At 46.3% G+C, this 281,467-nt stretch overlaps 13 protein-coding genes and 1 non-coding gene across 23 annotated transcripts in view; 11 read left to right on the plus strand and 3 right to left on the minus strand.

The window, feature by feature from the left end:
• The first annotated feature begins 15,801 nt into the window (after nucleotides 1-15,801).
• Nucleotides 15,802-18,703, plus strand: LOC129339087 (primary amine oxidase, lung isozyme-like). The gene is made up of 2 exons (XM_054993689.1): nucleotides 15,802-17,188; nucleotides 18,681-18,703. The coding sequence occupies exons 1-2, from the start codon at nucleotides 15,802-15,804 to the stop codon at nucleotides 18,701-18,703; spliced, it is 1,410 nt and encodes a 469-aa protein (XP_054849664.1).
• Nucleotides 18,704-21,773: 3,070 nt separating this feature from the next.
• On the plus strand, nucleotides 21,774-32,874 carry LOC129340173 (membrane primary amine oxidase-like). The gene is made up of 4 exons (XM_054994789.1): nucleotides 21,774-21,850; nucleotides 22,681-22,966; nucleotides 24,787-24,916; nucleotides 31,641-32,874. Exons 2-4 carry the CDS (start codon nucleotides 22,710-22,712, stop codon nucleotides 31,923-31,925), a joined length of 672 nt encoding a protein of 223 aa, XP_054850764.1. The 5' UTR covers nucleotides 21,774-21,850; nucleotides 22,681-22,709; the 3' UTR covers nucleotides 31,926-32,874.
• A 6,260-nt stretch (nucleotides 32,875-39,134) lies between these two features.
• On the plus strand, nucleotides 39,135-61,491 carry LOC129338653 (membrane primary amine oxidase-like). The gene is made up of 4 exons (XM_054993046.1): nucleotides 39,135-40,857; nucleotides 51,204-51,489; nucleotides 55,558-55,687; nucleotides 56,475-61,491. Exons 1-4 carry the CDS (start codon nucleotides 39,276-39,278, stop codon nucleotides 56,757-56,759), a joined length of 2,283 nt encoding a protein of 760 aa, XP_054849021.1. The 5' UTR covers nucleotides 39,135-39,275; the 3' UTR covers nucleotides 56,760-61,491.
• Nucleotides 61,492-67,979: 6,488 nt separating this feature from the next.
• Nucleotides 67,980-73,188, plus strand: LOC129340646 (glucose-6-phosphatase catalytic subunit 1-like). The gene is made up of 5 exons (XM_054995554.1): nucleotides 67,980-68,251; nucleotides 68,890-68,999; nucleotides 70,440-70,545; nucleotides 71,367-71,482; nucleotides 71,925-73,188. Exons 1-5 carry the CDS (start codon nucleotides 68,022-68,024, stop codon nucleotides 72,434-72,436), a joined length of 1,074 nt encoding a protein of 357 aa, XP_054851529.1. The 5' UTR covers nucleotides 67,980-68,021; the 3' UTR covers nucleotides 72,437-73,188.
• Nucleotides 73,189-80,051: 6,863 nt separating this feature from the next.
• On the plus strand, nucleotides 80,052-87,328 carry LOC129338511 (glucose-6-phosphatase catalytic subunit 1-like). The gene is made up of 5 exons (XM_054992812.1): nucleotides 80,052-80,344; nucleotides 80,977-81,086; nucleotides 81,173-81,278; nucleotides 84,274-84,389; nucleotides 85,969-87,328. The coding sequence occupies exons 1-5, from the start codon at nucleotides 80,127-80,129 to the stop codon at nucleotides 86,475-86,477; spliced, it is 1,059 nt and encodes a 352-aa protein (XP_054848787.1). The 5' UTR covers nucleotides 80,052-80,126; the 3' UTR covers nucleotides 86,478-87,328.
• A 1,374-nt stretch (nucleotides 87,329-88,702) lies between these two features.
• Nucleotides 88,703-112,548, minus strand: LOC129338512 (alanyl-tRNA editing protein Aarsd1-like). The gene is given in 17 exon segments (XM_054992813.1): nucleotides 88,703-88,895; nucleotides 89,134-89,228; nucleotides 89,588-89,642; nucleotides 90,525-90,616; nucleotides 91,396-91,462; nucleotides 91,845-91,975; nucleotides 92,441-92,557; nucleotides 92,634-92,790; nucleotides 93,753-93,810; nucleotides 93,904-94,063; nucleotides 94,769-94,897; nucleotides 100,284-100,337; nucleotides 105,744-105,833; nucleotides 106,475-106,573; nucleotides 110,269-110,335; nucleotides 110,598-110,711; nucleotides 112,485-112,548. Coding segments are annotated over 17 exon segments (1,629 nt in total). The 5' UTR covers nucleotides 112,493-112,548; the 3' UTR covers nucleotides 88,703-88,759.
• Nucleotides 112,549-113,709: 1,161 nt separating this feature from the next.
• PLEKHM1 (pleckstrin homology and RUN domain containing M1) lies at nucleotides 113,710-141,907 on the plus strand. 2 transcript variants are annotated; one of them, XM_054994603.1, is made up of 12 exons: nucleotides 113,710-113,780; nucleotides 122,195-122,284; nucleotides 123,194-123,441; nucleotides 123,840-124,469; nucleotides 125,416-125,851; nucleotides 131,479-131,710; nucleotides 132,085-133,005; nucleotides 135,564-135,709; nucleotides 136,962-137,155; nucleotides 139,214-139,277; nucleotides 139,758-139,915; nucleotides 141,136-141,907. In XM_054994603.1, exons 2-12 carry the CDS (start codon nucleotides 122,231-122,233, stop codon nucleotides 141,251-141,253), a joined length of 3,201 nt encoding a protein of 1,066 aa, XP_054850578.1. In that variant the 5' UTR covers nucleotides 113,710-113,780; nucleotides 122,195-122,230; the 3' UTR covers nucleotides 141,254-141,907. The 2 variants fall into 2 exon arrangements, with proteins under 2 accessions (XP_054850578.1, XP_054850577.1); XM_054994602.1 differs by lacking the exon at nucleotides 113,710-113,780 and adding an exon at nucleotides 119,801-119,863.
• A 4,634-nt stretch (nucleotides 141,908-146,541) lies between these two features.
• ARHGAP27 (Rho GTPase activating protein 27) lies at nucleotides 146,542-196,573 on the plus strand. Of its 6 annotated transcripts, none has more exons than XM_054993546.1 (17): nucleotides 146,542-146,734; nucleotides 147,042-147,229; nucleotides 156,338-157,173; nucleotides 175,129-175,566; nucleotides 176,392-176,556; nucleotides 178,842-178,955; nucleotides 179,343-179,410; nucleotides 181,324-181,411; nucleotides 182,006-182,110; nucleotides 183,477-183,575; nucleotides 185,997-186,102; nucleotides 187,939-188,064; nucleotides 188,780-188,878; nucleotides 189,088-189,165; nucleotides 191,493-191,627; nucleotides 193,096-193,201; nucleotides 193,846-196,573. In XM_054993546.1, the coding sequence occupies exons 2-17, from the start codon at nucleotides 147,172-147,174 to the stop codon at nucleotides 194,021-194,023; spliced, it is 2,799 nt and encodes a 932-aa protein (XP_054849521.1). In that variant the 5' UTR covers nucleotides 146,542-146,734; nucleotides 147,042-147,171; the 3' UTR covers nucleotides 194,024-196,573. The 6 variants fall into 6 exon arrangements, with proteins under 6 accessions (XP_054849521.1, XP_054849524.1, XP_054849523.1 ...); XM_054993549.1 differs by having other exon boundaries at nucleotides 185,997-186,084; XM_054993548.1 differs by having other exon boundaries at nucleotides 175,132-175,566.
• Nucleotides 196,574-198,242: 1,669 nt separating this feature from the next.
• On the plus strand, nucleotides 198,243-209,797 carry TMEM98 (transmembrane protein 98). Of its 2 annotated transcripts, XM_054995594.1 has the most exons (9): nucleotides 198,243-198,318; nucleotides 198,549-198,612; nucleotides 199,079-199,178; nucleotides 201,319-201,457; nucleotides 202,465-202,596; nucleotides 203,713-203,746; nucleotides 203,890-204,005; nucleotides 205,160-205,219; nucleotides 208,080-209,797. In XM_054995594.1, the coding sequence occupies exons 2-9, from the start codon at nucleotides 198,580-198,582 to the stop codon at nucleotides 208,285-208,287; spliced, it is 822 nt and encodes a 273-aa protein (XP_054851569.1). In that variant the 5' UTR covers nucleotides 198,243-198,318; nucleotides 198,549-198,579; the 3' UTR covers nucleotides 208,288-209,797. The 2 variants fall into 2 exon arrangements, with proteins under 2 accessions (XP_054851569.1, XP_054851570.1); XM_054995595.1 differs by lacking the exon at nucleotides 198,243-198,318 and having other exon boundaries at nucleotides 198,584-198,612; nucleotides 199,083-199,178.
• A 4,028-nt stretch (nucleotides 209,798-213,825) lies between these two features.
• On the minus strand, nucleotides 213,826-213,897 carry TRNAC-GCA (transfer RNA cysteine (anticodon GCA)). The gene has a single exon. It is a non-coding gene; the product is annotated as a tRNA-Cys (tRNA).
• A 550-nt stretch (nucleotides 213,898-214,447) lies between these two features.
• RPL23 (ribosomal protein L23) lies at nucleotides 214,448-218,432 on the plus strand. The gene is made up of 5 exons (XM_054993598.1): nucleotides 214,448-214,550; nucleotides 215,194-215,277; nucleotides 215,911-216,039; nucleotides 217,984-218,097; nucleotides 218,301-218,432. The coding sequence occupies exons 1-5, from the start codon at nucleotides 214,538-214,540 to the stop codon at nucleotides 218,381-218,383; spliced, it is 423 nt and encodes a 140-aa protein (XP_054849573.1). The 5' UTR covers nucleotides 214,448-214,537; the 3' UTR covers nucleotides 218,384-218,432.
• A 4,334-nt stretch (nucleotides 218,433-222,766) lies between these two features.
• Nucleotides 222,767-233,572, plus strand: CWC25 (CWC25 spliceosome associated protein homolog). Of its 2 annotated transcripts, XM_054995586.1 has the most exons (10): nucleotides 222,767-222,854; nucleotides 223,874-224,046; nucleotides 225,497-225,733; nucleotides 226,059-226,128; nucleotides 226,720-226,838; nucleotides 228,149-228,218; nucleotides 228,402-228,559; nucleotides 228,792-228,887; nucleotides 231,089-231,250; nucleotides 232,136-233,572. In XM_054995586.1, exons 1-10 carry the CDS (start codon nucleotides 222,837-222,839, stop codon nucleotides 232,248-232,250), a joined length of 1,218 nt encoding a protein of 405 aa, XP_054851561.1. In that variant the 5' UTR covers nucleotides 222,767-222,836; the 3' UTR covers nucleotides 232,251-233,572. The 2 variants fall into 2 exon arrangements, with proteins under 2 accessions (XP_054851561.1, XP_054851562.1); XM_054995587.1 differs by lacking the exons at nucleotides 228,149-228,218; nucleotides 228,402-228,559.
• A 7,103-nt stretch (nucleotides 233,573-240,675) lies between these two features.
• On the plus strand, nucleotides 240,676-273,301 carry PIP4K2B (phosphatidylinositol-5-phosphate 4-kinase type 2 beta). 2 transcript variants are annotated; one of them, XM_054995309.1, is made up of 10 exons: nucleotides 240,676-240,939; nucleotides 246,815-246,912; nucleotides 251,352-251,448; nucleotides 252,739-252,891; nucleotides 254,535-254,681; nucleotides 255,201-255,239; nucleotides 258,320-258,433; nucleotides 260,419-260,677; nucleotides 262,358-262,461; nucleotides 271,267-273,301. In XM_054995309.1, exons 2-10 carry the CDS (start codon nucleotides 246,848-246,850, stop codon nucleotides 271,345-271,347), a joined length of 1,059 nt encoding a protein of 352 aa, XP_054851284.1. In that variant the 5' UTR covers nucleotides 240,676-240,939; nucleotides 246,815-246,847; the 3' UTR covers nucleotides 271,348-273,301. The 2 variants fall into 2 exon arrangements, with proteins under 2 accessions (XP_054851284.1, XP_054851283.1); XM_054995308.1 differs by lacking the exon at nucleotides 240,676-240,939 and adding an exon at nucleotides 241,170-241,730.
• Nucleotides 273,302-280,581: 7,280 nt separating this feature from the next.
• The window catches only part of PSMB3 (proteasome 20S subunit beta 3), a 6,722-nt gene continuing 5,836 nt past the window's right edge, over nucleotides 280,582-281,467 (minus strand). The window contains exons 5-6 of the mRNA XM_054993632.1: nucleotides 281,138-281,232; nucleotides 280,582-280,791 (exon numbers count right to left, since the gene is read on the minus strand). Of these exons, the coding sequence (XP_054849607.1) occupies nucleotides 280,743-280,791; nucleotides 281,138-281,232 (144 nt within the window). The 3' untranslated portion in view covers nucleotides 280,582-280,742. The remainder of the gene's footprint in view (nucleotides 280,792-281,137; nucleotides 281,233-281,467) is intronic.

Here is a 281,467-nt window from a genome sequence, read left to right on the forward strand (position 1 = left end):
TAGACAGGTGACATTATTATTACTCCTCCATCATAAATGCACATAGGGGCTGTCATCACACAAGCCCTTCTTTCGTCAGTTTTGCACTAGAAATCGTTTCTTCTGTTATCGTTATTAGAATGGATTCTCCCATCTTTTGACGACTGCTTGCGCTTCCAGTCAGTCACATTAAAAGGGAAAAGCGCAATTCGACGGTCAGTCAAAGTGCCTCTGGAAAAGGGGCCCCAAAAATCCCGCCCCTTTAAAAAAAAATTTTTTTCGCATATTTGTGCTATATCACTTCTATTATACCAATGTTGTGCTGGGTCAACCCAAAAGCCAACTGTGATAGGTAGCAGAGGTTTCCCGCCCATGGCAGAATAGTGCTATAGCGCTATAAGGCTGACTTTAAAAAAAAATTTACTTTGAGGCTTAATTGCAGGTCGCGCTGGGGCTTGTGGGAGTGTAGGGCAGGAGAATCAGTGTTAGGTGAGACAGATGATCGGGGAGAGTGAGCGTTTTGGTGCTGCAAAGCATTCATAGTCGATCCAGGGCATTCACATGGAAGTGGATAAAGACGACATAAAGAGTCACAAAGCATGAATTGGGGAGAATGGCGAAATTGCAAGAGAACTGGAATAAGGTGAGCATTCAGCGGGAGATGGCGCTAGTTTGGTGCTAAATTTATGGCTGTGTGATGACGGCTGGTATTTAGCAACAGAAAAGTCAATAGAAGAAGTTAAAGTGAGGCAACAGGAAAAAGAGCAGAGAAATGGATAAGCTGGAATGAACAGAAATTCGTGCCCAAAACAGCTCATAAAATCTGAAAAACATCACAAACCTATAAATATTCAGGATTTATTATTTATTCAGAATAAGCACTCTTGGCTTTGCTTGAAACTTTCATCAGCTTTTTGGACAGCAACTTGCCAAACGTTATATTGCGATACAAGGCACATCTTCAGAAATATGGAGTCTGCAATAGAAACGAAGGGAATACATAGAAAAGAGATCAGATGACAGTGTATGTATGAGATAAATTCAAAATATTATATTTTTAAAATATTCAAAAACAAACGCCAAAGGTATGCAATACCTTTTATTAATATTAATACAAGCTAGCACAGCGTAGCATGCAAGCTTTCAAGCTCTTCAAAACTCTTCAACAGCCTGGATGTGAAAAAAAAAGGGAAAGAGGAGGAGTAAAAACGTCAAGCAATTTAATGGGAGAAGGGGTGGAGAGATTTGCAGTGCAATCCTAAGCATGTTGTTGACTCAGAAGTAAGTCCAATTGAGCTCAATGGGACTCATTCACTAGATAGGGCTGCCATGGTCCCCAGTTGGGGGCAGGGGGTCTCCCACTCCCACCCTCCACTTTTTGCCATCACTCACCTGGCCAGCAGGGGGGGAAGGGCAGGGGGAAAGGCCTCCCAGGCATGCTCCTGGCATGGTGCAAAGACGACGTCCTCGAAGTGAGGACATTGTGCAGGCCCCAGGAGCACTCCTGCACTTCACACCAGGCCATTTTGGTCGCTCCTGAAAGTGATGTCTTGAGTAGTGCTAGGAGGTCTGCATGTGTGCAAGGAGAGGAAAACACTGAGTACTGGGTCCCTCTTCCTGCCGGGAGGGTAAAGGGACCTGTCAGCCCTATCATTAGAGTCAGCAAAAAAAAGAGCGAGTAAAGAGTGTTCTTAACAAAGTGGGTATAGCAGCAATGACCACGTACTAGCCTTGCTAACAGTCACAATGTATTTACTAATACAATACATAAACTCAATACACAGTAAAATGCATGTACAATGAACAATTATTAATACAATTAACAATGCAATTAATTCTACACTTCACATGTGGAAAACCATTCATACAATTGCTAAAATACAGGTACCTCAAGATAATAAAGTGCTGGTGCTACCAATTGCTACATGAATTCATTGCACATATAACTATTAAAGTGCAAGTGCATAGTAACAACCCAGCATATTTCTATTCCACAGGTCCTGGATAGCAAAAGTCCAAATAGTGAGTGAGAATGTCCAATAAAACAACTTCAATCCTTGGTGTATATACTTAGTGCTACTAGCTTGAGTCTAGGGAGGAACTTGGCTGAGATCTGGAAAGCAGTCAAGAACATTAACTGATGAAGGAACAAGTGGACAACCTACAAGCCCTAAGGTTTTCACTGGTCTTTACATTTACTATAAAGGAGGTAAGCAGCAAGGAGCTGAGCTACAGTTCCATCCATTCTGCAGCATCCTTTGCCATACCAATCCAAAAAAAACCCCTTTCTGATACATGAATCCCAGGTGACCCATTGCTTCGTTATCCTGTAGGCATTCTAGGAATGTTCTCTATACAGATGATGGAATAACAATCTCATGACCCTCACAAACAAGTAACTTTGAAACAGGACCAATGGATAGTATTTCCTTTATTGTACCATTCCACATCTTAGGTTTCTTTCAATATATCTCTTGATGTACGGCACCCAGTTCAGTATCCTTGCACTCTCTGACCACATTCTCCTCAGATCAGGGCTGAATCCACATTACCCCTTTTCCCCCGGTTATTTTCCACAAGAAATCCGCATTCCCGAGTGCCGGTCACATTACCTAACCCTCTCAACGCATCTCTTTCGGTTTTCCCTCAGATTTCCAGTTGCGGCTTTCTTGCGGGAGTTTCACGGTGTCCGTGGATGCCAGCAATCGCATTTTTGGCGCCCTTTTTTTAAACATCCGTCAATCAGTGTCAGCTGCCATACCTTGCCTTCCCATTGGCCGAGTTCACCAGTAACGTCCTTCAAACAAGTTCCCCTTCATTTTTCCCCACTTATCTTCCTTTTCTTGCTTATACAACATCTGCAGTCACAATAGCCCAAATTTTTTTCCCTTAAATATCATTTCAGTTGCTAATCCTTGGGATAGTTTTCCTTATTTTTCCCCCGTTGTTAATTTTTTTTTAAACAGATATCTGTCATAGCGAAATCCCGTTGTGTGTGCCACAGATACCGAGATTGCACTATAGTGCCGTCTTTGCGCTTCCTGCCTCATCCCACGTACACACATCTCCCGAGCGAATCCAACAGTATTTTTTTTAAAATGTGCCCTTTCTCTTGTTCCTTCCGAAACATCTGTTCTATAAAATGTGCCCTTTCTCTTGTTCCTTCCGAAACATCTGTTCTATATTCCCTGACAGCAAGAAGCATTCTCACCTCAGACGCACACCTTTCTATGAACACTCTCTATTAATGTTGTAGACTCCTGTGAAGAACAGAAAACATCCCAACGCAGAACACAGCTACAAATTGTTGCATTTCAAGGGGCTGGCTAGAAGATGTCAGAAAGACTGAGCCCTGGGTCTGCTTGAGTAAAACAGGCTTGTTTTGTTAAATGATTGTTGTTGAACCATCTTGGGGAAAAAAACCCATCTTATTTGGAACAATAATAAAGCATATACAACGACAGTCATCTAACCAATCGGGATGTCAAGCAGACCCGGATCTCAGTCTTTCTGACTTGGGTCAAGCAGTTCCTTGAAATGCAACAACTTGTAGCTGTGCTCTGCATTAGGGTGTCTTCTGTTCTTCACAGGAGTCTAAAACATTAATATAGAGTGTTCATAGAAAGAAGTGCTTCTGAGGTGGGAGTGCTTCTCCCTGCAGCTTCAGGCCCTCCAATCTCACAGGGAAAATTGCGCCTTTTTTTCCTTATAAGGAATACCCCAATTCTTTAACTCCCTCTAGTGGACCAAGGGTTACACAACCACATTCTGTTTCCCCATAAGTTGTGAACATATGTTCAGAGAGTTTGTGGATCCATTTCCATAACTGAACTTCTATATTGCGCTTTGTGTAAGTAGCCATTACAAAGCATTGTGTTCCATATTCCAATAAACTTTGAGAGCCTCCATTCTAACTAAGTATTCTAATCATGTTGCGGAATACTTAGTTTCTCATTCAACTTCTGGCCACCAAAAGCAACTGGTCTACATATTCCCAGTTCATCTGTTTGTTGTAGTGAAAATCCCACAGCAGCCTTTGCAGGTTATAATAAATGGGCCAGCCAGCTCTCATGAGGGTCTCTCTAGATGTTCAGGTTTTTGAAGAGTTGGGCCTGGGTTCCTCAGACCCAACTAGGGTTACCACCAGTCCCCCGCAGGGGGAGAGGGATTCCCCGCTTCCACCCCCTGCCCCCTTACCTGGCCGGTGGGGGAGGCATGGGTTTCACTGGAGCACTCCCCAATGGTGCAGTACGCTCCTGGGTGACACTGGGCACTCCCATGGGCTAAAACAGGGCAGAAATGGCCAGGATCAGGTTGCTGCCGGGTGGGAGAGTGTTCCTCTGTGCAGCAGCAGCCTGTTTCAGGCCAACTTGGGCCTGATCCAGGACAAATTTGGCGCGATTCAGTCCAAATAGAACCCCTCACAGAGTGCGGGAGGCTCCCAGGGACAGCCACGGCCTGCATGTTCATGTCACTTCCCAGAAGTGATGTCATTGCACAGTCCTGGGGCACAAGGCACCAAGAAGGTAGGTCTGGGGGGGGGCACCTCCTGCCAGGACTACAGGGGGACCTGGCAACCCTAGACCCAACTGAGGTTTCTGCAGCTGTACATCAGTTAAAAAGTAAATGGCTGTTACAAAATAAAGGAGAGCCCAAATGGTCTCAGAATGCCTCTGTGGGGGGAAGGAAGGTTTCCTCCTCCCCTCTCAAGCCGTTTCCCCATGTCACAGTACCACCGAGGGAGTTCCCCCCCCCCACCGCTGTTACAGCTCCACATGCACAGAACACTCCATCCACTCCATCCAATCCAATCAGTTTAATCTAATAAAACATTTCTCTTCATCTAATCCAATTTGTACTCCTTCCCCATAACTATCACAGAAAGCAAGATGGTCTGTAGCTTGAGTACATAAAGGCAGTCTGTTACAAGCACTTCTCTGATTTCACCACTAGGGGCCATGCAGTACAACGTCCCACTTCCAATCCCTTCAAAAGAAATGGTCTCTCCATTAGCTACACTTCAAAGAACTCAACACTTCAAAGAAATCTTTGTCTCAGCACATATTATTGAGCAACCGAAATCTATGATCCATTCTGTCCTTTTTTCATGTCCTTGGGCAATGAGTAAGCTTTTCTTGGTTGGTTGCTCATTACCATTAAGTGAGGTTCTCCCAGCAGCTTTGAATGGCAGTCTATTTTCCAATTTAAAGCCTTCACTTTGCGATTCAAGTAAGGGACAGTTCCACCTGATGTGCCCTCTTTCCCCACATAAATGACAGGAAAAAAATCTTTCTTAGCAGTAACTTTTAAGGTAATTTCATTTGATTCACTTCTGTTATGCTCTCTGCATGATTTTTCTTCTTCCAACATAGCAATTCTTTCTTTCTTTCTTTCTTTCTTTCTTTCTTTCTTTCTTTCTTTCTTTCTTTCTTTCTTTCTTTCTTTCTTTCTTTCTTTCTTTCTTTCTTTCTTTCTTTCTTTCTTTCTTTCTTTGATTTATATCCCACCCTCCCCGCAAGTAGGCTCAGGGCGGGTCACAACATCATAAAAACCACAATTTAAAACACAATAAATAACAGTTAAATCATAAAAATAAAATCAACAGACTTCTTTAAAAAGTGGAGCGGAATAAAGCAAAACAGGCAAGGGACAAGTAGGACAGTTTGCCAGCTCCTCAACCACTCTCAAAGGCCTGGTGAAACATCTCCATTTTACAGCCCCAGTGGAACTGTAATAAGTCCTGCAGGACTCAGGAAAGGCTCTGGCCCTGGCCCTGGTTGAGACCAAGCAAACATCCTTGGGGCCAGGGACCACCAGCAGATGTTGATCTGCAGAGCGTAACACCCTCTGAGGATCATAACAGCGAGATGGTCCTGAAGATATGCAGTCCATTAAGGGCCTTAAGACTTATACCTTGAATTTGACCCAGAATTCAACTGGAATCCAGTGCAGCTGGTGCAGTACAGGTTGAATATGTGGCCTAAATGGGGTTCCCATGAGGACATGTGCTGCTGCATTCTGGACCAGTTGCAATTTCCGGATCACTTTCAAGGGTAACCCTGTGTAGAGTAGTCCAATCTGGAGGTGACCATTGTGTGGATCACTGTAGCTAGGTCTTAGGTGGAGAGGTAGGAAGCAAGTTGCCTTAACTGCCAAAGATAAAAAACACAGTTCTGGCAACTGACAAGACCTAGGCCTCTCTTGACAAGGAGGTATTCAGAATCACCTTCAGGCTCCTCACCATTGATGCAGATGTGAAAGGTGCCCTGTCTAAGGCAGGGAGCTGGATTCCCTAGCTCAACAACCCCTGACCCAGATACAGGATCTCCATCTTCACAGGATTCAACTTCAGGTGACTCTGCTTCATCCACACAGTGTCCAAAACCCTGCCTGAAACATCCGGGATGGTATCTGTCCAGGTGTCCACCAGCAGATACAACTGGGTGTCATCAGCATATTGATGACATCCCAGTCCGAAACTTCAGGCTAACTGGGCAAAGGGGCGCATATAGATATTAAATAGCATTGGGGAGAGAATCACCCCTTGGGGAACACCAGATACCAGTGGGTACCTTGGTGACATCTGCTCCCCAAGTGCCACCTTCTGTCCCTGACTGTGAAGCAAAGAGACCAACCCTGTTTTCTGTAAGGAGTTAACTTAGGAGGCTTGCCTCAGTCAGCCTCGATTTTGCTTTGGCCTGGAGATTGAGAGACACTGCCTGCTTGCTGCTCCTGGCTGTTGGCTCTCTTTCCTGGCCTGATTTGAACTGCGACTGGGTCCTGCTGCCCAGTGAGTGGAGTGGATTCCTGGCTGCTGCCTGCTTTGAGAGTTGTAGACTCAGTGGGTTTTTTCTCTGCTTGGGGGATGAGGGTTGGCCTGGTTGCTGGGAGGAATGAGATGGGGGGGGGGAGTTTTATTCTTAGTCTGCGATTTAAAAACTGCTTTTTTGCTGGGGGGCTTTGACTGGTCTTTTATAAAGAGGGGCTTTAATTTCTGGCTTTTGAAATTGGTTATATTTACTGTTCATTTTGCTGCTTGTTCTTCGGGTGTGTGTGGGGGGTTCCTTTATCTTGTTACAGGTGATTTGTTTGTAATTTTATAGTTCCTTTTAATTTTTAAAAAAATTCATTTGTTCATCTGGGGGCTGCTATTTCCCCCTGTTGTTGGGCTTTCTTTGCAGACGCTTGGTTGGTGTTTTTTGCTGGGTTCTGTTTTCTGTTGGGATAGAAGTTTGGTTTGGTCAGGTGTTCAATTGTTTTTGGTTGTTCTTCTTTTGGGAGGTGTTGGTGGGGTGCTTGTTTCAGTTTGTTAACTTAACCTAGTGGTGTTTGGGTGTACTTTTTGGGTATCCTGAGAGAGTTGTGAAATGTGAACTTTTAAAAAGTGTTTTAAGGCTAGTTGTAGGTTTTCGCAGTATGGAATAATGGAGATTGGAGGTAACTGGGACAACTTCTTTGGTGGGGGCATAAAATGTGCTCCCCCCATGGTCCAATCTTTATAAAACTTGAGGTGTCATTAGAGGACAGATAGGAGTAGGTCCAGTGCAAATCTAGTGGATTTTGCTTGCAAAATGCCACTCTGAGCCTCCTGGGTAGCTCCCATAGTTTTCCCTATAGGGAATAACGGAAATTATAGGTGGCTGGGGACACGTACTTGGGGGGTGGGGCATAAAAAGGCCACCTGGGGTACAATATTCATGAAACTTAGGGGGTTGTTAGAAGACAGTTAGAAATAGCACTCTGGCAAATTTGGTAAAATTTGGTCCAAAAAATGACCCTTTTCAGCCACTGAAAATTTCCGAATTGAGTTTCCTATAGGAAACAATTGGTGAATTTTACTGAATTTGCTCTGTGTTACCGAACTGGAGAATAAATTCAGTATTCCCTGAATTCTGAATTTTTTCCCAGTTTGGTATTACCAATCTGAATCAACCAATTTTTTCCCCTGTACTACCCCATTCCATTTGTTGAGTGATTTGATGCTGTAATTGACTAGATGAGAAGCCAGGGGTCACATGTGAATGGTGGGAATAGGATAAGCTGCTCTTAGACTTAATATATTTTGCTGTTCCTAAGGCAACCCTCTTCTGCTTCTCACTTGCCTGGATAATCCCTTGCTAGGGTTACCAGCAACCTGATGGCTCATATGCACAGAAATGCACATGTGATTTTTGCAATGAGAATCCACCAGAAGAAGATTCTTCTGTGTCTCCAATTCAACTCATTTTAAAGGAATTGCACCAAAACCTCCAGTAACAATTTGAGGTTAAGTGTGTGTTTCTTTAAATGCTTGGTGTGTTACAGAAGAAGATGGGAGTTGAAAGAAAGGGATGAGTGTGTGAGATGATTGGTTGATGACTGAGAATATGGGAGGAGCTGAGAAGTGTGTGTGGAGAGAGAGGCAATTAGCTGTGGGAGCTGGGAGTTAAAAGTCAAGTTATCGGGAGTTTATAGAATGTCTACCAATTAGAATCCAAAATAGTGCTGTGAAAGTCATTGGGATTCTAAGGGGAAAATAAAATACTCATAGAGGGCAATTTGAGTACTAGAAAGAGTCATATCTTGATATTGCCAGAGTATCATGGGAAAGTGAGATGAATAAACTAATAGAAATCTGAGTGAAAGGGACTTCCGGTTTGGGATTCATGGAGGTCTAACGCAGCTCCATTTGTGGAGCTGACCGGATTGCCGTTTTAACCGGCCGGAGGGGTGAAAATAACCCGCGGCCGACTGCTCTCAGGCGGGGAGCAGGCAAAGAACGCTCAAGACCCTAGGGTGAGCTAGATCTCGGACGAGGGGGGGCTCTACACAAGGAGTCTCCCCCCCGATCCTTGAGGTCCCACCTTGCGACGGGTCGGCTATAATCTCTGCGGCAATTTTGGGGCCAATTCGGCTGGCATAAGACCTACATACCCAAGCTTCGATCGGGGAGGGAAGTCGAGAGGAGAATTTAAGATCGAAACAGCGATTACAACCCGAGAAAGCTGAAGAGAAGGTAAAGATCGCTATCTCTTGAAACGGGACAGATTGACAAAAATAGAGAGGAAAGAAAGTAGATTTTTAAACTGCAACAGACTAGTGAAAAGGAGGTGAAGACTCGGCAGGAGTTGTATTTTAAAAGAGACTAAGTTTAAAGAAGTTATTACAAAAATTGGACTATTGTTTTGAATACCTGTGGTTTTGGAGCTGTGGGAAAAAGACACCATCGCGAGACCTGCTGTGGGAAGACGGGAGACAGGAAGTGCGTAACAACAATAGAGTGGCTGGAGGGAAGCGGCCCTTGCCAAAGGACAGGAAGTGGGGAATCGCCATCTTTGAAAGTGGAAGGGTCGTGGCTTCAGCGGAAGAGGAAGTAGGCCATCTTGGATTATAATAACATAGAGAAACCATAGAGAAAAGACGCCCGACATTTTGGATATAAAAAATTAATTTTGGCAAAGATTGGGACATTTAAAAAAAAAGGAAAACGTTTAATTATACGCCACGGAGCTGAGGAAGAGAGCAGATTCGTGGGAGCGAGCTAAAGCAAGCCCCACGATGTCGAAAAAAGAGTGGCAATCGGCAATAGAAAATTTGGACAAAAAACTTATAGACATGATGAAAGAACTTAAGGACACGAAATTGGAGCTTATTAAAGAGGTCAAGGAAGTTACACAGACAGTAAAGTCGGAGCTGTCAGAAGTGAAAAAAGGTGTGGAAACGATTAGCAGTGAATTACAAGGAACGCAGCAGAGAGTTAAAACAGTAGAAGACGCGATGGAGAATTTAATAGACACGCAACAAACAGAGATGAGGCTGGTGAAGGGGAGGATGTCAGTTGCAGAAACTAAACACATGGAGAAGCAGCTTCGTTTTCGTGGTCTGCCAGAAGTGGAAGGGAAGTCAGCGCAAGAACAGATGACTGAGGTGTTGGCTGATTACCTGGGGAAGGAGGAGGAGGAAATTGTGGCTATCCTAGATGTGGCGTATCGTGTGAACTCGAGAATTGCAACCCAGAGGAAACTACCAAGGGATGTGATCGTGCAGTTTACAACTAGAAATATGAAAGAGAGGATTGTGACAAAACAATTTCAAGATCCATTGGAGATTGATGGCAAGACGATTATTATAATGAAGGAATTGCCCAGATCAGTGTTATCGGACAGGAAAAAATATAGAGTGCTAATTCAGACTTTGAAGGACATGAATATCAGATACAGATGGGAGTTACCGGAAGGAGTGTCCTTTGAGTTTGGAGGGGCAAAAAAACGCATCAGATCTGAGCGGGAGATGGAGAGATTTATCAAGGACAATGAAAAAGACTTACCAACAAAACCATGAATATGGAGTGTAAAGTATTATCTTGGAATGTAAATGGACTAAACTCACCGAATAAGAGAAAAAATATTTTTCATTGGCTACTAAAACAAAAATGTGATATTGTTTGTTTGCAGGAGACCCACATTAGAAAACAGGATGTAAAATATTTAAAATCTGGAAAATTGGGCAAAGAATTTGTAGCGGCTTCCAACAAGAAAAAAAGAGGAGTGGTGTTGTATATAAAAGAGGAGCTGCAGCCAAAATTTGTTATGAGAGATGTGGAAGCTAGATTTGTAGCAGTGGAATGTAATTGGAACTTAAAGAGAGTGTTGGTAGTCGGACTTTATGCACCTAACGGTGCAAAGGAAAGCTTCTTTGAAGACTTAAGGAAGCACCTAGATGATCTTGTATATGACCAGATAATTCTTGCTGGAGATTTCAATGGAGTGACAGATTTGGAACTAGACAAAAAGACTACAAAAGCACAAAAGAAAAGAGGACTATTGCCAAAGCTTTTTTTTGAGTTGATTCAACAAGAGACTCTCGAAGACGTATGGAGGAGAGAATATCCTAAAACCAGACAGTTTACTTTTTATTCTGCAAGGCATCTTACATTATCAAGAATTGATATGATCTGGGCCTCAAAGGACTTAGCGTTATGGACTAAGGAGGTAGAAATAATGCCGATGGTAGGCTCAGATCACAACCCAATTATGTGGAAATTTGGAAAAAGGAGAAAAAGGAAAGCCTGGAGAATAAATGAGGACTTGTTACAGGAAAGTGAGAATATGGAAACATTGAGAAGAGAGACTAAGTTTTTTATACAATACAACGTGAATAAAGAAGTACCAACCAGTAAAGTTTGGGACGCGTATAAGGCGGTTGTAAGGGGCATACTAATGGACTTAAATGGTAGAGCAAGGAAAAAGAAAGAGGAGAAAAGACAAGAGATTGAGGAGAAAATAAAGGCCAAAGAAGTACAGTTAAAAAAGAGACCAGGGAAAAAGAAAATACATCAGGAAATCAAAATTCTTCAAGAACAGTTAACAGCAATGAGTAATAAAGAATTGGAGTGGAACCTTAAAAGACTGAATCAAAAAGCTTTTGAGGGTGCTAATAAACCTGGGAAATATTTGGCATGGCAATTAAAGAAGAAAAGGGAAAAGAAAATAATAAATAAAATTTGTGAAGAAAACAAAACGTATTTGGAGCAGACTACCATTAGCAGAGCCTTTTATAAATTTTACGCTAAGCTGTATAATAAAAAAGAAGTAAACAAAGAATCAATAGCATCATATTTGGAGAAAACCAAACTTCCAGAGATCTCGGAAGCTTGGAGAAATAAGCTGAACAGTGAAGTAACTGATGAGGAAATAAATATGGCAATACAATCTGCAAATCTAGGAAAGGCGCCAGGGCCAGATGGACTTACGGCTAAATTTTATAAGACAATGGCCAATGAACTGGCACCATTCCTAAAAGAGGTGATGAACGGAGTTTTTAGGGATCAAAGAATTCCAGACACTTGGAGCGAAGCGAATATATCATTGATCCCAAAAGAGGGCCAAGATCTGACTAGCGTGAAAAATTACAGGCCTATATCATTACTTAACAATGATTATAAAATTTTTGCAAAGATATTGGCGGAGAGACTGAAGGGGTGGCTCTCGGAAGTTATAGAGGAAGAACAAGCAGGTTTTTTGCCGGACAGACAAATAAGAGACAATTTAAGGACAGTGATCAATGCTATTGAATACTATGACAAGCGTTGCGATAAAGAGGTTGGTTTCTTCTTTGTAGACGCTGAAAAAGCGTTTGATAACTTAAACTGGGATTTTTTGTTTGCCACTATGGAAAAGCTACAATTGGGAGAAAGATTCATCAGAGCAATTAAAGAAATATATAGGGACCAGACTGCAGCAATCGTAGTGAATGATGAACTGACCAAGAAATTGACGATTAGTAAAGGAACAAGACAAGGTTGCCCGTTATCTCCATTGTTGTTCATATTAGTATTGGAGATTCTGATGATACAAATACGACAAGACGAGGAAATACGAGGAATAAAAATAAAGGACTATTCATACAAGGTCAGAGCATTTGCAGATGACATAATGTTAATTGTAGAAGATCCATTGGAGAACATGCCAAAAGTGATAGATAAGATCAAGGAGTTTGGTGACTTGGCAGGTTTCTTCATTAATAAAAAGAAGTCAAAGATACTATGTAAAAACATGACTAAGCAGAAACAACAATTGTTAATGGAAACAACGGACTGTGAAGTAACTAGTAAGGTGAAATATTTGGGAGTTGAGCTGACTGCAAAAAATATAGATTTGTTCAAGAACAACTATGAAAAATTATGGACTCAGATAGAGAGAGACTTGATCAAATGGAATAAACTGAATTTGTCATGGTTGGGCAGGATTGCAGCAGTTAAGATGAATGTGTTACCAAGAGTAATGTTTTTGTTACAGACAATACCAATCATCAGAGACTCTAAACAATTTGAAAAATGGCAGAGGAAAATATCAGATTTTGTTTGGGCAGGCAAGAAGCCTCGAGTGAAAGTAAAAGTTCTACAAGACGCAAAGGAGAGAGGCGGAATGCAACTGCCCAATCTGAGACTTTACCATGATGCAATCTGCCTAGTTTGGCTAAAAGACTGGATGACATTAAAGAATAAGAAACTATTAGCCCTAGAGGGATATAAAAAAATTTTTGGATGGCACGCATACCTATGGCATGACAAAGTAAAGGTCAACTCGATGTTCCTGCATCATTTTGTAAGGAGAAGTCTATATACAATCTGGAAGAAGTACAGAACTTACCTACAAGAGGGAACCCCCTTGTGGGTGGTTCCATATGAGGTGATAGATCCGAGAGCTGTGGATAATGAACAACAATGTTTAACGTACAAAGAAATAACTAAGATTGAAGTATCTAAACTTAGAATAAAGACGCAAGAGGAACTATCACCTAACTATGATTGGTTCCAGTATAGACAGATTAGAGACTTATACAACTCGGACTTTGCAAAAGGGGGCATACGAACAGAGAACTCGGAACTAGAGCAGACCCTTCTTAAAGAAGACAAGAAAAGAATATCCAAGGTATACCAAGTACTGTTGAAATGGTATACTGAGGATGAGATAGTTAAAACACAGATGGTGAAATGGGCTATAAATTTCAATAAAGAAATAACAATGGAGGCATGGGAATACTTGTGGAAAACTACAATGAAGACAACGACATGCATTAATATTAAAGAGAACATTTTCAAAATGATCTATCGTTGGTACATGACACCAAAGAAGATTGCGCTAGGGAACTTGAATACTTCTAATAAATGCTGGAAATGTAAGAAACATGAGGGCTCCCTCTATCATATGTGGTGGTCGTGTGAGGTAGCTAGGCAGTTCTGGGGGGAAATAATAAGAGAAATGAGTGAAATTTTACAGTTTCAAATAAATAAGAACCCAGAACTCCTGCTGCTAAACTTGGGAATGGAGGGAATTCCAGCCTATCATAGGACGTTGATTTTTTATATGACTGCAGCAGCTAGACTTTTGTACGCGCAGAAATGGAAAGTACAAGAAGTGCCAACTATTGAAGATTGGATTTACAAATTGCTGTATATGGCTGAAATGGACAAGATGACAAGAAAACTGAGAGATCTGGACTCAGGGCAGTTTAACACAGACTGGGAGAAGCTGAAACAATATCTGGAGAAGAAATGGGAGGTGGGAGGAAAACTGTGGCAGTTTGAGAACTACTGAAGTATAATAAAAGTATAAAAGAGAGGGGTGACTTTACCGGGGGTGGAAGAGAAATGTGAATTTATAAGCAGTTAGATTAATTGATTGAGATATATATAGATATGTATAGGTTAACTGATAGAACATTGATAGAGAATAATTAATGATAAGGTTTAAACATGAGGATTGAGTAAATAATAATATTTTCTTTCTTTGATAAGATTTATATGCACCAAACTGAATGTACAGAAGAGTTAAATTGATTGATTATGCGAGGAGTTATATAGAATTACCATAAAAAGTTGAAATGAGTAATATATAGAGAACAAATCAAATTGTTTGATTTAAATGTGGGAAATTTTTATGGTTTATGATATATAGGTTTATATAGAAATATTCAAAACTGGAAAACGGGATAAATTGTTTATCTAAAGACGTATAGTTTGGGTGTATAATAAGTAAAGGAGTTAAAGATGTACTGCTTAATATAATGGAGAATGTATATCTGTTTTAGACAGAGGAATTTAATAGAAGCAAGGGAAAAGGGACAGAGGGTGGGAAAGCTGTTGGAAGTCAACAAAAGGGGGGGAAAGGGAGGGGGTTAGAAACGAAAAATTAGGGGAAAATTGACTGTAATGTAAAAATAAAAATGTTCTAACCCAATAAAAATTTTTCAAAAAAAAAAAAAGAAATCTGAGTGAAAGGAGTGAAAGGAGAAGTGATTGTGACACCTAAGTCAGAAGAATAACATACCTAGTTTTATTTTCTGAAGAAAAATTATCCAACAACCTGAATCCTATATGCTTCATGTACTAATAAAGGGGGGGGGGTTGTTCACCCCAGAGTTATATGTGATTTCTATATACCTGTCTCATACTTAGGGCCACATAATCCCACGAAGGAGCCTAACGCTTGTGCATAATATTCAGGGGGAAATTAGTTAACCAGATTGGAATTGAATTCCTGGTAGCAGCATTATCTACCCAGAGGGTGAAATAACAAGAGGGTTCAAGGCACCAAATCTAAACCCACGCTAGAAAGGGAGTCGTGACACTTCGGCCGAATCCACACTTACCGGCACAGCGCTAAGCAGGCAGAGTGAGAGCGTCTTTCTGCTGCGATTTATGATGTCATCGCACCATAATGCCGCTCTCGTGGTGTGATGACGTCATAAAATGCGCCAGAAAGACGCTCTCACTTCGCCTGCTTAGCGCTGTGCCAGGTAAATGTGGATTTGGCCTTCCTCTCTCAAACAGTGTTTCCCTATAGCTGGCTCCATCAGCATTTAAGCCTACTTTAGATATTATCTATTTGTGTAATGTGTGACTAATTACAAGGTGCTCTTGAACTAGACTAATGACTAGTTTAATGACCCTGTTGCTTGCTTTGCATAAAGTTTTAAAGAAATGCAGAGTGGGAGGTGCATGCTAAAGCAAGAAAATGATGTAGGATTGAACTCATTCGCACAAGAGATCTCCTCCTCTAACACAGGCTTTATACTCTCCTGGGACTCTACGTGCTGTTTCATTCTGCAATCTCCTAACTGGTTTACACACCTCAAGACCCTGCTATGCTGCAAATGAACCTAAAACTGGTTTGTGCCCTCCTAGCTTTATGTACAGCAATAGCTTTCACCTTAGGTTGGATTTTCCGAAGTAGCAGAGGGACACTCACAATTTGTGACAGCCAGCGCCAGGATTTGTGCTTGAAGAAGGGAGACCAAGATGGCTACAGCTTGGTCTTTGCTGATCTAACTCCAGAAGAGATGGTACAAGTGAAGAAGTACTTGTGGAACAACTTGGGGGTGCCATTAGTAGAGCCCCTTGAAGCCAAGCCATCTGACAACTGCATCTATTCCATTGTTCTTCAGCTTCCCCCCAAAGCAGAGGTGCTGGAATTCCTGGATTACCAAGGGAGAGAGCCTACACGACAAGCTCTGGCTGTGGTCCATTTTGGAAACCAAGAGGACCCAAATGTCACTGAATATGTAGTGGGTCCTCTTCCAAAGCCAACATATCACCAAGATATCACAGTGCAGAAGTATGGAGGGAAGCTGCCATATTACCGAAGATTTTTTTTGAGAAGTGAACGAGAAGAAATGGTTATTCTCTTGAGCAAGGAATATCCTAAAGCTCAAAACTTTATGTACAGGATACTTGACTATAATGGAAGTAACCTTGTTGGAGTCCCTGCTGTGCCACCAGGTTTTAAATCAGGAGACAGGAAAATATGGATAGGTCATTGTCAGAAAGTATCTGGTTTTTATTTGCATCCAGTTGGATTGGATGTGGAGGTAGATGCTAGCAGCTTGAATACTTCTGAGTGGAAAGTGCTGAATGTGTTCTATAATGGACAGTACTTTAAGGGCATGGATGACCTTGAAAGGCAATTCAACCAGGGCCGTGTTAAAGTGGTCAAAGTAAAGGAGGCGCCTCTTGATGGGGGATACTCGTCACTGAAACCAAGAGTCCCACCTGAGCGGCCAGGCCCTTTGCAATATGAACCTCGTGGTCCACGCTACTGCATCAGGAACAACCAAGTCACCTTCATGTCTTGGAGTTTTGCCTTCGGAATGGAAGTCAACAGAGGGCCACGGATCTTCGACATTAGGTTTGAGGGTGAGCGGATTGTCTATGAGTTAAGTGTGCAAGATGCGACTGCCCTCTATGGCTCCAATAGTCCAGGGGCAATGATTACCAGGTACATGGACCTAAGCTTTGCCCTTGGGAAAGGAACTTCCACACTCACCCAGGGCATTGATTGTCCTTACTTAGCTACCTATTTGGACAGCCACTATTTCCTTGATTCTTCATTACCTGTCACACACAAAAATTCTATCTGCATCTTTGAGCAAAATTCCGGGATTCCAATACGACGCCATTATGACCAGCTACTCCGTGCATTTTATGGAGGGGTGGTTGATTCAGTTCTGGTCTTCCGATCCATTTCTACAATGGGTAACTATGACTATATCTGGGATTTTGTGTTTCATCAAAATGGAGCTGTTGAAGTTATAGTGCATGCCACTGGGTACATTCAGACTTCTTTATTCTTTGGTAACGCCTCAGATTTTGGAAACAGGGTTGAAGAGTTGTTACTGGGAACAATGCACACTCACAATATTCATTACAAAGCAGACTTGGACACTGGAGGTAAGTGTCAGTTTTAATTTTTCAGGAAATGTAGCAATATCTACATCTATTTACTGGAGCTTATAGCTGCATTTGGAGATTTTTCTGGTTTTTAAAGTGAGTCCCTAAATCTTTTGGTTGATTCTCACATCCACAGTTCATGGAACATGTTTCTGTCTAGGATTAGAATGAGAAGGATTCTTTGCATGCCCCTTTTGACTCCTTATGGCGGCACGAATCCTGTAGCAGTTTTATTGAACCCTTGTTGATGTCTTCTTTGTTCATTTCCACACTGCTCTAGAATTCCCCCTCCTAAAATCAAGCACCGCTGTTGAAAAGCATTGAGGGCTAAGTGAATGGCAAGCTGTAATAGAGCTTGGAGACCTCACAAGGAAGGGCACAGAGTCTCAAATGGTCTCTTGTCTTGAGAACTGCCAATGAATAAAATCTCCAGTCTATCATCAGCAGGAGAGAGATGTGGGGGACAGGGGAGCTGATGGACAGTGCAGTATAACAATACCATGTGCCATGCCAACATTGCCATATAAACTTGGGAGAGTTGTGGAGTGAGAATATTTTTTTAAAATAAGCGTGGACTGTAAGTAGGATCTCGCTTTCTGTCCCATATATGAGCCTCCAGCCCCAGAGCAAGAAGGCTCTTCCAGACAGCACATGGCCTTTCTGCACAGTAGTTTTTCCTGGGAGGCTGGGATGCATGCCCATCAGTGTTGGGCTGTGATCAAGCCATCCCTGTGCTAAGAGGTGCTGCTGGGGATCCAGACTCCCCTTATCTTCATGGGTGACATGCAGTGTTGCCTCTCTGAGATGACAGTAGATTTTGCTGCCGTGGGTCAGGCAGTTTGTTCTGCTGCTTCTAGTCGCTTAACCTGAAAGTTTTTCAACTGGTGCTGCCAACTCCCTGATTCTCTTACCTGCTGGCTGTAATGCTTTGGGATCTTTTTCTTTCCTTCATTCTTTCCCAACCTGTTCCCTGATTCTCAGTAGTCTGCTCATGTAGCTACAGATTGTTTCTTTCCAGGGCTTTTTTTCTGGGAAAAGAGGTGGTGGAACTCACTGGGTACCATACTGCGCGCGCAAAACACGCGCGTGCTCCTAGGACCATGCAATGATGTCACTTCCCGGAAGTGATGGCATCACGCAGGCCGTGGCCACCCCAGGAGCACTCCCATACTCCATAGGGGGCTCAAGAGCATTCCCTGCCTGGCAGTAGCCTGATCCTGGCCATTAAGGGCCCAAAATGGCCCAAAAAATTCTTAAAACTACCCAGCCACATGAGTATTTTTAAGAGGTGCTGGCTGAGAAAAATCCCTGTTTCTTTCTCTTCCATTGGTTTCTCATTCTTTTCTGCGTACAAGGAAATTATCTAGCAGAGGAGAAGAAAGAAGGGCAAGATAAAACGTGCTGCTCTCTTCTTGGTGTGCCCACCCTCCTGTCCTGTGTCTGCTAATCCATCTAACAAGCTGTTGCTGTTGCTGTTGATCTTTCTTTGAAGAACTGGATCTGCTGAGTGTTTGACAAACAAATTAATCCAACACTGAAGTTGTGCCTGACTTTCTACTGGTTTTGTCGTCTGGGGAGCAAACCAATACGGCATGTGTGAGCAATGTGTGGGATTTCTATAGCTAGCTCCCTGCATATTACTCTTCTTCAGTTATGATTTCTGTATGTAGACAATTTATTCTTCTTGTGTTTATTCTTTTATGGATGAAGTCAAGTATATTACATTTTTGGAGATACATATCGAGGATACTGCATGACTGGCTTGCCACAGTGCAAAGAAACACCAAGAGGATGCATCATCCTTTCTGTGAACAGGGAGAGGATAGCAACAGAATCTTTGTGCCCAACTTAACCCAAGCAAGTTCTTTTCGTATGGCCTTTCTGTCCAGTTTTGTGTTCTAGAGGAAAACCTTTCTACTGCCTCTGGTAGGCTTGGTTCTTCAACCTTGTAGCCACAAACATTTGAACCTTTGCTTCTCTTGTTGCAAGTAGTTAAGTGGTAGGGCTGTGAATATTCATTCTGCTGGTTTGAAACCCCACCCCACCCCCTGCCATGAGATCAGAAGGTAGTCTTGAGTAAGCCACTCCTCTCAGCCCTAGCTCCCCAGCTGTATTGCGGGATGATAAAAACATTGATTTTGTTCACCACTCTGAGTGGGGCACTAATCTGTCTATAAGAGCCAGTTTGGTGTAGTGGTTAAGAGCAGTGGGACTTTAGTGTGTAGAACTGGATTTGTTCCCCATTCTTCCACTTGAAGGGAGCTGAGTGACCTTGGGTCAGTCACAGATCCCTTAGAGCTCTGTCAGCCCCACTCACGTCACAGACTGATTATTGTGAGGATAATAATAACAGTGACTTTGTTCACCATTCTGAGTGGGATACTAATATGTCTATAAGAGTGGTATATAAGCACATTATTGTTAATATTATTAGTATTGATGATGATGACTCTTGAGTTCATGTGTTTTCTCCTGAGATCTCCCCAAATTTCTTCCCTTCTACTGTCTAACACAGCAATTATTTATAGTATTGAGCATGGCTTGAAATGGAGATGCATCACAAGGTGCTACCTTCCTACTAATTCCAAAGTAACAAGAACTTCAAACTTTCATTTTCCTTTCTTGGAAGTGAACAACAATGGTGTATCATGCCAATAAAGCCCCTGGCTCTTCTCTTGTCATTAACTCCTTCTCTTAAGACACCCAAGTAACCTATGCTGCTGGAACTAGAGATTAAAAAGAAAGTGGACATGAATCTTTGGGCTATGTTTGACTTTTAGGATGGTGACTTTGAAGCAGTGAACTGAAATAACTTCATAGACAGAAATCTGTATCCTTTCTGCTAATTGAATTAGTTTCCTCCCCTTGTGGGTGTTTAATCAGCATCTTTACTTTCTGTAAAATGCTGATTCCATACTTTGTGACATTGGGATCAGCACTTTGCTAGCCCTACAGCATTCAAACAATGAGATCTGCAACTACATCAGAGGCATCTAAAATTAGGTTATTTTTTAATTAGATGTGTGACTGTGATTGCCGTAGATCATTCCCCCCCAAATGAAGGAGTGAAGCCATTGGTCTGTGGGATCCTGTTCTCCCTCTGAAGGCATAAAAAGAGAAGAGAACATTGTAGAACAATATCAGGTATCTTGCCTGATACTGGAGAGACATATTATATTCCTGTAAGGAAGTACTTCTTTATCAATGAGGAATTAAACAGTGGGATCAGTGGCAGTGATGCCTAGTAGCATAGAGGGATTTAAAGGGGATTAGATAGATCAGTAGAGGAGAGTTGCAACAACGGCTTCTAGCCAACCACAAAATACGACGAGGTTGCACAAAATGCAGAATTCCAAGCCAAATATCCTGCAAGAGAGGCAGGCGCTTCTGAATGGATGCTCCCAGAAGGACAATGGTGATATTGCTAAAACTCTTCAGAAGTAGCTCCTGCCTCCAAAATGTGGAGGCAAGCAAGGACTGGCTGTTTGCTTTAGGGAAGAGATCTTGTTTGGATTCAGTTTCCAAAGGAAGGGGAGTGTTTTCTCCCTGCATTGCCACAAGAAGAGTCCACAGACCTAAAAAAGTTGGGATTAAGATTTAAAGGATTAGAAGTTAAGATTAAATTAAGATTTATGGGAAAGCCACAGGGCACAGTTGTGACAGACCTGCCCAGGAATCAGCTCAGTGGTTAGCATTTTGCAAATAAGTTATATAGCATGGAGTGACTAGAAGCTTTCTTTCTTTTTCTGTTGCATTTGTGACCCTTTTATCCTCAAAACTGAAGAGGAATGCCAGGAAATTTATTGGCCGTGGCACTCTGGGCCAACACATTGGAAATTTCCATGGTGAATGTGTATCATGGCAATGGGAGTATCAGGGCTTGTCGCTGCTGCCGTTGGGCCGGGGCCCCAGCTGGTCTGGCCCTGACATCAGAGGGGTGCCAGGGATACTGCAGGACCCTGCTCTGTGGAAGGAGGGGTAGTATACATCACCCAGACTCCCTCTCAGTCCACTCGCTGGCCTGCTCAACCTGGCCTGCTTACCCTCTGCATCCTCCATTATCTCCTTCTCCCAGAACTCTCCTCCAAGCCTCCACTCTCACACTGCTCTACTCTCACTCCACACCATCACTCCTTACTCCCACCCACCACCTCAGAGCTCTTCCTAGCCACCTTATATAGGGCTTCCTTTCTCCGCCCCGCCCTCCTCCTAGGCTTGTTCTCTCTCCTGACTTGGCCCAGCTGTGCCTTCCCTCAGGTGTTTCCCTCCTACCACTAATCCCTTCTTGGCTTCCTTGCCTTGCTGGCAGGGTGGGGTTGAATGTGAGCCATCCCCAGCTGAGGTCTCCTTGGCCTTGCTCACGAGGAGCTGCCCCAGCCAGCTTCTGTGCTGCTGAGCATGCCTGGCCTTGCTCACAAGGAACTGCCCCAGCTGGCTTCTGTGCTGCTGAGCTTCCCTGGCCTTGCTCACGAGGAGCTGCCCTGGCCAGATTCTGGGCTGCCTGCTCATTGATGCTGGGCGGGGCTACCCATCTCCTCCCCCAGAATGCCTGTGGCAGCTCCACCTGGAGGGGCTTGGCTCCTAGCACCTCCTGAGTCAGGCTGCTGTCCTCTAGCCAGGGTGTGGCTCTGGGCTGTAATGGCTGCTTCTCCTCCTTGGAAGGTAAGGGCTCTGTTTGGGCTGTTGCTGGGTCCCTATTCCCCCTGCCTTGGCCCTTTTCCTCTAGCCTGTTTAGCCCCCTCTCTTCCCCCTGGGGGGTGGGACTAGCTGGCCTCTCCCTGCTCCCTCCAGCCTTCTGAGGCTTTGGCCTTTCGCCCCTTCCCCCTGGGGTAGGCAGGTTCTGGCTCTGTCTGTCAGACAGAGCAGTTGAACTGCTGTCTCCCGGCTGCCCCCTGCCGCTGCCTGTCAGCAAGTCCGGGGGCTGGGCTGCTGACCCCGGACAGGGAGATCTTATTTGTTCACTCAAGCCGTCAGTTTGTTCTAATTAGCAGCTTATTTGAGCTCATTTTGTCTTAGCGAATCATTTTGGAATCATGAAAACTTCATGTTTGTTTTTGGATAGTTTCCCACATGAAGAGTGGGAAAGAGTTCCATTCAAGAGGAATTCAACAGACATTCAATAGATCCCTTTTTGGTCCTTCTGCTGTCTCAAACTTTGACTAATGAAAGTTCAGATTTGGGACAATCATGACATTGATGTTAAGGTGTACGTGGGCAGCTGCTGACTCAACAATGGTGCACTCTCATATCAGAGAAACCAGGCCTCGGTTGGATGCAGTACAGTTGCAACTTCTCAGCAGTTAGGGTAGTGGAGAATCTGCAACACAACTTCTTTTGTTTTGACGGAGCTCTTTCACTTTGAACAGGTACTCAAAGATGAGACATTTAGCAAGGCAAGCACCTACACGCTTCACCTGTGTCGACATCCACTAATGAAGCAGCTACAGTATACATTCTCTCATGGTTGTTCTTGACATTTTCTTCCTTTCCAGGTGTGAAAAATTCTCTAGTAACCAATGATATGACTTTTAAGAAAGTGAAGGCGCCCTGGGATCAAAAACATGAGATCCACCAGATGAGGCTGAAAAGAGAAGTCCTGGACACTGAGGACCAGGCAGCCTTCCGTCTTCATGATGACTTTCCCAGACACATCTATTTTGCAGCAAATAGCATAAATAGGTGGGGGCATGAACGTGGCTATCGGATCCAGATATACAGCTTCTCTGGGGACCACCTACCAGAGTCGGATCCTATGGAACGAGCCATCAGTTGGGGCCGGTGAGTTATTTATTTCTTGGGGTGTGATATAAAAGAGTCGTATCCATTGGCGTTTTAAATACTTGAACTGCATTATTTACTATTAAAAGCTTGCTCATCAAAGTTGACTGACTAGGAACTGGGGTGAGGCAGTAGCTCAGGGGTCGAATGCCTGTTTTATAAACTGAAGGCCCCTGGTTCAGTCCCTAGCACCTCCATTTAAAAGGATCACATCATTGATGGTGGGGAAGTGTCTACCAGAGATGCCATAGAGTTGCTGCCAGTCAGAACAGACAATACTGTCCTTAATAGACCGATGGTCTGGAAGTCTACCATATGCAGCCCCAAGGATGAAGTCGCTCATGCAAAGAAAATCTGTGCTTACACAAAACCAGACAGCTCTCCCAAAGCCAGTGAGATGGTACAACCGTTGGCAGAAAGTGGAAATACTGTGCACAGAAATGCAAATTTGTACAATCCTGTTTGGTGGGAAGATGGCTGAACTTCTCTTGTTGTCTGACATCACTGTTGGTTAGGTATCTGCTGAGTCACCTTAATACCCTGCCAATTCCCTTTGCCCAGGAAAATGAAACTAGGCGTACCTGAAGCTGTCTTATGTTGATCTGTCAAGATCAGTTCTGCCTCCTCTTCTTTCAGAGGTTCCCCTGTGTCTTTAATTTCACCTCCTACCTGATCATTTTAACTTGTGATACTGGGTACCTTCTCCATACAAAGAGGATGGTGTACCACTAAGCCATAGCCCCTCCCCAAGACTGAACTTTGAAAGTAGATTATTTATATTGATTACAAGGTATCTTCTTATCACTACTAAGTAATGACAGCAGCCTTTCCCCATCTGATTACAGTGCCCCTTAGCACCCTTACTGCCATTTTTAAATGTGAGCTGTGCCTTCTTTAAAGATGGAAGGCACTGGTCTGGGATGCCTTTACCCAAGAAGCTATTGACAAAATACCAGAATAAAGCGGAAGGTCCAGTTCCATTTTTAAAAAATACTTCCCTCTGCCCAGGGAAATGAAACCAGGAAGCAAGATACTGAGCCAGACCCTTGGTCTATCGAGGTCAGTATTGTCTGCTTTGACTGGCAGCAGCTCTACGGCATCTCTGGTAGACACTTTCCCATCACTTGATTTTGTTATCCTTTTAACTGGAGATGCCGGGGAGTGAACCTGGAGCCTTCTGTATGTTAAGCTTTGTAACATTTCAGTTCAGATCCCGGCCTAGGCAAATCGGCACATCTCTATGTATTTTGAAATTAAGGTTAGACAGGATGGCTTTACAGTTACTTAAACCTCCACCTGTTGAGTTATTGAATGCTTGAATGGGACAGAGTGATCGACAGATTAGGTTTCTTTTTCAGATGTATTTCTTAACTGAGTCAGATGAATCTCTGTAATCTTGTGAATGCTTCATACTCCTTAATAGTCCTGAATTTCACTAGGGAATCATTTCCCAGTGCTAAAGGTCAACCATAGATCACATGAAAGATCTGAGTGCCAATCAGCATGTGAAAATTTCCTTAAGTATAGATTTCCACTCCATACAGTTAAATGCAGTGCCTTTTATGATAACCCAGAGGCATATCGTTGTGCTGCATTTAGCCATATAAACTGGAAATGCTTCTATTGTTGCTTGGGGTCTTTGCAAACTTGGATTCAGGGTGGGAGAGCATTTTCATAGCTTTCCCAGACACCAAGTTCCAATTTCAAGGGAGCCTCAAGCATCTTGAGAATTGCTAGTTGCCACTGGGCCTGCCTCTGGCCCTCCTGCCCAGGAAAGTGGAGTTCCCGCTCAGCAATGCTGCTCTCGCTCTGCTTTGCAGGTACAAGCTGGCTGTCACCAAGAGGAAAGAGGAGGAGCCGACTAGCACCTCTGTCTATAACCAGAATGACCCCTGGACGCCAACGGTTGCCTTTGCTGATTTCATAAACAATGAGCCCATTTGCAATGAGGTGAGCAGTGATCTCTGTAAGATGATGGCAAACCTTGTAAGCGGTCAGCTGAAATCTGCACAAGTTCAGACGGATGTTGCCAATGGGTAGTAGGGTGCAGACCCCAGCCCAGGCATATCAATTTTTCCCTCTTCTCCTCAGCTGGCAATACAGGATGTAAGAGGCAACTGCTTCATTATATAGATGCCACTGTTTCCAAGCCTAGGTCTTGCCAGATATCATGAATGGGGAGTGGATGGCATTTGCAGGGAAGAATCTACATGTGGGAGGGAATGCTTAAACATTGTACCTAACAAATGCTCCTGTAACCCATTTTTAATCTTCTTCCTCCAATTGAATTCCAAGATTAGAAACAAGGTTGATGAGGGGTGGCGGAGAAATGCTGTAAAATTCCTGCCCCATTTAACAGCCTGCAAGGGAGAATCGGCATATGCAGGAATGGAGAAGTACACCCACTTGCTGATTTTCATGTTCAAATGTCTGTGTGCACACACCCCATCTCCATTAGCATGTCCATCCAGGGTTTGGGGATCCAGGTCTTTTGGGGCCATTTGGACTTCTATTCCAAAGGTCGAACTTGATGATAACAGGCAATCCACGAACAACATCCTGCATTTTTGGAAAGCTCTGCAGCCCAATTTGAACTGAGAGCATTTGCTAACTCTCCTCTCTCACCATGTTTCTGACTTTGGTGATCCCCCCCTCCCCCAGTGGTATATTTTGGCCCTGCATGAGGGATAAACCATAGAATACCCATATGTTTCCCTTTCTTGGGTCACACTGTAGCTCTGCTGTGGTGTATTGATGCTGAGGAAATGATCCAAACGGATAGTCTAAAATCCCATCCCTTGGAACAGTCCCAAGTCCACACCAGGAGCCCCCAGATCTGCTCTTAATGTGGGAGCTCCTTCTGTGGTTTTTCCACAGCTGTGTCTAATATGGCCTGCAGACTGCTGTTATTACCTTGTAGAGAGAATATGGTGGGCAGTCCAGAGGAATGTGTCCCACCTCTTTAAGCAAAGCACTTTTCTCTTGGGAAAGAAATGATTGGTGTGGTGCTTGTGTCAGTTGCCTCTTGATCTAGGGTTGCTAGCTCTAGGTTGGGAAATACCTGAAGATTTTAGAGAAGTGGAGGGAGCTTAGGGGGGTTGGAGTTTGAGGAGGGGCTGGAGCTCAGCAGACAATAATGTCCCATCCAAAGGAGCTTTTTTCTCCAGGGGAGTTGATCTCTGATATCTAAGTAGTGTCTGGGAATCTTTATTGTCACACATCTCCTTTCTACACGTTTTCAGGGTAAACAGGACAAACAGACACCACAGAAAATAACTCCAGTGCTGGGGCAGACCAATAGGAAACAGACCTACGATTCAAATCTGGCTTATAAAATAGAACATCAGACTCCCCTGGGCTTACTGTCAGAGCGTTTTATGCTCAAACTGAATTGTCTGTGTATTGAAACAACAGCCTGGCTTTAGAACAAGGGGGGAGGGTTGTTGGTTCCCTAACTTCCCTTTCATTGAGGAAAACTTTATCTTAAATGTTTCAGTTTTAAATACACATACATCTCAGAGCAGAGTAGATCAGTTCCGTTTCTCTGATGGAAAACTTTGGAATGTTTGTTACTGGCCAAAAGAAGGGTTTGTTCTGGTCCTTAATTACTTATTTAAGACGTTTGTATCCTGCCTTTCTACTACAGTGTTCACTGGCAGTGTTCACTACAGTGTTCCACTGGCAGAAGGAAAGGAACAGGAAAGGAAAAGAAAATGAAAGCAAGCAAACTTTGTTATAAGCTCTTAATCATTTGTGTTAGAATGCAGTGTTTATATCAATGTTTATTATTTAAAATTCTCTCACACTGAAAAACAGGCAGCTCTTTTCCCCACTGCCTCTTCTGACAGCTGCTTTGTGGGATTTAGGATGATAGCCCAGCTGGTCAGCAGAGCATAGAATCTTGGAATTCTTGGGAACATTTCTTGCAAAGGAAGAGGGTGTGGAATCTGAACAACACAGCTCTTCTCTGAAGACAAAGCAAGTTCTGTACAGTCAACAGAGTTATTGCTCTTGATAGTTAGGAACAAGTTCATTCTGATATGTTTCTTTAGAAAGGAAATTGTTAAGGAACTCTGTACTTTACAGGAAAGACAAAGTAAAGATTTCTAGCTATCTTTCTAAGCTAGGATGCAGAGAGATTGCAGAGAGCATGCCCAGCCCTCATGGTGGATGAAAAGAAGTGATGTAGCCAGAAGGAAGGATCTCCTAAGAGTTGCAATCTGGGTAAACAAAGGAACAGCAGGAAAGGAAAGGTGCTTTATCTGAGCCCTCTGGGGTCCTGGCGTCTGTGATAGTATTAAGTGGCATTCTTCTACTGCAGCAAATGGTATGCTTTCTTCCTGGGGCTTCACCTCGCCTATGGCAGTTTCTGTTTGGGATCCTTCTGTGCTTCTTTCTATACTTCATGTTTCTATTCTAACACAGCTTCAGATTCTTCAGATGTTACCTTAGCTGTTGTCTGAGAATTAAGTATTTTTGCATTCTTTTTTGTCATGTAACAGGTAGTCCCTGGAATCAGTTTCCTTAGGAAGAAAGTGTGCTAGGAGACTTCTGGGAGAAAATGAGCCAAAAGGGCTGTCAAACAAACAAACAAACAAACAAACAAACAAACAAACAAACAAACAAACAAACAAAGTAAATAGTGTTTATTTACATAACAGATTGAGTAATATGGGAAGGAAGCTATAAGTCTAACTTCAGTATGAGATGTCGAGGTTTATCAGTTCATCCTTGTTCAAATCCAGGCTGTTTCACATAAACCAGCTTAGTACTCCTTTTAAGACCAGAAAACCCAGTACTGGCCCCACACCCTACTCTTTCCAGCTACAGCTGAATCTCCCTGAGTAGTGTGTGCCAGATGACAGAAAACTGTTTAATTGCTGTGGCTTATCAAAGTACTCCCCCACCGCCAACCGCCAGGCTATAGGAAACCCCAGACCACCACCTTTCAACATCTAGCACCCTGCACTGGCAAAGACATTGTAGATAGCCATGTCGGTCAAAACAAATAGTTGATCAGCTCTTGTATTTTAGATTTTAGAAAATAGGTAGGTTTGCCAAGATACATTTGCCACATATTTTGTGGATAAAATCATTCAGATCCACTGAGACCTAGATGCCACATCTAAAGGTGCTGTTGACACAACCTGGTCAGAATGGTGTAGCTGCCTTTCAGTTGTGGAGGTGGACAAGCTACTTAGAAGTGTGTGGCCCACCACATCTAAGCTTGCTCTTGCTCATCATGCTTCATAATATCAAGCTGGGTAAGACTGGGTGAGTGGGCTTAGGAGGTAATAAATGCTGTGGTTCTGATTGCTATGAAAGGAAACGGTCATGAGACCCTTCCTGAAGAAAGCCATCCCTGAACCTGGATTACCTCAATAACAACCACCTGGCGTCCAAATCTCTATTGTTGGTCACGTATAGGGGATTGGGGTTGGATCAAGTAGCTCTGCTTACTGTCTTGGAGGAGACTGATTTAGATCTATTTTGATCTAAATTCAGACCTTGACTGGAGGCCAAAATGATCCTGGTCACCTTCTGGAGAGACTGGCTGGGTTGGGAATAGGGGGCACCATGCCTGGATAGTTGTTCTGTTACCTGGTCAGCCAGTTTGGGAATGCAGTGCTGGAGGGCTGCTCTTTCTCCTTCTAGCATTTACACTATGGGGTCCTGCAGGGGTCCCCTTTAACCTCTATATGAAACCACTGGGAGAAATTGTCTGGGTTTTGGAATAAGGAAGAACCAATATTCAGGTGACTCCCAACCCCTTTTTTTTGTAACCGCTGACTTGCTGGTGTGGGAGGAGGCTGAAGGCTGTTTGTCAGAGGTTCAATGAGTCTGTGTGGAAGTCTTTGTGTGGGTGAAAGAAGAGCCATTCTGTGAGTGAAGTTCTGAGAGAAGAAATCTGTGTGTTTTTTACTTGGTGGATGAAATTAGCCTGTGTGACAAGCAGGGCTTTTTTTCTGGGAAAAGAGGTGGTGGAACTCAGTGGTGGAACTCAGGACTGCACAATGACAACACTTTGGGTCAGCTGGAACAAGGGGGGAGTTTTTTAAAGTTTAAATCGCCCTCGGCAAAAATGGTCACATGGCCAGTGGCCCCACCCCCTCATCTCCAGACAGAGGGTAATCTAAACTCCCCTCAGTCTGGAGATCAGGGGTCGGGGCCACTAGCCATGTGACCATTTTCAAGAGGTGCCGGAACTCCGTTCCGCCGCGATCCCACTGAAAAAAAGCCCTGGTGACAAGTGAACTCAGAAAATTTCATGCTCTTCTTTTTGGGGAATATTTTTTGCCTAAGTGGCAACTGTGTGCAAAATTAATCTTTGTGATTGGGTCTGTGGAAAAACATTTAATTGGTATACTTATTTTGAAACCACTATGCTTAAAATCTATTCTGAAACCAACATGCTTACACAATCACTCTGTTAAACATATGTAATAATAAATAAACTTCTGGTTAAGCAAAACATCTGTTTCATCTAGCATAAAGAATCCCCCTTTTTTTACCTCACAATCACTCCCACATCTTGACCATTCTGTCATTAAGACTTCCTATATAATAAGTCAATACAGCGAGAGCCTTTGATGGCTGTGACAATCTACGGGAACACTGAGGAAATCATGGAGACTGCAATATTTAAATCAAGTCAAGTCAAGTTAGCCTTTATTGGCATATAGCAGCAATTCAAGTTATCCACTTACAAAAAAGAAAGAACAGAGTTAAAAGAATGCTGTATTACAAATACAAAAATACATTTAGAGCTTAACTCCGTGATATCCTTTGATGCAACTTCAAGGCAGAATGGAGAAACTCAGCCACCTTCTCGGTTACATCATGAAAGGAATCGTTCAACAGTCTATAGACTTTGAGCGAGTCAGAACAATCCATCATACTAGTTAAGACAGCTTTTAAGCATGTTTGGCATATACCAGCGTACAAATGACAGTGAAAAAGGACATGAGTAACTGACTCGACACATTTTTGTTCACATAAACAGCATCTAGCTGAATAGTCTATCCTGTTAAATCTGCCATGTAGAATGGCCGAAGGCACAGCATTGCACCTGGCCAAAGAAAAAGCTCTACGACGTAGGGGCACCTGCAGGGAGGATAAATATGGAGCCATCCTCCCTACAGTGAGGGGGACTTCAAAGCTCAGGGGAGAGCAGGTTTTAATAGCCAGGCTATATAACTTCTGGCGCTCGATATCTAGCAACCTACTCTTAATTTGATGAAATGCCGCGTTTGATGTTAACATAGACAATGAGTCCACAGATATACCCATGCCTTCCATTTTTTCCATGATATACGCTGACCAGTTTGACACATTGGACTCTGAAAGCATTTGATATATAAAGCTCCCAGGGTCAGAATTATAATGTAACCGTAGCCAGTATTTAAATGTCATAAGCCATGCCCTCGTTTCCACTAAAATTAAGCCAGTTTCTAAGCAAATAACTGCATATGGAACACACTTCGGTAGGCCCAGGATTTTTTGCAGAAATTTAGATTGGACACATTCAATGACCCGGTCAAATAAAGGGGGCAAATCACCACAGGGAAGGGCAGTTGGGTAGCCCAACTGCCAGAAGAAGGTAATGATATGGATGAGGGCTAATAAGCTGAAGCTCAGTCTAAACAAGACTGTGGTATTGGTGCTCAATGACAGAGTTGCTTGAGAACTGAGGAGTTTGTCTGCCCTGTATGGGACAGCATTCCTCCTGAAGGTGTGGGTTCAAAGCCTGAGGATGCTGATGGATCCTGACCTATAATAGGAAGCTCAGGTTTCTTTTGTAGCATGCAGTACCTTTTATCAGCTTTTGCTGATATGCTAACTACAGCGATTCCTCAAAAAGCATGATCTGGCCATAGTGATCCATGTTCTGCTTACATTCAGGTTAGAGTACTATAATGCATTATACATGGGCTGCCTTTGAAAACTCTTCAGAAATTTCCATTGGTCCCAGACGTGGTGGGCAGGGTATTGTCAGGGGCTGGTTATAGGGATCCTATCACGCCAGTGTTGAAAGATATTCTGCCCTGGCTGCCATTTGTTTCCCACCACAATTAAAAGTGTTGATTCTTATCTGTAAGGCACCAAATGCTGTGGCTAGGTTTGTTGAAGGGCCACTTCTTCCCCCCTTTGTCTAGCCCACCACCTAAAACTTGCCTCACAAGCCCTCCTTTCTGTTTTTTCCCTTCTTCCGTGGCAAGGTGGGTGGTAAAGTAGAGCAGAGGTGCTTCTCATTTGGAATCTCTTCTTGATGCTTACTCTATTGTCTTTAGGTACTAGGCCAAAGCATTTCTCCTACTTAAGCTTTTTAACTGTTGGGCTCCATTATTTCTAGCTATATTTTTATGGCTTGCTTCTAGCTTGAGAACTTAGTTTATGGATGTCATTTTAGGCTGCTGAATATTATTTTTAGGTGGTTTTTATGCCCCTGGTGGAATGTTTTCTGGGTGGCTTTTATGTTGGTATCTTTTTTCTGTTTGTTGTTTTTATTATTATGTTGTGGTATGGTTTTTACTGTGAACTGTCAGGTCTCTGAAGATGCACATATACATTTTGAAAACAAACGGATTTTGTTTCCCCTCTAACCAGATTTCCCTCTAACTAGTTCTTCCAATAATAATCAAAAAACAAGGACTGTTATCTCTTCCCTCCTTAGGACCTGGTTGCCTGGATCACTGCTGGCTTCCTGCACATTCCACATTCTGAGGACATCCCCAACACACCAACCGTTGGGAATGCAGTTGGCTTTATGTTGAGACCCTACAACTTTTTTGATGACGACCCTTCCATGTATTCTCCTGATGGTGTTTTCTTCACCAGCAAGCAGGATCCCACGTCCTGTGATGTCAACCATCTTGCCTGCCTGTCAAAAGCAGCTGCCTGCATGCCGAACTTGCCACCTTTCAGTTATGAGGGCTTCCAAAACCTGACAAGGCTGTGAATCCCTCTGGACCTTAGTTGGGAGGTGGTGCTCCGGAGACTGGTGGCGAAGAAGCAACTCAGCATGAGTGAGATCAGTGTGTAACAAGGGCCATTAGTGCTGAGCTCTGTCCATCCAGTATCTTCTAAACACAAACACAAACATGAACCCATGCATGCTTGTGCTGTATATATTTATATGTTGTACTTGCAGAATTGTCATCTCTCTGGGCTCAGATGTGCCAGGCAGATTGTGTGTGGTCTATTTCTGCCAAATGCTCAAATTTTTCTTCCGACAATATTAACAGGAGTATCCACACTGTGTAGATAAATTAGCTGAATTAAAATTATTTCTTTCCCAGAAACTCTGTGGACTATAATTCTATGAGATGAGATAAGCATCTCCAGCAAAGACTTGGCACTCTCGCCAAACGAGGATTCTTTAAGAAGCCAAGACAATTCAGGCCAAACCACACAATACGCCCAACATGTGACAGCTCATGGGTGTGCAACTGGACAAGCAGACAGATGTGCATTGGGGGAGCGCTCCTTAAAAAGTGCTTGTTTGGTGCTGCAAGATGGGAGAAGGAAATTCTAATTTCCCTCCCTCTCCCATTTTGCCAGCAGAAAGGGTGGGGAGGGGGGCATCTTCCCCTTTCCTCTGGCTCCACATGTTGGGCATATCATATAGTTACACCCTTAAAGTGGAGCAAATCCAGTAGGACCCTGTAGGGTAGATACTTGTAATCAGATCCTTGCTAATGACCTGGGAGTTCAAAAGCTGAAGACAGGCATGATCTTTAAAGAAAAGTCACAGAGTGTTCTTCCCCTGTGGTGTGGACTCCCTCTTCCTCCCATACTGGAGTTTGAAAAGCATGGGCAGGGCACACTCTCTCAAGGAAGCTGGTGGGTGTGAGCAGCTAGGCTTGTCATACCCCTTCCCCTCTGCTTCAGATGTGGGCTGCTCATCTTGAAAGAAATAAAGAAGGCATATATGTTTATTCATGTGTGTACTGAACCTTGACTTTATTTTTTAAAGGAAACGTTTTGGAAAGAGTTGCCAAACTCCTCTAGGAATTGGGCTGGAGGAGAAGGCGCTTAGGTGGTTACACAATAGTATTCAGTTGGCATCATCCACTGCCAACTTTTGTTGCCAACTTGCTGAAATGTTATTTGTCCTTAGAAGAGTAGTGAAAGGGATGCTTCTAAGAAACAGGCTGAGAGTACTTTCAAACTAGTTACGTCGATCTAGAAACAGGACACCTGTCTTCATACAAAATGGTTTCTTTAAGAACTCTATAGGAGCCAAGGTCATGGTTACTGAGGTGAGGTACTGTAATCCTCATAAACTAGTTTGAAATAAACTAGTTTGAATAAAACTAGTTTGAAAGTACCCGCAGTCCATTCAGTACAAGCATCCTCTTCCTGGTGGAAGAAAGTCACCCCGGGGCCAGGAACCACTAGCAAGCCCTGAGAAGATGAATGAAGCAGGCGGAGGGGGGGGGGAGTCATAATGGGAAAGGTGGACCTGAAGGTATGAGGGTCCCAGACCATTAAAGCCTTTAAAGTTGGGGACCAACGCCTTGAATTGGGTCCAGAGTAGACATGGGCACGGACTGGGAAAAAACTGCAGACTTTCAGTCCATGGTCCATCACATTCCACAGACCACCAACCATGAACTTTTCATGGACCCACCCCTGTTTGCGGACCAGTCAGTCCATGGTCTGTCACTTCCAGGGGCTCTAGGATGGCCTCTTTCACACTCAGAGATGCCAATCTCACAGAGAGTCTTCAGCAGGCTCTCCTCCAGCCACCCTCCAAGATTGGTGAAGATTGAGTTTCGGATGTCCAAGTTATAGACACCCAAAGCGGCTGCCTCCAGGAAAGTTCCATTACATATAATAGGAGCTGCAAATGCCATTTGACTTGCATTGGCTTCATTGAGATACGTTGCAGTGCCAAAAAGTTGAAATGAAAACATGGAATGGAGTTGGAGAATCTTCCTCTGAGAGCAGAAAGTGCTGCTGCTTCAAAATCAGTGTTATATGAGCTGACTGTGGTGACTTGGCCAGCAATCCAGCAGTTGCATTCTGCACCACCTGAAGTTTCCGGAGCATCTTCAAGGGTAGCCCTACATACACAGATTTAGGACAGTGGTGGTTGATAGGGCAGAGGGCAGGGCAGCAAACCATGGGTGAGGTCAGAGCAAATTAACTCTGATTAAAAAACAACAACAGCAAGACTTTGAGAGTCTCTTGCCTTGGTTCACTAGCCTTGTGTGCTGTCACACTTCATTTTCCAACCACCTCTGACCACACTTAGCTCCCCAACTACTAGATCATACTACTTAGGGATCCCTCTCAATTTTGTTCTTAATTTCTTTTCTATACATTATAGTAATAAGCTTTGTTAATAAAAAAAACCCTGCAGACTGCAGTTCTATGCTTGTTTACTTGAGAAGAAAACCTACTGGATGGTTTACTTCCCAGTAAATGAGCTTGTTTATGGCTCGACAAGTCAAAAAGAGGCTGGAAGAGAGGGCACTCTACTTTCTGACGGTGGAATCCTATGCAGAATTACTCCAGCTTATGCTCATGAACTTCAGGGCTTAGGCTGGAGCAAATCTGCACAGGAATGCACTTTAAGAATCCTACAGTATCTTCTGAAAACAGCCCCCCATTGTGGTTTGGGTCCCTAAAAAGGTGCAGGGGGGAAACAAGAGCTCCAGGGACTGCTGCGCAGCATGTAAGCTCTGGATCGAGACCTCATGGCAATTTTAGAAGAACTACAAATGCTTCTAAAGTCGGATCTGCAGCCACTGGATAGACCTATGTCTACTATCACTTGTAGTCTGGCGGTGACAATTTCTCAGCCAATGAAATATGCTTCCTAAAAAAAGAAAAACTTCAAAGATGGTGTATTTTTTGTGCACACTTTCCCTGCTTTTATATTTGTTTAAAGTTTATCACCTCATAGGCAGTGATATTATTATTACTACTCCATCATACATGCACATGGTGCTTAGCAATGTAAAAGTCAACCGAAAAAGTTAAGAGTGAGGCTTCTGCTCCAAGAAGCTTACAGTCTAAATTTAGACAACAGGAAAGAGAGCAGAGAAAGGGATACGCTGGAATGAACAGGAATTCATGCCCGAAACAGCTCATAAAATCTGAGAATCATCACAAACCTATAAATATTCAGGAAGACTAAGCACTCTTGGCTTTGCTTGAAACTTGGGGAAAAGGCTTGAGGGGGGAGGGAGGAGCCCCTCCTCCTCCACAAAGGCGCTCCTTTATTTTTAACAGCTGTTCCCAAAGGTTCGGTGTAGCCACAGGGATTCTCTGCTTCTCGCACAAAGTTGTTCTTTATTAGCTGGCACAGAGGTGTTGCCTCTATACCAGCTAATTTGTAAAGTCTTTTACAAATATTCTGAAGAAATCAGAGAACCCAGGGCTTTTTTCAGCTGGAACGTGGTGGAACGTAGTTCCGGAACCTCTTGAAAATGGTCACATGGCTGGTGGCCCCGCCCCCTGATCTCCAGACAGAGGGGAGTTTAGGTTGCCCTCCACGCTGCCGAGCGGCGCGAAGGGCAATCTCAACTCCCCTCTGTCTGGAGATCAGGGGGTGGGGCCACCAGCCATGTGACCATTTTCTCCGAGGGCAACCCACTGAGTTCCACCACCTCTTTCCCCAGAAAAAAAGCCCTGTGAGAACCCAAGGAATCTTTGCACCTCCTTCACAGTTGTTGGCATCTGTTTTTATTACAGCTTCACTGGAAACTCAGCCAAGGGCATATTTTGACACCAGGGCCGATTCCAGGTGGGCATAAATAGAGCGAGCGCTTTCGCTTTTTCAGGGACCTCACTCGTAAAAACCCACAATTTCCCGTCCCGGCTTACCTGCGGTCCATGGCACTTGGTTGCGCTCTATAAGTGGACGGTGTGAACGCGGTATTGCGGGTTTGCACACTTCTGGACGCTTCGTCGCTGCGGAGAGGCCCTCCCCTTTCCCTCCTGCCTTTGCCGGCCGGCCGGCAACAATATTCCCTTAATTTTTTTTTTAAAACTGGGCGCCATTTGCACAGTCGCACGTTTGCACACATCAAACTGCGCAAATGTGCACAAATGCACAAATGCACAAAAGCGCACAAATGTTGACGCTGCATATTTGCATACCTGCGCGTTTGCGCATTTGCGCAAAACACGTAAAAAAAACTAAAAAAAACAACGAAATGCGAACCAATGAAGGCCCCCGACGTCAACTGTGATGGGGAGGAAACAACCAATCCCGGGTACCTCAGTTGCCTGTGCGAACATCCGGAAGCGGAATGGCACGGCACACTGCGAGACAAAGCGGATGGAGACGAAGGTGAACGCGTGGCCAGTAAGCGATTATTTCTGCAGAAAAACCGCAATTTCTGGCCATCTGGAAGCATTCATAGTAACATCACAACAAAAGGAATCAGGATTCATTCTTGATGGACGCTGTAAACTCACAACAGTGAATAGTCATCTTTTTTCAATTCCAAGCCCCCCCCCGCAATATATTTTACTGAAAATAATTCACAAATAAACAAAAAAAATGCTCCAGGCATAAGAATTTAACAAGAGCCCTGCAGAATAAGATTATTGACCAATGTAATTAGCATCCCTGAAGAGCCACTAACACGGCATAGAGGCTAAGGCCTTCCCTTGATGTTGTCTCCTAGCAGTAGCATTCAGAAGTTTATTACCTCTGGATGGGGAGGTTCCCCTTAATCCCTATTACTAGTAAGCAATGATGGACCTATCTTCCATTAAACTGCCAGATTCCCTCTTAAAGCCACGTATGCTTGTGATGATCAGAACATCCACTGGCACAATTTAATTACTTATTGAGTAAATAATTACTTCCTTTTTGACACTCGTACATACTATGCTTTGACAAGCAGGGTTCTTGAGAAGCTCATAGTCTTCCTGGTTCTTCTTGGTGGGGGGGATGGGGGTGGTAAGAAATGCCCCGATGACTGCATGAGCAATCCTGTTACGTTATTTCTGCATTTTTTGTGTCCTCTTTAGAGTTATCAGAGGCAGGCAATGGCAAACCACCTCTGTAAGCCTCTTGCCATGAAAACCCTGCCAGGGATCACTGTAAGTCAGCTGAAACCACATTGGTGGAGTTTCCTGTGGAATGTTTCCTATGGAATGTTCTATGTTGTCACCTTTGCAGCTGAATGCAGTAAATGGAATGTTAATATAATATTCTCCATTTAAAAAAATCTGTATCCCCAGGTAAAAGACACAGAGCCAAGCTCTGTTCAGCAAAAGCCCTGCTTCTCCATTTAATTTTGTTCCTTTGTTTTCAACATAGTTAATGACTTCCTATTTTACTTATTTATTTAAATATTTTGTATCTCATCTTATTTCCTTAAGGCATTCTCTCCCAGATGCCAGGTTTGTTTTAAGCATTCATGAATAAATATTATTTGCTTAAGTGCTGATTTTTACTTTGTACTTTGTAGCAAGTCAAAGTCATTGCTCCTATTTTTTGTTTATGATTGTAATAGTGCATTTATGAAATTATAGTTATAAAAAGATTTGCAGCTCCCGCTGGCTATGCAGTAACACCCTCTCCCCCCTCCACCGCTGCCCCTAAAGAAGACCTAGTAATTCATGAATCAATTATAAATGCCTCATGAGAGAACTGATTGGCTGCTTTCAGAGGCTGAAGTTTACTGCTGTTCAACTGAACAGAGAATCAGAATCAGCTGAAAGGGTGAGGTGTTCTTGATGTCACTTCTAGTTTCTTTGGCTTGCAGCTTACATCACCAGCTTTAGGAATCTTGAGCTCGAGGGCATACCTTTCAAATCTGGTTTTGGGTACAACTGCCTATGCCCCCCAATCTGGCCTTAATGCAGACCAGGAACAGCCAGCCTGAAACTGCATCTTAGCTTTGTGACAATTATCCCTTTGGGGCAACAGAACTTTGTGGCCAGTCAACAGCGTCTTGGGCAGCAGTGCTCTGAAATATGACCCTATGAAATATGACCTCTCAAGCACCCTGACTGTTCTGACTATCTTAGACAGTTGCTCCTTGCTCTTCAACACATTTCCAGTTCTTTGAGATTGACCTGTAATAGTTAACAGAAACTATGGTACTGCCCACACAAATAGCAACGAAATGCCTTCAGACACCTCCATTATTTTCTACAGAGTTGTGCAGGAGGCAGATCTTATTTCAAAGCATTGCTCCTGTTGGCTTGGCATCAGGGATCGCTTCACAAAGGAGCATTTTGTCAAAAACTGGTTCCCTGTTATATTCAAGGCCAGCTCACCACTCGCTTGGGACATCACAATCCACTAAGGGTATCAACATGCAACTGGGGATGCTCTTGTTCCTTTGTGAAGGAGGCAGTGGTACATGCAGGGCTTTTTTTCAACTGGAACACGGTGGAACAGAGTCCCGGAACCGCTTGAAAATGGTCACATGGCTGGTGGCCCCGCCCCCTGATCTCCAGACAGAGGGGAGTTTAGAGTGCCCTCTGTGCAGCACAGAGGGCAATCTCAACTCCCCTCTGTCTGGAGATCAGGGGGCGGGGCCACCAGCCATGTGACAATTTTCTCCGAGGGCAACCCACTGAGTTCCACCACCTCTTTTCCCAGAAAAAATGCCCTGGGTACATGGCTTGCACAGCTTGCTGCCTTCCAGCAGACACTGATGACACATGGGTCCATTTTGGGGCCTACTAACGGCATGGACAGAGGAGGCTAACTACTTTGGCACTTGATCCCTCCCTCATACCCAAATGTGCTGTCTCTTGGTTAGGAATTCCCAGGGATTGACACACACATGCAGAGAAACCCCACCCTATGGTGAAGATTGCTAAAACATTTTGCTCAGAGATTGCACAGAATCTTGAGGATGAGAGCAGTTAAATCTGCATTTCTGGGTTGGACAAAGGGCAAAAGGAAGGTCAAAGAGAAGCTTTGGAATGGTCTGAATCCTGAACAGTTTCAAGCGAGCAGGTACCACTGCCTTCTCCATCTTCAGCCAGGGGCGGATCATATTACAGCATCTGGACAGAAGCCCTTTCCGACAGAGTTCACTCCAGTGTCTGCACCCCATTTGTGGGTGTTGCCTTTCCCACAAAGGTCCATCACCCTGTGCCAAAAGCAAGGCTGGCAGTGAAGTGGATACATAGAGAAGCAGACAGAAAAGCTTCCTTTTATGGTCTGTTGCAAAGCCCCGGGGATTCCAGCTGAGTTCCCTCCCCCAGCAAGGATCCCAGCCACGACTCTCGTCTCTCTGATTCCCAGGCTGTTTGCAGTGAGGAAATCAAAACCAGACTCGTTTGAGGTGCCTCTGTGACTATCGCCTTCGCTGCCACTGCTATGAACATGAAAGCAGTTGTTATTCTCCTGATCTTGGCTCTGGCCACAGTTTTTGCTTTAGTTTGTGTTTTGTTGACTAAAAGGGAGAAAGTCACTACTTGCGTCTGCTCAGAGCTGCAGAGTTCCCCTGAAGGTATAAGTGATGAAAAGAGTAACATCTTTGCTGACTTGACAGCAGAAGAGATGAGTCAAGTGGTGAAATACCTCAAGGACAATCTTGGTGTGCATCTACAAGATGCCTTTCACGCAGAACCAGCAGATAACTGCATTTACTATCTGGATGTGTACCTCCCTGTGAAAGCAGATGCACTGGGCTTCCTAGACCATGGACGGGTTCGGCCCCCTCGGCAGGCATTGGCTGTGGTGTTCTTTGGAGGCCAGCCAGAGCCAAATGTTACAGAATTCCTGGTAGGTCCGCTTCCAAATCCTACATACCATCGGGACATTACGCTCAGGAAGTTTGGCAAAAAAGTGCCATATAACAGCAGACCAGTGACTGAGAGGGAATACCAGGACATTGACAACTTTATTTTCCGTGAGCTCTCCAAGGCCCCCATCTTCCTCAAAGAATGCTGTGATTATCCTGAGACTAACTTGGCTACTCTGACCACAGCCCCCCGAGGTCTTGAGTCTGGAGACCGAGCTACTTGGTTTGTCCTTTTCCAGAATGTGTTTGGAAGCGGCTACTTCATCTACCCTGTTGGCTTGGAGATCCTGGTGGATCACAGCAGCTTGAACCTCTCCCACTGGAAAGTGAAGAATGTTTTCTACAATGGCCAGTATTATCAGGGCCTTGCACAATTGGAAAAGGACTTCAAAGACAGGCTTGTAAAGGAGATCAGAGTGGAGAGAGTCCAGCTGGAGAATGATTTTGCATCCATGAAGCCGCCGCCGCCGCCACCTTTGGCTCCTCTAAGCCCTTTGCAGTTTGAGCCCCAAGGGAAACGCTACAGCATCACTGGCAGTCATGTTACCTACCAGTCATGGAGCTTTGCTTTTGGGATGAATGTGAACACTGGGCCACGTCTCTTTGATATCAGGTTTGGCACAGAGAGAATTGTCTATGAGCTGAGTCTGCAGGAAGCCCTGGCCACATACGGGTCTGACTGTCCGGGCGGGATGGTGACCAGATACATGGACGGCAGCCTTGGCATTGGGAAGTTTTCTTTTGAACTGGTTCAGGGTGTGGACTGCCCCTATACGGCCACCTATGTGGACCGACATTACTTGATAGATTCTGATACCCCCAAACTAAACAAGAACTCTTTCTGCATCTTTGAGCATGACATGGGGGTGCCTCTGCGTCGCCATTTCTCCAACATGGGCTCTTTTTATTATGGGGGTTTAGCCAAATATGCTCTGGTCTTAAGGGCTGTTTCCACCCTCATCAACTATGATTATGTCTGGGATTTTGTTTTCTACCAAAACGGTGCTATAGAAGTCAAGGTCCATGCCACGGGATACATCAGCTCCTCCTTCTTCACTGGCAAGGGGAAAGCATATGGAAACAGGGTTGGGGAGCACACACTTGGGACTATGCACAGTCATCTCATGAACTACAAAGTAGATTTGGATATTGCAGGTAGGTCCTTACACTTCTCAAAATGTTACGAACGTCCACTTTAACTATGGATATCATTGGCAGAGGCTATTGCTGCATACCTCACTCTTAGCCTGCCTCCCATTCCAAATATAAATTTCATCCCAAGCAATCCATAGTCTATATTTGAAAGAAATTATATATTTGCATAAATTTGAATTAAGAGTGAGACTTTAGTGCTCGGCATTTCATAACAAGGCCAGCCTTGGTAAAAGATGAAATGTAAGTAAGGTAGGCAATACAGAGACGATGAGGCAGGTGCTCCCTGCCCCCCAGCTTACCCTTGGAAGGCTCTCCTAAGGCCCCCTTCCAGGGTCCTCTGTGTGTGTGTCTGGTGATGGTGATGGTGGGGGATTTGTCTGAAATGAGGAGAGGCATCCTTTATTCACAGAGCTGGGTAGCCTAAAAAGTCCATAACATCCACTCTTGAGACTGCAAAGAAAAGTAGAGTACTGTGTTTTTTGCAATTCCCCTAATGCTTTGCTAGCAATCTAAGCTTATCTATTACTGCCCATATTCACCAATAACACCCAAAATCACCCCACAAAATCTAGACACACACACACCACGTGCCATAAGCAGAAACCAAGCTCCAACCATATATCTGTGGAGCAGCAGTGAGTCAAGCTATATGAGTCAAGCTATATGTTGCTGGGGAAGTCCCAGGACTGTCAGGTTTTGAACCCTAAGTATAGGAAGACAGAAAGTGGTGTAACCAATGAAGAGTTAGAAAGATCCAGGCATTGGGGCATGAGGAAACATCCACTTGTAACTTCTGTGGGCAAGAAATGTTCCTAAACCAAATTCTAGAGCTTTACAGCTACACAGTGCGAAAAGAAATGCTGTTGCAGCAATGGTGACATTGTTCTGGATAATTTCCAGAGACAGAAATCCACTGGCAGATGAGGAAACGATCCCTCCCAAGCTCTGTCTCCAGTCTCTCCCTTGCCTGGTTACTCCACTCAAGTGAAGAGCTGTGATGATTTGGTGCAATCATCTACTCTGATGCCAAGGAGAGGTCCCAGTCTGGGCCAACAAGCCAGTTGCCCCTAGGCCCAGGGCAGGGAACTGGTAGGAGCCCATACACTCTGCCAAGCAGAGTGTATGGGCTGTGTTGCTGCTTGTCATCTGTTTCAGTACAATAATAATGCTTTATATCCTGCAAAACTAGTCCAGCACATGGGGTATTTGTCAGATTTTGGAAACCTGGTGTGAGGCCCGCCCTACCCGCCGCTGGCCCCCCCTGCTCTGCCGTACCCTTGGACCCCGGTTGGGGTGGTGGCAAAGGAGTTCCCTCGGCCTCAGACTGGGCGGGGGCAGCAGTTGAGCCACTGGCTTCTGCCTCCTACCAGCTGCCTGGAGAGCCTATGGCCGTTTCCCCTCTCTCTCGCTTCCTCGCTCTGGCCGTATGCGCTCTCCCCGCCAACTTCTCCTCCTCGGCGTCCTCGGGCTCTTCCCTTTTCTGCCACCGCCTCAACCCGCTTCTCCCCTCTCCCCCAATCCACCATCGTGCTCCCTCCTTTCCCCGCCCCGTGCTCTGCTGTCCGTCCTGTCACTGGTGCCTTCCCTTGTCTGTTCCCACCCCTTTCCTCTCAGCTCGCTTGCCTCCTCCGTCTTCCTCCCTTCCCTGCACTCCGCTGACCCCTTCTCCTTCCCCCTTCTCGTGCCAGTCTCTTCATACTGGGGAGCCCTCCCAACCTTCTGCTCCCCAATCTGGCTCCGCGCTGCCTCGGGTGCCCGCCTCCCTTCCGCTGCTCGCACCCGCGCCCTTCCCCTTCCCGGCCCGGGCCTGGCCTGCTCGGCCGCCATGTCTCCACCCAGCCGCCTTCTCGGCGGAGGCCTCTCCAGGTTTTCCCTGCCCGCCGCCGCCCGCGTTGTCGGGGGCGCCGGTCTGGTGCCCCTCTGCGGGGGTGGTGGCGGCGGCGGCGGCGGCCCGGCATTCCCCGGCCCGGCCGCTTCCTCCGGCCTGCGCCACGCCCGGGCGCTGCTCTGCCGCCGCGCCCGTCGGCGCTCCTTCGAGCCGGCTTCCCCCGGGTCTTGAGGTAAGCGCTGGGGGTCTGGCGAGCGGGGGGGCGTTGGCGGGGCCTGGCCTCGGTCCAGGGGGGGCCCTGGGTGGGCCCAGTCCGGGGCAGGAAGGTCCTGCTCCGGACACACCCCCTCCCTGGGCCCAGCCTTCTGGTCTTCCGGGGCCTCTTCGGGGATCCGCGACATGTAGTCCGCATTCACTTGCAGCCGGCCTGGTCGATGCCTCAAGGTGAAGCTGAAAGGGAGCAGAGAGAGGTACCACCTAAGGATGCGAGCATTGTGGTCCTTCATCCGGGCCATCCATAGTAGGGGGGCATGGTCCGTGACCAAGGTGAAGGGGTTGTTCGAGAGGTAGAACTGCAGGGCGCCCATGGCCCACTTGACGGCGAGGGCTTCTTTCTCCACTGTAGCGTATCTGGTTTCAGCTGGCTGCAGCTTCCGGCTGATGAACAGGACGGGCCGTTCTTGCCCCTCTACTTCCTGGGACAACACCGCTCCGAGCCCCACGTCCGAGGCGTCAGTCTGGACGATGAAAGGACGCCTGAAGTCCGGGTTGTGGAGGACCGGGGCGGTGGACAGGGCCCCTCGGAGAGTCTCGAAGGCCTGTTCCCGGGTCGGGTCCCACCGGACGGCGGTGGGTTGGCCTTTGCGGAGGCAGTTGGAAAGGGGGCTGGCCAGGCTCGCGAAGCTTGGTATGAACTTGCTGTAATAGCCAACCAGCCCCAGGAACTGTCTCAGCTGCCGTTTCGTCCGTGGGCGGGTGCTCTGTTCTAGGGTGACCACCTTGTCGGGGACAGGACGCAACACCCCGTGGCCTACCCTATATCCGAGGTAGGTCAGCTCACGGAACCCGATGCGGCTCTTGTGGGGGTTTGCCCGGAGGCTGGCTTGCTGGAGGGCGTCCTGGACTATGCGTAGGTGCCTCAGGTGTGAGGGCCAATCGGGGCTGAAGACAATTATATCGTCGATGTAGGCCCGGGCGAACTCTTGGCAGTGGGCAAGGATGTGGTCGACGAGCCGCTGGAAGGTGGCCGCAGCCCCGTGGAGCCCGAAGGGCATTACCTTGAATTGGAAGAGGCCCTGAGGCGTCGCGAAGGCCGTCTTTTCGCGGTCCTCGAGTGCCATGGGGATCTGCCAGTACCCCTTTGTGAGGTCCAGGGCCGAGAGGTACTGGGCTGTTCCTAGCTGGCCTATGAGGACATCGGCCCGGGGCATGGGGTAGGCGTCGAAAGTGGCGAGGGCATTTACCTGCCGGTAATCCACGCAGAAGCGCACCGAGCCGTCGGGTTTCCCTACCAACACTATGGGGCTCCTCCACGCGCTGCGGGACGGTTCGATCACGTTCAGGCGTAACATTTCCTCCACCTCCCGGGCTACGACCTCCCATTTCTTCCACGGCAGAGGCCGCCACGGGGCCCGGGCCACCCGCCCTGGCGGGGTGGGGATGGGATGAGAGATGACCGCTGTCCTCCCCGGGCGGCGCGAGAAGACCCCTGGGACTTGGCGGAACACGGCTCGCACCTGCTCCTGCTGTTCCGCCCGGAGGTCGGGGTCCAGCTCAGGCTCTTCCCCCACTGACGCGTCGGCCGCCCAGGGTAGGTCTCCTTCTGAGAGTTCCAGGGGCTCCGGGGCCAGGTTGCACTGCAGGGTCGCGGGGTTGTGCCACGCTTTTAGGTCGTTCACGTGGAGCCGCTTCCAATGCCGGGGTTCGGGGCCGCACTGGACCTCGTAGGACAAGGGCCCCTTGACCTTGGTGACCGGGTAAGGGCCCCTCCATGGATCCCCTGGCCCAGGCCCCATGACTCGGTGATGGACGAGAACCTTATCGCCGACCCGGAACTCTCGCGCTCGGGCCCCTCGGTCGTAGTAAGCCTTTTGGGCTTCCTGGGCTGCCTGGAGGTGTTCCCGCGCCTCAGCTCGACAGGTCGCTAGGCGGGCCTGTAGCTCCTGGACGTAGGTGGGGATGGGCCGAGCTTCCACCGCCGGCGCTGGTCTCCATCGTTCCTCCACCAGCCCCAGAATGCCCCGAGGGCGGCGTCCGTAGAGGAGCTCGAATGGGGCAAACCCCGTCGAAGCCTGGGGAGTCTCCCGGACCGCGAAGAGCAGGGGGTCTAGGTATAAGTCCCATTGCTGGGGGCGGTCGTGGGCCAGCTTCCGCAGCATAGATTTCAGGGTCTGATTAAACCTTTCCACGAGCCCATCCGTCTGGGGGTGGTAGACGCTGGTGAAAATTTGGCGGACCTGCAGAGTCCGACACAGGTGCCGCGTGAGCTGAGCTGTGAAAGGCTTCCCGCAATCGGACAGGAGCTCCCGTGGCAGGCCCACATGGGCAAAGAAATGCAATAGCGCACGTGCCACCCCGGGGGCTTTCATGTCCCTCATTGGGAGGGCCTCGGGGTACCGGGTGGCATAATCCATAAGGACCAGGATGTAGCGGGCCCCCCGCGGCGTCCGGGGTAGAGGTCCTACGAAGTCCATTGCCACTCTGGTGAAGGGCTCCTCAATGACCGGCAATGGGGCAAGGGGGGCCTTAACCGGGCGACGATGGGACAGCCGCTGGCAAAGGGTGCAGGCCCGACAGTGTCGTCGTACGTCCCCGGCCAAGCCGGGGCAGTAGAAGTGGGCTTCGATCCGGGCCATTGTGCTCTTGGCGCCCTGGTGTCCCGCCCAGGGGTGATCGTGGGCGGTCTTCAGGATCTCGGGTCGGTAGGCCGCAGGCGCCAGCAGTTGGGAAACCTCCCCCCGGGCTCCCTTCACCTTCCGGTACCAACGCCCCCCCCTCCTGGACGACTTGGGGCCATCTTCCCGCCCGACGGGGGTCAAGGACGGCCCCTTCGCTTACCGCCACCATCCGGCGTAGATCCTCTAGGGTGGGGTCGTTGGCTTGGTCTGCCGCGAACTGAGGTTCCCCTCCCCACTCCTGGCGGAGCTGCTCAGGGGCACCTGCCGCCTCGGCCTCTGCGGGGTTGGCCTCGGGTTCGTCCACCTCTTCCCCGGCCAGGGCTTCTTCGTCCTCCTCCCCCTCGACCACCGGAAGTGCCTCTCGCATGGCGGGCCGGAAGTGAGGGCCATCCCTTCCAAGTAGGACCGGGTATGGGAGAGCCCGCACCCGCGCCAAGGGGGTGTCCCAGGTGCGCCCCTGGTAAGTGACGGGTAGCAGGACGACGGGGCACTCCTCGATATGGTTGTGAAAGCAGGCAATGGTGGCTTGCCGGACCACGGGGAGGTCCGGGGGCAGGAGATGGGACCGGACCATGGAAACTGAGCTCCCGCTGTCGAGTAGGGCCGTCAGCCGCCGCCCTGCCACCCGGACATGTACCAGCATGGGTGGGGGCCGCGAGGTTCTGAGCGAGACCGGCAGGGCGGTGTCCCAGCCGAGGTCGCATTCCATGAGGGGGCATTCACGCTTCCAATGTCCCCACTGCCCGCAGGTGAAGCAGGGGCCTTTCTCGCTGGTTTCCTTCCCGGCTCCCCCTCCTGGTCGGGCCGCGGGGGCTGGGGTTGGTGGCGGCAGTACAGGCCAGGGTGCCCGGGGCCCCACCGGCACTCCCGGTGGGTTCCGCCCCCTGGCGCCGGGCGGGGGCCCTCGCACCCCGGGTCTCGCCTGGCCGCCTCGAGTCCCTGTGGCGGAGCCCCCTTCCCCACTGGGCCGGGTGTCCCCCCGGGGAGGCTCCCGGGTCTCAGCCGCCATCACGTTGTCCCACAATACGGTGGCCTCCTTCAGGGTGCCCAGCTTGTTGTAGGCCACCCAGTTCCTAGCTCGGGTAGGGATCACTTGGAGGAGTTGCTCCAGGACCACCTGGTCGGCGATTCGTCGCCCCTCATCTGTGGTCGGCTTGAGCCAGCGGTAGGCGGCGTCCTGCAGGTTGGCCACGAGAGTGCGGGGGCGGTCCGTCTTTTGCAGGGTCAGGGCCCGGAACTTCTGGCGATATGTATCCGGCGTTATCTCATACCGGTCCAAGATGGCATCCTTCAACTTGGCATAGTCGGCGCCCTCGGCCTTGGGCAGGGCCTTCAAGGCGGCCTGAGCCTCCCCTGTCAGGTATGGACCCAGTATGAAGGCCCACTGGGCTGGGGCCCATCCGGCAGCTTCGGCCGTGCGCTCAAAGGCCTCTAGGAAGGCATCAACGTAATCTTCCGGGCCCAGCTTGGCTAGTTGGAACGGTGGACGGGGGGCAGGGGCGCCGCCTCCTGCTCCGGCTACACCCGCTCCCGCCCCCGCCTGGGCAAGGACCTGCTGTAGGTCTCGCACCAGGGATGCTTGGGCGTCCTGTTGCTGCCGGGTGAGGGCGGCTTGGGCGTCCAACTGCTGCTGGGCTACCTCGCGTAACAGCTGCCCTTGATGCTCTGTCAGCCATTGCCCGAACTGGGTGAGGTCCATGCCGGGGTTGGCGCTGCCGGACGGCGCGGTTGTCCCTGGGGCGCTTAAGGTGGCGGGCTTCAACAGCGAGCGAGGGCTGCGCCAACCTGCGGGGGTGGGCAGGTAAGGGCGGGGGGGTCTCACGGGGCTGCCAGTGCCTGCATTCTCCACCAGTTTGTGAGGCCCCGCCCTACCCGCCGCTGGCCCCCCCTGTTCTGCCGTACCCTTGGACCCCGGTTGGGGTGGTGGCAAAGGAGTTCCCTCGGCCTCAGACTGGGCGGGGGCAGCAGTTGAGCCACTGGCTTCTGCCTCCTACCAGCTGCCTGGAGAGCCTATGGCCGTTTCCCCTCTCTCTCGCTTCCTCGCTCTGGCCGTATGCGCTCTCCCCGCCAACTTCTCCTCCTCGGCGTCCTCGGGCTCTTCCCTTTTCTGCCACCGCCTCAACCCGCTTCTCCCCTCTCCCCCAATCCACCATCGTGCTCCCTCCTTTCCCCGCCCCGTGCTCTGCTGTCCGTCCTGTCACTGGTGCCTTCCCTTGTCTGTTCCCACCCCTTTCCTCTCAGCTCGCTTGCCTCCTCCGTCTTCCTCCCTTCCCTGCACTCCGCTGACCCCTTCTCCTTCCCCCTTCTCGTGCCAGTCTCTTCATACTGGGGAGCCCTCCCAACCTTCTGCTCCCCAATCTGGCTCCGCGCTGCCTCGGGTGCCCGCCTCCCTTCCGCTGCTCGCACCCGCGCCCTTCCCCTTCCCGGCCCGGGCCTGGCCTGCTCGGCCGCCATGTCTCCACCCAGCCGCCTTCTCGGCGGAGGCCTCTCCAGGTTTTCCCTGCCCGCCGCCGCCCGCGTTGTCGGGGGCGCCGGTCTGGTGCCCCTCTGCGGGGGTGGTGGCGGCGGCGGCGGCGGCCCGGCATTCCCCGGCCCGGCCGCTTCCTCCGGCCTGCGCCACGCCCGGGCGCTGCTCTGCCGCCGCGCCCGTCGGCGCTCCTTCGAGCCGGCTTCCCCCGGGTCTTGAGGTAAGCGCTGGGGGTCTGGCGAGCGGGGGGGGCGTTGGCGGGGCCTGGCCTCGGTCCAGGGGGGGCCCTGGGTGGGCCCAGTCCGGGGCAGGAAGGTCCTGCTCCGGACACCTGGCCTTAAGTTTAATTTCTGTCATGTCCTTGTGTCCTTGGATAAGTCGTATTTTACTCTTCAGCTCCCCATTGGTACAAAATGACCTATGCTGCAGGATTGTTGTAAAAAAACCCCATACCAATAGTCATAAATTGGAGGAGAAAAGTGGTACGTTCTCCTACATGGTGGCTGTCCACACACACACACAAAAACTATAATAGTCGAAACAACACAGCTATAAAGGGAAGGAATTACAAAATTGTTGGGCAGTAACAGAAAATGCTCCCTTCCTGTTTGAATTTAACACATGCCAAGAAAGTAAAGCTTCCAAAAAATCTTAAGGATGAAGATAGTCCCTAATGAGCTATTACAGCAACACAGCAAGAAGGCTACCACTCCTGTGGTTATCTACCACTTTTCTAATAATAATATTCGATTTATATACCACCCTTCAGGATGACTTAACACCCACTCAGAGCGAATTACAAAGTATGTTATTATTGATGTATTGTCGAAGGCTTTCACGGCCAGAGAACGATGGTTGTTGTGGGTTTTCCGGGCTGTATTGCCGTGGTCTTGGCATTGTAGTTCCTGACGTTTCGCCAGCAGCTGTGGCTGGCATCTTCAGAGGTGTAGCATCAAAAGACAGAGATCTCTCAGTGTCACAGTGTGGAAAAGGTGTTGGCTGGTCATTTATATCTACTCAGGAGGGGTGGGGTTGAGCTGAGTCATCCTGTAAGAGTTTCCCAGGGTGTGGAATGCTAATGGCGGGAGGCTTTACTGTATCCTGAGGAGGTTCTTTTGCATATGGATTGGTGCTTGATGTGCTAATCTTCTCTGCAGGGTTATTGTCGGGTGTAGAGTGTTTTGTTAGCCTGGTGTTTTTCAGAACTGGAAACCATGCTCTGTTCATTCCTAAGGTTTCTTCTTTCCTGTTGAAGTTTTGCTTATGCTTGTGAATTTCAATGGCTTCCCTGTGCATGACTCCCATTCCTGAATACCTTGGTCATCCACAAAGCAAACTTTCAGTTAGGTCACAAGGTCTACAGGAAACCAACTCACACTGATCGGTACTTACACAAAAACTCCAATCACCACCCCCGACAGAAAAGAGGCATAATGAAAACATTAGTGGATTGTGCAAGACGCATATGTGAGCCGCACTTTCTCAATGAGGAAATTAATCATCTAAACCACGCACTTCAGGCAAATGGCTACTCCAGAAATGAAATCCGAAAAGCAATCAAACCCAGGATGAATCAAACAACCAAGGAAAACAGTCTCCTACAGGAAAAGTGTTTTTGCCATATATCAAAGGAATTACTGATCAGATGGGAAAGCTTATGAAAAAGCATAACCTTCAAGCAGTATTCAGACCCACCCGAAAAATACAACAGATGCTACGATCAGCAAAAGACAGTAGAGACCCCTCACCTCTGCAGAAGTATACCATATACCCTGCAGCTGTGGACAAGTGTACATCGGGACCACAAAGCGTAGCATCCAGACAAGAATAAAAGAACATGAAAGACACTGCATGCAGACTTGGACAACTGGAAAAATCAGCAGTGGCTGAACATAGCCTAACTCAAACAGGGCACAGTATCTTATTCCAGGACACCAAAATACTGGACAACACTTCCAACTACTTTGTCAGACTGCACAGGGAAGCCATTGAAATTCACAAGCATAAGCAAAACTTCAACAGGAAAGAAGAAACCTTAAGAATGAACAGAGCATGGTTTCCAGTTCTGAAAAACACCAGGCTAACAAAACACTCTACACCCGACAATAGCCCTGCAGAGAAGATTAGCACATCAAGCACCAATCCATATGCAAAAGAACCTCCTCAGGATACAGTGAAACCTCCCGCCATTAGCATTCCACACCCTGGGAAACTCTTACAGGATGACTCAGCTCAACCCCACCCCTCCTGAGTAGATAAAAATGACCAGCCAACACCTTTTCCACACTGTGACACTGAGAGATCGCTGTCTTTTGGTGCTATACCTCTGAAGACGCCAGCCACAGCTGCTGGCAAAACGTCCGGAACTACAATGCCAAGACCACGGCAATACAGCCCGGAAAACCCACAACAACCATCTATGTTATTATTATCCCCACAACAAGCACCTGTGAGGTGGGTGGGGCTGAGAGAGCTAGAAGCTGTGACTGACCCAAGGTCACCCAACTGGCTTCAAGCAGAGGAGTGGGGAATCAAACCCAGTTCTCCAGATTAGAGTCCTGCACTCTTAACCACTACACCAAACTGGCTCTTGAAAGTTTAGTGCCCTACTTGAAGCAGTGAACAAAGTCAAGTTTGTTATTATCCCCACAATACAGCTGGGCCATGAGTCCACTCAAGGGCTTAACCCCAGAGGTAGCTAGGCAGCAATCACCAGGGCCGGTGCGCCCATTGAGGCCAGGTAGGTGATGGCCTCAGGCACGGGGTGCCGGAGGGAGCGCTGGAGGAGGCGCGGGGGCGGGAGCACACGCCACAGAGCTGCGGCCTCCTAGCTCTCCAGCCCCGCGCCGCCACCGCTGCCAGCACACGCCCCCGGCTGGGCTCAGTCGCCGCGGGCAGGCATCTGCGGTGGCGTAGGCAACCGAGCGGGAGAGCTCGGAGGCCACCCGCACACCGTCAGAGCCACCCGCCGCAGCAATTGGGCTGGCGGCGGCGTGCGCACTCCCGTGATGATGTCATGCGTGATATCATCATGCAGGCCGGAACGCAGCGCTTGCGTGCGTGGGGGGGGCACCCGGCCAGCCGCAAGCACCAAAAACCCTTGCGCCGCCCCTGGCAATCACAAAGTGTGTGTTTTCCTATTTTTGCTTCTTAGGGACCAAGAACTCCTTGATGGCTCTTGATATGGCATTTGAGACTGTGCAGGTGCCCTGGAGCCCAGAGCACCAGATTCAGCGGCCCATAATCACCAACCAAATCCTGGATAAGGAGGAAAAGGCTGCCTTCCCACTTGATGGCAAAGTCCCACGATACCTGCACTTTACCACGAGCCAGGAAAACCAGTGGGGCCATCAGCGTAGCTACCGCATCCAGATTGTCAGCTTTGCAGGCGAGCACCTGCCTGAAACCAGCACCATGGAGAAGTCTATCAGCTGGGGCAGGTGAGCGAGGGCTGTGGCCTCTTCTTTGTCTTATAGAGAAGTATCATCTTGTTCAGTATTAGATTTGCCAACCTCCTGTTGGTTGGAGATCTCCTGGAATTACAACTGATCTCCAGGTTACAGGGATGAGTTCCCTTGGAGAAAACGGCTGTTTTGGAGGGTGGACTTTATGGCATTATATCCCAGTGAGGTCCTTCCCCTCCCCAAACCGCACCTTCCCCAGGCTCCACCCCTGAAATCTCCAGGAATTTTCCAACCAAGAGCTGACAAGCCTGTTTAGTGTCAGGAATTGTCCCTGGAAGATGATCATGAAAGCCTAAATTGAAAAATAACAGGAAAAGGAGGTTTAAAAAGTCATCTCAAAACTAAAAAAAAAGGCCAAGCTACTGTCATGCATGGCATTGCTGGACCTTTTAGTCAACCCTTTGGCTACAGCAATTAGACAACCCAAATTGGAAAGGTCCTTTAATGGCTACTCAGAGGCATGTCACAAACCACTGACAAGAAGATGGCAGTCATGCTCGAAAACCCTACAGAAGCGACCTCAAATATTGAGCACATATAGAAAGGTAGCAGGCCTCAGTATTGTTTATTTACTTTATAGCCCACCTTTCTCACTGAGAGTCTCTCTACACAAGATGCCTTGGTGCATGTTCACCAAGTGTAGGGAGACACAATGTTAGCAGGGAAGCATAGTTTTAAAAGACAGAGAGATTGCTCCTCAGAGGGTTTGTTAATTTCACCTTTGCCTTCTAGAAGGCTCTGTCAATTTCACCTCTCCAGTCTAACTGTGTGGGATCCCAACCAGAGGGCAAGGAGGAATGGAAATGGGCTGCAGCTGCCTTCCAGAGTCAGGCTTGGACCTGGAGAGGTTATAATGGGCTGAAGTTTCCCTTCTGGCATTTCACAGCCTCTTCACACAGCTCCAGTGTATAGCAAAGACTTTGCCTTTGCTCTGTCTTTTTAAACTACACTTCCCAGCCAACATTGCATCTACGGACACGTGTTCTTCACATGTCAGATGTCTCGTGTAGAGAGACTCTGAGATTCATAGTGAATCCACAGAATATATTACAGAATGATATAATCAGACAGCATTAGTCAATCAATGAACAAAGCAACAGGTCTAGGATTACAGAAGTAGAAAACAACGTAAATAAGCTTTCAAAGGCACATTATACGATAAACAGTGCAGAACATGGAATTACAAAAAGAGATGACAACGTAATAAAACCAAATGTACAATAAATATTGCAGTAGACAACAATCATATTCCCTTTAAAAAGTACCTTCCTGAACTGTTTCATATATGACTGCTTTAATCACTTATAAAAATGTCCTCCTGAACATTTCTGTTCAGCACACTCTGTGGAATGAAAGAAGTGTGGGAATCTTTCTGACCTGCTCAGGCAGGCCATTCCACAAGAGATTATACATAAACAGGCAGTTGCCAATTGTACTCATTTGCAAGGTGGCACCTTCAGAACACTTTGTTTACATGAGCTGGGCTGTCACAGCAGAACATCATAGGACAGAAGGACCTGCAGGGTGGGTGCTAGGCCATTTTGTAGGTGATAGCCAGTCCCTTGAATTGAACCCAGTAATTCATGGGCAGCCAATGGAGTGCTGCAGAATAGGTATAAAATGCATGCTGCCCCTAGCTCCTGATAATAACTGAGCTGCAGCATTCTGCACTGACTGGAGCTTCAAAGTTGTCTTCAAGGGCAGATCCATGTAGAGTGCATTACAATAGTCAGGTTCTGCAGTCACCATGGCTTGGGTCCACACGGCCAGATCGGCCAAGTCAAGGAAATTAAACATATCTCTAATTACAATAATGGTGTTTTTTTTCAATTTTGTAATAATCTTTTTCACATTTTTGCAATTTTGTGATATTTGTATCTTTAATATTATTCCTTATACATTTTATAATCATTCTTGGAACTCTGATAGTCGCTACTTCCTTTTTTTCTTTCAAGTCAAGGTAGGGGCCATCTTCCAGGCTAAATGGAAGATGACTAGATACATCAGATATTAAGTACAAGAAATGTTTGTACTTAATAGCATGGACAGAGAATGTGCTAGAGAAAGGTATCCACTTAGGAAATAAGTCTAAACAGGTGCACCCTATCACCATCAAACACTAGAGGGAATCCCCAATGTAAAACTATATTTTGATGCATACCAATTCAAATAGATAACCTTCTTACTACAAAAAATCTACAGAAAACTCTTGGGTTTCAGCGGAATTATCTTCACTGAGAGCCCCACCAGGACACATACTACCATTTCCAGGGTGTTTTTTCTGGGAAAAGGGGTGGTGGAACTCAGTGGGTTGCCCTCGGAGAAAATGGTCACATGGCTGGTGGCCCCGCCCCCTGATCTCCAGACAGAGGGGAGTTTAGATTGCCCTCCGCGCTGAGGGCAATCTAAACTCCCCTCTGTCTGAAGATCAGGGGGTGGGGCCACCAGCCATGTGACTATTTTCAAGAGGTTCTGGAACTCCGTTCCCCCACGTTCCAGCTGAAAAAAAGCCCTGACCATTTCTGCCTTCAAGTTTGAAGACAGCATGTGAAATTCTAAATCCACTTACCTGATCCCCATTTCTTACTTGAAGATTTAGATACAAAAATTAGTTCCTCCAATTTCCTCCAAATGGTGCCCCTGGGTGCCCTGCCCCCCAGCACCTTTCCTGGTGCCTGACAAGGGTTTTTAGGAAGTGTGAGGGGCTTTTGCCCAACAGGGCTTCTGATTGGCTGCTGGGGATCTGATTGGCTGTGCAGATTTTTAAAAACGTTGCTGCAACAGCAGGTGCCACCACAACACAGAGGTCTTCAGTGTGATCTTTGATGCATGGGCTGTCCCCCCCCCACACACACACACCTTTGGTCTTATAGTCAGACATTTTTCTGATTTATGCACAAAATTCGATACCTTCATTAGTGATCTTGACCCCATGCTGGGGTTTACCCAAGTTTAACAGATGTTGGTTTATCGCGATTTTTTCCTCAATGCAAGAACATGTTGGATCTGACTCCTGTGCCTTTCCTTCACCCATCCTAGACCCATCCCCTGCATGATGACAGGTCTGTTCATCTCCTCTCCCCCTTTTGTTCCTCCTCTCCCTTAAACGTCCCCTCTGGCTCCTTGGGGGCACTCAGTCTGTCCATTGTGCACAATGAGGAGTCTCTCTCTGATCAGTACCTGCACTCTATATAGTAGGTTTGCAAAACTCCAGGTGGGGCCTGTAGATCTCCCAGAATTACAACTCCAAATACAGAGATCTGCAGACTACAGAGATCAGTCCCCCTGGGGGAAATGGATGCTTTGGAAGGCAGACGCTATACCATTACACTCTGTCAAGCTCCCTTACCTCCCCAACCCCTGCCTTCTCCAGGTTCTCCCTCCCCCAAATCTCCAGGAGTTCCCCAACCTGGAATTGGCAACCCTACTATGCATATGTAATCTAAAGGTTTCTGGATGACTTGAAAGCCAAGTCATCTCTGCTATACAGCGTAATTATATATCACTCTGCTTACAAACACAGCAATTAGGATCACCTAGAGCAAAAAATGCAAAATGGATTATCGAGGCTCAACACCTGTGCCATGAGGAGATCCCAGAACACTTCACAATCGATTCTGGCTTTAATGACCAGGAAGATACTGCCTTAATCTCTCAGAACAACGTGGTTTTAGCCAGAACTTGTATATGCTACAGTTTGGGGAGGAGAGAGAGTTGGAGAGATTCTCCGGCAGGCTGTTGGCCATTGGTTGCTTCAGGGGTTTAACAACTGTGCAAAACAAATGACATGCAATGAGGTGAGCATTCTCAGAGGATCTTTGTTCCAATCAGAACTCTTTTTCCAATGGCGGGGGACTGTGCAGACAATTAATTTTGGAGAGAAATGCAACACAGAGACTGAGGTGCATAATACATCAAACAAAAATGGGGCCAAATAAATAAGCTTTCAGTTCTGAAAAGATCGGGAAAAAGACAAGAGCATGAAAAAGGGTCCGTGTGTCTGTTTTTCCCTTCAACCTCTCCCCTACTTTTCTTATCGCCAAGGTACAAGGTGGCTGTCACCAAGCGGAAAGAAGAGGAGCCAACCAGCACCTCCATCTATAATCAGAATGACCCTTGGGATCCCTTGGTGGCCTTTGCTGACTTCATAGACAATGAGACCATCAGCAACGAGGTGAGTGCTGTTACTCCCTGCAACTGGTTGCATAGCAAAAAGGCAAGAGGAAAGAAAGCCAGCACTTCATGTGAGCAAAGCCAGGGCAGGGGCTACCAGGAGAACGAAAGCATGAAATGACTTTTCTCATGGCGCCGAACTAAGACCTGGATTACCAAACCACTCCCTGAATCTGTTGGGCGGGGGGTGGGGGAGGCAGATGCATCCATTAGAGACAGATAGCAAAGGGCCCCCTGCAGAGGCAAAACACCTCCTCCTATAAGCACTTTAGGCCTCCTGGAGATGCTGTGCTTGATGCACTGTTCCTAGCAGGGTCTAGATGGTCATTTACAAGGAGCAGGGTCTTTGCAGTGGTGGCTCCACCTCTGTGGAACATTTTGTTTACAAAGAACCCTGGGCTTGGTTCCTCCATGTCTTTAGGAAGTTAGCCAAGACTTTCTCTTTCAGAAGGCATGGGGGTGCTATACTGCTTGGTTTGAAAGTGCTTCTTTCAGAGGTACCAAGCACCACATAAAACTCATTGTGGGAGAGACCAGAACGGCACCATTCCAAGGCCTTGCACATATTCCAGTGGGCACTGCTGCATAAATTACCCACAGTGTGACTCAGATAATGAGCATTCTAACTATGCAGGACATGCTCAACTGATCCAGTGACAGTTGACGCATCTGCATCTGTAAGAGAGCTAGGAGAATCTTCTACGCCTCATTGATCCAGTAAAATGTCACTTGTGACATGATAAAGTGCTCTTTTGCTGGCTGATTTCCATCTCTGTTTTCTCCTCCAGGATCTTGTGGCTTGGATCTCGGTTGGCTTCTTGCATGTGCCTCATGCGGAGGATATTCCCACCACAGTGACTGTGGGTAATGGGGTGGGCTTTTTCCTTCGGCCTTACAACTACTTTGGCATCGATCCCTCGGTCAAGTCCCTGGACAGTGTCTACTTCACCGTTGGCCAAGATGTTGATGAGTGTGACCTCAACCGGGCTGCTTGCTTGCCAAAGACAGCCTCCTGTTCACCCAGCCTCCCAAGTTTTGCTTACACAGGCTTCCAGAACCTGACGGGCCCCTGAGCCTGCATTACCCAAAGTATGCCACAGTTTAGCTAATTGATGATACTGCTGAGTCCAAGCTGGGGCTGGCCTGCACCTCTCCCATGAATTGCCTCTTCCGCCCCTTCCCTTCCCTGCTGCTGCCCCTGAGCAAAATGGTTCTGCCTTCACTTACAGGACCCATGGGAGGATCTGTGCGACTGTTTTGATGTGATAAGTCATTATGTGGTGAAGCCGCACTGTTGAGTCTCTTTGGTCACTGTAAATGGCATGCATGGTGAGTCTTACCAGCTCTTCTTCTAGGAAATGCTCCACTCTTTTGATGGTTTCCTGCTGGGCATGTCCTGTGATGGAGCAACAGCTGCCATTTGGGGCTCAGTGACTGCTTAGCAATGTGGCAGGTGCTAGATTCGGACTGAATATGCCATTCTTCAGTGCTAAGCACTCCATTGTGCCTTGTGCACCACAAGGGCCTATGAGACTTGAATCACTATTTTTCTTAGCTGGAGAGGGGGACAAAGAGGAAAGGGCCGTGATCGTTTCAGCTCAGAATTTGGAGCAGAAAGGGGATACTTTCCTACTGAAACAAAAGGGAGTTAGAAGGCACCTTCCATGTGGCAAAAGCATCCATGGGCCAGAGCATGCTTCATTAGGTGCTGCATTCAGTATATCTTTGACTGGCAACCACCACTGACATATTCATGCAGCATCTGAGGATGTTCACTGTGGTGCATGAAAACTTTTGCCACAACAAACCTCTTAGCTTTTATGGTGCCAAAGAATATGTCCTCTTGTTTTGTGTTTGATGTTGCTGCAACAGAATTACCCAGCCCCCCCCCCCACCTCCCGCTGGAATCTTCTACTGGAATGAATGCAGGAAGGCACAGAAGCGCGATCTGGGGGACACTGTTCAGTGTATGACATTGACCAGAGTCTCCCCTGTGTTAGTTGCCTGTGATATCAGTGTCTTCTTGAGAGCAGATATGTGCAGGAGGTGGTAGCGGAGAAATGTGCCAGTCTTTAGCAGTAGAGTCTGGACTGTTTTCGCACTACTAACCTGCTTCTGTAACATTGCGAAACATCACGCAAAAAACGTGGAAGATAGAGTCTTCTCGAAAGAGTTTTGCGCGACATCGTGAGAGTTTTGTGCGACATCGCGCAATACTCTCGTGAGAAGACTCTATCTTCCGCGGTTTTTGTGTGATGTTTCGCAACATTATGGAAGCAGGGCCAAATCCACATGTCTCAAGTTTTCCGCTTTTTTCCTGCCCATTATTCGCTTCTCAGAGGGCTGTTCACATACTCTTACCTCAATTCCGCCATTCTCTCGTGTCTTTCGCGTTGCGCCTCAGACGAATTTGTCATGCGTTCAAACGCTTCTCTTGCGTGGTTCTCAACGTGGATGTGGACAAATAGAAGCATTTCACAAGGAGACCGCCCCCTTCAAACCATCCCACTTCCGTGTTTGCAGCCTTTCCGGAACACCATCCCTCTTTGCCGTGCAATTATCAAGCTTTTCCACTCTCTCCGCAGCATGCTTGCCTTCCCACCCTTTCCCCCCCTTTTTTTTTTAAAAAAGGGGACTTTCCCAGTGCTGTTGCACAATCCCGGCCATAAATCTTAACCGGGGTGCTCCAAAATCCCCGCAGAGACATCAAGGGGTGGCGTCATTTCCATTTCCGTGTCATTTTTAGAATGTCGAACAGTCGGAAATATCGGTGGCTGTTAAAAAAAAAATTTAACTGTTGAAATTACTGTTATAGCGGAAATCCGTCATTCTAACATTACATTCAAACGTCAAATAATTAGTCTGCCCGTTTGGAGAGTTTGGATCACCCCCACCTTAAATATCAGTTCAAATTAGCCCATCAGAATAATGGTCCAATGGATTTCAAAGAAGAAGGCATAGAATAACATTAACCAATCACAGGCATCATAGGGGTGTGGCCTTGACATAGCAATTTAGCAAAAAACCCCGCTATAGCGGAAATCTGATGGAAAAAATGAAAAAAAATGAACATGATGTCGTCATCAGCGACGTCAGATCTAAACCCGCCCTGTATTGTGCGATTCTACCAGGGATGTGGACAAAGTATAGCGCGAGGCAGCGGCAGTAAGAGAAGGGATGTAAACAGACTAGGAAACTGCAGGATAGAATCCAACACGATTAATGCACATGAAAAGCGGAAGGTAGGGAAATGTGGATTCGGCCCAGGTTAGTAGTGTGAAAACAGCCAAGGAGAGGGAAGTGTCAGGAAAAGGGCAAATGTTGGAGAGAGCTGTTAAGCAAGAGGTACAGGACAGAATTGGGGCAGCTCCCTTTCTGAACAGGAGGGCAATACTGCGTACTGAATTGTTCTGATTCATTTTTCAAATCACCTCTCTCCCCCCACCTGCGGCTCAAACTATACACATTGTTCCTTGAAAGGCAGAGATTGCAGGAAGACTGGGAAAACCAGATATGTTGGGGCTTTGAGGCCACTCCGGTCTTTCTTGTGGCACATCTGGAAGCACTGTGGGAGAGGTTGCTCCTTGTGCAGCCAGGCCAAAGCAGGAGGGTTAATATGTAACAATTCTATCAATTGAGAGGCTGAACAGGGTGGGGAGGGGGTGAGGAGGGATCAATTACCCTTGGCTTCGGGCACCCTTTGGCTGGCGCAGCCTAGTTCATTGTCTGTGGTCAACAATGCCTCTTATCAGAACGAGCATCAGAAAGTGCTGCCCTCTTCAACTTCAGCCTCTGTTACAAACTGTTCCCAGCAGCCCTGATCCAGCAGATCACGGCTCCCCAGCGCCTGTTCACGTGAGCACCTGCTTGCTCTCTCCATAAGACTCTGACCTGAGGCACTGGCGGGGAGGGTGGCGCAAGCACTGGCCTGTCCTCAGCTCCCTTCCTGGCAAGCACACCAGTGTTCACTGCCTCTTGAAATGACAGCCCAGGTTGCTTTTGTGCTCTTTACTTTGTGCCAATGATACTCAACCAAGGATGATGAAATCATTATGGGTAGAAAATATCACTTGGTTCAGTGAACAGGAATATGAAGCTGACTTGCAAAGCGACATGAATGAGCCCTATTTCTAGCCTGTATTTTGGGCTCCAAAATCAGAGGATGTCACACCTTCCCTGCTGGCTTGATAATCAAAGAGGATGGGGTTGGGGCAACTAAGGGAAGGCATAAAACAGTTACAATATTTGCATTCCAACTGAACACAGCCCCTGCACGTAGGGTTACAAATCTCCAGGTTGGCCTGGAGATCTCCTGAAATTACAGCTTATCTCCAGACTATAGAGATTAGGGTTGTTTCCACACGTCCTGGCATAGCGCTAACCTTACGCAATGAGGGCATCTTCCTGGCGTGATTTCTGACATCATCGCGCCATGAAAATCGCGCCAGGAAGATGCCCTCATTGCGTGAGTTTAGTGCTATGCCGGGACATGTGGAAACGACCCAGTTCTCCTGGAGAAAATGGGTGCTTTAAAGGTCAAACTCTTTGACCGTTAAAGCACCCTCCCCTCCCCAAAACCCACCCTCCCCAGGTACCACCATCCCCAAATCTCCAGAAATTTCCCAAGCCAGAGTTGCCAATCCTACCTGTGCTTGAGCATTGAAAGATGTAATCTTCCTGCATGTGAGGGTCGGACTGGCCATTGGAGTCCCTTTGGTTATATGTTGTTAAATTGCTGATTCAGAAGAGCAAGAGGCTGGAAACAAAAGCAATCTTTGCCCTTCCCACCCCAACACCTCATTCATCTAGGCCTAGTGACACAGCCTCCCCTACCCATATACAATCTCATCCCAAAATGTCTCATTATACACGGTTGTCATTTATGGAATGATATAAATTGACCCTCCTATGGCAGGGGGCTTCTCTCAGGCCAGGCCTCACGGCCTCCCCTGGTCACGTGCAGTGCACCCCTCCCCTCCTCTGTCCTATCACAGGCCTCGGACATTTCTCTGGCCATCAGCAAACAAGGCCACTAAGTGGGGGGAGGACTGGAGGGCCCGGGGAGCAGACAAGCCACGTGGCATTTTCTCCATGATGTTTGGGCTGAGTCTGGATAGCATGAAGGCTCACCTAGGCAGGCAACAGGCAGAGGAAGCTGTAGGGTTGTCAGGTCCAGGCTGGGAAATTCCTGGAGACTTTGGGGGTGGAGCCTGGAATGGGTGGCGTTTGGGGAGGGGAAGGACCTCAGAATGGTATAATGCCATAGAGTCCACCCTCCAAAGCAGCCATTTTCTCCAGGGGAACTAATCTCTGTCACCTGGAGATCAGTTGTAATTCCGGGAGATCTCCAGCCACCACCTGGAGGCTGGCAACCTTAGGAAACTCCCACCAGGAGGGGTCCTTTTCCTCCTCCTGTCTGCTTTGTGAGGGAGCAAGAGGGTGCCAGGCTCCCTGACAGAGTTTTGTACTTGAGTACGCCTTCCCTTGCTTCATGGATGGGTGGGGTGGAAATAGAAAATACCCCGCTAGGTGTGCAGTTGAAACACTGAACACGGCAGACCACAGCTTGCTGACACACGTGCCATCCCCCAGATGCTTCTGTTGTTTCTAGTCCTCATTGTTCCTTTAAACACACATATATGGATATCATTAAGATTCGTTTTTAATTTGCTATCTAAAATTGGACTGTTTTAAAACATATGGCTTGCTTCCTGTTCTTTCCCCCACTTGAGCTAAAGAGCAATATTTTGGTAATGAGGAAGTGTTAAAAATTTGCTTACATTTTAATAAATGTACACACACCAACTAGGCATGTTCATTTCTCCCCTCTGCTAGAAATGGTCAGAATCTCCCCTTTTCTGCCTCACCCTCCCAACCCTTTCTTGCTTGCTTTCCATTTCTAATTCCAGTGATAGATGATAGGCATGACTGAGGTCCAGGAGAGTGATAAAGACCTGCTGCTTCCCAAAGTTTGCAGAGCGAAACTCCCCAGAGCCACCCAGAATCCATATTAAGACAAGAGCGCATTCCTTCTCAGTTTGTGGGAGCAGATTAATGGTGGTCATGGAGCCCTGAAGTTTTCAGTCAGTCCAGTGAAGAGGCCCGCAGTGCCCCAAAGAGCAGTCCGGCATTGTTCTCTGCCGCGTTTCTCTGTTGTTCTCTGCCTGACAAGGGACCTGCATATTCTAGGGAGACATTTGGTCGCCTCTCACCCAAACATTACATCAGTTCAGCCCAACAACAAGGCTGATACTAGCTCCTGGGACAGTGTCAGGTCAAGAAAAGGAGGGCAAGGGCTCTTGCATCACGGTCCCGATCCAAATTTGGTCCACTGTGCATCTGATGATCAAGTTTGGAAATCTACTGGAAGCTGCAGGATCATCTGATTAGACCCTAGGTTGCTCTCAACAGCTTGAAGCCAGTGGGCATGCTCAGTTCTCATCAAGTTGTTTTCTGGACGGTGTCTCTTTTAAATGTATAAAGGCCTATTTCTCATACCTAGGAGATTCATCAAAGATGCAGCAGCCCCAGTCTTGCCTGGAGGTGGGCCTGGTCTTCGGCCTTTTGACAGGCACTCAGCTAGCAAGTTTGCTTTGAGAGGGAACGAGCTCAAGAGAAAAACAAACGTAGATAGCTGCATTTGTCCCAAGCAAAGGCCAAGGCCATCTAACGGTGTTTATTTAGACCAACCACAAAAACATAGTGTCAGTGTGTGAGCTCTCCAGAGCTCTTCATCAGGCTAAGTGTTAAAGCTGGGGAGGAGGGAGGAGGCATTTCTGGCTATGATCCTAAGGTTCTTTTAAGAGCATCCCAGGTGCTGACTTCAATTGGTACATCTGGCTGCACCTGTGGAATGCTGGGGGGGGGGGGAAATGGAAGCCATCCAATGGATTCCTGCCTCCTGGAGCAGATCCCAGTTTCGTTAGACAGCTGTTTGAGCCCTTTTGGTACCCATTAATTCACAGTCCTTTTTTCCTGCATATCCGGAGAGCTGAGTCCTGAGTAGGGAGAAACTCGCTTTTTTTCCCCCTGTGGATGGGATCTCCCTGCTCTTTTAGGACTGTTAGGGGGCCACCTATTTTACTACTGGACATATTGAAATAAAATAAGGACCTGGTGGTGATGAACTGGCTTGGACCTGCCCCATTGACTTCCCTAGGGCTTGTGGAGTGCTTCCCTTTGGCTTGTGCCCAAAATATCAGGGGCTGCAGAAGGTTCAAGGTTTGCTTGTTTCCTTCAGTCTTTTGAGTTATGTCCCCCGCTCCACTCCTAAGAGCAGCCTGTGCTTTGGACAGTGGCATAGATTGAGCTCTGCAGAGCAGCTATGTGTATGGGGGGGGGCGGTCAGGGAGCGGCTGCTGTTGGACCTTTCCGGATTCTAGTTCCACGTCCGCATTGTCCTGTCCTTCAGGGACATGGCCACTGCCTACGCAGATTGCCGCGGGTCAAGGGCCCTCAGCCTGGACTTTCGTTGCTGAGCAGAGATAAGCCGGGCATTTTCACTGGCTAGCCACCAATCATTAACCCCACTCTTCCCAATGACACTGAGGGTGGTCAGCATCATGTTTTGGAGGAGGCAGTCAGTTTGGATGCCTGCTGTGTGATCACGGCTTCCAGGAATACACAGAGAACAAATGGCACCAATGATAAACAGGAAACTGCATCCATCTTCCTCAGGAAAATGGACTTGGACGTGGACCAAGGGACATGGAGACAGGCGCCATGTGTTTGCTGTGCAGAAGCAGCAGCATAGGTTTTGGCAAAAATGAATTTTCCATTCCAGCTTCTTGGATCCAGGTCTACAGCATGCACGCTCGCATACACACACACCACCACCACCACCAGTTCTGCCCCTGTGTTTCCTAGGAAGTGTCTCTCACATTTTAGGTTGCCAACTCTGGGTTAGGAAATTCCTCTAGATTTGAGAGTGGGGCCTGGGAAGGACAGGGTTTGGGGAGGGGAGGGACCTCAACCAGGTATGATGCCATACCGTTAACCCCCAAAGCAGCCATTTTCTCCAGGGGAACTGATCTCTGTAGCCTGGAGATCAGTTGTAATTCTGGGAGATCTCTAGGCCTCACCTGGAGGTTGGCAACTTTACTCACATGCACAGTTTCCAGTCCCTACACACACTGATGAAATTCTCTCTCTCTCCCAACAGAAAACTTGGTTTGGGGGTTCTTTAGTCATTAGGTGCTGCCTGTCCTAGTAATACCTGTTAACTCTTTTGGCAAAACAAGGGGGAAAGCCCCACTAGTATGCTGCAGCAGTCCCTGTTTGTATTTTGGTTACATTTCCTCTGTATTTCACAGCTCTTGTCCTACTGAGAATCCACTGCCTACTTCTAACAATATATTTGTTTGTTTTTATTTCTGTCGTTCTTACTGAGACCCAAGGCAGATTAAGCAGTGCGAGTTAGTACAGTCAAGGATATTTCAATAAACAATGTAATGGGTATATAAATGCAAATCTGCAAAGATTTAAACAAGCAGACATTCACTACACAGAGCTGAAGAAAAGCTGAACAGAGCATTAGCAGTTCTAAGTCTGAAATATTAAACAATATAGAACTACCCAGTAGGATGGTACTTAAAGCAACAGATAGTGCAAAGTAGCACCTAGTAGTAAAGTCTACGGTCCTCATCGCATTATGGATGCATATTCTATTTGAGTAAATAACCTTCTTGAATAAATCATTTTTGCATCACTTGCGGAAAGCCAGGAGAGTGGGAGCTTTTCTGACCTCTTCAGGCCAGCCATTCCAGCTTATGCTGGAATAAAATCATGTTAGCCTTTAAGGTGCCACAGGTCTCCTCTTTAGTTTTGCCACAACAGATGAACACAGCTGGCTACCCCTCTGGAATGCTGGGCCGATTCCGCGATATCGTGCAAAACTCACGTGAGAAAACGCGATCTTCCGCGTTTTTTCCAGCATGTTCTGCAACGTCCCGGCTTCAGGTAAGCCGTGCGGAATCGGCCCAGGTCTCTGGGGACCAAGCACCTGTCTTTTCTTCCCATACCCCATCTCTGGCCAATTCCACATGGCTTACCTGAAGCCGGGACGTTGCGGAACATGCCGGAAAAAACGCGAAAGATCGCGTTTTCTCGCACAAGTTTTGTGCGATGTTGCACAAAACTCGCGCGAGAAAACGCGATCTTCCATGTTTTTTCCAGCATGTTCCACAACGTCCCGGCTTCAGGTAAGCCTTGCGGAATCGGCCTCTGACTAGCCACTTGACAGAACACAATCTTCCATTCAAGTGGGGTGCAAAGCAGACCCGATACTATTGTGATGCTCTGTATTTCCCCTAATTTTAAAATTCTGGCGAATGTACCTCAAGTTCCTCTACCTCAGAATAGTCCACCTTCGCCCTGCCCTCTATCCCACCACTGCCCCAATCATATTGGGGGGAGGGTTGAGAATCTTGCAGCGTATGTTAATCACCTCCCGATCTTTTTGCTAAATGTAATGGCAATTACTTTCTTGATGATGATTGATTTACAGGATTAATTTACAAAAAAATCCCAAACTAAAATCCTCCATAATGCAGAAAAACCTACTTTGTGAAAGGTGTTAGCATGTTTGTGGTATGAAAGTGCTCCTGTTTCTACTAACAGTCTGCAGGTGGCCTTTATCAAGCGGCCCCGGCTGATAATTCTGGCTGAGGAAATCAAAACTTGGCATTATGCAAGGCATGATCTATGAAAGTTTTACTTGACTGACTCAAGGCAATGAACCAGAATGGCTGTCTGGACCATTTGCAGGTGGCACCGGGACAGAAAATGTTTAACATAAATAGAACAGAAGCCAGCAGGGTGGGTTGCTGAAGAAAGTCAAAGACACAGGAGACAGGAACCTGAAGAAGCCTTGTGTCCGAAGTCTGGCTCTTTCCCAGAACACCTGGGCCATTTTCACACTGCTTATTGGCCACGGAATATTGCGCCAAGCTCCTGGAATGACAACATTTTTCTAGTGTGATTTCGTGCAAGAAATCATGCCAGGAAGACGTTGTCATTCCAGGAGCTTGGCGCGATTTTCTGTGGCTGATAAGCAGTGTGAAAATGGCCCTGGCCTCGTAAACTGCCCTGGAATTCATTTTTCAGAGAGATGCAGCAAGGAATGAAACTGGAAAGATCTTGGAACCCATGCCAAGCTACAACGTGAGTTTTTCAAGGCCAGATGTACAGGAAAGGCTAACTGAGTTATCTGTTCTTAAGAAGAAAAACTCAAGACGGATGATCCAGTTCACAATTGTGAAAAGCCAAGCAGGCAAAGCTCTCTCTCTCAGCTTGGGGAACAGGCAACAAACTGTCAAGGGAGGTTCAGTGGGACACTGGGACAAGAAGTCCTAGACACACATATTGATGGACTCTTAAAAGCATTTCAGAGAGGAAGGAGTAAAAAAATAACATTCTGAACCCTCAGATCTGAGCAGTTGTGCTATCATGGGGAGGGACTCCCTCCATCTTCCACATCCCTCCCCAAGTCTTTGCTGGCCCTATTCTTGCCTGTTTTAAATTTCCATTAATTTAAATTAAATTTAAGTAGAATTGCTGCAGCTGACTTCTAGTGGGGGTGGGCAGGATGGATAACTGGGGCCGTCGTCACACGGGCCCTTCTTTTGTCAGTTTTACACTAGAAATCGTTTCTTCTGTTATCACTTTTAGAACGGATTCTCCCATCTTTTGACGACTGCTTGCGCTTCCAGTCAGTCACATTAAAAGGGAAAAGCGCAATTCGACGGTCAGTCAAAGTGCCTCCAGAAATGGGGCCCTAAAAATCCCGCCCCTTTTTAAAATGATTTTTTTCACATATTTGCGTGATATCACTCTTCTATTATGGCCGTGGTCACACGGGCTTTTATTTAGCGCTAAAATGGCGCTATTTCCCGGCAAACACCCACCTTATTCCAAAACTGTAGCGATTTTCCCTCTTCTGCTTTGTGCTTGATAGTCGCGCTATTTTGTGCCTCAGTGTGAATGCCTCACATCGATGTATTTCGCCTCGCAACGCCCTATGCCTTCCCTTCAATCCCAGAATCCATTTCTTCCTGCGACTCCCCTTTTTTTTATTTTATTATGTCCTTATAACGCCATAACGACATAACACAATGCAAACTTTCTGCTGAAGTAAAAATGACTCAATCACCATGGCAGAGTCTTCAGCGATGGGGATCACATCAGACAGGGAGTTTTCTGCGGGCAAAGGGCTATTTATATAATTTCAAAGTTGGAAAAACAAAAGGGTCGTAACGTTTTGCTCTAACAGAATGTTTATATGCTGTTATTCCATTATAGTGGAATTAAACGCCAGAATAATTAAAAAAAAGGGGGGAGCTGCTTCTGTGCGGTTAGAGAGAACAGAACAGAGTGCTTTGGTGTGGACAGCTGGTGGCGCGAAGAGCCGTTAGGTGACCCAAAGAAACGTTACTGTGCCGATAACAGGTAGGGCGCTATATGCTGTAAATTTAATGGAAGAGATGCCCGTGTGACGACGGCCTATATCAGTGTTGTGCTGGGCCAACCCAAAAGCCAACCGTGATAGGTAGCAGTGGTTTCCTGCCCATGGCAGAATAGCGCTATAGCGCTATAGCGCTATAAGGCTGACTTTTTAAAAAAAATTACTTTGAGGCTTAATTGTGGGTCGCGCTGGGGCTTGTGGGAGTGTAGGGCAGGAGAATCAGTGTTAGGTGAGACAGATGATCGGGGAGAGTGAGCGTTTTGGTGTTGCAAAGCGTTCATAGTTGATCCAGGGCATTCACACGGAAGTGGATAAAGACGACATAAAGAGTCACAAAGTGTGAATTGGGGAGAATGGCGAAATCGCAAGAGAGCAGGAATAAGGTGAGCATTCAGCGGGAGATGGCGCTAGTTTGGCACTAAATTTATGGCCATGTGACAATGGCCTGGGTTACTTCTCAGTGCTGTATGAAAATCTGGAAAAGTTTTCATCATATAGCAAGTTGCGTATCATTCCAAATTGCAGCAGGGCGGGTGGACGTGCACAGAAGAAAAACTCATGGTTCTTGTTTTTTTACTTCTATTTTACTGGAGTGGACTATGGCACTGCAAAGATTTAACACTGCTGCCATGATGGCATCAGGCTGTTTTTGATGGCATCTTTGTCCCCCTTACATTACGTCAATGGCTTTAAACTTGTTTGTCCCAAGCCAGTGGGGGGAAGCACCTTTGATCAGGAGGTGTTTTGTGACCAAAGCGATTTTGGGTCCAAAGCTCAACCTGCCACACACAATAGGGGATAAAAGGCTGTGAGAGAGAGGGAGCTTGGGGAACTGCAGTGCTGTACAGTCTCAGCACAGACCAAAACACACAGAATGGAAGCTGGCATGGACCTCCTTCACCACTCAGGCATCCAAGCCACACACTACCTCCAAGCAAGCTACCCGGGATCCCAGGATTGGTTCCTCTTTATTTCTTTTGCTGCTGACCTCCGAAACACCTTCTTTGTCCTCTTCCCAATCTGGTTCCACTTGTGCGAAACTGTGGGCATCAAACTCATCTGGGTGGCTGTGATTGGCGACTGGTTGAACCTCGTCTTCAAGTGGTGAGTGGCCTGCCCATTCAACAGGGCTTTTGCATTTGCTCCATGTTTCAGTCCCAGAACTTGGAGGGCGTTATTTGCAGAAAGGATGCCTCTGGGCATATGCAGAGTACTCGCCTCCCCCACTGCTTCACCAGTTGGCTCCTGCCTATTTGGGATTAGGAAGGAAACTTGCACATTAGTACCTCTTTTTGTTTTTACAAATTTACCATTGCAATGGCCAAGCTACGCAATCCAGCTTGGAGAAGCTGGATCAGCGGCTAGGATGGTCTGGATGAAACCAGCCCCCCCCCCTCATTCCCTCTTGCACTGTCTCCCTCCCCCTTCCCTTTTTCCTCCCAGACTGGCGGTATTTTTTCTGGGTCTAAGGGAGGGGGGAAATGTCTTCCATTGCACCTGACTGCCCTGTGATCATGTGATCCTGTGGCCTGAGGTTACTTGCATAGGCAGCACCCGGGAGAAATAAAGATCTATTTCTCAAGCAGAATCCATGAGAAATGGTGGTTCCTCTCTCTGCCCAAGGTCTACTTGTGCATAGCAAAGCTTAACGGCTGCCCTGTGGGCATTTGGCTTCATTTGGCTTTTGGATGGACTCACCTCTGCTCCTTGGGGGAAGCCCCTAATTGTCCTTCTTCCTGCAGGATCTTATTTGGACAGAGGCCTTACTGGTGGGTGCATGAGACTGGTTTCTACCACAACACTTCAGCCCCTGCAATCCAGCAGTTTCCCGTGACCTGTGAGACTGGCCCAGGTGAGATGCCAAAACTGCTTCTGCTCTGGGATGTGTGGCCAGATGGGGCAGAGCTAGGCTGAGGGGATGACCGTCCACTGGGCAAGGTGGGGGGCTAGCAGGATTCCTGTGGTTAAGGGAAGGAAGTAGCATTTTAGCCTGGCTGCATCAATCACAGCTGTCAGCTGCACAGAACCCAAGGGAAATGGAATCTGGCGAGCGGGGAGACCTACTCCTGAATCTCCTTTGAAACGAGTCAGATTCGGGGCCTGTCTAGCCTAGTCCTTTATCTCAGGCGGAGGTAGTGTTGTCAAATTCTAGTCTGGGAAATTCCTGGAGATTTGGAGGCAATACTTTAATTTCTTCCATTCCTCCAAAGCTGCATGGTGTCTTTCCGGGGGAACTGATTTCTATCATCTGGAGATCTGTTGTAATTCTGGGAGAACTCCCAGCTCCCATCCCAGGTTGACTGCCCTGGGCTGAGGGTGTTTCCAGCCCTGCTACTTGAGACTTGACATTCTAAGAAAGATTGAAGCAGTCACACAACTGCTTCAGAACACCATTCTGATCAGGGGACTATGTGGAAAGAGAAGGCTCAGTTTAACCCTTTCTTTCTCAGAGGTCTCTGTTTTCCACCACTGCAGGGCAGACAGCAGTTGCCCCTGTTTAAACCGCATGTTCAGCCAATAAGCTTTAGCCCCTCCAGCATGCATTGCCACAAGTTGGTGGGGAGGCTTGCATAGATTAATCAAGGCTGGGATTTGAGATAATCTCCTGTAGTAAACCCAGACCTGTCAAGACTTCTTGACCTCCCCTCTTCGATCCAATTCTTTTCTGAAGGCTTAATGCAAGAGGCAACTCCTTAAAAATGAAAAGCATGAAAAACTAGTATTTAAAAGCAAAGAGCAGTCAAGCTCCAATTGGTTGCCTTCCCCTGCACAAAGACTCAACTGTAATAAAACTCACACCCTTACTACCCCTAATAATTCCTCCTAATACAAAAACCTTTGCTAAATGGGAAATGCTCCCAGCTGTTCCTTAAACTGAGGTTCTGGCTCTATTGCAGGGTTTCCAATTCTGGGTTGGGAAATTCCTGGAGATTCAGGGGTGGAGCCTGGGGAGGGACCTTAGCTGCGTATAAAGCCATAGAGCTCCCCCTCCAAAACAGCCATTTTCTCCAGGGGAACTGATCTCTGTGGTCTGGAGACCAGTTGTAATTCTGGGAGATCTCCAAGCTCCACCTGGAGGTTTGGCAAGGCTGCTCTGACAAGCCTCCCAAGGTAGAGAAGTCAACACCTGAAGGTGCCTCAAGAGGCCCAGGCCCTTGGAGCTGATTTCTCTTACCTTCCCTATCACAGCTGCAGAGCCAAGGGGACTCAACTCGCTTGCTCTTGCTCTTTCTGGCAAGACGTCTGGGGGAGACATGGGGGCCAACGTCTCTTAACTTTCTCCCTACTGTAGGAAGCCCCTCTGGCCATGCAATGGGTTCCGCTGGTGTGTACTATGTGACGGTCACAGCCATTCTCTCCATCATCCAGGGGAACAAACAACCATCGTGGAAACACCGGTGAGCAGTAGCATCAGGAGGAGTAACAACAGATGTCGGGGGGGGGGTAGGAAACAATAAGACTCCTCTTATCACGATAAGAGAAAGCAGTTCTTACTCTAGGTGTCTGCCAGTGTTGGAGAGGAAAGCCAGGTGGTTTGTCCAGGGCAGCTGTTGATCTCAGACCTTTTGGCAATGAAACAGCAACACCTCACAGAGTGGGATCCTCCTGACTACGTTTTCCTTTAGCAGAATGGGGTGTTCTCAGCTTCCCTCCTTCACTGTAGCCCACTAGTCATCATGAAATTTTGCTGCTGGGGGAGGAGGGGGGGACCTTGAGGCAAGGAGGACCTTGATGCAAGGAGCACCAGGCCCTGGGAAAGGGCTGGCTGTGTGCAATTGAAGCAGAAGCCCGCTGTGCTGCCCCCTCCCCTGGTACCAAATCCTCTCCAGTGCCATTTTACATTTTCCAGTAGTTTCTCTTCTCATTTTAATGAACTGAAAAATGGCATTTTTGAAAATAAAAGGCAGAAAACCGACATGAAGCCTGGGGAAGGGGTCCAGATTGACATCCAAGCCACCATTTGATTAATTGGCCTGGGAAGCTGCCATATGAACTGCAAAGCCAGGAAGAAAAGGGTGCCATGGCATATTAGGGCCTGGAGTCTTCCCTATTACACACATTTTTGGAAAAGTCTAGTTTTGCAACATCCCTGCAGTCTCAAGAGCTTGTGGCAAATGAAGCTGCTGAGCTGAGTCAGGAGAAGCCAGAAAAAGGAAATCTGGGCCAGCTGGAGCAGCCCTCCCCTTGATCTCAATGTGCCATTTCTCTCCCTTGGCAGCTTCCTGCAGACAGCGTTGTGGGCTGCGTTTTGGGCCATCCAAGTTGGTGTCTGCCTCTCTCGTGTCTTCATTGCTGCCCATTTCCCTCACCAAGTTGTTGCTGGGGTCCTCTCAGGTGAGTTTGGCTCCTCTCCATTTTTTCGCCCAATCCATGACAACCTATTCAGGTGCTGCCGCCCCAGAGCATGTGAGCATTTAGTCCTTTGCTCCCATTTCTTCAAGAGTATTTGCTTTCCTCCCTCTCACTGCAGCATTTAGTTTCTACCTTGTAGGTTCTTATGCTGTTAAGGAAACAAGCTAGGTCTTGGCTATAGGTCAATGAAAACAAGTTCTGAAATGAGGCTAGGGGCGCTGAGAGACACCTGTCACTCACAGCTGCTGGGCTTGTACAAGTGACCCTCTCGGAGCAAATGCAGGGCTCTTGTTTATCTTGGAGAGACTGAAACTATTTTATGTAGTGCATTGTGAAATGCTTTGCTTCACCTTCCCCCACAAGAGTTTTCCAGAGTTGGAAGCATGAATATTCTGACATTGCTGTGCCTTCATCCCCAATTCAGGCATGTTGGTTGCTGAATCTTTCCAGCGCATACACTCCATCTACAATGCCAGCCTGCAGAGGTATATGGCCACGACGCTCTTCCTCTTCTCCTTTGCTCTGGGTTTCTACCTGCTGCTCAAATTGCTGGGTGTGGACCTCTTGTGGACCTTGGAGAAGGCCAAGCGGTGGTGTGAGAATCCAGAATGGGTCCACCTTGACACCACGCCTTTTGCTGGCCTCCTGCGCAACTTGGGCATCCTGTTTGGACTGGGCCTGGCTCTCAACTCCCCGATGTACATGGAAAGCTGCAGAGGGAAACCAGGGCAGCAACTGAGCTTCCGGCTGAGCTGCATTGTTGCTTCACTCCTGATCCTACATCTCTTTGACTCTTTCAAGCCTCCTGCCAAGGTGGAGCTGCTCTTCTACCTGCTCTCTTTCTGCAAGAGTGCTGCTGTGCCCCTGGCAGCGGCTGCCCTCGTCCCTTACTGTGTCTCCCAGCTGCTCAGCCAGCAGGACAAGAAAGTTGTGTAGTTGTGAAACATGGGCCAGCCCCAGCTAGGGAATGGCTCCAGTACAAGTCCTCACGGGTCAAAGGACAGGGCTCCTGGCATGCCTCTGATTTTGGTTTCCTAAGGTGGCTTCGGAGCTCTTGAGTCGACCTCTGCTGGACTCAGGGTGAGGTTGATCCCCCTGCCTCCTAAAGCACTAATCAGCCCCCTACATTGCTGCCAAGGAGGGGCACTTTTGCCTGTGCCTCATGACAAGCAAGGCCAGTCCTTTGAGGGCTACACCTGTGCTCCGTAACAGTCAGTTGCCCACCTCATTCCCTCACGTGAGGTGATGGGGCTCTTTTTTGAGGGCATGCTGGGAGAGGCTTGGGAGAGGCTCAACTTTTGAGCCCCATCTTGTGTTCTGAAAGGTTCTGCAATGGGGGAACAAGGACATGAGGCTTCTTGGCCACAGCACCTGTTTGGCCATGTTTCCTACCAGTATTATTCCGATCTCTGGGAAGCATCTCGTGGATACAATTGTCTGCAGCATGGCCTGTCCTCACAGGATGGCTGGCATTGTGGGCAGTGGGGAAGGGACACAAGCTAGAACTGGTTTGTTTTCATCTTCGATTACCCAGACATCTGGGCTTTTGTAAATATCTGCACGCCATATTTCTATATTTGTATTTAGATACTTTTGTTAGGAGTAATGCACAAAGGCTGTTTGGTTAAGCAGTCAATTTTCTTTTGAAAATATTTTAAATTATTAAACACTGTGTTATTTTAAAAGTTCTCCATAGCACAGTAATTTTTTTTCTCTTCACCTTTTCTATTTAACTAGGGTTGCCAACTTTCAGGTGGGCCTAGAGAGCTCCTGGAATTATAACTGCATTCCAGACCACAAAGATCAGTTCCCCCTGGAGAAAATGGCAGCTTTGGAGGGTGGAAGCTATGGCATTATATACTCTGCTGAGGTCCCTCCCCAAATCTCCCATGTTTCACTTCCAAATCTCCAGGTGTTTCTCAACCCAGAGTTGACAATTCTGTATTTAAAACAACCTTTGAAATTGCTCTTCATCCCCTTGTCCTTATAGACCTGTGTTGTTTCTGAAGTTCTATTTGCTGGTTCTGCATGAAGAATGTTGTGCCTGGAGACCACGCCCCACCTCCCTCCTTCTCCTAAGTCCAAGCTGCTGCCTCTTTGTAGGGTGCTGCCTGGATTCCATCTGCATTCTCTAAATGTCTGCTGGGTCTTTTTTTTTTTTAAGTGATGAAGTGGAGGTTATAGAATTCCAGAATTCCCACCATGTTATACCAGAATTCTGAGAGCCAGACCAGATGTGCATTGGGAGTTCCATATTTGGGGCATATATGGGGTACTTTCAAGGCCTAACTACATGTTAGCCTACATGTTAGCTACATGTTAGTTTGCATGACATGCATAATGAGTTCTGTGCTGAGAACTTAATTCCCAAGTACATATTGGGGAAACCATGGAGTGCCTGGGAATTAGATTTGGAAATCACAACACATTTGTGCTCACACAGACCCAGGGAGGGCATACTAGGCCAGTAGAGTAAGTATTTTTTAAAAAGCAACAGTACATCTGATGGAGAGCTTCTTCAGCTGCAACCTGATTTCCTTTTGCTCATGGTGGCATGAAAAAAGATGGTAGGGGTAAAGCCACCAGGCACAAGGACAGAAGGCATATGTGACCATTACAAGAAGTAAGTGTCCTCGTGCATTTGTATGTAACACAAGCAAAAGCAACAGAATGTGGAGGTCTTTAGCAGGGTGTTTGCTTTGCATTCATAAGATTTCATATTCATCTCCTCACCTCTCCAGGTAAAGGATATCAGGTAAGACAAACCAACACAATGGCCTGAGATAGGGCAGCTTCTTACAACACTGGGTGAATTTCAAGGTGGTATAACTTCAACTGTGTAAACACAACTTCCTAAGGCTGATTCTCAGATGTTGATCAGGATTGTGCAAGGCACCAGATACTTCAACCAGCTCAATATGGACATGTTGTAACTTCTCATGTGAACAATTCCAGACCTTCAGTGTGGGAAGGATCAAAAGTTCCTGAAAACAACCAAGCATCCCTCCTGATGTTAAATTGCATATTCTCTTTGAATATCTTTTCTTGCAGCAACCGGGGAGATGGGGGGCTTTATCACTCCAGATATTGTGTCGTATGAGTTAGAGGCTGTTCCTCTCTGATTTTACTTATCAAAGGACACAAATGCATTCTGGCCTTGCAAGGATCTGTGCCAGGCCCTTTCCAGATACTTTCCAGGAAAAACTTCCTCTTGGACCCCACAGATACATTAGATAGCTTTTAAGGCCCCACAAGCCTCCTTTCATTTTTTCTTGGAACTGGTAATTTATTAATCCCTATATTGAGGTCTGTTAATGTGTCAGCTGTCCAAAGGTTCCAAGAGTACTCTGCCATGTCCACGAAAGCTCTGCGCTTGGGGTGCCTCTAAAGGTTACTTTTCTGCATGGGCATGCACTCGTTTTAATGTGCTTCCCGTAGTCACATGGCAGCTGCGGGGAACTGCTTCTTTTTTTAAAACAAAGGAGCCCCAAAATGGACTTGGAATGGTGCTACTGGGGGAAGAAAGGTTCCTGGCTCCTCCCAACGCAGTTTTCTCATGTGAAAATAATGTACTGGGGAATTATTTTGCCAGTTTTGTTGCTCCATGTGGAGAATTTGTGCACATGGTTTTCACAGAAAAATGTGTGATGCCATTCTGAGGCTGTTTGGGCTCTCCTTTTTTTTTTTTTTAGAGGAAGCTGTTCCCTGCGTCTGCCATGTGACTGCAGGAAACACATTAAAATGAGTGCATGCTCATGCAGAACATTAACATCCAGAGACACTCTTGGAGACTAGTTTCAAGAGTGTGCAGTTTGGGAGGGAGAAGAAGGGGCTGCATTTGGTTCAAGTCATTTGTTCATGCCAGCCCAGAGTCACCACTCTGGCAACACTCTGAAATGGAGCCACATTGTCCTGCCTGGTCCTCCAGGCTTTTTTGGCTAGAGCTAAAACAAATTGGGGGGAAATTAACTCCATTTTCTTTGCCAAATTTGGAAGTTTTTATTTCCCTTAATTCAATGCTTTTCACTACAGCCTCAGTTATGTATGTTGGATTTAGATCTGGGGGAGGGTTCCTGGTTAAAGTAAAATAATGTGTCATAAGGTAGGAAGCCTTGCCAGTAAAAACATTTTGTCACTGAGCAACTACTTGGTCAATTCCAGCTGCACCTGGGATAGAAACCAGGGGCCTCTCCCCTATATCATGGAAAGGAAGGAGGCTTGCATTACATTTTACAGAATGTCATAAGGTTTTTTAAAGCCCCTTCCTGGGTGTGGCCTTTTCAGAGTGTGTCAATGGGATACAGCCTGTTTCTTCTGCTGCAGAGGTCCTCATTCCACAAGCCTTGCTGGCTCCTGGCCCAATGGATTGTGAGCCTAGTATTGGTTGATGAGGAGGAAGGCAAAGGGACTGGCTGGCAGAGATTACTATGTAGAAAGTCCTGGCCTTGTTTCCTCTCTGCAGCTGCAGCAGCCTGGGAGGCAGAAAGGGGTGTTTCTGTGAATAGAGCTGGGTTTTCTCCCAGGCCCAAGACAAGCCGGGGTCACATTCCCTGATAGCCAGCTCTTCCTGATTTATAAACAGCCCTCTAGAAACGTGAGCTGCATTTCTAAAAGGACAAGTGTGAAGATTCGAGCCTGCCCAAAGGCATATTCTTTGTTGCAAAAGAACATTCTTGGGTTGAACCATAGAGTTTGGGGCGAATGCAAGAATGATGCGTGTTGATGTCAGTTCCAGATACGTTTGCTGGTCCCCCAGTGGGGGTGGAGGATCCCCCACTCCCAGCCTCCTTCCCCCGCCACCACTCACTTGGCTGGCAGGGGAAAAGGCACGGGAACAGGCCTCCTGGGGCACACTCCCGGTGCAGTGCGATGACATCACTCCAGGAGTGATGTCATTGCCCAGGCCCCAGGAGTGCTCCCAGGCTTTGTGCCAGGCTGATTTGGTCCATTTGAGGATCCAAACCAGTCTGGCATGAAGCCCGGGCATATCCCCGGGGCCTGTACAATAATGTTACTCCCATAAGAGATGTCATCACACTGGGAGGGTAAGGGGACTTGGCAACCCTACTAACAGGTTGCACCGGAAGTTACACCATCATGCCAAGGACACCAATTCCCTCCCTCCGTTTCCCCAGGGAATTTCCTACTGTCACCAGCTGAACAGTGGCAGGCAACAGCAGGGGAGGAGGAAGGTATATCACAGGGGTGGCCAAACTTGCTTAATGTAAGAGCCACATAGAATAAATGTCAGATATTTGAGAGCCACAAGGCATGATGCATTGAAGTGACTTCAGAGGAAGAGGCAAGTTTGGGGGAGTGTCTTGAAAGTGGCATCACAGGAAGGGGTGGGGATTTGGTGCAGTATGCTGGAAGTGACATAATTGGAAGGGGTGGAGCTTGGGAAGAGCCATCACCTGACCTTTGACAAAAGTGACATTACATCCTTGATAGGCTTCACCCCCAAAGTCCCCAGGTATTTTCTGAGACGGACCTGGTAACCCCAACATTTTTATTGAAAATATGAAAGACATGGAAAGAAAGAAGGAAAGGGAGGGAAGGAAAGACATGGAAAGAAAGAAGGAAAGGGAGGGAGGGAAATAAACTAAACTAAAATAAACTGTACAGCCACGGCAATACTCAGAGACCTCCGGGAGCTGCCAGATATGTCTAGAAGAGCTACATGTGGCTCCCAAGCCACAGTTTGGCCACCCCTGGTATATCACTATACTCTGACTGGGAGACCTGGCAACCGTATGTAGGAAGCCATTTTGTGGTGGCGCCCAGCACCCTATGTGAGAATTCCAAAGGTGCCTGCCTGCAGGGTCAAAAGAATGGGGGCCAGGGTTGCCAAATCTGGTTTGAGAAATTCCTGGAGATTTGAGGGTGGAACTTGGGGAGGGTGAGGTTTGAGGAGTAGAGGGAGCTTAGTAGGGATGTGTTGCCTTACGAGTCCACCCTCGAAAGCAACCATTTTCTTCAGGGGAACTGATCTCTGTTGTTTAGAGAACAGCTGGAGATCAATTGTAATTTCAGGATACTTCCTAGCCCCAACTGGAGGTGCCCTATTGGGGACATTTAAATTACACTAATAATTTGGGAGGAGGAAGCATCTACTTGTACGTATTTTTATTAAGTGAAAGTTTACCTGGTGAGTTGGATTAAAAAAGAGATTTTTTTAAAAAAAATGATTCGTTGAGAGAAAATATGGGAGCCACACAGGTCATGCCTAGATCGGGCTTGATGTGTTGATGCTCCCAAAGACAGTGAGTACTTCTCACGGTCCATGTGGGGGAAAAAATCTCTGTATGGAAGAAGCCTTAATTAATTTGGAAGTGGCATTTCATCATTAGCCATTAGCAGAATTGAAAATAATAACAATTTTAAAATTACATATATGCAAACAAAGCAAAAAAATGAGTCTGTTCCCCCTCACTAAATTAGCCTTCTAATTAAATATATCCTTATTTTATTTCCTGTTTGCAATGACTGAATTAGAAGAAGGAAAAACAACCACATTTCAGGACACCACATGCCCAGGCTACTTCCTCCTCATGCCAGTTGTACTTTTGCTCATAGAAGGCAGTGGCTGCAATTTCATTTAAGTAACAACAACAAATCCTACAAAAGACAGGAAATCAACAAAGGCTATGATGGGCTGCAGCGAGGGCCACCGGGGTAGTGGGGGGGGGGCAGAGAGGGAGAACAAAATTCTAGATGGTGGCTGAAGATCTCTCAGATCTCCAGACCACAGAGATCTGTTCTCCAGCAGAAAATGGCTGCTTTGGAAGGGGGTATTCTACGACATTATACCCTGTTGAGGTCCCTACGCTCCCCAAACTCCACCCTCTCTGTGCTCCACCACCCAAATCTCCAGGAATTTCCCACATGCTATTTCCCTTCCTCTTATAACCTTTCAAAGGCTCCCCTCCTTCTTTGTTGAGCAATACCAGGGGAAAATATATATTTGTAGTACCTGGCAATGCTTCACAAATATGGCTCCTGGGAACATATAGGTCAAAAGGAGTCAATTCCCAAATAAGCCATTCTATTACTGAAACAGAGTCAAGAGGGCAATTCTTCTCCCCATCCCCCTCCTGTTTCTGCCAGTTTTTTGTCCAGTTCAAGCAGCCATCATGGTCCTGGCAGAGCTTACCAAGTAACAACGGTGCCCCCTTCAGAAGTCAGAAGGGCTACAGGCCAGTGCGAACTGACACAGTGTTGGCTGGGGGTGCGTTTGCACTGCCTACCTCCATGGGCTTCTCCAAATAGACACGCCAGAGGATGCCTGCATTTATGCAGCACTGGTTCTGCAGGCAGTACCTGGGGCCCATTTATTTATTTATTTATTTATTTATTTATTTATTTATTTATTTATTTATTTATTTATTTATTTATTGTCTGCCTTCCTCGCTGAGATGCAAGGTGGATAACACAGTGTGAGTGAATACCATATAGTCAACACTATTCCATTTTGCAGTCTCCCTGTTGGCATTTAGTGTGTTCTCTGTAGAAAACCAAAGGAGATGCTAGAGACTGTTCAGCACTCTCCACATCCTACCTTTCCAAATCCTTACCCTGCTTTTCTGCCAGATGCACAGGAATCTTCAGCAACTGGGAACCAAAGCTTGCCCAGACTCCTGATGTGATGGAGGGCAGTCTTTGTGCTCCATTCAGAAGGGCCTTTGGTCAGGCTGGAGGAGAAGTCCAGAGAGGCCTCATGGAGTCCAGAGCACCACCACAGGGAGGAGACCTTGGTTGCCTGAGGCTCGAAGACAGAGCTCTCCCTAAAGCAACTGCAGAACACACTGTTCTTGTGCAGTGGGAGAGAGGAAACATCAGCCTTCACCCCAGAGTGCTTGTGTGATCCTGCCCACCTTTACAGAACTCTTGTCCCTTTATTTGGTGCAGTTAGGATCCCAATATGTTTAATGCCTAACCACCTGTCACCCAGGGAAGATCTGGTTGACTGCTCCACTGCTTTCCCCCCATCTCACTGTGCTGAGAATTATGCATGGGAAAGGCTGCAACTATGGTTGAAGAAGCCTCTCAACAGCCTGCCCCAATGAGGCAGGCTCTTCTTGTGCATGTTTAGCAACTCCCACTTCTGCTCTGCCTTTCCATCTTGCTGCAGCCAACCAGAGGCCAGTGCAGACATTCTCCATGCAATCCTATGCATAGTTATTCAAAGCATAGACTTGGACTTTACAACTCTGTCCAGGATTGCCTTCTAGGTTTTCCAACTATAAACAATTTGCTTCTTAAAATGTTTGAAGCCATTCACTGCTTTGCAAATTCTGAGTGGTCAGGAGTGAGGCACTTTGATGTGTATGCAAAGTTCTGTTTGAGATCTCCAGTCCCCCCACGGAATGACGGTTCACAGGGTTCCATGGAGAGAAGGGCTGACAGAAGAGTTGTTAAATGTGTGGTGGAGCTGTGTAACAGGAGGAGGTTATTGACTCCTGCTCAACCATGGTTTGCAAACAAACACTTTGCTTCACGTACAGCCTCTGTCAATATTTTTTGGGACTGTGTAGAAGGTTAAGGATCAAAGATCAGGGGTTTCAGACGTGATAAAGGGAAGGAAGAGCCCCAGTGGAAGAAGCTGATCCCACCCTCAACGGCAACCATGGACTTTTTGCATAGCATGGGGGTCCAGACCACCTGCTATCTCCAAGAGAACCTCATAGACTTCCAGGACTGGTTCCTCTTCATCTCTGCTGTTGCCGACCTCAGAACTACTTTCTTTGTCTTCTTCCCTATCTGGTTCCACCTGAAGGAGGCTGTGGGGATCCGGCTAATCTGGGTGGCTGTGATTGGTGATTGGCTCAACCTGGTTTTCAAGTGGTGAGTGTGGATTCCATGGGGGCAGGACTTCCAGACTAAGGGCTTGTGCCTTTAACTGAGGCTTGAGCACCACTGCTTGATCCAGTTCCTTGAGTAATCTACAGTCATTTCCTCCGAGAACTTCTCTGATTTCACCCTTTGTCTATCACAAAGGTTAAATACAGGTTGATCTGGCAAAAGGGTGGTTTTGTGTGTAGGACAGGAGGTTAGAAGGAATTATCTGTGGAGCCTTTCAGCTCTATAGTTCTATGATTCTTCCATTGTTGCTTCATGATTTAGATTTAGCTTGCAGAATTTTTAAAAAAATGTTTATTCAATGACTAAATGGCTGAGAAAAAATGGCATGTAAATGCAGAAGCTCTAAGGAGTCATTCTAGGAACAGACAACTCATCCAAGCCTGTTTCTGAAGACATTGGCAGCAGAAGCTGCCTGGAAACAGTGTTTTGGGTATTAAGTCTCAAAACAGGAGCACTGGAAAACTGAAGTACTTATGAAAACACACTCATACCTGAGCATACATGATGTACCTAGACTTAGCACTGCCTGTTTTTTGCACCCTTGCCATCTAGTATCCTCCCCCCTCCATTTTTGGAGTCAGAGACACTCTCCCCACTTATTCTCCCCTTTACAGGATCCTTTTTGGACAGAGACCCTACTGGTGGGTACATGAGACGGATTTCTATGGCAGCACACCACCCCCTGTGATCCAGCAGTTTCCCATAACCTGTGAGACTGGCCCAGGTGAGGCTGTACCTGCTAGATCTTCCTAATAATTGCTCCATAAAGCCCCACCTCCTGCTTGTGACTCTTTTGCTTGCCTCCTCCAGGCAGCCCTTCTGGTCATGCCATGGGGTCCTCCGGGGTCTACTATATCCTGGTGACGGAACTGCTAGCCCAGCTATCACCACTGCAGCAAAACACCTTAACTGCCAGGTGAGGCCTCCATTCCCTTGTTTACATGATGCAGGGACTCACTTTCAGGAATGGGGGTGGTGACAGGGACTGCCCACTGGCTATTCTGTGCCCCCCACCCCCATACATGAGTTTACTATTTGCCTTCCTTTGCAGGGATGTGAAAATAAAGTCTTTGCACCCACTGAACAGTGGCACGACTAGGTGCAGAGCCTTTCCTTGGAGCAATTTGCTGTCCCACTGTTTATTTGCAATACCATAGTTGTGTTTCCGCCATGGGATGGGCAGAGCGGTGATCCTCTCTGCGTCCTAGACCATTTACAGACCCAGGACCTAGGCAGCTGCATGGGTCATTACTGCCACGTGATAGGAAACCACTGTTAGGGCTAGGAGCATAGGCAGCAGCCCAAGAAAACTGGCAGGGAGACCAGGGGGTGTGCCATAAGGAACAAGTCTCAGGCTAGAGCAACAGAGGATTTCTCTCCACCTGGGAGTGAACTTGCCTCACAGTTATGATGCACTTTGTAGTTTGCACCAAGTCAAAAGAGGCAGGAAGTGTTCTGTCCTGGCCCTCCTTGCACATGCATTGGCAGTGAGCCTTTCCAAAAAAAGGGGCAGCTCTGTAGGGGTTTGTGACCCTGCTGATGGGACTTGGCAACTCAACCTGGGAATCCTGACCCATAGTTTGAAGACAGCTCTCCTACATCAAAGGACTGACAAACTGATATTGAAGAACTTTACCTTACATTTTTATTCCATGTGATTTCAATAACTGAATTTTTTAAAAGGTTGGCTCTCAGAGTTGATTCAAAATATGCGAAAACGAAATTTCGCATTCAGCAGTTGAGCTTTTGCCAAATGTAGGATCGGCACAAAAATGTAGTTTCAGTCCATTTTCAACATGGCTTCAAATGTCCACTCTACTTTAAATCTTTTTATTAAATTTTCAAGTGTACCAAATAACTTCAAAACAATGAATTATAATTGATTGAAACATTAGTGGTAAAATAAGTCAACTTACAAAGTTATACAACATCAATTTTTAAGACTTAATACAACAATGAATAAAGATGAGAAAAAGTAGGCTGCAAACAGTTGGATTCGAGATATTCATACAGAGGGAACCATTTTTCCCAGAAGTTTGTATCTAAAGGATAGTGTTCCATTTGGTATATCTTATCAGCAACTCTTTCCATAATTAAGTGATTCCAAACTTTTGCCATCCACAGTTCTATGGTAGGGGGCGATTTATCCTTCCATTTGGTTGCTATTTCAATTTCAGCTGCTACTAGAAGCGAATTAACGAGATCTCTTCTGATATTGGGAATTGCTGTTTGTTCCCACAGCCCTAAAAAAATTATTTTCGGTGATACAAATGTCCACTCAATGATGTTCTTGTTTGGTTCATCTGGGGAACTTTTATGGGGTTGAGCAAGATATCTTCTTGATGCCGTCACCTGATGGGTTCATTCAAAGTGCTTGTGTGAATCGTGTCCATTTTGAAGTCTTGCCTGCAAGACAAGATAGCTGGCCCTATTCTGGTCCAAGAGAAAGCTTTCCTTAAGGCTCCTAAATAAGCTCAGTAGCTATGGGATAAAGGGCCAAGTCCTCTTGTGGATCGAAAACTGGCTAATTAATAGGAAACAGAGAGTGAGTATAAACGGGCACTTCTCACAGTGGAGGGTGGTGAGCAGTGGGGTGCCACAGGGGTCGGTATTGGGTCCAATGCTTTTTAACTTGTTTATTAATGATTTGGAATTGGGATTAAGCAGTGAAGTGGCTAAATTTGCAGATGACACGAAATTGTTCAGGGTGGTGAAAGCCAGAGAGGATTGTGAGGCACTCCAAAGGGATCTGTCGAGGCTAGAAGAGTGGGCATCCATGTGGCAAATGAGGTTCAATGTAGCCAAGTGCAAAGTAATGCACATTGGAACCAAAAATCCAAAATATAAATACAAGTTGATGGGGTCTGAACTGGCGGAGACTGACCAAGAGAGAGATCTTGGAGTCATGATAGATAACTCACTAAAAACGTCAGCACAGTGTGCGACTGCCATAAAAAAAGCTAATGCTATGCTAGGGGTTATTAGGAAAGGGATTGAAAACAAATCAGCCGGTATCATAATGCCGCTGTATAAATCGATGGTGAGGCCTCATTTGGAGTACTGTGTACAGTTCTGGTCGCCACACCTTAAAAAAGATACCATAGCACTGGAAAAAGTACAGAGAAGGGCAACTAAAATGATTAAAGAGTTGGAACACTTTCCCTATGAGGAAAGATTGAGGCGCTTGGGGCTCTTTAGCCTGGAGAAAAGACGACTGAGGGGAGACATGATAGAGGTTTACAAGATAATGCACGGGTTAGAGAAGGTAGAGAAAGATGTGTTTTTCTCCCTTTCTCACAATACAAGAACTCGTGGGCACTCTATGAAATTATTGAGCAGTCGGGTTAGAACAGATAGAAGAAAATACTACTTTACACAAAGGGTGATAAACACATGGAATTCGTTGCCACAGGAGGTGGTGGCAGCTACAAGCATTGCCAGCTTCAAGAGGGGACTGGACAAATATATGGAGCAGAGGTCCATCAGTGGCTATTAGCCACAGGAGATAGATGGTATTCTCTTTGTGGGGAGGTGGTGCTCTGTTGTCTTGGTGCTGGAAGGAAGGCAGTGGGAGGGCTTCTGGTGTCCTGTAGTAGAAGAGCAAGATTTGGGTCCAGTTGTATCTTAAAGACCAACTAGATATCCAGGGTATGAGCTTTTGAGACCTCTCTTTATCAGATACCCTGGAAATTTAAGGTGCCACTGGATCCAAATCCTGCTCTTAAGGAGACTGACGCATGGAATGGCTGGATCTACTTGAGCCACTTAGAATGCTTTTTAGTTCTCCTCCCAGTGCCGATACACCCACTGGGTTTGTTGTTGGGCATCAAAGATTCTGCAGGTTTAGATGGCAGTTTGGTGCAAATGCCTACCTTAGCAGTTGCATGAACAAACTTTCCTTCTTAACCCAGGTGCCTGCATGGTCTCCTCTGGGCAGGATTCTGGGCTGTACAGTTGTGTGTCTGCTTATCCCGAGTCTTCCTTGCTGCCCACTTTCCACACCAGGTGATCTCTGGGGTTGTTTCAGGTGAGTTATTCCTTGGCTGGTTTTTTCAAAAACACACAGAATAAACTTCCTTTAACTATGAAGCAGGGAAGGGCTTCCCAGCCATTTCTCTGAGTGCATGAGAGATGGTGCTGTGCATGTTGGAGGCTAGGCTGGGTGCTATGGTGCATCACAGGGCCTGGTTTGTCTTTTCACACAGGCTGAACTGGTTAGAGACTCTCCTGGAGGGCAGTTTTTCTCCTTTCGTGGAGTGTGCACCTTGGCTTACTTGAAAACATCACTGAGCCACTGCCCCCAGCGCTGCAGCCCTTGCCCTGTTTGGTACGGTGTGTCCAGCGTGCTTGGGTTTTCCTGCAGCGATGGCCATGGAGCAGGCAGTCAACAGCTGCTTAAATGGTCTGTTGTTCCCTTCTGAATCAATGATTCTATGAAGGGAGATACTCATTATGTTTGACTCTGAACTGAAATGCTCTAGGCTAAAGGGCTGGCCTAACCTAACTTAGTGTGGCCTGTTATTACTGCCTTGCCTGAGAGCCAAAACACACGTTAAGAAATACCTAGGTTCAGCACGTGCTCTCTTACCTCAAGGTTTGCCGGGATCTGTAGGCGTCCTGGAAGCTTAAAGTTTAGCATTTACAGAGCAGCAAAAAGGGGAAGGGAAATACAGGCGCCTGTATTTTAAGCTTTAAGCTTCCAGGACGCCTTTAAGCTTCCAGGACGCCTACTTTAAGCTTCCAGGACGCCTACAGATCCCGGCAAACCTTGAGGTAAGAGAACACGTGCTGAACCTAGATATTTCTTAACGCGTGTTTTGGCTCTGAGAATCTGGCTAGTAGTTGCAAAGGTATGGGCAAGCTGTTGTTTGCTGTATATGTGCATAAGCGACAGACAACAGCAGCTCTCACAACTGTGCTCAGGCATGAAAGAGGAGCAATTTGCACTCTTCTGGGCAAGAGGGAGTGAGGCATATTAAGGGTTCGATCCAAAGCTCTGCATGTGGGTTTTCACACCTTCCCTGTAAAGATGGTGCCTAGTGTTGCGGGACCCACAAGGACAAAAATGCACAAGCTGCAGCAGGGGTGGGGGAGCAGTTGTGGGGAGAAGGAATCTGTTTCCTGAGAATCTTTTTATTTTATTAATAGAATTAAAAGCCCAGTATAAAAGGGCAAAGAAATAAAAGAAAAAAGAGTACAAAAAAGCAAAGACAGAAATTAAAAATAACAAAAAATAATGTTTCTTTTTCTCTACAACACCTATCATATTTTAACAAACATTATACTTTTAATTTTAATATCTCCAAAATTTACCTTTTCTAATACTGCCCCCTTCTATTTATTTTTCTCAAATTTATCTTCTTAAAAATCAAAACCACAAAACATCAGTTCATTTTTCCTTGTCTCATGCAGCAAGTCAATAAGGGGTTTCCAGTTAGCTATAAAGATAGACAATGTTTTATCTCTGATCAGAGCTAAGTTTAGCCATCTCTGCTAAGTCTGTCATTTTCATAATCCAGTCCTCGATTGAAGGGACGAGGAATCAATACTGCAATGGAAAGGCATGGCACACCTTCAACTCACTTAATGACTGCCCTTCTCTGCAGGGATGGTGGTGGCAGAGGTTTTTGTGCACGTCCGCTCCATTTACAATGCCAGCCTGTGGCGGTATGTGGGCACCACCCTCTTCCTCTTCAGCTTTGCCCTGGGTTTCTACCTGCTGCTCAAGATGTTGGGTGTGGACCTCCTGTGGACCTTAGAGAAGGCCAACAAATGGTGTGAACGACCGGAGTGGATCCATATCGACACCACCCCATTTGCCAGCTTGCTTCGCAACTTGGGCATCCTCTTTGGTCTGGGGGTTGGTCTCAACTCCTCCATGTATGCAGAAAGCTGTAAAGGGAAGCAAGGCCAACGGTGGGCCTTCCGCCTCAGCTGCATCTTTATCTCCCTGTTTATCCTGCACCTCTTTGATTCCTTTGAACTGCCCACCAACAGGGAGCTTCTCTTCTATGTTCTCTCCTTCTGCAAGAGTGCGTGTGCTCACATCTGTGCTGTGGCAGTCATCCCCTACTGCGTTTCCCGGCTCCTCTGGCAGACAAAGAAAGCCTTGTAGGGAACAGAAGGTTTGGAGTCGAGCAGCCTGGACCAAGTTCTCCTCCATCCAAGTTGTTCAGGGACCCATATCAATTCCACTTAAAAGTTAACCATCAAGGGTCACAGATGCCTTCACGGAAGATGGCAAAAGGCTCCCCCACCCCCACCCCGTACACTTATTGACATGATCTGCTACAGATTAGGAACATTAGTTTTCAGTCACAGGATTGTTGTGAAGAGAAAATGGGGAGCAGGAACTCTACATACATTGCCCTCACCTCCTTGGAGGAAAGATGGGATAAAAATGAACTTAGGTAGGCAGCTAGAAAAATTGTTAATACAGAAATGAAAGAGCAGTGAAGATGGGTCAGGAGACGCGGAGGGTGACTTGCAACTGGATAGGCATCAAGGGGAAAGGCAGGAGAGTCTAAACAAGAATAATAGAGGGCTAAAGAATTCAGTGAGTGTTAAAGGGCTCTGGGTGCATTTACAGGGCATCTTGCACATCTGATTGTGGCCTATGGCTGGTGATGGGACTTTCAGCCCTCAGCCCACATTTGTGTTCCTTCACAGTGGCCTTCTCCCAAGTTGACCTGCACAAAGTCCCTGGCTCTGTTTGAGTGCTGGCAAACCTGTTTGCCTCTGTCCCTGTGCCACACACCAATTTTTGTCTTTCTGGAATGGAAGCAAGCAGTGGTGGTCCCACAGGGATGCTATCAACTTATTCCTAAGTGATCTGGAGTATGGATTGAGTATGTGGATGATGCTAAATTATTCAGGATGTCTCCAAATGGAGTGATTGGTGTTCAGTGTTAAGAACTGTGAAGTGGTGTGCATTGGGCCGTAAAATAAAATCCTAGCTTCACAAGATACATGGATTGGGTCTGACCTTGGGGTGACCAAAAGAATCTCCACATTGTGGCAGATAGGACAATGACATTGACTGCTTGGGTAGGAGGAGTGAAAAAGAAGGATCCCAGGCTAGGGATAGAGAGGGAAAGGGCAGAAAATAGAACAACTGACACTGTAATGCCCACACGTACATTGGTGGCACAGCCAGAATACTCTCTCCAGTGCTGGTCATGCCATCCCTGAAAGGATATCCTGGAGCTGGAAAAGGTACAGAAAAGGGCAACCAAGAGGATTAAGAGATTGGAACACCGTCTTTGTGAGGTAGGGCAGGTAGATATATTGTTATACGGAAAGGAAGGACACTGAGGATGGGTCAGGGTATGTGGAGGTAGATGGGCAACATAAAAAAGGTTGGAGGCTCCAGATGAGAGTAGCAGAAGGCTAGAGGCTGCTGGATCCAGTCTGAGGGATTTTGGGCACAGAAGAGACAATTAAAGGAGGCAAAGAAATGACTGAGATTTATAAAATTATGCATGATGGACAGAAAAAGAGCTTTCCCTCCCACTCCTGTCACACTCAATCCTAGCCTAACCCCATGAAATTAAAGGACAGTTGATTCAGGACACAAGAATAATCAGGACTACATCTTCTCACAAGTTGTAAACAACAAAATTCCCTACACAAGACACAGACACATGGAATGGCTTCAAAGGAAGGTGAGACACATTTAGGAAGGTTATTGACCACCATGACGCAACGGAACCCTCTGTCTGCCATTGAGCCTCTTCTCCCTTCACACTAGCTTCTGGATGTTCTAGAAATGTCTGCCTTTGTCTGATCCAGCTGAACTACTTAGTTTCTTTCCCATCCATTACATGTGCCTGTAGATGCTCCTGGTAGCCTCTAAGGAGGACATTTTCTCAGCCTTTAAATGTTTTCTGTTGGAGGCTCCTCGGCTGTGGCACAGCATGTTCCACATGGCCTGTTGCTTTGACTGCACTGGAATGATTGGCAATGGAGAAAAATCACACAGAGTAAGCGTAAGTGGGCTTCAGCTCCCACCCTTAATGGGAGTTGACAGAGGCACAGTAGAAATTGCCAGAAATAGAGATAAAAGTATACTTGTGAAGTGCTGCAGCTGAAAGGGAGCCCATTTCTGGGAAAGACAAATTTGTGAGGGAAGGGGCCTCTGAATACTGACAGAGCATCTTTCCAAGCTACCCTGTGTATTAGGGGAAAGTTGTATCCATAGCATGGCTTGTATGCCCACCCCTCCACCTATACAGAAAATTGACTCCCACAGGCACTCTTCTCAGCAACACTGTGCCTCTGTGCAAAACCAGATCTTTGGGTACCTCTCTCATAGGTTGCAGAAGACAGAGCAAGAACACACACAAGGGCCACCATTTTATTGTTTTAATTTAGGAAGAAGTGGGGTTGAACAAGCCATCACTGCTCTGAGCTGTTGTGGTTAGCGAACTCCCACAGGAGAGCTGTGACTGCTTCCCGACGATTCATCCGTGTGGCTTTGCCCTGATAGCGGCCGCGCTTCCCTGCTCCTTTCCCTTCCAGAAGTTCCGCCACCCTTACGGGAAAGAACAAGAGAAGTTGGTGAGTTCTGCAGGGGTAGGTTTTTTTCACTCAAGGGTTCATCAGATTCCCCCACAATGATATTCTGGCTGATTTGCTGTCAGCTCTGGAATTGCCAGATGGACTCTCTCTCGTTACCCCCACAGGGCAGGACCATTCTAAGGATTGTAACACACAAGACTGTCCCTCCCACCAACATTTCTCTGACTGGCATTGAAGAAGAAGCAACTCACCTGGGCCCTAATTTCTCCACAGCTTCATTAGGCCCTGCAAGCAGAAAAAGCCCAGCGGCCTTTTCATCTCCCACAGACAGGAAAAGGAGGGTTTTCTGTGGAAAAGATCAAGTTTCGGTTGACAGCCTCTATTGCTATAACATCTTTATTTTAATTGCTGCTTGCTAAGTGCTAGCGCTGGGCTGGTAGGAATATTTTCACCACAGAATTATTAATTCTTTTGCCCTCATCTTCTCCTTTAATGCTGCCAATTAACGTACTTCTAGTTTCACTTTAATGTGTGTCGTCTATGTTCTGAAACCTCAGTAAAGTTAAAAATCCAGGCTTTTCTGATTTCTGAATAAGAGTGTTTTGAAATATCTAGATTACTGGGGTAGTTACAGACTTTCAGCAGGGAGCACACAATGTGGGGAATAAGACAGAAACAAGCACATCTGATCTGAAAGAGACTCACCTCTGTGCCAATTTCATTCGCCACAATGTTCATGAACTCAGAATCACCATCCTTCCTGCAGGAAGGGACAAAACATTCCAAAATCTCACTGCAACTCCCTCCCAATAAATTTAGTAGACATGAACTTAAACCTGCATCTCTAAAATGCCAACCATCCCTCAGCTCCATATGACAAAAGTTGGCAATAACTGGACTGATATGAGGATCATTTTTAAAGTATTCTGTTCAAAATTTCACAGATAATTTTTAAAGTAAAAACATAACATCTTTCACTTTGAAAGTAAAAAAAAACCCACCACCCATTTATTGCAATAAAAAAGTTCTCAGGCATTAACCTCTGCTACAATCCTTATATTGAATAGCCTTATGTTTAATAGCCACCCACCTCAGTGGATCAAAAAATCCACACTGTTGTGCCCCCCACCCCCAGAGCTAGGAAATAAGATTCTGCTAAGCCCTGAGAAAACCAAGGTTTGCAGAATGTTTGCACAACTGCAAACATTGCAAAAGCACACATGCTTTGGATGTCATAGTAGAATGAGGTGGGGGGACTGTGGTGGAAAAGGAAACTGTGGTGGCTCCATGGGGGAGAGAGGAGAGCTGTTGAGAGAGAAGGGGGGAACAGAAGTGGCACTTGGTGGAGGTAGGAAGCAGAGTCACAGCCAGAAGGTAAAGCAGAAGCAATGGAAGGTGGAGGGAAGTGGGGGGCAGCAATGGGGAAGAAGCAGAACCAACACGGGGAGGAGGATTGGAGGAACGAATGGGATTTCCCCTCCCCAAGTCCTTGTGGATCCTCCTCTCGTCAATGTTATATTATGGGGCAAAAGTTTCCTGGTATGCAGAATTTCCCTTCCTACTGGGCATTTAGATTGTAGGGATATGAAATTCAAGTCTTCTATTTCCATCACATACAATGCCCATATTGAGCTATCCTCACCTGTGTAACACAAACACTGGTTCCCGAGACGGGCTACTTTTGAATTTCTGAGCAATTAGGACAGCCAGATCTCTCTGCAGGTTCAAATTGTTCTGAAAGGAAAATACATGACATGATGCAGACACTGTCAGGCTGAATTCAAGAGGAACAGAAGAGGTAGGGAATCCCCAGCAAAGCCAAAGCTGAACGTGGGCTTTCAGAAGATCCACCAGACCAGTTCCTGGACATAGCAAAGGTTTGCAGATGCTCTTGTAGTATATCTGACCAGATTTGAATCCAGTAACACTTCCAAGATTTTCAGGGTATAAGTATCCAAGATTCTTACAAAAGAGGCTTTGACTCAAAAGCTTATACGATGGAAATCTTGTTGATCTTGAAGTTACTCTTGGAACTCAAATTTTGCTCTTCTAATGCAGACCAACACAGCTACCTACCTGAATGTATCTGCCAGGAATCTGGATATCAGACCTCCAGGGGTCTTTGGGAGACAAAGGCCTTAGCCAGCTTGAAAAGCTCGAAGGCTGGATTGGGCTCCCTCTCCCCTGCTATTTTTCAGGACTTCCCTGGCCCCATTTGGCTCTAGGTTTTGGCTTCCTGTGGCTCCAAGGCGTATGATTCTTTGCTGCCCCAGCCAAATCTATCCTGAATATTGTCTGTTATAAAGGTCTACAAGTCAGGTCTTCCTCAACCTGGCTTCCATCCTCCTTTTGTTGTCCACTGGACTCTCACAAGCTGCCCGTTGACAGTCTGATTAACATGACCCTCTTTCACATTCAGTTAAGACCTGGTGGTGGATCCCTCAGCCACCACTGAGAAGCCACGTGCTGACTGGTCTCATTGGGGGGCTCATCAGAGGTTCACACAATTGTACCTTCTGAAGTTGCTTCAAGGAGTTCTGCAGCCTCTTCACAGCTTCTACATGCTCCTCAGGGCCGTTTCTGAAATGACAATGACAACCCAGGATCCCTCAGAGAGGGGTGCTGTGCCCTGCTAACAGGATGCAGGCCAGGAGGAAGGGTAACAGTAAATGGGGGTGCAGGATTCAATGCATAACAACAATGGTTGAACTGTCATCTTTCTGCTCAGGTGTGACCGCTGAAAAACTTGTTACCCATCTTCAGCCCCAAGGGTACATGTGGGCGGGGGCGGGGAATCCACTTCATAGAACTATAAAGAAACAGCTATTCTATAAATCTCACCATTACCCCACCTTAAGAGAGAAAAATCCCAACCCTCAGAAGTGTTGCCATCAAGGCCTGTGGGTGGTTAACAAAGAGTGGCTTTGTGTGTCCAGTAGGAAAGAAGCAGCTGGATACTTGCTTGAGCAGTGATGTGAGAGCCTTCTCGGTGGCGTGACTCTGCCCCACAGCCTTCAGCACTCTGTTTCCAGCAAGAAAAATCAAGTTGGTCTTGTTCTTTTTCCCCTTTTCAGTGCCCAGGAGCTTAACAACCTTCAAATGCATAATAACAGTTTGATGCCAGTTTGGTGCAGTGGTTAAGAGCACGGGACTCTAATCTGGAGAGCTGGGTTTGATTCCCCACTCCTCCATGAAGCCAGCTGGGTGACCTTGGGCTAGTCACGGCTCTCTGGTGCTCTCTCAGCCCCACCCACCTCACAGGGTGATTATTGTGGGGTAATAATAACACTTTGTAAACCGCTCTGAGTGGGCATTAAGTTGTCCTGAAGGGAGGTATATAAATCGAATGTTATTATTATTATTATTAAAACAAAAACATGTTTCCTCTGACTGGGAAATGCTAAGTGGGTTGGAAAAGGAAATGCATCTCATCCCATCACTTCTTAGGGAAATATATTTGCCAGCATGGGGCAGAAAACTGTCCTCACCCAAACCGGATAGCCCCATGTTGACACCTGAAGGGATTCAGTAGGCTGATGTCTCAAACTCATGCCTCACCTGCAGATCGCTGAGGTTGGAGACATGCGTGCCACAACACATATTTGCATCCACACCCTCAATGCTGATTACCCGCACAGGGCCGGTGTGATCATCTGGCAAGCCGCGGCTCCTCACCTGCAAGGCAATGCCAGGTTAGAGCAGATGAGCAGGCAGCACCTTCCGTCTCCACCACAGCCTGGATCCTGCTCACCGTGTCATTCTCTGCATCGCCCACTGTCAACTGGCGCACCACCACAGGGATTCAAGCACGGATCTTGTCGTTCACACTCTCCTCAAGGGCCACCACCTGATCTGCTGTCATCGAGGGGGTGTCCAGCTCCACACTGCTCCGCTGACGACCCAGCTCCCTGCAGAGAAGGAAGGGCTGGCACAGGTCATGGGGAGGGGGGGCAGAAAGCCCTCTTGGCCACCTCTCATATTATCTCCCCCTTTCCTAAGGAGAGAAACTAGACTAAAATTGCAATCCTAAACAGGTCTACTCAGTGAGGCTTACTCCCAGGAAAAGACTACTGCAAAACACTAACAGATCTTGCCAGACTCTAGGCTCCTTTATGGTTATGACATGCTTTATTTTTGACCTTTGATCAAAGCTGACAATAAGACTTAATAATGCTAATTAATTTACTATCAATAGTCCACAGAATTGCTGTTGATGGACTAAGATATTGCCAAAGGTTAACTGGGAAAAAATGATGTAGGAAATAGTGAAAGTAACTCTGAAAGTCATTTTGCAATAGAATTTTGCGGGAAAGGAACCATTTTTCTCTCTCTCAGCTCTCCAAGAGTGATTCTCAGTGGTGGAATACATGCTTGGCATTCACATGGCCCCAAGTCCAATTCCTTATATCTCTTGTTAAGGGATGTCAGGTATTGGGAAAGACCTTTCTCTACTTAGAGAGCTACCGTCAGAAAGAGTAGACAACGTGAGATGAACCTGTGTTCTGGATTCACTTAAACCACAAATTTAAAACAAATACACAAACTCTATACAATCTTAAAAATGCCTGCACCCTACACTTCATGCAAAGAACTAGCAACTAAAACACCCTTGCAGTGTCTTCTAGAGAGGGCATGCCCTCATGCCCTATGGAAGGGAACAGCTGTCAATGACCAGCCTGAGAACTGGAGGTGACTCACAGGGACATATAAGGTGAGACAGTTTTTCAGATCTGCCACAAGGGCTGGGCTTGGACTTGGCCAGCGGCTGTATGAGCCCAGAGTACCTTGTTTGGTGTGCCTTGGGCCATCTCTTCCCCAGAGCATATACATATGGGAAGAAAGAAATGGGGAAGAGCTTTGTCTTGCTCACCATGATGTTGTCTTGACCCCAAACATCTGATCTGCCACAGCTGTGATAAGATGCTGCCCTGCAAGAGACAACTCAGCAGTAGCTTTGTTACCCCCTCTCCTCCCTATTTTTTTAACACTCCACCCCAATTTCCTAGGTGTCTCATTCTCACCTGAATGCTGCTGCATGTGGTCAAACCGTCGGTCCCAATCCAGCACTAGCTGCACCTCGCTGCCTGGCTCAAGGGGTGTTTGGATGAAATGTAGTGCATCTGGCCCTTGTCGAGTGACTCTGAGTACGGGGATGTCATCAATGAACCCTCGGTCATCAGGCTGAGGAGGAAAGGGAAGTCACTGGCCATGTTCCTGGGGCAACCTGCTGAGTTGGCCTTCGTGCAAAAGAGGCTCACTGGCTTCTCTTCAAAGATTCTGAGGTCTAAGGCACAGTATTGTTTGCAAATGCTAATCTTTCTATCCCCTGCCACAAATAAATCAAATTGTGTTAACTCAGGAAGTTGCTGTGCATAAGGGAACTCTGCAAGTCACTTGAAAACTTTTAAAATAACCTAAGTAAAAAAAAAAAAGTTATAGACAGCAGATTTTATTTCCAGTAGATGTAAACTGCCATACCAGAGCTCTTAAAATATGTCACCATTTTTATTGCACATGAATATGCAAAATAATGTTAGGAAAAGTGGAAGGCAGTAGGAAAAGAGGAAGACCTAAAATGAGATGGCTTGACTCAATAAAAGAAGCTTCGTTCTACAGTTTGCAGGATCTAAGCAAGTCTGTTAATGACAGGATGTTTTGGAGGTCTTTCGTTCATAGGGTCACCATAGGTTGGAGGCAACTTGATAGCACGTAACACACACGTAAATAAAGGTTGCATAGCCACAACGTGCCACTTTAAGAGCAAACATAAAAACGGCACAGCTCTACCATTTGTCTGGCCCAAAGGGAACAGTTTCAACATTAAATCTTAAGTAACATATTAAAAGACACAGGACATGACCCTGGCCCAAGAGCAACTGCTAGTACCTGCCCTCCACCCTCTGGGAAAAGGATGGTGTCTTCCAGGACGACATGGAATCCCTGCAGCGTTTCCTTCTTTCCATCAGTTTCAGATACTAACTGGGCAGGGCAGCAGGAAACCACCCTGGTTGTGAACTGGGGAGGAAGAAAGCAACATGTGAACAGAGCAGGATAATAAACAAGGCAGTGAACAGAAGGGCACCCCACACTGGGCAGTCCACCCAGAAGAGCAAAGCTTGGCACATGCCTACTGGTGAAGAACCAGAGAGGGGCAAGCTTTAGCGCTGGACTAGAACCTGGGTTCAAATCCTCACGAAGCTCCCTGGGTGGTCTTGAACAAGTCATTCTCTCAGCCTCACCTACTTCACAGGTTGTCATGAGGATGAAAGTGTATGGTTGCCAAACCTGGCTCAGGAAATTCCTGGAGATTGTTGGGTGAATCCTGGAGAGATTACAGGATTTGGGGAAGGGAGGGATCTCAAGCGGGGGAGAGGGGTTATAATGCAAAAAAGTCCACCCTCTAAAGCTGCCTTGTCCTCCAGAGGAACTGATCTCTGGAGATGCTTCAACTCTGGGGGATCTCCAGGCCCCGCCCGGAAGAATAGTTCCATGTACGAACTCCGGGGAGGTGGGGGAGAAACATGCGCGATATGGAGGCTCCTTTCTAGCCGGTATGGGGGACTTCTTAGCTGGGGGGGCGGGGTGCTACTCCCTCTTTCGCCCCCCCCCCCAGACTGCAATCAGGCAAATGTGCCCAGCCAGTAATTGCCCAGATCTGCGCGGACCTCGACATGCCCACACGAGCGTCGCCACCCCCACCTGCCGGAGCCAGCTATCTCGCTGGCACATAAACGCCATGGCGGTGGTAACCGGCACCGGAGGAGCAGAGAAACCGCTGCTGAGGCCTTGGCAATTGCGACTTCCGCCCGGCCTACGGCAAGCGGAGGGGAACAGAATACATTCTCTGCGGTCCGTCTGCCTTTGACTTCGTTCGCGCTGCTGCCGACTGGCAACGTAGCCAGGCTCTGTTCGCCTTAGCGTGGGGGGACGCTTCCATTATGACCTAGTGGTCCACAACCTTTTTGATAGGTGACACACAAGTCAAAATTTACTTGGTATGAGGACGCACTTGGGGGGGGGGGGGGAAGCGGATTTACTAATCATTAAAACTGCAAAAAGCTGGTACCCACTTTTGAGTCAGGCCCTATAGGGAAATATTGCCCCAGGGAACGCCCAGCTCCGTTTGGGAGGCGTCCCAAGGCTGTGCAGCGCCTGGAACTACACAAAGGCCAAGCAGTGATGCAGGGTGATGCATTAACCAGCTTGAAGCATTGACTGGCATAAAAAGTTGCAGAAGGTGAAGACCAATTAAATGACACAATGACACACACACACACACACACACACACCCCGCCATAGAGGGGGGGCTGCCAACGAAAGAGGCAGCCCTAAGCCCCTAGCCTCCAAGCAACCTTGGCAGTTGCCCTTTCCCTGCCTCCCTTTCGGGTTCCTTTTTTGTGCAAAAACGTCTGGAAACTCCTTGGGATCAGAACCCCCCATCTCTTTGATGCCTGTTTTTGTGCCATGCCCAAGAATCCTGGCTTCTGCATGCCTGGCTTCTGTATCTTCTGGAAGTCCCATCATAGGAGATTCAGCAACTGAATGGCTTCTCAGAGCTTGGAGAATCATGGCACCCAAAAAGAAGTCAGCAAGTGAGAAGGTGACAAGATGCTTTCCTGTCTGTCTTGCTTTTGAACCCTAGACTCTGCCTTCTTGGGATGTTCTGCCAAGTAGGCTCTTCTCTTTTTTTTCTTTTACATTTTTTATTTCAGTTGCGAATGATCAATGATCAGGATTAATATATCAAACTTTTTAAAAAAATATATCACATACAATAAACATCTATTTCCAAATGCTTAAATCAACTGGACTGACTTAACATATTGCCCATCTAAGATAATGTATATTTCTATGACAAAACCATTGAAGTAGCAGATAATTATAGGAAAGATTTCCAAAAGCTTACTATCAGTATACGTTGGTTTTTCAATAATGACATATATAAATTATAAACAATTCAGATTGTTGTCATAAACTGCATAAAGCTGAAGCAACTCCCCCTATTAACCATATCCCCTCCTCCCTCCACTTTTCCAACTAGCCCCCAACAACAAACAAAACAAAACCTCCTAACAAAGTTATCTCACCAGACTCTCTGGTCAGTAAGATCAGGGAAATAGGGTTTAATAAATCCTATATCTGGGGGTCCTTAACATAATTGGAGGCGTAGAAGGCTATACTCCCCCACCAACCACGACTCAACTGCTTAATCATGTTAACAGTAGTCTCATCCCAGCAGTGTTAGGAAGTGGCAGAGTTGACGTGTGACCTATTGAAGCACCCACCAAGTCATTTGGATTCTTCGAGTTCTTCTATATGTGGTTTGGCTCAAGATCTTTCAGTTGGGTGAAGGGACTGGCTACTTGTTAGCTATTCCTTTTTTGCTTTGAAGGCTACTCTCGCCATCGGATCTGCCCCTGGATTGGTCCAGCCAGTGATGACTTCTGGGGACAGAAGCAAGTACTTTGTCCCCAGATGGTAGCCAGACCTCAGGCACAGGATGGCAGATCAACAAACAAAAGCCCACCCTCACCAAGGCAGAAAATAGCTTTAATCAAACATATATGAATGATGGGAATTAGAGTGTAAATTTGAGAAACAAATTCTGATGGACTTCTGGAACTTCACTGTTAATTCTACACCTCCTTAAGTACTTTTTGTCATTGCAGACATATACGTTGAGGCTGTTCAGTGTGCATTTTGAGCCAGTATTTGCATGCATTCTTGAATGATTTGTTATAGTTCAATTCTGAGAGGAATGGGGGAAGATCCTTCCACAAAAAGAAAATATGAGTTAAGAGGAGTTTGGGACCGCAGCAGTCTGAGCTGGATCCCCCCTTCCCCCCCCCCCGCCCCACTGTGAACACACAGGACAATCATAAGCAGAGTTACCACCTTCTAAACCTATTGACTCCAGCAGACATACTATGTTCAGGACTGCACTGTTGCAAGCCACTTGCATGCAGTTGTCCACATCTCCTAAACTGATGTCCCATGTCTGATGGACAGTCTGGGCAGATCCTGAATTCTGTTCCCCTGAAGTGTGATCTAATTACTGTATATGTGGCATGGCTCTGGAAATCTCCCTTTGCACCAAATCCTCTCCCCAGTGGACCCAGTGAGAACTTGGTGACGGTGGATTCATGCAATATGGTCATCTTTGGAAAGGTATGCCTTAAATCTTTCCCTTTGGATGTAGGAAGACAAATCAAAACTACCCTTTTCTACTTGAGATACTGAGCCCAGCACCAATTAAGGCTACCCCAAGTCATTCTTCACTGTCAAAATAGATGATAGCCAACAAAGTTGGATTTATTATCATTATTTATTGGCAGTGTTTTGAATGGCTTCCTGCCTTCATACACAGCATCCTTAACAGAGGGGGATGACCTGAGAACATGGAGCAAGGAGAGGGGAAGAGTCAGAATCGGGGGAGGGGGGGCTAGCTGGGAAAGCAAAAGCCAAACAATCAGGCAACAGAGTGCAGTACAAACTACTTCCACCATCTGAGGAGGAGGCCAGGAGGTGAGGTCCCAACACAGCCCTTCTAGCACAGCTGAATATCCCAGAATCTGGCATCCCTACAGGATGTCTTGGAGCAGAACTGTGCAGCTACACCACAGTTGGTTGCCCAGAAGATCTTCTCAGGGGATTGTGGTTTTCAGATGTCATCCTGGAGAAAGAAGAACAGACAGGGATAGATCAGCACCTCATGTCATGATATTCTGCAAGGCCTGTGAAAGCTTGTAAGCTACTGACCATGCCCCTTTGCACTGATCTACTCTCCCTGGTCAACGACCACTTCACAGTCTAGCAACAAGAGCCAATTTGGGGGATAGAGGGGCAGTGCTGGACAGCCGAGGAGGTCCTGCACCCATGATCTCACTTGTTTGCCACTTTGAAAGTGGGATGCTATTTCAAAACTGCTACATTCTCCTGTCCTAGAAGACACTGGCATGGCACAGCTCAGGTGCTGTCTTGATCAGGCCAGGACAACTTATTGACCTTTTTAAGGAAATAAAGATGATCCAACGCTGGCTCACTGTACATAGACATGGAAGCAGAGGAACCCTTCAGCCCCAAGGCCTGCCTTGAGCCTCATGGAGATGATCCCAAAGAGAAGGTTTCCAGTGCCAGAGGGTTGCAGATACCCAGTTCTACATTCTCAAAAAATTCTGGAGCTATCAGGGAAGGGCTAACTCCCTTTGGGATCCTACAACAAAATGCAGCCCATCTCCTGTACACAACCACCAGATATCCCAGAGAAAAGCCTGAACATTTGGAGCATTACTTGCTAATAATATTTTTGCTGGGATATAAAACAGAGTGATTACCAAAACAAAAACAAATGCAATGGTATTTTGTATCCCTTCTAATGGTAATGGCTAGAATGATACAGTCTAAGCTTCCAAAAATCAAGAGATAGTTCCGTAAAGTACAGACTATTAATGGGATAAAACCTCTCATGGAACAGGATCCTCCAAAGACAGATTCAGTAGAGGACTCCCTTTTACTGACCATTGGAATAAGTAGTTTCAATCAGAATCTGTGAACACATTTTAATTAGATATAAGATGGGTGGGAATGTCTGAGCACTGGGTGTTAAAGGGAGACTTTTCAGACCCCCTCCAAGTACACACACTCCTGCCATCCTGCCTCTGTGCAGCTCTGGCTGTGTTGCTGCGTTTCCTCCCACCTTCCAGCAGGCTCCATGTTCCCTTCTGCTCAAGCCACACAGGAGCTCCTTCCCAGCTCTGCTGCTTCTCACCCATAACAATTCCCGCCTTGCTCTGCCCCCCCCTGTTTTTTCCACTCCCAGCCATGGCTGTGGCAATCTCCAACCACACTTTTTCTGTTCCTCCATGTCTAAATGTCTCCTACGTGTCGCTTTAGCGGTCCCTTCCTTTTCCACCTCTGTAATCTTCCTGCCTTTGTATATTCAGGTTGCACTTTTCATTCAGCCAGACATGGGAAGAAATCATCCAGTGCCTTTCAGAGCAGCAAACTCCTGCTGAGCTAGTGGGTTCCACTCAGATATCTTGGCTGCTTTACACACAACCATTTTTTTTGCTTGCCCTGCATTTAAAAATTGCCCTTTTTCTTACCTATTTATTTACTGCATCTATAACCTACCTTTCTCCCCAATGGGGACCCCAGGTAGCTTATGTAGTGTTCCTCCATTTTAGCCTCACAACAACCTGGTGAGGTAGGGTTGGGCCTATGCCTTTGTAACCCTTAAAATGGAACCTCGGGTTTGGAATTGCCGCCTCCTCTTTTTTCTGTGGTATCACTTCCAAACATGCTTGTATACACACTGCCAGAAGATGTTATAGTTGCATTAAGCATTTGGAAATGCAGTCTATGCGTACCTTCTTGTTCCACACTAACAGGGAGTACTTACGTCGAGGTCATCCATGGCAGGGGGTGCCTCCTTAGGTTTGACCTTTTGCAAGAGCTGGATGGGGACAGAAACATTCTTTGTTGACGATTCCAATAGTATATTGAGCCAGAGGAAGAAATTGATCTTTTTCCAATAGGATTGCTGCAAGCATTCTCGGGGAGAAGCTTCAGTGGTCCACAGCCCTTCCTGCTTCCCATGCACAGCCACTTCAGAACCACAAACTCTTTTGCCACTATCAGATGTTTAATTATACGCTTTACCTGGAATTTTGACACCTGGTAACATGAGCCACGGGCAAGGGAGGAGAAAGCAGACTGGATCATCATCTTCTCCACCCCTCCTGTTTATTGGATTGCCCAAAGGGTTGGCTTGTCTGACTGCCTTGTGCGGGAAGGAAGGCTGACCCAGCCCTACTTAGAAAGCAGCCTAGGAGCTGGCTGTGGTTGTTGGGTTGGGTTTTTACTGCTGCTTTGATACATTCCTCAGGCTTGTTCTTTGGGATGGGGGGGGGCTGTGTTGGATGGGCAGGAGAGGGTGTGGGGAGCTGGGGGGGGCTCTGTGGTCTGCTTCATCTGGCTGGAAATGGAGCTGTTATGGCGCCCCAGTTTATTGAGGCACCACACAGAACTGGGAGGAGTGTGAATGGCAATAGGAGGCACACTCCTTGGACAATCTGGATCTCTTGCTGAAGCCTGAAAATGGTCGAGATCTCAAGGCTGACTCCCGCACCACCAACAGGATGCTGTGTAAGGACAAGTCAGTTAGCAAAAATTGTTTTGCCTATCTCCTCCTCTTAGAAGAGGCCACAAATCTGGCAGAATGAGTGGGTATGAACTGGGGGCTTGGGGGACTGCCAAAAGGCTCTGTGACACTCTTGATTTTCACAGACTCTTAGCAGCCTGTTGCGATGGTATGAACCTTGTGTTACGCAGCAAAGACAGGCTGGGGTTCCTGCTGGTTACTAGGAAGGGCTCCAGCAGGGCTTGGGCTGCCAGGGGCTGGTCTTGTGACTGGAGTGGGGGGAGTGGGCTGCCAGGATGTTGGTCTTGGAGTCTTCAATATCCACAATGAGTAGGGTTGTAATGGGATAAGGAATTTCTTTTTCAGAAACTCTCTTTTTGACATATGGCCATTGATTCCCCTTATTCTTTCTCTTTTAAGAGCAGGATTTCTCTTTCATTTCTCAAGGCGCACTTTTGTAACGTCAGCGCTTGCAGTTGTTTTATGTTATATACCCCAGGGTAATGCTCTAGCAGGAAGAGCTTGGGAAGACACTGAGCCTCTACAGAGTGAAATTTTGCAGAACTTCCCTTCCTGCCACTTCTCTCTCCAAATTTCTCTTTGATCAAAAAAGGAATGGATTAGAAACTGATTCCACATTCCTAAAAAGAGGAATAGAAAAGGATTGTTGGATTTAAAGGAGTAACCAGGTAAAGAGGAATTCAGAACATTTCTCTTAACAACCCTAATGACGAGGCACCTGTCTCTGGCCAAGCTGCTAGGGCATCCTCAGGGCCCCATTCATGGAAAAGGTCATACATCAGATCAGTGCTTTTCTTCTAAAAAAAAAAAAAAGCAGTAGCGCTGGTCCTCCTAAATGCCCAAGAGGTACTGCACAAAGAGGCGTTGGTACTCTGCACTGGCGCATACCCCCTGAAAAAAAGGCCCGCACTGTATCTACTTTTTGTACCAAGCAAATTTCCTGCAATCTTGGAAGCACAAGAGAGTTTATATCCCTGCCACTTCCTGCTATGGGCACAGTTGGCTGTATCTCCTCTGCCTTGACTGGGTGAAACTGACTTTGATGGTTTGCCCTGGCATCTCATGACAGCCAAATGGATTCCTGAATGCAGTGGAAGATTTTTGAGTATCCCATAGGGAAATGGGGAAAAACCAAGGAGTAGGTGAGTGACGTGGGGGAAGGAAGTAGGAATGACTGGAGGGGGACCAAGTGAGAAATGAGCAACAGGAGATGAAGTGGGGGGAGAGGAAAGGAATTCCCCCCTCCGCACAAGTCCTGATGGGTCCCTCTATTCTTCAGTCAAAAACTTTAGCCCACCACTCCAAGCCCCTGGGCAGGCTTCTCCCTAGCCCTTTTCCAACTGCCCGCCGAGGCTCTTGTGTCCCTGCAATTCACTCCACCAGCACCCCCCTAGCGTTTTCACTACCCTCACTCCTTATCCCCTCCCCATTCACCTCTTTTTGTCGTTGGCTATAGCCAGTCACAGTGGCACCCAAGGGTTTCTTTCTCCCTCACTACATCTGTACATGTCCTTTTACCGTATTGGGTTTTCTTAACTGTCCACATTTTAAAAAGTTAAAGTTGGATTTGCAGAAACCTATACCTTAGCCCTGTGTGCCCCCTGCAGTTTTTTTTACCAAAATGGAGGGTGCATACTTGGCTTTAGATATATGATAGTTCCCTTGTGCCCTTTCCCTGCTCTCAAGAGGGCCCAACTCCTTGGTTTGCTAGTGGAGCTGAAGATCTTCAAGAGGACTCATTATGGTGGGGCGGGGGGGAGAGACCAGGCCAAGTGGGACAAAGCATGCCACAGAGCCCACCTGAAGGCAAATAAGGTAATGGTAACAGTGATAAAGAAGGATCCCTCCTACATTTTGTTAGTTGACTCACATTATCTATGATGATTAGGGATTTCAGTGACTCTGATACTATGTAGATCAATCCATCTTATTGATACACCTAGAATTTACCAGACAGTACAAATTTACTGGCTTCAGTTTCTCAGTGGGTTGCACACAGAGGGTGATACTGAGTCTGCTTTGTGGGATTTATTTGGTACGGCCCCACAAAGATTAGTTTTATCCCTACAATATTTATGTCTGGCTGCTAAAGGAGATCATCTCTAGCTATAGGTGTTCCAACCAGCAGCCAGAAGATGCCATCTTTGTTCTGGGTCATTACCTGGGGGTTGTGCTTAAGGGGGAACCAGCTAACACTGGTTCCAGACCAGACAGAAGCCCTGCGCAGACAGGCTGCACATGTGCACCATGCAGAGCACTCTGAGATTGCACAGAGGCAGGAAGGTAGGGCCAGCATGCCCCCCCTCCCTCTCTCTCTCTGTGGGTTGAGTCAACACATAGACAAGTTGTGTGCACAGGGCTAGACGTGATTCCGGTTGGGATGGTCGGTTGGTTCTGGAAGGGACTGTGCTGCGTGCTTTAGGGAAGGTGGGTCTGACACTGACTAACTCAGTTAAAAGTCTGAGGATGCTTCTTGATCCCACAATTACTGGAGAAGCAGGTTAGAACAGCTGCTGAAAGTGCTCTTTTTCAACTGTTTGAGGCATGGAAATGATCTTTCCTTCTAGATTCAACTGATCTACCCACACTGATCCACCCTATTGTAGCCTAGAGGTTGCGCTCCTTAAAAAGTGCAATTGGTGCAAAACGGGGCAGCTTCGTCTTTGACAGGAACCAGCACATGTAACATCTGCATTGGTTTCCTTCCAAGGGAAGGAACCGGAGCTTTGTTTTCAAGCCTGGGAGCCAAGTTACAAGTGATGCCTTACACAGGTTGGACACTTGTCAGCTTCCCTCAAGTTTTGATGGGAAATGTAGGCATCCTGGTTTTACAGCTTGGCTCTCCATTACAGCTACAAGACCAGGACGCCTACATTTCCCATCAAAACTTGAGGGAAGCTGACAAGTGTCCAACCTGTGTCAGGCGTCACTTGTAGCTTGGCTCTCAGGCCTGCAGACCACCTCTGCCTCTGGGATAACAACATTCTGCCCAACAGTTCCTGTGCACAGGGCAGCAACAGGCCCTTCAGCCCGGCCTTGAGCTCCATCTGTTACAGCCCCTGCCCCGCAGAATGGCATTCTGGTTGCAGATACAATAATAGATTCAGAAGATTTTGAAGATTAGAATCCAGTTGAAACCAGAGATTTTTTTTGTTGGGAATAATGGACAGCCAGTTGGAAAGAAGCTTTGGAACTTTGTTTTTATATTTGAGTACTCTATGCAAGAGTACTCTATGCACAAAAGTGGAAAACTCCAACATTGCCTACAGTGGAGGAATGGAGGATAAAAAGTGTTTGTGTTAATGGCAAAACTTACTTCACTGATTAGGGAAAAGACATTAGTTACATTTTTGACTGAATGGAAACCATTTTCAGACTTTTTACATGAAATGGATAATAAGGACTTAATGACATCTGGATTTATGGATTAAGAATCATGAACAATAGAAAAAAAGAGGGGTTTATGTTTAACTTATGAAAAAGTGAGATTCTGAAAATGAACTATATTTGTGGCGGAGAAAATCGGAACTCAATCTGTAGTTTAGTTTAAGGGTTTCTTTTTTCACTTGTCTATGTATTGCTAGTGTGTCTTCTTTTTAAAATGTTTTTTATTCTCTGTGTTTGTGTCTATAGCTTTTATGTTATTGTTTATAGTTTAAATAAAAATTCTATTAAAAAAAGACTGTCCTTCAAGAGAAGGTCAAAGGTCCACCTCCCTTTTGATTTCTAGGAGAGAGATGGAGCTTTGGAGGTGGGATTTTGATATAATCATTAGACTTTTAAATTATCTTAGTTGGTATGGTTGGATTTTGTAAGCTGCCTTGAGTCCCCTTGTGGGAAGAAGTGTGGGCGCAAATATTTAAATACAGAAAGCAAACTCATCCAAAGCCCTGACCTTAACCTAGATCGTGCTCTATGGGCTAACCAGCTCAGGTCTGGCTACAGAAGACGGAGGTTCAGATTGTGCACTGAGCTACACAGACTGCTGAATGGCCTTAGGTTTCCAGCAGGGCTATGTATGCACTATAGGAGCCACAGGACCAAGTTCGGAAGCTCGCCTAGTGCCTCTCAGCTGTCATTACAAAATGGGCAGGCTGGGGGGGGGCGGCTCTCAGAAAAAGGAGTTGGGCAAGCACAAGTCCCATAGTTTGGGAGGGTCACCTTCCATGCATCCTAGCACAGGTGAGGGGGCTTAGTTTTCAAACCCACAGACCTCTCTGTCTTCCCCCCCTGACAAAATAAGTAGGTGTAAATTTGCATAATATGTACTGGTCATGGAAAATCAGCTTTGCTTGACACAGATGACAGATTTCATTTTGGACACAAATTGTATGCAACTTTATAAAAATACTAATTTGCCTCATGCTGATTAATGCCAAGACAAATGACTGTTTCACATCACACATGGAAAAGGATATATAAATAAGACAACTGACAGCATCTATAATCCGAGCACAATCTTGCTTTCTGGCAGAAGAGCTCCAATTTCCTAGCTTTTGCGTAATGCAACTGCTACTCGTGTGAACTGGTCTTTGCCAACCACACGCCTGTCTGGGGGAACTTCCTGCTGTCTCCGAGGAACTGCTCAACAAAGCTGGAGAGTGCGTCAACTAGAGGCAGACCAGAACTGTTCCCCCCAAAGGTGGGTAGTGCGGATCCTTGACAGACATCTGGCCTGGGCTTTATTGTGGGACTCACCTCTGCATATTGCTCAACCATGGCAGCTTCCACCTCCTCGTCTCCTTCCCAGTCCCTCCAGTTATCAAAGTCCACTGATAGCCATGCTGGCTGCAAGAAAGACCAACCGTTACAACACGGCATGGCCCCCTCTCTGCACTGGCAGAGCCCAGCTGCCAAACAAGCATGGGGCCTCCTGATTTTTTCCCATCCCCCGTGCAAAGGGGGACAGAGCTGGCCATGGCACCTTTTCCCTTTTTCCCCGTTAAGAGATTCCAGCCCCTCCCCAGAAGAATTCTGGTCTATTTGGCCCCTTTCCGGCAGCCCCAGATCCAAGAGCTCCTTCAAGACTTCACTGTGGCAAAAACGGCAACTTTCCCAAGAACCAGAGTGGAGTAGTGGCTAAGACTAGGGTCAGAGAGAGACAGGCTCACATCTCTACTCTGCCACGAAGCCAGCTGAGTGACAGTCTCAGCCTGATCTATCTCAGGTAAATATGAAGTTAAAATAGAGGTGGGGAGAATGAGGTTCACCAACCTGAGCTTGGAGGAAAAGCAGAGTTAAAGTGTACTAAATTGACTCCTTTTTCACTTAGCAACAACTGGAACCCAGTCTTCCGAACATCCCTTTTTGGCCTGACGTTCAGGTCAGATGCTGCACAACAGACTTCCCCCCCCCTTCCCCAGCACTTCCTTCTACCAAAGCTCTCTGTCAGCTGTGCAGTGGGAGCGAAGCAGGCGGGAGGCCCCCACCTTAAATTCTTCTTTGGTGAGTCGGGGCCAAGCTACTTTATCCTTCCACTTGCGCACAAAGAGGGTGACAGATCTGCCTGAGCGCTTGTTCTGGGAATCCTGAAAGAGAATATGTTGGAGAAAAAGAGCAGGTGAGGTGAGGTGTAGGAAATTGTAACCATGAGCTACTGAAAGGCCCTCATTTTGGTTAAAGCAGGGTGGCTCAAGTACTTCAAAACTTGCCGGAAACATCTCTCAGCTGTGTCAGGGGGAAGGTGGGCTATAGAAAACTATAAATAAATAAGTTGTGCTGTCTTCGACAATATATTGTGTCTTCGACAATATCATTATCTCGGTAATGATATCGGTATCTCTGGCGGTATCTGGGCCTGGGTTCTTCCCATCCCTGTGGGGAATGAGTGGTGTCCACTTACTACAAGTCTATGGACTGTTTGTGCTCCGTTGAGGGCAACCTTGAAAATTTAAGAAAAAGACACAGACTGTATATGATGATGTTCTGAATGAACTTTGTGAATGGGACTTGGTACACTATTGATATGAACACTGATTTGTTGATTCCAAATATATAAAATAGTGAACAGTTTGTAGATCAGAAGGTGTGTTATTTTCACTCCTGTTTATACCTCCTTGAGCTTGGGCTCTCTCTGTTCAGGGTGTATCTTAGGAGGATTCCCTTTCTTATCTGTTTGGAGAACTAAATACACTCCAGGAAGCCTGGAATGGTGAGTAGTTAACTCAGTTAATGGGGGGAAAGTGGAAGCAGGAAAGAAAGAAAGGAGCCACTTTGAGGAGCCACTCTAAGAGGCCTGACCACTCTTTCCATTTTCCTTTAGTCCTCTGGGATCCTGGTAATCACATACTGTACACACAGCAAGTTTTGTGCTCAGAATTCAATTTCCAAGCGTGCAGAGGACAATTTAGAGTGGGACAACTGCACGTGGAAACAGGGGGCTTAAGCTCCCTTCCCCGGCAGTTTCCTGGACCTGAAGAGACCGGAGTGTGTGATTTGCTCCCTGGGCCAACCTTGCATCTCCTCATCAGCATGTTTCTCAATGTGCAAACAGCACCACCTTGTGACCACTTCAGGTCAGGATGGCTTTAGCCTCTTCTCCCTGTGCGTCCCAGTCTAAATCATCCCCCACGCTAAATGCCTGGGAATTTTTTTTTATTTTATTTTTAATAAAATTTTTATTGGATTAGAATCAATTAATTTCACATTACAATCAATTCCCCCATTTCCCAATTTCTAACCCCCTCCCTTTCCCCCCCTTTTTGTAGACTTCCAACAGTTTTCCAACCCTTTGTCCCTTTTCCCTTACTCCTTTTAAATTCATCTATCTAACAAACATATACTTTCCCTTTATTCTAAGCAATAATTCTTTAACTATTTTTAATACTCTGTACCCTATCTTTAAGTCCCTTCTTCCATATTAGACAAACAATTTGTCCCATTTTTCATAATTTCAAATATTTCTATAAACCATAAACCATATAAACCATACATTCATATAAGTCAACCAATTTAACTTATACTCTATATGTTACTTTTTCTGCATATCTTATCTTCATTCTGCTTTAGTTATATTTAATTATATTATTATTTTTATTCTACTTTGATTATACATCTATATAACTATCATCAAAAGTTATCAATCAATTTGACCCATATATATCTTCAGGTAGACTTATTCAATTTAGTACATTATACAATCTTTACCAAAAGTAATATTAGTTAGTCAGTCCTTATAATTAGTTATTTTCTATCAATATTCTATGTATTATTCTATATATAATAATCTAACAAAGTAGCTGCTTAGAAATTCTCATTTGCCTCTCCACCCCCCGGTAAAGTCACCCCCCTCTGCATTTTATTATGTTTCAATAGTTCTCAAACTGCCACAGTTCTCATCCCACCTCCCATTTCTTCACTAAATATTGTTTCAGCTTCTCCCAGTCTGTGTTGAACTGTCCTGGGTCAAGGTTTCTCAATTTTCTTGTCATTTTGTCCATTTCCGCCATATACAGCAATTTGTAAATCCAATCCTCAATAGTTGGCACTTCTTGTACTTTCCATTTTTGCGCATACAAAAGTCTAGCCGCTGCTGTCATGTAAAATAACAATGTCCTGTGTTGAGCTGGAATGTCCTCCATTCCCAAGTTCAGTAGCAGGAGTTCTGGGTTCTTATTAATTTGAAATTGTAAAATCTCACTTATTACTCTTATTATTTCCCCCCAGTACTGCCTAGCTACCTCACACGTCCACCACATATGATACAGGGAACCCTCATGCTTTTTACATTTCCAGCATTTGTTAGAAGTGTAAATGCCTGGGAATTAAGTTCCAAGCACGGAATTTGCAGCATACAAATGATCACCAGGATCGGTCTATGAACAAAATGTCAGGTGTAGTTAGGCCCTAAGAAGGAATCTGGGGTGGGGGGAATCTTTAGGGAAGGGGATTTTCAAATTATTCTCCTGCCACAATTCTTTGCAGGCCCCCAGCTGGTATGCTCTAAAAGTAAAGTGCCTGAGCCCCTTTGAATAATGCTAGCCATGAAAAGGACAATCCAAAAGCTGGGAACAATGCGATGTCCCATTCTGTTGATTGTAATGACTTGCTCTATGAAATCTGCCTTGAGTCCTACTGGGAAAGGTGGTCTATAAATAATGTAAATAAAATAAATGTAACACCTATTTGCCTAGCCTGCAGAAAATGACTATCTTTGTCCTTGAATCTCCAAAGAAGGGAGAAGTATCTCCAAAGTAGGGGAAAAGAGGTCAGAGCCTCCCTGCGTCCTACATCTTTTAAACCATAAGGAAGCAAGCAGCTGCTTTCCCCTCCACTGAAAAGGAGGGCCAAGAGGGCAGTACCCAATACTTCTCATCAACCAAGTGTGGAGGCAGATCTCTCAGGCCTAGCGCTGAACCCTGGACATCCCTGTCTCCCACCTGCCCTCCACACCCCAGTTATTCTCAAGTGAATACAGAAGAATGGAAACTCTCCTGCCCTTCTTCTGGCACAGGAGCAAGCCTTCCCTGTGACTTCAACCCAGCAGAGCAGGGCATAGACACCCTCATTGAAAGGTATCCAAGCCAAAGATTCCCAACTTGTCCCTTTCTAAATGGATACCCATTCCGGTCTTCCCTCTAAGCAGACTGACAAGCTGAATGGTTTAGATAGCTACTTGGTTAAAAGGTTCAGGGCACAGCTCCTACAGTACGATTCTACTATGTAATTTTTGGATAGTTTAATGTGCGAGGTTAACACTTAAGTTCTGCTTCAGTTATGATTTCAGATTTCTGGTTGGTTCCAGAACTCTACAGTATAAATCTTATTGTATTGTTTATTGAATGTCCCATCCCGTTGATGGTATTGACTTGCTCTGTGTAATTTGCCTTGAGTCCTAGGGAGAAAGGCAGACTATAAATCACATAAATTAACATTTTAAAAAATCCCCTGGACCCCTGGACATCAGCAAATGCAGATGAGTATGCCAAGTTGAATCTATTAAGGAAAGCTTTGCCTCCCGCAATAAAACGCCACATTCTCCTGCAACTCCTCTTGGTTTTCGCACACCACGAGAGAAGAAGGCTTTGCATTGCTGTATTCTGAAAAAGGGATCAGAGAAATTACAGGCTGGCTAGTCTGATGCCTATTTGAGTAAACGTGTGAGACATATTACTAAAGATTCAATTATTACGCCTAGAAGAACAAGCCTTGTTCAGAAAAAGAACAACCAAGACCTTCCTCTCAGCCTCAGATGGTCAAAGTTCCCATTTGCTGAGCTGCTTACCTTGGAGTTCACCCGGGCATAAAACTCAATCTTGTTGTACAGCTCCACTCCATCAGCATTCTTGCAGCTGCAAAAAGACGGAGAAATCCCTATGTAGCCTGACTTGAGCCAGAACTGCAAAAAAGGAAACCATGGGACTTACTCCCCAGGAAGGACTGGTGGTCCAAAGGCACCTGCTGCAAAAAGACCCCTAGGCATCTTACTAGGGTTTAGAAAGCTACACCAGGCACAGACAAAAGCCAAGACTTGTGCATGCCCCGCCAGCCTACAAGGTCCTCACTGGACCCTGATGCTTCCTCACCCGTATAGGCCATTTGCTGAGCTCTCACCTGAACACAACCCGGTAGTCATCCAGGTCTACCTTCACGTCCATGCTGTCCTCCACGCAGAACTCCACAAAGACGTAGCGTGGCCGGTCATACCACAGAGTTTTGGCTGCTTGCCTGGGGGGGGGGGGTCAACCACAAAAGAGAGTTATAGTAATTAGCCAATCACCAAAATGAAAACCCACCATAACCTTCTAACTACTCCAGTCTAAGACATAAAGTTATACTAGATATAATAAGACAAAATTCCAATATACATACAAAGAATCTGGAGCAAGCATCACCATTATATAACAATTACATAATTAATAGAACAATTGTATGAACCGCAGAAATTGGTCTGTACACCAACAAAAGCTAATGTAATAAAGAATCACTGAATTAAAAGCCAATTTCATACATGTATATGCTGCTAAAAATTCACAATGTTGCTAGAATATATAAAGATCTCAAGTAAATCCAATAAAGTGTTGAGTGCAGTCAAGAACAAAGAATGATTCTCATTCTCTCTGGTTTCTTTTTTCTTGTAGGGGAGAAGATGCCCTCATGGTGTCTGTACAGCAGTGGTTGTACATTTTTAGATATACATTGGAATTTTGTCTTATTCTAGCTAGTATAATTATGGCCGTGGTCACACGGGCTTTTATTTAGTGCTAAAATGGCGCTATTTCCCGGCAAACACCCACCTTATTCCAAAACTGTAGCGATTTTCTCTCTTTTGCTTTGTGCTTGATAGTCGCGCTATTTTGTGCCTCAGTGTGAATGCCTCACATCGATGTATTTCGCCTCGCAACGTCCTATGCCCTCCCTTCAATCCCAGAATCCATTTCTTCCTGCGACTCCCCTTTTTTAAATTTTATTATGTCCTTATAACGCCATAACACAATGCAAACTTTCTGCTGAAGTAAAAATGACTCAATCGCCATGGCAGAGTCTTCAGCGATGGGGATCACGCCAGACAGGGAGTTTTCTGCAGGCAAAGGGCTATTTATATAATTTCAAAGTTGGAAAAACAAAAGGGTCGTAATGTTTTGCTCTAACAGAATGTTTATATGCTGTTATTCCGTTATAGCGGAATTAAACGCCAGAATAATTTTAAAAAGGGGGGGGGAGCTGCTTCTGCGCGGTTAGAGAGAACAGAACAGAGTGCTTTGGTGTGGACAGCTGGTGGCGCGAAGAGCTGTTAGGTGACCCAAAGAAACGTTACTGTGCCGATAACAGGTAGGACGCTATATGCTGTAAATTTAACGGAAGAGATGCCCGTGTGACGACGGCCCTTGTGTAGTAGTTAGAAGGTTACAGTGGTTTTTCTTTTTGGTGATTGGCTTGCCTGGGGGTGGCAAGGCAGAGGCTGTCAGGGGAAATAAGGAGCTACAGTTGCCAACCTCCAGATGGCGGCTGGAGATCTCCCAGAACTGCAGCTGTTCTCCAGGTGACAGAGTAGTTTTGCTGGAGAAACAAGCTGACTCTTTGGCATTATAATCAGCTGAGGGCCCTCCCCCTGAGCTAGCCGGCTGAAGGCAGAAACCAGCCGTCCCGGCGGCTTTTGAACGGATGCCTGCGGACGCCCCCCAGGCGGAGGGTTTGGCTGGCTGACTCCGCTCCTGTCGTAGCCTGCATTTGGTGGCGGCGCAGGTCCGCGAGAGATTCACGCCTCGAGTTCAGAATAATGCGAGTTTAAGGGCGTGAAGCGCCCTGGGACCTCCGGGCTCTCTCCTGCGGGAGGAAAGGCCGGGTCGGCGCTGGACCTGCAGGCGTCCTGGGAGGCTCCCTCCTCCCTCGCTTTGGAGCGGAGAACGGCACAGGGGACCCGTCTGCGCTACCGATCCCCAGCCAGGAGGCCCCCGAGGTGCCCCCTTCCCCCCAGCACCAGGCCCCGCCGGCACTTACCAGGCCATGGCCCCTCTCGAAACTCTTCTCCGGCCAGGCGGAGCCAAGCGTGGAGCCCCCTCCTCCCCGCCCAGCTGCCCCTGCCCATCCCCGCTCGGCTTCCCAGGAGGACATCCGAGCCTTCCCCAGCCAGCCCCAAACCCAGCCAAGCGAAAGGGCTGTTCGTGACCCCGATCCACGGGGCTCCTGCCTGTGGCAACGTAATAATGAATATCACCGCAACAGTGTATCAAAGACACTCCACGCGATATTTTAGAAAGAAAAGTTAGTAATATTTTATATTTTTAGCAGCCCCCTCCTAGTCAGAATGCGCCCAAAACAGCATGGACCAGGCTTCTTGGTTACTTTCACATACACCGAAGAATGCACTTTGCAACTGCATTTAACTACGTGAAACGAGAAAATCCACTTGCAAACGCTCGCTAAAGTGCTTTGAAAGAAAACTGAGATTACATTATTCAGCGCCTGTGAAAGCGCACACACCCTCCCGAAAACAGAATGCATTAGAGGCACACCAGAACAATCTTCTAGACATAAAACGAGTGTAATGTTTAACTTTCATGAAGCGCTTCTCCACCAAAGATCCAGAGGAGTTAGCCGTGTTAGTCTGTAGTAGCAAAATCAAAAAGAGTCCAGTAGCACCTTTAAGACTAACCAATTTTATTGTAGCATAAGCTTTCGAGAATCAAGAAGAGAACTTGATTCTCGAAAGCTTATGATATAATAAAATTGGTTAGTCTTAAAGGTGCTACTGGACTCTTTTTGGTTCTTCTCCACCAATTATCTACTCCGTGCATCTCAAGAAATAAACCGGCTGCAGACCCCCCCGGGCTAGAACAACACAAAACATAAAATGAAGTTGCACCTGCCTGCTTATTCTCCTTTCCCAGAAACTTGCACGGTTCCCACGCTCTGTACCTGCCCAGAAACACTCTTTTTAGGGAGGAGCCTGGAGGCAACACCGGCTCAACTTGTCGCTTGTTTTCAGCCAATGAAAGACCAACATTCCAGGCCTGCCAATCATCCTAAACTGACCAGTGTATGAAGAGGGCGGGAGAGTAAAGCGAAAGAAAGGCAAACAGAGCAGCCAAACAGGGAAACGAAGGGAGGCGGGACTAGAGCGGAAAAGCTAGTAGAAATCCGTGAAATGCTCAAGAGGCCCGCCCCTCTCCTGCCTTTTGCCCCATCAGAGCAGAGTAAATTTCGCCCCGCCCTTCAGGCTGACGTCAGCAGGCAGCTGCGGCCCACTTCGAGATCTCCTTAGAGAGAGTTCGGAGCGGCTGAGCAGCTCAGTGGGTGAGTCAGTGATGCTTAGTGGGTAGAGCACCTTGCTAGGGCTAGAGAGACCCGGCTTCAAATTCTCAGTTGTTCGCCCTGACCCTGGGCAGCTGCCTTCTCTCTGTCTAGCCCGTCTGACAGAGCTGGTGTTGGGATAAAAGCTAGGAAGTGAGACTCCCGTGAAACAGAGCTTGGACCAGCCGCCTTCTCACGGGGCGCCGCGGGGGAGGGTGTTGTGGCGATAAAATGGAGGCGCAGACCGTGCACGGCGCCTTGAGCTGCTTAGGGGGACGGCGGGACGCGCACTGAATATGGAGTAAATAAATCCCGAAAGTGGTGGTTGGGGGAGTAAATGGGAGGCGGGAGCCTGTGGGGGTGTAAGGCAGAAAAAGATCCTGAGGGATGGAGGCCTCTGCCGGCTCTTCCTTTTTCAGGTAGTTTCCTCTGGGACAGCAGAGAAAAAGAAGCAGCAGGAGGGGGTGATGCAGTGAGGGGAGGGGTCTTCCCTCACCTTACCAAGGCTGGCCATTCTGTGTTTGAAGAAGTGAGCTGTGGCTCACGAAAGCTCTTACCCTACCATTAATTTTGTGAGTCTTATAGGTGTTACTGGACTCTTGCTCTTTTCCACTGATACAGACAGACTAACACGGCTACCCATCTTGATTTATAGCCATTCTGTTTGGCAATGTGCTCCCCCCCCCCAGGTGCTTTGAGGATCAAAACTCCTCAGCAGGGGAAGTACGGAGCGCATGCTCTAACTGGAGCCTATTGCGCAAGAAATACGCTTGATAGCTCTGAGAAGATCACTTCTGCTGCCATTTGCATGTGTAAAGTGCCCTCAAGTCGCTCCTGACTTATGGGAGCCCCAGCAAGGGAGCTTTCGTGACAAATGAGAAGCAGAGGTGTTTTGCCATTCGATTCCTCTGCAGAGCCTTCCTTTGTGGTCTCCTATCCAAGTACCGACCCTGCTAAGCTTCTGAAATCTGATGAGATCAGGCAGACTATACCATGCTGCCTTCCCTCCCCCTCTGCTGCCTTTTACATGCCATGAATTCTTATGCTGAGAAGGAAAGCCTTGGGGCACTTGGGGATATTGCAGTAGACTTGTCCTCCCCAGACAAGGGCCTTACAAGAGAATGTCTTTGACCAACGTTCAGAGCAGCGCAGCCTCCCTCTGAGATTTCTTGCAGCATGCATGTCTGTCCTGCACAGACCTGTCCCAGAGCAAGATATGGATCTGATAACACTTTAAAGACAAACTAGATTTAACTAGGCTGCAGACTAACACAGCTACCCACCTGAAAATACCTGTCCCAGTGATCTTTTCAGAAGATAATAGAGACACTGATTTGCTATGTTTGGTCACCTTCTAGTATGACCATGAAATGGAGCCAAGGTTGTGGCTGTGCATGTGAAGGAACAAGGCTTTATTCTCTGGAACAGGTTTGGTTTTCAAAGGCTGGAGCCAATTGGGAAGGCCAGAGTGCAAGTGGAACTTCACCTGTTTATGCAGGAGAAAGGATGTGAACACGATGGGATCTCTTTTTGAACTTGCTCTGCTCAGGGTTCCTTTGCAGCTCTACTTATCTCTCTTTGGATTGCACTTCCTGGTACCTTGTGTGATGTTGTGATGTTCTATTTGGGCACGTTTTCAGCACTTTCAAGTCTGATGATGTCTTTAAGCCAAGTAATAACTTACAGTGGTGACTTATATTAGTGCTGATTCACAGAATGCTTTTGTTTGTTTTGCTTTTGAAACCATTTTGAAATCTGGGATATTGCGGCAAAGCCATGAGGCAAATTGCAGCCCATAGATTTTGATTCTAACAATTCCCACAACCTCAGAGGCTTGGAAATATGCTTCCGAGTTACTGAAATTGTTGCAGCCATGTTTCTTAATCCCTTTCTGTGAAAAATTCAGGTGGTAGCTCTGTTGAAGCTTTTACTAGTTTTCTGGGGACTTGGAAAAGTAGCAACTTTTTTCCTCAGGAGTAGATTAGGAAGTTTTCATTACTTGGCTGTTTCTCTCAACCTCACCCAGGGCAGACAGACTATTTTGTCTTCACACCTCCATGCAAAGTTCATGTTGAGTTATCATTTTTGATATTTTGTGGTTCTAATGCCATTCCTCTTTCTAAGTGTGGTGAAATGCAGCCTTGGGTATCTGTACAAAATTGGCAGCAAGATCATTATATGCAAAAAATTGAAAAAGTCCAACACTGACTACAATGGAAGAATGGTTGATAAAGGTGTTGGAATTTGCAATGATGGCAAAACATACTTCATTGATTAGAGAGCAGACAAGAACTTCTTTTGAGGTTGAATGGAAACCCCTTATAGCCTTTTTACATGAAATACATAATAATGATTTGATAATTTGTGGATTTATAGATTAAGGAATTTGGACTTTAGAAAAAGAGAGCTTATATCTTTAGCAGAGAGTAAGAGAAAATGTGAAAATACTTATATCTGTTGTGGAGAAAATCAGAAGCCTTCTTGTAGTTTATTTAGGGTTTTTTTTCTTTCCATGTTCATTTTTTTAATGTTCATATGTTTTCTTAGTTCTGCCTGTCTGTTAGCTGGGGCGGGGGGTGGTTGTTGGTTGGTTTGGTGAGTCTGTGTAACTGCACCTTTATGTTTTGTCTTTTTATTAAATAAATAAAATTATTTTTAAAAAGGTGTCTGTGCAAAATTGCCACTTGCAAAAGTAAATGCTTAATGTGTACTCTAATTCACAGAAGTTAACCTGAAACCAACCTCACAGGTACGGGGGAAAGTTGTAGATGAAGGTTTTCTAGCTAGCTAGCTTTCATCTCCCTGGTGAAGAAGGCGCTGGTTCACCTGTTAATGCCAGCAGAACATCATGTGTCCTGAAAACTACTGCTTAGTGATACTCATACACATTTTTCTCCCAAAGAAGAGACTAACAATTCGCTATCAGTAGAAAGGGAAGAGTCTGATACTGCTTAAAGAGAGAACAGTGTAAAGGGATTTAGAGACACGTGGTTTTGGAATGGGGAAGCTTTAGGGAAGCATTTCCTTTTTGCAACCATTAACATTACTTGTGTATAGAGATAGGGTTCCCCTCCTCTCTCTCTCACACATGCACGCACAAGAAGACTTGGTTCATGCTTATCAAGGTACAAAGAAAAATTGGGGAGGTTCTTGCCTGAAATTCAATTACTCTTAACACATGATATTACTCAGGCTCGCCCTCCATAATTTGGAATAGGTGGCTAGAAAAATCCTGATGTTTTTAATCTGAGTAAGAGTCAGTAAAGAGGCAAAATGAGCTAATTTCCAGAGGAATTAAATGGACATAGCTCCACAAGTCTTGGTGGTAATAAAAGAAATCTTTTATGGCAGCAACACAGAGTCAGTTTGGAGAAGGCAAAGGCATCTTAGTTTTTCTGTAAATCAAGAACGTTTGTGGCATGGAAGTCTCTGCCAGCTTCTCTGTGACTTTTAAACTATTTCCTTCCTGGCCATTGGCTCATGATCATAGCATCTTGGTGAATTTTGCAATGACCTCCTTGGACAGGACTGAAGAATGAGGTGTTCCTCAGGGAGTGTGTCATACTGGTGGATCTGGTCCAGATTGCAAGGCTGTGAGCAACAGCTGGAAGGTCCTTAGCCTCCTATGGCTTTGCTCTTCCTGCCACGAGCTCTGCTCTGGCAGATTAAGTAATAAAGAGCAACCAACGCAAGCGGGGTAGCAAGTATTTCTTCAGGTGCTTTTTGGGTTTCGCTTCATGAGAATAATGGAGGGGAATAAGTTTGGGGGGAATTAGTCTCCCAGAGGTTTAGCATTTGGTGGGCTGTAATTCTGAGAAGCGTCTCAGACAGTTGCTTGCTGAATATTGCATTAAAAACCTCCAGGAAATCAGACTGTACACAGTCTCTCTGGGCAGCCTGTTTTTGAGTTACATTTCTTTTTTTAAAAAAAAAATTTATTGGTGAGTACATACAATGTTATTCAATACACAAATTCCCCGTCTTATCTAAATTATATCAGCCCCCACCCTTCCCCACCCTCCTTACTGACTTCCAACAGCTTTCCAACCCCAAACCCCTCTTATTACTCAAATTACTCTTAACCATAATTTTTCTAAATCCTATATATGTTATATCACTTATTCTAAGCATATTCAAATTCTTCTCTATCCAATTTTCTAATATATCAATCTACATTTCACTGTTTAAACTATCTATTTTTAAAACAATCTCCTTATTACTAATATTAGCTTAGATTAATTAATAGCTAAGTTTCCCCATTAATGGTAAAGTTACTTCTCTCTCCCCTTTATAAAGTCACATATTAATAATTCTCAAACTGCCACAATCCTCCTTTCACATCCCATTTTTTTTCTAGATATTGTTTGAATTTCTCCCAGTCTGCAATATATTCTCCTGGATCAAGGTCTTTAAGTTTTCTTGTCATTTTGTCCATCTCAGCCATGTACAGCAATTTGTAAATCCAATCTTCTATAGTTGGTATTTCTTGCACTTTCCATTTCTGCGCATACAAAAGTCTTTCTGCTGTAGTCATGTAAAATAGCAATGTTCTGTACTGCCTTGGAACTTGTTCCATTCCCAAGTTCAGTAGCAACAACTCTGGGTTCTTATTTATTTGGGTTTGCAAAACCTCATTAATTATTTCTATTATATCTCCCCAGTATTGCTTAGCTACCTCACAAGTCCACCACATATGATAAAATGATCCTTCATGCTTTTTACATTTCCAGCAGTTATCTGACATATTTGCATTTCCATGCGCAATCTTCTTAGGCGTTAAATACCACCTATACATCATTTTGTATACATTCTCTTTAATGTTGGTACAAGTTGAAATCTTCAAAGTATTTTTCCACAAGTATTCCCATGATTCCATTGTTATTTCATTATGAAGGTTTACTGCCCATTTCACCATCTGGACTTTGACTGTCTCGTCTTCCGTATACCATTTTAAAAGTATTTTGTATATTTTCAAAATATCTTTTTTGCCTTCTTGTAGAATCACTTCTTCTAACTCCGAGTTTTTTAGTCTTATTCCTCCCTTTAGACAGTCCTTTTTTGAGTTACATTTCTCTTGTCATTATGAAGCTTTCCCTTAAGGTCTGTGATATTCTGGGCCAAAGATTCAACTACTTAAAATGTGGTCTTTTTAACACCAGGGTTCCTCAATGGCTGCCTAATATCACAGGATCTTAGGAGGTTCCAGGCCTACCATCCTCGTTTGATGGAGGGAGCTGTTTCTGAATGGAGGCTTCCTGCAGGCACAGAGGTCTTTTATGAAGCTCCAGTGAGGCGGAGAAAAGAGGGGGCTGGCTTGGTGTCTTGGGGAAGGAAAAAATAAGCAGCATGGAACACTTCTGTGGGTGTCATAGCATTAGGGATGAGTGCTCTGTTTCTGTAGCAAGAAATGTATGTGATGGTGACACTTGGGCCTTTCTCAAGAAAGAGCCCTTTCTCATAATGCTGGGGGACTGGTCGGCCCACATCTACAGCACGTGCTCTGAGCTGTGGGTCTTCTGGGGCAGTACTCGCTTGCTTAGGAATAATATGCCAAGAAAGGTTTAAAGCAACGGAAGTTGGTTCCAAGACCCCTAATCGATGGCCCTTTGTCTGTTGTGAGCATTCTTTTTCTGTCTTGTTTGGAATTGACAGGAGGAGCTGAGAAGTGTTTGTTCTTCACTCCTTAGATGGGTTTAAAACCTCTTAAATTCTTCAGCAGATGAAGCTAAGTGGATTGTCTGATTCTTGTCAGGATCCTGAATAAAGACACTGGATTATCAGGCACTGAGGAGGAACCTCTTCCTTTTCCCTGTGTGGAACGTAGTGTTCATGTCTGAGCTTTTTAAGTTTCCAGTCAGAGCGTGACTCAGCTGTTGTGACTTCCACCCCAAGACTATGACTTGGCGTCTGTCACCTGCTGCCTTTTGCTTGACACTGAAGAAGAGGGCATTCAAAGAAGGAAGATCTGACTGCCTCTGTGAAGTGTGGTTTCAGAGAGCGAATGTCTGGTGGAGACTAAGAGCTTGCTAGCCCCAGGGTTTAGGGTCTGATTAAATACCTATCGGCCTGCCTTGCCAAACATGAAGGTGAGTGGGTGGAGATGCTTTCTCACCTGAATCTCTCACTAACTGGAAGATATGCTTTCTCTCATCTGCCTGCTTGCTGGAGTTTAGGTGTGCTTTGTACATCCTTTTTTGTATGTATGTTTACCAAATTATTTTTTTCAAAAACCATTTGGGTATGGATGGACAAGGTGTGAGCTTGGTGAGTGTGTTTTGAAAAAATATTTGCTGTTCATCTCCCAGGAGGTAAGTGGATCCTTTTAAGTGAGCACTCAAGCTGACTTGTGTTTTGCTGTCTTTGAAATGTTCTCCTCTAACTAGATCTCCCCTCCTTCCATAGTTTTTCTTTAGTGTTTGTTGGCAAAGGGACTTTTGGGAACATGCCTGACAGCCACTGTTCGCTCTGGCGCTCAGCCCAGTGTTTTGCAGGAGTGGAAATGTCTCCTGTTTGACATGGGAAGTGCTGAGGCATGGATTTATTGCCGGTCTGTTAGCAGGGCAGATGGGGCTTCATCTGCAAATGACCAGTGGTTGCGATTGGAGACTGTTGACAATTGTTTTTGTTTGGCCTCTGTTCGTTTGCTAACAGGTGGTATGGTATGGTTTGGTGTGTGAGTATGTGTGTTTAGATCTCGGTTTCTGAAAGCCCCTCTATAGTCTTGAGTTTCAGGTAGAGCAGCAGTTGTGTGATGCTTCGGCCTCAAACCCATTCTGGAACCCCACGTCTCTGATTTGTAAAGCCCTTCTCCTTAATCCAATATGGATGTGGAGGATTATGGTATCTATTCAGTAGCAAGGGAACAGGCACTCTGCATGTGGTGAAAGACACTCTTTTTTCATTGCCTTTTTTTCATTGCCCTTGAGAACAACTGAGGACAGATTTGTGGAGACAGGTTTGGCAGTTTTGAGGAATACAGTTGGGGTTTAGGCGCTGTCTAAAGGACCCAGTTTGATCTGTGCACTGTCATTTTCATTTTTTTAAACAAGAGACTTCTTAAGTTTAAGTTAGACTGCCTGACGTGATGTTTGTGAAAGCACTCTCTGTATGCTCGAAATCACTCTCGTGCCTTATGGCTTGCCATATTATAGAGCTGAACCTGTTGTTGATGCCACGGGGTTGTCTCACCATGGTGGTGGTGGTGGAGACTTATGGCGACCCCTGGTGGGGTTTTCATGGCAGGAACCTAACAGAGGTTAGTCCATTGAGCTGTGGAGCCAGTCCTCCTATCTCTCTGATAAATCCTAGGGCACCTAAAATGCAATACTAGCACCTGCTGTATTATTTGTCTACAGTCATTTCTAAATGGTGCTTCCTGCAAGGCCGCCCAGTGAATTTGTGGCAATGGTGGGATTTGAATTTGGACCTCTGAAATAGAGGGGTCTAACCACTGAACTACACCATTTTTCCCAGGATGAGAATCAATTCCATGCAAAAAGAGTGAAGGAGGGCTCACTCCTGTCCGTTGAAAGGCAAGCTAAGCATCTGGGTCAGAGGTTGGGGAAATTGCTGCTTGTAGTCACTGTGCTCAGCTTCCAGAATTGCAGCGTCTGGAGTTCAGGAGGTCTTGTGACAAGGCTAATGGGGAGGGAGGCAGTGGGCTTCCTTTACTCCACCCCTTCTTCCCAAGCAGTTGTGTGGCTTTGGCCAGTGGTTATAACTTGGAATTTGTGGTCCAGGCCAGAGTGTTTGTCTGCCCTTGCCAGAGTAAGCCGGTATTTTTCTCTTATGTGTGTCTTGAGTCACAGTGCAGTTCTGGCTGTTGGGAGTGGTGAAAATGACTGCTAAGGGGATGGTGCATGGAGCAGGCTGCTTGGAAGGCTAGGTGTTTCGTCCTGTTCTTCAGGACAGAACGTTGAGCCCTCTGGAGAAAGTTTCTTTGGGAAGGCTTGGTAAATGAGAGCAGCTCATGCTCAGCACCTGCCCTACAATCAAGCCTGTAGTTGGGAGGAATTTTGTCCCAGTGTGGTGAGTTGGGAAGCTCTGACTCCTTTGCTCAGCAGCTTGAGTCACTCAGAGCAACTGCTGTGGCCACAGCTTGTGGTGTTCTGGATTGTGTCAGCTGTTCTCTTTGGAGGGGGGTTCTGCTACTCTGCAAGGGCCTTTTGGTCTCCTCTGAATCTGCAATTCTGGCATTTTCCATTGTGGACAGAAAAGGGTTTTACTAAAAGGGGAAAATTTTAAAGTAGCGGCATCCCTTTTTTCATGGGCTCTTATAAACCTTAGGATCACCCCCCCATCCCACAGCTATGTTTATGTGGACTTAGAATTGCATGAACATCCAATGCCAGAGGTCAGGATTGCGGTCACGCTTTTGTATTGCTCAACTATCCTCCTTTGGGGTTGTTTTTCCTCAGGTTATCATGTGATTCCCAGACTGGGCAGAAGTAGTCATGCGTTCCAGCCGTGCTGTTGAGAATGGGCAGCAACCCCAGGAAGTTGCCCAGGTGAGTATCGCTTGATCTGTAGTACTGAGAAGAGTCAGAAGCATAAACACCTCAGTGTTCTACAAGCAAAATGGTAAATACACCTAATACGAGAGAGAGAGAGAGAGAGAGAGAGATATGCAAACTGCTGCGCCTTATGCTGCGTTAGCACACGGATCTTACTTTTTTGCCAGCTGAGAGGTAGGGAGAACTTTGTGTAGTAAACAGAGTAAAATGTATTATTTAGACAAAAAGTCTCATACAGTCACAATAGAACTAGCAGGTTTGGAAATCAATTTAAGTTTTGTAGCACTGAAAACACTGGACTCTTCAATAGTGTATTGTAATCAGACTCATAGAATATTAGTAGCAGACAAAATTAATCATGTTTAATCAATAATGAACATATCTTTGTAAATATGTTTTATATTTCTACCATATATGCAGGAATTGTCTTCCCTAGTGCTGTAGGTTGTCTTACATTAAAATATCCATACTGCAAATTTTGAGTAAGTAACATATTGTCTTAGAAAGCATATCACACATTTCATATGAATCTTTCTCAGAGCTTCCCCGAATTTCCAATTTTCAAAATTAATTTTCCTGGCCTTTACGTCTCTAAAGGCATCTAATCTTGCTGTGGCATTTGACTCAGGCAGGGTAGGTTTGCCTGTTCGCTCATTCTCATTCTCTCTCACACATTCTCCAACCTAAACAACCTATTTCCCCCAGTGATTTACATGTGTAATTGTCTTCGTAATTTCTCGTCTGAATTCTTCTCAAATTCTTTAGATTTAGAGCTTTGGACAGTATATACCACTTAATGCCCTGCCAAGGAATGCAGCAGTGGTGGCCAGGTGCTTGGAGCAAAGGTAGTTTCTCTAGTTGTGACCCAGCCTAAGGTGGCCTTGTGCTCTTCTGTTGCCCTAGCTGATTAAGAAGCATCTGGTGAACTCCATTAAGGCCCTGCAGAAACATTACGTGACATCGGATGCGCTCGTCACCAGCGACGATGGGGACGCCAACACTCTTTGCTGTGCACTAGAGGCGGTGTTTGTGCATGGACTGAAGGCCAAGCACATCAAGGCAGAACCTGGAACCAAAGGAAGAAAACTAGGGGGCCGTCCACCCCTTCCTCAGCCAGTTTTCTGGGCCCTTCTAAAATCTATCACACACAGGTGAGGGGAGGGCTGACATTTTGAGGGGTGAGAGAATACCTGTCACCAAAATTCACTTTTACGTGTGCTTAATATTGCTTTCTGGGGTGAGTCTGGATATAGAAGGTAACCTCTGGTGCAGATTCCAAGACATGGGGCTTCCTGGAAATCTTTAAAAGGCTTCAGTAATTATAAGCAAATTGCCAACATGTGGATGTGTTTTACTTGTTTCCCAGTCTAGAGTCCTCTTCCCTCCAGTCCTTCTCCTCTCTTGAAGGGTGCATGACATTTAGCACTCTCCTGCATAGGCCACACCCACTGAGGCAGCCTCTTTGCTTTTCAGTACCTTTAAGAAGGTACAACTTTAACAAGCTTGGTGCTCTCTCCTCACCCAGCTTCCATTTTTAATTTCCCTCCAGAAACATAATTTCTGAACTAGAACACTTGGATTTCATCAACACAGATGTGGGGCGCTGCCGCGCATGGCTCAGACTGGCACTGAATGATGGCCTAATGGAATGCTACCTGAAGCTCCTACTCCATGAAAAGGCCCACCTCTCAGAGTATTACCATTCACCAGCCCTGCTGTTGGACACTGAGGAGTGTGAATTCCTCCTGAGTTACTTGCAGGGCTTGTCCTCCCTGGCCTTTGACCTCTCTTACAAATCCGCAGTTTTGAATGAATGGACTATCACTCCTCTTTCATTGTCGGGGCTATGCCCAGCCTCAGAACTGCTGGACCCCCTGGTGAGTTTGGAGCCGCGGAGGAAAGAGTCGCTGGGCTCTCTCTCACAGTCTTCTGGCTCTGATGAGGTGGAAGGCCGCCCTACCATCTTGCCTCTCGTCAAAAGCCAGCAGGCAGAGAAACTCACAGCCTCCAATCTGAGCATCAGCACAACAGGATCCTCACAGCTTTCCTCCAGCCTTGACTCAGACAGCCTCCTCCCTGGGAGCTGCACTCGAAGCCCAGACAGGGGTGAAGGGTCTGTCTTGGATTACACTGAACTTGGCACCACAGCTGCAAAAGACTTGGACCGATCACTCCAAGAGTGAGTATCTGGATGGAAGGAGTCTTGGTTCTAGAATATTTTGATTTCTTTATAATCTTGTGTCTTGCATAGCTTGGGATGTTCAGAATGTGTGGCAAAGTGGTATTCAGAACTAGAGCCTGGCAGCAAGATATTGGCTAGATTGGTAGATGAAGCTCCACCTTCCTTCCCTCTACATTCAGCCGGCCCCACACCCTCCAAAACATTGCCTCTTCTGTGGGCCTCTTTGAGAGTTTTTTCACCATTCCTCTTTTGTCTCTGGCACTGAGAGATTTTTTCCTCCCTCGACTAAATCTGTTTTCTTCACAGCCGTTGGAATGTAGCAGCTTAGCCAATAGTATGATGGTTCATGCACATTTAGTGGGTAAAGACTGGTTTTGAGTGTTTTGCATTACATATCTAAGTTTTGAACATTCAGAGTTGATCCTGTTCGTGAGAGACTTTTGAGGTAGAGTTCAATGGTTCTTGTTTTTATAGACTAGGGAAACTGAGGCTGCGTGTATCTGGATCCACCCAGTGACTTCATGGCCCAGCTGGAATCAGGGTTTTATTGGAGTGCCCTGTGCATGATGGTTGACTTCCCACGTCCTGTTCCACAACAGGAATGGAATCCTGTCTTCCAAGCCTCTTATCTAACTTTGAATAAGAGAACAGCATGCGTTGTGTGAGCGTACAGTTAGCTGTACGGAAATGTGAGACTGGACTTCATGTAACTGTACCTGGCAAAGTATGGGCAAGCAGAGGCAGTCAGCTGTGTGTGGCTGGAGCCATGTGGTGGTGGTGACTCGGGGGCTGTTAGGCACATCATCTAGTGAATCCATGGTGATCTCTTAAGGTGTATGTTTCTCACTCTTGAAATTTGTTTTTATTATTTTATTTATTTATATCATTTATAGACTGCCTTTCTCATTAAGGCGCGATTAACCTCTCTTTTTTTTTTATTAAGGGTATTAGCAGGATTCAGCAGAGCACAGAGGACATTGGAATCTGCAGGAGAGAAGCCAACCCATATTGTGGCCGAGTCTTCCCTGTTGCAGTGCCTCTGTCCTGCTGCCAGTGCACCCCTTCCCTGTGGGGAAGTAACTGAAAGCCCAGCTGTTGTCCAGTTGCCACTTCCCCCTGCAAACTCACAACTTCTCAGCAATGGCGGTTCACTTAAAATGGGTGAAACAGCAGAGCCCTTGATAGCCCTTAGCGCCGGGATCGAGACAGCACCCGAGTTGATCAGAACACACATTGCCAAACAAGAAGCGGATGCTACCCAGATTCACTGTATTGACAGCAGAAAAGTTGAAGAGAGCATCAGCCAAGTGAATGGCCATGATGGAAGCCATCCAGGGATGAGACAGCTTCCCTCGCCAGTCTCTCCAGTGGGCTGTCCGGTAGGAATTGCCTTATTTATGTAGAAGGGTTTAGGTGGGGAAATGCTTTGGAATATAAAGAAGACAGCTCAGGGCTGTATATCAATTAATTTCTGCTGAAACAAGGAAATTTTGTAGGCTTTTGCATCCCTAGAGATGGAACAGGTTAGAATTTCAGCTACACAATACAGCCTCTGGTTCTGACTTTGACCTTTCCCCCACCCAGCTTTGTATATTCCTACAAGGCTTTGGTAAAATGTTACATGTGTTGCTTTTGAATATTTCCATATAGTTACAGCAGTAATAGTGTGTGTGGGGGGGATGTATGTTTGTATGCATATATGTGTGTGTATGTATACACATATGCATATACATATATATGACAGTGGATCAGTGTCTAATGGGCTTTTGGCCAAACATGGCATTTTAGGAGGCTATGTTTAAGAAATCGACTAGTGAAACCAGATGTGGCCTGCCAGACTATTGTCAGGAGCTTGAGACCTGGTCTGATTTCCCTTGGGAAGACTCTGTTGATGGGTTCTGTGCATGTAAAGGGTCTGACAGGTTCCCTCATATTGGTGGAAAGGGAATGGGTCAAAAAGGGATTGTTCCACAGACCAGAGTCGCTTTCCCCTATAGATAGTTTGGCAGGGGGCTTGCATATCTGGAACTGTACTACCACTTAGAATGTACCTAGCGTTTTTCAAAAACTCTTTTAAGTCCTTTGCTTTAGTATCCTTGTCATGGCCATGTAAAGTGTGCTTCCCAGGGGTGGGCCTTAAGGTTGAATGAGGCCACTCAGTATGTTTTTGTGACTGCATTGTGTCTGGGAGAGCCAGATTCAGATCCTTACTCTGCTATGGAAGCTTGCTGGGTGAACTTGGGCCAGTCGCACACACTCAGCCAAACCAATATGAGAAGGTTGCTGTGAGGATAAAATGCAGGAAAGGAGAATGATATATTTTGTGTCCCCTCTAGGAAGAAAGGCAGAGTATAAATGATGTAAAGTTATGAAATGTACAGCTTAGATTTGGAATATAGATGGAATTTAAAGTTATGTTAAATTTCTACAAGTAAAATTGCAAATATATCCAGTACTTCAGAGAGAGCGAGAGCTGCTGCGTACTGTTGCACCACGTGCTACCTAAGCACATGCCTTAATTTTTGCCATCTAAAGAGGCAAGAAAAAAATAAAAGTTCAAATAAGAAAACAGTTTTTATAGTCATCAAAATAAACTATATTATTTGGACAGAAACAGCTCCATACAATTACAGTAGGCCTGCTGCCATATTTGGATATCAAGTTTAACCTTATAACATTAAAAATATTGGATTCTTTAATAATCATGTTATAGCATTAGTTGCTGCCAAAACAATACAAATATCTTTAAAAATACATTTCCTGGATCTACATAAGAATTATTATCTAATGCTATGGATTCTTACGTATAATTGTTCCTTCTATAAATTTTCAGGGAGGAAAACCTGGTCTTGAAAAGGGTTTTTCCCATTCCAAAATAATTTATTCGGTGCTTTGCAAAATTCCTCAATTTTTCCATTGCAAAAATGGGGGGGGGGCTCAGTGAAGAGGGGTGGGACCTGTTTTTTCTTCTCATCTTGAATAAGAATTATTATCTTGTGGGGTTGGTCTAATGGGTATACACAAAAAACATTTCATTCATTCCAAAAGAGAACAAAATCAGTTTTTTTTCCTAACACCTCCCAAATTTCCCCAGTTATTCCATTAGAAAAATAGAAAAAAGTTTGGAGTTGGGGTGCAGGGGGGGGCTGAATTTTTCCTGTTTTTTTCCACAGGTGTTCACTGCTCTAGCAGTGTGATTTTAAGCAGAGTTGCATTCTTCTGAGCCCATTGACTCTGAATTTTAATTGTCTAGTAAAATGGTGTTTGTCATCTCCAAGGGCAAATTCAAATAAATGTAGCAAACCTTTGTGATAAGAAAAGCATTTTTATGTCCATATCAGATGAGTGTTGGTAGTTCTTGCTTTCTGTGGAAGCATGTCCCTAGGCTCACTTGTTTGAGTCATATTGTTTTAATGAACCTTTTCCCACAAAGCTTCTGCTCTACTTGCTTTCTCTGAGGTCTGAGGATTTATGGAGAGATTCCTTCCTGATTAGAAATTGGGCAGCTGGTCTCATGCCCACTGCTCCTGTTAACAATGTATCTATAAAGTGCTATCAAGTCTTAGCCAACTTATGGTGACCCCAGAGGATTTTCAAACCAAGAGATAAACAGAGGTAGTTTGCCATTGCCTGCTGCTGCTTAGGAACCCTGGGCTTGGACTCCTATCAAAATACTAATCATGGCCCAACCTTGCTTACCTTCTGAGATCTGATGAGATCGGGCAAGCCTGGGCCATCCAGGAGAGGCATGAGAAATGGCACAGGCTCTTGATCAAGAATAAGCTGTATGAGGAAGCAATTATTTGAAAGGCTAGGAAATGCTTTTTATTGTTTACTTTAAAAAAATTATTTTAAAAATTAAAGCAAACCTTACAAAATAGAAATATAGATATGACAACAATAGCGATGGGTCTACAAATAAACATCTATAAAGGTTTCCAAATATCTAAAAATGTCCATATGCAGTTGGCATCTGTATACTATAAGATCAAATATTGATAAGGGTCCTCAATTCAATGAATTGCAGAAGGTGGGCATTTATCTCTCCAGGGTTGGAATATAAGTATTTTGCCTACAGCATGGGCACAGGATGTCTATTTTTGTTGACAATTCGTTAGTAGGGATGTGCGTTTCGGCATTCAGAATGCCGAAAGAATGCCGAAACAAAAGTGTTTCGGCTTCTTTCGGGGAATGCCGAAACGTTTCGGGGAATGCCGAAACGTTTCGGGTAGCCGAAAGAAAAAAGCCGAAACGTTTCGGGATTCTTTCGGCTTTCCTATGGGAAAATGCCTCTGTCTTCCAGGACGCCTGGAGGAGGCATTTTCCCACCGAATAAGCCGAAAATTGGTGGGGACCTTCCTCTAACCCTTCTCTAACAACCACCCAAGTTTCAGACAGATTGGACTTTGGGGGGCCATGTTATGGCCCCCCAAAGCAGGTCCCCCCATCCTCCCATAAGAAAGCGAAGGAGCAACATATTGTTAGCATGCTGCTGCTGAACTTCTTGCTGAACCTTTGTGTATGGATAAAATTAAGGCCATGATAATGAATATAAACACTGGCAAATCTCCAGGACCAGAGGGGTTGCCTATTGAATGGTATAAAACCTTTTCAGTTTTTTAATCTCAAAATGATATCATTTGTACAATGAGATTTGAGTCTGGTTCTTTGCTACAGTCATTTTATGATGCTTGTATTACTGTGATTCCAAAATCTGGCAAAGAGCATACTCACTGTACAAATTTTGAGCCCATTTATTTGATGGATGAAGGTGCTGGGTGCTTTCCTTGTTGATGTCTGGCACTTCCTTGGGTACTTCAGCCCTGTCCCAGGACCTTGGTCCTGAACCCCAGAGTCAGCATGGTCTTATCTAGCAGTCTTCAACCAGTGGCCCACATCCCACAGGTGGGACCAGAAGCATTCTAGGTGGAATGCAGGACCTTCGTAACAATTATTAAGAATTCGTTTGCCCTCCGTCCCCATGTCCACCTGCAAATGTGACATGCCGTCTCCTGTCAACCCTACCTGCCTGAAATTACCCATTTGTGATCTTTCGGCATGCCCCTAGTACTAACAGAATGTCTGAAAACATGTACATGACCATCTTGAAAAAATGGGCTTTTTGTTTCTAACATGGTAGGGCTCTGGTTAATTGATAGAGTGTTTGATGGGATGTAATATATGAAGGACTGAAAAACACTGGTCTAGTGTTTATTTTATTTAAAATTTATTTAAACTTTAAATTTCATTACATATGGTATTTATCACACCATTCCACCTAGTTATGGCCCTCAGTGTAGTGGACAAAAATTTAAAAGATTTTTAAAATCAGCTTTTAAAACAGGCCATAATACATATATATAACCAGCAATTACAAATGAACAAAAAATAGAGTCAGATATAACATGGTCTAAATTGCTAGACAGATTTGGAGTTCAAATCCCACTCTGGACTTTAACTTGCTTGGTGGATTTTAGAAAAATCAGAAACTCTTGGCTTCATCTAAAAAATTAGAAAAAGATCCACTCACAGGCGATATAAAGACCATCCCTCAAACAATCATTAAACCTCTCTGTGGGACCTGGAGCTTGGCATTTTCCCAGGCATATCAAAAGTGCAACAAGCGTTCTCACTGATCATGATGATAAATATATCCTGCATTGGATGCCCAGGTGCAGCCTGAGAATTCACCAATAATTTGGAAATGTGCAAGTAGAGAATGCCCCTATGTTCTTTTTTCCCATCCTGTGGCCATCTGGTGTACATTGACTTTCAACCAGAAGGGGGCTCCAGTTAGCTGTTAACCATTTTAATAGACCCATTTGACATGCGTTCTAAGTTCAGCATTCTCCCACTGTCCTCCGTCCCAGCCTCACCACAAATTTGACACCTTCCTCTTCCCTCCCATCATTCCTACCCCACTGTTGCCCCTCAAGTCTAGATTCTGTGCAGGGTCTTTACTTCAGAACAGCACCTATTATTAGGTGGTAAACTCTGTTTCAACTCTAAATACAAACTCTATTGTGCTGTTTTATTGGATGCCCCATGCTGTTGATTGTAGTTGACTTAAACTATGTAATTTGCCTTGAGTCTCAGCAAGAAAGGTAGATGATAATGCAAATAAATAAATAAAATAAAAGTTGCCATCTTTTTTCAAGGTAGCCCTTCTGTATCAGTTAGGAACTTGAGGACCCCATTTTGATTTTAAAATTGTTATCATCCCCCAAGCCGTTCCCTCCTCCTTCACTGATGCCCCTTTTCAGAGTGCTCATTGCAAGCCACGTGGAGGCCTCCATCCTCTCAACAGGCATATTCTGGCTATGCGTATCTGACGTGGTCAAGTCTCAGAGGGTATCTGACTCTATAGGCTGCAACTCAAAAGGCTCAGACCCAAGTCCTAAGTCAGTCTCTACAGTCATGGGTTGGAAGGGGCTTTGTGCGTATCGATCAGAAAAACTGCTCATAGGAGGAGAAAAAGACCCATGTCATGCAAAAGCTGAACTTCTGGTACTCAGTTGTAAACCTCAACCCACCATTATTGTCTGCGCATGCAGAGCGGCATCTCTCTGTAGGCTGTGCATTGGAAAAGAGTGAGAAAGGTTCAGTACTATAATGTAAGTAGCTCTGATGTATGGACTATACCTCCTTAATGTCATTAAACCAATTAGAAAGCCTGGAGCTGAGCTTTCGGTTCTCTGCAAACAATTGATGCGTTTTCTATCTGGGGCTCTGAAGTATTGTGGAAGCCAAGTAAATATGTTGGGGTGGGGGGGAGAGAATCTGATTCTGTCCCCATTTCTGTGGCAAAGACTCTTTGCCCCCATTAAAAAAATGGAGAGGGTTCCATTTTCATATTTTTGAGATGATGCTGAAAGGACTTGCTGAGCCACAAGATCTCCAGATGGTAGTTTGAGAAATGCCGCAGTGGGCTGACTGGGTAGGCAGCCTCTGTGTGGGTGGGTGGTACCTCCAGTAATCCGTTTCTTTTCTTTTTGTTTCCCAACAGAAAACAAATTGGATCACTGAGGATGATTTTCACCTGCCTTCTTCTGAGGATGTGGAGAAAGGCCCCTCTGCTTTACCCAAACCATCGCCAGAGAGAGCTGCTGAAGCCCTGATACAAAATGATGTTTTGGATCAGACCAAGCTTCATTTGTCCTCCCCAGGGGCCAGGAAAACCAAACCATCCCCTGAGCGGGGATCAAAACGTTTTAGCGTAGTTCATCGGAGGCAGATAGGTAACTGTCTTTCTGCCCAGCCGAGAATAATGGAGTGGAATGGGTTAGGAGGTGGGAAAGTAGCATGGTAGCATGGTATAGCCCAGTCTCGTCAGATCTCAGAAGCTAAGCAGGATCAATATTAGAATGGGGTTCTACCAAGGAAGACTGCAGAAAAAGGCAATGGCAAAACCACCTCTGCTTCTCACTTCCTTGAAAGCCTATTGTGAAGGTTGCCATAAGTTGGTTGCGACTTGATAGTACATATGTACATAGAGGGATAGGCTAGGGCAGCAAAACTGTATGGTATCAATAAAATCCCCTCAGATGGTGGGTGCCCCAGCCAGTGCAACTGTCCGTATACCCACAACGCTCTTCTCTTCCCCCTTCCCCAGGTCTTTCCAATCCATTCCGCGGCCTGCTGAAGCTGGGGAACCTGGAACGGCGAGGAGCCATGGGCATCTGGAAGGAGTTCTTCTGTGAACTCTCACCGCTGGAGCTGCGCCTGTTTGTGGACAGTGAGGAGCGTGTGTGTGTGGAGAACTGCTCACTGCTGCGCTGCGAATCCGTGGGGCTGGCTCACAATGATGGCCGCTTCGACCTCATCTTCTCAGGGAAACGGCTGTGCCTTCGGGCTGCCAGTCAAGATGAGGCAGAGGACTGGCTGGACCGGCTGCATGAAGCCCTTCAGAAATGCAAGCCTCAGCCCGAGGATGACTGGGAAACTCTCGAGTGCCCAGAAGCGACAGAGGACCTTGAAACAAACTCTGCTAGTGGGGAGCATGGAAGTTCATTGGGGTTCTTGCAATATGATAGGACTGCAGAAAATGGGCTGGACTGGACATGTGCCCTTGCCCCTGAGCTGGATGCGGTCAAGGAATCCGTCCTGTACCTAGAGGCTGATCGGGCATGGGCCCCGTTCGTGTTCTCCTTGTCTTTAGAAGCCTTGAAGTGCTTTAAAGCCCGTAATGGCGAAAAAACCTTGAGCAACAGCTACGGGATTGAGACCATCCAGGACATCTTGCCTGATGTGAGTCTTGGCGGGCCTGCCTTCTTCAAGGTCATCACTTCAAAAGCTGTGCTGAAGCTGAGAGCCCAGAGTGCAGAGGAGGCAGCAGACTGGAGAGACTTGGTCCGCCGAGTGCTTATGTCCTACCTGGAAACTGCCGAGGAGGCTTTGACACTTGGAGGAAACCTGGATGGGAACTCACAGGCTGTCCTGAAAAACATTGTCAAAGAGAATGGCTTCCTCCTGCAGTACTTGGTTGCCATCCCAACGGAAAAGGGCCTGGATGGCCAGAGCTTCATTTGTGCAGGTAGATAGCAGTAGCAAGATCAGATGTCCTCTCATGGGGTTCTGAGTTGTGTTATGAGCAGGCAATATTGGCGGCTGGATGAGGATATCATGTGGTGACTCTTTCTGACATAAATTACAAAAGATTTCAGTGTTTCTGTTTAATGCATTTTCCTGATCCTCTTGGCCTTTTCCGGTAAAGCTTGTGGGGACACAGAGGAGCATGTCTGGAACATCTGACGAGGCTTTGGTTGGGGTCTGCAGTAAGCAGATTTCCCTCTGTGCCAAATCTGGACATACTGAAGCTCATCTCTGGGTCATTTATGGTGGGCATTGGGGTACTCTGTATCCATTTCCAGTAACCAGAAACTGATCAGAAATCTTGTTGTTCATTGATAGAGACTGCCCGAGATAGTTTGATGTATGAGACAGAAAATCTAGTTACGGGTGTGCAGTTCAGTTTGGAATTCAGATTAAAATACCGAATTTTGGCTGATTCAATAAAATCCGGGTATTCTGAATAAACAGTCAGGTATCCTGAATTTTTACCAAACTTTCAGAAAAAAATTGGTAAAATTCAACCATTGTTTTTTATGGGAAAATCACTCTGGGAACTATCCAGTGGGCTGGAGGGGTCATTTTTCAACCAAACTTCACCAGATTTGGAGACAACCTACTACTGACTGTCCTCTAAAGACACCCCCCCCCCAAGTTTCATGAAGATTGGCTCCCAGGGGCCAATTTTGTGGGCCCCAAAGAAGGTGCCCCCGCACTCTCCATTTCATATGGGTAAAATATTTGGGGGCTATCTGGGGGCTAGGGGTGACATTTTTTCCTGAAAACTCTACCAAAGTTTCAGGGGACTGTCCTCTAATGACCCCTCCCCCCCAGTTTCAGGAAGATTGGGTCCTGAGGACCAATTCTATGAGCCCCTGATCAAGGTGCCCCAGTCACTCCGTCGTTTCCTGTGGGAAAATAAGTCAAAGCTGTTTCCCGTTGCAGAAACACACTGGGGAAGGCTGCCGTGGCTAAGACACACTCCCAAATGCAAGCTGAGCTCATCCCCGAGAAAGCCCAGCAGAACCAAATTGAAGCACAGGAATAGAATCGCCCCCAGAACCAAAGTGAAAGAAGGGGACTGGCACCACATCAGAGAAGGGGACTGGCACCACATCCGTTCTACCCAAACTAAACTGAAGTAAGCAACACTATTGTAACTTCGCCCAACAGAACCAGTGTCATTCACAGCAGCCAGGCTCTGGGTTCAGCCAGTGGGGAAACACCACAGAACAGAACCAGGCAGAACCAACCACAAGCACAAGGCATTCCCTTGCTCCAGTTTGCTTCTGTTGGTCTAAATTGCAACAGTGTCCTTTGCTTCAGTTTGGTTTGGGTGGAATGTATATGATTCTCTTATGGTGGAGGTAACTTCTTTGGGGGTCTGTAAAATTGGCGCCCAGGGTCCAGTCTTCATGAAACTTGGGAGGGTCTTTAGAAGACAGTCAGGAGTAGGTTCCCGCCAAATTTGATGAAGCTTGGTTGGAAAATGATCACTCCAACCCAGTGGATAGCTCCCAGAGCGATTTTCCCATAGAAAACAATGGCCAATTTTTTTTGGAAATACCCAAACCGAATTAGAGAATCAATTCAAATATCAGATAATTCTGAATTTTTTTTTCTCAGATTTGGTTTAAAAAAAAAATTGAATGTACTGAATTTTTTTGGTGCACACCCCTAAATCTAGTTGCACTCCATTGTCGTCGAAGTATAATAATAAATTAAATCATGGCCCCCTTGCTGCCCTGCTTGGCATCCTTTGCCCTAGTGATGGAGCCACCCTGACTCCCTGATGTGACGGATGCCTGCTGACCTTTTCGTTCTTTGCTGCTGATTAGAGTGCAAGTCCTCTCTTACGAATTTTGCTCTGCTGACAGTTAAAGATTCGTCTTCAAGAATTCCAGAAAAGGATTGGTAAAGAAAAAAACTACATTTTTCAGGAAGCTGCCCTGAGTCTGAGGACATGTGGGGTACAATGTTTTTAAAAGAAAGAGAAGAGAAAATATTTGAACAGGAGGCGGAAGAGAAGACAGTAGGGCTGAGCTCTTGCTTTTCTCTTGTGCTCATCCTTTTTTGTAAATGGGTATCTGAGACCCCAAATGTTTCTATCAGAGCTAAGTGTTCACAATGGTGCAGTTCCCCTTCTGACAGCAAATGCACCTAAGATAACTATCTGGTTTTTTAAAAAAAAAATTAGGCCCACATTTCTAGTGTACAACCCCTCAGAAGGCCAGAGGTCACAAGGATTTCAGAATGGATCCATCTTGCCTTCCAGCCACAAGCTTGTTGATGATTGGGGGGACCTCTGGCTAAATGGAAGCAAGGTTGAATCATGGGAATGCTATACTAACGGGGCAATCAAAGACATTCTAGACAGCTTGAAGAGAAAGGGGGTTGCTTAGGAAAGAGGAAGGGTCTGCCTTGGGGCCTCAACAAGATGAGAGCTTCCTGCCTATGGAGATGTAGCCAAAGGTCAGTCTGTGGCAACCTTAGAAGTCCTTACAATGTATGCTTCTCTTCCAGGCTGCTCCAGGCAGATCGGCTTTTCCTTTCCGAAGCCCAAGCTGTGTTCCTTCACAGGCCTCTATTACTGTGACAGTTGCCATCGGGATGATGAACTGGTGATTCCTTCACGCCTGATCCATAACTGGGATCTCACCCGGCGTCCAGTACGTCTGGGCAGTCTGAGGGGGAAAAGTGGCAGATGGTGTTGTGGGATGGGGAAGGCAACATTTTGATCATCCGCTCCTTTCCAGTATGCTTGCTTGACAGACATATTTGCCTAAAGACAAGCTGCAGTCACAGAAAGCAGCACAGAACCCAGTTTATTTCTTTTATACATATTTCTACCCTTATGCATGCAGTTTTAGTTTGTCTGAAGGCCTAGGTGGGGTGTCTGCTGGCCTGTAGTTTCAGTTCCTCCTCAGGGTCACCGTTCAGTCTTCATGGGCTTGTCTTCTACACAGATATGCTCCCCTTTTTTTCTACTACCTGAAAAATAAGGAACTAAATTGCAGTTTCTACCCACAAAACAGCTTAGTGCTAGTGGTCATTTCTGTAGGCCTAGTTTGGGTGGTGGTAGGCAGAGCATGGAAGCCATATTTCAGGGCTATGTTAACTCCTCATATTAAATCACAATTCCCTCGTGCCTCCACATGCCAGCTATGCTCTGCAGATCAAAAGCCCTACTTAGAGTGGCTCGTTGAGCTACTACTCACTCCCTGGCCTTTTCTTTAGTGGATCCTCCTTGGAATCATTAATTGCTGCTGGCCTTTCAAAGGGCTGTCAAGATCTTTTTTTGTTTCAGAAGTTGTGTGCTTGAAGTTTTTTCTGTGAAAGTTTTGCTGTCTCTGTGCTATCGTTTAAATGTTTTCTGATCTACTGGGGGTTGATGTAAGATGATTTTAATCTGACTCATCAGCTGCCTTGGGCTCTCAGGAGCAGAGGAGGGATATAAATGTTTCACAGCAAAATACTTCACAGTTATTGTGAACTTTGCAACTTGCTTGGACTATTTTAGGGTGAAGCAAAAAGGTTCAAGGTTCTCAAATCTCCACCCTCCATCCCAGATCTGGCTTTGAAGTTTTCATTGGATACTGTCTTCACAGGTCACACCCAAAAGAGTTGCAACTTTTCTAAACAAGAGAGTTGAGCTGATCTGGTTAACTTCTACTCTTGCATGATTCAGTTGTAAAATACACACAACTCCTCTCCTCCTCCAGATACATACTTCACAAAAGAACTGATGGCAAATGAATTTGTGTGGAAGAGAGTGCGTGTGGTTTGCAAAATCTAGACGTTCATCCCTAAGCTTAGAAGTGCTTGGCCCTAAAAGGGTAGCCCTTCTGTCCACATAAATGTCGTTCTAATGGGAACTGGCTTAAGTATCGCACCAGAGCGTCATCCAACTTTGTATTTTAGGTTTGTCGCCAAGCGCTGAAATTCCTGACCCAGATTTGCAAACAGCCCTTGATTGACCTAAAACTAGTGAATGAGACCCTCTACGACCACGTGGACCTCATGAGGCACATCTGCAGGACTCGTGAGCAGCTGAAGCTCCTTGGGGACTACCTCATCCTCTGCCGCAGTGGTGCCTTGAAGGAGATTACCAAGCGGTGAGTCCATGTTGTATTGAAGAGTAGGTGCAGTTTTGAGAAGGGACGGGTGCTCTTCAGACAAGTAGTGCTAAGTTGTTACTGTTAGTTGTTTCCGGTCTTTGGGAGTGAGAAAATACTCTTCCCACAGCCAAATCACCATGTCCTTGTTCCCCCATTTTTTTGGTACTGCAGGTGGGTGGGTGATTCTAGGTTTAAAATGGAAGGCATTTTAATCACGCATGCATGGGGAGGTTGAACCGAGCTCTCTGAGCAATGGGGACGTGTCTGGGATTCTCTTACACCCTGCCCCTCCCAAGTGTGAGCAGAATCAAGGAATCCCAGCGAGCCTTTCCTCCTCCATTGATCCCTCCCGTTCAGCATTGGCTGCTCTGACTGACAGCAGCTCTCCAGGCTCTTGGGCTGAGAAGGATCTTTCCCAGGATGCCAGGGATTGAACCCAGGTCCTTCAGAGTGCAAAGCAAGTGGTCACCCACTGGGTGAGACTGCCCTGCTCCAGTGAGCGTAGAGTGGCAGAGGCATCCCACAAGGTTTCTTCCGTATGAAGCCCAGCCTTCTGCTGAATCAGACCTCTGGCCCATACATTTCAGTATTGCCTAGCATCCACTCTCCAGGGTCTCAGGCAGAGGAACACTATGTTTTCTATCACTGCTAACATCAAATGGTCTGTGCTGTGCCTCTAAGGCACAGGGGGGCTTGCATGCAAAGCAAGAATCCTGGGCCAGGGCCAAAGAGGCAGACTGCAGTCCCCCGGACAGCGCAATAGAGTGTTCTGGGAAGTGGTTTGGGAATCACTGACCTATATCTTATGCAAAACCAGCAATGTGGTCAAGCCAGCCTTTGGAGTCAGAAGGCCCTAGAGCCTTTTTAAAATTAATGTTTGATGACACTTTAAAATAGCATAATATTTGCCTATTTCGAGGCCTGAAAACAGGTTTACAAGTGAGTGCTGAAGCGCTTCATTCAAGCATTCCCCTGCAGTGAAGCCGCCAAGGCCCTTGCTTGCGATCAAGGTCCATAAAAGGTTCTTTCCTTGGAAGGGGAGTTCTCCCCCCCTCCCCCCCACTTCACAATCCTCAGCTTTTATTCCCCTCTGCTGCCAGGATGGCCGCCCTTGCCCTCCCGTCACCCCACCCGGTACAAGTCTAGTCGCATGTACAAGTCAGCTGTGGTTGCAGGCACAGAGATGGGAGCAGGGTTAGCCCTGCCCTTTTTTAGTCAGCAACCTTTAGCCATCGTGAGCCGGCATCATGAGCTGAGCTGCTGGGTCAGCTTTTATCTTACTGGATTTTTTGCTGCAAGCACCTAACGGAGAGTCCCAAAGCTCATAACAGCAGGTTTATCTGATCAGTCTACTTGCCTTTTTATCCCACCCTTCCACCAAGGAGCTGAAAGTGGCTTAGGTGGTTCTGCCTTCCTCCAGTTTTATCCTCAAAACAGCCCTGTGAAGTTGCTCAGCCTTACTGGGCATGGTTTACTCAGTGAGCTTCAAGATCAAATGGAGATTTGGAGCCATGTCTCCCCAGCCTCAGCCTGGCACTCTGCATCTTATCCTATACACACCAGCCAAGTCAGTCACATAAAATTTGGGCTCCTTTGGCTCAAAAGTGCTGATGGGGGAAACAAGCTGTTTTCAGCTGCCACTTTCGGCCATTCTGAGTTAATGTGTTATGGCTCAAGGCTGGTGGCCTGAAAAGTGCCGTCTGTTCTGTGATAGATGAAAGGTAAATAGAGATCAGTGAGCACCTTGTGGGTTGAGGAGCATGTAGTGATGGGGGAGGGGAGCAACATGGGAAACGCAGGTCAGCACAAGGAGACGGGAGAAGCTGTTCTGGGCAAAGAGGGAGGAGAGCAGGAGCAGAAACCAAAGTGGGCTGAGAATAAATAAGCAGGGGCAAGAATGTAGAGAGCTGGAGGGGATGTGTCCTTCCTCGCTCCTCTCCCTGTAGCACCTGATTTGGGGCGTGGGCTGTGTGGCTGCTGGGTCTCCAGGGCACCTGGCCTGCTCTGAAATTGTCTCCTTCTGATGCCTTTGCTCCTTATGTCCTCTCTTTTAAGGCTTGATCACCGGCATTACCTCCTGGAATGTCCCCATAAATACAGTGTGGCTGACCTGAGTCAGGTATGAGATCTGAAAGGGGGAAGTGGTTTCCAGAGTCTGCCCGTGCTAAAGGTGGGCAGGACTGAGCCCCAAGAGAATGTCTCTGAGACCACCTTCCTCCAAGCAGGGTTGGCCCCACCCTCAGCAATCCCCACACATATTATTCTATCTTCTCCATAGCAGAGTGTGCCTCCAGTAGAGAGCAGGAGAAGATCAAACTGAAAAGAGCACAAGAGCACATGCTCAGACTGACTCTTCTAGTATTACTCTCCCTTTCCCTGTAAGCCCCACTGCCTCTACGTCCCCAGTGCTTCTACTTCAGTTCTTTCTCCTGGTGCTGGGCCCAGCGCCACCCACTTTGGGTCAGATTTTCAGAGGGGAAAGTGGCAGGGCTGCCTTTGGCCCTTGGAGTTCTTTGCCTCACGGGAATGCTTCCTGCAATGGCAGATTCCCTTGTACTCACCCCCAGTCACACCTCTAATGGTCTTTCTCCATTCTCAGATAGCGGACGGTGTTTTTGAGACTTTTCTTCAGTCCCTGATTCAGTTTGCCTCCCACCACGTCTACAACTGTGACCTTTGCACTCAGAGAGGTTTCATCTGCCAGATCTGTAACAGCAATGACATCATCTTTCCCTTCGAGTTTGACACGACAACCAGGCAAGGATCTTCTAACTCCCTTCCTTCACCCTTAGAGTGAGCTTTTCCAACTAATAGCAGTTTTTGTGTGCAGGATGTTGGGAGCAGGGGAGCAGAGAGCGCAATGTCTGTCTGATGTATTTCTCATGTCTTACCCTTCAGTGTACAACTGCAGAATCTAGTATTACTCTTCTCTTGGGAATGTACTCGTCCCCCAACTACCGAAGTCTTGGGCCACATGATCCCACAATGCTCCTTACAGTTCTGTAATTGCAGGAAAGTGGCTTTTCTAGTAATCTGTGGTAGGTAAGGAAGAGGAGGGGGAGCAAGTACTGCAGGGGAGATGCACCTTCCATAAGGAAGGGAAGGATGCTGAAAAGAATTCTCCTTCAAGTGATGTAATCTTCACTGTCCTACCACAAAGCTGCGGAAGCCGAGCATGTTGGTCCCAGAGAGAGGAATGAGGCTTAAATTGATTGAAAAGCTTTCTGTCTGGCATTTCCTATGCAAACGTCTCCAAGGCAGCTGATGGGCATGGCTGCCTGATGTTGCGTGGCTTGGGGAGAGTGCCTGCTTGCCGGGATGACACAGCTTCCTGCCCCAAGCTACCTCTTCTGGCTGGCAGGATGTGCCTGGAGCCCTCTGGACAATAGCTCCAAGCAGCAGCAGGTGCTTCCTGTCTCTCCCAAGCGGCAGCCCAGGGCCATTTCCTCTTGCAGACCCCGTTTAGCCTCAAGGACTCAAAGCACTGGCCTGTTTTGAACATTGAGCAAGGGGGAGAGAAGCCCCCAAGCACCTGCAGACCAAATTTGCTTGTGTGACTTGCAGCACGTTTCCACCTCCCTCTCTGCTGTTGGGGTGCAAGTGTGAAAAGCAGTGGGGCACTTGTAAATGTATTTGTACAGGTGTGAAAGGTAATACCCATATGTGCAGCAGCTGATGAAATGGCCCTGCTGGAAGTTTGATTTTATTTATTTGGAAAATTTGTATGCTGCCTCTCTAGAGACCTGCTCAAAGCTGATCTATAATCCTGTGCCAGCCAACCAACAATTGTGCAGTGTGTGATTTTTAGACAATAACTTACTTTTGACAGAAAGGGCTATTGAATTCCAAAATTCAGATCCAGGCATGCTGAATACTAGGAACTCCAAACTGGACCACACAAATCTTCAAGGAGCCCTCCCTACCCAGTGTCTTAGGATCTGCTCCAGCACTGATCTGCTTTTTTTCCCCCCTGACAGGTGTAGTGAGTGCAAGACGGTCTTCCACAGCAGCTGCCAGATGAATGCCAGTTTCTGCCCCCGCTGTATCCGCCGGCAGAAATACCAGCAGAAGCTGCAGGCATCCCACTGGCAATGAGCAAGCTCCTTGCATACCACTCCCAGCTTGTCTGCAGAACATGAGAGGCAAAGGCTTCTCAGGCTCCCTGACAAACACGTGTTGAGTCTCACCCAGCACTGATCATATGACCCCTCATGGGCTTTGGCAACACCAGCTATAGAGAAGAGGCCTCCGAGTGCAGATGGGACGGGGCAGGAGACTTCTTGGTGCTGACCTGTTGCTGCCTCGGGGCACTGGTTTCTTTGCCCCACTCTGACCCTCTCCTGCCTTTCCCATCAGGCGCAAGACTGTTTTGTTCGCTGCAAGACTCGGATCTGAACGGGATGTGCGAAGCCAGGCTTTCCCAGAGACTGCCACTTCGTGGTTCTGTTGACTCAGAGCAGAGAGAGAGATTTTGCTTGTTTTGACATACTTTGTAGTGAAGTCCTTGTGCCTTCCGCACTTTACAGACTCCTCCTGAAATGCCCACGTGCCAAAAGGCTGCTGAATCCTTCGGGAACACATTCCATCCTTCCACCTCCTTCACGCAAAGTGACCTTTTTTGAAATAAAAAGACCACTCTTCTGCTTTGTTTTTTAAAAAAATGTTAGATCAATGCATTCCAGAGATGAATTTTTATTTTCCTTTTACTCTTCTATGCAGATAATTAAAGTTTATTTAACAAGAAACTAACTCATCCACAGTTCTTCTGTATTTTTGTAAGAGAAGTGTTGTGTTCAGCCATACTAATGGGGGGGGCAGCAGCAGAAGGCCCACGGTCTGAGTGCTCAGAGGGTTTCACATTAGTGATCCCCAAAATTTTTGAGTAATAGGCCTCATGTTTAGTGCTGGCCTAAGGCTTCCTCCCATGGTGTTTTGACAAGGAAAATATTGAATTGGCAATTTCTCAACAGGTGGTGGAAAGTGCTGTCAAGTCACAGCTGGTGACGCGCGGTGACTCCCATGGTATTTTCAAGGCAAGAGACAAACAGAAGTGGTTGGCTAGTGTCTGCCTCCATGTAGCACCCCAGGACTTACTTGTTTGTCTCCCATTCAAGTATTAACCAAGGCAGACCCTGCTTCTGAGATCTGACAAGATTGGGCTAGCCGCCCTGCTAAGGAAATTATGTGAAAACAGTACAGATTCTGAGGCCGGTATAAATTATGCAGATTTGAATAACTTTATTTTTCATAATTTGTTAATGCATTTTAATAGTTTTGCATAATTTATTCTGCTGTTAGTCATGGGGAGGGACGTGTAAGTACGTGGAGCACAGAGGGCTAGCCTTTTGCCACTGGAAGCCTTAGTTGGCTATTTCTGTCTTCTTGAGATTTCATCAGGCTTTGCCCATATGTTTAAACATACCTTAACAGCCATGAGGTCTAGAAATTTGCATTTTAAAAAAGAATGAATTTTGCAATCTCAAAAGCCGAATTCTGTGCTTCATATCACTGTCTGTGCTTCCTTTTGGAAGATTGAGGTCCCCTTGCTGTCCTGTGCTTTTCCTATACATCCATTTAGTACATTGTGGGCAGAAGGATCCTCTGGAGAGGATCAGCAGTCTGCCTGGGGTGGTCAGAAGCCTACTAGGAAAGGGTGCATTTAGATGCAGGAGATAACACCATTTTCCTATTTCAAGAGGGATCAGTTCTCCAACTCCCACCTCATTTTAACTCCCTTGAGAGATGGCAGGAAGGGAATTAAAGAATGCTGAGCGTTTGTGAAAGTGGAACAAATGCTTACATGAAAGCCAAATGAATTAGATGGAAAGATGGCATGGCTGTAGTGGAAGCACCTGCAAAGCAGTGGCAGGAAATGAAGTCGCATGTCTGCTGGAGGAAAAACCTAAAGGCTCGTGTGCTTTTAGATGCCATTAATACGTGCTGTATCGCTGTGATCAGAGGACTGGAAGGGCTGTGGCCCACCCTGCCAGCCAGCCACCCCTCAATCAACCCTCACCCCAGGGCATCACAAGCAGAACACATGCACCACAGAATAGTCAAATCTGCAAAGCAAATTGTGCCAGAGGGTTTGTACCAACACCCCAAAGTACATTCGTCTGGCACCAAACCAAGCATCCAGTGGGTCGGTCTAATTTTCTTGCTGACTGTAAACCTGACATTCTTTGAGATCCTAAGCACAAGTGACAGCAGCCCACCAAGTCATTCCAAGAGACGTTTCCTGCTGCTGCTTAATGCTCGGTTGTCTTTTGTGTTGTGAATATGGAAACAAATAGATGCACACGCCCAAAGCTCCATAAATTCAGGTGCAAAGCCAAGAAAACCCTCCCCTGACTTCTGTGCTGTACCAGAAGATGCTCTCTGTAAATGTCTCTAATTATTTTGTGAGGTGCTTTGCTTCTTCAATGATTCCAGAATTTAATGTCTTCATAGTATCTTAAAGTGATACTGAGTTTAAATTTTGTTCCTGCTCCATTTGCAGTACTGAGAGCCAAAACACACGTTAAGAAATACCTAGGTTCAGCATGTGTTCTCTTACCTCAAGGTTTGCCGGGATCTGTAGGCGTCCTGGAAGCTTAAAGTTTAGCATTTACAGAGCAGCAAAAAGGGGAAGGGAAATACAGGCGCCTGTATTTTAAGCTTTAAGCTTCCAGGACGCCTACAGATCCTTTAAGCTTCCAGGACTTTAAGCTTCCAGGACGCCTACAGATCTTTAAGCTTCCAGGATGCCTACTTTAAGCTTCCAGGACGCCTACAGATCCCGGCAAACCTTGAGGTAAGAGAACACGTGCTGAACCTAGGTATTTCTTAACGTGTGTTTTGGCTCTGAGTGTTGAAGTTTAGGTCTCATTGCCTGTAAGGAACAAACAGCATATTTTGTTTTGCCCTTCGTGGTGGGGCAACTCATTCTCATGCACACACCAACCACTCCTTTGTGGCCATTCTTTGGAACGTTCTCTCAAGTGTTTGTGGCAAAGGAGAGAGAACATTACACCTACCTAAACATATGCCACTGTGCCCCGCCTAAATAAATGCTATGCCCTACTATGTTTTCCCCATCCCAGAAAAAAACATTAAGAACCAGGCCAGTCATAGAAGAATCTTTCCCACTAGAGTGTGTAGTGGGGAGGAGTTGAATATATCCTGCCTTTCTTTTTAAATGGCATAAATTTTTGGTTTAGATCAGACATGGAGTTTGGGATGAAACAGGACTCTCTCCACAACAACTAGGCAACAAATCCCAACATTCAAGCCCATAAGCCTAAGGAAACAAATATCTTGACCATCTCCTTAAATACCATAAGAGACTGCATTACGTGGGCAAGTACAGCTACTGACTGCAAGGGGCAAAGTCTATGTTCCAAGATACTGCCCTCTGGTGTTAGGGCACATGCCCAGTGCCAACCTGAAGACATTCAAGCACCTGAAGCAATGCAGCAAAATGACTGCCTCCCAACCAGCTCCCTGCTTTTTGCTGTGCCTGAGCATGCCAAGAGAGAAGGGCAGGGAACTGGCTGTGGGGTGAGCTGGAGCAGAGTGATCAGGGCCCTTATAACCAATTATGTGTAACTTGCTTGCTAAACTTGCTGCTGCACCAGGGATCTTGAAGTTGTAGAGGAAAGCTCAATGAAAATATTGACATGATGTGTGGTAGTAGTGAAAAAGGCAAACTCCATGCCTTTTGGGGATTACTAGGAAAGGAACTGAAAATAAAATGGCTGATATTGTAATGCTCTTGTACAAAGCTATTGCGTAACCTCATTTGGAATAGTGTCAGTCACCATATCTCAAGGACATCACAGAACTGGAAAAAGTATAGAAAAGGGCAACCAAGATGATCAAGAGTTTGGAGCACCTTTCCTATAAGGAGAAGTTGAAGATTCTGGGACTTTTCAGTTTAGAAAAGAGACAACTAAGGGTGGACATAATAGAGGTTTATAAAATTATGCACTGCGCGGAAGAAGTACATAGAGCAATATAGTCGATGGGGAATAGATTCAGGATAGACAAATGGGAATACCTCTTTACTCAACTAGTAATTAAATTGTGGAATTTACAGCTAGCAGATGTTGTGATGGAACTAGCACAGATGGCTCTAAGCGCCGGTGGCGTTTTACTCCCATTATAAGTCCTGTATTATGCTGCCTCCCTGACTTCTTTGGTGCTCCCCCTCAAAATTTGTTGCCAATAAAGGCTCTTGCCTTAGTTCTCCCAGTACCATCCAATCCTGACACGCTTCGCTCACCCATCCATCCCCTCTCTTCCCCTAGAGGCCTGGATTTTAAACCACAGCAAACATACATTCAACCCCCACATTAGTTTGCAGAAATAAAACAGACAATAATATTTACACTGCATGACCTAACGGAGTCAAACAACATGGTTGTGTTTTTAAAGAATTGAGTCCGGGTTCCCTACAGCCTCATAGCAGCTGTGGGGAATGGCTTTTAAAAAATAAAGGAGAGCCAAAACATACTCCGAACACCACCAGGGGAGGGAGGACACCTACCCCTCACAAGCAGTGGGGAGTTATTTCCTAATTTTTGCTGCTCCGTGAGGAAAACCCAAATACAACTCTTGAGAAACACGAATGTATAGTTTAGCCCTAAGAGGGAATTGGACTTACGGGTGACAGGTCGTCCATCAGTGTCTCTTGGCCAAGATCCAAGCTAACTAGAGGGAACCTCTGAACCCCAGTGCTGGGAGGCAACATTAGGGGGAGGCCTCAGTCTCTTATGTCCTGCTGTTGTTAGCTCTCCAGAGTAATTGGTTGGCCACTTCGTAAAGCAGGATGCTGGACTAGACAGATCACTGTTCCGATCCAGTAGGGCACTTCTTACATTACTATAAGTTGTATCAGAGATGAAGTTTGCGCCAGGGATTTCCCAGTTAACCGCTATGCTATCTTAGCTCAGAAAAATGCAAGCTGGGAGCAGAATGTTTCTAGAACTAACAACCCAAATAGGACAGCTGACCATGATTTGGGGAAAAGTTTGGCCCTGCCACCCATTCTTAATTTAGCAAGGTTCCTGGTAAAGTGACTTTTCATTGTGTTTCTGGACATGTCTGGCTACTAGTTCCCTTCCCTTACAGCCTGGCCACGCAAACACACCTTTCTGGACTCACTTTCTGGACTGTAGAGAGTTCAGAAGAGCAAAATAGTCTGAAGACCACTCATTTTAATTAAATGATCTCCCATGTCTCAAGCAGGCAGCATGTTGAAGCGGGTAGAGATCTTGCACAAACACAGTGTATGAGTCACTGCCCACTGCCCTGGGCCCTTCCCCCACATCCCTAGCCTTGGGGAGACTTCCTCTGGCTGAGGAAGCTTCCTTCCTCCATCCAGTTCAGGCTGATGGGAACACCCAAGTGATTCTGCCTGCTGCCTGCTGCCTTCACACTGCACCAGTGCAGGGGGCTTGACCAAGGAAGGGCATAGCTGAAGAGTTAGAGGGGAACTCCAACAAACAGAGGTTGCGTGACTCGAATGTTGTTGGGAGTGTGCAAATGCACACACCTGCAGGATGTAACACGGAGGAGTCAAGCAGCCAGAAGCAGGTAGGGTGTGGGGAGCTGTTTTTCCAGCTTTATCTCTTTGTTTCTCATGTTGTATTCATGTGGAGTTGCCGGACACTCCTCTTGGGGTCTGATGTGACTCTCTGCAACAGGATGAGCTCATTTCGATCCTCCCAAGCGATCCTGCAGGGCAGGGATTTGGACTGCACCACTGGGGGACTTCAGGGTGGCGAAACTGTTTCTGCTCAAGGCTTTTCCCTGTTGCTTTGATTTTGACTTGGAAATCTCCTTCTCCGTCAGGAAGCCAGTGAAAATACCAGCCTTGTGATATCTGTTTTCCTGTTCTCAGCACAGATCAGCAGGCGAGGAGAGAAGCGGAGGCAGGTTCAGACCAGACGCACAGGCCGGGGCAGGTTCATGAAGCTCCTGGCACAACCAAGGAGGAGGAGCGAGGATGCACTCCAAGAAGCAAGATCTAGATGCAGGCAAAGAGGGTCCCGGGACAGGAGTGCAAGCTGAGAAGATGTGAGCTAATAGGTAAAGCCAGGGGTGTGGGAAAGGGGTCCAGGGAGACCAGCTGTGCTCGGGTGGCATGGAAAGTAGCTCAAAAAGGGTTTCTATCTCCCAAATGTTTGCGCCAGCAGAGATGAACAATCAGGGCGTGAGCTGAATTTCTTGATTTGGCCACTGAATGCTCAACACCACTGGGATTAATGTACTTGTCTGGGCAGGTGTCGCTTGAGCAAGGTACACCAATCCTCTTATTGGGGACCTGACAGCAGTGGTGTGGGCCCTGGAGGGGCTGCCAGCTCCCTGTCATGCCTCCCTCCTGTGCCACCAATGGTTGGGCGCAAGCCAAGCCAGCTGTTGCACTGCCCTGTGTGCCTGGGAAACCTGATTCAAATCCCAGATCTTTGCTTAAGAGCATTGGGAGACTCACTGAGCCTTGGTTTTCCCCTCTGTATAATGGGAGTAATGAAAACTTGAAAAACATGTAATGCTGCCTGTACTTCACAATGGCAAACTGAAACTAAGGCTTGCCTTTCCTGGATGAGATTCAGGTCCATCTAGCCTATCCCACCAGCACTGAGCAGGCCTTGCTTTCCAAGAAACTGCAAAAAAGGATACAAAGGTAAATATTTTGTTAATCTCCCAGCAAGTATGTACTTCCTTTGAATCATGGGGGATCCATTTCCTGTTATCTTTATTTATTCGTTTCCAACAGGCAGTCCCATCAGTCATTACAGAACCCGCCCCCCCTCGCCCCCCTCGCCCCCCTCGCCTCTAAGGAGCTGCATCTCTATGAGCTTTCTCCTTGTCTTTGAATACCTGCAGCCCGTCCATCAGTTTTGTGTGTGTGTTTAAACACACAACTGTGAATACAGAGCAACTAGATGGGGAGTGCAATCCTCTCCCTCCCCTGCCTGTAACTATATGCCTCCTCTGCCTTTCCTCGCTATATGTTTGCCCCAGAGCCAGCATTTGTAGGTTCAGTTCCTGTGGTTAGATGGAACCAGTCAGACACTAACATTTTGTGTATAGGCCCTTTTCACACTGCTTACCTGCTGCCGGAACATCGTGAAATATCGCGCAAAAAAAATGGAAGATAGTGTCTTCTCGCGAGAGTTTTGCACGATGTTGCGCAAAACTCTCGCGAGAAGACTCTATCTTCCGCGGTTTTTGCACGATATTTCATGACGTTCCGGCAGCAAGTAAGCAGTGTGAAAAGGGCCATAGTTTGAACATGTGAAAGGTTATGTGACTGTGTGTGGGGAAGGCATGTTGAGGGGTAGCTTGGGTTAGCACATGAGGCACAGGGCCAACACATTTGCTACTATTCACCCTCTCCATATGATGATCTTGCACCTAGCAGGTGCAAAAAATGGGCCATCAGTCACTATGAGAATCCAGTTTCTTCAAGGAATTATTCCTATAGTGTGAAGAAGTGGCATTTTCTCAGCATTTAAGCCACAATATTTTCTTGCTTGGAAAATGTAACATTGCTATCCATTTTAAATGTAATATTTCCACCAAAATAGCCCTTCGTGGTCATGAATGCTGTGTAGGAAAAGACACAAATGTCTGAGGCCCACATGGGAAGAGTGCCTATAATGTTATACAGGGCGGCAAGATTCAAGTCCAGTAGCACCTACAAAACCAACGAGATTTCCAGAGTATAAGCTTTCAAGAATCAACACTCCCTTTGTATCTGAAAAGAAAGCCTGATTTTCAAAAACCCGTATGTTGGAAATCTTGTTGGTCTTGAAGGTGCTAATGGACTCAAATCTTGCTCTTCTGCTGCGGACCAACACAGCTATCTACCTGAAGCCATAACGGCGCAAGTGTCAAGCCATGCCTTTAATCTTTCTAGATTAAAAAAAAAGTCTTCAGAAATATCTTTAGAAAATGAGACCCTCCTTTCTCCTAAATGATAGCATTCAAGCAGAAAACACTCCTTTATGGAGCATAAACAGAAACGGAAGGGGAGCTCCATTCTTCCCCAAGAACAATTCCCCCAGAATTTCACCGATCTGTTCCTTTTTTAATTTCATTTTTTAAAGGACTGTTTTATTTAGTCAATTGAACTTCCTTGTTTTGGGGAAATGACAGGCTGGGCCTGTCCAATTCCCCTCTCTATATGCTTCCTTCGCAGGAACTGGATGTAGCTTGCCACTATAAGGAACCAGCTATGGAAGGTCAATCTCAAACTCATCACTCCAAGTTCTCCATACCATTAGGGAGGATAGATTATGCTTACAATACATGAGACATCAGTTAGGGAGGATTCAATTCCTTCTTTTATTTATCTGGCTGATCAGAAGCCTGAAGAAGAAGTAGGGCCACTTTTGAACACAGAAAAAGGTGCCACTGCTGTGTTTAACAACACCTAACATCATCATTATAATGGCATATAAAAGCTTGCAGTTGTATTTGTCTGGATAATTCAGAGGATGGGGTTCTTCTAAGCATGACAAACCTCCAGGTGCAGAGCCATCTGGGGCTTGGTGAGCAATAAGCAAGGGATGGTCCTCAATTTGCCCCAGGGGCTGGACTTGGAGCTGGGAGGGCAGGCCCAGGAGAGGATACCAGTCACCTTCTGTATTACTGACAACAGGGAGAGAGCCAGGGCATGTGTGCATTCATCCGTGTGCTGCCCCAAGCAGAAAACCAGCCTGTCAGCATAGCATCTGTGAGAGGGAAGAGCTCCTGGTTGGGGATGGAGCAGAGATTCCAAAAATGTGTTGTTCATGGCTGGTGCAGAACATGAAAGTGTTTGCAAAAGGAACGGGTCTCAAGGAAGGATGAAGGTCTGAAGGGGAAGCAGGGAAGGCCATGTTCAGCACAGGGAGTCCCAGGACAGACGGCACATAAGTAAAGAGTAGTGTCAAGGAGCGGGGGGGTGGGGGAGAACAAGAGACGAAGGATTCCTACACTTTGTGCTGCTTTCATTACGGAAGCAGAAGTGTGATCCAGGCCACACTCAACACTCTAGCAGTCTGCACAGACTGGTGCAGTGCAATGTGGGATCCGGAGTACAATGCACGTTGTCAGGCAGTTCTGTTGGTTGCTGCATCTCAGCAATTGACACTCTGGCATCTTAACTGTAAATGCTTCAGCCATTGCAAATTCCACATTAAGCGAAAGGGCTGAAGTCCAGCTCCACTGTAGTGGATCAGCCTCTAGAGATCCTTGGGCTAAATCTACCCACTCACCACTTTGTGCCCCTGAGTTCTAGTATTATGGAAAGGAAGAAAAAGTTGTTTCCCTTCTCTTTCTTCACCCTTAGTCATCTTTTCTCCTAACTAAAAATCCCAGAGACCTTAATATGGTGATACAGGATTTCAAAGGGGGCATGCCATAGATCTATCCAAAGGCATTATAATATTGGCCATTTCCTGATAATACTTAGTACAGAATGTGCCTTTTTTTGCTGTTGCTGCTGTCACTGCCCAGAAACTCAACATTTTCATCAACATTTTCATAATGATCCCAAGATCTCCCTGGTCATTGGCTGCCTGTTCAAGCCCAATCAGGATATAGTTAAAATTTTTAAATGGAATTTCTCAATCCATTGAACATCACTTGATACTTATGGTGAGCCTCATGTGTCATATTGTCATTTGCAGAAATCCTTTTAGAGCTCTTCAGAATAGGCCCGCCGGCCCTGTCTACTTGGGTTCTCATCACACAGAAAATTTGGTATCGTTCACTGACTTAACCACTACACTGCTTATCCCCAATTCTAGTCCATTGGCCTTGAGCAAAGAGGAGTGGCAGGGTAGAAATGTTTTAATAAATAAATTGAAGACCGTCCATTCCCAGTACTGTTCTCTACCAAGTCTCTTTGCTTCCTTCCCCCTGTGGCAAGAACATTTATGGCTCCTGCCTGCTGCTTGTTCAACAGATTTCTAATTCACAAGAGGATATGTCCTCTTATCCCATGGCTGCTAGGTTTGCTTAAGAGTCTTTGCTGAGGGAATTTGTCAAGAGCTTTTTGGAAGTATAAATATATGTCTAGTAGCTCCCTTTGTTCCATGTGTTTATGAAGTCTTTCGAATAATTTCAAAAGGTTGGTGAGGCAGGTCTTCCCTTTGCAGAATGTATGCTAATTTTCTCAGTACAGCTTGTTTCTCTTTATGCTTAATAATTGTATCTTTACTTACATCCCTGGAAAAGACTTTGGACATTTCGTTACCTCCTCTGGGTTCCTTTGTAAAATCTTTCATTACATTTGCTACATTCCACACCTCTGGACTGAAAGCCAGTTTTAAGAAAAAGTTACTTTTTTAAGAGGGCCTGAATAGTTCAGTTTACCCCGATCTCGTTAGAGCCTGGAAGGTAAGCAACATTGTCTCTGATTGGTACTGCAACAAGAGACCATCACGGAAGGCAGGCGATGGGAAACCAACTTGTTTGCCTCTTGTTTGGAATGTGAGGATAGGGTCTCCATGAGTTGGCTGTGACTCAACAGCACCTTCTTCTTCAGTTGTTTTGCATTTGAGTTCTTTATTTGGACCCAGTGATTCATTACATTTATGGGTCAGCAACAGTGACTCCAGCAAGGGTAACTGCTCCACGTTTTCCAAGGTGAAAACTAATACTGCAATCTCCCCATCTTCCTTTAGCAATTTTTGTCATCCAAGGGACTTCTGCCTGGCCAATTTGCTTTTTCCGATATGTATAAAGAAATTCTTACTTGTTCATCCAAATACTTTGCGCAATGTGCACTTCATATTCTCTTTTTGCCCACCTTACTGTCAACTGTCATTCATTTTACCAGAGCTCTGTCTTGTCCGCCATGTTTAGGTCAGACTTCTACTTTTTACAGGAAGCCTTCATACCTTTTATGGTTTCCTTGACTAAACTCCTTAACCATTCTTGCATCCTCCAAGATCTATCTGTGGTATAACTGTATCTGAGTTTCCATTCTTATGGATTTAAATAATTTCCAAGCATCCTGAAGGAATTTGAATCTCTTAGAGAAGTTTCCACTTCTGAAATCAAATGTGTTGGACTTTGGGGTGGGGAGCAACTTCCATCTCCAGGAACACTGGACTCAATGACACCATGCTCATAGATACCAGGGCAATAGTTCTTATGCTTTGCACCAGCTTTTGAGTGCTACTCAGGACCAATTCCAGAGGGCCCTCCCTTCCGCTCCGCTCTGTGACTAACAGTTCTGGGGCACAATTGTTTGTAGTCTCCAAGAACTCTGTTTCTAATGACTTCAGCACCCATTCATCCATTACATGATCAGAGGGTAGCTGAATGGCCCCTTCACTTTCTCTAAGAAACTCAGGGTACTGTACACAGTTCTCTCCTCCTGTACTTTATCTTCTCAACAATCTCATGAAGTAGATTGGGCTGAGTGTGTGTGTGATCAGCCCTACAGAGCCGCCCCACCCCAGGTGTACTCCTTCCCTGCTCTTCCTATGTACATGGTGACCTGTATCCCTGGAGTTTCCCTGTTCTGCTAAGTTTCTTAAATATTTCCATTCCACTCCAAGACCTCCAGCTCTCCCAGGCATTTGCATCTGAACACTGATATTTTCTTCTCCAAAAGCCCTCTGACTGCATGCTTTCCCCCATGACCCTCTCAAATGGCTGTCATTTCTTGGTGCCCTCACTGTTGTGTTCCCTGTCCGCATCTAGATTATCAGTTAGTCCTTCATCCCCAAGGTATGAAGCAAGATGCTTTCCAATTCCAATCTGTTTCTCCTTAGGAGTTACTTGGAAAGCTGCTATGATGGACCCCCCCCCCCGCTTCTGAGGCAAATTTTTCCACCAAAATCCACTTTGGCTGAGCAGCCCCTAGTAGATTGTCTCTATTTGTGGTAGCCCTGTTCAGAAACTTGATGGGAGCCCTCTCAGCTTCTGTGCAGGAAATGGCACTGGAGAGGGTATAACATTCAAGTAAACAACAAATTTATTGAACAGTCAGGGATGGTAAAAGGACAGACAGGGAATAAAAGAGCTGAGGTAAAAATTGTTGGTAGAACAGAATACTCTTTAAATCACAGGCAAACTGAGCTTCTCTAAGCTTAGTTTCTATGTTCTTGTTCCTTAATAGTGGGAGGTGTTTTGTTTATTACTTAGATTGCAGCAACAATGTTTCTTCACAGAGTTCCCTTTTACAAGTCAGGTTTCCAGACGTTAGTTCAAAACCGTTTTCCCTTTCCAACAGACTTGGGGTCCTCCTCAGAGCCAACCCTCTGCCCCCTCTTAGACACTGGGCAGGAATTAATCTTCTTTTCCTAAGAAGAATTAATCCTTCTTCACTTGTCTTGAATGGGAGTCTCCACTTATTACCCAATCACTCTTTGCCAATAACACCCCCCCCAGTTCCATCATGGCTGTGTAAACAGGTTTCAGCTTGTGCTGGCTTTTAGTCTTAGGATTCTTAACAAGAATTCTCCTTTAAAACACTGGTGTTACAGTTAGGACAACAAATTTCTTTTCCCTCATGCCAGAGGGGAACCTGTCTGACCTTCCCTGTCAGGTGCTTAAACACACTCTCCTCAAAATCCTGTCAGCAACCCCCTCAACCTGAAGGAGGGTTCTGACAGGCCAATTGGAGGGAAGAGAGAAGCCTGCCAGTCAAGCTCTTATTCCAGGCTACTGCCAACTCCTCCCTCTCCAACTCTCCAAGTGTTGCACCTAGGAAATCTCTTTACAGTGCATTCCATCACAGCTGCTCTGCCCCTTTTTCGATATTAAGCACCAGCAGCTTTGTTCTGTTTTGGTTCTCATGGAACTTGTCTCTTTTTTACAGGCTCATCTTCTCTCGAAATGTTCACTACTGCCTAATGAAACCTTCCTCCCAGCAGCACTACCGTCATCTCATCCACACATTGAGACCCTTAATCTCTGCCTAATTGTCCTTTTGTGTGGAATGAATGACCACTATTTCAGAGAATACCACCTTGGGGAAGGGGAGGACCCTGGCTGCTTAGCGACCTACATTTTGCCTTCAGGACCACACACCTAGACTTGCCCAGTGGTGTTGATGCTGATATGCCACATGCACCACATAGGGCCTACCAGACTATCTAGACAGAATGTCACGTCTGCAAGCAAGTCACTTGTGGTAAAAATGCCCACCACAGACTCATCTCTTTTCATTCCTAGGATCACCTCTCTAACTACAAGAGCCCCTCCTCCCAGGGGAATATCCTCAGTGCAAGGGGATATCTGTCCGTTATCTAAGCAGTGGATATCTTCTACAGGAAAATTCCCTTCATCCTCAGAACCAAAGGCCTCCTAGACCATCATTATCCCTGACAGCCAAGGATCTTTTGCTATGAAAGCAAGATACCTCTAGATGAAGGTCTTCTCTACTTACCTCTCTGCTTCTCTTAGCTTTTGCACTCCAGCAAACTTTGCCTTGAGTCCACAAACTGTGGCCCTGACAGCTGAGGGTTCATTGCACTGAGCATTCCACACACAACATCCACCTGACAGGCAGACGGTCATGCGTGTGAAATTAAATAGGAATCAATTCCAGCCAAAAATTGTCCAGAGTCAGAGCACACTTTTTCAGATGCATAGGAGTGTCCCTCCACACCAGCTCAATTTATGCATAGAGTTCAAGCAACAGAAAAGGTGGGTGGGGTGAGGAAGTTACAAGGGCGGGCTGCTATAAAACAAAAAATAATCAAAGAGAAATTGGTCCTTTCGGAGTGAGTGAGGACCGTGCTTGACTTGATAGACAAGCAGGGTAGGAAAAATATCTAACCTATAAAAAGCAACAGAGTGTGAGGTAGATTCAGCAGGGCAGTACAAAGACCATATAAAAGGGCAATCGAATTAATTAATTAACATATGTAAAGGGAGGATCATGCAAAGAGACATTGGCACCTAGAGTGACTGAGGAAGGCAAAGTCCTTATTTAGGCCTAAGGATTACATGGTCTTAAATTTGTTAATGCAGCCTGATTCTGCACTTTCAGTTCGATCCTCCCTTTGAAGGAGTATTAATCAGCAACAGAATGTCTTGTAAGTTTAAAATGTTTCCTCACTGGTTTCTGAATATTGTGATTTTTAATGTCAGATTTTACATCCATTTATTGTTGTGTATAGGGACTGTCCTATTTATACAGTACTCTGGATGTCCTCTCTGCTAGTGACTTTTTACCTTCATGACTGGTTTTAAAAGCAAGGAAGTCTAGTACCCGGGGGTGAAAGTGACTTATATTTCTTATTGCCCTGTCTTTCTCATAGAAAATGGAAGCAGAAGATGGGAGGTACCATGTCGGCCACTTTCTTAACGGTAGTATTGGCTCATGCCAGCTTATTGACACCCCAGCTGGTATCCTGCCTTCCTTGCCTGGTTTCTGAACTCCCTTGCCTCCTGCTTGGAAGGGGGCATACCTAAACCTAGAGATCCTTGCAGGGCAGCGACAGGCAACCTCCTCAGAAGTTAGATGACTCTGCTGCCTCAGCTGATCGCTGGATCACAGCCAGTGTAGGGGGCAACAGGTCTTGAAGTAGACAAGGCCAGAGGAGCAAACTGCTCAGAGATGCAACCAGAAACCTGTTCTGTAGGTTGATGTTCCAAGGAGCCTTTAACCTCTTTTTATCTGTTTATTTAGCTTGTAAATTACTGCAGTAGAGACAGTCCTGCCCTCACACAAACCAAGGAATGGAAAGTGAAGCTCTCTCTGACAGCCAGTGTTCCTGTTTGCTAACATGTGCCCCACATATGCACTTGCACATATATGCTTTATTTTTATTTTAATTTATACTGTGCTTGGTCCCACAGGCTTAGTAAGGCATATCAGTTTCCTTTTCCTTGTCCTCTACCATGCACTGGTGGTTCTTGGGGGGTGGACAGGTTTCAAAGCTCTGCATAGCCCCTCAGGCCTCTCCATGGTTAACAGAAATAAAATCTGCAAAATGAGCAAATTGGGTGTTTGCCTTCTGTTTGCTGAATTTATCACAAAAATAGCTTGTCCTTTTTCTATTATAGATCCAGAGGATCTATAATAGCCATGTTAGCCATGTTAGTCTGTAGTAGCAAAATAGTAAACAATAAAGTTGGCTAGCCTTAAAGGTGCTACTGGACTTTTTATTTTTTCTATCACTGACCAGTCACAGGCCTGCCTGAAGTGGTCCTTGCTAGATATTTTTTCCTCTTGTCTTTCAGCGACCGAACTATTTTCTCACAGGAAGCCATTCCACGACTTGAAGATGGAGGCACAGGGCAAAGAGGAGGAAACTTACATCTTAGTGGAATATGCCTTTGAGTACACTGCCAAGGATGGGCGTCTCGTGTCGATAAAGCCCAATGAGCGATATGTGTTGCTGAAGCGAACAAATGACCACTGGTGGCATGTTAGGAAGAGCAAAGAGACCCGGCCCTTCTACATCCCAGCAAAATATGTCAGAGAGCTGCCTCCTATGGCCCAGACTGAGCCACCTTCTGAGAATCTGCCCCCCACAACCCTGCTGGAGAATGCCGACTTAAGGGCTTCCATTGGGGTTGCCCAGGAGCAGCCACCTGAGTATGAATATCGGTTTGTGAGTGCTGCTCAAGCATGTGAGGTTCAAAAGACAGATATGAATGAACCCAGGGATTCTTCCCAGGCCCATTGTGTCTCCTCACAGGCAGGACTGGAGGTCCCTCTTGATGTCGGCAAAAAGGTTCTGCCCCCCGTGTATGGAACAGTGAGAGCTACCCCTGGCAGCCTGCGCACATCTCATGGCTGCCTTAAGCCTCATTGCCCAACTGGGCCCAACTGTTCCCGTGTAGGCTACAACCATTCCGCTGAATACATCAGGCCAACAGTGTCCCTGGATGACCTGGCCAGGTTCACTTCTCACAGCCAAGCAGGCATGGAGGACTTAGGATTGTACAAAGCAGCTTCGTGGGGTCATCCTCGCACACTCCTCAAGAGCAACTCTGAAAACTTCTGTAAGCCAGCAGTGGAGGAAGTGAAGCAGGCCGTCAAGGAGTGGGTCACAGACCTCTGTGCAAGACAGGTACAGTACCCACCTGGGAAAAGGAATCTAGGGGTGTTCAGTGCTTAAAAAGAGCCAGTGTGGTATAGCCTGCCAAGCAGGGGGCATAGAAAGAGGCAGGCCATAAAGTGCCACCACAGCCATGTGCACTTCATGCCACACCAACACTGGCAGGCAGATCCACTGTCAGACCAGAGCAGTTTAGTGATTCTGGGGCTCTGGGCTAAAGTCAAGGATGAGCCCTACAACTCATCTCTTCCCACCAAACTCAAATGATTTTGACCTACTTCGTAGGGTTACCGTGAGGATATATTGGATTAGGAGAGAATGTTGTAACTCACTTTGGGTCCTTCATGTTGTGAGATTGAGAAGCATTTACAAAGTGCATGTGAACAGACAGCTCACTCGGGTAGGGCTAAGCGGTGATGTGTGGCAGGACAGAGGCTGCAGCACGTTTTTAAATTTTATATTTATTGGACAATTTATAGCATGACTAGGAGAAATATATAATGCAGCCCCCCTTCTCACTGTAACTCCATGATAAAGAAAAGCTGCACTGTTGAATGTCTCTGCCAAGAAAGCGTTTGACAGACTTTGGGGGCAAATCCAGTGATCCAAGGTGCACGCAAAGGAGCCTGCAAACACTGACTGGGCAGTAGGGGCAGCCTGGCCATTCACTCACGGGAAAAGATCCCTCTGGGGCACTAGCAGCCAGGAGCATGAGAAGCCAAGCAAAGGAGCTCTGCCAGCGATGCAGGGTCCCCTCAGCTCAGATCTTGCCAGCGATGCTAACAGTGGCATGCCTGCTGCCTCCTCCTGCAGCATCGCCAGCCAGGTCTGATCCAAGTGGCCCTCACAGCACTGGTCTCCAATGCTCCTCAACCTGGCTAGCTCCTGGGCCATTCCAACTGCCCAGGCTACTTCTGTGGGGCAGCAGAAGAAGCAAGCACCCCTTGAACTTACCTGCTTGGTTGCTCTTAGGATGAGGATTTTTGTGGTGGTGTGAGAACACTTTCAATTCCCGTTTTCTATGGCGATGCACACCAACAGGAAAAACAGGCAGCAGCCCTGTTTCAGGTCTCTACAGCCTAAGAGAGAAGTTAGCAGACCACCTGTCAGTTTCATGGAGAAAAAAAATTCTGCTTCTTTAATAGACATAGATACGGTGTTATTCACCAGGGAAAGTTATGGTCATGAATAGCTTCACCTGTCCAGTTATGGTCCAGGTCATGAACGGCTTCACCTGCCCATTTCTACACATGAAGCCTCTATTAATTAAAGGGAGAGGACTGGGGTTACCAATTGCCCGGAGAAAAATGTCTCATCCCTTCAGTAGAGTCTTAATATGTGAAATGGGCAGCTGAACCTTTCTATGGCACTGAGGTAAGTAACATCACCTAGTAAATAACATCCTGTTAAGCCTCTATTAAATCGGCTGGTTGCTTCCTCCCCCTTCCCCAGGTCAGTTGGCAACTCTAGGAATCAGAAACGTTTTATAGTTGTGGGCAAACCTAGTTCTGTCTTAAGGCAAACGATGAGTATATCATTCTGCATAGTTTGAGTGAGCTGACCTCTCCCAGGAAAGACCAAAAACTAGGGCTGTTTCCACACGTCTGACCTGCCTGTGGAACATCGCGCAAAAGACCCAGAAGACAGTGTCTTCTCACGTGAAATCGTGCCAGGAAGACGCTGTTATCCAGGAGTTTTGCGTGAAATTACACAAAACTCCCAGATAACAGCCTCTTCCTGGAGCAATTTCGAGCGAGAAGACGCTGTCTTCCGGGTAAGGTTGCCAGCCTCCAGGTAGTGGCTGGAGATCTCCTGGAATTACAACTTGTCTCCAGGCCATAGAGATCAGTTCACCTGGAGAAAATGGCTACTTTTGGGGGTGGACTCTACGGAATTTTGCCATGCCAAGGTCCTTTCCCTCCCCAAACCGCACTTTCTCCAGGTTTCTCCAGGTTTCACCCACCCAGATCTCCAGGAATTTCTCAACTTGGAGCTGGCAACTCTCCTTCCAGGTTTTTCGTGTGATGTTCCGCAGGCAGGTAAGATGGGAGAAAATGGCCCAGGGATGAGAACCAGCAGCCAGTCTGACTGGCAGAAATTTGAGTCCCACCACTGTGAAATTTGGAGACTGGTCAGACCCTGACCTGAACCTGAACAGAATCCTTACACTGGGGAATCAGCATGGTATAATGGTAGGGTTGCCAACTGCCAGGTGGAGCCTGGAGCTCTTCCAGACTTACAATGATCCCCAGACCACAAAGATCAGTTCCCATGGAGAAAATGACAAGTTTGGAGGGTGAACTGTACTGCATTGTACCCTGCTGAGGTCCCTCCCCTCAACCCTGTCCTCCTCTCCAGGAATTTCCCAACCCAGAGTTGGCAGCCTTTGAAATGCCCCAGTCAGAGGAAGGAAGCCCCCAAAGGAAACATGGGAGAGGAGAAAGTCATGACTAGGGACCAATTCTCACTTGACATTTTGTACTTAGAACAGTTCAAAATAACATAGCTCCATTCAAGTATGAATGGCTTGTGGACACAAAATTTGGTTTATGTCCAGCTCAGACACTTGAATCAAATATCTCAGAGGTCCCCAACATGGTTCATGTGGGCACCATGGTGTCCAGACCGACACATTTCTTGGCACCTGCCAAGTGTTTTCAGAAAGTGGGTGGGGCCTGGTGGGGCTCTTGTACATTTCCCAGTTGCCTGCCAGAGGTGGAAAACTCCCCAGAAATTTTCTACCACTGGCAGGCAATCCAGGCAAGTGTGCACTGGGCACCCACTTCCTAAAGTGACATAGTTGTGCCAGCTGTGGGTGTGCTCCTGCACTTTGCTGGCTGCTGGGCCAACTTTGGCCCCAAACAGGCCAGAATTAGCTCCACGCAAAGTGCAGGAGCACGCCCATGACTGGTGTGATGTGTGGTTTGCACATGCGCGAGAGGAGGTTTAAAGAGGTACGTCCAGGTTCCCTTCCCCTCCCACCGAGAACTGGGAACCCCAGACTCTTCCCTGGCGCAGCTTCTGATTGGTCCCTGGAGATCTGATTGGCCTTGCAGATTAATATAACGTTCCTTCAGCAGCAGCTATCACAGTTTTGGTTTTATTCTCTCTCCCTCCTCTTTCTCTGTGTATTTTTTAAATTACACCACTTCTCCCCTACCTTCTGAGTATGTGTATGGAATGGCTCTGCTTCCTGTGGCAGCATTTTGTGGTTACACCCACCAAATCACCCACCTGCTTCCTTTGGCAGCCATTTTGTGGTTACACCCACCATCCAGAGTCAGAATTCCAAATGAGCCCGCAGATTCAAAAAGGTTGGAGACCCCTGAAATATCTGATTAAAAAAATACTTCATAGGATTGTAAAGGGTTCATGTTGAATTTACACATGCACATTTATAGTTGTCGAACTTTAAATTTTATTTTTGTGTAGCTTGCTGTAATGTCAACGTAGTGTGAGTGTGGCTGCCCAGAAACCTGAAGAAAAGTATTCTTTAATAGAGGTGTAATGTGTGGGAATGGGCAGCTGAAGCTTTTTATGACATGGAGGTAAATCACATCACATTGGAAATAAAATCCCATGCAGTTGCTATTAAAGAGACAGGACACTTTTCTCCAGGCCTGTTGGCAAGCCTACCTGCATGACAGGCAGCCATTCAGCAGGGTTTTCTTCCCAACAGTGCTTTTCTGTGCTGGTCCTTGGTCAAATTGCAGCCTTCCATTGACAGCAATGGTGGTGGCAAGTTCTGTCAAGTCATAGCTGATTTATAGCGATCGCTGCTGGCTGGGGTTTTCCAGGCAAGACACTAACAGAGATAGTTTGCTATTGCCTGCCTCTGCATAGCAACCCTGGTCTTCCTTGGAGGTTTCTCATCAAATTACTGACCAAGGCTGACCCTGCTTAGCTTCTGAGATTGGGTTTGCCTGGGCTATCCACGGCATGTTGACAGCTATACCTGGAGGGGGGCGGGATCCAAGCTAAACAAAAAGGGAACTTTGTTATGTTAAAATGCTCAGATCAAATTATTTCCTGCTGCAGACTCACTTCCCTGCAGGTGGCAGCACGGTCCTAAGGCATTAGAAATGGCACCTGGTATGTGTATGCAAGTGACCAGGGTCATGCCTGCTGGTCTTGTGTGCCCCACCCCCAGGCATTCAGAGGTGCCTCTTTGCAAGCCAGAAGGCTGCAGCTGTTCTGAGGGTGTGCAAAGGGTTGCTTATATATGTGCATATATGCACAGAGTACGAGTGCGTCAGTGGGACTGCTCGCTTCAAAGCACAGAGCAGTGTATGAATGCAGTGTATGAGATGTTTAATGTCTGCACAGGACTTTAATCTGCACGTGCAGCAGAGTGAGGTAGTAGAAAGAATGATACTCCTCATTTTTTTTAAATAGCAAAATTCTCGGCAAGTGGAAAGTTAGCCCAGAAAAGGGAAAGGTATAGTGCTGTTCTTTGCCTGCTGTGCTAGTCTGCATGTGGAGAGGCTTAAACTTAAATACAGAATTCCATCCCCTGCCACAGACTTGTGGTAAGAATGGTGCAGCCTAATCTACTGGTTAGCCCAGGTGAGCCTGATCTCCTCAGATCTCAGAAGCTAAGCAGGATTGGCCTGGGTTAGTAATTGAATGGGAGACATCCAACTAAAACCAAGGTTGCTGAGGAAGGCAATGGCAAACCACCTCTGTTAGTCTCTTGCCATGAGAAACCCTGGCAGGGTTCGCCATAAATCAGCTATGACTTGAGGGCACTCTCTACCACCCCTCTACTACCTTATTCTACTTAGGGTTGCCAGCCTCCAGGTAGTTAACAAAAGAATTCTTTTGTTAACTTACTCTGTCAGGACTCTCCAGTTTCTGTAGCCTCCAGGCAGTGGCTGGAGATCTCCTGGAATTTCAACTGATCTCCAGGCAATAGAGATCAGGTCCCCTGGAGAAAATGGCTGCTTTGGTGGGTAGACTCAATGGCATTATACTCTGTTGAGGTCCTTCCCATCCATCCCCCAACCCTGTCCTCTCCAAGCTCCACCCCCAAATCTCCAGGAATTTCCCAACCAGGAGCTGGCAAGCCAGTTTAGGGCTGTCAGCCCCTTCCTGGGACAAATAGGAGAGCCAGGTCTCCCCAGCAACTGGCAAAGGGGAGGGCCTCCGTTATGACAAATTGCTAGTAATGGGAGTGTTTCCGCTCTTCATGTGGGGCTGATTCTTAAAGAACAGGCCTTCTGGGTACTGAGCCTGGCCCCGTGTGAACATGATGACATTGCTCCCAGAAGCAACATCATTGTGGTTGCTGGCCAGGACTGCATGCCACCTGCTTGCCTAGCTAGCCTGCCAATGGTAAGTGATCATCACTGGGTGGTTTATCATCTCCTGGTGGGCAAAGGGGCAAACCGCTGGCAGTTCACTCACCATTGATGGGCACCTTGCAAGCCTACCCACCGGACCATGCCCCTCACCACCACTTAGGTGGCCAGCAGGGGGAAGAAAGGAGGGGATTTACTGGTAGCTGCTAGCCCTTCCACGTGATGTTGTGACATCACTTCCTGTATGCCCGAAACGGATGTCATCCATTGCTGGGTTTTTGCCCAAACAGAGGTTCCAGTGTGGCAGTGATGTGATGATATTACCAGAAGTCTCTGCTGCCTCTTCCCCTGCCCCATACCAGTTGCCAAGGGTGACCTGAGGTGGGATTGTGGATGGGTGCCATTTCAGGCTGTAGGTATAGGACGTTCTGTATCTTGCCTTCCACACGTAGTACTCCTTGCACATAAATGTGATTCTTGAGTTGCAGTCTCCACGTGGAGCCACCTCATTCCAGGTTTGCCACCTTGGAAAGGCACAACTCTGGCACAAGGCCCACCGCGTCCCTCTTACAGCAAAGCAGAGGGGGGAGAGGCAGGCGAGCACAGGAGGCCACTGGCATGTCAGAGCTTGCCCCTCCCCCCATTCATTTCACTCCTGACCTGAAGAGATGAGATCACTTTGAATGTGATGGAGGGGAGCATTCTTCCATCCCCCACCCCCACCCCAGTCATCCAACTTGCTCAGGTTGCCAACTTCCAGCTGGGGCTGCCTGGGATTATCCCAGAATTATAGTTGATCTCTAGACAACAGATCAGGCCCCCTGGAAAAAATGTCTGCTTTGGAAGGTGGACTCTGGTATTATGTCTCACTGAGGTCTCTCCCCAGGCTCCACCCAGAAGTATTCAGGAATTTCCCAATCCAGTGCTGGCAACCCTAAATGATAGAAGCAGTACCTTAAAAAAGAATTAAAACTCGCTTTTCTCCTTTCCCGCGGGAAAGAAGGGCGGGGGGAACAGTCACGGTGGTGGAAAACTGACTGGCTGGCACCCCTGTCTCCTCCTCAGCTAAATTTGTGGCATGTACTAGGAGGAAGTCACCCCACCTCTAGGGTTGCCAACAGTCCTGGAGAAAAGCAGGGCTTTTTTTTCAGCTGGAACGCAGTGGAACGGAGTTCCGGAACCTCTTGAAAATGGCCACATGGCTGGTGGCCCCGCCCCCTGATCTCCAGACAGAGGGGAGTTTAGATTGGCCTCCGCGCCGTGGCCACCACACGGCGGGGCCACCAGCCATGTGACCATTTTCTCCGAGGGCAACCCACTGAGTTCCACTACCTCTTTTCCCAGAAAAAAAGCCCTGGAGAAAAGTGCCTTGTCCTTTTAATAGAGGCCTAACGGGATGCTATTTACCAGGTGGTATTATTCACCTCCATGCCATGAAGGGCTTCAACTGCCCATTTGTACATAGGAAGCATCTCAGAAAGAGGTGGGACAATTTTTCTCCTAGTCACCTCAATAGGAAATCTGCTGCCTTTGGCAAGCAGAACAGCAAGTTCAACAAGATGTGACCTGGCTCCTTGAGAGGGCTCTCTTGAATTGGGGATTATTCTGCTGGTACAGCCCCATGGCCCTGCTGGCAGGCCAGGCTCGGTGCCCTGACAAGCTACCTCAATGCCAGGTCCCTCACCTGTGCCCAGCCCTTCACTCCGGCAGGTATTTAGGCCACCCAGCAAGGTTTCATTAATTTTAATTTGGGATTGCCTAGAGTATGAGATGTAATTGTAAAAAAGAGAAACAGAGAGAGAGAGAGCATATTTGAGCATGAGCAGAGTGGTATCTCATTTGTGCTAAGGAAGCACAACAAGCCACATTTCTGGGTCTGGCTGTAAAGACTTCAGGGCAGGTTGCAGTTTTCCAGCAACTTTGAGCCCTGTACTTTTTAAAAGAAGCAGTATATAATAAAATAAATAAATATAAATAAATAAATAAGAAGCAGTACTTGGCAAACCTCCTTTTTGCAGGATGCTATCTTTTTCTCTGTGCTTTTAACAGCTGGACAGGAATTCATCAAGTGAGCATTTTTTCAGCCTGGCACATGGCTGTTAAAAGTTCTGCCAAGAAAGGGGTCAACCCCACCACAAACAAGTCCCAAGGGTATGAGGGGGCACTATTTTTAACCCCCACCCTCATAGCTGCTCTCATTAATTATTTTGTCCATTTCCTTGGCTTACATAACTGCCTGGCATCTTACTTGCTCTACCATAAAGGGAGGAGGTGGGTATGCATGCCAGATGGCACACCCTGGGGCTGAACCAATTACCCACACTTTACAAATGCCAAACTACACCCTTCTTTAGGGCTTGGCCCTGTGGGAGGAACTCTGGGTGTACCTTGACCCCTGCAACCATTCTGTGGGCAGCACTGATATGTCTGTTGCAGGTGCACTATCAAAATTCAACCGGCATATTGTCATACCTCACTCTCCCTGTACTAAGAAAAGCTGCACCTTCGGAACATCTGCCTGTTATTCAGTTGTGAAAAAGTGGCAGCTGCAGCTTTCGGCCTCTGAGGAGGGTGTCCTTTCAAAAAGGTTCTCTTCATATGCAAGTTCATTAAAGCTGGAACCCACACACCCCTAAATTCTGCACAGGTCACCATAAAAGCAAAAAAAAATGTATTAAAGGCTGGTGGTATTAACTTGGGTTAGGGATGCTGTAGGGAAATATCTTTGGAAAGGGAGGTCCCTTAGCTCCAGGAAAGTAATGCCATTCACCCAAACTGCTGCTTTTGTTAGGAGGCAATGCAGCTCTGCCTCCCAGATCCCGAGCCTTGAAAGTAGGCATTGAACATTTCCTTTCTGCTCTGCTTGTGAATTTCTGTTATGCATCTGGAGGTCCCTGTGAGTAAGCCAATCCCTGATCTGGCTTGGGAGGCCATTCTTATGTTCTTAATCTCTGAAGAGGCCTTTGAAGTACCCAAAGAGGTACAGGATGCTGGGGAAGGGTTAGGACAACAGCTCCTGGGCCCCACCCTGTGGTGTGCAGTTACGGCTGGGCTGAACTGGGCAGAGAAGTTGTGCAAACAGCTCTGGCAGCAACCAGATTTTTTAAAGCACTCTCTCTTGAAGCAGAAAATGACTGGCAGAGGATGACTCTTCCATCAGGCATGTTTGGGTCTTTCCGTTTCTCCTGCCCTTCAGTGTTTAATTTCTAAATTGAAAGGTTTCTAGATCTAAGATGACCTAGAAACCACAGGTTTTGATTAGGAATACCTTTTCCTGGTACACAGTTGTTGTGGAGGAAGGAAAGGTGCTGTTAAGATGCTTTGCTGTTTTAATTCAACCTGGCCAGGAAGAAAACACTATGTCCCTTTAATAGAAGTTTAATATGCAGAAGTAGACAGTGGAGGTTTCTCATGACAGAGAGCTAAAGAACATCGACTATTAATTGCTGCAAATCAATGTTAAAGAGACCATTTTTAAAAATTAGCAACTCTAGATCAAATGCACAGTTGGGAGTAAGCCCAATTGAAACAGGCATAGGATATAGCTGTAAAAGAAAAAAAGTGTTGGAGCCTACTCTCTTCTTCTTACAGCAAGAAGTTTTATGGATTGACTGCACATCCTAGCTTGGCTATGTGAAGCCATTCCTTTTGCTTGCCTTAAAATCGGCTGATAAGTTAATGATCCATGCAAGAGCCAAAACATTTGCACTCATCTTCTTTTAAATTCTCTTCATGACCTTCCTCCTTCTCCATTATTTCTATGCTTAAAGAGCTTAAAAGAACTGTTTCAATGCTCAGAGCCACATTTTATGGTTCCAAATCTTTATCAGCTGACTCCTGGCATGGAAAACAGCGTTCTGGAGCAGAGCTGCTGCAAACTGTGGTTGCCAGGGAAGGATCACAGTTGGTGCGTGTTAGAAAATCACACGCTTTCCTGTAGTCACAATGCCTCACCTTCCTTCCATGAAGTGGCTCAGTAGTCAAAGACGTCAGGATGAGTCAGGTGATGAGAGGGTTAATGCCATAGAGGCCTGACCCCTCCTTCTCTATGCAAATGAAGTCTGCTTTACCTGTCTCAGGAGGTGGGGCTGTTTGCTGAAAAATCCAACTAGGTGAGCTGGCCAGTGCTGGAGGCCTCAGGTAGCCTGGATTTTTCTTCTTTGGGTATGTAGTAATTTGTGCAATCTTCTTGTAGCTTTAGAAGAAGAAAAAAACTTTTTTGGAGGATAGGGGACAGTCCCCTACTTCAGGGTTATAGCGTGGCAGGCAAGAGTGACACTTTCAGTGGTGGGTGGATAGCATTTGGCTGTGAGTTTGAAAACTGTAACATTTTCACGGTTACTAACAGTCTAATTCTTTGCAGTATGGATTTTAGAAAACTGCTGACCAGGGGTCAGCATGCAGCACACTAGGGTAAATCCATTTATTTTAGTGGAGTAACCATGGTACAAATCTGGTTTATGCACAAGCTTTGAGATCCCCTGAATGTTGCTAATCTGAGATAGAATGCAAAAGAGATATTGTGTGTTCTTTACATTTGCATGAAAAACTAATTTAAGGAAACAGAGCACGTGAGCCTCCTCTGAGAGAAAGTACCTTACAAACTGATTTATTTTTGTAAATGAGAGCTGGCCGGCTTTACAAGATGTACAAGGTAGACCACAAAGCCTTGCGAATTGCTCTGCAGTGGAGTAAAGGAGGCTGTGGTATCTCTGGAGACTGGTTAAAAAGGTGGGTGGATATCTTCCGGAGTCTCCTTAGGTACAGAGGGTTTGCATATGTTGTGTTGGGCTACTTAACTGAACTGAAGTGTCTTCCATCTCTGAGCCACAGAGGAGGGACTTCTTTAGGGTTCCCATGACCTTTGTTCAGTCTATAGTGGGGGTCAGGCCCCCATCCCTGCCAAATGCAACCATTAAATTCAGCTGGGGAAGTGAGAGTTTCATTGATTTTCTTTGCAACTTCCACTGTTTGTAGCCTGCTTTACAGAGCACACTAAGAGCGAAGCTACAGGTGACGAATGACACTTGCCTGGCAAGTGAACAGACTCACGTGTATTCCTCCCTGTTCACTTGCCATTCACTTGTGCTCCACTTGATCAAGTGAAGAGCAAGTGAATGGCAAGTGAACAGGGAGGAATACACGTGAGTCTGTTCACTTGCCAGGCAAGTGTCATTCGTCACCTGTAGCTTGGCTCTCAGAGGTGTCAGGCTTCCCAGAGTGGCTGCAAATAAATTGAAAGTAACTGTGAAAAGTGCAGGTTCAATTCCCTGACTGCTTTCTCTTTTTGCTTTTACGGGGTGCTTCCTGCTTCACCTCAGAATTTGTGTGTCGTCACCTTTTTTGTCCTCTCAGGTTTTTCTTGCTGCATTCTTCCTGCCGGCCTTTGCGGGCAGCATGCATCTGGCCATTCTGGGGTCATCAGCTCCAGCGCAGGTGGGGTGGCGGGTTGCACAGGAATGAAAACTATGTCAAGTGGAAGGACAAGAAATCCAGCAAAACTCTCCATTCTGTGTAATTCTTCGCTCAGAATGTGGGCCTGGCACTTGGCTCTGTATCCAAGAGAAGACTGGCCCCTGTGCAGGTGCTGAAAACGCCATGATGGGGCCACCCACAGAGAAGGCTGGGGTCTCTGTCTTCTTGGGGAACTTCCCAAGTATGCAGACAAATATGGCTTTGTCAGCTTAAAACCTGATCTATTAAGGACTGAAAATGTTCCAGAAGGGAGGAAGGATTGTTGCAAGCAGTTGAGGGTCAGTTTTAGGGAAAGAGTGGGCAAGATCAGCTGCTGGAAGCTTATACAATCCTGGAGGGGGAGTTTTTTTAGGGGGGGTAGAAATGTCCAGATTGCTCCCTGCACAACTGCAGTACATGAGCTCTCAGCTTATGTAATTCTGAATGGAATTTATAGAGCCAAGAGCCAGTTTGATGTAGTGGTTAAGAGTGCGGGACTCTAATCTGGAGAGCCAGGTTTGATTCCCCTCCACTTGAAGCCAGCTGGGTAACCTTGGTCAGTCACAGCTTCTAGGAGCTCTCTCAGCCCCACCCACCTCACAGGGTGATTGTTGTTGGGGGGGGGGGTAATGATAGCATACTTTGTAAACCGCTCTGAGTGGATGTTAAGTCATCCTGAAGGATGGTATATAAACCTATTATTATTATTATTACTACTACTACTACAACTACTACAATTACTACTATTATTATTATTATTATACATCTTAAGACTTGATCTCATGGCGTAGTAGTTAAGAAGAGTAGCAGGACTCACTCTTCCGCTTGAAGCCAACTCGGTGCCCTTGGGTCAGTCACAGCTCTCTGAGAGTTCTCTCAGCTCCACCCACCTCGCAAGGTGATTGTCATGAGGATAATATGCTATGAGTGGGCGTTATAAATCGAATGTTGTTGCCGTTATTATTATTGACTTACCACTTGTTTGCTGACCTAGTGCAGCTTCTCTCTTTGGTTTTTAAAGTGAGAAGAGAAGGAGTAAAGAGCCTATCTGAGCATGTGAGGTGTGCTGTTCCCATATTCCTGCATGACTGTGATCTGTCTCCCGCTTGTCCGGCACAAGGTGGCGCGGGGGGGGGGGGGAATCCAAGTCCAAAGGTATATGATTTGTAGGCAAGGCCAAGCTGCAGCACTTCTGCTGGTGTGGGATCTGAGCAAGTCCCATGAGAGATGAGGTCTTAGTGAGCTCCTACAAAGCTGCCAAAAGGGAGCATTAGGTAGGGCTTCACTCTCTTGTTGCCACAGCAAGCGTTTCATCCCACAAACCCCAACAGGAAACGTGCAAGAGGCGAAGGGCTGGGTTCTCATTTTGCGCGCTGTAGTCTCTCTCTCCCCGCCTCTCATTTGGCCTGTAGCGGAGAAAACGGCTCTCCCCTCAGATCAGCCATCTTCCGGTTGAGGTGCTGTGTTTGGACCTCTTTGAGGCGTGTTGGCAATGGGTGACAGGGTTCCCAAATCGTTCTGGTGGCACAAATCACCTCGTCTCTGTGACTCATCCCAGGTATGGGTGTGGAAGGGGGTGGTGTGCTGCTTGCTGCATCTGGGCTACTGGGGTTTGCTTTGAGCCTTCCTGTCATGCCAGGACTGCCAAGAGCGTGTGACGGGATGGATGCCCCTGGACGTGTGCAGAGTGTTTTTTCTTTATTTTCTGGTGAAAAGCTATAGCTAGTTGGTCAAATTATGTGGCTTCTAGGAAAGCATAAACACTGATGCACTCATCTTAGCACTTAACCTCTGAGTGTGGACTTCAGGGGTGTGGGAGGTGGGAAGGAAGGGGTGGCTTCAGAACTTGGAGTCAGAAAAGTTGGTTAGAAGATATCACGGCTCTTAGCTTGGGCAGATGGAAAGAGTGCAGCAGCAATTCTTTTTTTTTACTTTGCAGCCACAGAGATACAGTGATAGGAAAGCTGTAACAGTTTGATTTCTGCCTGTCATGCAGCTTAGTAGGAACCCTTTCAAGGAAAAAAAAAGTAGTAATCCTAGCTACATCCCATTAACGTAACTATGTTCTATGTTGAAATGACAAAATCAGTAATTTTATTAGTTGGTGGAAATTATTTTCCAGGCCTGAAATGCTGTATATTTTAGAAATGCCATCTTCTCCTAGACGAAGTATAGTGCAGACTGTGTGCAACAAATGTGCAAGAAGTTTTTTACTGCCTTTTAAGTGTTGTGTAAAGGAGACCTTCTGTTTAGATTTCTCCTCTCTTCACTCACCACAAGGTACACATCTTTTTCAGGCAGCCATGCTGTATGAAATTTCCCCTTGATGTGCTATTTTGGACACCCAAAATGCCTTTGGCGATCCAGTAGAGGTGCTCTTTCTAGCTCAGAACCTCTCTGAGAGGGTCTAGGGTTGCTTTTGGGTGGCTGTGTGCCCACCCCTCCTCCTACCCAGACAGGGCTGGAACAGGAAGGGGAAGTAAACAGCCAGGCCTAAATTTAGCCCCGGACATGGAGGTGGAGGCTAAATATTGAGTGGCTTGAATGCAGGTTCTCTTGAAAATAGATCTATAAGGTATGCCGATGTTAAGCAGGAAACTCTTTGATACCAACCCAGTGCTGATGGGAAAGAGGAAGGGCAATTACCTGCCTCCTTGCCTTGGGCTTTGTGGAGGCAGCTGCCAAGGCCAGCAGGGAAAAGTTGGCTGGACAAGCTGGACCTTTGGTCTCAGCCATTCATGCTTGGTTTCTTCGCTTACTTTGGGGAGCAAAAATCCAGTTGCCGTTGGTGACAAAGCTTGGGCCTGTGAGTGGTGCCCACTGGCTCAAGAGAGCAGGAAAGAACCTTCTCCTCATATGGCCGGTGCTGTGTCCACGATCCATGCACCTTCACACCCTTCCTTGGTTTGAGATGAGGCATTCCAAATCACTGCTTCAGAACCTAGCACAGTCCTGTGGCTCAACTCTAGAGGAAAATTGGAAGGAGCGGTTATGAGCATGTGCAGAGAAGGGGACAGCTGGGCTGGGACTGAAGGAAGTCAAAAATGAGAGTGAGGGCTCCTCCCCTCATGGGCAGACTCAGGTCTCTACTTTGTTCTTCAAAGCAGGGCGATTTTTGGTCTGAACAATTGTTTGTAGTGGCATGTTGAGGGGTCTCTGTTGCCCAGCAGGGACCTGGCATGCTCCCGGCTACTGGTGTCAATGGAGGGGACTGGCATCCTCTCCTGGGCATGCACCACTCCTAGATGTGTGCAAGCTAAAGTCTCACTGGGTTGAATCCAGGCTAAAGTGGCCATTTCCACCGATTTCCCCTTCCCACTGCCGCGCCCCCGCATTGCTTGGGGTCTTCTCCCCTATCCTCCAGGAGCTGCATTTTGTGGAGGTTAGTGGGCTACAGTGAGAAGAGGGGAGGGCAGAAAGTTCCAGTCTGCCATTTGAAAATTTAGTCTGGATCCAACCCTGCCTGTGGCAGTGCTTGGTTTTGGACCTGCCTGGTGGCATCACAGGCCCAGGAGGGGATGGGGGTGGTACCTGTTTGTACAACAAAGCATGTGGAATTTACTCAGGTAGACCAGGTCTTAAGACACTAGACCTCAGTAAGGAGTTTCACCTCTCCAGCTTTATTTCACCTTCCTCCCCAGCCAGCGCAATTAGGATTCCTTTCTGCTGCTGCTAGCAGACCGGTAGTTAGAGGCAGATTTGTCTGGTGATCTATAACCATATGCTGTCTTGCAATCTCTTAGGAGACTCTTCTCCAAATTAAAAAATCATCCCCTTTGATTCAAAGCATCATGGGAGTTGGGGGGAAATTTTGGAGATTTCATGTTTTGGGATTATTCACACCTAACTAAGCATCTGCCTAACTTCTCTTTGTATCTTGGTAAGCATAAGCCATCCAAGTTCGTCTTTCTTTGGGGGGTGCAGAGACTGACCCCTTAACATCAATTTCAGGAAAAAAATGTATCTTTAGCTGTATAAGAGGCTGGTTATAGAAAGCAAAAGCATATAGTTGACCAACACCTGAGTAGCATCTCCTGAGCAAAGGAAAATAAAATAGCCAATAAAAACAATTCTCCTTCCTTTAATGTAAAGACTTAAACCCCATTCGATAGTAAAGCAGGCAGGAGGCAGAAGAATCTTAGTTTCCAGACTTCTTGTTCAGGTTATCTTCATGTCTTCATTACAGTTCTCTGCCAGGTTGTTAACCTTCCCTTCTACTTGTGACCACACGCACACGCACACACACACACACACACACATACACACATATCCCCCACCCTCCTCCAATGTTCCCGTCTGAGCTTAGCAGTCACAGAGATTCTCAGTACAGTCCCCAGACCACCTCTTCCAGCAGCTTCCCTTGCTTGAGTGAAGCTTCTGGCCAGAGTCTTTTCTCCTTCTGGCCAGCTACATCAACATATGAATGGATCACAAAGGAAAAACCATCTTCCAAGGTAACCCTGTACAGAGCCTTCCGCTGCAAAGGTGAAATTAACAAACCCTCTGAGGAGCCTTCTTGCAGGCTTTGTCTTTTAAAACTAGCTTCCTGTAGAGAGGTGAAATTGACAAAGCTTTTGGCTCTATCTCTTTAAACTGCGCTTCCCGGCTAACATTGCATCTTCCCTACACTTGAGCATTCCCGTGTAAGATGTCTTGTATAGAGCGACTCTTGAGTCTTCAAAGAGTGTGAACTCAACAACTACCAATTTGCCAAGTAGTAAATGTTTAAACAGTGAAGTGTCATTTCACCACTGGATGTACATCTCACCAAAGTAGCTTGAACCTGCCCTGCTTGCTAGGTGGTTAGTGAAATTAGAGTATATCCCTGCCTGTTATTTGTACAGATTTGGGGGAGATGGGCAGACTGCAAGAGTAGTGGCTTCCCTAAGCTATTTGATGAAGTTTGAACCACAGACTTGCCAACTCCTAACTATTGTGGTGCACCATCTCTCATATCCCTTTTGTGTCATGTTTGGGGGGTTGTTGAGTTACAAAGACCCCCCAGCTGCGTATATTATATAACCCACCACCTCTGCCCTGACTCTGCTCAAGGATTCGAGCTGGAGAGGGAGCTCTGTATTGAATTCAGTTGCACACCCCCAGGAACTATTTGTGTCTCTAACACTCTGCAGTTGCACTCCTGGCATTAAAGCAGCCACTTCCTCATTCCTGTCGGGCCGATGCGTTAGTCTGTGTTGAAAGCTCTGGGGCAGAAGTCCTGCAGATCTTCCTCTGTGTGCCAACACCCTGTGGGATCCTGAGAGTTCTTGACTAGACCAGAGGCTCCAGGGGAATGTGCATGTGAACAGCTGCAGCCCGTCTCCTCCAGTGTCCCTCAGCCAGACTGTCATGTTTTAAGTTGCTTTCCATTCTCCTTGAGTCCTGCTCTGGTCCCCCCCATTTGTTGCCTCCAGATACGACCCAGCATGTTTGATCTCATACGCTCAAACAAATGTACTTGATTTAATTAAATGTACAAAAATACCGTTTGTAGTGTTGTTAAGTAGAGGTCAAAGCAGAAGGAATTAGAAGGCACGGCAGCTCCCCCATGATTATGGGCTCCCCACTTACAAGCAGTGGGGTCCTGGTGCTCATGCCCCTCCCCCAGTTTTGATGCCTTGTGTCGAGTTAGCACAGGAAGCCGACGGCCCCTTCCTATTGGTTTGTCTTGCAAATAAGCGAGTGGAGCAGAGGATGCAAGAAGCTGCATGGCTCAGCCCTTGCTCTGCCCCAGTGGCTGCTGTGCTTCCAGAGCTGGGGCAGGCACATTTGAAGATTTCTGCATCCAATTCCCAGAGAGCAACTTCTGCTGGAAATGTCAAAGCTGCATGCCAGTTCAGCTGATCCCATCTTAAACCCTTCTCTCTCTAGGGCCAGATCAGGTGTGGTTTTGAATCTCTCAACTCTTTCTGTAATGTTCAGGGATGATTTGGAGGATCTGCTTTGGGGAGAAAGGGGTTAACCCTCCCCCCTCAGTGCCAGGACCCCAATTCCTCCATTTCCCCCCCCCCCATTGTTGTTTTTTAATGTTAAAGAAAAATATCAGAAAATCCAACCATAGACACGCCAGGTAGCCTGCAGTTTTGGTCCCTGCTTTGCGTGCACTGACCTGACCCCACCCTTGCAGGTGAATTGCCCATTCAGGAAACCATCCACAGACATTAAGAAACACTTGTGCTTTGTTATCAGTTTCCTGTCTGTTTAGTGATGGTGATATAGCCGGGCAACCTCATAATGATATAATGGTAACAGAAATAAAAATTACCAATTAAAGATGAGCCAAGGTTAGTAAAAGCTGAAAAACTTGAGCTCATATTAATGTAAAATATTTTTATCCTACCTGTTTTTTGGAACTCTTGCAAGGTGATAAAGCAGACAAAATAACAAGTCATTGAAAGCAATTAATTAAACAGGCACTGCCTGGAGTTCCCTAAATGACTGGAAGCTCTAGAGCAGCTTTTACAGCGATCAGTTTCGTTTTGGGTGAGATGGCACAGGAACCTTGCAAATGCCTTTTGGTACCAGCCTCAGCCTTGCAAGTAGACAGTCAGCAGGTGCTTTCCACCAATACTATCTCCACCAAGAAAATCTTTATTTGATAGGTTTGTGTATGCTAGAGAAAATGTTGTGGAACTAGGACAAGGGTGCCCATTTAATTTGATTGACTCTTACAGTGCAATCTTATGGAGAGTTACTCCAGTCTAAGGCCATTGATTTCAATGGCCTTAGACTGGTGTAACTCTGCATAGGTTTGCACCGTTAGGGTCAAAGACCTGTTCTTGAATATCAAGGTGGAGTCCCTGGAATACCAGCAACAGTAGTAAAGAATGCCTCTGAGAGTGCAGAGTGTGATTGGTATTTTACTATCAGAGCTCAGGAGTTGCTCGAAGGTGTAGAACAGGCACTTGTCATACATTCAATAAATGGTTATTTCGGTGATTTTAAAATGCATCCCTAAATAACCCTTTTTGCCTGCTGAGCTGGGCTATGGCAGGCCTTACTAGATGAAAATTTCAGCAAAATATTTTTGAGCTACCACAAAAGAGACTTTGCTTGGTCCCCTGACCGATCTGAGATTGAGAGGCTTTTACCACTCAACTTTTCCAACAAATCTTGATGGGAAGAGAGTTTCACAGCACAGGGCATCCCACTGTAAATGAACTCCATTGTAAAATGATACTAGTTGGATGACTTTTTTCTTTTGGTTGGTCAGAAGCACACGGAAGCAGATCCTGTGTATGTGAATCTCCAGGAGCTCCAGAAAGAACTGAGCACAGCTGCAGCTGCCAGTACGGACTGCATTCATCAGCCACACGTTGATAGTCTTCCATCTAATTGGGAGACCCACAAAGACACAGAAAGTGGTCAGTTGTTCTACTACAACCCAGTGACTGGGCAAACGACATGGGACTATCCGGTTGATGGCTCTGTGGAAGGTGTCAGTCCCACCCACTCTCGGTCCTCTTCTCTGACTCTCAGCCCCGCTGCACCTCCGGAGTGGGACCAATATGTAGACCAGGTCACTGGGCAGGTGTTCTTCTATAATACAGCAACAGGAGAGACGTCGTGGGATGCACCTGTAGCAGGAGACACGCTCAGCTATCCAGAGATGCAGCCTGCGCTTGCACCCTACAGCCCTGCAGATCGGAGGGTAAATCTTTAAAGGGGTGTGTGTGTGTCTGGATGGGAATGATTTTTTGCTATTGGGTGATGCTTACTTGTTTTTCAGGACTAGGAAAGACTGTGACCATTTTTAAGTCTGATCTGCCATATTCAGAGTTGGTAAGAACTCCCCTTCAGGAATATGAGGAGAAGAGAGGGTTGTCATCAACTCCAGGGTTGGGAAATTCCTGGTTTGGTGGTGGAGCCTGGGGAGGGAGGGATTTGAGGAGGGGCCTCAGCAGAGGCCAAAGAGTCCACCCTCTAAAGCAGCCGTTTTCTTCAGGAGAACTGATCTCTGGAGTCTGGAGATTCGTTGTAATTCCAGGAGATCTCCAGGCCCCGCCTAGGTGAAGGCTGAGAGCCAAGCTACAAGTGACGAATGACAGTTGCCTGGCAAGTGAACAGACTCACGTGTATTCCTCCCTGTTCACTTGCCATTCACTTGCGCTCCACTTGATCAAGTGGAGAGCAAGTGAATGGCAAGTGAACAGAGAGGAATACACGTGAGTCTGTTCACTTGCCAGGCAACTGTCATTTGTCACTTGTAGCTTGGCTTTAAGTGACTTCTCCTATACTGTGCACTTTGACTCCCTTGCTCAAGCAGTCCCCTAGTGCCTTCCTTTGCAAATGCCATTCGGTGGCACATTTAACACTTAGAAGTTGTAGCCTGGGCTCTAGCAGAGCTCAGTATTTTGTTGAAATAATAAAGGGGAGAGGGAGAAAGAGTCTCTAAGGGTTCGGGATGTGTTGTGAAGGAAAGAGCTGCCTACTCCATGTGTCAAACTGATCTCTGCCTGGGCTCTCTCTTCTTTAGCCCCCAACTCCAGAAACTGACTACCCTGACCTTTCCCCCGATGAACTCGACCGCTACCCTGAAGAAGATTATTCTCCAGTGGGCTCTTTCTCCTGTGTTCCTTCACCAAACCACAGTTGGGGTTCCTGCAGCAACCAGGATGGGCTGGTGGTTGACTCAGACATGGTAAGGATGATTTGGAAAGGCTAGCCATCTTAGTCTGTAGCAGAGGATTACCAACTCCAGTTTAGGAAACTCCTAGAGATTCAGGGAAGGAGTTTACTAGGGATGTGATGCTATAGTAGAAGCCGTCTTCTAGAAGTGCCCATTCCTCCAGGAGAACAGATCTCTGTAGTCTGAAAATCAGTCCCACTTGCGTGAGAACTCTGGGTCCCACCTGGAGGTTGGCAATTCTACATGTAGCAGCCAAATAAAACAGGACTCCAGTGGCACCTTAAAGACTAATGGGATGTATTTCTCCATAAGCTTCTGTAAGTCAGAGTTTGCTTCATCGGATGCACTGAAGGGTACATCCATTAGGCTGATATATTTATGTTTGCAACAGAAAAGCAATGGACGGTGGTGGAGTGGGGAGATGTTACAAAGAGGCAGGTTTAACATAAGCTCTAATAAAGATTGAACAGTTCCCTCAGGGTGGCTGAGGGCATGCCAACTGTTGTTAGGTCAGATGGGCATAAAATCTAGTGCAAGATATGTGGATACAGTATTTATTTAAAACATGTATATGCCACTTTTCCACCCAAATAGGGTCCTCTAGGTGGTGAACATCAGATATTGAAATATTAGGAAGTTAGAGGTGCAGCTGAAGGAGCTGATATTCATAAAGAGTGGGAGATGCCAGCTATAAGCACTTGTCAGCAAGTGACTGTTAAAACCTGAACAGTAAATAGTCCCAAATGTATTAATAAATTCTAATTCTCCCTTTGAAGTTCCTTTGTAGGAGAACAGTAACTGTTAGATCAGCCACAGAATGCCCTGGAAGATTTAAAAATTCACTATTCAGAAACAAGTGGGGACCACTTTAATGCCAGAGATGGACTGGCCAGTTTGTCCAGTTTGAGTGTTGCTCACATGGTGATGGCATAAATGACACTAGAGGGATGAGCCAGAGATCGGAGCAGCTGACGTGAGGCTCTGCAAATGTGTCAGTTGAGTGTAGGAGGGGACAAAGTTGGTACCTGTGTTTGTTGCAGGGTTCAGTTCTGGAGTCTGTGGCTCTGTTGGGTGGTCCATGGTTATAGATGTGTATCTGTTTTAACTTGCCCATAAGCAAGGAAAGGCCTACCCCACCTGGATGGCCTGTATAGGTCCTTGATGATGTCTTGGACAAGTTTGAGCTCAGAGCTACAGGTGACAGCCAATGCTGCGGTGTTGGGTACCAGTCTGACTTCTTTACCTCATTGGGTGGGTATTATAATCCCAAAGAGGCCTGTTGGTATGCAAATCCTTTGGGTGAGAGTCCCCATCAAAGGAAGCTGGAACAAAGGGAGTTGTAATGTAGGGTTTGACTGTGGATTAATGTGGATTGTGTGGTATGTTCTGGCTGAGAGCTGGAAGCATACAAGTTTGTATGGCAATCTGTGTGTTTCTGGCATAAGATGGTGTTTATGTGCCCACCCGTCACTTAGTTGCATGACGGGGTCCAGAACATGTGCCTGTCGAATGGTGGAGTGGGAGTTGTTGAACTCCTGATGAAATATCATGGACCAGTGGTTAGCGTTGTCAACAAGTCTGGAAGGAAAAAATGCCTTGTCCTTCTAATAGAGGTTAATAGGTTGTTATTTACCAGGTGAAGTTATTTACCTCCATGCTGTGAAAAGCTTCACCTGTCCATTTCTGCATAATAAGCTTCTCTTAAAGGGACAGGACATTTTTCTCTCTTGGCAAATCTAGTGACTATTAGCAAATAATCAAGGACACAAAAGACAATTATTTTAAGTAAATAGTCACACACACACCCCAAGTCTGACAGTTTTGTGTACCTGCCTGAGCAGGCAGAAATTCAACAAATGAAGTTTTTTCTCAGTAGTGGTCTTGAGAATGAAACCCTGAGACTACTATGAATTTGAATTAATATTTTAACCTCCTGCTTACCTTCTTTTCTACTGTGTTTGGAACCTTTTAAAATGAGCAGATGTTTGGTGCTAGACTTCTGCTGACCTCCCTTGAGGGCCAAGCTAGAAGTGGCGAATTACACTTGAATGGCAAGTGAACAGACTCACATGTATTCCTCCCTGTTCACTTGTACGCCACTTGTGCTCCACTTGATTGAGTGGAGCACAAGTGGAGCACAAGTGAACAGGGAGGAATACATGTGAGTCTGTTCACTTGCCATTTAAGTGTAATTTGTCACTTCTAGCTTGGCCCTAAGAGACACGTTTTCTCAAAGGTGTTCAGAGTGTTGTGGGCCAATATGTGGTATACCTTTGTTTGTTGCTTGCCTTTTCTAGGTACCGATGCCTTGCCATCACCACAGCACCAGCAGCGGGTCCAGCCTGGACAGCAGCACCTTTGGAATCTGGCCAACCAACCAGTCGGCTTTCTCTCCTCCGAAGGAGGAGCAGGTAAGGAAGGACTTTGTAGCCTGTGAATTGGCCCTCCATTTTTCTAGAGGCTGAGAACTAAAATGGTTAGAATCTTTAGAAGAATGTCACCAGAACCAAGGGAAAATTAGGAGATATCAATTTCAGAGCAGGGGAGCCATTGCCTCAAAGCCTTAACTATCGCCTGTGAAATCGACCTTGTTTGTTATTCCCCTCCTCTGAGTTCTTTCCACATGATATACATAAATAGCACACAAGAGGCTTGAAGGCATCTCTGAGGCTTCCCAGAATCTCAAAACTGGAAAGGTTCCATTAGGAATGGGAGCAGGATAATGGATACTTTTCAAGGGTACCCCACAACCAGGAAAAGCAGATACCCCAACCTGACTTCCTCTTGATTTTCCTCAGTTCGAAACCCTTGAAAAGGCAGGGATGCTTCATCGGACAAAAACGGCTGAGAAAGGGAAGCGCCTGAGGTAAGAAAAACTTGCCTGTGTTTGTCTGTGTTGTGGATTTCCTCTCCACCTCAGTGAAAGGCCCACAGTTCTCCGTGAAGCATAGAAGTTTTAATTTAAAATGTGTTGAGCATTTCAAAAAAAGAAACCTTTTTTTTTTACATTGCAGAACTAGAAAGTATGCAAAGGTAATGAGGCCATCTCATTACAAGTGTCTTGATTTGGATTTTGAGTAGCTGCTTTAAAACAGTGGGATCTCTGTTTCAGTATTTCCCAAAGATTTGCTGCTTGTGAGGCAAACAGGAGGGAGCATGGAGATTTGATCCTGAGTTGAGCTTTCTGGCTTAAAATTCACTCTTTACAAGTATCACATCCAGCTTGTAGAACAATGGGCGATTGTCTTCTTTGCACCTTCAGGGTAGCTCAACACATGAGGCTCTCTCCTGTTGCCCTGTCTGACCCTTTTGCCCAGTTCGGGATGGGGCCAAGGTCTCTGAGCAATGGCAGTACCCCTGGGATTCTCTTATGCCTGGCAACTGTGCACAGGCTGTGTCATAGAATCCTGGCAGATCCTTGATTCTTTTTTTTTGCTATGATTTTCTCCCTGAGGGGGAAAAATATCTTATTCTTTTGAATTAGTCATTTCAATTTCAAAATTATTTCCAAAGCAATACTTTTTTCCCCAAAAAATTGAAGGCCAGTTAAATTGTCAGAAAATTGCAAGCAAGCTTTCAAGTTCCCCAGACCTCCTCATCACACCGTGCACACAAAACAAGGAAGGGAGAAAGAAAAGAAGTGATGGAAGAGCCTCACATTTGCAGTTTGGGGCTACGTTTCAGACTGGAATGCATTCTGTGGTTTAGGTTTCCAGCTGTGCTCCTAAAGGGGGTTTCCTTGATTAGTTTTTAGATGCAGGTCAGCTCTTATGGTGTCTTAGGTGTACATGTCATCCCGTGAGCTGGTAAGAAAAATGGAGGGGTGGAAGGGCAGAAACACAAAATGGGAGAGGAGAATTCTTTCAGTGGGGGGCTGGACAAAGGGCACAAGTTTCTGTTGGAGGTAGAGTTGCCAACCTCCAGGTAGTGGCTGGAGATCTCCTGGAATTACAACTCCAGGCCACAGAGATCAGTTCCTCTCTCCAGGCTCTATCCCCCAAAATCGTCAGGAATTTCCCATGCTGGAGCTGGCAACCCTAGGAACATGAAGCCGCCTGCCACCATATAGAATTTCTATGCAGGCTTCTGCCTCTTCTGCTGCCTGCCTGGACTGTGTTGGCTTGGCTGCCTTTCTCACACTCACTGAGGGCTTCTCTCTTGACCCTTGTGGCAGGACCACTAGCTGTGGAATGCTGAAAAGAGGGGCCTTTCTGGGAGCTTCAAGCCACCCTTTCCCTCTGCCAAAGCCCTGAGCTCCTGGGCCACTAGCCCTCTTCCATGCTCCTCTGTCAACTCTTCCTTCTTGCCCCCACTTGGCCTTCAGCATTTCCTTGGTGCACTCAGCTCAGGGTCATTGCCTTGCCTTGGTCCCACCTCTCTTGCTGGTCCTCTCCCAAGTTCTTCAGCCCCTCTGTCTCCTCTGCCTGCTTCCTCAGACTCTGCCTCATCAGTTTGGGCTTCCTGCTCTGCCTCCACCTATTTCTTTACACCTGGCCTGGGCCCTCTCATTCGGAAAGCTCTGGTGCTTTGTTTCCTGATCCAACGTGCAGGTACTGAGTCTCCCATGGTATAATACCTTGAGGGATTAAAGGGTGTTTGAGACCTGCCAAAACTAGAGTAGGAGAGGGGTGGAGTGGGGGCAAAGTTTGGCAGGGGACTGAGAGCAGCAAGGTCTTTTATCTTGAGCCAGCATCCCTCTCCTTGTCTACACTGCATGTCGCTTATGCAAGCTGTCACATGCCCTGTGACTGAGGAGGCCTTTCTGCCTTCTTTTCTTAGAAAGAACTGGAGTTCCTCATGGACCGTTTTGCAAGGAGGTGTCTTGACATTTTTCAAGGACTCGAAGCATTCGGCTTCTGGCAGCGTGGTGAGTCCCTGGTTTGCTGGCCTCATTTTAAGGGCAGACAAAAGCCTCATTCACAAGTTATAGTGAAAACACATACATCCCATCTGTACATCTGTTTGTAAGAAAAAAACAACCAGTGTTCAGTTTACAAACCAGTACAGTACCTGGATAAACTTGGGGTTTCAGTTACTTGCTTAGCTTTACTTACATTGACTGTAAGATGAGAATAACTCAATACACATATAAAGAAAAATAGTGTACACTGTACACAGATTGAACATGTGTTCACTGTAATTTGTGAACAGGCTAATGTTTCAAGAGGGTACGGTGGTAGAGGAGAGAATCCAGATAAGACCCTTCCAAATCTCCGCAGCTTAGATTTTGTTAGAGGTTTGTTTTTTGAGCTCCATTATCTTAAAAGTTTAGAAACTGTCGACTCTTTATGAAAAGCCCAGATTGATTAGGAATCATTATGTATAATAAATTAGCTCTGAATGTTGACTTTGGCATGGACTATGGGTGCCCCCAGGGATGTAACCAAATGTATTGGTAGGTAAATGGTGGAGGGCATATCCAAGAGGGACTTGGATATAATGGGTATCTTTTCCCCTTCAGAAACATCCCTCTGTGTTGAGTAGCCCGGAGCACACAGTGGAACTTCGTGGAGCAATGCTCTCTTGGGCCCCCAAGGACAAATCTAGCAAAAAACATGTCCTGGAGGTAAGGAAGTGGCTCTCCTCCAGGGTGACGGCTGTTGTTCTCATAGCAACAGGGGATGCCAAACTGTGGGAAGGAGGAAGTGGCTGGGAACAGGACAGCTGATCAGATTAGTTCTGCTACATGTGCCTGGATTAGAAGGTGGCTGGCTCTCTCTTTGCAAACACTCATTCTGAAAGATTCTCCTTGTTCTCGATCTTTAAGAAAAGCCAGACTGTTTTCAAAACTGCTGAAAGCTGAGGGTCTTGTAGAGTTTTGTACCTCTGTTATGGTCACATCATCCTATAAGACTAGCATGCTGTGTGAGTGTTAACCATGTTAGTCTGTAGTAGCAAAATAGAAAAGAGTCCAGTAGCACCTTTAAGACTAACCAACTTTACTGTAGCATAAGCTTTCAAGAACCACAGTTCTCTTCGTCAGATGCATCTGACGAAGAGAACTGTGGTTCTCGAAAGCTTATGCTACAGTAAAGTTGGTTAGTCTTAAAGATGCTACTGGAGTCTTTTCTATTATGCTGTGGGGGGATTCTCTCACTTCTGAAATGTGGATGAGGTGAAAGTACCTGCCATTTCTTACCAGAACAGTCTCTCTGGGTGGCGGAAGGCTTGAAGCAAGTGATGGGAGGTATCAGTTTGGCCGCATTCTTACCAGTGCCAGCCCAGACCAGTTTACTTTCACCCCTGAATGCAGATAGCTTTTTTGCACCTTTACAAAAGGTTGTGGCAGGATATTCACTGTGCTGTATCTTGTAAGCTGCAAAATAAGAGGTTTGTCATGGTGCCCCACATTTTACATCCTATATCCTTGTTGTGGGGGGTGAGGGAGAAAGTTGCATGATGTGGCTTGTCTCTTCCTGGCCAGAACAATTACCTGTGCATACACCATGCACCTCTTGTTCTAGGTGTGCAAGATGCATCCCTTAACGTGGTAAGGTTCCAGTCACATGACTGATTTATTAAAGCAAAGAAATTCTATGAGCACAGAGAATAAAATCAAAGAAAAACATGACTTGGAAGGGAATCGCCATAGCATCCACCATGGTGTATGTGGAAGAAGGATGTGGAAGAATGATCAGGAAAAGAGTGCATCTGGGCACATGGAGAGTGCTTTTCCCTCACCCCAACCAACTACTGGATATCTGGAGAGGGGGGAAACATCTGGGAGTAAGGGATGGGAATGCTAGACAAAAGGATAAGATTTGCAACCGGGGCTTGAGCCCTTCTGCATTTCCTTGAGAAATGAGAAGCACTGGATTATCCTCTGTCTGTAGGTCTGTTGAGGACTCAAGAAGCTTGGAGAGTTTTGTTCACTGGGTTTTAGAGAGTGTTGACTACCCTGGACTGTTATTCAAATAATTACTTTCTTCCAGCTGAAGACACGGGAAGGCTCCGAGTATCTAATCCAGCACGATTCAGAGACCATCATCAGCATGTGGCAGAAAGCAATTGCGGACAGCATCAGCAGACTGGTGAGGGGGCTCATTCTGTGCCCACATCCTGTTCTTTCATTTCTGTTTTAAATGGAAATGACCGATAAGTCATCCTGCAACTGTTCCCATGGTGCATGTACAATGAATGGGGAAGCATGTACCTCCAGGTGGAAGGGAGTGGTCCTTGGGGGAGGGAGTGGGGCAATGGGTGTGAAGAGAGAAGCCATGTTCTGCCTTTCCCAGGTGTGTTTGAATCCTGTGTGTAAGTGGCTGGCCCAGTTCTGAAAAGGAGATGTGCTGCCTCGGCTTGCAGTCTGGGCTTTGTTTAAGGGCAAAAAATGGTAGTGAGTTTAGCTTTAATTTTCATCACTGAGAGGGGTGCCCTTTGGATTTTCCAGGTTCTTGTGTTACTGGCCAATCCAGGGCATGAGTTATGCAATGCCACTAGTTTTCTGATTTGTCTACTGCCTTGACCACCTTCTGTGCACTACTGAATTCCTCATGGCTGTTATTTCTCCTTTTAGATGTAGTATGTTTGAGTATATATGACATATGAAGAGCTTTGCAGTCTTTACTTTGGTCTTCTCAAGAATGCCCCGAGGCACATTCCTTTTAATAGGCAGCCTGTAAAGAAAGAGGTTGAGTTGCTGGCCCAGCTGAAGAGGAGAGGAGACATGGTTTCCTTGATGGCCACACTCTTTAAAGTTTAAGGGATGTACTTTTGGACTGGTTCAAATCATTCCATACTGATTAGACTCTGAGGGTTGCTGATGGAGACCGTTTGTCATCAGTGCAGGATTTGTCTTTTGGGTCCCCTAAGGCACAGTTTTGCCCCCCATGGTGTTCAATTTCTATGGAAAGCCCATAGGAGAAATCATTTGTGGTTTTGGAATAGGGTGTCATCGGTATGCTGATGACCCCCCCCCCCTCCCAGCTCTATATCTCTTAATCCTAATGGCCTGGTGACGCGGCAGAGACTCTGAACCAATGTGTGATGGCTGCAGTTAAATTGCTAAGGGTAAAAAGCTTAAACGAAATCCTAACAAGATGAAGATAATGTTACTTAGGAAGACTGACACCCTGAAGGATGTGGTGCTCCCCACTTTTGTTGGGGTCCAGCTGATGGTTAAGAGCCTCGGGGTGATTCTGGATCCAGCTTTATTGCTGGAGAATCAAGCTGATGCAGCTGCAAAAAAGGCACTCTACCCGCTCCGCTTAGCCCAGAAAATGGCCCCCTACCTTGACTCGACTCATCTGGCCACGTGGATCCATGCTAGGGTTACCTTTAGGCTGGAATACTGTAATGCACTCTACTTAAAGATGGCTTGTTGGAAACTGTAGCTGATACAGAACACCACAGCCTGGCTACTGTCAGCCGCCCAGCAGAATCTACATAGCACTCCCCTTCTGCAGGCATTCCGTTGGTTAACAGTCAGTTACTGGGTTCATTTCAAGGTGCTAACTATCACCTACAAATCCCTTAATGGCCCTGGACTTGAATACCAGCAGGACCTGCAGGACCACTATGTTCTGCTGCAGTCGCTCCATTCATCTGAGCAAAGGTACCACCCTTCAAACCGGAAAAACCAGACGCTGCCTTCCTTGTTCACGCAAATTCTCCTTCACTGTGGGATGGTCTCCCTGAGGCTGTTAGGAAGGCCCCTACTATTGTTTCTCAAAATGTGTAAAGCAGGATTGTCCTAGAGGGCTTTCTTGTAGAAGGAGCTGAGAAGGTGGCTTTTATTAGTGATAAAATCTTTCCTACCCCAATTGTCTTATTGCCTTAAAGAGAGAGGGTTGCATGTGGTGTACTGTTTTTTTCCACGGTTTTGCAACCCCAGCCCCATTTTTGTTGACTGTCAGTTTGTCTACTCTTATTAGGAATCTTTGCTATTAGATTCAATTGTTTTTACATACAAAACAAATAAACAACAACAAATATAACAACAGTGGCAGATCTATATGTAGGCTTCTATGACAGGTCTCAAATGTCTAAAAACAAACCCATGCTCAGTTGTCTGTATGCCATACATTCAAATATTGATAAAGTTGTAAGATCCTCAAACCACTGAATTATGGAAGGTGGGCATTTGTCTCTCCGGTGCTGTAATATAAGTCTTATAATACAAGTCAGTAAGGGGGCAGAGGGTCCATTTTCGTTAACTGTCAGTTAGGCTCCAGGATATAGGCAAATAGTTTAGAAGTATGCAAACATTTTAAAAAAGCAATGAGTTTTCTAATACAAAAATTAATATAAGTAATGACTTCTTCCTGTTAAATTCAAACTTTATCTTTTGTAATCTATTTACTGTTTGAGTGATTTTTTAAAAAAATTATGCTTGTAGTCTATTTTGAGTCCCAGTTGAAAAAAGCAGATAATTGTTGAAAATGATATTTAAGACTAAGGCAGGTTTTTCATACGTGTGACCAGGGTTCCTCTACATTTTTGTCTTCTTGTAGCCCATGGATTTTCCTCTGGAAGATAATGGGGAAAGCGCAACAGATCTGGGATCGAAGGAACAAGTAGGAAGTAACAGAGAAAAAGAGGGTGAGAAGAAGAGTCCAGGTCAGTGTGAACATCCCAATACTGCAAACTGTGAATATTCAGCTTGAAACTGAATCCGCACTGTTGTTTTAATGGAAGAGAGACTAACAGTGCAGTCCTAAAGAATACTTTCCTGGGGTAAGCCCCACTGAATAGACATGAGTAGGATTCTGAGTAAATCTACTTAGCACGACTCTGCAAGTTCACAAACCGTATCTCCTTGCCAAAGTTGAGTCTTTTGGACATCTTGTCATAGTTAAGCTTCTGAATATAAAACTGTATTTGGAAATAGTAAATTAATACAGAGAAATTAAAACTGAGTTTTGTGAATGAATGAGAATTCACTTGAGTCTTCCACCCTTTATTTCAGTTCTACCTAACCTGTTCTATACCTTAATTCCAGTTTGTGAAATACTATGATTAGAATGGGTGGGAGGGGGATTTCTGTTTGGGGTGACTGATGTGATGGTCTGTGGTCTGGAAAATTGAGACTAAATTGTGAAGGAGGTTGCCTCTCTTCTTCTATATGGAAGACAGACTAAGTATTTACAATGCAGCACACACAGACATGCATGCTCACAGTACGAAGGCCAATGTCTTCCACCACCCCCACCCCCACTCTGCCTGTTGGTATGAAAATGGCTGCTTTGGAGCGTGGACTCTATAGAATTATTCCACACTGAGCTCCCTCCCTCCCTCCCCTGGCTCCACCCCCAAATCTCCAGGACCTTCCCAAGCCAGGAGTTGGCAACCCTAGCTGCAGCCCAGTCACAGCCTCCTCTCTAGGAATTGGAAGCCCCTCTGCAATGTCTCCTGCAGCATTAGGAGCATGCTGAATCGTAACCAAATGAGCCCCAGAAATCAGGCCTAGGGTTGCCTACTCCAAGTTGGGAAATGGCTGGAAATTTAGGAGGGGAGTCTGGGATATAATGCCACATAATGCAGCATTCTCCCAAACTGCCATTTTTCCCAGGGGAACTGATCTCTGTCGCCTGGAGATCAGTTGTAATTCCAGGAGATCTCTAGTTACCACCTGGAGGTTGGCAACCATACTCAAACCAGTTTTCTAGCGATGAGACATGAGCAAGTTTTCTTTAACGGTGGTACCTTTTGAGCAAACATTCTCTGCCTTTCTCTTTCAATAGCCAGAGTGCAGCTTTGAGTTAGGAGGAAGGCCTGGGCCCCCGATTTCTATGCTGTATGGGAAATCCCAAAGCCAGCCAAGCATCCCTGTGGTGCTCAGGGCTGTGGCCACATCGGAAAGCCTTTTCATTCAAGATCTCAGAAGAGTCTCCTGTGTGCTATTGTTGTGAATGTCTCCACTTTTGCAGTGGCCTGCAATCCTATTGCATTATAACGATTATTGTAGTTATCCCCTGCTTCTACTGCTTTGTCTTTTACTTTGTAATCCACTTTCTGTACTATTTATAGTACATGTTACCTGAGAACGTTTGTTGCTTGCATTATTCTCTAATTCTGTAATCCTAGTCAATTGTGTTGGTTGTCGTATTGCCCTGTTTTATATCCTATAATTCTCTTTGAGACTGATTGAGAAAGGCAGACTATAAAGTAAGTAAATGAATAAAAATTATGCAGGTCAGAGAGCCAAAAAGAGATACTTTTTAACTGAATTTGCATTCTAGCCAATCTAGATTATACATTTCCCACAAAGATTTGGAATGAGTGAGAGCACTTTTAGAGTCACATGTCTCAGAGACGATTTCAGAAGGGATGGTTACGTCTCCTATCTGTGTTTTCGGTTGTATGTCTGTTTCGGTGGAACTTGCAGATACAGTTCAAGTTCAGCAGCTCGTTCCCCTGGCAATGTCCATTTTCATCTTCTTTCCCCTCACCCAGCCTCCTGGCATTCATCCAGCTCTCTCAACACAGAAAGCGAGTCCAGTAAAGTCCGCAACAAGCTCCGGAAGTTTCTTTTGAGGCGGCCGACTCTTCAGAGCCTGCGAGAGAGAGGCTACATCAAAGGTATCTCTTCTAGGAGGTGAAGATTCCCCCCCCCCCAAACCTGGATTGGTTTGTCTCTTTCAAACGCTGGGGCTAAAGATTCACATTGATTCCTAGCGATCAGACGTGATTTCAACGCTCAGAACGCAGTTCCTGGGCGCAGGGTCTGATTTGCACCAGGACCGCAGCATGTGGGGAATGGGGCCTTAACCCCTTCTGTCACTATGCAGTTTTACCAACCTGAAGCAGCCTGGGCAAGGTTACCTTTTGGCCCCACTGGCAGAACTGGCATGGAACATGCTGCCCATTAGTTCACTTAAGCTTTCCCAAAGGGGCCAATAACACTCCCCAAGGTTACTTCAGGCCAAGACCGGAAGTGTGGGGGAGGATGAATGGCTTGAGCTCCCTCTAAGAGTCCCAGATCTTGATCCAAATTGGCCCTCACATGCCTGGGAATTAAGTTCTCAGCACAGAAGTCGCAACGTATAGCTGATCACGTGGCCTCGGGGAGGAGACCCTCTGATGGGTAATGTAGGCACTTAGTAGCTTAATGTTTCCTGAATGCTACTTCTTTAAAAGCTACTTTAACCAGATGTTTTATGTTTATTCATGAGTGTTGCAGTTTGCTGCATGCTTTCAGCTCAGTAACCAGGTATACTGAGTGTGAACATATTTTTGGTGGGACAGCTCTAAGTGTGTGTGTGTGTGTGTGAAAGAGACGATCTTTCTTGTCCAGATCAGGTGTTTGGATGCCCTCTACAAACTCTGTGTGACCGTGAGAAGAGCACTGTGCCTCAGTTTGTTCGGATGTGCATCCGCACCGTGGAAAACAGAGGTACGCAGTACTGTCCCCCCGCCATCCTGCCCCATGCTGATGTCTGGCCTGTTTTATAAGCAGGTCTCTGGCTCCTCAGTGCTTTAAGAAAATTCAGTTTTGTAACCAGAACATCAGTCCACATGCTGAACTCAGGTTTTGTTTAGCATACAGAAGTCACAGCTGTACACTTCTGGGCACACAAATGAATGTCAGTTTTTCTCCCCCAGGTTTGGATATTGATGGACTCTACCGGGTAAGCGGGAATCTGGCTACAATACAGAAGCTGCGCTATAAAGTTGATCGTGGTAAGGGACTGCTCAGTTTTCACTAGGAAGGGCCATGGGCTGTGTGCAGGGCTTTTTTTCAGCTGGAACGTGGTGGAATGGAGTTCCAGAACCTCTTGAAAATGGTCACATGGCTGGTGGCCCCGCCCCTTGATCTCCAGACAAAGGGGGGTTTAGACTGCCGCCGAGTGGCACAGAGGGCAATCTAAACTCCCCTCTGTCTGGAGATCCGGGGGTGGGGCCACCAGCCATGTGACCATTTTCTCCGCGGGCAACCCACTGAGTTCCACCACCTCTTTTCCCAGAAAAAAAGCACTGGCTGTGTGTATTTATGTTGCAAGATTGTCCCAATTCCTGTATCGTGCAATAAATAATTGACTCTCAAGTCTCCCAGCCCCAGGATGGCTGCTACTTTAGATGCCTCTTAAAATGGGATTAGATAAATTATGGAAGGTTAGTCTCTGGGTGGCAAAGGGTGAGTTACCTGTCTTCTCATGCTGTACTTGTGAGCTATTCAGAGTCTTGTTGGAAACCAGATGCTGGACTAGAGAACCCCCTTTTGGTTTGATCATCCAGCCAAGCTTGTGATGTGTTCTCTCTTGTGCTCTCCTGGCTGCCACCTTTAGACATGTGATTTTGTAGAATTCCTGAACAATCAGGCTTGCCTTGTATCAATCTGCCAGGTAACACCTACTTTCTAAATTCAGCAGCATCCACAGTTTGTTCATCCTTTTAAAAACACGGAGCCTTGTAAGGAGTTTTGAGTTAGAACAGTTTGCTTGATGACTTTCTCCCCAAAGTCCTTTTCTGAAATCTATTGATGTATTTAACCCTCTCTTGTTTGCCCCTGCTGAAGGGCAGCAGCGGCTCTGTTGATAAGGTTCTCTCAGCGTACTTGTCTACCCACACTAAAGCAGGGAACGGTGTTTCTTTTGGAATGGCAGGGACCTTGGATTCTCCCCATTAGCTGGCCACAAGCTCAGCCTGGGTGCTGCAGCAGGAGGCACGACATACCTTGATACGGCCACTAATTTCACCCTACTGTGGCAGAGCTGGTCTATATTGCCTGGAGATGAAGCTGAAGTGCTTCATCTTCAGCAAACACCCAAGAAGATAGAATTAAAATTCAACAAGACCTGAATACTCTGGAGAAGTGGGCAGCTGTGAATAGGATGCAATTCAACAAAGACAAGTGCACAGTATTACATTTGGGCCACAAAAATGAGAAGTACAAATACTGGATGGGGGATACACTTCTGGGCAGTAGTATATATGAAAGGGATCTTGGGGTAAGAGTGGACTGTAAACTGAGTATGAGCAGTCAGTGTGATGCGGTGGCAAAAAAAGGCTAATTCAATCCTGGGTTGTATCAAAGGGGCCATAGCGTCAAAATCGCAGGAGGCCATAGCCCCTCTCTATACTGCCTTGGTCAGGCCACACCTAGAGTATTGTGTGCAGTTCTGGAGGCCTCACTTCAAAAAGGATGTGGACAAAATCGAGAGGATGCAGAGGAGAGCGACGAGGATGATCAGGGATCTGGAGACTGAGCCCTACGAGGAAAGGCTGAGGGCCTTGGGATTGTTTAGTTTGGAGAAGAGGAGGTTGAGGGGGGACATGATTGCTCTCTTTAAATATTTGAAAGGCTGTCATTTGGTGGAGGGCAGGGAGCTGTTCCAGTTGGCAGCAGAGGGTAGGACGCGAAGCAATGGGCTAAAACTACATGCACAAAGGTACCGACTGGATATTAGGAAAAACTTTTTCACCGTCAGAGTAGTTCAAAAGTGGAATCAGCTGCCTTGGGAGGTGGTGAGCTCCCCCTCACTGGCAGTTTTCAAAAAGAGGCTGGATGAATACTTGTCAGAGATGCTTTAGGCTGATCCTGCACTGGGCAGGGGGTTGGACTAGATGGTCTGTATGGCCCCTTCCAACTCTATGATTCTAAGTGGTCGTGGCTCAGTGGCAGAGCATCTGTGGGTCATGCAAAAGGTCCGAGGTTCAATCCTCAGCATCTCCAGTTAAAAGGCTCAGGTAGCAGATGATACAAAAGACCTCTGCCTGAGACCGTGTCAGTCTGAGTGGACAGGACTGACCTTAATGGAGCAAGGGAGTCTGATTTAGTGTATGGCAGCTGCATGTGTGTTAAAGTTTTACTCCTTGCAAGTCATTATACACTTTGTATCATCTGTGGGGAGGCTGAATGGAAGCCAAGCTCTTTGCTCAATAATGTCTGCTGTGCTCCAGCCTGAGGTGTGCAGGCAAAGCGCAACTATTTAAAGTAGGGGGCTACACCAATACACAAGTTTTGTTTGGGAGGGGCTGTCTCACTTGTTCTGTTGCCCACTTCCCAGACGAGCGATTGGACCTCTGCGAAAGTCGTTGGGATGATGTTCATGTCATCACGGGGGCACTCAAGCTCTTCTTCCGTGAGTTGCCGGAGCCGCTCTTCCCCTTCAGCCATTTTAACAAGTTTATTGCAGCTATCAGTAAGTGGCACTTGGGTTGGGAGGGGGGTGGGGAGGAAACCATGTGGGCGCAGGGATCTTGGGCTGGATAGCCTGTAGCTCATGTATCACTTCAAGGAGCATCTGTGGGAGAAATCTTGCAGGGCATGAAGAACAGCTAATGTCCATTTGGCTGGGCTTTGTGATTTTAAGAAACAGAATGTAAATTGATTTTATTATTATTATTATTATTATATTGACATTATTTATAGTCTCAAGGTGGATTACACAGTGTAAGTCAATGCAATCATGTTGATTGTATGTCTAACATCTTGTTTGGGGATTGTTGTTGAAAGTAAAGAACTTTGCATTGTCCCTTGGACTCGGACTCCAGCAGGGCACTAAGAGTCTCTCTACACGAGACCTCTTACACGAGAATGCTCAAGTGCAGGGAGATGCAACGTTAGTGGGGAAGCATAGTTTAAAAAGACAGAGCCAAAGGCTCTGTCAATTTCACCTACAGGAGGGTAGTTTTAAAAGACAGAGCTGGCAGGGATTGCTCCTCAGAGGGTTTGTTAGTTTCATCTTCTCCTCTGGGAAGGGGAGGTGAAATTGACAGAGCCTTCAGGGAGATGAAAATGAAATTAGCAAACCCTCTGAGGAGTGACCTTTGCCAGCTCTGTCTTTTAAAACCACCCTAGGGTAGGGAGGTGAAATTGACAGAGCCTTTGGCTCCTTCACTTGCCAGGTGTGACCTCGTGCATTTCTGCACATCCACACTTCCTTCTTGGCTGTCCCTGAGGGGGTAGGATAGATTGACTGTTAGACATCCCCCTTGCTAGACATTACTGTGACAGAAGGGGAACTATGGTTTCTTCAGCAATAACAATATGTTTTCTGTAACAACATCTAATTGGATCCTGAAGAGCACGTGCCAAAACCAGTAGTTGCACACTCTGCAGCCATAAGGCAACCCAGCATCATAAGTGCACACCTGTACCTATGTTTTTGCTTTAAATTCCAAAAAGCGATTATCAGTTTTACAGTCCCCTGTCCCATCCCATTTTCTTTACTGATGAAACACTGCAGTGTCTTTCCTGTGGTTCATTTCCTTTGAAGCATTTCTGTGCTACTTGTCTCCTCAAAGGGGATCAGGCTTACAATAAATCCCCCCAGTTACAGCTAAACCAGTCAAATAATGCACAGCAGCAACAACAAAAAGCACATGTCATCCTAGGTCCGCTGGGCAAGCTCCTGTGAGACCACAGGCCGCAAGCTGAGGCCCAACAGCCTCTTTTGGCGTGCACCAAATGTATGTTGCTTTTGTACCTGTAAGCAGAAAAGAAATAGGCTCAGCTGCTGCTTGACTAGCAGGATGCAAGGGCTTGGTTCCAGAAATTAAAGTGAGGGGTGGGGAGATGGTGTGTGGCAACCATGGGCTTTTATATATGTAATCATCTATTGGTGAGAATGAATGAATGAGACTTTTCTTTTATGGGGGGGTTTGCAGAAATTCCAGAGCCAGCCAAACGAATCCTCCATTTACGGGAGCTGGTGCATTCTCTACCTGCTGCTAACCGCGATACCATGAAGGCCCTTTTCCAGCATCTCTGCAGGTGAGCAGCTGCCAGGCATGGATTCTGCACTGAGTACCCAAACTTCTATGTGAACTTTTCCCCTATTACACACTCTCCCCATGCTCAGCCTCTTTCTTCCTGTTGCACTCCCCTTTCCTCCCCCTCTATTCCTACCAACAAACACACAAGTACCTCTGTCTGCACCTTTCCACACACACCCCCCCCCCACAGCTGGCCATTATTCAGCTTCCTGCCCAATCTAAACTGCTCTTCAGCCTGATGTTCTGTAGCTGCCTCTTACTGCCTTTGCCTTTGCTTAATGTCCTGGCCCAGAGTTTGGCAGATTAGGGTTGCCAACTCCAGGTTGGGGAATTCCTGGAGATTTGGGGCAGAGCCTGCTGGAGGGAGCTCAGCAGGGATGTGATGCCATAGAGTCCACTCTCCAAAGCTGCCATTTACTCCGGGGGAACTAATCTCTGTAGTCTGAAGATCAGCTGTAATTCCAGGAGAACTCCAGGCCACTCCTGGAGGCTGGCAACCCTGGGCAGCTCCAGGGGGATGGCTGGGTGAGGAGAGCTGCAGACAAACCAGTTTTTAACTGGTGTGAGTTGGCACCTGCCTGTAACTGTCTCCAGACCCATCACCGCTTGCTGCACTTCAGAATTCTCCTGTTCTTTCCCCAGGGTTATCGAGTTCCAAAAGGAGAACCGCATGTCAGCACAGAGCATCGCCATTGTATTTGGGCCGACACTGCTGAAGCCAGAGGCTGAAGAAGGGAACATGACTGTGCATATGGTTTTCCAGAATCAGATTGTGGAGCAAATCCTTAGTCAGTTCAGCTACATTTTCCCAGAAAGCTAGACCCTCCGAGTGGGCTGGAAGGAGCCAGCTTGAATGAAGTAGCGGATTCAGTGCGAAGGCGGGTCCTATCGCAATGGTGAAAATGATGTTGCTGGGCAGTGCCGCAACTAAATGCTGACGGTGGGGGGAGAAAGAGATGACTTATCTATATGACTATAAATAAAAGTATCAGTACTGGATTCTGAGTGCTCAGGGCTGCCTCTGTCTGACGTTGGAGACTTGTGTTAGGAAACCTTGTCGGCAGGGCTAATCCTCCAAGGAAGCATCCCTGATCAGTGACCTTCAGCTTTCGGCTGGAGTATCCCAGTGCTGAGGGATGGTGTGATTTGGTGCACACAAAGCTTCAGGAAGGGTTATATCCATACCGTCAAAGCTCAAAGTGAGTCCTGCTAGGAAATTGTAATGGGGTGGCTCTACTCTTGTGGACTGGGCATTATAGACGTGTGTCTCACTGGTGGGTTTGCATAGGGTTGGCTGCCCATTCAGTGGACATCTGATGCTGAACACCCCACCCATATGCACTGCAGCAAACAGCAAGTGTGATGCCAGTAGATGGCCCTGGTGATGCTGTACTATGAATCTGAACCATCTGTTATGGTGACGTAATAAGTCAGTGACTGGGTTTCTCCTAACCTCCTTGCCTAAGTGTAACACTGATGTAACCCTTGCTTGCTCCAGTGAGTGGCCATGAAGGGTCGCTCAGCACTGTGTTTGGGCAAACTGGCTTCTGTTTGGTTTCCCTGTGCATCGTATCTGCTTCTTCCCAATGGCAGTGGAGGAAGAAGACCAGATTGTGTGCTCTACAGCCAAGGTCAGTTTACGGAGGTGGACCTTGGAGCAAAAGAAAGGTACCTGCTCATGGTTGTTCAAGGCATGGGATGTGTCACCTGTTGGGGGCCTGTTCTGTTTTCACATGATGGAGAGATTTAATGTCTTATACAATGGTGTGCCTGCAAGGGGCATGTAGCTTTCTGCCTGGAAGTGAGATTTTTTTTAGTTTTGTTCTGTGTGACAGTTCTTATTCTGCACCTGATTGCAAAGGAAAGTGCACCGTGTGAGTTCTCACTGGTGCAGTCAAGAGAGTCTAATTCAGGAACACGGGGCTGCCATCTGACTGAGGACGACAGCCCTGTTCTTAGTAGCTTGGATGGCACTTGCCATGTGGAAGCTGCACTGTGGCTCAGATCCAGGAGCTTGCCCATTGCACCACTTTCCTTGAATGACTGCTCAACAAATTAAGAAAGTAGCTCAAAGGAACTAGCCATTGGTAAAAAAGATGTCTAATATGGATAAGCCTGATGAGATCGAGAGCTTCACAGCAGTGTTAAAACAACTTATCCATTCACATAGATAGAGGATCTCAGGAGAACTGTGTCTTCTGAGCCATGCTTTTGAGATTGCACTGTTATGGAGAAAAAACTAGTTTTGAGGCCTGCCTTTTGCTGGAAAGTTCTTGCCACAGGAGGAGATCTGGTATTAATACTTTGCCATGTGGTACTATTGAAAGAAGCAGGATCAGTACCAAATTGCATGGGGCAGGGGCACCTGAGAGCACTTTCCAATCCCAGTCTTAATCCCAGCCAGAGGTCAGGAATTGGTTTGCCTGCAGGGAAGGAGGGGGAGATGCCCTTCCAAAGTGCCACTACGTGAACATTTTGTCTTGCTAACCTGTGCATACACAGCCCAGGTGCATGTGGTTTGGAGGCATTAAATATGCATGCTAAGGTCTGAGACGTGAATGCTTCATAGCTGCATGCAAATCATTATTTATTCTTTACAATGGAGGTTTACTGCACCTATGTGGGGTGAGGCTAATGCTTCTAGGAATTACTCATGAGAGACATGCTCCCCCCTCATCTGGCCCGGGTGCCTTTTCCATGCCTTTATCCCTAGTCCAGCATAATATTACTTCTTTCCTTGGACTCTTCTGAGCCGCTGACTTAGGGCAGCCCTAGCTGCTGGGTGATCTTCCTCAGAAGGCAAATGAGTCTTTGGTGAATTAGCAAGGCTAGGATATGAGCCCTGCCGCTGTATGACTCCTACTGAAAACTGCCTCAGCTTTGGAGTGCGTCACTGGGAGAGAGCTAAACTCCATCACTTTAGCCCTGTCCTGCTGTTAGACGTGTCTCTGCAGGGCTCTGGGCTAGAAGAGGAGGAATGCGCCAAAGCTTGTTTTTAAAAAAGACCTAACCACACAATTGATGAACTTCTCCAGTGGAAAAAATTATGTACTCTTTGTTGTAAATTATGCCAAGATTGTATTGTTGTTGTAGCAACTAACAATATTTAACAGACAAATTCAGAGCAGGAAGCAGAGTTGGGTCACCTGAAGATACCAATAAAGGTTGCATGGGTTTTGTGGAAATGCAGAATGATCCCACTATTACCACTCAATTTCATTTCCTAGATTTAAGCAGGTGCCTCTTCAAGCGTTGGTGATCATGTTAGGAAGCTCCTTAACCCACTCTGGTTGGGCCGGAAGAAAATCTTTGAATGGTTTTCCAGCAACAATAAATGACTTTTTAAAATAAATAACTCAATAAAATAGAAGTCTTGAGTCATGTCATTATTGGGGTTGGGAGGAGACACGACACCATTTTAAAATTGTGCAACTGCCCATGATTACTTAATGTGTTCAGCCCTGACTTTTTGATTTCTAGGTCAGGCAGTTTCTCCTGTTTCTGAACAGGGGATAAACACGGCTCAATTCTGGCACACAAGACTAGCTATATTTGAGAACAGTTGATAAGTGTTAGAGATAAGTGCCATCTTTGCTTATAGAGTCTGCCTTCTATAGCGTCTGCCTGATTGATTCCAAGGAGGAGGATGGCGACTGGGCGTATCCAAAGGAGATACTTAATGGCCAGAAATCCATCTCCTGAGAACAGAAGCAGGTTCTTTGGGGATGGATGTCACTCCAAGAGAAGCTGACTCTATCCCAGATTCGCTGCAGGGAACTTTGCACCTGTGGCACCCTCCCCAGAAAGGCTGATGATGGATACCCCACTGCTGTCACATTTTCTGCCATGACACACACCGCTCAATCCAGGGAGAGGCAGGCTTAAATGATCCACATTTGGAGGAGGAGATGATGGTGGAGCCGCTTGGTATTAGGCCCTCAGCCCCAGGTATCTTTTGGGTATCTGTCTCCACAGAAGGGAACCAAAGGGGGAAATATATGTGGTGCCTGACTTTCACAGTTGCTGGTGTAAAAAGTGAGCAGCCTCTCCCCACATAGCTCCCAGGATAATGAGCATTTTGGCAAACCTCCCCACCCTTGGGATCCTTTTTGCAAGGAGCACAGCAGGCATTGCAGAAATCAGTACCATGAAGGTTCAGTACAGGGAAGTCTTAAAGAAATACTATATTTATAGACCACTTCTATCCTTCCCTGCCCCAACCATAGTGGATCCAAGTTTAGGAAATGTTATTTCAGTGGGTAGTGATTTCCAGAGGTCATCAGTGTGAAGTTGCCTGGTAAGGGTGGAGGGAAGGGGTCCTGTCTGACTTGCCCTTGAGATGGAGAGTCTGTGAGGGAGAGAGCTGAAGCACTACTATTAACAGTCTTTCAGACAGTCTTTCAGCGTTTATAGCCCCTTAAAGTAAAAGTTACGTTTCAGGTCAGGTTTGAATGGGGCACCAACCATATGGTGACTCCTAACAGCACTACCACCTGGCTCCCTTAAGCTGAGAGGGGTTAGTGTTGGCTTGTTGAACTGGTTTTCCTTTAGTGCTCAGGCCCCTTTTCCACAGTCTCTGAATTGTCTTGCTTCCAGTGTGCACAAATGCTTGCAAATGGACATTGAACCATTGTCCAGGGAGCCACTGATGCTTCTGGGATATTGTTGAACACTTGAAAACAGAAGAGGACAGTTGTTTTTCTGCTTTCTTTACCAGAATGGGAACTGTCTTTGCTTTAAAAATCGGCATAGGATGAACCTGTCCACATTCTTATCTGTGAAATATTGGAGCCTCACACGAGTCACAATCCGAACCACACAGTTGCAAAATAAGCCCCTTCTAGAGGGGGCTCTCCTTCCCCCCTTCCCCCCAGCGTGTACAGTTGCCTCTTCTACTTCTAGTGGGAGGAGGAAGGGAGCCAGAGTGCCCCCTCCATCTCCCCCTTGCTTGGCCCACAAACTTCCTAATCTCTGTCAGTTTGGCGTCTGTTCAGTTTTATCCTACTGAGGAATGCAGGCAGGAACTCTCCCCCTCCTTGTGCGCAGAGGCCTGGCGCTGGCGGACTAGAGGCCCACCTTGGTTTAGGGGAAAGAAACTTGCCTGGGGGACTCTAGGTAAGAGGGGTGTTTCAGGCATCCCCCAAGTATTCCCAGCTACATGAAAAGCAGTCAAGGGCAGAACTCTCGTATATTCCTGCTGCCTTGAGAGTTTTTGGTTTGCTGTGCCGGTTCTTGGTGGGTGTGGGAAGTAATTGCAAATGGGATAACAATCATAAAGATCTACTCTAAGTAGACACCCCCCCCCCTCAACTTGCTTTCTTTGGCACACTTCATTTCCCTTGTAGGGGTGGGGTTGATACCTCCTGAAGGCTACTGATGGTGGTTCTGGATCTGGATCCACAAACAAAGGTAAGTGGAAGAGGCTGATGGCAACAAAGGGTGTGTTTTTTCAGCATCTGCTCTCCACAACCTTTTTTGGAGGGTGGGGCACAAAAATAGAACCTCAGCTTTCAGTTTAGAAAAATGTCACTTCCTTGAACTTAGTTAATTAGCTGCAGAGAAGTTGTGGGCACTTCGCTGCCCAGTAAAATTCAGGAGGTGGGTTTAGGGGGCCTGAGAGAGGGAATGATTTCCAGGAGTCAAATGGGGCTCCTTTTCTTGTAGGTGTGTGCACGGAATACATACAGGTCTGAAGCAGCACACATTGGGGCATATCTTGCCCTCCTAGATGATGTTCTAACTGGAGGTATTGCTGACTTGCCAGAAGAACCCAGCTGGGTAGGTCTGGTGTCAGTGAGAACAGGAGTAACTCTAAGGAAACACTCTTTGTTTCCTTTCCTTTTCTGTTCTCTTTGTGCTGTTTGCTTTGGGTCAGGAAGTTAATCGCAGGGATAAAGGTCACCAGAGCCTCAGGAGTTTGCTTTCGTTGCACGGAAGTCCGGAAATCCTGGCTGCTGTGTCCCTAGAGAATCCAGGTGAGAGATTTACATTCTGCTCTTAACAAGTCGAGTTTCCCTATTGTGCTTGTCTGGTTTTCATGATGGTCCCACCTGGCCATGCTCTGTTCGTGTTGTATCTGTTGTTGAGCATGAGCAGTAGAGACGTTGGCAGCCTCTTCCATCTTGGGATCAGAAGCTGTTGATAGTGTTTGATTTCCCTTGTGGCATTAACTGAAATCCGGGCACCATTTAGTAGCCCATTTCTGTTCTTTTCAACATTTTGTCTGTCCCTCAAGAGGCAAAAATCCAGTTCTTTCTCTTGTCCCTATTTCTTGGTACCTAATAGAAGTAAATCCATGGAACAAAGGACAGATCAGTTTTGCATTTGTTCAGATTAGGGGCACCCACTCTTGTTACCTATCTCTTGTCCAGTCTGGTTTTGTAGGGTTTTTTTTACATACTTTGCCCAGTTCTAGAAGTGAAATATTTGTACTATTAATAACTAACCAGGCCCCAAAGCACCTGGGCCCATTCGTGGGCCTTCCAAGTCAGCTGGAGTCAGCTTTCGCCACACAGAAGTCAACATTCTCATCTGTGAACGGTTGGCATCATGCTGCCAATCCCTGAGTCAGGTAATAATGTATCTCCAAAATGTGTGCTAAAGAGAAAGAAAGGAGGCAGTGTTAAGTGGTGTGCTTTATCAGGGACATAATTGTCTGAATCCAATGACAAAGAGGCTGGTCCCCATCTCAGTCCCAAAACTGGTCTGCTCATGGACAAGAGAGAGCCATCTCAACATACTTGGGGGTCGCTAAAGAAAAGCATGTTTCAGTAAATAATAACAATAACCGCACTTATATACCACTTTTCTATACAGATTAGTGCCCTACTCAGATCAGTGAACAGTCAGTGTTGTTATTATCCCCACAATACAGCTGCAGTACACGGGAGTAGATCTTAGAGTTGCCAGCCTCCAAATGGGCCCTGGAGATCGCCTGGAATCTATAGACAACAGAGATCAGTTCCCCGGAGAAAATGGCTACTTTGGAGGGTGGACTCTATGGCATTATATCGTGCTAAGGTCCTTCCCCATCCCAAACCCAGCCCTCTCCTGGCTGCACCTTCAGAACTCCAGGAATTTCCCAACCCATAGCGAGTAACCCTGGAACATCTGGCTGTGGGCCCCCAATACCACATATAGTTTTGCAAGACCTCTTCATGTCAGCCTTCCCCACAAGTGCTCAGTTTATTCACTGGAAGCCATAGCAGCTCCTTTGCAAACTGGTTGACAAGAACTGGGGCCATTATGTGCAGTGCAAATGACTTGGCCCACCAGCCTCAGTTGTGGCACATTCAGCTGATGGCATCTCAGGCCGAAGCCCCTTGGAGGGCAATGTGGAAGAGTTCTGCCTTGCAGGTCTGGTGATGGTTCAGGACTGGGCAGACCATTGTATGGCCCCACTGGCAACAAGAGTGGGTTGCTCAGGGTTGCTTGAAATTGCAGGCGGGACAGGAGACGTGTCTGATTCTGAGGACAGGGAGGGGAGGGTGGGTGACAGCCTGCAGCTGCTGGAATCCTGGGAACAAATGCTGAGTTAAACGGATCTGGATCTGACCCTGTAGGTTACGTCAGCATGCATGCTCAGGACCACTACATATGAGTTAACCCATAGAAAAAGTCTTTATATAAATCAACATACAGATGAATTAAGAGCCCCGTGGCGCAGAGTGGTAAGCGGCAGTACTGCAGCCCAAGCTCTGCTCATGACCTGAGTTTGATCCTGGCGGAAGCCGGGTTCAGGTAGTCGGCTCAAGGTTGACTCAGCCTTCCATCCGAGGTTGGTAAAAGCAGTGTCCAGCTTCCTGGGGGTAAAGTGTAGATGACTGGGGAAGGCAATAGCAAACCACCCCATAAAAAGTCTGCCAAGAAAACGTCGTGATGCAACATCCCCCCATGGGTCAGTAATGACTTGGTGCTTGCACAGGGGACTACCTTTACCTTTATCTACAGATGAATTATGTTAGTTGGCAAGAGCTCCTGAGTATGCAGTGGTCGTTTGCAAATCAATAACTAAATTTATCAGTGGTCCAGGGGGATGCTAATAAAAGAAAGAGATTGCAGGGCTGAGACTGAAAGCAGCAATCCTGGGTCTCATTTTATTTGGTTTCTTTTCAGGAGCAGAAATGGAGACAGTTGTGATTGTGGCCATTGGGGTGCTGGCAACCATCTTCCTGGCTTCGTTTGTGGCCTTGGTGGTTGTGTGCAGGCACCGTTACTGCCGTCCCAAGGACTTCTTGAGTCATTATGATACCAAGTGAGCACAATTGTTGGTTTCCGAAAGAGGAATCATTTGAGGTCAATTCTGATCTAGAACCCCAAATAAGCTGTAGTATAGGGAATTCTGTGCTTGCCGACAGGCACTCTGTCCTATTTCACACATATCAGAGCTGAACACTGATATACAAAACAGTTTTGGAGAATCAGCCACCATGAGCCCTGGCACTGTAAATTGGTTCTAGGCAGTGAGTCCTGGGAGATGGATGAAAAAAGAACTCTAAACATTCTCAATGGGGCATCAGTTGTCAGAGAAACATTGTATAATAGTCTCCACATTAAAGGTCTATGGAACGCTTATCATTATTAATAACGTATTAATTAATTTATTTATAATATTTCTATGCCACCTCTTCAGAGACCTGCTCAAGGCAGCTTACAATGATAAATCAGTTTTAAAAAATGTTATAAAGCTGAACCTTGGCATTTTCAGAAGTGGAGTCGAGCTGAAGGTCAAAAGGTACTCTGTGCATTCTCAGAGGCATTTTTCTTCCATATTGAAGGGATTGCATAAATGTCTTTTGTATGATAAAAGGAATATAGAAACTATATATAATAGTTGCAGAGTGGTGTATGTTTCAGGGGTGACACCAGAAACAAGTCTTTTGTGATGGGAAATACAGTGAGTGGAGAGAAAAAGGGAAGTAGAATTTGGGCCTTTAAAAACTGAAAATAAGGAAAATCCCAAACAGTAAAAGTAAAGCCAACGATTTTTGCACTTTTGATGTTTAGGGTTGCTAATTTTTGTACTAGCCCATGCTCTTGTGCGTTCAGCACCAAAAATAAAAGTATGATCTGTGTATTTCTGTGGATCAAGCTTCTATAAAAGGCCCCAAAGAGAGATCTGGCCATTCTTTCTGGTTAGATGGTCTCTCTTTGTTTTTGATAACCAAGCTGAGGTCAAAAAGGCCTAAGTAGGGAAATCGTGGCAGCAAAAGTTAACTGGCTTTCCTTGGATCCCTTTGCATGCTTCCCTTCTGTCCCCAGGCCCATCGTTGACCTAATTGGCACAATGGAAACCCAGTCGGAACCTTCCGAACTGGAGCTAGATGACGTGGTGATAACAAACCCGCATATTGAAGCAATCCTGGAGAATGAAGATTGGGTTGAAGATGCTTCGTAAGTCATCCAATGATACCTCTTGTAGGGTTGCCAACTCCAAGCTGGGAAATTCCTGGATATTTGGTGTGGAGCCTGGGGAGGGATATCAGCAGGGTATAATGCCATACTGTCCACCCTTGAAAGCAGCCATTTTCTCCTGAGCAGCTGATATCTGTAGTCTGGAGATCAGTTATAATTCTGGGGGTTCTCCAGCTCCCACCTGGAGGTTGGCAACACTTCTTCTCAGGCACCCTTGATGGTGTGGTGCTTTCTCCTTTTCCTTCTTCTTCTAGTAACAGAATGATAGCCATCACAGCATAAAACAACACTGGAAAATATGGTTTGAGATTTGTCTAACTCCCTTTTGCATGTTTAAGGTAGGGCTATCACTCAGTAAGTGGCTGGGGTGTTTACTCCATAATTTTGCACTAAAAATTACTGAATTCGATGCAGAAGGGGGACAGCAGTAAGTTTTGTACCATCCCTCCTGGACTGCAAATGCAGGCAGTTACAAATTCTCTGCTGTCTGCACTACTTGTCCCCTGCACTATTCAGATGGAGAAGAAGCTGATGATAGAAAGTAAACCTTTTCCTCCTATGAAGTGCAGTGCTTCTCAGCTCTGGAATAGGTTCAATAATGTGTGTGGAGTAAAGGTACTGTGTGCCACACTAGAAAATCAAAAGAGGGGAAAAGCCTGGTTTAATGTATCTTTATAGCAGTGTTTCCCAACCAGGGTTCCACAAAACATTGTCAAATGTTCCATGAGAAATCATTGAATGAATGAATGAATGAATGAATGAATGAATGAATGAATGAATGAATGAATGAATGAATGAATGAATGAATGAATGAATGAATGAATGAATGAATAGAGCCACTGACTGAGCTGCTATAATGCCAGCACTGGCTGTCTGCTGAGGGAGGAAGTGTCAGCGATGAAATGCTAAGAACAGTACAGGGAGAAGAAGAACTGTGTGCTGTTGGTAGGTAGACTAGGAAGATGCATTATGGGAAGAGGGCCCAATTCTGAAGAGGAGAGGAAGCACTCAAAAGTGAAGGAGTCTCCTTTCAACCACATTTGCTGATGTACCTCACTGCCGCTCTAACTTGTGGCTCTTTTCTCTTTTTTTCAGGGGCCTGGTTTCCCACTGCATTGCTATTCTGAAGGTATTTTTTTATTTTGGGAAATTCCAATAGGAGCATGCCCTTAAAGAAGGAGCTTGCTCTCTGGGAGGTACAGATAGTGTAAGAAAAACAGCTAGTGGGTATGTAAAGCCAATTCCATTGATGCACACTTCTCCTTTGGGCAGATCTGCCACACCCTCACAGAAAAGCTTGTTGCCATGACAATGGGCTCGGGGGCCCAAATGAAGTCTCCAGCCAGCCTCAGTGACATCATTGTGGTAGCCAAGCGGATCAGCCCCAGGTGAGAGTCAAGAGCTAAGAGGGGGGATCTTAAGAGGGTGAGCTGGGGAAGCAGGATTTCAGGGGGCGGGGGGAGCTGCTGCGATACAGGCAAATTCTATGGTAGAAGGCACTGTTTGTAAAACAATGCACTTAGGGTTTACTAGTGCACTAATAGGGATCATGCAGCTTTTACTTTTTGTTTTATGTTATTTATTTACTTCATTTATACTCCACTTTTCTTCTCAAGGTGGCTTGCATAATTCTCCTCCATTTTCTCCTCACAACAACCCTGTGAGGTAGGCTAGACTAAGTGTGTGACAGGCCCAAGATCACCCAGCAAGCTTCCACGGCAAAGTGGAGGTTTGAACCTGGTTGTCCCAGATCCTAGTCCAAAACTTCAACCTCTAGGCCATACTGGCTCTCAAAGCATTTCCATTCCGTAGCACGTACTTGGATTTTGGCGTGTGCTTAGCCAGCGTGTTCTTATTACAAATGTTTGGGTTTTTTTAAAAAAACCTTTCCCCTCCTAAGATATGGAACCTACCCCATATTGTACTAGTGGCCAAGATTCAAACAAAGAGCAAATAAGCCCATGAGTCTGGAGGGATGGTGAGCTGTGGGAATTTCCCCACAACATACTTAGACAGGCGGGAAAGCCTGTTCAGAGGCCCTAATGGCCAGCTCAGAAAAACTAACATTCCCAAACCTTCTCCTCCTTGAGTTGTATGCCGAACAGCAGAATGCAGGTGTGTGAGATTCTCAAGGGTGGATTGTAACTGGACTTTCTAATTTTCACTTCTAACACATCTGTGACTTCTGTGTCTTGTGGAGGCCAGAAGGCAGCCCAAAATACCCTCCTCCCAGGAATGGCTCAAGTGCCTTCTCCAAAAGTATAGGCAGAGCCTTTGACAAAGGTACCCCCAAAAGGTTTGGGACCCCAAGTGGTTGTCTATTTATCCTCTTTGGCTGAGTCAGCCCTGAGAGGCAATCAGGGATGCAACCTGTACATATTATTATGAAAGATACACAATCTCTCCTCTGTTTCTTGCCTGCACACTTTCTTTTTCACCCTCTTCTTGTCTTAGCGTTTAGTCCCATATTCACACAACACTTCAGCTATAAAAGGCCTTTAAAGAGCTGTCTTTTTACCAAAATCTGCCATGTTTTCCCCAGAGTGGACGATGTTGTCAGATCCATGTACCCCCCGCTGGATCCCAAGCTTTTGGATGCCAGGTTAGTAGGCTGCTTTCAGTGGGAGGACTGCCCATATTGCTTGGTTGGATTCAAAATCTAGGTATGGCTCACTAGCTGGTCTAGAACCCTAGCTTTCAGTCACCAAAGAAGCAAGTCTCTGAGCCTTTTAGATCCATAAACAGAAGGCAAAACATGCAGACCAATTTCCGCCTAATATCGGCAGTGGAAACTGGCCCCTTCTGCCGTTCCATTGTTCTGAAGAAGTCACAGCTGAGATTGACAGGTATGAAAAGCAAGAAGGAATGGTTGACTTGCCTCTTACCATAAAAGAAAATTGTTCCCTGCAAATAATCATGGCATGAGCAACAGGTAAAAAGAGATTTGTTTAAATTTAATGATTTATTAACTAACATTTTTTAAAAATTTTTTTATTGGAATTAGAAATATTTTGTCATTTATAACAATCAAATTACTTTAATATTCCAGTTCTAACCCCCTCCCTTTCCCCCCCCCGTTTGTTGACTTCCAACAGTTTTCCAACCCTTTGTCTATTCTTCCCCTACTCATTTCAACTTATTTTGTCAATTAAACATATACTTTCACACTCTTCTAAGCTAGTCTATTATAACACAGTGCTAAGTCAATTTCCCTTCACTTATCAACTAACTAATACATTCCTGGCATGTTATTCAATAGTAATAATACTGGTAATATTCTCAATATCCTGTACTCTAACTTATTCATTCTAATGTCATCAATATGGGACAAACAATTTATCCCTCCCTATACATAACTTGAGTACTCATAAGTGATGAATACATTTATAAGTCAACCAATTTAACTTATACTCTATATGTTACTCTTTACTTCCTCTTATATCTCTTATCTTTGTAACATAAAGTCAATCAATTTGACTCGTATTCTACACATTTCTAAATATACCTATAAACACAATATACATTCGACATAAGTCAATCAATTTGACCCATGTTCTGCACATTTCTAAATATCGCTATAACCAAAAATACCTTCAGCATAAGTCAATCAATTTAACCTATATTCTATATGCTACTTCTCATTCCCCCCTTCTTGTATTCATGAATTTTAATTCTGTTAATTCTCAATTACACCCCTATCTGCAAGCAACATAATTAATTAATTAATTTCTATTCTTATATATCACATAATAACTATTACTTAATACTGTATAGAATAATCAAATAGAATAATTGCTTAGTAATTCTTCTTTAACTCTCCTCCCCCCGGTATAGTCACTTCTCTCTTCTTTTGTTTTTCTTCAATAATTTTCAAACTGCCAACTAACATATTTTTGTTACTTTGATGTATTGATTTAATAAGCCACACATTGTATAGCTGTAAATTTAATAATGTAAGGAGAGATTTTCGTTAATCCTTCCCCAGCTCTTTTTGTGGTAGTTAACAGAAGGCGACAGAAAAGCAACAGATTGGTATGCAGCCATTCTGGGTAGGGTATAAGATTTGCATAATATGCTAATTAGATTACCCAGACTGGGGTGGGAGACTTGAGTATGGCAAACCTTTTAAAGACTGCCTGCCATACACCATAGTCCCAATCCAAACCAGGATTGCACACCAACAATTTAAAAGAAAAAAAATGCTGGGGACTCCAGTGACTCGCTCTGGTTTGGTCCTTGCTTTTTTCCAGTCATGTTCATATTGAATGTTAACTCAGATCCAAGCTACAAGTGACGAATTACACTTGCCTGGCAAGTGAACAGACTCACGTGTATTCCTCCCTGTTCACTTGCCCTCCACTTGATCACGTAGTGGAGGGCAAGTGGAGGGCAAGTGAACAGGGAGGAATACACGTGAGTCTGCTCACTTGCCAGGCAAGTGTAATTCGTCACTTGTAGCTTGGCCCTCAGTTGAACTATTGAGGTACTTTTAACTTTCCTGACAGCAGCAGAGGAGGAGAGAGGCATGAATTCTCCTCTCTGGAAAGATGCATCGTATTCCCAAACTATTTGTTAATTTTAAAAGTTGATTAGGATACACATTTCCTCCCCTTCCCATGCTGCCTTTCTAGCTGTTTTTGCCAGCAGGGTTTTCCTTACAGGCTGCTTTAAATGAGAGAACCCCCACACAATCGTATGTAGGCTAAGCTTGACATCTGACATGCACCCCCCCCCCGCCCCCGGCCTTCCCCTTTGAGCCAAGGAGAACTGTCTTGGATCTTGCTCTGGGGAGGGCGGTCAAAGCATCCATGTGGACTTTCCATCCGGAGCCACTATGGGGAGTGGTCAGAGCTCTGTCTTCAAAATGGCAAAACTAAGGAGGGTAAAGGGGGTCTGCAGGGAAGGGGGTGGATGCAGTCTCCGGTAGGGAGATGGAGAGACAGTAGCAAGTGGCATGAAGTTGAGGTATGCCGATGTTATTCCTGCCCACTTGGTCAACAGGAACTGCTGCCACTACAAGCACAGCACAGTCTGGAGAACTCTGACATATCTTTACTGAACACCTGGGATGGGCAAGGGCACTGGGGCATGAACTCCTATGCCCCAGGGGTGCTGGTATGATACAAAGCTCTGATGCTTGCTCCTGAAACTTCATAGAGGAAGAAAGACAAAGACCTTATCATATGAAGTTGGAACTTTGGCATCACTGCTGGGGTGCAAATATTTGTTAATGTTTTAAGGAAAGGGGCAGGGATTCGGAACATAGTCTGTTGTAGAGGGGATCTCCAGTTAAAACAGGGCCTGGCTGCATAAACTGATGTGGTTGTGTGATTTGCTTGTGTCAATGTGGCCCTATCAGTTCAACGGCAACTGAGAATTGAATGGGGGCAGAGAATGGGGCCTGTGGGGCCCAGCTTCACCCCCCTTTTGGTGCAACTGAGGTCAGCCCTGTTCCTTCGTAGGACAACAGCCCTGCTGCTTTCTGTCAGCCATCTGGTCTTGGTTACCCGCAACGCCTGCCACTCGCCCCGCGGCATGGACTGGATCGACCAGTCGCTGTCTGCTGCTGAGGAGCACATGGCCGTTCTGCGCGAGGCAGCCCTTGCCTCTGAACCAGAGCGCATTACACCTTGCGCTGAGGGCTTCCTCCAGGAGCAATCTGCAATTTGAGTGACACAACAGAAGCTCTCCGACACGCTCGTTCTCTCCATCTCCTCTTCCTTAGCCCCCCATCCAGCATCACTGTCAAGAATAAGGAACGTGGCCTGCCCCACAGAATAGCTTTGCTTACCAGGGAGCATGTTCCCAGACCTGCAGGACGGAATCTCTGCTTGGTTGCTTCCTTCTAGCTCTCCTGTGCATGGAACAGCAGCTGCCCTGAGACAGACAGTAGCTGCGGCGCTTGGTGTTTTTCTATCATTAGAAGAAGAATTTAGTTGTGCTAACAGCTCTACAATGCCAGGCAGTGGGGGATGAATGCTGAAAATCTTAGGTCTGGATCCAAACAACTCTTTTAGGTGGGCCAAAAGGGCCTGACTAGTGGGTTTTCTTCTGCATTGCTTGGAATCCTGATTTGTATTCCTACTGCTTTATTTATTATTGTTTAGCTCAACCAACTGCCCAAACTGGAAACTGCAGAGACCTTCAAACGTGATTATTGTCTTCTGTTCCAGTGCATAGTTCTAATTTTGAATTGAGATTCTCCAACTTTTTCAATCATGAGAGATTTTTTTGCACATATGAAAAATCTCTGTCAGTATTTCCCCTCCTTTTAGAACATAATTTATCTAATTTTCATGACAATTGCTTAAGCGAGGGCAGTCCTTTAAGGACATCTTCCTCCATCAACAGTAGCTCATTTTCACATTACAGCGAGTGCAGAAATATGTGTTTGTATGAAAGAGCCAATACATGATGTTTACAAATGAAACCAGGGATCAGTACCTGGATAAAGATGGGGTTAAAATCACACATTCAAATGGATACACATGTTGAATGCAACACAGAAGAATTATTCAACACATTTAAAGAAAAATCAAAGTGTACAGTGTACATGGATCAAATATGTGCTCACTGTCACTTGTGAACAGGGCTTTTATCTATGGCTTTCTTCTGTCCACTCCAAGCCACACTGTTAGGGTTGCCAGCTCCCAGTTGGGAAATACCTGGAGATTTGGGGGGTGGAGCCTGGGAAGGGGCTGGAGCTCAGCACGTTATAATTTCATAGAGTCCACTATCAAAAGTAGCCATTTTCTCCAGGGGGGCTGATCTCTGTTGTCTGGAGATCAGTTGTAATTCCAGATCTCCAGCTACCACCCAGAAGTTGGCAACCCAAGATTCTTCATATCACATTCTAGGTGTTTCTGGCTACACAGTCTCTCTCTTCTTTCGTTTTTTTGCAAGTTGTAGGGCTGAGCCCTGGAATAAGAAAGAGGTTCTGAAGTTAAGCCTTGGGGGCCCTTGTCTCAACGAAACCCTACTTGCTGTGATATTATAACAGAGTCCCTTCTTTGAAAGGGAGCTTTGGCTGTAGTCCAGCTCCAGGGGTCTTCAGCAGCATGCGTCTTACTCATGCTACACTCCTTTGCTTGGGGAGGGCTCAGTTGTTCACACACTGGGACTCCTAGCTTTTCTGTCCAAGCTGTTAACAAAATAATAAAGTGGGGATCTCCATCATCTATACCTGGTCTCCCGTGTGTTTACTGAATAAGCTGAATGTTGTTCAAGCCACTTGCTATAAAAAATATTGCTGTAACAAAGTAGAATTTATTTATGTGCTTCACTTATTTATGTCCCTGCCTTTCTTCCCAGAGGGGACCTGTAGTGGCACATAGCATCCTCCTCTTCTCCATTTTATCTGTGCAATATGCCTGCGAGACTGGGTGGCTGGCCCAAAGTCACCTAGAAAGTTTCCAAGGCAGGGTGGGAATTTGATCCTGGAAATTCCCAGATCCTAGGCTGACACTCTTAACTCCTACAGTACACAAGCTCTTCCTAATAACAACTAATCTGCACATTGCTGACTAAAATATGCCTTCATTCAGTATTGCCTCTCGCACCAGCAGGGACCCCTTCTCACCTGTCAACCCCCCATGTGACTTCCCACCAGTGCCTACTTAGGTTGCTTTACTGGGTCTGAACCCAGACAGGGTGCCCAGTTCCTGCTTGGCCTCGCTCCGAGTCTGGTGAGGCTGCATTTGACTTGGTAGATCACACATTCTGCAGACCTCAGATGTCAAATAACTGGATGTAAAGTAATAAAGTTAAATGAAACAAAAATAACAGGCTGCTTGTTAAAATGTTATTTAATTTATTAAATGTATAGCCCACTCTCCCTGCAAGAGGGCTCAGAGCAGATAACATTATCAAGTCATACAAATAAAATACACAACACAGTATAAAACCAACATTATTGTTATAAAAACATCCCAATGTGATGCTCAGCAATTGCATGGTCCAGACTTCAAACCCTGTAGGGTGGAAATAACATGATGTTTAAGTGGACTACAGGTTCAAGAGGGAGGTCAAACCTACCTCCTACCCCCAACAGGAGACTGGTCGGACAGTTCGCTCAACCTCAACCTCAACCACAGCCATAAGCCTGGCAGAACATCTCAGTCTTACAGGCCTGGGAGAACAATAACAAGTCCCACTGGGGCCCGGTGTCTACAGAGAGTTCTACCACTTTGGTGCCAGGGCTGAAAAGACCCTGGCCCTGGTCGAGGCTAGGCAAATGTCCTTGGGGCCAGGGATCACCAACAGATGTTTGTTGGCTGAGCAGAGCCCCCTCCTGGGGACATATGGTGAGAAGCAGTCCCACAGGTATGTTGGTCTCAGTCCATTAAGGACTTTAAAGTTTAAAACCAAAACCTTGAACCTGATCCGGAATTCAACTGGGAGCCAGTGCAGTTGGCGTATAATAGGTGTTATAGGTGATCTACATGGGACCCCCACAAGGATACGTGCCACTGCATTCTGGACAAGTTGCAATTTCTGGAGCAGACCCAAGGGTAGCCCTGCAGAGAGTGAGTTAGTCTAGACTGGAGGTGACCATTGCCTGGATCACTGCAATTAGGTCATGATGAGTTGAAAGGGACAAGCTTCCTGATCTGGCAAAGATAGACAAATGCAGGCCTGGCAGCCACCGTGAATGGGCCTCCATTGATAATGAGGCATCCAAGACCACCCCCAGACTCTTCACTATTGTCATGGGCACAAGTGGCACCCCATCAAGGGTTGAGAGCCAGATTCCTGAACCTAATAGTCCATGGCCCAAGTGCAGGACCTCCATTTTCATGGGGTTCAATTTCAATCGGCTCTGTTTTAACCACCCCTGTCTATGTGGGGGGTGAGGGGGTGGGCTGGTACACCCAGATGAGCCTTCAGGACAAAGTGGTCCAGCCATGGCACCATTACAATTACGTCTAGATCCGCTTGACAGTTATTCCCAGACCACAGCTACAGCTGGGGTGGGGGGAGCACAGGGTCCCCACATTGGTAGGGGGAAGGGTACACTTTACTGGGGCCAATAAGTCCAGAGGTGCCTAGTCTAGGCTACAATCCCCATTATCATAAGGGAAAAAGTTGAGAATAAACTGTAGCTCAGGCCTGAGAATATTTATAGACACTTTCTTTGTATCTATCTGTTGCCCAGATCTTGGAGCCAGTCAGAAACAGTGTCAGAGCAGCAATCTCAAGCAACATGCCGATCTGCTAGGCCTCCCAGGTCTCTCCTATCAAGAACTACCAGTCCCAGAGTTCCTTTTGCACAGGCAGGCGGGAGGGACGGACACCTGGTGGGAAGAGCAAAACAAAGCACCATAGGATGGGGAAGCAAGTGCTGCTGCTCCTTCTGGTAGGATTTGCAGGTCCAAAAAGATATGAGGAAGTGTCTAATTTACTCTGTCACAAACACACACAGTCCCCACTGCCATGTCTGGTTGTGGCTATAAATACAAATCAGGCAGTCAGAAATGTAAAGAGGTAAAAGAAAGGGAGCCAGAACTAAAGAAAATCAATCTATGCTCTGTTTTTTCAAATCAGATGAGGCCTTTCTACAATCAGGCAAAAAATACAGTAACTGGAAGCAGATGAACAAAATCAAGATGAACATGATTTCAATAAAGAGAGTCTATGGCACTTAATTTTCAGTGAAGTGTGCACAGCCCTACAGAAATCCTGTTGGACTTTAAGGACTCCAGTCTTGCTGTTCTGCACTGGCAGCGTGCCTCTTTGCATACGGCCAGTTACTGGAATAGCAATATTTGAGTCCAGCGGCACCGTAAAGACCAAGAAGATTTTCCGGGTATAAGGGTGCTTTCATAAGAGACAAGTAGGAATGAATGGAGATCCCCGAGTCTTTATATCACAAGCGGAAGATGGGGAGGGTGTTGCAAGGAAGGGCAATGCAGCTTGATTAGAACAGAAATTAGCATCTGTAGTGAGATAAGAATCCTTTGTCTGTATTTAGTGGGAGGGGGGTCATTGTTCTGAATTTGTGAATGAACTCAGTTTCAGCTATCTCACACTGTAATTTCCCTGTGAAGCTTCTCTGAGTATTGCCACTTTAGAGACATAGAATTCTTACTGCACTACAGATGCTAATTTCTGCTCTACTCAAGCTGCATTGGAGAAGCATTCTCCATCTAGGGTAGCCAACTTCAGGTTGGGAAATTCCTGGAGATTTAGGGGGGGAGGGACCTCAGAGGGGTATAAGGCTGTAGAAGACACCCTCCAAAGCAGCAACCCTCAGCCCCTCCCCCAGTTTTCCATTGCTGCTGTCAAGGCCTTCTGGAGCAAGAGGATGGATCCTGGGGGCAGTTTCTGTGTTGCATACGTGCAGACAGAGCTAGATAGGGTTGCCAGCCTCCAGGTAGTGGCTGGAGATCTCCCGGAATTACAACTGGTCTCCAGGCCACAGAGATCAGTTCACCAGGAGAAAATGGCTACTTTGGGGGGTGGACTCTATGGAATTATGCCATGTCAAGGTCCTTTCCCTCCCCAAACCCCACTTTCTCCAGATTTCTCCCCCCAGATCTCCAGGAATTTCCCAACTTGGAGCTGGCAACCCTAGAGCTAGATGACATTTGGCTGCTGAGCCAGCTCCCGTGTCCTGGTGATGCCAGTGAACAAACCACTCCTGGACAGTCCGGGTGGCTGCTGTCCAGATCTATTGCAAGCATCCCTCCCCCCATTTGAAACATCAGATCACAGGTGACAGACGTTACACCCTCCCCGTTTCTTATTGACCATCCTGAGGCCCTCGAAAAGCACCATCGTCCGGCCAGGTGGGCGCACAGTTGCAAATCCAGGTAGGTATCCATCTGGCGCAGCCTTCTCCTTGGCGACGCAGGTGCAAAGACTGCTTCACCAGTCGGATTTCTACACATTTCTCCCCCACGCCCACCTATTTAAAGGCACACGAGCCTGGAAAGAAAACAAGACTGCTAGCCCGATGGGTGAAGGGGAAATTATTTGCAGGGTTTTCTAACTGGTGGGTCACGGAATCTGCAGAGGAATCGTACTGCAGAGCACCGATCTCTGAAAACTTGCGTTGGGCATAGTTTGCACACTGGCGCATCTCGCAACATTCATAAGGCTGCTGTTGTTTGAAGGTTTTCGCGTTGTCGACCTTCGTTCTGTGCGTTGAGGTTTCCGCAGTTTTAAAAAAAGTTGATTTAGAAAGTAGGAGGGGAAAAAAACCTGTGAAGGGGGCACCCGGATTTGAACCAGGGACCTCTTGATCTGCAGTCAAATGCTCTACCACTGAGCTATACCCCCTCTCGCGAGAAATGTTTCTCTGAGTTGCCATTTTAAGACGAGAACCCGCCGTGCATCTTTATCTACTCGCTAATAGAAAGGGAAAGCAATGCATTGTTAACTAGTTAAAAGGCGTCAACCCGAGAAGCTGAAACGGATGGGACTTGACTCGTTCGCAACGCTGGAAAGGCACTCTTCACATGCCGAAAAGAAATGACTTTAGGGCTTTTTTTCCCCAAGCCGACAGCTTACTTTAAAACACTTCAAAGCCCGAGTCCTATGGAATAAATAGAGTTACTGGGCCATGTAATTCTTCCTGCGTCTCCGGAAATGCCCTTTGCACATGCTCTAGGGCGCTTTGTCTTTATGGTTCCATAACTGAACGTCGGCATCGATTCAAAATATCCCTAAAGCCTGACTTCGACCAATTGTTTGTTTGACGGATTCTTTACGGGACAATCCGACGCGAACACTTTCGCAACAATCTCCGAGCCGCTAACCCCGGAAGCTTCCGCCAGGCTGCACTCTAGAACGTGGCCCGTAGAGGGCGCAGCAGGCGGGCTTGCTCGGTCAGGTGATAGGCTTCTCACGTGACACGAGAATTATTAACCGTCCCGGCAGCCTTTGCGCCTTCTTTTTTTTCCGCTTTCCGGCGTCCAAGATGTCGAAGCGAGGTGAGGCCTGTGAGGGAAATGCACAATCCGCAGCCATCTTCCTTGCGTGGCGAGCGTCGTGGGGAGCCTCGTCGGGGGCCGGAGCAGGGGTAGCCCGGAGATCGGGGGGCCAGCTATGCCCGCGCCCTGTGGCCTGAGGAGCGGGTATCTGGCTGGGTATGGAAGGCAATATTGTATGGTTGCCGGGCCTGGGAAGTTCCTGGAGATTTGGAGGGGTAGAGTTGGCAGAGGGGGGAGGGAGACCTCAGTTGTACACCTGGAGTCTTGGGGGTGGGGAACTGGGAAGAAAGTAAGTGCTAGACCATGGAGGATATATTTTTCTGAGCATGTAGAGAGTTCCTTTCCATTCATCTGCTTAGCCTGATAATCCCGTAGGTGCTAGGGGTTGGAATGCAGTTGAGCGTTTGCTGAGCGCTCCTCGTGGCTTGGGAGAGGTCCAGGTTTTGAATTTACTTCATTTAGAGCCCCCTGTCTCCCCAATGGGGACCCAGAGGGCTTCTATTTTTGAGACTGGCCTCGGCATTGCTGGACTCTTCACTAGTTGGAGGGGAGACGGAGATGCAGGTGAAACGTCTGATGAAGGGTCAGTATTGCAGAATTCAGTTGTAACAGTGTGTTTTCCCTTCATTTTTGTGACCTGCAGGACGTGGTGGTTCATCTGGTGCAAAATTCCGCATCTCTCTTGGTCTCCCTGTTGGTGCAGTTATCAACTGTGCCGATAATACAGGTAGGTTTCATTGGAGTGGAACTGGGAGAAAACCTAATTTCAAATGTTGAGCCCCGTCAGAGTTCTGAGACTCTGGTAGAGCTGCAGCCTTCTTATCCTTGGCAGGGCTTAGTCCTTGTAGTAGCCATCCAACAGTTAGAAGTTGAGTTAGAAACAGCTTTTCCATGGGGTGCAGTGGTTTGTGGTGCTGCATTATCAGGCTCTGTGCAGTTTCCTGCTCTTCTAAGATTTGCATCGGACCATGCAGGCTTTTGTGTTTTATTCATCAGAATGGTGGCACCTTCTGACTTGGATTCTGAGGTGATCCCTGTGCTACTGGTCCTGCCTGGAGACTGGATTCTGTTCCCTTGCTCCCTTCCAGTTCTGAATTTAACAGAAGAAAGTGTTGGTGAAATCCATGCCAGTACCTACAAACTGTGGCTCAGATCAGTGGGTTTCCCCTTCTGAAAAGCACTTGCTGGGTCTGCTTCATGGCCCAGGGAGTTGTCGTAGAAGGGGAGAATAACAGCACTGCTTTTGGGTGAGGGGAAGGCTTGTGCCATTCAGCCTCAATCAGTGGTGCGACAGATGTCCAAAGAAAGAAAACTGTGGTGCTTGGAGGGCACATAACCTGATGGGCCCTTTGCTTCCTAGGGGCCAAAAATCTGTACATCATCTCGGTCAAAGGGATTAAGGGGCGTTTGAACAGGCTGCCGGCTGCTGGTGTGGGGGACATGGTGATGGCTACTGTCAAGAAAGGCAAGCCAGAACTCCGGAAAAAGGGTGAGTGGTGCAAGAAAATCCATAGAGGGAGAGCAAGTGAAGCTCGCTCCTGTTGTTGGCTGCTGTAAGAGATCTGGGCTGATTCAGGCGCAGTGTCAGACTATAGCATTATTTGAACAAGCCTTGGCAGTGCATGCACGCGCATCTTTAGGTGCCGTAACGCCCACCCCCCTTTGTTTTCTGACCAGCCCTAGTGTGTCATTACAGTTTTACAGTTCTTATGTATCCTGAAGGAGCAAGCTCCCAGGACCATCATCCCAAACCACTGGATATACAGCTCACATGTGTTTTGCGCTGTTGAACTTTTAATCTGCATTGGAAAGCTAAGGGTCTATATGCTTGTTAAGTCTGCTAAGCAAGAGAATGCATTTGAAGACTTGAGTGCTCAGAACAATGCTCCTCTGTTAAGTGGAAAGTAAAATATCTGTACTATTTGAGACAGGTCAAATATTAATAAATTTGCAGATCACAAATATAGTATATGACCAGTTCTGTCACTTGTGTAACACTGGATCTCAAAAGCTGTGCCTTTTCCTTCTGCTCTGATGTGTTTCAGTTTTGTTGAGACTCCAATATATTTGAATTACGTTCAGATATAATTTTAAACCAGACTGTTTCTAACGAGTGCTCACTGTAACTGACATTTTGGAAAAAATGTAACATTTTTAAAACTTTGATACTTATTTTTTCTTATCAAACCTTTCTTACTTTGGATGTCAGCCAAGAACATGGGTGATCAAACCAGTCTGTGAAATTGAGCTCCTTTGGTTTCGTGGCCCCTCACATTCTCAAGCTCTGCTGGAGGCTTCCTCTGAGTAAACTGACTGCTGATTGGCCTTGCTGCAGCATCAGTATTCCATAGAATTGCATTGCTAATATTTAAGCAGTTCAGTGTTTAAGAATTTTGGGAAACATTCTGTTACCTGCCAAGTGAGCAAGGTTTACAGGCATCATCTAGTTTTTAACCTTTTAAATACCTGATCATGTCATTGTTGTTGTCATTGAAACACTTGAGAGATTCTTCTAAATGCAGTTGAGTGAGCATTTGCAGCACTGTCCATTATGGGCCCTGGTTGTACAGTCTACCCTTTATCAAAAGCGCTTTCTTGGTCTCTGTTCAATGGTCCATGAAGTCATCATGAAAGGAGATAGCAAACATGTTGCTTTTGGGCAGGACTGTGGCCATGGGCGTCGATAATCTCAGGTGCAGGACAGCTTCTTGTTGAGAGTGTTGTAGGAAATGTACTGAGAAAGGAGAATATTCCTGATGATATAGGAAATGAGGTTAAGGCGTCATAATTTGAAAACGAGCAACTAATGAGCTGATGACAAATTTGAGGTTTTGTTGTAGATCTCCCAAGATCAAGCTTGTTACAAAAAATACTGATTAAAGCAGTATCTGAAGGAGCTTTGGCTTTCAAAAGCATATACACTAAAAATCTTTCTGGTCTCTGAGGTGTCATTGGACTCAAACCCTGGTTAAAGCAGGGGGTTTCAAAATATTTCATGAGCCAGTTTGGAAGGGGAGGGGAGGGAGATGAGTGGAAGGGGGCATACTATTCTTGAAGCTTCATTGTGGCCTCTCCCCTTGTCTTGACCTTCCTTCCAAGAAATACATATTCAAGAGATTTTAGGTATTGAGCCTGTCCTGCTACTTGGCATTGAGTGAGTGATTTTCTGCCATTGGTTTAGAGGTATACAGGCTTTCAAGTTTTCACAAAATGTGTATTAGAGGAGTAGTGTGCTGTGGCCAAGATTCCCAGCTGAATTTATTGCTACTGTGGAATGCACAGATAGCTCCTGGATTGGATTTGAGTAAAGTTTTTGAAATTGGAATGCTGTTTTTGTTTCCATTCTCCATTGATCTCTATGGAAATTGATATTTTAATCTATGCTTCTTATTCTTTCGTTTGTTGCTGACTCTGAATTTTTCTTTTTCTGAAGTTCATCCAGCAGTAGTGATCCGGCAGCGGAAATCGTACAGGAGAAAGGATGGGGTGTTCTTGTATTTTGAAGACAATGCGGGAGTGATAGTCAACAACAAAGGGGAAATGAAAGGTATGGCTGCTGGGATGGACCAGGAAATACAACAGGACGCCCTTTTGTCCTTCATTTAGTTTAATTTTTGGCTTTTCAGGTGAAGTCCACCTTGAAAACGTTAGCTTTTTTGCAGTGCCAAAAAGCCTTGGAAATTGCTGTTTCATGAGGTAGTTCCTTACCAGTCCTTATCAGTGGGTGTCTTCTGTGCTTCTTTTCCCCAGGTTCAGCTATCACAGGCCCTGTTGCCAAGGAGTGTGCAGATCTGTGGCCCAGGATTGCCTCCAATGCTGGTAGCATTGCATAAACCCATCCTGTGCTTTTTGTAAAGATCCAATAAAAGTGGTTGTACCAAACCTGTTGGCTCATATGGTAACTCAGCTTGTGAAATGCGTGGATTGGAGTGAAGAGGGGATATTGGTTTGAAGACAAGGGATGTAATCTGAACCACTGTCTGAAAAAACTTGCCAACAAGCCCTACGGTTTAAGAAGATTGGTGACGTTCAAGAACTCTTCAACGAGAACCAAGTATTGCCATTGCTCAGTATTACGATGATTCTTTTTTTTTTTTTACTGCATTGGCATTCAGGCTTTCTCCTGCACAATTCATCCATGTTGCATAGGATTCTGGGGTGTATGGTTAAGGCACATTTCCAGGTTGTGCAGGCAGCAGTATGCTTAGCAGGCTGTAATCGCATCACCTGTCCAAAACATACCCAACTTCTGCCCATCGTAGGGGAAATGATAGGTAATTGGTTACATGGCAAAAACTGTCCCAAAGCCAATCTTTTCATGAACTAGAGGGCTCATTACAACAGTTTGAAAACCACCCTGTGAGTTCTTGAATACTCTTCAATCTCTCTGTTAAAAAATTCCAGAACCTGTAAAAAATCATGGAAACATTTGCTCATTTGCTTATTTTACTCACATTATTCTGTATCTGTTAGTTTTGAAGACCAGTACAAGGGCAGTGAATTCCTGTCCTTTGACCACCTAAAATCCTCTCTGGCTTCTGAGTTTTCAAAGGGGCATTGACATGATTTTAAGAACATTATTTTTAAAGAAAATGCCTGTGTTGACATAGTGTTAGCGAGAAATATAAACATTGCTGACCCATTTTAGCATTATACAAACAATTTTGTTGAAATACAAATACAGTGATTGGGAAAGGCAATTAACAACACACTCTAAAGTGGATCTCCTGCTGCATAATTTCATGGGCCTGCATGCACCGGAGCAGTCAACTCAAATTTTATGTCACCCTTTATAAGAGTTGTCTTCATTGTAACTTCTAGTTAGGCCTTGTGGCAAAGTTGGCATGGTGAATTGCTGAGTTGAGCATGCCTTGCCTGTTCATAAGTGCATGAAGAATTCATGGGTTCTGAGAACTGCAAGAAGAAGCAAATGGAACAAAATTGAAGGAAAGTGGCTTTTTGAAAAGCACAAGAATATTTCTTGGGATTAGCCATGAGTTCTGCTTCTGCATTCAACTTCCATCCTGTGCTTTATTCAAAATACGGCCTGAATATTTTGGATGAGAAGAGGACTGGACTGTGTCTGTTCTCCCCACACCCCACTGAATTTTGTTTGTAGTGTAGTGGCAATGAGAGAAGAATTTGAGGTGTTTTGTAGGTGTCTTTGCACACTTGTAGTCTATTTAAAATACTGATATACCACTTTTCTGTCATATACTCAAAGTGCTTTGGGACGAAAGGATTATTTTATCCTCTTTTAGTAAGGCATACTGTGCTAAGTTTGATAAGATCTGTTCATTTGAATAAAAAGCGATTCTGAATGCATCATCTTAGCTATGATGGGTCAATGTTTCTGCTAACAGTATCACCGAGACCAATTACATAGTCTGGTGGTAGTGAGGTCATAGGGAGATGTGAGCTGTGGGAGCGAGCCTGGTATTGCCAGACATGGGGATTGGTGTTTTCCTCTTGCCTCTGCTAAACATGATGAAGTGTTACATGGCAGTGCCTTTAGAGACAGAAGGAGACAGTGGACACCATTGGCAGAATCTACACCAATGTTCTTCCTAAACTCTGGTCTGCATTCCCTCCTTATAATGCTTAGCTGGATGTTTACACTGCCAGCTATTCATCCCCAATGGGATGAAAAAAATAGGTAAGATTATCTAGAAGTTGGAGTAGGAAACCACTTGGGGTTGGATCACTACAGAGAACTAGGTACTATCTGATTTACCTGTCCCCTTCAGTTGCCATCTTCTACCAGTGGGTAAAGACTTTTTGTTTTGTCTAGCATTTCTACAGTGATCTCCCAGTGATCCTCTCCCCAATGTTTTAATAGTTATGTTTATCTTTTCTATTTATGTTATTTTAAATTCTTTTAATGGTGCATTTATGTTTTAGTTTTAATAGCTTTTATGATGGTATTTTAATTTGTATTTTTAAAAATTTGTTAGCTGCCTTTGTGGCCCTGAAAAGGCAGAAAGGCGGGGTAAAATGTTTGTTAATTGTAACAGACACACAAAATTTTCCAGGATAATTGTGAGTCAAAACTCGCAAAAGCTTATACTTTGGAAAATTTTGTTGGCCTTTAAGATGCTACTGGACTCAGATTTTTTTCTCCTGTAAACCAATTATTCATGGAACATTGTTCCTGGAAGTTTGGGGACTGCTTTAGTGCCACCAAGCCTCAAGCCACCCTAATAGCTTTGCTACTAGATCTTTGTGGTTGACAATGATTAATGCTGCTCCAATTCCAGCTCATTTCCATAATAGACAAGGACACTGAGATGATAGTAGCCTTATACATGACACTTTTTGACACCAGGTGTATATTACACTTTGAAATTTAACTTACAGGGTTCAGCTCCAAGTCACACCTTATCCGTAGAAACCTGTTAGCATTTCAAGACTTAGCCAGAGCAATACAATACAGAGAATGCCCATGAGGGTGTGCAAAATGGTCTCTGTCATAGTGTTGGTGTCTGTCATAGTGTGTGCATGTATTTGATGGTCTTTGTTGGAGCTTTTCAATAAAACCCTAGAAGTATGGGAGGGTGTGTAATTAATCTTTCATTAATCACAATTCCCATCCTTTCCCAATTATTAGCTGCTTTAAACTGCCAAACGTTCAGCATTAAGGTGCTACTACACTCAAATCCAACATCTAGTCTCCAGTTACTATCTACTCAAAGTCCACTGAAAATCCTGAATCCACCAACATTTCCTTTCTGCCATTAAAATGAAGCCCAGTTTTAGAAATAAGCATGTTTTAGAAAGTTTGGGCTCTGGCAAGTCTTCAGTGGTTATCAGTGGAGCATTCCTGGAGCAGCTCTAATGAGCTGGTGTATGATTGCTGTCATAAAAGAGGAGGTACAGAGGAGGCATTGGCTCTTAGGTGGGTAGGACCTGTTATTCCATTCAACCAATCACCCGAGAATGGGGTAAGCCCATTTCTCTACCCAAATATTTGGTGTCCCCTCCTCTTCCTAGAATGTTTTGGTCTTCACTGCTTGATATCACAGCTGCCTGTTATACACTATCTGTTGCATGGATTCTATTATCTGAGAAAAGAGGGAAATTGTGTATCCTATTGACAAATTCAGAAGACTGGAAAACACTTAAAATGGAGTTCTACACAGCACACTGCTGTGGCCTTTAAACTAGAAGAGTAAAGGTTTGGCTCTTAACAAGGTCACCTTGTTTGAAATTGTCATTCCAAGCAGCTGTGCCTCTCCCTCCTATTTTAATCTTTTGATTTCCCACAGCATCAAATGCATCTATATACAGGGATTAAAGTCCAGTTTGATACCAGCAATTTACCAAGAAACGGCATATAGATAGAATGCTAGGGCATCCATTTATAGAAGTGTTGTTTGGGGGCCATTTCCAAGAGGTCTGAGTGCCTTGCCTGAGCATCCTCAGATGCGGCAGGTGGTCCAGAGATGGGGCATCTGCAAGGGCTCCCATCCAAAGCTAGCTGGATGTCGTTGGAGACAGGAGACGATCCAGTGGGGCTGATGTTAGAGATGGAGGGAAGGGACTGAGGCAGGAGGAAGGCTGTCTTTAACAGTAATCAAGAAGATTCCAAGAACTCTGCAGCAGTTCAACATCCATTCCCGTGTGTGTGAGAGAGAGATCCCAATCCCGGTTCAAATGCCTCACTCTGCCATGAAGGGTTGCCAGCCTCCAGGTAGTGGCTGGAGTTCTCCCGGAATTACAACTGGTCTCCAGGCCAGAGATCAGTTCACCTGGAGAAAATGGCTAGCAACCCTACTGCCATGGAAGCTCACTGGGTGAACTTCGGCCAGTCACACACGCTGACCTACCTCACGGGTTGTTGTGAGGATAAATGGAGGAAAGGAGAATGAAGTCGCTTTAGGTGCTCTTGCGGACAAAGGCGGCGTGTAAATGACGTGAATAAATAATACCCATTGCACGAATCATCTCTAGTTATCTGCTGTTCTGTTTGCAGGTTTTAACTATTACCTGGTTTATTCTGTTTCGATAGCATTGTTTGGATCCAGCCGCTTTTTCACTAAATCGTGCTAAGTTCGCCTCCTTACTGCAGTCTTAAAACGCGCGAAATAAGGAAGGAAGGAGCATCTAGAGAGGAGGGCCGGCGCATAGCAACACTCGGCAGACGGCGGCGCAAAGCTCCTCTCCCTCGGGCCAGGCCCGGCCTTCAGGGCGGAGACAGCGGGCCGCGCCATCATTCAGCGCCGGCCTGCGAGCTCCAGCGCTCGCCGAGGGAGGAAGAGCAGCGGCCGAAAGGCCTGAGTGACAAACATGGGCGGCGGCGACCTGGTGAGGAGTACGACGCAGGGAGGGGGGCGGCCGGCCAGCCAGCTTCTCCCTCAGAGGATGTGGGGCCGAGCGCGGCTGCCCTGAAGGGGAACCGGGCTGTTCCTCGTAAGCGGCTGGCTGGTCCAGTCCACCGGGGAACCGACGGGGCCGGCCCGGGAGCCGCCTGGCTGGGCTTCTGCCAGGGCCCTTCTGGCTTGGGGCCCAGGCCGTGGCCTCGCAAAGCCCTCCTGTCCCGGCACGGCACGGCCCGTTTCCGCCCTGCGTAGCGAATAAGTTTTGAAGGGCCCCGACCGGGAAGCCTTTTGAAAACCGAAAGGCTCCGGGCGGAGAAACCTTTTCCTGGGGGAGAGAGCCGCTGAAGCAGTTTTTGGGAGGGGTGCTAATGCGGAGCATGGGGAGCAGAAGGCGGATCTAGAGCCTCTTCCTTCTGTCTCCTCAGGTTAGAAATTGCGGGTCACCCATTAGAACTGGTGGGTAGTAGATTGAGGACAAGCAAAAGGAAGGAATCTTTCACACCGCATGCCTTTTCATTTGTGGACTTCACTGTTATTATATTCTTAGCCAACGAAATCTTAGGGTTTTTTGGTCTCTAAAGAGGCAGACAGGGAAAGATGTGTTTTGAGTGAACACAAAAGCCTGTTGCACGTAGTGTGGACCCCGCAGCTCAAAGCAAATGTTCTGCTGTTGGATCTGAGTCCAGTGTCACCTTAGAGACCAACAAGATTTCAGGTGTAAGCTTTCAAGAGTCTGAGCTCCCTTTGTCGGACATTGTTGTGTCTGAAGAAGGGAGCTCGGACTATTGAAAGCTTACACTCTGAAAATCTTGTTGGTCTGTAAGGTGTCACTGGACTCAAATCCTGCCATTCTACTGCAGACCAACACAACTACCCACCTAAAATTTCTCCTACCAATGGGGCAAACTTTCAAAGAAGATCATGGCAGAAGGATGAAAATGCCTCCTACGGTCTCTCTCCATGGCTGTGTAATTCTTAAAGTCTGATGCTGCTGCTTGTTTGTAGAACCTGAAGAAGAGCTGGCATCCGCAAACTCTACGCAATGTGGAAAAAGTCTGGAAAGCGGAACAGAAACATGAAGCCGAGCGAAAGAAAATTGAAGAGCTGCAGCGGGAGCTGCGTGAGGAGCGAGCACGAGAAGAAATGCAGCGTTATGCAGAAGATGTGGGCGCTGTCAAGTAGGTTGGATAGGAGTGTGTGGGTGGACAGGCTTAGTTAGGGACGCAATTGTATTGACACTTAGAGATGGAGGCCAGAGGCCTCCAGAGGCCAAAAAAGTGATCAGAACACCAAATGCAGTGCCTCTGGAAAGGGGACAGATTTGGCATTTCTGTTGCTTTCCATCCCTTTTCTCCTTTGCTAATTGCCACTTATAGTTTGGACTAACAACTACTACCACTGTGGGAATTCTTTATCTTCTCAAGTAGCTTCTGGATTTGGGGAAGTGAACACTTATAGAATCCACTCTTAGAACAGGACACTTTTTAGTGCCAATTCTGGAGCCTGCAAAGTAATCAGAAAGAGGTTGCTGCTTAACATTTATTTATTTCAAATTTGTATTCTCCCCTCCCCGCAAGCGGGCTAAGGGTGGATACCAACGTATTAAAAATACAATTAAAATACAATAAAAATTCATATTCATTAAAAACAACACATTTAAAACAAGATGGTGGACAGCCAACATGGGCAGAGAGCACTACTGACTAGCACAGTCAGCTCTTAAGCATCTGTGTCCAGGGAGAGCATGAGTCTTCTATCATCTCTCCTTTTGGAAACTTAAATGCTGGCATTTTTATTGTTAGTTTGAAATAGTTTGAAACTGTTTTCATATTTTCATATTGCCTTACAGCTTGAATTGCATTTACCTCCACAGCAAGTCTGTTTGGTGGGTTATTCTTATTCTCTGGGCAATGGAGCCAAGCGGGAAGTAAATAACTTTCCCAAGACCACATGATGAGTTCAGGAAGGAAGTCTAACTTGAGCTTGAGTCTCAGGCTGATTTAAACTTTCAGAAAAATCATATAGCGCAGTCCTACCAGGATAGTTCTATTTTACCATGCAGGTGGAAGATACGAGATATGCTATAGCCAAGATAATCAATTAATAAATAACATCTTCCCCACTGTTGTTGTCATACCTATAGGGTGATCCACATGCAGGGAGTATCTTTTGAATTCCTCTCCCAGATGTGTAGTTCATTGATTGTGGCCAGGGACACAGAGTACTGACATGCTCAAACTGTATACAGTGGCCAAGTACATACAGGAGAAGTGTTTCAGTGTTACTCCTTGGGTATGGATTGCCATTGCGGAACAGTTCTGATAGTATTCTCAGTACCTCACAAATCTGTAATTTTACACGTTCCTAGCATCTTCATTCCGGTTTCTAAAATACCTATTCTTTTAAAAAAGAGATTTGTGGAAGGAGGGGAGATCCCATTTCTCTCCTCCCTTGGCTGATGCTATCTATGCTCCTCATGAGTACAGTCTGAGAATGTTCTCTTTGTTTAGAGTAATTACCCTTTCTGTTGAACAAAACATTTAACCCCACCTGCCATCTCCTGCCTTTATCTGAAAGATGTAATTAATGTCTCTCTCTCTCTCCCCTCCCCCTCCCCTCATAAATTAGGAAAAAAGATGAAAAGTTGGACTGGATGTACCAAGGGCCAGGGGGCATGGTGAACAGAGAGGAATACCTTATGGGCCGCCCAGTTGACAAGTATGTCTTCCAGACGATGGATGATAAGGAAGCTGGCTGTTCCTCGGAGACTGGCCTTCTGCCAGGCTCAATCTTTGCCCAAACAGGTGCCAACTCTGCCTTGGATATAGCCAGCAAAATTCGAGAAGATCCCCTTTTCATGATAAGGTAAGAATGAATACCTTTTACATGGAGCCAATTGACACTCAAGATACTTTACAAAATACAAGCGAGTTGGTGCTCCTGAGGGTGCATATGCAAAAATTCTTATTTTTTCTCAGAGTGTTACCCGTGCACTACTCCAAAATGAGATTTTGCAGTCAAGAACTTAGTAGAGGTGCTAAATAATCCTGTAGTTAGATTTTGTTACAGGATTGGGGTAACAATTCATACCAATCTATGTTGCTCCTGGGGATTTTATTGTTTAAATCTTCTCCTCTCTCCCCCTCCCTCCCTCCCTCCCTCCCTCTCTCTCTCTCTCTCTGGTATTTAGGAAGAGAGAGGAAGAGAAGAAACGTGAAGTTCTGAACAACCCAGTAAAAATGAAGAAGATTAAAGAACTGGTATGTTAATACTCCTGAAAGGGCTAAGATTGAAATTAACTGAAACTGAATTCTTAGTGTTGTTTTTACTGCAAGGATTGCTAAAGTTTAGATGTCACCAATTTCTGGTTGAGGTTGCAGAAAAATTTGAGTTCCAAGTTCTTTGGAACTGTCTAGCTTTATCTCCACCCTTTTGTGCCTTGGTTTGTAAATAAGGAGATCTTCATAAGTTACCATCATACCATATCCCATTAAATGTTCACAACACAGTCTTGATATCTTTAGCTGTCCTGTTTTGCTCACAGCCAAAGAAGGTTAAAGATCAGTAAAGGAAGCTGGCTTTCCCCCCACCACTACAATGCATAATTATGGTAGAAACTGTATTCCAAACTAGCATTGATGATTGTGAGTATAGAACAAGCGGTAGTAGTGATTGCTAGTGTAACTAATGCAAGGCACAGCAGTGGGACCCAGTGCAAGAGAGACAGGGTTTTGTCACGACACTGAGTTGTGGGTTAACTGGGTTATCATTGAGTCCATGGGTTATAACAGTTCTGATTGCTCTAAACTGTAAATATTTGGTGTGGAGCTGGACTTTTTTTAATGTTCTAGTTGCAAAGCAGTTTGGAAAAAAAGGAAAAGAAGAAGAAGAGGAAAGAGAAGAAAAAGAAGCACAAGAAACATAGACACCATAGTCCTAGCAGCAGTGAAGATGAACAGAGTAAAGCCAAGTATGTGTCTCTGTAAAACATTCCTTAGTATTTATTTCACACTTTTCCGGAGGCATCCCAATATCTTGTTATGCCAGTAGTTGCTCTCATCTGTTCTCTTGACAGAGGAAAGAAAAATGCCACTTTTAAGGAATAGATAGTATTATGACACTAACAGCATCTACCAGCCATAGAGTTGCTTGTTCTTACCCTGCAATATCCTTGACATTTTTGCACTTACAGCATCCAAATTTAAATTTTAGAAGTGAAAGAATGGCAAAAAAACCCCAACAGGGTTCAGAATTGGCATAAGATATATATCCATGTTTAAAATGCAAACCAAATATAATATAATAATAACAACAATACAATATGTAAAGCCCAACCCAAACCCCTAAGAAAAGGCCTGGATAAAAAGAAATGTCCTTACTTGGTGCTAAAAGATCTTGCCACTGTGATAAATGCCCTGGTAACATCTAGTTTAGATTACTGCAATGTACTGTATGTGGGCCTATCATTGAAAACTGTGATTGGTACAGAATGCTGCATCCAGATTGTTGACTGGAGTGGGTTGCAGGGACCATATCACTTCAATCTTGTTAACTTCTGCTTGCTCCCAATTTGCTGCTGGATGTAATTCGAGGTCTAGTAGTGACCTTTAAAGCCCTAAAAGGCTTGGGGCCAGCATACCTTACGAACTGCCTTCTCCAATATGAACCTACCCATGTACTCCAGTCATGTTCAGAGACCTTGCTTTGGGTGCCCTGGCATCCGAGGCTAGACGGATGGCAACCTGGGAAACGGCTTTCTCATTTGTGGCACTGAAATTTTGGGACTCCCTCCCCAGGGAGATGCACCTGTTTTCTGCCAAAGGGTGAAGACTTTTTGTTGCATTTGGCATATCCCCCCAGTAAATTCTTATTGGCCCTTCTTCCTGGTTGTGTGTATGCTTGTTTAAATGTCTGTATGTTTTCATGGTGTGTGTGTGTGTGTGTGTGTTACATACACATTTTAAATGTTTTAATATATGTTGTTCACTGCCTTGGGGGACCCTATTTGGGTGGACAGGCAGCATATAATTTTTTTTTTAATTTAGTAGATTCAGTACCAGGCAGATGGCAGTCAGAAAAATATTCCTGAACTGAAGCACTGTAGCAAGGAAGGCCAAGTCCCATGTAGCCACCCTCCTTACCAGAAAGTGGGCTCACTAATAGCAGGGCACCTGAAGATGACCTCAGCTGATGGGCATCTCTGATGGATATGAGAAGGCGCAATAGCTGTGAGGTTGATACAGATTGGGACTGATTTTCTTTTGGTTTGTTTTGCTTCAGGTACTATGAGAAAACTGACAGTTTATCCTTGGAGTCCCTCCATCCCAAAATATCAGGCTATGGTTTGCAGGTATGCACTGCTACCTATGGGGTATCATTTTACAGCAACTAGGTGCAAATCCCACAGAAACCCACCACAGAAAGTAAAATATGTAAAGTGACTCCAGCATGCATGCTTTCATAGGCAGCACTATTCCTTTGCAGTCGTCAGCCCTTTCAGCAGTTGCATCTTTAGCTTTTTTTCCTCTTGTAGGTTCGTGGTGATGGCCTTGACAGGAAGCTTTCCTACAAGCCTTCCAAAAGTTCTAGGTCAGAGAGCAAATGCCTATCACCACAGAAGTACAGTGACAAGACAAGCAAGTGTGAGGCAGAGTACAGAAGGCCAAGATCACCTCTGGGTAACACTAAACAGTAAGCTGCAGTAGAGCACCCATTTCTGTTCCCCTTTATTGGAGGCTTGATTGTGGCTGCTATGGAGCCTAGGCTTTTTAGTCCCAGTTTGCAAGTGGTGGAATAGTGGCATCAGGCAAAATGGGATGGGGGGGGCAGGGGCAGAAGCAGCTGAGTGGAGTCAGCAGCCAAAGGCTTATTCAGACTGAAAACTTCTTCACTTGCAAGAATCAATATCCTTTCTGAATTCCAGGCACAACAGTAAGGAGGAGAAGGCCAGAACTGCACGCAGGAGTCCTCTCTCTAAGAAAGAAGGCTACAGGAGACAGCAGGCCTCCGGGTATACTAGGCAAGTTATAAGTGGAAAGGGGAAGAGGAGTTCTCAAATGATGCACCACCCATGCAGAGGCTGAGGATTGAAAAAAGTCAAGGACTCTCCTTGGCTTCAGTGCTTAGTGCAGACACTAATCATGCTTTAGTGGATGACCTCTGTCTGAATGTAAACAAAGGCCATGCTTCTTTGTTGCTCCTCCTGGATCTATCCACAGCCTTTGACACAGTAGATCATGCCATCCTGTTGAGGCATTTAGAGGCAAAAGTGGGTATCAGCGGATGTGCCTTGGACTGATATAAATTATTCCTGATGAAACAGTCTTGGACTGTTGCTGTGGGAGACCAACTCTTTTCAAGGTAGGATTCATTTTGAGTTCCATAGGATGCAATCTTATCTCCCATGTTATTCAACCATTGTGGAAAGCCTCTAGGAGAAATCATTTGTAACTAAGGAATTGGATGTCATCAGTATGCAGATCTGCTGGTGATGCAGAAGTTTTAAATTGCTGCCTGACTGCTGTGGTCAGTTGGCTGGAAATGAACAAATTGAAAGTGAACCCAGACCAATCAGAGGTGATGTTGTTTGGGAAGGCAGAGATGTTGAAGGACATTGGGCTCCCCGCTTTCGATGGGATTCAGCTGACCCTTGCAGACTCGGATAAGAGCCTGGGGGTTATACTGGACCCAGCGCTGCTGCTAGAGAAGCAAGTTAATGCAGTTGCAAAAATTGCTTCCACAAACTCAGTCTAGCCCCAAAGATGACCCCTTACCTTGACACAGCTAATCTGGTCACCTGAATCCACAACAGTGTAACATTGAGATTTGACTACTGTAATGCACTCTACATTGGCCTCCCTTCAAAGTCAATTTGGAGGCTCCAGTTGGTGCAGAACACTCCAGCTCAATTATCAGGAGCTAGTCTGAGCATGCATGTTACTCACATTCTGTAGTTACTCACATTCTGTAGTTACTCACATTCTGTAGTCACTCCATTATCAGTTACCAGGCTCAAGTCAAGGTTTGGCTATCACATACAAAGCCCTCATGACCTTGGCCCGTCATATCTGTGGGACCTTTTCTCTCCTTATGCTCCAACATGGCAGCTTCACTCATCTGAACAGGGTCTTTTGTAGGTGCCACCCTCCAAATGGGCAAAATCAGCAGCTGCCCGTTCACATGCATTCTTTGTAGTGACCCCCACCTTATGGAACAGCTTACCTGAAGAGATCAGTAAAGTTCCCACTCTCCTGACTTTCTGCAACTTATGGAAAACTGAATCGTTCAGGAGGACTTTCATGCACAGATAACAGGGCTGTACTGTAAGGAAATGGTTCAGAGTGATGCTTCAGTAAAGAAGGAGGGATTGTAGATTATACTGCTATGCACTGCCTGTTGTTGTCATTTATTATGCCATGTCAAAACTGCTTATGTTTTGTTTCAGCTCTGTATGAGATTTCTGCTCGTTTTTGGATTTCTGCAATCTGTGCTCTATTGTATTGTTTATTAAATGCCCCTGCTGTTGATCATTTCTCAGTGAGAAAGATGGACTCTCATTAACATTAATAATGTAAATAAAAATCCTTTCTCCAACGGTGAGACTTGATCTTACTAATTTTTAGTACAAACTTTTTGCTAATTTTCCTCTTCCTCCAGTTATAGATGCTGCTACTCAGAGGTCCTAAAGCAGTTTTTGTCACTATCCAGGCCACTGTCCAGCCCAAGCTTCCCAAGAAGCCCAGGTGGCCTACTATAGCAATAACCCTTGGTCAGAATCATTTCCTAAGTTTTGTCGGTAGGGAGATCTGAATCTCAAGAGCACAGTAGCATAATGCTGTGCCCTAGTTTAATTTCCGGCATGTTTGGCACTCTTACCTGTGGTCTGAGGCACATCTTATGAACAAAATGTTTCAGGGCCCTGGCAGATTTCAGTTCTGACTCAAGTTAAATCCTATTTATTGCCATTATTAGTATTTCCGTAGTGCTTCATCTAGGCGAAGTCATTGCTTGGCTGTCTTTCTGATTTCCTCCTCACAAGACTCCCGTGATGGTTGCAGTTCCTAATCCTGTGAGAAAGCACTTGCTCAGCGTTCCACACTGAAGGGGTGACTGAGTACAGATTTCATCTGTGCCCAGCTCCTGCACTCCGCTCTCATTCCAGAGCTGAATTCTTCAGGCTTCGCAAAGTAACTGAAACTTTTTTGTATTTGCTGCAAGCAGAAATCTCTCAGCTGAAGAACTGGAGCAGAAGCGGCAAGAAATGATGGCGAATGCAAAGTGGCGGGAGGAGGAGAGAGCAAATAACGTGAAGAAACATCGGAAGGAAGAAGCACGGGAGAAGGAGCTGGAGAAGCTGGACAGGCGGGATGGGAAGTTCATACAGTAAGTGCCCTGTTTGTTGCTGTCCCTTCCAAACTACAGCTAGTCCTGTGGACTTGGCAGTATTAGGAAAGGTCTTCCTTTTCTAGACGGAGTATTAGAATAATACAGAAGAGTTCAGGGATATCGCTGGAATCTTCTGAACTTGCTCCTCCTCCACTTCATTGTATGGAAACCAGACTGTCTCGTCAATCTCTGTCCTATGGTGATTAAATGGGCAGCACGTTCAAGAAGTGCGAGTCAGTTCTAGCGTGGCTCCCACTTCCAATTTTTCAGATTCCGTTTCCTTACTAGTTTCCAGGTGAGGCTTGCAGCAAATGAAGGAGCCAAAGATAGGGACCGACTTGGTCTTAATCTCCCTTCTGGCTATCCTGATTGGGAGGTAGGGGTGGAACGGGAGGTTGGGCTAAGCTGGGGCTCTGCTAAGAGGCTGTCGAGTGTCTGGCTAAGAGGAAAGGGCTGGCTGGGGGAGGGGGGTGGCTGTTTTCCTCTGCCACTTGCCTAAAGGGAATGTGCAGGCCTCAGGAAAAGTCATAAAGACAGCCTAGGTCCTAGCCAGAGGAATAATTGTTTATGCAAGATGGGCTGGGTTGCAAAGATAAACCAGCAGTGGGATAGGGGAGGCTTGGAAGAGAAAGGTGGAAGGTGTTCTAGATTTGAGAAGCAGCATCTGAAGCAGGGTCACAATTGGTTGTTTCCTTCTGCCCAGAGGTGAGCTGCAAATGCCATGCCTTGTCTTGCTCTGCTTTGCCTCCCTCCACATAAAATGGAGGGGGAGGGGGATTTGGCAGTTACACACCTTCCTCCTTCCCCCAAGTTCACCTTTTCTCATAACCGTTCCAGGTGCCTTTCTCTGCTCTTATGTGTCTTTCCACCCTTGTTCCACAGCCACATAAAACTCGAGAGCGCGTCCACCTCCTCCCTTGAGGAAAGAGTAAAGAGGAATATTCACTCTATCCAAAGGACACCAGCAGCCCTAGAAAAAAACTTCATGCGAAGATGAGCATGCTTTCTCTTCCTTCACTGAGGACTTGCATACTGTGGGTACTTTTTATCCCTTGAGAGGATGAGAATGGGCTGGGGTGGATGCTTTACCTCTCAGTGGAACAGGGAGCGAGGCCATCTTTCCCTTCTCGTGAGGAGGTGTGGTGCACACTGAGTGTCCTAAAGGTCTGCGATCCGACTCAGGGGCAGGTGTGATATGCTCCATTCAAGCAGATTTGACTTGGAGGGCTTGATCTTGGTTTCCTCCACAACTCCACAGCCTCCACTAGCCCCTCCATTCTTTCATACTATGTGCATCCATTGTGGGTGTCATTAATAAGAAGCAGGGTGTCAAAAAAAGGCTTTCCTTTTTTCTGGAGGATGCCGGGATGGTTTGTAAGAGGAAGGGCTAACCAACAAGGTTATATTTTATTAGCTGATACATTTTCGCCACTTTTGTACAGAGCCCAACTTGCTTGGTCTTTGGATAGGTCCAAACATGCAGTGTGCACCTGTGCTTCTTATGGCTTGTTGTGTTGAGTTCATTTCTGTTCTTTGTCATTTGTGTCACCCCAGTAACTATGGGGCTTTTAAATAAGACATGCCACATAACAACTGCTATATGATCCAGAATTTCCTTGTTTTGTATCTAGAAGAGGGTCTATTTTTATTAAGACTTTATATGGGATATATGCCTACTTCTGCTTTTGAAGTAGGCAAGCTTACTTTTCTGGAGAACGGCAAAAAGTGGTGTCTAACCAAATTAAATGTCATTAATGTGATCTAATGTGTGCGATGGCACTGTGACATGTAAAACTCTGATGTTTGTATATTTGGTTGGCATTAAACCTGTTTTTGAAGCAGGTTCTTAACATCCTAGTGATGAGTCTTCCTAATAAGCAGCTTGTACTACAGGGGGTTTGATAATAGGGTGGGTTTCAGTGCAACTGGACAGAAAGGTGCAGGGCCTACAAAAACATCACACGACCCACCCACCCCCCATTTCCCTTGTTGGAAACCAGATTTGGAAGTAGGCTCTTTTTTGGAGTGAAGAAGGGCGTAATTAAAGCCTGAACCCAAATGGGGCCTGTTGGGAAGGACAACCACCATCCCCCAAAGCTTCCTGGAAAGGATCTTGGGGTGTGTGAGGGTGTTCTCTTGCAGGAGCATCCTTCTTTCTCATGTGCACATGGAAGACAAGATGTGTTGGTGGCTGCTTTTCAATTTTTGCCCCTGTGATATTTCATACTCTTCTGGAATTATGTCCACTTTGTAAAGAGAGTTTTTGACACTATGGGTCCAGTTTTCTATTAGACATTAAAAACACCTCTGCATATTTAATTATTGTTTATGGTGAGAAGATTTCTTTTTAATCGGAGGCATGACAGAAAGGACTTGGCTGTTTATCATAAAATTCCATTTTCAACAATGAAGATAAGGTTCTTGTGGAAAAGGCGAGTCATAATAGAGGTCAAGGCTTGGAAATGCAAGTCAAGCTGGTAGAGGCCCCCCTCTACCAGCCCTAGATTGACCCAGTTGTGCTGCTCAAACTGTTCTTTGTTAAGTAGCTTGTGGAGTGCAGGAGCTGAGCTGGAACAAGAAAGCTGGCAACCACACAGCAGAAGAGCAAAGATGCACACTCGCCACTGCAAGTCGATCATGCTGTGGTTGGCACAGCGTGTCCCGTGCGTATGTAAGGGCATGGTCTAATTGCTTTCCATGGTCTTTGAATAAGTTGTGAGACACACTGCACCCTTGGAAGGAGTTTTGCGAACTGGTGCAACCCTGAGCATGAGTGATGGAGTATCCCTGCCCTGGGGCGGGGGAGGGGGGAACCTCCCATGTTCTTCAAACACAACACTAAATGGACTGAGCAAAACCCTGAAGCCAGTGAATTGACACTGAAGAAAGAACAAAGGCCATAGTAACTAGAGGGGCCAGCTACTTTGGATTCACCCTTGGCTATGCACTTGCCAAACTGGGGACATACATGGTAATCTACAATATCAAAAAGCCTCTGTGGCCAGTCCCAAAAGGTGTCATACTTGTGCAGGTATTTATTTTTGAGACTTTGATCCTGTTTTGCTTGATTCAAAATGGGGTATGTTTATTTATTTATATATTTGTAACCTGCTTTTCTCTCCCAGGGGGGACCCAAAGCAGCTTACAACATTGTTCTCCCCTTCTCAATTTTACTTTCACAACAATTGTTAGGTAGATGTATTGTCGAAGGCTTTCACGGCCGGAGAACGATGGTTGTTGTGGGTTTTCCGGGCTGTATTGCCGTGGTACCACGGCAATACAGCCCGGAAAACCCACAACAACCATCAATTGTTAGGTAGGTTAGGTTGAGTGTGCATGACTGGCCCAAGGTCACCTAGTGAGCTTCCATGGCAGAGTAGGGGTTTGAACCTGGGTCTCCCAGGTCCCGGTCTGATCCGCTAACCACTACACATGCTGCCTTTCTTATTGTCATTAAAATGAGACCATCTCAAGCTGTTTACAGACACACTTCTACTATTTTTAATTTTTTTAATGTTTAAAAGATTTTAAAAGTTTTATTAGACGTAAAAGATATCAAATAATGAAGCCATGGACAGGAATAGAATCTCTTGCATGCTTACCAGAAGACTGAACCTCAGTTTAGTGGACGCTTGCAAGTTTTCTGCTTTGTTTGCCGGTGTCTTGTGCTTTTACAAAAAGCGTGACTGTCAATCCTGGATTGAGTGTGTCAATATTTCACATCTTTCAGACATAGCAGTAAATCCTGCTTTCATGGCTATGTGAACGAGCCTCCCATGGGGGTTGGCCTATGGCTTATGCATTTTGTCTCCCTATCCTTTTTGCCTTGCATGTTTTGATCCAACTCAACTTCTGCTTTTATGGCAAACTGTAGTGGCCTCTTTCCAGTCACATTCCGGAGACTTAAGGACGCTTGAGTTTTCTTAAGCGAGGGTGGCAATTTCTGCCAATTCCTCCTTCCCGCTACACCCTCTCCCACTAAACTTTCTTGAGGAACCAAATTTTGGTTACACGGGCAACAAATTCAGTATGTTAATCAGATTATTCCATTTTGTACATTCATTGCGGCTCATTAACAAATATTCCAAGACCAAATTGATTGCCAAGCAAATGGTGTTAGCAGCAAACAGATCAACCTTGGCAGGTACCGAACTGTCCATGCGTTGTGATCCCATATTATTTCTTGTGTTGATGTACTGAGTTGACTTCCTGGGTCCTAATATGTGGGAGTACTGCTGTTCTCTGGTCTGTGTTTGCTGCCAAATCTAGTTTTGATCTACATAATGCGAGTTGTAAGTGCTGGAATCCCCAGTGCAGATTTCTGCCTGCACCATGAACTCACCAAGTGGCCTTAGGTAGGATGTTCTTGAACAAAGTAAGTTGCCTCTATATGGATGGCTGGTCCATCTGGCTCTGTGTTGCCTCCTTTGATTGGCCCCAGCTCTCCCAGAGTTTTAGGTAGAAAAAGATCTTTCGCAGCATCCTGCTCCCTGGTGACCAAAGATCCACAGATTGGATCTGGAACCCTCTAGATGCAAAGCCCAGTGTTCTAACATCGAGTCTTGTCCTGCTTCCATCACTCTGGCCCCCTCTGTTTACAATCTGAGAGCAATAATACCTAAGGTTACTATAAGGAATGACTGATGTATGTAATACAATGTAATACAATGTGTCTGTTTGAAATGCATGCTATCAAGGATTGATAACTGATAGTATCAATATGGATTATGCAAGAACATATAGAAGTATCAAGAAATCCTGCAAGGCTCCCAGATTCCAGCGGCAAATGAATGCAGCCACATTTTGTTTTTTTAAAAGAAATGTTTGGAGCCTGGAATGGCATGGTATAGCTTGATCTTGTTAGATCTTGGAAGCTAATCAGGTTCGGTACTTGGATGGGGGACTGAGAAGGAAGACTCTGGAGATAAAGGCTCTGGCAAACCACTTTTGCTTCTCACTTGCCTTGATAGCACCTTGCCGGGGTTGCCATAAGGCAGTTGTGACAGCATACGTATACATACATATAAAGATGTGTTTGTTTTAAAGCCACTCATTGCGTCTTTCAGACCAGGCTGCTGCACAACCACACCATGAAAAGAGGACCGTTCCTACTTCTTCAAAGAGGGGCTGATTTCCCGTCATTCCTGCTTCACCACAGCTCACCCCCTTGGCATATCCCCTGTAGATTCCCCCCTTCACCTCATTCCACACCCCATCTTGTGTTCCTGTCCTCTGCAGACAAAAAATTCTTCCAGAGTAGAGCCGATCCAGTGTGTGTGTTTTGCATAAGTAGCAAGTGATTTGCATTGTGTGCAGATGAGACTCTCTGGATTTGGGGCAAAGAAATGTCATTGAGAGGAAGATGTCTGTCATTTAATTTCATGTTAAGAGTTTCCTTGTTGTTATAGATTCCATTAATAGACTGTAAAATCTGGGTTGAATGCAAAGAATTGTGAGCAGAGGGAAAATAGCCACTAGCTCTATTGTGCAAATCTCTGCATGCAAGAACTTGTGCAAGCCACAGTCTTGAGAATTTCTATGGAAATTTCCACAAGCTTGGGCCAACACACGCCACATTTTTGAGGTGGTATGTGGTCTGTGATGTGGTTGTCTGCATGTACACCTTTCCACACTTCAATTTGATTGTCACTATGCATGCAGATTTCTTAATAACTTACTTTTCACTTACCAAATGTTTTGCTTGTTCACGTAGCATTTTCTTAATCAGCACAAACATGTATGAATGGTCACACATGTCAGTCACAGCCATTACTCCACCCAGGAAATCAAGGTGTTGTATTTTCCAAAAGAAATGCTTTACTTTGCATGAAAGGATATTATTGAACTGCCACTCCCACCACTCCCACATTCCTTAAATTATCAACATGGGAGGGGGGCACTCAGATCCCATGCTGAAGGAACCTTTTGTCAAATTAACATGCCATGCAAACACTTCACTGGCTACCCATGTTACTGGGCTAGATTCAAGGTTTTGACAACCACATACAAAGCCATTCATGGCCGTGGCCCCTCATAGCTGCCCTTCCTTGCAACTGAATTATGAAGAGGGTGATCTGATGATGTAAGCTGCAGGAGAGAGGACAGCCTTGCTGCATCTACAATGCTGAGGGTTGTTTGAACAGGCACTGTGAGCTCTCTGCAGCTTGAGTGGCACGGGGAGGGGGTGTGCAGACTCCAAAACCGGTGAACAAGTGAATTAATTGGAACATCAGAACTTCTATGAATCTGCAATGGCTCAGGTGGTGGCAGGCAGAGTGGTGTGACTGGTGATATCACAGGCACTGTCCACTAGATAGCTGCAGCACTGATACAGTAATGTTCTACAGAGCATCTACCAATGCTCTCAGCAGAGGCAGTGAGTAGGAGTGGTTTGCTTTTGCCAGCAACAAGCTATTTTCTGAGGCATCCAAGAGAATGCTACAGAAAGTGTTTTCTTGATGAATGGGAACTGCACAAATGGACTGTCATGTTCTTATGTGTCTCCCATTTGTCTCTATATCGCTAGCTCATGAGCATTCCTTGTGGATAGTTTTATCTTGCAATCACTTCTCACTGGGTGGTGTAGAAGAACCTGAAAAAATTGATATCTATTTAAAAGAGAGTTACAAAGGAACAGAATGGAATCCATTGGTCTAGGTAAGAGCTAGCCTCTGGTGCCTTCAAGAGCGGAGCATCGTTCAGACCCTGCAAAATCCAATTTTGAGCCAGGCCATTAGATCTGGAGATTATTCTTATCCTGCCAAAATTATAATAGACGCCTCCATAGCAAGCCATCTTTTTCTGCAGTCAGGTTAGTAAATCACCAGTCAAGCAATGCTTTTTTCAGAAAACATGGAAAGGAAAACAATGTATTAGATTTATATTCCACCCTCCCCACACCTGCAGGCTCAGAGTGGATTACAATTTACATACAGATTTAAAATACATCTAACAATTCATACAATTTAAAATTATAAATTATAAACATTCAAAAATTTAAAATATGTATATATACACACACATATTCAGTGGCACAATAAAATGCACAATTGTTGAAATGGAAAGCCTGCTGTTTTGGAAAAGGGAACTGAGGCTTTACTCGCTTTTGCACCAGATGAATAGGGAATGGTCAGAATGGATATCTACCACTGATGCCATTTCATCCCCCTCCCACACAGGCTGGTTTACACATGAATATGCATTACTTGCTTACTGCACAGTGACTCGCAGCTGAATGCATAAACTGGCATAGGCCTAGTTCTCTCTCAGATGCCCAGCCTGGACTGTGTTACTTTGAGCTGAAGGAAGTGTTTCACCTGATTGCTTCTTGATTAAAAAAAACTTTGCAAACTTTGTTTTAAAACAGGCTTGCAGATAGAAAACTAAATGTCAGGGAGAACTCCAGCCTGTCCTGACATCCTCGAGCCTAGTGTGATATTCAGTCCTGCTGGGGCCATCCCAGGTAGTGGCCTGGCCTGGCCTGGAGCAGCTGCTGCCTTTGGCCTCTGCTACTGTGGATAAACAATTTTCAACAGTGCCTCTTTAAACTAGTTGAGATTGTGTGAAAGATGGCAGGTAAAAGAAGTCTTTTTTGTGTGTGCAAAGTTTCTGTAAGTTAAGAGGTTTTCCAACCATCTTCTGGAAAAGTTATTTTAACCATCAGAAACTTGACGGTTTGTATAAATTATAGGTGCTTTTATAAATTATTCTAATCAGTCATAATTTAGTTTCAAAATAAATTTATGAACACCTCTTTTTTAAATTTTTATTTTTCAATATTTTCAGTAACAGCAAAAGGGATTATATTCTTTTAACAAAAGTATGATAGCTACAGAGGATCTTAACTTTGGTGTTACATATTACACGATTTATACATTCTAAGCGTGGTTTCAAATAAAGATATATGAAACACTGATTTTGAATTTTAACATTATCAATTGTACATTCAACTATCTTCCCTCTTATTGAAATTACCCACCTTCTCCCCTCCCCCTAATTTAGTGATTTATAGTAATCTTTCCCTTGAGATTTTGTAATCCCTTCCCAACCCCACCACACTTTCCCTGTGAACAAAGATATAGTTTGATAGAGTCAGTAGTTAAGTCTTAAAAGACTATTGCTAAGCGTGAGCAAAGAAAACAGAAATATGGGATTAAGGCACTTGACCACGCAGTTTAAGCAGCTCTCTATACCTTGTGGGTTAATAGCCTCAGGTACTTGGCATACTTCCCAAGGTAGAAGAGCAGTAATACCTTAGGGAGCTAAACCAAGATTACAATTATACTTTTATACCCTGGTATAATTATACAATTATACCCTGGTGTTTCTACAAAGCGGTGGATGTGTGAGTTTTGTGATTCAATCTGTGGCTCTAGCTATGGACATGGTATGGAACTTTATTGTGTATTTCGGGTGACCCCACGTAAAAAATCCAGAAGATCCATAAGGAGCTGTCACTTAGAACCACATTTTTGTACGGTGGCAGCACGTTGGAGGATGCGTGATTGTTCTTGCTGCTACCCATAAACTTGATTACAATATGATTTTGTTTCAACGTAAAAATCATAGGAACTCATGAGGATCCATGCCACGGATTCATGTTTTTACACAATGACGGCGCCATGTATTTCTGGATCCATGCTTTTTAATGGTACACTCTGTGGTTCTGGCTGTGATACTTGTTTCGATATTAGATGTGTGGGTGTCCTATATAAAAAACAACAGAATCCGTTAATATCTGTGTTTTATTTTTCCCCTTATTGCCTTTCCTACAGGAGAGAGAAGCAAAGACAGTGCTCGTGTCTAGTAGCACCTTAAAGACCGACTAGACGTCCAGGGTACGAGCTTTCGAGAGTCAAATAAATAAATTAACTGCTGTAACCCATTCCCTGGGCAAGCCTGGATGGTGGGGGTGAAGGTGGGCCGCTGTAATTGGAATCTGGGAAGTGCAGGGAGTTTCCCATGCCTAGTCGGACTCTCCCCCTGCGGTCCTTCGCACCCTTTCAAGCCCCGGCCCGGCACCTGCAGAGAGGCAGGATGCGCTTGCCTGGAGCCCAACTCCACTCCAGCTGTGGCGCGAATCACCCTCGTAATCCCCCATTCATAATTTCGGGGGCCGTAGAACGGAGGGGCGTGGCCACCGCCCTCTACGACACACTCTCGTAAGGACTGGACGATTGCTGAGGGGGGAAGGAGCGAGGCGAGAACCCGTTCTAGCTCCGTCCTTTTATTTCAGATCGACCCGGTTAGGCTTTTTTCCCCCTTTTGTAATTGCCGGCGTCTGTAACTGTAGCTGCTCTTGGGGTCTCTCTCTTTCTCCCCGTCTTTCAAACATATGGTATATCCCGCTCCTCCACGCCCCCTCCCTCCCCCGGCCGCCGCCATCTTGGCACCTCCTAAACGCAGGGGCTGAGCGGGATCTGGTTCCGCGGTGGAACGAACCACCGAGGAGGAAACGCGGGGGGTAGGCGGGGCTGGAGGACGTCTTGGCAGCGGGCGAAACCATTCTGCCACTATTTCGAAGGGGAGGGGGTGAGGTTCGGTCGCGTTCAAGCGGGGAGGCAGACGGAACCATTTGGCATCTGACAGGGGGTGGGGCTCAGGGACCCAACCATTGGCGAGAGGAGGGGCAATAATGCCGTGGCCCGCTCGTTGAGCCCGACCACTGAGGGGGAAGAGGGGGCAGGGTAAGGGGGACACCCTTGTAAATAGGGCGGGGAGGAGGATTAACATTCAGGGGTGTTCTGTGGAATAAAGATAGAGGTGGTGCCATTGTGAGAGTTTTGGGGTGGGGGGCCGCTGACTGGATTACAGTAGCGGCGGGAGGGAGGGGCTGGGTGAGATCATTTTGGAGTTTGGCAGGGGGGGTTAGGAAATACCACAGGCTCTATGGGGAGGGGTGTCCATTCTGAGTGGGTGAGGGAGAATCCGTGTGGTGCCATGTGGGCCATGGGAATTGACCTCTTGCTGTACTGAGCCTGGGGGGTGGGGTAGCAGAAGGCACCACAGTGGAGGTGAAGAGACATAGGTGCCCCCACTGAGTGGGGGGAGGGCTGGGCCTAGTGCTGCCCGGGTGAGGCCTGGAGCCATCACTCTCTAGCTTTAAGCAGTGGGCTGAGGTGGGAGTAGGGGGTGCAGGTAGAAGAGCAGCCAAGGTCTGGCCCTGCTCAGTGAGAGGTTGGAGGGTTGGCATTAGCTGGCAGAGGGGGAGGTCCAGGTGGCAGGAAGCATGGCAAGCCCCCTGTGGTAGAAGGCTGAGGCATTTGCTAGCAGGGAGTCTGGCCAGGATCCTCACGCTGCCATGGCCTCAAACTGCACAGGGGGCACTGTGCCAGGGAGCGTCAGCACAGCTCTGGGGACCGCGCTCAGTGCCTCCAAGACCAAGACGAAGAAGAAGCATTTCGTCTGCCAGAAAGTGAAGCTCTTCCGAGCCTCAGAGCCCCTCCTGAGCGTCCTCATGTGGGGGGTCAACCACACGGTGAGCAAGAAATGCACTCAAGGCAGGCAGCTCCCCACTCCCAGCTCCCCTCCTTTGCACATGTGGCAAGAGATGACGGGGACCCAGTGCCAGTTAATCTCCATGTGGGGATAGAGGTGCCTGTTCGTGGCCCTCTGAAGAGCCCATCCTCTGGGGCCTTCCATTCTGGTCACTTTTCTGGACAAGTGACTGCAGAATAACCAGTCTATACAGAGTTATTTGCTTGGATTAGGATCCATATTCTGCATGGGAGTGTGTATCAAGAAATCGTTATGCGGTAGATTTCTCAGTATGTGTTCCCATGCAGAATATTGATTCTAATCCATGTGAATAACTCTTAATCAGATTTTAATCATTTATAGTGTGTGGCAGACATTATTAAAACACATGAAGGAGTAATAGGTTTGCGTTACGTGAAATAAAGTAAGCTTTCCCCCTTACCTAGAAAAAAATATATATAACCAAAATGCTTAACAAAGTGAATTTAACATAACATACTTTCAAATTCTGAATACTGTATTTTTCATACATGGTGATGGGAACTAGATTCTAATGGGCAAGCATAATACCACTTTCCAGGTTTACCTTAGTGAAGAATTTTTTCTTTGCTGACGCTTCTCATCTGTTATTATGTAGGAAGGCATGAAAAGTGTCAGACCCCTTACTTATATTGTTAGTTTATACTAAAAGTTTATCAGCAGTTCTATATTGGTATATATTTCTGTTGGAGTAAGTCAGACAACTCAGTTTCTATGAATGTATTAAGAATTTGGAGTTCATTAGTATGTAGGTTTGAAAAAGCACACCTAGATGGATTTTGAAATTCAACTAGACTGAAAACGGTTTAATTTTTTTTTACATGGGTGCACAGGCCAGGCACCTGGAATTTTCCTAGAAAGATTCAAATCCCTCCTTTGACATTGAAGTACTGGTGGTACATTTTCTGTCCTATTAGTAGAGTGGCAACCTTGAACCTAGATTGAAATCCTGCATAGTAGGTTTACTCAATGGCCTTGGACAAATCACTGTTACCTGTCAACATATTAAGGACCAGCCTCACAGGGTTGCTGGGGGAGAGGGTAAGAGAAGATTAAATTTATCATGTGCAGCAAAGTGTGTGTGTATATTTGTTGATTATTTATATATTTACTTTATTTATACCCTGTTTGTTTTTCAAGTGGGGACACAAAGTGGCTTACATAGTTGTCTTCTAGTTTATCCGCACAACAACCCTGTGAGGTAGGTTAGTCTGAAGGTTTGTGACTGGCACAAGGTCACGCAGCAAACTCAGTGACAGAGTGAGGATTCAAACCTGGTTCTCCCAGATCCTAATCCAGCACTCTAACCGTTATACAATGCTGCCTCTTTAATTATTGTAAATGCTATGTGTATATATGTTGATTATTGTATTTCATAATTATTTTCTTTTGTGTCACTGACCAGAGTTATAATTAGCATTAAAATGCTGTCGGGGAAAACATTCCCTAGAAGCATTCATGGTCCAATATTGCTGCTTGGTGGGGCATTTGGTTGAAGGAGTAGCAGCACCACCTCCTCCCATTTATGCGAGGGGGGGCGGGTATTTGAAAGGAGGTGCCAGCTGGCAGTGAGCAGAACCCCTGCAGGGCAGGGCGTTGGTGCCCTGCTGATTGTACTGCCCCAGGCAGTCCCTTGGGTGGCTTGACTGGCAACTGACCCTGTTGCCAGTTGCTGGAGATCAGCCACAGGGAGAGCTGCTGCCCCTTTTCAGCCAGTTAACATTGGTTGGTGAATAAGTTGCACAACTCTCTTTTGTTTGCCTTCAGTTTACCTTTGCTGATTGTTACTTAGAATCTGAGAATCCCCTCCATCCCCCCAGCACCCACATTCCCCTAGGTTATATGAAATATTAACACCTTCTGTTCTGGAGAAAGTTTAGAACTTTCCCTGCCTAGGGACAAGGAATTGCTAGCAGGTCCTATCCAAATAGTCAACTTGATGACAAACAACAGAGGCTGTTTGTTGTTTCCCCTGCTTATAAGTTTCCCTTTAGTTGCTCTTAGGAACTCTGTGCTGGACATGGTTCTTCTGACACCTTCATGCAACAAATAGTTAAGGGTAGTCATTTCTAAAAACATACAAGGTCAGGGTGTCATGAGAAGTACATTATTTAAACTACTGGGAGCATGGTGTCATGCAGGCACACAATGGGTAGCCCTCTTTGACATAATTCCACTATGTATTGGGATTGGTCTAAGGCACCCACAGAGGAGGCAGTCAGTTGTGTCTCTGCATGATTTACTAGTCTTCCTTTCAGCCAGCCTCTGTTGAAGGTTCAATCATTCTGCCATCCATGTTCTTTGCATCAGATGTGATCGTTCAGTTACTTCCAAAACAGAAATGCCGAGAAGGCTGCCCTCTGCTTCTGTGCATAAGTTGCTTCACGAAGGGGAAAAAGGAGGATCCAGGTAATTACTAACTTGTCAGCTAGACTTTTATAACCTGGAAAGGTTTAAGAACAAATCATCAAACAGTCCTTGAGCAATATGATTACTAAGAGCCAGCATGGGTTCCTCAAGAACACATCATGTCAGACTAACCTTATCTCTTTTTTTGATAGAGTTACTACTGTGTTGGATTGGGGCAGGTTGTGTGCTGAGGACATAGTTTATCTTGATTTCAGTAAAGCTTTTGATAAGGTTTTGCATGATATTCTTGTTGACAAATTGGTAAAATGTGTCTTGGATGCTGCTATTGTTAGGTGGATTTGTAATTGGTTGACAGATTGTACCCAAATAGGTGGTTGGTAAATGGTTCCTCATCCTTCTGGAGAGGAGTGACAAGTGGAGTACCTGAGGAATCTGTCCTGGGCCCTGTGGTGTTCAACTTCTTTATAAATGATTTGGATGAAGGAATAGAGGGGGTGCTCACTGAATCTGCGGACAATACTAAATTGAGAGGCATAGTTAAATCAGCAGAAGACAGAATCAAGATTGAAGATGATTTTGACAGGCTGGAAAACTGGGCTAAAACTAACAAAATAATCACATGAAGAGCTTTACTGAGCTTGTTAGACCTCGTTTGGAGTAGTGTTCAGTTTGGGGCACTGTAGTTTAAAAAGGATGTTGATAATCTGGAAAGTGTCTGAATGAGGGTCACAAAGATGGTGAGGTGTTTGGAAAGGTTATGAGTGTATGAGGAAAGGTTGAGGGAGCTGGGTATAAGAGTTAATATGATAGCCATTTTCAAATATTTGAAGGGCTGTTACATAGAGAATGGAGTGGCGTTGTTGCCTGTTGCTCCAGAGGGTTCAACCAGATTCAACTGGTTAAAATTAAACCTTCCAGTTCTATGATTCTTGGTTAGCTTCCTTCCAATGAGGAGGCACACCCTAGCATGGGATAAGTTCCAATGACGGTAGGTAGTTTTTACTCCTGTGCAGTCTAAAAGGATATTGAGCTGTCCTATGCTGTGTTGCCCAGGATTGGCTGGTCTGACTGATGGGGGCTCTTGGATAGAAGCTTTCCCCAGCTAACATCCACTGGAAACTCTTGAGACTGAACTTGGGACCTTCTGCATTTACACAGTGTGTGCTTTGCCACCAGTCTATTTACTTTTTGAGTTGTTAGAGGAAAATGAGTTTCAAATATTAATTTGAGAGAAAAATACTCTCAAAAATCAAAAAATCAAAAATGTAGTAAACCTATAGTGAGTTTCAGTTCTGAAGTAAAGGGGTTTTATGTGTTTTTTAAATCAAGACTGATCTGTGCGTGATGAGAAAAAACTATGTTTGGAGGATGATCTTAGCAAAGTGTGGGGCCAATGACAGCTTGAGGTAGATGAGGTTTGCATGAAGGAGTCCCAGAAGCAGCATCACTGCTCAGAAAAAAGGCTTAAATCCCAGCTGAACATGTGAGTAGTATGTGGGACCTTGAGAGGGATTGTGAAAGGATCAATGGAAAGGGAGATGTCTTCCCATTTTTCTGGAAACTGACTGAGAAAAAGTGTGTGTTTCTTTTTGAATGTGTGAGTGAAGAATGCCTCCACTTTAAGCCACAAATAAAACCTGCATTTAACTCTCTACCCCAGCCTAGTGTCAAAAAATTCAGAAATGCATCTGGATGGATGGGGGATTGTAAAAAGCAGTTATAGTGATATTTATGGTCACAGAATGGCTCTTAGTTTTCCTTCTTTGGTGTATTGTTTATCTAGTGCTTTCAATTTGCTGTCTTTTTTTTTTTTTGGCAAAGATTTTTATAATCCTCTGGGCTGTAAATCTTCAGGTAGTACCTGTACCTTCCCTAGTTGGTTTAGGCTTCTAACACATAAGAAATGTGTATTAATGCTTTTTGCCTTCACAACTCTATGAGATGGCACACTTTTCAGGATTGGGCCCAGGGACACAGATGAAAAGGACAGATGGAGAATCTGAGCTTTCATTTAACAAGAGCAGGTTTATGGCCTTGATGGCTGTGAAGATATTTTTGAAAGTCCTTGTTGAAGTCTGAGAAGTTAGTTGTGTGACACTGATCAGTTTTCTAGAGATGGGTGGTGGTGGTCAGAAACCTCATCTCTCCTCTTGATTCTAGAAACCAAAGTAAATTGTGCAAAATAGCAAACACTGCAGAATAAATTTGGCAACATAATATAGATCATATATGCTTCCTCAGTTTCCCTGGACTAGATTTTAACTTTATGGTATCATGAAGTTTGCATAGCCCTGACCATTATTCTTGTTATACAGAGGGAGGTGGGAGCACCCTTGGTGGGGGAGGGGGACTCGAACCCAGATCTTTTTTGAGGCAAGGCATGGTGTAGCCTCTGGACTACAGTTTAGTGAAATCCTAAGCAGAATTACTACATTCTAAGCCCATTGCTTTCAGTGGGCTTAGAGTGGAGTAACTTAGAATCTCACAGTTTATCTCCCTTTCTTTCCCAGAAGTGTATAATGGACTTCTATGGGGCGTGGCATTAACCATGCGATTGAGTGGAATTGCTCTAGGTTCTGCAGGTACTGGTCATAGGCTCAGTGGAGATTGTCGGCTCTGCAGTCCTCGAAACAGATACTGCAGCCTGTTCAGATTTTATGTGTGTTTTTTTTTCAGATTAATGAGTTGAGTAATGTTCCTGTCCCAGTGATGCTAATGCCCGATGACTTTAAAGCCTACAGTAAAATTAAGGTGGACAATCATCTTTTCAACAAGTGAGTAATGGACAAAACTTTTGATGTAAGGCGTGTCCCCACCTCCCGTAGCAGGACCACCGTTCTATAAACAGCTGCTTTTTAACTTCATAGGAGACAATTGGTGGAGTCTGGTGCAGAGTTACTCCTCTTTACAGCTGTTGATTTCAGTGGGTTTACTTTGCACTGGAGTATCTCTGCTAAAGATTGTGACACGAGTGAAACAAGTGAGACGTGGCTAATGTAAATAAGCAGCTACAATACAGAATGTTCTGTGCTTCCATTTGATGGATTGTAGCCTGGGTCCATACATTGAATCAGACTGGCTCTCCTGAAAAGGACTGGTGTCACTGCTGCTCTGATCCAGTGGCGCTGGGCCACTTCTGTGCTTGTATTGCCTCTTCTATACATTTTCCTCTTTGAGACTCACAGGGGAGACACAGATCCGTGTCCCAACTTTTACAGAGATGATCCCTAAGCAGGCTCAAAGATGTGAGGCCTCCTCTATGGTGGATCCCATTCTTGGCCATAGGCTTCTGCTGGAAGCGCAGATGGCCTCTCTCCTCTTGGCATTTCAATGGCTTGCTAAATTGTGGCTGTTCAGAAAAGTTTTCACTGTGGGCTGGAGGTTTGGGGGGGGGTGTTTTCATGTGGATGTTTTTCAAGTGACCTTTGGGGCTTTGCTTCAGGTGGGTAGCTGTGTTGGCCTGTGGTAGAAGAGCAGGATTCGGGTCCAGTAGCACCTTACAGACAGGATGTGAACTTTTGAGAGTCAGAGCTCTCTTCGTCAGATACAAATAGTCCTGGACCCAAGTCTTACTCTTTGAGGCTATGTTTTTTAAAATATATATATATATATCCATCATTTTATTTTTGATCTTTTGATTTTTCAATGTGTGGGTACTCTTTCTTTTTGTTCCCCACTAGGGGTTTTGCTTTGGGAGGCAGAGTAGTGATCTAGAAGTGCTAAATAAACAGGTGAAGCTCTGAGCAGCTCGAGGGCTTGAAGTTGACAGACGGGCAGGAGAGAGAGACAGAATGTGAATTCTAGTTGGGGTAACGACTGAGTGTTGTGGGATCAAAGCTGGAGAAGAGTGGCTGAAAAATGTCTGTGAAGGCAGGCGCATCCTGATCTTCCTGAGCCCGAGGTTGGAGAAAGGGTGTAGCTATCCCAGCAACAGACATAATTCCCTGTAATAGTCAGTTTCAAGGAGCCAACTTCCAAGTCTGTGTGAGCCTTCCGGCACTTGGGTGTCAGTGATTCCCTCCACCCCCATCACAGCTTCTCCTCATTCTATCAGGGCCAGCAAGGGCTGTGTTGGCAGGGTGCTGAAAGAGGAGAGCAATGTGCTGCTGCTGCTGCTGCGCACCCCTCCCATTGGGTCATGGGAAATCTTCCCAGTGTCTCTAGTCAGTGGCGGGCACCCTGTCAACCATTAATGCCAGGCTTGAACCCTGGAAAAGGGATTGGGCATTTAGGGGAGAATGTGGCAAACTCCAGAGGTCTATCCCCATCACTCCTTAAAGCAGATTTGTAAAGAAGTGGTTACTTGGTCACCTGTGGTGAGTTGAAATGTCCTCCAAGCAGTCACGCAAGGAAGTGTTTCACTAATTGAAAGACTGATTGTTTTTTTCCTTCATGCAATTTATATGTCAAAAAGATGTATGTGGACAAGGAAGGCTAGTGACATTTTACAAGTGTGTGGACTTGCTTGCAAGACTGCCTTGAAGGGAACCACCATTTCCTTTTCTCCTTCCTCACCCACCCACCTGACCATTTGAAACCCCTTGTTCAGTTTGCATCTGAATTTGGTCAGTCTTCCATGATTAAATTCTGGCCCCATTTGAAGATATATATACATTTATTGTTTATAGGTAGAAATTATGGTAGAAATTATAGGTGGAAAATCTTAAAATTCAGAATTTTTATTTTGATGGGAGACAAAATATTGCTTACATGTGCATGTTTCAGAAAATTCTTGGTCTTCAACAGATTTTCACTAGTCATTACACTGAATGCATATGTCTGTATTGGGCGCAATAATTATAAAGCTGAAGGAAGAGCTTAAACTTCCCTAAATACCAGGATTTGATTCTTCAGGTTTAGAGAAATTTTGTTGGGCAGTATTCTACCCCATGTTCCTGTGCATTGCTGCTCTCTCCATCCCTTAGAAATATTACACCCAGAGTCACAGGATCCATCTGTGAACATTGCTGGGCTGGAACAAGGAGGGAGAAGGGGATAAAATTGCCTCCTCCTTTCAGCAGAGCTGTGTGTGGGGAACAGGAAGGAAGAGTGATTTCAACTCTTCCCCCCCCCCACCACGCCAACTCCTTGTAAGCTATGTAACTCTTTCGCCATGTGGGGCCTGGAGCCCTGGGACTGATCCCTCCAGAGTCAGAAAGAGCTGCATCATTGGAGAGGAAAACAAGAGAACTAATAAGTTCTACACAGAGAGTGGCAGCATACTTGCTGCCCGTTGTGTTTTTGTTTGTTGAATTGGAGAGTATGTGTAAAATCTACATATGCCTGACTTAACTGAGAGAAAAGTCCAGAAGCGTCTTAAATAGCAAGTGGAAAGATTTGTTTATCTGTTACTTGGCAAGCTGATCTAGTACCTGACTTCCCTTCTGTGCCCCTGGAGAGCTGTTCTGAAACTTGAGCACCCCGTTTTGTAGCTTGAATTGTTTTAAGTAGTAACTATATATTGATTTTTAAAAATTGATTATGTAGTTGTAGCTAAATTATTCATTGGAACAGATGGAGAAATGCAAGCATTTCAATTCAGGGAGTGTGTGTGTGTGTGTGTGTTTTACAGGAGATTTAGACAAAACAGTTAATCTGGTATGTGCAGGGGTACAAAATAGAGAAAGAGAAGTTGGCCTCTTTTTATTGGATATCTTTTGAATGATAGAATGTCTGAACTACACAGAGCTCTTCATTAGCCAGAAGTGAGATGGCAATCATATTTGAAGCCAAGCCAATAGTTATGTGAAGAAATGGCCACAGTTTACATTAGCAAGTTACCTGGGTTTGTCTAAAACTGAGAACAAGCAGTCTTTCCATGTTGCCATGAAACATTCTGTCTAATCAGGATATGTTATGGAACCAAGAGAAGGCGATTCCTTTTCCTGTTTTCTAATGCTTTTTTGCTACTTCCTGCCTTGTTGCAAGCATGGTTTCCTGTGTGCCCTTGTATGCTCTTCCTTCCCCCCCCCTCCCTCATTCTTCTCTCCTCCTGCCATGCCACTCTTCATTCCCATCTGTTGATCCAGCTGTGCTCTCTCCTCCTTGGAGCTTTTTAGAGTTACCCTGTCCATGTATCCTGATCCAACCCCATCCCTACTCTTCATCTATCCCTCCATGACTCCCCTGGGGAAGGTGCTGGAGGCTGAACCCAAAAGCAGGGGAAAGAGGAGTCAGTTGTTGGAAAGACAGTGACAAGCCATGAATTACTTTAATTTGATTTGATTGATTAGATTTCTAGCCCACCCTCCCCACAAGCAGGCTCAGGGCGGGTCACAACATTTCAGTCACATAAATACAAGAATATAAATAGAACAACACAATAAATACATCATAAAACCCAGTATAAATACAAAGAATTACAAAACATAAAATTTCTCCAAGATATGGCAATCAGTATACCATCTAGTAATAACCCACAGTCACTCTGGATAGACACAGAGAGATCTGTCAGAATCCAACCAGCAGGAGTGAAGGAGTCAACAACCACAACAGGAAGACCGGCAGGAAAGTTCGCCCATGCAACCATCACCATAGGCCTGGCAGAACTTCTCCATTTTACAGGCCCGGCGGAACAGTAACGAGTCCTGCAGGGCCCAAGTCTCTAGGAGAGAGCTTTCCACCAAGCCAGTGCCACAGCCCAAAAAGCTGTGGCCCTGGTCGAAGCCAGGCAAATGTCCTTGGGGCTGGGAATCACCAGCAGATGTTGGTCTGCTGAGCACAGTGCCCTACAGGGAACATATGGTGAGAGATGTTGGTCCCAGCCCACTAAGGCTTAAAAGGTTAGACCCAACACCTTGAACCTGATCCAGAATTCAACTGGGAGCCAATGCAGCTGGTGTAGAACTTTGTTTCTTCCTCTACACCCTTTTCCTTGAAGGTGTCTCTTCTCAGTTTCCTCCCTCCCCCCCCATCGCCATCTGCCTCACTGGAATCCCTGGTCTGGTTTGTTCCTCATAAGACCCTGCAATAAACCAGGATTGCCCCAGGTGTGTCCCCTGGAAGCAGTTGCAGCCAGTCCGAGCCCTCTGATGAGTGCATGTATAGGATGTATTTAATTTTGAGCAGCTGTGTGTTACCTTCATGCTATACATCTTTTAGGTGTGTCCTCAAAAAAAATTCAGGTGCGCACAGAAAAATGTAATACACAGAGTGGCCCTTCATCTGTTCAAATCATAATCTTAAAAGGTATCCTCTCTGCACTTGCTTCCAGGGAAAATCTGCCAAGTCGCTTCAAATTTAAGGAATACTGTCCTCTAGTGTTCCGAAATCTTCGGGAAAGATTTGGGATTGATGATCAGGATTATCAGGTAAGGAACAAGGTTGTAGCATCCTATTCAGGTGTTTCAAAGTACAAGCTTGCAAGGCTCTTGAGTCAAGCAGCACTGTTGGCTTGTTTGAAGGGGCTGGTGAGTGATGCTTGTTTTCAAGGTGAGGTGTATGTACAAGTCCTTTCTGGTTTAGGATCAGTGGTTCATCAGGCAGGATGCAGCAAAGCCTGAGGCCAGGCAAAGGCATTCATGGTTTGTATCCAGACAAGAGGAAGGGGGTAGTACCCTTGGGAATGAGACAGCGAGGTGAGACAGGTTTGATGTGAAGACGGGTTCAAGAAGGAGAGGGAAGAAGGCAGTAATGGTGGGTTGAGAAGGGGAGAGAAATAAGAGGCGTGAGCTTGCTTAGAACTGATTCTCTGCAAGGCACCAACCTCTTCCAGGACCTGTGAGGAGGAATGGGATGGAGGCTAGTATAGATGTCGACTTGGACAAGTGCATTGGGCAGAGATCTGGAAGTTTCTAGTCCTCATAGCTGTTTTGAACAGTGTAGAAAGTTGTGCTGATGGCCTCTCAATTATACTGTGGGAGGGGGCAGTGCATGCATGTACACTTGTAGTGGGAGAACCTCCAAGGCACTCCATTCTCTCCCTCCCTGTGACCCTTTTCTTTTTTCTGGATACTTTTTCCTTACCCCCTCCTCTTCCCCCCACCTTAAGTCACACAGCAGGGAATGGCTTCACGTGTCAGATGCTAAAAACTGCAAAAGCTGAACTGAAATAAAACTAGAGACTTGCTGTCATATCAGAGAGAGAGATGATTATTTCTGCACTCTGGGGAAGGTCTTTCCTCTATAGCAGAGGAATAGACATCATCTTCCTGCCATTGGGGTAATGGAGAGCAGCCAGTTTGGGTTTTCAGTAAATAAATACATGATCTAGATTTGACAGCTAAAGACAGGTTTAAAAATGGGTTGAATAAAACATCAGATACCTGAAATGTGAGAAACATTTTTTTTAAAACAAGCACTTTTGAGGATGCAAATTTAAAATGTGTTAGAATAAAGTGTAGCCATGTCCATCTACTGGAATTCTGTTTTGCACACACCCTAGTGTGCAGCTGGCATGGAATGCACTTGGCATCCCTCTAAGTATGATAAGAGGACAAAGGTGTGCATTTCCTTGCAGCTAAAACACATGGCTAGCAGCAATCCTCACTGCTTTACAGCTCATGTGATGCATGGTGCATCAACTGAATGTGGACCAAATTCTCTGGTCTGAAGGTGTGGTTGGTGCCTTCTCCACCTTTTCTTCTGCTCTCTCTTTGCAGAATTCCGTGACACGGAGTGCCCCAGTATACAGTGATAGCCACGGCCGATGCGGGGTCCGTTTTCTTACCACCTACGACCGGCGGTTTGTCATCAAGGCTGTGTCAAGTGAGGATGTTGCAGAGATGCACAACATATTAAAGAAGTACCACCAGGTACATCTCTGTATCCCTGATAGGCTAGCCTGTGAAGGTTTGTTCCAGTGTATGCTCATGTCTGGGGCCCTTCTTCATGGGAGTTTCCTGTTCTTCCCATTTGGTACTATAGTGAGTAGTTAGTGGTGCCCCTGTCACAGGATAAGAGGGGTGATGCTCTAGGTTAATCTGATGTTCATTTTCCTTCTCCAGCCAGCTTACTCTTTTGGGCTTCCAGAATGTGGGTGGGTGGCTCTTCTCAGCCACAAGTGGAGTAAAGTCCCACTGCAGTCTGATTGGCATTTCTAGTACTAAACTAAACTGGTTGTCACTCTGATTTACTTATTTACTTCATTTATACCCCACTTTTGTCCCCAGTGGAGACCCAAAGTGGCTCACATTGTTCTCTCCTCCATTTTATCCTCACAACAATCCTGTGAGATAGGTTAGAGTGTGTGACTGGCCCAAGGTCACCCAGCAAGCTTCCATGGCAGAGTGGGGGTTTGAACCTGGGCTTCCCAGACCCTGGTCCAACACTCTAATCACTACACTGGCCACTGATTTGTGCTGTGTTTGGTATAGGGCTTTCACCAGAGAGATGGTGGGGATAGAGTGATGCTCTTCTGGTGATTTTCATTGCAAACCAGCCAGTGCAGGCTGTGTGCCAGTCTAAGCTTCTGTGTTCAGCCCCCTTCATCCATTCCCTGCCTCCGGTTATGGCCTTTGCCATAGCTGCCCTCAGAGTAGATGGTGCCTGGTAGACTGCTCTATTCTTTTCTTATGTTGCATTCTTGCTAGATGACACTGCATCCTGGAAGTTCCCAGGATGAAGACGCTGTAGGCATCTTCCCAATGTTGTCAGGCTGGAAGCAGCTGCCATAGAGAATTGCTTTCTAGAACCAGTATGCAAGGTCTAGTCTGATAACACCCAAATGCATTTGGAGGACTGAAGACCAGACGAGGCAGAACATGGGAGATCTGTAATGGGATTACCTGATGTCTTTGTACTTAAAAGCAGCGAGTGGAGTGAGAGTAGGTTGACCCTTTTCAACTGTGCTCTTCCACCTGTCTAAATCACATCACCTGTCCCACTGGGGCTATTAGACTTGCAAAAGGAAGAGGCATTCTATATTAGACCTGTCTTTTCTCACTTGTGGGCTTCAGCAGACTAATTAGATTGGAAAAATGAACGGGGGGTGGGGTCAAAACCCACCCGATCCCAGTGCTGTTGCCCCCAGAATACTTGGACTCTTTGTGTCATCCTCCTATATCTTCTTTTAAATAAAATTAGAGATTCAGGGGAGGGGGACAGAATCAAGGCACAACTTTTTGGTTTGTCATTTGGACTCTTCACTGAGGACAATGGAGGCAGATAATCTCTGTTGCCTGCTCTGGCCCCTGCTCTCTCTGAGGCCAGGGCTTCAAGTGGTTTTAAGCAAAGCCATTACAATCACGTGTGCATACCCATACCTCATTTCCACTTGAAGAGGGCATGTCTTTTTAGACATGAATTTGGTTTCCAAATTCTGTTTTGAAATGTCCACATTAAAAAAAGGGAACCTGAAACATAGTAGCAAAATTGGTAAGAGACCTGTTGCCTTCGTTTCACAATCTGGAGCCTCCCTTTGACTTTTTGCAATCATTCTGTCCCCTGCCCCTCCCAGTTCATTGTGGAGTGCCATGGGAACACACTTCTTCCTCAGTTCCTGGGCATGTACAGGCTCACGGTGGATGGAGTGGAAACCTACATGGTCGTCACCAGGAACGTGTTTAGCCACCGGCTGACGGTGCATCGGAAATACGATCTCAAGGTGAGAGCTGTTAATGTATGGCTGGGAGCAGGGGGGACTCTCCCAACGGGGTTTCCTCCTTTCCTGAGAACAAGAAGCACTTCCTGGGCCCTTGTGATTCCATGGGGTGGGGTGAGGATGATGTGCAGTCATGATGGGTCATGTGGTACTCTAGCAAGAGGCAGAGCAAAAGAGTCTTGGTTGACGAGGTAGAGCCTTGGTGGTAATTTCCTTTTAAAAATACATATTGGCTAAATGGCCATTAATGTGAAGGAACTGTGCAGTTAGACTTGTAACAAACCGGTCATGTGATTTGGGGTTTGCCTGGCTGTCTTGGGCAATAGACCGGGGCTGCCTGTGGCTTTTCTCCTGAGCACGCTGCTGAAAGAATCAATCTCTCTGAACTCTGTGAGAAGTACTGATGGCGTAGAAAAACCTTAGTTAAGTGGGATGTGGGGCTGGGATTTTGTGCTTATCGTTGATCTGCCTTGTCTCTAAAATTAGTTTCCTTCTTCCTTTTTTATTTTTAAAATATTCCAGGGTTCAACAGTAGCCAGAGAAGCCAGTGACAAGGAAAAGGTAAGACTGGCTGTTAGGGCAAGGCCTTTAAAGAAATCTCAGGCATCCTGAGTAAAGCTGTAAAATGCTGCTATGGGCATAATTGTAAGGGGGATGTGTGGTGGTCCTCTCCCCACAGACACAGATTCTACTTGGCGTGGTTGGTGGTAGTGATGGTATGTGTTTAACTACGGAGGTTTTAAATAAAAGAATTAATCTGTGTGTCCTGTTCATTTGTGCCTAATGTCTGAGAGTGAGGTACTCTTTTGTTTGGGGGCAGAGTTTTTGTTCAGGGGACTAAGACAGCCAGACCAGATGTATGCTGGAAATTCTGTGAGTGGTTTGGCAATTTTATAAACATAATTTTCAGGCATACGCGGGCTGATTCAGATTGGGAACATAGAGACGGGGATTGTTCAGCACAGGTAAGAGGTTTAAATCCACTTTCCAGTGGCCACAGTCCAAATTGGGCTCATGCATGCCTGAAAATTGTTTGCAAGGGTGGAGTTTGTTTTTTGTGGCTCTTAAGTGATCAACAGTGGCATAGTAGTTAAGTGGTTGGGTTGCAAATCAGCACTCTACTGGTTCGAATCCCACTACTGCCATGAGCTCAGCAGGTGGCCTTGGATAAGCTACTTGTCTCAGCCCTAGTTCCTCAGCTGTATTGTGAGGATAATAATAACACCGACTTTGTTCACAGCACTGAGTGGAGCACTAATCTGTCTAGAAGAATGGTATATAAGCACAATTATTATTATTAACAGGAAAAAGGTTTGACTGTGCCTTTTCTAGGAGGCAGAAATAGATTTCTGGAGACATGTAGATAGCTCAGCTACTATATTATTAGACATCTCTCCTTCCTCCTGAAACCAGGACATTTGAGGCAGGCTAGCTGGAGTGAAAAGGAGTCATTTGTCTACTATAGATGGGGACACGAATGATTTGGGGTATCTGATGGCTGGATTAAACCCGTCCAGCAGGTTCTCTGCTATTTCTGTTTTGGAAATCCTATGGTTGTGCCTTATCTGCAGTTATGAAAGTTCATAATTCTCAGCTGAATGCACACAGATTTTAACAGTACAAATACAATGTTTGCAATCTTAGGCTAAAGGACATTTTTATTAACAGAGGACACAAAAATAATTCAGTTAAAAGTCTCCCCCCCCCCCCACTTGTGAAAATTTACTAGAAGAGTGGTCCTTCTGACTTCCAGTGGAAGGGGATTCCCAAATGTTGGAACCATTACTAAGAAAGCTGTTTGCCCAGCATACATTGGGTGGCCTTGATAGGAACCTGAAACTGTCCAAAGTCCTCATTGGCTGGATCAGGGCAGCAGAGCTGATATGGGGCAGGTAGTCCTCCAGACCTCAGGATATTAAGGGCTTCAAGGCTACTTCTCAGCACTTTGATTTGAACCTGGAAACAAATTGGCGACTAGAATAGCTAACACAAAACTGGTTGAAGATGTGCATGTCTACCTTCCCCAGGCAACAGAAGAGACACAAATATAAACTTCCAAATTTGTCTTCAAAGGCAGCCTAGTTACCGTGTGAGGTCTGTGCACGTGGCAGTCAGAGACATTTGTTGTGTGCATGAGCTGGCTTCTTAAATTGCTACACAAAATAACCAAGTGTAGGAGAGAAATCTCTTCTATCTCTCCCTCCTGTCTTAGCAGAACCTGCTGACTAGTTTAACACCTGACTAGATAGAAATGTGCCCAAAATCTTCACTTGGGAGAACCACACTCTTATTTTAGAAATCTTTTAATAAAGATCAATGCAGGGTGGAGGCATTTGTTGAGTAGAATAACCAGAGAACTTTTACTGGGAAAAGCCAAAGTACAAGTAAGCCATCAGAGTAATATTCCACTAGCTTACCGCTCAAAAACTCTGAGAAGCCTTACAGGTACCTGCACCCTGGTCTCTGTGCCCACGTGATACTTACCCACACTGTGCAGCATGTAGCTCAGATAATGAAGGAGTTTAAGAAGGGCAGAGAAAGAGGACAGATGGCAAGGAGGCTGAAAAGAGAAAATGCATTCTTTTCTATATGGGGATGTCATCTGGGGTGGCTTAGAAACATGCAGGCATCTGGTTATCTGAGCGGACCATAGACCTCCACCAGCCTAGAGGGTAGGAGCTCCAAGAATGATATTTGGCAAGGTTGCCAAGCAGAAGTTCAAGGGATAAATCCAAAAGAGGTCCAGGGAGAAAAGCTCATGGAATGGGACTGAAGGGAAATGAGGTTACTTAGACCCACTGGGCACACAGGCACAATTCCAAAGAGGAGCACATTGGAGGGAAGCTCTTATTGTAGGGATAGGGAAATAATGGAGACAAAAGTATGGCTTGTATGGGGTTGGAAGGAGGCAGGGGCATCAGGAGAAAGCACCTGCATATGCTGGGAGGGAAACTGGGGTGTGGGGCTTGCAGTGTTGTGATCAGGAGGGGTTTTCAAAGGGGAAGGCATTCCAGGTAATAATGAGAGCTGTAACAAAAAAGTCTGGGGCATCTTTAGGATCTTTGTCCTTCAGTGACAGGCTGAGGTCTCCAGCGGTCCTTTCTGCTAGGCTAGAACACCAAACCTCAGAGCATTATACTTTGATTGGGCTGAAAGCATAATAATAGCTGACCCATACATGATTTGAGCCGCCTGTCTTGGCTCGTCCTTTTGTGCCAATGCTGCATCCAAACCAGGAGTCCATTACTTTCCATGATTAACATGAACATTCAGTTACACAAAAGGAGCATGCTCCTGCTCGCCAGTCTGGCCACTTTCGTCTCCCACTTGTGCCCTCTGATGGAGAGTCCGCTGTTTAGCCGACCGGCAGGCCAGACCTCTGTAAGAAGGCAGGCGGGTGGGCAGGTTGCAGAACAGAAGGAGCACAGAGTGGGGCCACAAAATGGAGGAGGTGTCATTGTGGCAACATCCGTATTTGCTATCAAGAGCTCCAAACTGGAGGAAAAGCAGGGTACAAATATTATGACATTTCTGGTTCTTGTCCTGCCAGGTAACTCACATTGTCTTTTTCATCCTCATCCTAAAAAGTCATATGTAAAGTTAAGTTTTTTACACTTATTCTAGTTAAATCTTCTCTCTAGGCCAAGGATCTACCAACGTTTAAGGACAATGACTTCCTGAATGAAGGCCAAAAGCTCCATGTTGGAGAGGAGTGTAAAAAGAACTTTTTGGAGAAGTTAAAGCGAGATGTTGAGGTAAAATGTACAGAGCAGCTGGTGGGTCACTGGGAATGTGGGTTGGCCAGAAATTATGTTGGACCACGTAAGGCGCTCCCCATAAGGCACTCCCTGCCATCACCATTACTTTGACCTCCTTACCCCCAAAGCATTGTTGTCCCATCGTCTCCTGAATGCCAAACAAATCCCCAAAGGCTCTCAATTTAAACATAATGGAAGAGGCTGAAAAAAGATAATCAGTTAGGAAAAGTTAGGTGAAAAAGAGGTGTTTAAGTGTTTTCTGCTATATTCCTTTACCTTCAGTCACCCATCTCCTTGAATCATTACATTCTAAGTTCTTCCTCCACTGTTTCCCAGCCTTCACCTTCTTTGCTTGTACCCAGTCCCCCACACATGAAAACTATGTCTCTTATCTGTATACTCTCCATCCTCTTACCTCAGCATGCAGCCCCTATTCTTAGATATTGTGATATTTTTCTCCAAGCTAAACTACCCTTTCACTTCCCTCACCTGTACTATGTATCATTCTGCTGCTGACATCATCACCCCAAGCAGTTAGAATGTTTATGAATAATCCATGACTTCACAGCAGCACAGCTTTTATTTTTTTAAAGGTGGCATTTCCCAACTCCTGTGTGTGGGGGGGGGAGGGGGGTCCAACAGGAACCACACAGACAAAATTTTGTGTGGGGTGGTTCAACAGGAACCATACAACAAATTCTGTCATTTTGGGGCTGGAAGCCGTGCTGGGGAAGGGGTGAAACATCTTCCTTAGATGAAGTGGCTTGGCTTGAGAAGATCCAGAATGGGGAATGAAAGCAATAAACAAATGTCTTAAAACTCCCTCCTGAAAAGAAAGGGCAGGGAGTAAGTCAGTGAACAAAAAAAAGATGTGGCAGGGTCACAGGTGTGGGCATGAACAAAGATGTCAGAGGGAGTGTGAGTAAAAGAAGCTAAGTTTATGGAGCTGGCAGGAGAGCTGACAGATATTGCAGAGCAGGGCAGTGTGTGAGCAGGAATTCCTACACTTTGTTCTGAGAGATTAAATAATTAACTCTGAAAAGTGTGCTGACAGAGGAGCTGTCTGATGAGAGTCTGGTAACAAGTGCCTTGGACAGCAGACCATTTGGCACAAGGGAAGTAGCCTGGTGGCCTCACTCCCTGGCAAGGTTGAGATGTGGCACTGGATCAGGCCTTCAGGTTCAGTGCTGCTTGATTTTTTTCAGATCAGGGGGGTTATGGTTGCTGCCTGGTGGCCCTGGAAATCCAAGCCTGAACCGCACCCTGGTGTTCCCTGTTCAAGGCTTCTCTCCTGCCCTTCTCTCCCACCAGGCACCTGGTTTGGCCAAATTAGCCCTCCCATCCACTAGAACCTCATGCTAAACATCTAGAGTCCCAGTCGCTTCCGTCTTCAACACTCACTGGTAGAGGGAGCTTTCCAGCCAAGTAGAAAGCACGCCTCCTTCGCTGCTTGAATGTTCCCCTTCTACCTAAGGCAGTGTCAGAGTTCAGCCCCAGGTTTAGCAGAAGATATCCTTGGACTCCAGGAGGAAAGATGCAAGAGAGGGTTGGGAGAGGGGGATCCAACAGGAACCACACAGACCAAATTCTGCCATTTGGGGGCTGGAAGCCGTGCTGAGGAAGGAGTGAAACATCTTCCCCAGATGAAGTGTTTAGGCTTGGCTTGAGAAGATCCAGAATGGGGAATGAAAGCAATAAATGTCTTTAAACGCCCTCCTGAAAAGAAGGGTGTAGAGGAGAATCAGTTAAGGTTATTTGATTATGAAGGGGGAAAAGAACTGGGCAGTAGTAGTCTGAAGATTGGAGAAGGAAGTCAAAGCAGAAAGAAAGGCTGACCACAGACTAATGAAAGGCAACCAGGGTGCAGATCTGAGGACTGGAGACTTAATGGCGGTTCAAGGAGTCTGCCCTGGTCCAGACAGGCAGGTGGCGTCATTCTGACAGATGGGGGAGAAAGAATGTCTTTTTCTGTTGGCTCCCAGTTTCTTGCCCAGCTGAAGATCATGGATTACAGCTTGTTGGTGGGGATCCACGACGTGGACCGTGCAGAGCAAGAAGAAATGGAAGTGGAGGACAGGGCAGAAGATGAAGAGTGTGAGAACGATGGCATCGGGGGGAACCCCATTGGTTCTTATGGGACCCCCCCGGACAGTCCTGGTAACCTCCTCAACTTCCCTCGGTTTTTTGGACCAGGGGAGTTTGATGCGTCAGTGGACGTCTACGCCATGAAAAGCCATGAAAGTGAGTGTGGATGGTGTGGGTATTGAATGTAAAGGAGGTGGGATGGAAACTGGTGGTAAAAAGTCGACGAATTTCCAGTCTACTAATAAAAAGGTGGCTGATTAGTTTGAATAAATATGGTGAGATCCAGCCTGCTTGCTGCTCTCCACCAGTCTGGTGGGTCTCATGTATCCTCTCGACTGCCCTGCCCTTCCAACAGCACGTCACAGTTTCTGTCTTGGGACCCCACATGGGGTTTTCCTGACTCCCACAACAAAGGTTCATTGTCTGTAGTGATGAAATTTAGTTCCCTTTGACCACCAAATATAGCTGTGCAGGGGGTCTTGGGACCTGCATAAACATAAGCTGTGTATGGGGGAAGGCTGTGGGTGAGGGGGATTAGGTGCAATGGAGTGAAAAAGCTGTCTAGATCCAGCTGGAAATTATCTTGCTGACAACTTCATCCAGAGCAGTTTGAATGTTTATGAACATTTAATGACATGACCCTAATCTATCCAGAAACTTGGGAGGGGGGAGAGCTCAAAGATGACAGTTTTTAGTCTGTGTTGCGGAATAGCTACTCACTGGAAGTAAGTTACCACAATAGCCCTGAGTCTGAAAAGCAGAAGGTATTATTCTTATCAAAATTGTGCTGTGTTTAACATTTTGCTGTGTAATAGTACATTATGTTATGGAAATATTCTAGCAGGGAGAAGAAAGGTGTTTGTTGTAGGACAAGCATCTTTTGTATCTTGCCCAGGGCCTGCCCACCTTTAAGTATGCAGAGTGCTTCTGTGGTTCCCTACATTTTTCTTGCAGTGGTAATGTCGTGTGTTTTTGAGACACCCTTTCTGTCTCCCAGGGGTCCTGCTAGCCTGAGCTAAGATCTAAATTCTGGTTTGAGGTTGTAGAGAAGTACATAAGTCCCCTAGCACCCGGCCCGAATTGGTTCAGGGGAATCCAGTCAGGAATTCCTCAATAAGTATCTCAATAATGGTGGCTGAACATCCTTGAAAGTCACTTCCTATCTTCCCATGTGAGAAGAAGCCACAAAGGAGTGTTAGGTCTGTCCTTGAATCTCGAGCAGGCTCAGTTCCTGTGGAATGATGGTGACACCCGGGAAACTGGGCCCATGCCCAGCACCTGGACGTGTCTTCTGCAGCACATAATGGTTTATGGCAGATATTTGTTCCACCAAATTGTATGCATAGAAGTACCTGAATGTTCCCTGAATGTAGAAAATTGAAAAACACACAAGCGGCCAGTTTTTCTGCGGCTCTGCCTCATCCTTCACCATGCCTGTATGTGCCTGAGCTGAATTGGGCTCCCTTGCTGTTTGATTTCTTTCATAAGGGCCTTTCCTCCTTGCTATATTCCTTCAGTTGAAAGCAACAGTGAGTCTAGTGGAATGGGGAGAGGAAAGCCTTGAAATGGGTGGGGGACCCTTGAAAGAAACCAGCTGCCAGTAATGCATGATATACCAGGTAAGAGAAAGGTGCTGGGTCTGTGCTCAGGGCAGCCTTGTTTCTTCACATGCTCTGCCAAATCAGCATTTTTGCTGAGAAATGGCAGCTGTTGTCTCTGGCCATTGGCTGGACTTGGCAGTTCATCAGCTGTGTTGCGCTCAGAGCTTGGAAAGTGATAGCTGTATCCATCTCTGTTAACAAGTTTCTCTTTCTCTTTTATTCATCTTTTGATCAGGTGCTCCTAAAAAGGAGGTATATTTCATGGCCATCATAGATATCCTCACGCCATATGACACAAAGAAGAAAGCGGCACATGCTGCCAAAACTGTGAAACATGGGGTAAGAGGAAACAGTGGGCTCTTGACCGTGCCACCAGTTTCAGGGGATGAGGCCATATTCTCATATCTGAGAGAGAGGAAATAGTCCACCACCACCCTGTTCATTTAGCAACCCTCTGTTGTCCCTCTGATTGCTTTGGTTGCTCTTTTCTGTACATTCTTTCACTGTGTATTCCAGTGTGGGAGCCATGTTAGTCTGCTACAGCAAAGACAGAAAGGAATCTTGTGTCACTGAAAAAACTGACAGCCGTATCGAAGAAGGTGATTTTATGGGCTAGAGCCCACCTTGTCAGACTCATGGTGGGAATTCAGAGCACACCACATGATCCTTCATGTATAGTCAATACAGCCTCATTCCTTGCAGGTCCTCAGGCAGGAATTTAATTCAGGAATTCTTAAAAACTATAATACCCTTTCAAGGAAGAAACAGATTGACATATACTGTTGAGGAGACTATTACAGGACAGGGTGAAAAAGATAGTGACAAAACACTTCCAGCTGTCCCCTGCAGTGCTCAGCTAAAGCCACTCCATCGTATCATCAGTGAATCCATCTTGTATAAGGATGCTTCTTTTCTGTTGAACTGGGATGGTGTATTTATTTATTTATTACCTCCCCCTGCTTCATCCAAGTTGCTTAGGGTGCTTCCTCCATTTTTGTCCTCACCATTACTCTGGGAAGTAGGTTAAGGTAAGAGAGAAGGACTGGCCTAGAGTCACCTAGCAAGCTTTGTGGCAGAGTGGGGGTTTGAACTAGGGTCTCCCCAGCGCTAGTCTGACACCCTGACCACTGCACCAGACATGGTAAGGGATGGCCTCCTAATCAAAAAATAGTTGCTCACCAACAAGAATGGCCCACCTAACAGAAACAGTCCCTGCAGCAGACCCAGAAACTAACCCCATCCCCACCCAGAGCTGCTCACTCAGGCAATATTCCTCTGGGCCCTAATAACGTCAGCCCTACCATTCACTGCTCATCCTCCAGCATAATATATGCACTATGTGGTCAGTAAAGCCCTTCTATGATCTACATCTGTGCAAAAGTATTAATGGACACACTTTGCCATCAAAAATGGGGGGAAATATTTCAGTCTACCAGGACATTTCATTGCTGACCTGAAAGTTATGATTCTTTGACAAAGTAACTTCAAAGGAAGACTACAGCAAGAAATTGCTGAATTAGAATATGTAAGTTTAATTATATTAAGCGGGGCTTAAACAGAACTGACACCTTTCATACCCACTATAGGATCCCCGTGTGTTTATTGACACATCTACCCTAGACGTGTCTGGGTGAGGTCCACCTCCACTTTGGTCCCAGCTTCACATGAGAGTAGCCTGAGTGGAATGAAGAAACCTGCTGCCTCTCAAGCTTAGGAGCTGCTCTCACTCCTTGGTTGTATACCCCCAGTGTAAGGGAATATTCTCATACTGGACAATGGACATCACAAACCGCAACAAAGGGAGTGCTAATAAAGCAATGGTGCTCTTAGCACGCATTCAGAAGAAAATCTGAGGCCTTGAATACGGGGCATAGAGCACTTATAAGACTAACAAAATTAGTGGTAGGGTATGAGTTTTCGTGAGCCACAGCTCACTTCTTCAGATAATTCTTCGGGATTAGGAGGATTTGAGTCCTATAGCACCTTAGAGACCAATAAGATTTTCAAGGAATAAGCTTTCAAGAGTCAAAAGCTCCCTTCTTTAGATACCCCAAAAAAGGGTGCTTTGACTCTTGAAAATGTACTCCCTGAAAATCTCCTTGGTCTCTAAGGTGCCACTGGACTCAAATCCTGCTGTTCTACTGTAGACCAACGCCTGCCTGAAACAGTCTGGATTAGATCACTTTGGACTAAGAACCTTTCAGTGGAAAGTGCTATGTGGACCTCAGCTCTTTCTGAACCTTGACTGGTAATGTGGCTGCTTCCTTTGAACTCAAGAGCCAGTTTGATGTAGTGGTTAGAGAGTTGGACTAGGATCTGGGAGACCCAGGTTCAAATCCCCCATTGGGCACGGTATAAATGAAGTTGTCAGGGCTTGCCACCGCTGCCACTGGGCGTGGCACTGGGCGGTCTGCTCCTGACGTCATAGGCGGGCCAGGGATTCTGCAGGACCCTGCTCTGTGGAAGGAGGGGCGGTATACCTCACCCAGACTCCCTCTCAGTCCACTCGCTGGCCTGCTCAACCTGGCCTGCTTACCCTCTGCGTCCTCTTTCACCTCCTCCTCCCAGAGCTCTCCTCCAAACCTCCATGCTTGCATCGCACCGCTCTTGCTCCACATCATCACTCCCTACTCACACCCACCACCACAGGGCTCTTCCCAGCCAGCTTTTATAGGGCTTCCTTCTACTGTCCCACCCCTCTTCCAGCCTGGTCTTGGGCTGCACCAAGCAGTTGCAGCTGGGGTAGCTGATCTGGCCCCACTGACCAGCACCAGCTGTGCCTTGTTCCCTGGCTGCCCAGCCTCCCTGCCTTGGCTGATTGCTGCAGGCCTGTCCAGCTGCAGTCCCCTGGCTAGCAGCCCGGCCTGCCTGGCTGAGCTGATGGCTGAAGGTGGGTCCAGCTGCGGCTCCTTGGCTGGTTGCCCAGGGCTTCCTGCAGAGTGCCTCCAATAGCCCCACCTGGAGTGGCTTGGCTTTTGGCAACTCCTGGGCCAGGCTACTATTTTCTAGCTGGGGCGTGGCTTTGGGTTGTTGGGGCTGCTGCTGCTTCTCCTCCTCAGGTAAGGTTTTTGGGTGGGTGACTGCTGGGCCCCCAATCCCTCTGCCCTTGCCCCCTTCTGCCTTGCTTAGTCCCCTTTCCTTCCCCAGGGGAGTGGGACTCACTGGCCTCCTTCTGTCTCCCCCTGCCTCCTGAGGCCCTGGGCCTTTGCCCCTTGCCCCTGGCACAGGCAGGTTCTGGCTCCATTTGCCCATGGGAGGGGTTGACCTGCTGTCCCCCGGCTGCCCCCTCTGCTTGCCACTCAGACTGGTTGACCTACTGTCTGCTGGCTGACCAGTTGACCTGCTGGCTGCTGGCTGCCCCCTCTGTTTGCCCGTCGGCCCGGCTGACCTGCTATTCCCTCTTGTCAAGTCTGGGGGCTGGGGCTCAGACCCCGGACACACACCCCCACTTGGCTTTGAGTTGTGGGGGTCCGGTTCAGCCTCGAACATGCGGGACATGAAGTCCGCATCCACATGCCGTGCCCCCTGGCGGTATTTGATGGTGAATTGGAAGGGTAGGAGGGAGAGGTACCACCGCAGCACCCTGGGGTTGTGCGCCTTCATGCGATGGAGCCACTGCAGGGGTGCATGGTCTGTCAGCAGTACAAAGGGGTTGTTGGCCAGGTAGTACTGCAGGGCCCCCACCGCCCACTTGACCGCTAGGGCCTCCCGCTCCACCGTGGCATAGCGCTTCTCGGCGGGCTGGAGCTTCCGGCTTAGGAACAGAATTGGGACATCCACGCCATCCCGCTCCTGGGTCAGCACAGCCCCAAGGCCGGTGTCCGAGGCGTCTGTGGCCAGTGTGAAGGGCTGGTCAAAGTCCGGGTTCCATAGGGCCGTGGCATTGGAGAGGGCTAACCGCAGGTCCTTAAAAGCTGCCTCTAGTTCTGGGGTCCACCGGACTTGGTTGGGCAGCCCCTTCCTTAAGCTGTCCGTCAGGGGCGCCGCTCGGGAGGCAAAGTGGGGGATGAACCGCCCGTAATACCCCAGCAGTCCTAGGAATCGCCGAACCTGCTTCTTGGTCTTGGGCTGTGGGGCGTCGGCTATTGAGGCCACCTTGTCCGGTGGTGGCCTGACTCGTCCTCCCCCGACCACAAAGCCCAGGTATTGGAGTTCCTGGAACCCCAGGTGGCTCTTTTTTGGGTTCGCCCTTAGTCCAGCTCGTTGGAGGGCCCTTAAGACGGCTTCCAGGTGTTGGAGGTGGGTGGGCCAGTCGGGGCTGAAGATAATAATATCATCAATGTACGCCATGGCGTACGCACGGCACTCTCCCAGCACCTGGTCCACCAGCCGCTGAAAGGTGGCTGCTGCCCCATGCAGGCCAAACGGCATCTTCTTGAATTGGAAGAGGCCTTGGGGGGTGGCAAAGGCCGTCTTCTCCCGGTCCTCCGGCCGTACGGGCACCTGCCAGTAGCCCTTTGTTAAGTCCAGGGCCGACAGGTAGCGGGCGGACCCCAGGTGGTCCACCAGCACGTCTGCTCGGGGCATGGGGTAGGCGTCGAACTGGGCCACCTTATTCAGTTCACGATAGTCAATGCAAAACCGGGTGGTCCCATCTGGCTTGGGCACCAGGACTATCGGGCTCCTCCAGGCACTTCGTGAGGGTTCGATTACACCCAGCCGGAGCATCTCGTTTGTCTCCTTCTCCACTGCCTCCCACCGCTTCCTGGGGATGGGGCGCCAGGTAGCCCGGGCTGTCTGCCCCGGGCTGGTCGGGATGGCATGTTGAATCAGGCTGGTGCTGCCCGGCCTGCGGGAGAAGACCCCGGTAACCCGTGCACAGAGGTCTCGTAGCTGGGCCCGTTGAGCTGGATCGAGCTGGGGGTCTACCTTGGGCTCCTCGAACTCCGGGGCTTCGGAGGTCCATGGCAGCTCACTGTCAGGAAGCTCCAACGGGTCCTCGGCCACGCCACACTCCTCTTCTGGGCGCTCATGCCACCGCTTCAGGAGATTCACGTGCAGGGTCCTCCGCCGACGCCGGCCAACCCCACACTGGACTTCGTAAGTAGTGGGGCCCAGCACCCTCCGAATCGGGTAGGGGCCCCTCCATGGGTCCCCTTCCTCTCTGGGGAATACCGAGTGGTGCACCAGGACCTTCTCTCCCGCCTGGAAGGCCCTCATCCGTGCACCCCGGTCGTAGGTGGCTTTCTGCTTCGCCTGGGTGCGAGTCAGTCTGCGGTTCGCCTCGGCTTGAGACTGTTGCACCCGGTTACGGAGTTGGCTTATGTACTCCCGTGCGGTGGGCGCAGGGCTGCTGGCCTGGGGCGCCCAGCGTTCTGTCAGCCGGGAGAGCATCCCTCTTGGCTTGCGCCCATACAGCAGCTCGAACGGGCTGAAGCCAGTGGAGGCCTGCGGGGTCTCCCTGAGGGCAAACATGAGTGGGTCGATGTACAGGTCCCACTGATGAGGCTTCTCCCGTGTCATCTTCTTCAGGGCCTCTTTGATGGTCTGGTTCAGCCGCTCTGCCAAACCGTCTGTCTGAGGGTGGTAAGCCGAGGTGAACACCTGCCGGATCCCCAAACTCTGGCAGAGTTGGCGCATGGCGGTGGCACGGAACGGGCCTCCTCGATCTGTCAAGATTTCATCTGGCAGCCCCACCATCGCGAAGAACTTGGACAGTGCCCGGACCACCCCCGGGGTCTGCATGGTCCTCAGCGGGATGACCTCAGGGAACCGTGTGGCGTAGTCCACAATCACCAGGGCAAAGCGGTGGCCCTGGGGTGTGCGTGGCAGCGGTCCGATGAAGTCCATCGCGATGCGTTGGAAGGGCGTCCCCATGACGGGTAGTGGGGAGAGGGGGGCCTTCGGTGGGCGGCGGGCTGCCACCCGCTGGCAGGTGGGACACGAGCGGCAGTGGGCCTTCACGTCGGCATTCACGGAGGGCCAGTAGAACTGCTCAAGGATCTTCTTCAGGGTCTTGTGGTGCCCCAGATGCCCGGCCCACGCATGCTCATGGGCCGTGCGGAGGACTTCGGCCCGGTAGGCAGTCGGCACCAATAGCTGGCGGACCTCCCCCTGGCCACTTGGGGCGCGAGCTATGCGAACCCAAACCCCTCCTTGCTTCTCGATGCGCGGGAGCCGTTGGGACCTCCGCTCATCCCGCACTAGCTCCTCCTCACGAGCTGCCGTCTCTCGTAAGCGCTGCAAGGACTCATCTGCCCCTTGGGCGTCACAGAATGGGCGATCGGCCGGGGGCCCAGCTGGGTCTCCAGTCCGTGGTTCTGCCCCTGGTCTAGTAGAGGGACCCTCTCCCGGGTCATCGGCCTCCTCCACTTGCAGAGCGGTGGCAACTTGGGGGTCTGTCAATTCCCCTGCTGCCTTCAGCCGAGACCCGGCTATCCCTGGGGTATCTCCTCCCAATTTCTTCGCTGCCTGCTGGAGGAGCCTGAAGAACCCCGGGGCATCTCTTCCCAGCAGCATTGGCACGGGTAGGTGAGCTAACTGGGCAACTTCCATTTGGTGGCGGACCCCTAGGTACTCTATCGTGATTAGGGCCGTAGGGTACGGCTGGGTGCGGCCCATCACATCCGTCACCGGGATCCAGCGGTGCACTGGGGTAGCAGCTGGGAGGAGCTGGGGCCGAATTGCTGAGACTGCACTCCCAGTGTCTAACAGGGCTTGTAGGATCAGCCGGCCTATCTTCACGGTGGCGCATAGACTCTGCACCTGCTTGCCAGGCGGTGGGTTATTTTCCCAAACGAGGGCACAAACCCTTGGCAAGGCCTCCGTGAGCGCGTCGGCTTGCAACCGCAGCTCCGCTGTCTGTGCTAGTTCCACTGGAGCGGCTGGGTAGGCTGCCTCCAGCTTTCCCCACATCCTATCCTGGCGTTCCTCTAGCCACAGTCCAAGCTCCGCTGGGGTGGCGGCCTTGGGAGGCCGCCTCTTGACTGGCGCCTGCGTTGGAACGTCTCTCCCCGTACGGGCCACCAACTTGTCAGGGCTTGCCACCGCTGCCACTGGGCGTGGCACTGGGCGGTCTGCTCCTGACGTCATAGGGGGGCCAGGGATTCTGCAGGACCCTGCTCTGTGGAAGGAGGGGCGGTATACCTCACCCAGACTCCCTCTCAGTCCACTCGCTGGCCTGCTCAACCTGGCCTGCTTACCCTCTGCGTCCTCTTTCACCTCCTCCTCCCAGAGCTCTCCTCCAAACCTCCATGCTTGCATCGCACCGCTCTTGCTCCACATCATCACTCCCTACTCACACCCACCACCACAGGGCTCTTCCCAGCCAGCTTTTATAGGGCTTCCTTCTACTGTCCCACCCCTCTTCCAGCCTGGTCTTGGGCTGCACCAAGCAGTTGCAGCTGGGGTAGCTGATCTGGCCCCACTGACCAGCACCAGCTGTGCCTTGTTCCCTGGCTGCCCAGCCTCCCTGCCTTGGCTGATTGCTGCAGGCCTGTCCAGCTGCAGTCCCCTGGCTAGCAGCCCGGCCTGCCTGGCTGAGCTGATGGCTGAAGGTGGGTCCAGCTGCGGCTCCTTGGCTGGTTGCCCAGGGCTTCCTGCAGAGTGCCTCCAATAGCCCCACCTGGAGTGGCTTGGCTTTTGGCAACTCCTGGGCCAGGCTACTATTTTCTAGCTGGGGCGTGGCTTTGGGTTGTTGGGGCTGCTGCTGCTTCTCCTCCTCAGGTAAGGTTTTTGGGTGGGTGACTGCTGGGCCCCCAATCCCTCTGCCCTTGCCCCCTTCTGCCTTGCTTAGTCCCCTTTCCTTCCCCAGGGGAGTGGGACTCACTGGCCTCCTTCTGTCTCCCCCTGCCTCCTGAGGCCCTGGGCCTTTGCCCCTTGCCCCTGGCACAGGCAGGTTCTGGCTCCATTTGCCCATGGGAGGGGTTGACCTGCTGTCCCCCGGCTGCCCCCTCTGCTTGCCAGTCAGACCGGTTGACCTACTGTCTGCTGGCTGACCAGTTGACCTGCTGGCTGCTGGCTGCCCCCTCTGTTTGCCCGTCGGCCCGGCTGACCTGCTATTCCCTCTTGTCAAGTCTGGGGGCTGGGGCTCAGACCCCGGACAGAAGTAAATAAATAAAATTAAAAAGTACTCTTGAAGAATGTTCCAAGAAGTCCTGGTGGATGGCTTGAGGCCAGGACAAACGGAGAGGATTGTTTCTCTGTGGGGCTACCTCTGTTCCCAGTGAGCAGGATTTGAGGGTTGTGGCAGAGCTCCCCGTCCCCCTGCCGGCTCTCAGTGTTGGTACTGGAAATGGCTTGAAACTCATAACTTCATGCACCTGACATCGTAGGCTCTGCTTCATAAAAGCATATTCTTTAATCAATCTGTTATCAGTTAGTCCTTAAGGCTCCACAAGACCCCCACCCCCACCCAGCTATGCAGTATCTCTGTGTGGCTACCACAACAACATGCGGTGTTTCAAGGGAGACTGCACCAGAGGCATGTATATGATGTTGGGATACTTGCTCTGTTTTTAAGCCCTGCCTGAAACATCTTGAGCGTTGAATTTTCTTTTTGCCTGCCACATTGCAGTCAGCTTCCTGCTCTTTCTTGGGTATTGTAGCCAGTTCAGATCACATGAGACTGTGTGTGTGTGTGTGATGTTCAAGTTTCTCAGTCTGGGAAGGGAATAGAAGGAATGCTCATGCACTCTGTGATGGCTCCCACTGGAAAGTGGTCTTAGCCCCATCCCTACACAGGAGGGGCATTTCACAGAAACAAGGCCAAGTCAGGTGCCATTCTCTGCCTGTTGTGTCTCCTTCCTGCACTAGGGCTAAGTTTGATGTCTCTTCCTTCTGAGGAAAGAAAAAAGAGAGGAGAGGATCTCAACAGCTTCTAGAAAACAGTTGGATTTCTAAACAATGCTGTTGCTGAATGCAACTTGGTGTAATTCCTCCATCTCAAGTAGCATCACTTTTTGCTGATCGTGCATTCTTGTGAATTGCATTCTTGTGAAGACCTGTCTGAATGGTCCTAATTCTACCACCTCATGTGGTTTCATGTGGTTAAAAGCAGCAGGGAGACCAAGATTCAGTGTACTTAAATTCTTCTGAACTTTCACATTAATACATATTGAGGCTTCCTGGACACAGGTTTGCTGACAGCGTATCTTATGTTTGAGAAGAACCCCATTGCTTTTAACCTGTTTGTTTGTCTTCCAGGCTGGAGCAGAGATTTCCACTGTCAATCCTGAGCAGTATTCAAAACGCTTCAATGAATTTATGTCCAATATCCTGACATAGTTATTTTCCCACCCTTGGCAAGAAAGAGGGGAGAGGCTACTTCCAAAGCCAAAGGAGGAACGCAGTCCGCTCTGCTGGGGGGGTGATGTCCTGTGAGTGTGTGATAACAGTGTGGCTTAGCAGACGACTTGCTTGTAGCTGTAGGTCTCCAACTATTCCATTAGACCTTGGTGGAGAAGCGGGGCCTTTCTCGCTCTCTCTTTCTTTAATTTTGGTTGCTGAAATATCCAAACATGAACCTGAGGAATTAAGACCTGTTAAGATCAACACTTTATTTTTGAAGAGCCTCCTAACAGTTAGACACTAACTGTTAATAAATAACAGGAGTTAACTCCAGAAACGGTTGTTCCTTCGATTTAGACTTCGGTTTTTCACACAGAGCAAATGCCCTTGTGGTCCCTCTCCCCAAGAATTGGACAGAAAATGGTGTGCCATTTTGAGGTCGAACTGTTACCAAATGTTGAGAAGCCATTTTAAGAAAATTGAAGCTAAAACTTTTCCTGCTGACTTTGATATTACAGTTTTATTTACAGCAGTTGTCATTTCAAAAAAGATAGGGGAGCTGATGTTCTCCCCTTAACTTTAGTTGCAAATCAAGATAGGATATGTGTGATTGTCAAGTTGCAGCAGAGGCTTTTGATGGAGAGGATCACAAGAAGAGGAAGTGGCACCAGGCAATGAGAGACTCGATGTGTTACAAGCACACTTTGGATTGGACCACGTGGGTCACACGGCCTCTGCAGCACAGCTGTACTGATACTTGTTTAATCATGGCACCGTCAGTCTAGTTTGACCTTCATCCAGTCACAGGACCTAGCAGATGATATTTGGCGCAATGGGGCTACTACTTTTTAAAAAAACATACTGTGTTGAGTAAGGATGCTTGAAATCTGTCCCTGGAGTTTTTGGCGATCCCACGTCGAGAGGAATGTGGTCCTCTGAAAATGGGTAATCTGTTGATCCTGTAACCACTAGGACTGATCGTCAAAACCGTTGGAGTAGCGTGCATTGAATCATCTTTCTTAAACAATTCGAACCACTTTTGTCCTGTTTGAATTGCAACTTTTTTCTTACGTCTTTGGGCTGCTTGTGATCCTTGGATTTCACAGCCACACTTCTCAAAACTGCTGTTGAAGATTTTGAATGCTCAGCATCAATTCCGTGTTTTAAATATTGAGTGGGGGCGGGTTTCTTTCTTTTTTTTTTAAGAGATGGATTTAGCAGTTTTTGAACCACCACCTTGCAATCAAGACACTTTGCTTACTCTGCCTTGAAACTGTTTTTCACGTATGCCTTTCTTTTCCAGAATGTGGTTAATGGGATGTTTGTGTCCTGTGCTGTAGTATGTGGCACTGTATTTGCTTTGTGGATTCTGTCATGTTGAGAGAGTGTTTTCCCTCGCTTCTCCTGTTACATATATGCCATCCTTTCCCCTCCTCCTTTAGAAAAAGATGAGATTCCACAATTTCAAGGATATAGAAAAGTTTGCAAACCTTAAAAATCATGGAATATGCTGTAAATAGTGTGAGTTTTTAAAAAAAGGTTTAAATGAATCCATTCATTAGGACGGGGTTACGGAAGGCCCGTTTCTGTTCCGCTATGGAATTGAAGCAAAATTTTCTTATGTGGGAAGCCTCTGTCTGCACTGTTCAGGTGTCTGGCTGACTGTGCCACTAACAGGGTGTGGATTACGTAAAACTGTTTAAAGGGCTGGATAGAATATGTTGACAAGCTTTACCTATATGTGGAGGAAGAGTCAGGAGTCGAGAGTTATCTCCCCTAAGGATGTGCCCTTGAAGTCCTTGGTGCAGAAATCCTGTATTTCACTCCTTGTTTTCATCTCTGCCTCTAATCAGGCTTTCCATTCTCAACTCCCATTTTTTTTAAATTTAAAAGTTACATAGCTGTAGTTGTGGGTTTTCCGGGCTGTATTGCCGTGGTCTTGGCATTGTAGTTCCTGACGTTTCGCCAGCAGCTGTGGCTGGCATCTTCAGAGGTGTAGCACCAAAAGTCTTTCGGTGCTACACCTCTGAAGATGCCAGCCACAGCTGCTGGCGAAACGTCAGGAACTACAATGCCAAGACCACGGCAATACAGCCCGGAAAACCCACAACAACCATCGTTCTTCAGCTGTGAAAGCCTTCGACAATACATAGCTGTACTTCCTGTAAATTTGAACTATTCCCATCCATTTTTTCCTGATGGTAATGGTACATGAAAGGCTTCCCATTAATCTATGGGTAGTCTAGCACTGGGAAAGATGGCCATCCATGCCAGCCCCCAATCTCAGTTCCCATGCAGATTGGTTGCTGCAGGACACAGGCAATTCAGCTATTTGAGGCATGCACCTAGTTTTTCCTTTGCAGGCACCTTCCTTCTGCCTCTGGACTCGTTTCTCCCCCCTTGCTCTTTCCTCCTACCCCATCTTTGCCCATCTGACGAGCTCCTGCTCTCTCAACACTCACCTGCTGCCCCTCCCTCCTTCAGATTCTTCCTTGGAGCTCTTTGTCCTTACCCAGAGCCAAAATAAAACACAAGACCTGGCAGTTCATTTGCTTCCTTGTTCACCTTGCCCTTCTTTCAGGCTTCAGAGCATTGCTGCGTGATGCTCTGGCCACTGTGGTCTATGCTTTGTCCATCAGTACATTGGGGAAAACCCAGCCCCCTGGATTATGAAAAGTTTGAAGCTCTCCAGGGCAGTTACTAGAAGATTTTTTGTCTTTGTGCCTTTTGCTCTGCTCTGAACACGTCCCTTTTAGAAAGTGAATCTTCCTCTTGCTCCATTGTATCTTCTTTCTCAAGTATAGTTCATTTTTTGCCATACTCTGTATTAAGCTTCTCATCCTTACTGTTCCATCTCTCTTCCCTACTAAGCACATAGCCTTTTCCCTCTGTGCCTTCTGTTATGCCACCTCTGAAGCCTGGAGTTGCTTGCTTCTCTTCCTCCTTCCCCCCCTCCCTCCAGCAAAGCTTCCCCTGATCCACCCATCACCCGGTTTCCTTGCTATCTCTCAGGTTATCATGTCTGCATCCATTGATCCATCATGTAGATGACAATCTGCCCGATCATGTCTGGGACATTTCTCTGCAGCTCCTAGCATTAAACGTAGCTTTGAGCATTCCTGTGTGGCCTGTTTTTCAAGATACTTCTTGAGGTCAACATGGTCAAATCTGTAGGGCTGGTCTGTGTTCTCTGCCATCTGTTTTGTCATGTTGACTTTGACTGATAGGTGAACAGCTCAGTTCATAGCTTTTGGTCCTTTCCCGAGTCTTCCCTCAAGCATTCAGTTAGATCCCTTTTACTTTCCTTAGATCTGCACCCCCCCTCCCCCAATTTAGGACAGAAGTACTAAGATAGTTTAAAACTTGAAAATGCCTAGGGAAATCTGAACAGGAGGCTGAGTCTTACAGAAAGCAAGTCTTCTACATGGTTTCCTACTCCAACAACTCTTCTCGGTCCCCAATATAGTTACCCTCTTGCCAGTCTACCATCTCTTTAATGTCTTCCATGCTTCTGAAGCTTAACAAATATCTCCAAATTCTTTAATAAATTAGAAGAATATATTCTGCAAAATAAGCAGAGATGTGCATAGTTGCTTAAATTTGTGGCTATTTTTTCATGGCCGGATGTGTTCCCTCGCTACAGAATTAGGATTTCCCCCCACCCCGCCCCATTCAGTAGTAATGAATTATATATGATGGGTGTTTTAATCAAGGGAACTGTATGGCAGTGTTCTTCATCATCAGAGTAGCACTGGCTCAGAGCTGGGATTAAAGCTACCAATTAGTTTTCTAAAACTTCTTCCAGGATACAGTCAAGTCACTCATTCACTCACACCCCGTTGTCCCCTCAGATGATCTTAGTGTCCCTATTGCATCACACCTGCAGTGTTACAGCTGTAGGGAAAATGGCGTGGCAGTTAAACATTTCCAGGGCTGGATGTGTGCGTAAGAAACATTGTGTTGCATAATTGTTCTTCAGGAGGTTTGCGCAGCAGTCGCTGTGGCAGTTCCATTCCGCTTCCCTGTGGAGATGAGGGGGATAGGATTTTCTCTGGAGCCATCCTTGAAACAGCTGATTCAGCTTTCTGTCCTTAGTGTAACCAGTCACTGTTTTCATGAGGTGCGATGCTTGTTTTTACAAGCAGTTTGTGCTGACTTGCTCCAGACCCACCCGTCGCAGGAAGGCTCATGCTTGATTGGTGGCAACTGAACCACAAGATTCGGCAGTCGTTCATGCCCATTTCCCTTCAGGCAGCAATTCTCACTCGTTAGCAGCTCCAAACCCTCCATTTGGATTAAAATGTCTGTGGACCTGTTCTTCATAAGCTCACTCAGTACATTGGACAGCCCCTTTCCCAAGTTGCACTGCAAGCTGTATGCCTTGGGGCCTCAGAACAGTACAGCAAGTTCCTTGCCAGCTATTCTTTAAATACAGGTTTAAAGGAAATGCATTTTTTTGTCCAGCCATATGGACACCCAGGGTTTCCTGGACCCCCGTTTGCGAAACACTGCCCTAGGATGGGTGGGACTGCAGCTTTTTACCCTGGGCAGAGGGCCCTTTGCAAAAGGCCCACTCATCCACACGGGAACGAGGCAGGACCATAAGTTCTCTTGTCTGCTTTGATTACTGCTGCTGAGAGCACCTCCTTTGGGTCTTTTCTGCTAAACATGTGATAGCCTGTGACTTTTAAGTCTGCAAGATCTGGTGCATGTGAGAGAGAGACTGGTCTATGGAAGAGATATTTCCATGTATGCACATTCTTGGACAATGGCTTTCCAAGCAGTACCAGCTCACTCTGTTATAATGCTGTCTGTCTGCTCTTCTTCTTGCTTTCTGGTGTGTGCCATAGTGTGACACCAAACCCTCAACTTGTAAGGATTTGACAGCTTCCTGGAGGCCAAGGTCTATTGGGTTATTAGCCATTAAATAGAACCTTTATTTCCAGATGCAGTGTGCGTGTACTCAGAACTTAAACCTGTATCCTCCCAATCACGGCCATGTAATAATGGGAAAGAATCTTGTTGCATTTGGCCATCCCCGTCCTCCTAACATGCAGTGGCTTGCAGAAAAAGATACTGCAAGCGAATGTTGCAGACACCTTTATTTAAACACATCTGCCCTGTTCTCAAATAAAGGTGGGGTAGGATATGATTTTTCACAACATGAGGGGCTCTTGTTTCCTTTTGTGTCCCCCCCCCCCCATTTCCTCCCCTGGAGAAGCAGTGATACCTTGGTGGGAGGAGGAGACTAAGCTACTCTCATCCATGTGTCCCTTCTGCTTTATATGTGAAAGGTCAAACCATAGTTAAATGGGGTTGCTGCCACTATCCCACCCAAGTTAGCCGTTCAGAGTGAAAAGTTTAATTCTGTATAAGGTCATCACAGGGATATTGCTAAAAAGCTACTGATACGAACTCAGAAGGCATCCCTTTTGTTACAACTTGGCATGGACGAGCGCAAGCCAGTCACTTTTACTTAGTAGCTTCTCTTTTCTTGCATTACCTTCTGACCCTCTGCACATTCGTGCCCAGCAAATGCAGTGACGCCAAAGGCATTGAAATGTACCATACAGGTATAATTAGGAATGCATCTGGTAATTTAAAAAGGTTAAATCTGACAATTAAGAAAAAAAGCAGGTATTCAGATTTTTTTTTCACAACCACTTTAAAAAAAGGAAGTCCAATGTGCTTGTTTGTTTGCTAGAAGTATGAGACACTTTGGTGTTTTGAAATGCATGCATGTTAACAAAGTGAAGTCTCCCAGCTGGGGCAAACAAAATAAAATAAAATTTTGTGTATGTCACTCTCAAGTTGTCTTTCCAAGACAGAGAAATGAAGAGGGCAGCAAAGGGACTGGGGAGAACTATTTTCACCGATTTAAAAAAAAAACACTTTGCCCAAGTGTTGGCAATTGAACAGCAACTGGTTTTTGCTTTACCTCTTTTCTGCTTTCCAGAAGCCCTGTAAGGCCCGACAGGTACTTCTGGAATGGCAGAAAACCATTCTATGTTCTCTAGAGTCGATTGCTTTGCACTTGTGTGCACTCCTCTTTGAAGTCTGGACTCTTAAGGTCTCGTGGCTTGAAAGTTGCTAGGTGGTTCCAGCCATACAATCTTGTCTAACCAGCTTCTGTTATAAACATGCAAAGTGGCTTCCAAGGGATTCTCCTTGGAGAATCCTCAACTTGTAACCCAGTGGAATCCTACCATGAACAGTGTTCTGAACAGTCACCTAACGTTCCTATGCCTTCTAGGAATTCAGCTTCATGTTTTCACTTCGATTTACAGTGCAGGGGCATAGCAGTTCTCCATTACATACAAAAGATACAGGCCCTCATCTCAGTTTTTGGGTTTGTTTTTGGTCTTCTGCAGAGATTTCTGGCAGGGGGGGTTCCAGAGTCAGCTAACAGAGGCTACCTGGCAGAGGTGACTAGGGTCAAGGATACAACCCACCTGGTATATCAAAGCAAGATTGTGACTTGAGGATGTTAGCTCAATTTTTCACTTGGCCATCATGTCATACACCTATAGAGGGGAAATATTCTTCCCTCCCTCAACCATATATTTTTTAAACATACTTTGTAAGTACTATTCATGGGCTTACCTTACAGAGTCATTGTAATAAAGTAGTCTGAGTACATAATTCTACAAAAATGACAACCTCTTAAGGAGAACTGTCTGGAAAATCACCAACTCCTGCTCCTAATATATCAGCAACTGCTAAAGTCAAGAACCATTGCCATGGTTGAGAAAGACAGCAGAGGTACCAGGTTTCTTTTTCCCTAGTTTCCACAGAAATGCAACAACTGTCAATAGAATATGGATAGCTCTAGTCTTGCACATAGCATTGGTAGAATTCCTTGTTCACATAACCTTCTTCATGGCATTTTCACCAACTTCTGCTCAGTCAGAAAATTCCAGCGGGACAGCCATAGTTTGTTGCAGTTCTATACATGGTAGTGTGACAAAGTGTTTAGCACAACTGCTGTAAATCATGGAATCGTGCTAGAATCCTTTCTGGGACAGGATTTCACACCTACAGAAGACAGCTCTCCAAACAGAGCCCTCTCTCTCTATCCGCCTTCTCTCTCACTCCACTAGGAATGTTCCAGGAACTGTCTTAAGACTGCAGAATCTGAGGTGGTTTTTCTTTCCCCCGTGCAAGACCCTGACATTGTTAGTTCCATCAATTCCCAGCTTTGGTACTCAGGCTGGCAGAGTCCAAGAGTGGTGATTCTGGAAACTTGGGAAAAATTTTAATTCCAGAGCTGCCTGGATCCTTGTGAGTTTTCTGCGGGAGCTTCTGAACTTCCAAGAGTTCCTGGTGGGGAAAGAGACTAACTCTTCAAGTCAACACACGAGCAATATATCAGTCACCGTAGTATTTGCAGATGCAGCGGCATTTACTCCAGCAAAACACACCAGACTGTGCGGATGGCTCAGCCTAAGGTCCCAAGATTAATCTGCACTCCTAGGAGTAATCACTACCGTACTTTCGGTGTTACTGGGTTTTCCAGCATGACCGATCTCCACTCCAGGGACACGTACTTATAGCTACAAGGTGCTGTTCTGCTAGCATGCCAGCGGCTATGCCAACTTCACATTTCCACTCACGCTCTGCTCATCTCTAGAGTGATGGATCTGGAAGTAGTTGTTTTTCTTGTATTTTAGCAACCTTCCCCATGGATCCAGGACAGTCTCAGTTCTTGCATTATGTTCTGCCCAAGTGTAGCAGTTTCCTCGCAGAAGGGCTAATACTTTGTCATCATTCACATCTCTTGACGATAACTGTTGAGAGCTTAAGTGAGGCATTTCTAGAAGTGGGCTGTCCTGAGGGTCACTGAGACACAAAGTTTCTAGCACAGGGATTCCCAGCATAGTGCTGAAAGGCACCATGGCACCCAACATACTTCCTGGTGCCCACCAAGTGTTTTTAGAAAATAGGTAGGGTCAAGTGGGGCTATTGCCCAGCAAGGCCACTGGAGATCTGAGTGGGTGTGCAGTTTTTAAAAGTTGCTTTAGAGTTCCAGTGGTGCCCACAGGCTTTAAAACGTTGGGGACTTCTGCTCTAGCATGCGTCTCCCAATGGAAGTAACAGTAGGAACAGGCGTGCATGTCATTGTGTGTAGCTGGATTCACAGATCCATGCAGGCTGCTGGAGAAGTTTCTTAAATTTTTCACACTGACTGAGACAAAGGTCTGGATTTGAGTTCCAATGAGAGCCAGTTGATTTAAAGAGCATTGGGGGCTTAGCAAGAGGAGTCTTCTCTGCCCCTAGCAGGTTCACCAGTTTCTAACAGGAGGTCTTTTCCAGCCTTCTATGATGCATAGGTTTTCTATGGAATCAGCACCTTTTCCTGCAGGTGATCTTGTCTGCATGTGCAGTATTTTAGAACGCTATACTCGTGGTATACGAGAACGTCTCTTTCCCATAAGCACAGAGTGGCCTTTTGGGAACCAAATGTGCCTGTAGCTGTATAGTTTACTTAGTGCTCAAATGTTTCCCTACCTCCTTCAGTTCTGTCTGTTATACCTGAAGGAATGACCATAAGCATTGTTCAGGCATTAAGAATGGTTAGTCCTTTGCATTTTGCCTGTGAAAAGTCTGCACCACTGCTGGCTGGTTTTAGCAATTGTTCCTAATAATGAGTCATCCTCTCTGTCAAGATCATGGATTAGAGGCAATATAAACAAGTCATGTTAGTCTAGTGCCTGAAAATCACCACCTGCCTCTAGAAAATGGCTATGGGGTTCTTCTTTTAAGGTTGGATAGTCACTTGAAAAACAGTTCTCGTCATCTTGGCTTTTAGGGTCCAGTATCTTAGCAGTAACAAAATTTCTTTCTTAGAAGGAGGGTGTCCCAATTGGGATTTGTATTTCAAGTGACATTTGGGGCCACCCAGGGATTAACATCTTTTCTACATCCCATTCCGCATTGCTTAATGTGTACAGGAGATAGTCTGGATTATTAAGGAAGCCCCACCTCTCTGGAGTCACCCAAAGCCAAACAACCCTGCCTGTGACCAGCGGAGGTGCTATACCAGAAGAACAGACTGCCCCACATTGGAACCATAAAAGAATAACAATCCACAGTAATGAACAACTTTTTCCCCTGCTGAAAAGCAGTTTACCTTGACAATCTATCAGTATGGGAGAAACGGGGATGTTCTTCAAAGACCTTCCATATCATTTTTCAGAATGGAGATCTTGAGCCTACATATTACAGTTGAAAAACCAAACAATTCTTTTTATTTGCCAACAATCCCTTATTATCAACTGCTTTCCTTGACACCAAAATTATAGGTCTTTTTTGGAAAACAAAAGCTGCATTTCAGCCATCCAGATTTTAAAAAAAGAAAATTGAGCGTCCTAAAAGAACAGCAACGCCATTAGTTAATCCATGCGAGCTTTCAGTGTTCGAGTAGTTATCTTGTCCTTCTCACTGTTGAAGGTAGGTGGGGGAAGAGAAGAGAGCAAACCAGAGATTAAATCTTTGCAATTTCAGCCCACAGTATACACATTCAGTTGCCCTGACATAGCTCCCATTCAGGAGCAAGAGGGCGATCCCAACCACTGACAACTGCTCACTGTGCTATTGGAGTGCAGCAGATAATCCTGTTCACACCCCAGGGAGACCCAAAATAAGTTCATCCCTCTATGCTACTGGTTTCTTCTAGTGTGCAAGGCTAAGCCAAAGAGACATGTTAATCTTGGGAAACTGAGCCAAAGCCCAACCCACAAAGTGAATGTGTTCATTAAGAGGGCTCACCCACATGACCTGTACGTACATTATGTGGATGATCACACCCATGCCCGACACTGCATCTCTGTCCACCGCATTGAGCATGGCCTGGCCGATGGTTTCAAAGAGCTGATCCGGTTCCTGCAGACAGAGGGAGATATTTTTTAAATTCAAAGCAACAGTCTTCCAGGGGACTTCTTTTTTTGGAAATACAGATTGGTTAGGGAGTTGCACTGGAGGGGGGGTATTACACTGTATGACCTCTCTTAGAAGACCTGGAGATTTACAGTTCAGGGTGGGGGCAGGGGGAATTCCTGACGCAATCCATTCCTGTGATCAGCTCCGTTTACGGGACTGTCCATAACAGCTGCAACTG

The sequence above is a fragment of the Eublepharis macularius genome, chromosome 12 (assembly GCF_028583425.1).
Source record: "Eublepharis macularius isolate TG4126 chromosome 12, MPM_Emac_v1.0, whole genome shotgun sequence".
Taxonomy (NCBI): Eukaryota; Metazoa; Chordata; class Lepidosauria; order Squamata; family Eublepharidae; genus Eublepharis; species Eublepharis macularius.

Bases quoted from the DNA above. Each gene is read 5' to 3' on its own strand.
- LOC129340646 (XM_054995554.1), top strand. From the start codon at position 68,022: ATGGAAGCTGGCATGGACCTCCTTCACCACTCAGGCATCCAAGCCACA. The intron at 68,252-68,889 runs GTGAGTGGCCTG...TTCTTCCTGCAG, and splicing joins TTGAACCTCGTCTTCAAGTG to GATCTTATTTGGACAGAGGC. The intron at 70,546-71,366 runs GTGAGCAGTAGC...CTCCCTTGGCAG, and splicing joins CAACCATCGTGGAAACACCG to CTTCCTGCAGACAGCGTTGT.
- PLEKHM1 (XM_054994603.1), top strand. From the start codon at position 122,231: ATGCGTTCCAGCCGTGCTGTTGAGAATGGGCAGCAACCCCAGGAAGTT. The intron at 131,711-132,084 runs GTAACTGTCTTT...CCCCTTCCCCAG, and splicing joins AGTTCATCGGAGGCAGATAG to GTCTTTCCAATCCATTCCGC. The intron at 135,710-136,961 runs GTACGTCTGGGC...TTTGTATTTTAG, and splicing joins GGGATCTCACCCGGCGTCCA to GTTTGTCGCCAAGCGCTGAA.
- PIP4K2B (XM_054995308.1), top strand. From the start codon at position 241,554: ATGGCCTCAAACTGCACAGGGGGCACTGTGCCAGGGAGCGTCAGCACA. The intron at 246,913-251,351 runs GTGAGTAATGGA...ACTTGCTTCCAG, and splicing joins GACAATCATCTTTTCAACAA to GGAAAATCTGCCAAGTCGCT. The intron at 262,462-271,266 runs GTAAGAGGAAAC...TTTGTCTTCCAG, and splicing joins CCAAAACTGTGAAACATGGG to GCTGGAGCAGAGATTTCCAC.
- LOC129338653 (XM_054993046.1), top strand. From the start codon at position 39,276: ATGAACATGAAAGCAGTTGTTATTCTCCTGATCTTGGCTCTGGCCACA. The intron at 40,858-51,203 runs GTAGGTCCTTAC...TTTGCTTCTTAG, and splicing joins AGTAGATTTGGATATTGCAG to GGACCAAGAACTCCTTGATG. The intron at 51,490-55,557 runs GTGAGCGAGGGC...CTTATCGCCAAG, and splicing joins AAGTCTATCAGCTGGGGCAG to GTACAAGGTGGCTGTCACCA.
- CWC25 (XM_054995586.1), top strand. The intron at 228,219-228,401 runs GTATGCACTGCT...TTCCTCTTGTAG, and splicing joins TATCAGGCTATGGTTTGCAG to GTTCGTGGTGATGGCCTTGA. The intron at 228,560-228,791 runs GTAAGCTGCAGT...TCTGAATTCCAG, and splicing joins CCTCTGGGTAACACTAAACA to GCACAACAGTAAGGAGGAGA.
- ARHGAP27 (XM_054993546.1), top strand. From the start codon at position 147,172: ATGCAGGCAAAGAGGGTCCCGGGACAGGAGTGCAAGCTGAGAAGATGT. The intron at 175,567-176,391 runs GTAAATCTTTAA...TCTCTTCTTTAG, and splicing joins ACAGCCCTGCAGATCGGAGG to CCCCCAACTCCAGAAACTGA. The intron at 188,065-188,779 runs GTATCTCTTCTA...TTTCTTGTCCAG, and splicing joins AGAGAGAGGCTACATCAAAG to ATCAGGTGTTTGGATGCCCT.
- RPL23 (XM_054993598.1), top strand. The intron at 215,278-215,910 runs GTAGGTTTCATT...TTTGCTTCCTAG, and splicing joins CAACTGTGCCGATAATACAG to GGGCCAAAAATCTGTACATC. The intron at 216,040-217,983 runs GTGAGTGGTGCA...CTTTTTCTGAAG, and splicing joins GCCAGAACTCCGGAAAAAGG to TTCATCCAGCAGTAGTGATC.
- LOC129338511 (XM_054992812.1), top strand. From the start codon at position 80,127: ATGGACTTTTTGCATAGCATGGGGGTCCAGACCACCTGCTATCTCCAA. The intron at 81,087-81,172 runs GTGAGGCTGTAC...TGCCTCCTCCAG, and splicing joins AACCTGTGAGACTGGCCCAG to GCAGCCCTTCTGGTCATGCC. The intron at 81,279-84,273 runs GTGAGGCCTCCA...TTCTTAACCCAG, and splicing joins CAAAACACCTTAACTGCCAG to GTGCCTGCATGGTCTCCTCT.
- TMEM98 (XM_054995594.1), top strand. From the start codon at position 198,580: ATGGTGGTTCTGGATCTGGATCCACAAACAAAG. The intron at 203,747-203,889 runs GTATTTTTTTAT...TCCTTTGGGCAG, and splicing joins ACTGCATTGCTATTCTGAAG to ATCTGCCACACCCTCACAGA. The intron at 205,220-208,079 runs GTTAGTAGGCTG...GTTCCTTCGTAG, and splicing joins CCCAAGCTTTTGGATGCCAG to GACAACAGCCCTGCTGCTTT.
- LOC129340173 (XM_054994789.1), top strand. From the start codon at position 22,710: ATGACTTTTAAGAAAGTGAAGGCGCCCTGGGATCAAAAACATGAGATC. The intron at 22,967-24,786 runs GTGAGTTATTTA...TCTGCTTTGCAG, and splicing joins CGAGCCATCAGTTGGGGCCG to GTACAAGCTGGCTGTCACCA. The intron at 24,917-31,640 runs GTGAGCAGTGAT...TTCCCTCCTTAG, and splicing joins ATGAGCCCATTTGCAATGAG to GACCTGGTTGCCTGGATCAC.
- LOC129339087 (XM_054993689.1), top strand. From the start codon at position 15,802: ATGGTACAAGTGAAGAAGTACTTGTGGAACAACTTGGGGGTGCCATTA. The intron at 17,189-18,680 runs GTAAGTGTCAGT...CTTTCTTTGAAG, and splicing joins AGCAGACTTGGACACTGGAG to AACTGGATCTGCTGAGTGTT.